The sequence below is a fragment of the Leptosomus discolor genome, chromosome 11, assembly GCF_034619465.1.
Source record: "Leptosomus discolor isolate bLepDis1 chromosome 11, bLepDis1.hap2, whole genome shotgun sequence".
Lineage (NCBI taxonomy): Eukaryota > Metazoa > Chordata > Aves > Leptosomiformes > Leptosomidae > Leptosomus > Leptosomus discolor.
Window position 1 is genome coordinate 4,165,656 of NC_141401.1, and position 241,268 is coordinate 4,406,923.

General features: G+C 44.1%; 2 protein-coding genes across 3 annotated transcripts; both read left to right on the forward strand.

Annotated features, from left to right (window-relative positions):
* Positions 1–17,699: 17,699 nt before the first annotated feature.
* On the forward strand, positions 17,700–206,505 carry ADAMTS17 (ADAM metallopeptidase with thrombospondin type 1 motif 17). 2 transcript variants are annotated; one of them, XM_086471601.1, is made up of 24 exons: positions 17,700–17,769; positions 18,468–18,832; positions 28,877–29,039; positions 44,588–44,760; positions 54,430–54,513; positions 55,094–55,251; positions 61,565–61,608; positions 90,261–90,366; positions 110,811–110,951; positions 112,321–112,471; positions 126,698–126,799; positions 128,499–128,644; positions 133,787–133,953; positions 136,605–136,732; positions 147,350–147,470; positions 149,987–150,061; positions 155,398–155,478; positions 163,170–163,327; positions 167,608–167,767; positions 169,762–169,897; positions 182,781–182,985; positions 187,338–187,490; positions 203,040–203,217; positions 206,354–206,505. In XM_086471601.1, exons 1-24 carry the CDS (start codon positions 17,700–17,702, stop codon positions 206,503–206,505), a joined length of 3,417 nt encoding a protein of 1,138 aa, XP_086327727.1. The 2 variants fall into 2 exon arrangements, with proteins under 2 accessions (XP_086327727.1, XP_086327728.1); XM_086471602.1 differs by lacking the exon at positions 149,987–150,061.
* Positions 206,506–232,886: 26,381 nt separating this feature from the next.
* LYSMD4 (LysM domain containing 4) lies at positions 232,887–237,747 on the forward strand. Its single transcript, XM_009961350.2, has 2 exons — positions 232,887–233,156; positions 237,135–237,747. The coding sequence occupies exons 1-2, from the start codon at positions 232,887–232,889 to the stop codon at positions 237,687–237,689; spliced, it is 825 nt and encodes a 274-aa protein (XP_009959652.2). The 3' UTR covers positions 237,690–237,747.
* Positions 237,748–241,268: the final 3,521 nt, after the last annotated feature.

A 241,268-nucleotide genomic window follows, 5' to 3' on the forward strand; every position in this document is an offset into this window, starting at 1 on the left:
GTTGCTAAGTGGAATGTTTGAAGGTGCTCAACAAGGTCAAAGCTCAGGAACACCAGATCATTTAGTGTCCCATTGATTCTAACGTTGTTTTCCAGTCTGGTGTAAGATATATTTCACCAAACAGTTTAATTAACAGATGTTTTGTGGCAGGTAGGTAGTGTGAGCTCCATTAGGAGCCAAAATTATTCCATGTGGGGAAAAATTTGAGTGTGGTGTACAGTGACTAGCATTTTAGTCTTTACTTTTCAGTTTTAAACTGTCATCAAAATAGCTATTTTTTGTTAGATTTCATTTCCTGGAGGCCAGTGGAAGCTAACATGAAGGAAGTTGAATTACTTGCCAGTGAAGAGCTAGCTTCACTGCAGAAATATAGTTGTTCTCCAAAATATACTGTACGATAGCTCAAATATTGTGTTCTAAGGTTTACCTGTCAAGGAAGTCACTGTTACAACAGCAAACCTCAGCCCCAGTTCTCCCCTGAGCTCCGGGATTCACAAACATCTTTTATCTCAGCCATTTGGGCCCAGTGTTAGAACAGAAGAGCGGAGGGAAGAGAAGGAATGAAAACTGGGTCTTCTCACAGGTTCTTCTGCACTTCTTACTTGTCTTCAAACCTGCTGAATGCCCCCTGCTCCTGACACACCTACAGCTCAGAAGATTAGAGATAAGTCTCCTCCATTCCCTCCGTGTGAGCTCGTCTCACACAGCGACGCTGGATGACGGTCTTCTCGGGAGTGAGTCCGCTCGGTTCTGGTTTGGGGTTCCTGTGTACTGGCTGCGTGTAACTGGGCACGGGACTAGCAAGGCACCTCACATCGTTGGTGCTGTGTGTTCATTTGGTGCCAGGATCTGCATTTCCATCTCTGCTCTTTTTGAAAATCGGGAATCACGTCGGCTAGAGCCAAACTTGGATGCGAGTATGTGACTGAGGCCGCGTTCTGTTGTTTATGCTGTAGGAAGTGGAGGAACAGTGGATGTTTTATCAGCTCCTCTTACCAAAAGTGCCTCTGTCCTAAGATTGCACTTTTGTTCTAGCGCTAGCGCGGGGTGCAGCAGCATTTTTAGTCCTGGGGCTTTCCAAGGAGAGGCTGGGCCTGTTAAACAGGGTGGTACCAGTCTCGTTCCCAGATGCATTAGCTCACGAGGTCATAAATTATTTGTGTTGTAAGTTTTAGAGGTGAGAGGGCCCTCCATGTGGTTCTACAGTAGCTGAGATCATCTGGTGAACTAAATCCAGTAGCAAGCTGGAGACCAGGGGACCACTGCTGAAACAGCCTGTGGTTCGGAAAGGTCCTTTTCCCGTTACGGCTGCTCAGGCAGGAACTTGGTGACCTACGGGAAGCGCTGTGTGACTGACTTGTTTTCTCAAGGTTTCCTTGGCCAAGGGAGTCTAATTTGACGCAATTTAAACTGAAGCGTTTGAAAGAATGGGAAATGTTTGGGATCCGAGATACAAAGAAAGAAGTGTTTTCTGCGCAGTTACGAGAAACTGTTACAGAGGCCGGTAGTGTGAAAATATGGCTGCTGAACTAGGCTGTGTGCAATTTTTTACTGATATTTTTGGACCAGGTAATGCCCCAAATGTTTGTGTTTTAGCACAAAGAGAATTACGCTGAGAAAGGAGTACGGCCTACAGCTGCTGAGAAGGATGGGAGATGTACAGTGGTGGGGCAGGACTCCTGGCCCCGCGGCTGCAGTTCGGAGGTGTCGCTCGGGCTGAGCGGGCAGAATTCCCTCCCTAGTTGCTGTACAGCAGTGTGCTTCTTACATAGCTGTGGAGAATACCTTAAATACTGCAGTGGGGGTTTATTGGAAGTGTAAGGACTTATTACATCATCTAAAGCAACTGGTGAGTTTGGCAGGATCACAGTTGCTTATCGGGGCCTGTTTATTGGCGACATGAAAAGAACTGGCCTTTCCCAACAAAATGTAGAAACCCGACATCTTGGAGGCTTTACGCTCCCTTTGAGACCAGTGGAGACAACGGTGCTTTCTACGAGACACAAGGGGGTTTTGGGAGATAGCCAGGGTATTATCATTTAATTTTGGTGCCAGAAAGCTTTCCTGCTCTGACTAGAAAAGGAATTCACAAAAGGAAACACGAAGAGCGATGTTGTCGCAGGAGTGAGCCTCTGAACAACTACTGAGTTTTAAACTGGAATTTATAGTCTCGTTGAGGCCAAATCTTGCCCTTCCTACTCGGACGAGTCTCCCACTGAAGCCAATTAACTCTATTGGAGTTGTGCCTAGGAAAAATTTTGGATTGCAGTTACCCAACGTAGTTACAAGACCTGTTGTTTTAAATCAATGTGAAACTAGAGTATCTAAGAGTAAAAGGTAGATAAATACTTTCAAACATAAAATGCTGAGGCAAATTTTGGGTGAGTGCAGATGAATATGGAAGAAAACAGCTTCCTGAAGGTGAAGATTAAGTCTAAGCACAATAAACAACCAAGTAATGACTTCACGTTGCAGTTCGGGGTACGGCCGCGGAAGGCCCTTCCAGGGGGTTACTGTCATGGCCAACCAAAGCGATGAGACCTAAAAATTTGGAACTCAAACCAGTAGGTGCTGGGGATAAATACCCACAGCACAGAAAGAAGTGGGAGCAGGCTGTCACGGTGGGACTGGGCACATGTCCTGTGTTAACGTCAGATTTGTCATCTCTGAAGTTACGTGTGTTTCGTTTTCCACTTTTTACTGCTAGAAACGAGAAGCTGAGGTCATGGGGAACATGATTTGTGCTAAAGAAGTTAATGTCCTGGGGCTTCAAGATTTGCAGTCTGTTCAATGCCCTTATTTTTTTTTTTAATCTTATTGTGAAAAGACTCTCAAAACAGAAGAACAGCTGTAGGGGAGGCGTATGAGCACAGGTGATGGACCCTAATGCAGTACCTCTTCACAAAATGGGTCCTGGTTTAATGATCTGACACTATGTGTCACTTTGACCGTGCCAAAATATTTATGATAACTATGAATTACAGACTGAAAAGGAAATCTTAGTCCATTAGACTCAGCGGAAACTCTTCTGCTCTATTTAATTTCTCTGAATTTTGATCAGACGTTCCTGTCTGGGTATACTGTGCTGCCTCTGTACTTGTTTACTACCTGGATTTACCGATCTACTCTGGATTTAGTTTACAGATCTCTTCTACTCCACAAAACTCATTTTGCCAATTTGTATTATTCAGTATAATTATCTTTTTTTTTTTGTTCTTAATGCCACTGGATTTGTCTGGTCAGTTATGCTACACTCTATAAATAAATATTTTTTAAAAACAGATATCTCTGTAAGGATTTCCTTGTTTTCCCCACTTTGCAATGTCCTGCTCTCTGCTTTCCATTCCCTCCCAGCTTTCCAGTGAGGACCAGTTCAGGATCTAATTCCTTACTCTTCCAAGTTTTTCCCTTGCCTTGAAAAGGCTGGATGACCCACACCCTTCTCAAGAGGTAACGGCAACTGCTGTAAATGAACTTGGTTTTTCCTGGTGAATTCAGGAGTGGAGAGGAAGGAAAATTAATGGGTGCATCATCCATCCATCAGCTGGATTGGTCAAGATTTACGCTTTGACTAAAGCACTTGAAGGTGGTGCTGTGTACACGAGGAACTGCTGGCCCTAGAATGCCAGCGGGTTTTTGCATCTTTACTCAGTTTTTTGTTGTGCATATTAGGGCTGCTTGTGGAGTTACATATACTTGAGGGATGTTAGAATAATATGCAAATACAAAGGTAATTCTGTTTTTCCCAGGAGTGCTTATGATTATACACACACTGAGGTGCTATTGCCCAGTCAGGTTGCTGTGGGATTACTGCCTGAATGACTCGTCCTAAGCACGCTGGAGACGACTCAGACATGGATCTTGAGCTGGCAAAAGCAGGAAAGCTCTGCTGAAAACAAGGGAGCTGTGCTGATCTGTATCAGCTGAAAAGCTGTTCCATATTTCTTATTCTTTCCATTTTTGCCTCCCTAGTTGGGAAGATCACGGAGGTTCTGACTTACCGTCTCTTCCCATGGGCAAACAAACATAAGGGAAGGTGTTTCAGCCCAAATAATGAACTGTAGCAGAATACTTTGCTTTTATTATCTGAATTCATTTTTTAAGCTTATGAGTAAGAATAAAGTAGATGGAAAATAAATCGAACGGGGATATGTGAGTTTTGGCTGCAAACAACTTGCAAACTGTGAAGAATAAAAAAAAAAAAATAATCTTGCTGATTTAGAAAGAAAAACATCAACTCCACAGGCACTTCCCCCAGCTGTGGGTTTGAAGAACAACAGATAACCAGCGGGCAGAAATGAAAGTCCGTGCTGAGAATAAGAACACAGTCCAGTTGTGAAAATGCCAAAGAGAGTTGGTTTGGTGGCTGTTAGCTGCCCGAGAGCTGGGGACCCTTTCTGTGTGGAGCAGCAAACGAGCCAAGAACGTACCTCCTCTGAGCTGATTTCGTGTTCGCAATCACTGACAACGTCTGCTCCCGTTTCCCTGTCCCATTTATGGGCTCCCTCCTGCCTGTCTGTGCCACAGAGGGGTTTGTTTCTTGCCTGCAGAGTTTGAGCTTTGGCTGCCCAAGGTGTGGACCTTGAGGAGGATAAACACCTCCGACTTGTTGAAGGTCACACAGCACCCACCTGCGTTCCCCCCGAGAACGTGATTTCTGCTGACGACACTTATGAAACCCACGCGACGCCTGTGCTTTAGAGACAGAGAGTAACCAACGTGTGCCCGACAGCAAGGCGGCACCGTGAGTGACCGCGTCACGGCGAGGGAGCTGACCTTTCCTGAGCAGAGCTTCGCGAATAACGAGAAGGAAAGTCAGCAGAGGACTTGGCCAACTCATTGCACAGGCTTTTCTTACGGACGTTGGTGTGAAAGGCTCATTTAAAGGCTGCTCTCTCCAGCTCCAGCATCTTCTCTCACTCTGTCCCCGTATTTCTGCATGATGCTACTTGGTTTATAGATGTTGCCAAACAAGGTCAGAGCAGCCACCACTCACTGCTGAGAGCAGCCAGCGCCAAAAGCTGGAGTGGTGGGTACCAAACCAGCAGCCCAGGGTAATCCCTTTCTGGCTCTGGTATGAGACAGGGGTAGGTTCATGCTCTGAAACACTTTTTGGGGGAGGAAGGGTGTTACCATGACCAGTTGCAGCTCTAGATGGTCTTGCCACTCGTGTACAACAACCGGCTGTTCTGTGCTGCAGGGGTTGGGCACACTTGGAGTGAGGAACGTGGTTCAGCCTTAGGTTCATTTCTTTGGATTCCCATTGCCCAGCTCGTGGTTGCCATTGAGCCACTCAGGTTTTTGGTCACCTGCATCGCTGCTTAACCTCATCAGCAGAGATTTCTCCATGCCCTGTCTCTACTCCAACCTGTAGGAGCAGCAGCGTTTGCGCGTCCTGCGAAGGTAACACGCTTGCCTGCTGAAGTGGAAGCTGTTTGGTGTATCACACGTGAGAGGGGAAACTTCACAAAGCGCTGGGACATAATGGGGGAGAGGGGAAATCGTGTGCCAGAAAACCAAGACTCCTGCAGGAAAAAAAAGTAGTTTCACTTTCTGTCCTGTCATCCACGTGTGTTAAGATCTCAAGCAGCGGAGAGGAGGTAAAGGTCTGACATTAATCCCTTGTCAAAGGATGGGATTCTCAATCGAGGAACTGGAGACGATCAAAGCAATGTCATCTTCACCCTAGCTGACTACAGAGAACTTCAAGTAGGGCTCTGAGAGTTTATTTAACTGAAGTACCCTCTGTGAGATTACTTGAAGTTTCTAGCTTAGTAGAAGACAAGGCTGAAAGCACACGTCTAAGCTTCAACATACGACTCTGCAAATACAAAGTCATAACAACCCATGTAGGATAATGTTGTTGATGTTCCAGTAGTCTGAAGATTTATGAAAATATCTTCTATTTACTCAGCTGGAAAGAGCCCTGTTCTTCTGGAGTTTTGTTACCCCATAAAGCATTCTGAGGAGACCCCATAATCATTTCAAAGTCAGAAACATTAAGTGGAATAACAAGTATAAACGCTATCCACAGTGACTTTGAAGTGCAAGAAGCGTGTCCTTGTGGCCATAGAATATTACTCTGCTTTGAGCTGGGGTGGGAAGAAACAGCTCCCAGGCAGTTGTTTCAGGTGGTGAAAAGTCCATATTTTTCCTACCACAAAAGAAGTTGGTCTAAAAAAAGTTACAGTTGAGCAGTGAAATAGATGATTAAACTCCCGCTGAAATTCACAGGAGCTTTTCCCATGATGCTGATGAGAACTGGATCCAGACCCCAAGTGACCAGATTAAACGATAAGGGCAGCATGGCACTGCGTTCTCCAGCCACCTGGCGCAGGGCACAGCCCAGGTATTTCTTCCTCCTACAGCCCAGGGCAAAATCCTCCCAGGAAAATGAGATCTTCTGTCTGCAGGACGCTCACCTGAACATAGCTCTGCCTAAACTGGGAGTCTGTCTCTTGAAAGATCCCTGGGAAAGCAGTCCTTCCACTTTCAAGCCAGAAACTTCGCTTTCAGCAACCAGTCTGCCTCCTGTCCTCTGCTTTGTTCAAAATCACAGCAAAGACTGCGTTGCTGTTGCTAAAGCCTGCGATCCAAGGCCAGATTTACCAGGAAGAGGCAAATGATGAGCTGCGGTTATCACAACCACCGTAACGGGCGAGTGCGTGAGAGGGCTGCGGAGCCAGAGGAGAAAGGGGAGCAGAGAGAGAAACTGGAGCAAAATGGCTGGAGCAACACAGCAACGGTTTAAACACAGAACCGACATCACTAAAAATCACAAAGCCAAGCAGTAACAAGGCTAGGAAGAAGAAAAGCCCCAAGAGAAAACGGAGGAGGAAAAAGATGGTAGTTCAGCACCACTGGGGACCGGTCCTTTCCAGGCGGCAGAAGCCAGCTTTGAGATGAACTCTGTAGCTGCGACAACTCCTTTTCCCCAAGCACCAGCGGTTTCAGGTGGAGCCTGGCTGGTGAGGTCCCAAGGCTGGAGCAAAGGCACCAGGATCTGGGAAACACCCCTTTAGAAAGTTCCCAGTATGCAAGTGAGGGGACAGGGAGGGAGGGACTTGGCTGGGGCTGGGCCAGGATAGCCACAAGCGGAGGCCAGCAGACCTGCAGCCGTGGCAATGACCCCGTGGTTCACCTCCAGTTGCTGGGCCAGCCTGGCTCCCCCTTGAATCTCAGCATTGGTTTTGTGCTTTTTCTGGATGACTGAGACTCCCCGAGAGTCCTAGAAGAGCTCCTAGGAGGTTTGTGTGTTTGCTTTTTACAGCACAGAGCAGAAAAGCTGCTAAGAGACCTTTCTAGAGCTGGCACGTGTGGGTAAGCTTCTTGGTTGTGTCATGGGCTGCATACGATGCAGGAGGAGTTCTAGTATTTCAGGAAAAGAATCTGTGGGAAGCAGGAGCTAAGTCTTATCATGTTGTGCTAAATCTTATCAGGCTATGCAAATCCTACCTGGTTCCTTTGCTATTTTAAAGGAGGAGTTATTCAGCAACCAAAGAATGTGTCATACATTTCCCTATTGCAAGGGGCAGTGAGGTCAGATAGCGGTTGTATGTTTGGAGGCTTCTTTTCCCCCTTCGAATCCTTTGGATCCTGTAAGGATGGCACTTGAGCAGAGAACAGGTCGCTGTGGCAACAGCCCCTTTTGCCTGAAGTGAGGACTATCCTATAACCCATACTGTACGGCAGGCCATGCACAGCATTCGTTGAACTTGGAAATTACCCCCACATCCACTTTTGTGCTGCAGTTTCCCCTCCTGCACCCAGCTGTGATTCTGCTCTGACACAAAATCCAAGCAAGAGGGAAGCTGGGCAATAATTTATTTATTTATTTATTTAACATTTAGGGACTTACCAAAGCAAACATCAGAGTTTAGTCACGGCTGGTGAGGTTAGCCCCGCATCCTGACGGACGCAGGGTCCCAGCAGCCCCACGAGGCGGTGGAGCTGCCAGCCCACAGCTGAGCATCCTCGTTCTGGGCCCTGGAAGAGCCGCGTTCCTTTCCCGGAGCGTTAGTGAGAGGAAGACAAATCCCTGCTCTGTAACACCACGTTGAGGACAGAGAAACCCCCAAGCTTCTCCATTTAACACATCAGAGAGGATTTTACTCCCTGCCGAGGGAACGGATGCTCCTCTGTCCTGTTGCTCGGCAGAACCGTAGGTGCCAGTGTGAGACGCACGGCGGACAGTGCTGCTGGTCTCCAGGCCAAGGCGGCCGGCCCTGGGCACGGAGGAGATGTCTCACGTACGGAAAGTCTCGGGCCTTCCCCCGGTTCTGGCCGACAGATGATCCTTTCGGAAAGCCCCCAGCAGCACTGCTGCTCCGTGCGTGCTCAGGCAGCGATGGGCAAGCTCGATGCTTCACCTGTGCCAGTAAAAACCCATGTTGGTTACCTGGTTATTGCTGCAAGGGCCCACGAGGTGGCAATAGCAGGACACGGCTTCCATGTAGCATTTCTGTCCGTGTTCGCCCTTTAAAACAAAGAGATTCTGCTGAAGATTGGGGTGCAAAAGTGTTTCTTGCAACTGGCAATTTCCACTTGGTCAGTCTCTAACCGTGAAACAAGCACCTGGTCCACTGCCAGTAAAAAAGCACTACAAATTTTGGAGAGCCAGTGTTTGGTACCAGCGCAGAAGAGCAACGTGTCGGTGTCCCGAGGGCTGGCACGGACCTGAGCGTCACCGGTGACCCTTTCCCTGGAGGTGCAGCACTCTCCTGCTGACTCCCCTGCTGCCAAAGCTGTACCTGGGGAAGAAAGGATGTTAAAGCTTCTCTGACTCTGCCTGTACTTTTTTGTATTGTCGATTTAACCTACATATTTGTCAAGCCACAGACTCTGCAGCTGCTAAGCCCCATTCTCACCTAAATTTTTAATGTCTGTAATGCAAATAAGGATGACAAAACTCCCAGCATAATGAGGCTGACGCTGCCATTCCACCTGAGGAGCCAGGCGCTCCACTCCAAGCACAGGTGCTCTGTGTTTTGCACCGTTGCCAGCAATAAGGCAAAGCTGTAAGGGGAGAAGGGTTTGGACCAGGCTCCGTGTGTGCGTGTGCAAGGGAGGGAGCAGTGGGACATCCCCTCCCAACCACAGGAGATGGAGACTGAGGAGCAGTTGCACCTCGAACCCCTTGAATCCAACAGAGGCTGAGCATTGCGGGCAGCGCAACCCAAGGATTTGGGAATGCCAAGTGGTTTTGTGTAAGAAAAAAAATCCCTGTGAGCACGTGCTGGGAGGGCACCCTACCCCACGTACTAGCCCTGGCTGTGTTCAGCCTGGTTCTGTGATCGAGGGAGGGTGGGAGCTCCCCGAGGACAGCCTGTTCCCAGAACATGGTCCATCACCATACTGCTGAGTAGGTCGACCAGAGAGAGGGGGAACGCCTGTGCTCCTGGGCTGAGGGCTGTGAACAGTCCACCTCGCATCACCTGGTAACACCCCCCCTTCCCCACCAACTTGTACAAGGGCAGAAGGATGAATGAATTGGGTGCTGGCTGTGCGTGGAAAAGACGAGGTACAAGGCAAGCTGCTCAGAGAATGGGGGCTACATCACGCTGACAGATACTGCATGCAGGGGCACAGACTGAGCTTTGGGTTTTGTGCTCCAAGAACGTTGCCCTAAAACACTCCCACCAGAACGCACTGGCAGGAGGCACCACTGGAAAGTGCTCCCCAGAGAAACCTCCTCCCAAACTGCTTTAATACAAGTGAGTAGCGGTCACTGCAGCCCCAGGTTGAAGCGCTCATTAAGCAGTGTTAAATGTTGGACAAACTGGGCTTTTTATAAATGCAAAGCAGAGAGACAAATAATTAAGACCAAAATCTAGCAGCTCTAGGAGTTTCCCCCCCTCCAAGAACATCGCAGGGTCTCGGTGGGGGCACAGTGCACACCTCCTCCCTTACTGCTGCTGTGGCTGCTTTTGCTCTTGGGCTCCATCAAAGGTGTGCTGAGACACCCAGCAGCTCCATAGCTCTGCTAAACCCTGGCTGCAATGGCCCACTGAGCCAAGCAAACAGCCTGCGTACTCCCGCATTCCCCTCGAGCATCAGCAGGAAAAAGGGATCTGTTGGTCTAAACAAGCTTCTTTAATCCCATTTGGCACGACCCTCGTGGTCACGCTGCGCTCAGCTATGGCTGCATAGAGAGCTGGGGAGGGATTTGCTTTGATAGCGGGGTGAAGTGGAGCTCTCCCCATGCACGGCTGTGGATAAACAGGAGGCACTCGGAAGCTCTAGATGGTGGGTGGCAGCCTCCATGGTTCCCATCTGATCCCAGCCCTTCTCTGGGTTTCTCTTTCAGAGCCAGCAGGCAGCTCGATTTCACTTGACTGTCCCAGCAGAGACTGAAGCTGCAAGGTTGCCTGTCCAGCCCTCGCTGGTACCCAGTTTCCTCCATCACAGCTCACAGACGGTGCTGGTGGGACTCCTCGCTGCCAGCAGGTTAACTGAAACGCGTCTCCTCTCCTTCCTTGTGGGTGTCCAGCCCAGTAAGCCTGGAAGCAGGCAGTTATAAGAGTCCTAGAGTGACGCTAATATTTTGCTTTTACGAACAAATACTTGCAACCAAGCCAAAGTCGATTGCCAGCTCTGTTGGGAGAGAGGATCTATCATCAGAGGAGGATCCCGGTTCTGTTCTTGGTTCACTGTACGACCTTGCAAATAATGACAATATTGGCCCCAAATGGACTGGGATGAGGTATTGGTGGCTGTTGTTGATTAAAGAGCAGGATGTGTTTCAGACTCCAGAAGGGTTGCTCCCTCCAGACCTCGCGCTGGCCCTCCGTCTGGCCGGTTCTTACCTAGTGACTCTGAGCAGACTTTGCTGACGTGGGCAGTTGGGTTTCCTCGCTGGCTGTGGAGGAAAAGGCAGCCCTTGCTGTGGCTTAGAAGAGTGTGACTTGCACAAACTCTATCAAAGTGCCCAGCGTTACAGATGTGGCCGTGCAATGCCTGCCCTGCTCCTTTGTCCCGTGAGAACAAAGATGCTTTTGCTGCTTCAGGCCAGCTCAAGAGCCCAAAATGTGGGGCTGTTGCCCTAAGTAGGTGCTCCAAGTGACCCCTAAGCTAGACAACTAGTATAGATATGCAACATCAGTCGACCAAATGTCCCAGTTTGCACCTCCAGGCTGTAGAGCTCATACTAAAAGCTGTGGGACAGCATGTGCTGGAGGCTGAGCTCCCACAGCTCCCTCCCTGTTAGGGGTGTTTGTCCTCCTGGGACTGCACTGAGGAATTTGCTGACTCAGGTGGGGGCCATGGGGAGGGAGCACTGAGTGGTCCAGAGAGGGGGAACTGCACAGCAGCCAAGTCTGGAGTGAAGGCTAGCAAACCTGTATTGTTCATTTTTAAAAGCTCCAGGCAGTCAGAGGTTTTGGGCTGTGAAAGCTGCACTGCTTCTGACAGTGGAGTTCACTTCTGCACAGCTCTGCATCCAAAATGGGAGCAAGCAGGAAAATGTGCACAAGCTTGAGTAAAGGATTGGTCCTGCGGGGAAAAGTCACTCTGAATGCTGTTGCGTTGTTGGTCCTACCGCTGCTCATGGACAAAAGGTGGAGGTTTTTGATTGATGAACTTGTGTAAAAGTTAGTTCAAATGGTTTGACACAGCTTTGAGGGCAGCTTGGGAGCAGCTTGAATATGAGGCAAAAGAAGAAGGGTTAGACAACCAAAGTCCAGAGCAACAACAGCCCGAGCACATGAGCTTGGGGCTGTTTCACTTCCACAAGAGAAAAGGGGTGTTTTACAGATGCAGGTGGTGGGGCTTGGCCTTGGGACATGGTCCTTCCTCAGCTCTGTGCCACCATCCAGCGGTGCTTGTGCTTGGAGGACAGCCCTTTCCACCTCAGCCCATCCTCCCCACTCGTGGCCCTGCAGCTCTGGTGGGCTGTGAGGAGGGGCAGCCTAGCCCTGTAGTGCCTGGCCGTGGGCTCCTCTCTCCTGGGACGGGAAAGGGCCTTGCTGGCTGGAGGACAGCAGGCTCCTGTGCAGTGACCCACCTTGGAGCCCCACCACGGCGCTTGATGAGGGCCCCGGACCCCCGGCAATCCCTGCTCGGGGGGATATTGAGTTTTCTGTTTGCTTTGCAAGTGTAATTGGCCAAGACGCCGTGAAGGGAGGAGAGTGTGCTCGAGGGAGAGGTGTTAAAGAAATAGGAAAACATTATTAAGAGTGTTTTAAGTCGGCAGTTTCCCTTATTAGTACTTTCATGATGGAAAGAAGCCACGTTAGGTCTGTGCAGTTGCACTGGGCCACCACATCATGGCCCTTGTAGACATCCATGCAGATGGCTGTACTGTCTTGTCCATCTCCTTGGCATCACCTGTCTCTCTTCCTAGCCATACACTGCCTTCTTGGCGTACAAATCTCCTCCTCTGGCTACTTGTACCCTGCTGCAAGGAATATGCAGAGAAGGAGGAGCCTTGTATGAAATATTTGGTTTGAGGGGGTGATCCTCATCCAAGGCAGGTGTTGGATACAAAGAGAGGTGTTTGAGAAGAGGAACACCAGATGTGGGATATGCCCAGCTGAAGGACGGTGCTGGGGAAAGAAGGAGGTGGTGCCTGCGTGAAGGGCTCTGCTGTTGTCAACTCCAAGTATTCAAAATATCTGCCTCCACACCAAAAAAGAAATCAACCGCATCGTGTTTTGAGAAAGGATTGTTTTAAACAATCCTATGGCTGGGAATTTCTTAATCTGCTCCTGGGCTATAAGCCTCTAGGCTTCTCGCAGCTCACATTTCCCAGCCTGTCATGGGGTCAAACATGGAGTGATGGAGTTAAATGAGAAATCAGTCTCATGACCGCAGGAGCCAAGGCCTGAAGAGGAAAAACCCAAACAAACCATAAAACAGAACAAAAGAAAGTGCCAGCTATTCCCAGGTTCCTGATAACATCATCAGAGGTGGCAACACTGGACTCCATAAAAAGCCTCGCTGAACTTTAGGGTCAGCCTCGAACAACGGCAGCTCTTTCCTTTGTCCATTTGTTCCTGCATGCCTGGGGAGTGACGTGTGGCTGATTATTATTGCCTGGGTGATGGCTATCTATGCGCAGCTCTCAGATACCAAACAGACCCTGGACTAGCCTTGTCTGCGTTTAAAAATCCCAGCGCGGTCTGGGTAGAAGTGGTGGTACACTTACCCTTCGGATCTCTCTACATGAAGTGCCGCCTGCACTGGAGGGAGCGGATGTTCCCGGCACCCTGCAGGCGTGTTACTCAGTTGGGAGCCCGTTCTTCTATATTCCTGGCTTTTCTCGCCCACAGTGGCACGCGTGCGATGTCTTTTTCTGCTCCTGACAGTGTTGCACCCTGATCTCTCCAAACATCTGCGCCAAGGCAGCGAGATACCCTGGGAGGTTTTGTGCAGGCAGTAGAGGCTTTGGTGCAGGGATGTAGCCAGATTGCCTCTCTCACAGGAGCAGATGTGAAGCAACCTGGGATTTCAGGAGTCCATTCCTCAGCCCCCTATCCCACAGGATTATTTTCCTCTCTTTTCTCTGTATTCTACAGAAATAGGATGTTTTTCTCTATTGCAGCTGGGTGAAGCTGTGAGGCCCCTGGAGACGGGCAGAGGGAAAGGGTTTGGAGGGAAGATCTTCAGGGAAAACCTCGTGCAATGCACTTGCTGTTTATCAGACAGAGGCATCTCACCCAAAGTGAACTCCCTCTGCAGAAGGAAACCCTTGCCAGCCCATGAATTCTCTGCTAGGAGAAAGAAAGGGAGAGGTCTCCTGTCATGGGCTTACCTTAACTGCAGCAGGCTGTGTGCTCCCATGAGGACACAGGTGCCCGAGGCTCAGCCTGTGCCTGGACACCTCTGGTATCACAGTCACATTTCATTCTGCTCCTTATCCCCAGGAGCTCAGGAACAGGCTGTCCATTTTCAGCCAGGCTTGACAGAGATGTCCCAGAGGGAATTCCTCTCTCGCAGGCTCAGGAGAATTCAGGCTGCTGGAAGGAAAAGCCTCCTGAGTGCCTCTGCTGAGGGCTGCCTCCAGGGTGCTAGACCGTGGAGACTCCACGTGCAGGAGCACACCCTTAAACCCCTTCTAGCTAGGGGAGAAGCTTTAATCAAACCCCTGGCTCACCGTGAAAGACCGATGGGTAGGAAACCCTCTGCTGGCACCTACAGAACTACCTATATTTATTTGCTTGATTGTTTTAAAAGACAAAAGAGCTTTTCTTGGTCCCTGCTTGTCCTTCAGCTGTCTCTGGTGTCTTTGGGGGAGCATTTGCACGGGTTAACAGCAGCACTGGCCAAGTCCGTGCCCAACCAGCCCGGCCAAGCTCTGCAGCAGGGAAGGAAATCCCCGCTGCCCAAGGACACAGCGAGGCGAGGAGCTGCGGGGAGAGCAGGGAAGGCATCGTGGCATCCTGGGCAGGAGAGCATCACCCGTGAGGTCGGGCTTGTCCGCTTAGGACCAGGATAGGAAGGGTTTGGAGAAGGGTGGCTGGAGGGAAGGGAGAAGGCTGAGTAATGGCCAAGTTAACCCTTCGCATGCTGGCATTTTCCAGGCAGCGAGCCAAATGACTGCTTGGGAAGATGTATATAACACATGTCTGCAGTCTCCAAAGGGTTATTAACTGTGCAATAATGGCCACGAAACTTGGCTTCCTTGATGTACATTTAAAATTGAAAAAAAAAAAACCCACGAGTTTCAGAAGGGGAGAGGGCTTGTTTCCTAGAAACTGCAGGGCCCAATCCATTCTCTGTGATGGTGAGAGGGGGAGAACTACACACACACTCCCCTCCACGGGCTGGGGACAGGGGAGAAGTGCAATCACCACGACAAGGACCACAGCCCCCTCCTGCCATACACGTTATCCTTATCAGTAACAATTTCAAGGCATTTCTGAAAAGCCTGCGGTGTTAAATTAATAAAGAAAGTCTGTGTCTCACTGGAGCTTTGGGATTTGGATTCAATAAAACCACTGCTGCTCCTAAGACAGATTCCTCTTTTGTTTTGTGTGTACCTCTGCGGGGGCTTGTCCCCTTGCTCCTGGCTCCAGCCCTTGCCAGCGCCAAGGCCTGCCTCTGATGTTGTCCCTGTTGTGGGGCACTGCAGCCGCTCAGGCCCCCTGCCCAGAGACACTCTGCAACACTGAGATGCTCAGCAGGGACCAGCCCTGCCCCAATGCAGCCTGTGCCGGCCAGCCCGGACACTGAGCAAGTCCTTCCATGCAATCAGTTACAGACTTCTCTTTATTAGTGCCCCACACGATTAAATTTATTCTTTCCCTGTATTGTCATTAATTTTTTGGCAGAGGACTTTGGAAGGTAGGAGAAAGGATCTACTAAAAAGTTAAGCAAATCTAAGCCCCCTCATCAAACCCATTCGAGGCAAGAGACGAGGCACCAACTCCAGTCCCTCAGCAAATGAAGACGGCTGGTGGTCTGGGTTTAAACATGACTGTTTGGGGCTCAGGCCAGATTTGGCAGCTCACAAATCAAGTTGCCTCTTGGTTCTCAGGAGTGGAGGATTGCCATGGGTGGAAGAGCTGCGGGGGAGCTGCTGCCCAGAGCTGCTGTGCCAGCCAGGGCCCTGGCCTTGGGGGAAGATGTTGAAATTGTTGGTTCACAACAGGCCAGGAGAGAAATTCAGGCTCTGAGTTTTTAACTGTGTTAGGTTACACTATTGAGTACAGCAAGGCACTCCCAAACTGAGTTTTTGTCTCACTTGAATGGCTTCTGGGCCAACCCTTTTGCTTTGGTAACTTCTTGTTAGAGAGCAGACAGAGCCTTGAAAGAGACAGGAAGATGCAGAGCTCTTAAATCTCACCTGATCTCATGTTAAGAGAATGAATTTGAGCTATGGGTCTTTGCTTCACTCAGATTTTGTCTGCTGGGAGCTGGTTGCATGTCCTCAGTTTCACTCTTGCTGCTGACCGCTGTCCTCCAAGTGCCACCGCACCTGAGAGACGAGGAGCTTCCCCGAGAGGACAGTAGGAGGTGGGACGTCTGCGTGCACTCATGCCCGTATGCAGTTGCAGAGGCCCTGGGCAGGGTAGGTCTTTCTGAGGTGCCACACCAGCCGGCTGCGTGCCACAGGGTGTCCCTTGATGCCCAGGAAGAGCACAGCCAGCACGGCAAAGGGCTGGAGGCAGCTCTAAGATTCTGGCTCTCAAACAGCCTCTCTACTTGTCACAGGAGCAGATCTCAAAGAAAACATGTCTCTTGTTGCCTGTCCAGTGCCTGAAAGGGAGAAAATGGTGTTAACCCGCTCATCTCTTTTACCAATCCTTTTCCTGGATTCCAGAGTTCCTTTTTGTAACACTACCCCAGTTGTCTGCCCTGGCAGGGATGAGCATCCAAGCCTAGTTCCCCTTGTTTGCAACTCAGAGCCGTTACCACTGTCAGTACAACTCTGGACAAATCCTGTCTAAGTGCTGCACTGAGATCTGCCAGAGTCATTCACACTCTTTTATGGGTCTTCCTTTGAATTCCTTTACAATTTCAGGAACAAAGGTGCAGATTTTTGCAGACATTTAGACTCTAGGACACTGCTCTGCTGGGCCACAGCAGTTTAAAGCTGCTAGCACATTGGGTCTTTACTGCTTTCCATGACTCAGCCATGCCAGGAGCACAGGATCGGATCCAAAGCCCACCAAATGCAGTGCAGATCCTTCTACTCTTGGAAACCACCCTACTGCTTCCAACAGCCCCTGGACCAAGCTGGCTTCTCTGACCCCTGGGCAGCTGAGGACACGCAGGATGCGACCCAGGAGCTCTTGCGGCTGCAGGATCTCAGTGAAAATGGGAATTGGTTGCACCTGGGTGAAGATGTGAGTGTCTGCAAATGGCAAGGGAAAGGGAACTGGCAGGCAGCTTCCTCCTCTTCTTCCTCTCCCAAACAGCCGTCTTAACCAGCTTGAAAAACCTGTCATCCCTGCTTTAAATTAGTGTTCCCGTCTTGTCCACCACTGTAAAAATCGATTTTTATATCTCCTGAGCTTTATGCGCTTGTTCTCATCCATGAGAGATTCCAGCAGCGTGCAAGATCACTGCCTAAAATCTTTGCACACACGTGGATTGCCAACCTCATTTTTTCCTGCTCTTCTGAGTCCTGGGATCAGTATTTCTGGTGGTGGTGGAAAAGGCTGCAGGAAGTGAAGGAACAGGTGAATTTTTCAAGCGAGCAGAGTCTAAATCCTTTCGGTACCGAAGGGAAGGGTGTGCAGGAAACATGTCGGAGGAGCCCACGAGGCGGTTGCTTTTTGGTAGCCCACCCCCCGCCTCTCCCTGGGGTATTCCCAACCGCTTCATGGGCACAAACCAGCCGCAGGTGTCGGAGAAGAGGCTGCACAAACGCCCCCCCCCCCCAGGGCACGGCTTTGGGGGGGGAAGGGGGGGGGCACCGGCCCGGGATAGGACGGGGTGGGGGTACAGTGGGGGGGCAGGAAAGGGCGCCCCCTGCCGGCCGCCCCTCACCCACGTGCACCCATCCCCGCGTAGCCCAGCCCTCCGCCCAACGCTTTCAACTGGCAGCCAATGGAAGAGAGAGGGGCGTGGCCCGGGGGACGCCCGCGCCAATGAGAGCGCGGGGCCGCGGGGAGGGGCGTGGCCGGGCGCCCACCACGCCGGGGCTGTCGGCGGCGCCGATTACTTTTTCCGAGGGCGGGGAGGGCTCAGTCCGGCCCGGGCTCCCGCCGCCGCCGCCGCCTCTGCTCCGCGCTGGGCCCCGCCGCTGCCATAAAATGTTTGACGGCTGCCTCCTGCCTCTCGTCTTTCCCTGCCTGCTGCTTTGGGGACTGGACGCCGGCACAGGTAGCGCTTAGCCTCTCCTGGCTCCCCGCGCCGGCATCCCCTTCCCCCGGCGGGGCTGTCAGCCCTCGCCGCCGGCAGACCTCGGGTCCTCCGGCGGGGCGGGCGGTGGGAGTCGGCCCCGGGCGGCAGCCTGCAAGCGCAGACCGCAGGGCATGCACCGGATCCCCTGCGTGGCCGCGGTCCCAGTCTGCAGGATGAATTGCTCCAGGCTTTTGTATTTTCTTTTCCTGTCCTCTCGTTGCTGCTGCTGTAACGTTTCATGTGGAAAGCTGCTGACTGTCCTTGGCTGCGGCTTCGGCTTGCTCTGCTTTTCCCCTTCTCCCTGCAGATTTTTATTGGGGTTGGTGAAATGCGATGCTTGTGTCTGAGCTATATATTTTTTTTAATGACACAAGTAGCTTTAGCATTTGCTTTATTCCTCTCTTCCCTGCACATTTTTTGTCTCTAATAGATGTGTGTGTATATAGAGAGAAATAAATCCCTTTCCTCCGCTGGCTCCATTGTCTCTGCAGCCTGTTCACAATTTCCAGTGCATGAGTATCTGCGCTGAAATCCGAGCGCAGGGCTGTCCTCGCCCGGGCAGGACGGGGCGTCCCCGCGGGGTGGGGTGGGGTGTGGGGGGGAACCGGCGGGGCACAGAGCCCCCGGCCGCCCCGTCGGGCCGCGATCGCCTGAGCCTCTCTCCTTCTCGCCTGCAGCTGGCGGAGCGGAGCTGGAAGTGGTGATCCCGGAGCGAGTGGCGCTGGAGAAGATCCACCTGCTGCCGCCCGCCGTGCGAGGGGATCGCGGCGGCCCCCGGCGCCGGCGGGCGCTGCCGCGGCAGCGGGCGGCTGTGGCGGAGGCCCTGCTGCTCCGCCTGCCCGCTGCCGGCTCCGAGCTCTACCTGCACCTCCGCCGCGACCTGCGCTTCCTCGCCCGGGGTTTCGTGGTGGAGCAGCGGCGCGGGGAGGCGCGGAGGACGCCCGGCCCCCGGCGGCCCCCGGAGGAGCGGCTCTGCTTCTACACGGGACACGTGCTGAACCGCAGCGACTCCTTCGCCTCCCTCAGCACCTGCGCCGGGCTGGTACTGCCACCCCGACCCCCCCTCCCCGACCGGTCCCCGTCCTCGTCCCCCCCCCCCCCCCCCGCCCCATACCTCCAGGGCTGCGGTCAGCCCCTCCGCAGCCCCCCGGGAGCCGCCCGACCCCCCGCCCAGTTCGCAGCGCGCAGCGGAGGCGGGAAGCGGCCATTGGGCCGTTCCCTCACCTCACCTCGGCGCCGTGCACCTCCTGCCCGTCCTCTCGCTTCCCCGGGCACTGGTGAGGGTCTCCGGTGTGTCGTGTTCCCCCCCCTCGTGAAGATTTTCCTGTCAGCCCCGGCTTCCCGCGCTGGGAGCTGCCTCAGCCGCCCCTGCCCCGCGGAGGCGGGAAGCGGCCCTTGGGCCGTGCCCTCAGCTCACCTCAGCGCCATGCGTGTCCTGCCCGCTGTCCTGCCTGTCCCCTCGCCTCCCCGGGCCCTGGCGAGCGTCTCCGCTGCCCCACCGTGGGTTTTCTGTCTGCCCTGGCTCTCCGCTGTGGGAGCTGCCTCAGCTTCAGCCATGCCTGAGGGGGCGAGGGCATCGGCCACAGCATGCCCGCTGTGGATGGGTGGCGGGGACTGAGGGTGCTGTAGAGGAGCATCCTGGCTGATGGATGCTCCTCTTGTCACCATACCCCTGCTATCTGGCTGGTAGCTGTGTCCCACTATGGGGAATTTGGTCTCCTGCCTGCCTGGGTCCTTCCTCCAGCAGCCATGCATGGCCTCAGCAGCACGGCCTGGGTCAGCAGGCTCCTCAGCCCTTCAGCCAGCCCTTTCCACCCGGGTTGTGCCATCGGTGTTGGTGCCTGAGGGTGTTTTGTGGGAGCTGCGGTGTAGGAATGCCTGGTACTCCGCTTGGAGATGCTTTTCCCACCTCAAGTGTCAGGATTTCTCTACCTGAGGTTGTAGCGTTTTCAGGTGGCTCCGCAGGGCCTGGGTTTTCCTCTGAGCATCCTCATAAGAAGAGGTGATCTTGTGTGGGGCACCCTTTCTGTTTCTCAGTGGTGAAGGCTTAGGTGCTTAAGACGATGGCTAGTTTTGTAATTATTCGTGATAACTTGCAAGTATTTCAGAAAGTCACTGGGGCATTAAGCACAGACTCCTAGTACATGGCCTTGGGATATGTGCTTAACTTCTCGGTACAGACCTGTTGATGGAGATTTAGTCTTAAACTTTGTGGTAAGAAGCACTGCCCTGCACTTGGGGCTTGGGCCTTCATTCCTGAACCATATGAGGGCGCTGTGCCTCAGGTTTAAAAAAAAAAAAAAAAAAAGTGTGCCTGAGCTGCTGAGTGTTTGAGTGGCACTGTAAATTGAGCTGTATACCACTGAGGGCTTTCTCGGAGTTTAAAACTGATATCTCTAGTTCAAGCTTTAAATCACTAACAGCTCTACGCTTTTGTCATTAGGCACGTTTTGTTAATCCCGTTCATGAAATGCTGGGCTTCCAAAGCTACCTACTCCTGCAGAGCTGAGAAGCACAAACAGGCAGAGAAGGAACCTTTCTAAAAAGAGGAATGTAGTTGTAGGCACAGTATTAACTGCCTGAGATCAGGGAATGGAGGAGGGGGAATGAAAAAGATTGGCGATATTCCCAGTAGAAAAGCTGGAAAAGAAACAAGACTAGTGACTTTGTTCACTACTCTGCAAATATGAGCAGCAATATTGCAATATCTGTTTGTGTCATATGAATTCTAAGCAATGGCTAAATTGACGTGACTGAGCTAGATGAACTTGGTATCAAAAACTGATCGGTGTCAAAGCTCCTCGTTTGTGGCACCTCTTGGGGACTAAAGCCCATACTGCCACATGTGTGAAGTGGCAGTGTTGGTAAAGCTCCGCTTGCCTTTGCTTCTGGATCTGGTCCTGGGAGTGCTGAGAGCGGTGCGGGCAGGTGTGTCGAGAGAGATATGTTTCTGCATGTTGGGATACTCCTTTCCTAATAGAGGAATCCGTTCATTGAGTCTTCATTCAGATAATCACCAGGAATGGGAAAAGGGCTAAAAGCAGGCGCATGATGCATACGAATGAGTTAAGGTTTATAACACCCTTGTGAACTGAAAACTACAGAACAGAAAACTCAAGTGCCTTTAGGATGAACCTAAACGTAAGAACTCAAACTCATTAACTTTTGAAATAGTTTCATTAAATAGATCCACATCACCATGTAGATAAACCTTTTCATTCTAGCTAAATGGAGCTTTTGACTTGTTCAGTCTATTCTTAAACATAAAATGCAGCAGATTTTAGCCTGCTTTCAGTGTTTACGCAGACTTTTGCCACGGCCACAGTAAATCAGCGTATCTGTAGTGAAAGCTACTCAATTTAGTGGTAAGATATTCTCTGGGATCAGGGGAATTAAGAGTTTGCCTCAAGTTGTCTAGGAAGTCTTGAATCCGCTGCGAGTAGAACTGAGATCGGGTCACTCTAGGGCCCAAATTCTTTGCTTCGTAGTCTGGCAATTTAAAATACCAAGACCATCACTACAGCGGTTTTTGAATTTTCACACTGCTTCCTTAAACCCTGTTTACAGCAGAAAAAATAAGGCTTCGCCCTCAGCAGCAGCACAGCTTCACAGGTGGGGATATGGACAAAGCCTGCACGCTGGGCTAGGAGAAAGACCTTGGTCGTGGAAGCCTTGCAGCCTGTTTATCCTGGCATTCATCTCTTGAGCAGTGCTAGTGCTGCAGTGGGAGATTTCCTGAAAACTCCAGTGTGGGAGCGCTCGTTGGACTCAAACTGGATGTTCAGGACATCTCATTCAGGAAAGCTGGTTGGTAAGAAGTAGAGTAGGTAATAATACTGTACCCTGATCTCCATCTGGCTCAGACTTTGTTGTAATTGTATTCCTCAACTATGCCATAAATTACACAAAAAGTGATATAAAATGATCAGGGCAAGTGGAGTTCTAATAAAAACAAAATCCCTGACACAGTGGCATGAAAGCTGAGCTACAGCCAGACTGAGAATTGCTTCCTGGTCATGATATCAGATTCCCAGTGTGGCAACTAAAGGTTGTGTTCTGTTTTTTCAAACTCTGCTCACAGATGCTGCTGTTAACCAGTATGTGGTCTGTTGTAGTTTCCTGCTGCAGCTTGCAATCGCATCGAGAAGGGGGGACCGTGCTCTTGTAGCTGCGTCAGGCCATAGCGTGTTTAGGCCTGGTGTGCCTAAGGTCTCGCCTGCACAGTTAAAGTACCGCGTGTGAGGGTATCCCGGCCCTCCTGTTCCTCCTGACAACCTGGGAACTGCAGCGTAGACAAGAGGTACTATGTTCCTGAAAAGGGTGACTGTCTTCAGCTCGGCAGGACTGCATCCTGGCTGGGGAATGGGGTTCTGACCGCACCGCAGGACCGAGCGGTCCTTTCCTGGTGCTGGGGAGACACAGGCAGGAGCAAAGTTCTGCAACTTGTCTGAGCAACGCTGGAAGGCAGTAGGCAATACGGGAAGTGCCCCTTTTTTGGACGTTCCAGCTTTTTAAGGCCAAGTGTGTTACCTTGAGTTGAGATGTGTAGTCGGCTAAGGTCTCTGCTTTTGAGGTCGGTTCCTAGGTGACATGTGTTAGGTCTCTCTCCAGCAAGGAAGTTCCTGTTTGCTTGATACATCTCAGAACTACTTGTCTGTTGCTTTCAGGTCACAGGTACATTTTGACTGTCGCTCTCAGTGTGCTGCCCTTACCCTCTCTAGCAAAGTTTGGCAGAGAAGTGTTACCTTCTGTCGAGCTTTTTCGCTTGAAGCCTGGAAAGCACAGTACAGGAGGCCCTTTCAGCACCGTGTGTTTGTGCCGGGATTGCAGTGATGCTTCTTCTGAGTCCTAGCAGGGCTTTTCAGTCCTGCGGACCCAAGATATGAGAGACAGGCAGGGTCCTGTGCCCTTTGGGAAGACTTCTTCCCCCATTGTACATTGCAGAACGCTGCCTCAAGCTACCTGCAAAATGTGGGATTCCCAAAGACTTCGTTTGATGTATTCATTTTTTACTTTTTTTTGGTACTAGGGTCACTTTCACATGCTGAAGTGCTGGACTGCTATGCAGTTGGTTGGACTGCAATGTCAGTACCTTACAACTGGCGTAGGCTTTTCATATTTCTTGTAGCTAAAGTTTTGAAACAGTTACAGTTTTGTGAGGGTCATGGGCTCATGTTACAATGGGCATTAGATTTTGATTTAAAAATGAACTTGGAAACTGTTGGCTGTTCAGGAACTGTATCTGAAAATCACCGGCATGCATTTAGAGGCAGAGGTTTAATTTTGAGTAACTTCTATTTTCAAATCTGGAATCTTTGATTTTGGGTTCAGGACTGCTCCTTGGCCTGTCTCTAGTTAAGGTGCATTGTCCTTCTCAGCTGAGATGAGAGGTTGTGGCTCCCTCCTGTTCAGGCTTGTTCATACAACTTTTTCATACTGCATTTTTGTCTCCTTTGAACTTGGCAATGCTTCCTTGTGCAGACTGGATTGGTGGAATGGATGATGCACGTTATGAGGGCTCATGGAATGAGTGATTTTCTTTATAGGATGGAATAGCGTAATTGAAGCTACACCCTAAGAAATGCACGCTGGAAGTTGGGAAACCTTAAACATTTGCAGTGTTGTCCCATACAATCTACGCAGAGAAGAGGGCTTCTTTTCTTCCAAGCTTCATGTACATTTACCTTCGTTAAACCTCACACAACTCCTGGTGGAGAAATCTTCCAGCTTGTTAAAGTATTTCTGAACGGTGACTCCTCATTCTGGTGTGTCCCCTTCACTTGGTACCATCCACAGACTTCCTGAGGGTGTAGACAAGCTTTGGCAAGTATGGGCAAGGAGAGGTGATAGAGCATCCATCTGGGCTTTGTGTCAGCCAGGTGCTGCCTTTTTTCAAGAAGGCTGGGCAGAGATGTTGTAAAGCTGCTGAAGGAGATAAGGGAAATATTATAAAGTCATGACTGAGCATTTGGGTACTAAACGAGGTTAAATGCCAGAAATCTATTTCCCTGATAGCTGCAGTACCTGGGAAATTCTGTTTTTGCCCACATTGCTGTTCACCAGTGATGATGTGGGACCAGATACAAACACTGCTTGGACACATATCTGCTTCTAGAATCTCTGAACTCCAGTGATTTCCAGGCGGGTGTAGGTGCCTCCAAAGGAACTGTGTGGTTTTGGATCCAATATGGAAAGCCAGTCAGGGCAAAGAGAACTGAGTACGTTGGACTGCAGCCTCCAGGAAACGAGCAGTAACTCAAAGGACCCCTAGTGAAATGGTAAATCTGTTCTGTCCTTCGGAAAAAGAGGAAGAAGACTACAGAAGAGACCACAGGCTGTTGGTTTTAAGCCTGACTCTGGTTATCAAGGGGAGGGCGAGCAATAAGAATGGGCACTTCCAAAGAGCGCTTCCCCTGACGGTTTGCCCTGTTTCTTAGGTGCTTTAGATTGGTGAACTGTCACTTTGGAGGTGTTGGCCTTTCTCCATTGACTGTAGAGGGGGTGGTGCCTGGTTTAGAGCAGATGTCTGAAGCTCGGTGAGCTCAATCCCTGTCCGGTGGTGGTGAGTGTTCTATGTGTGACAGGGCGGTGCTGCCCTTCAGGTGACTGCAAAAGCCTCTGCTGTTATGGGGAGCAGGGCAGTGCAGGCATGCTAGGATTATAAGATGATACGATTTCCCCTGAGGAAACCTTCAGCTCTGCTGAATTCTCTTGTCTGGGAGGGGAGCTGTCTGGCATTCATCCATAGCTGGTCCATGAGCTGAAAAGTTAAACCTCTTAAAATTACCGTGCTGAGTTTCTTTGTGCTTGGATTTTCTTTCCCCTTCCACAGTGGACAAAAGGGAGAGCACATTGTGGTTTCCTTGTTTAGCAGACTTGGAGGCCGGGGCAGGCTGGAACAGAGGTGCAGTCACATATTTCTGAGTATGATCTGCTGTCATAACTGAGTGTAAATCTGAAATGACACTGGAGCAAGACCTAATTTAAAGCTCTTTGTTTTAAATTTGCTTGAATTGCTCTTGTAAATAATAACTAACTTAAAGCTGAAGCATGGTTAATAAGGACAAGACTAAAAGCCACGTGAAGTTTATTAAACTGTGTTTGTGTTCTTCACTTCAAATATTAACTTCCTTTTAACTTTGAGGAAATGGTTAAACTAAGATTTACAGTGTAACAGTTGAGAAATTGAGAAGGGGATGGAATTTGTCAGATGTTTAAAACTGGGGTTTTTTTCAGTGTGTTCATATGTACGCAAGAAAAATGTGTTAAAGATTCGGCATTTCACAAATCTTCTTCAAAGATGTTGTGAAAAGAAAAAGGGCTGGAAAAACAGTGTAACTGTTGGAGAGTGTTAACAGTGGGAAGGTTCAGAACCACGTGCAGAAAACAGTGATGATTTGGATTCCTGTCCCGAGGTAGCCCTTGAGCTGTTGTAGCTCCATGAGTACTACCAGGGGACAGAGACAGAGCAGCGAAGCTGGTGTAGCAGGACGATGTGAGTACAAATGCTGTTTGAGTGCCAGCACTAACAGTCCTGCTGTTACCCTTGTAATTTCAGTGATACCATGTGAGGACCTTCCCCCTTTTCCTGCTGTCATTTAGCCTGAGAAAAGCTCCAGTGCAAGGAGGATACTGTGTAGAAGAAGAGTGAACTGCTAGTAGGACCAGAGTAGGTTAGAGAGTGAGCAGATGGCTCGAGTGACCAATAAAACCCTGGATAAGAGCATGTGAGAATATTTTGATGGTTTGGAGAACAGGGCCTTATTTTGCTAGTGAGCAACGTTGAGCTGACTTCTAAATTAAGGGTTGGAAATGTCCTTAATGTGAAAGGTATAGCCACTGTTAAGCACAGTGGTGAGTGGGGCTGGAGCGGGAAGCGTGGATTATTGTTTATTTTAATCAACTTGTCAGTTTGGTTGTCTGTCTTTGGAGGCTGAAATTGTTCCAGCCTTTCCTGTTAGCTGAGCTGCGTGATTCAGTCAGCTGTATGGTCCTGTCATACTAACTGTGAGATCCAGGTTAGATTAATAATGTGGATGATGACGAATTTCTACGCCCCTCTGAAATTTTGAGGTCCTGATGACTCCTGTGTCTCAGGTGCTTGAGGATGGTGGGGCTGGGCAGCAGCTGCTTTCCTGGACACTAAGCAATACTGGGGTCTGGCACAGTGGCAGGCCCTGTTCGTACAGGCTCTCACGGTGAAAGAAGGATGAGAGGGAGTATCCCAGCTTTTGATATGCATCTCCCCAGGCGAAAGCGAATTGGCAGATCCAAAGCATTGTATTTAACTGGAATGATTTCCAGAGATGTGGGGAAAATAGCTCTGGTAGTTACATGGTCTTCCGTTTTGCTGCTTTATCTTCAAAATCCAGCTTTCTGCTGTCCCTAAACATCATACAGACTAGAGAAGAAAAGCACGGAGTGTTTGTCTAGTGGTGATATCTGGTATCTGATGCTGAGATTAGTATACTATCTGGGAGTTGGAGGATTTGAGGGAGGCAACATGAGGAATGCATTTCTTACAGAAAAGGCAAAATACTGACCAGAGTATTCAAGTTACCAGGTCCAAAAGATTTCATCTGGGCCAATAGGTTTGAGGACTCTTTAGAACCCAACTGGGAAGCCTGGGGAAAATTTTGACTCCCTAGGAATACTCTGTAGACCCAATCCTGCAAATCCTTCCTGCTTGAAACTGTACTTGGCTTGTCAGATTAAACTTGAGATTGCTTCTTAACCTATTCCAGGGTGAAGACGCATGGCTCTCTCCCTCCATAGGTTTCACAATTCCAAAGCAAATGTGAAACATAAGTCCTTTCCAATGGTTTAAATTATTTTCACACTTGATGCCAGAAAGTTGGGATAATGTCGGGTGGTGATGAAACTGACTTCTTCTTACATATTTTTGGCACCAACAAAAATGGTTGGCAGTCTTTCAGGAGCTCTGGTGTGGCTTTTAGTACCATGGCACCAGATTTACAACCCTTCTTCTAAATAATTAAAAGCTATATTAAAAGGGGGGGCTGGGGCTACCTCCCAGCTGGAAGATTGGAACAAGGAAGGGAAGTAGTGGAGAGCGTCGTAAAGGAGCCTGGAAGAATAAGTCACTAGAGCTTTTGCTGTCTTTGAAACAATTCTGACAAAGCCCAACTTGTAATTTAAATGAAGAGGCAGCCCTTTTGAAAACTCTGGGGCAGAGTGGGTCTTGTAAACTGGTATGCATTCTGTAGGGCCAAGAAATAAAGTCCATTTTTCTTCATAAATAGGAGCCCTTCTGGGGGGTGTCAAGGCATTTTATACTTAATCAGTGACCTCTCCCCAAGGGCAAGGTCTCTTTTGAAAGATGCCAAAAGAGGTATCTCTTGTCTCTTTAGAGGCAAGGGACTAATTGTTACCACCGTGCTTTGCAGCCATGGCAAATAAAGACACTGATTTTTATTATTTCTTTTTTTTTTTTCCAAATGGACTTTCAAAGTCTGTGACCCTTTCTGAGAGATCCTGGTTTACCCTGAACGTTGTTCAGTTAGTACGGCCGTCAAAAGAGGAGAGCTCTCATTTCTGTTAGCAGAAATTCCTCTTACTGGAAACACTAGGCCAAAGGGATTTCCTGGGTGTACGTGAGTACCGAATTTGGCAGGGAGTTGTGGAAATGTACAATATACTGTACGTATGTAATGTATATTATAAATCATATTAGTACAGTCAGCTGTTGAATATATAGTATTTGCATGTACGTGCAGAGCATTTGTTTGGATGGTTGCCTGGCTGGCACAGAACACAGTGGGGGCGGAGGGGGACGCAAAAAAAAGTCTGGTCTCTTTATATGTATAGGATGGGTGTTACAGGTGTACAACCCTTTGTTGCTATGAGGTGTACCATAGGCACGACCTGATGCCTCCTGGCAGGACAGAGGAGGTCTTCTGTTGCTAGCAGAAGTTGGGTCAGACCTAGAGCGTTGTCTCAGGGGGGATATGGCAAAGATGTGTATTTCAAGACTTTCAATTGCAATACAGATAATCATTGGATTAGTACAATGAAAAGTAAGAAAGAAACCCTCGTTGTACATACTCACTTTCTCCAATGTGTATAACATCAGTGTTGATTACTAAACCTGGAGGCTTTGTTACATTTTAAGGTGATATCTTTGCTTTCACTCTCTTCTTTTCATGCCAGAAAAGGAGTGGAAAAGGCGTAAAAGGACCTTAAAAACTCTGGGTTGCCAGCAGAGGAGGGCTCTCCTGGGGCAGAAGCTGACTTCCAAAGATGTTCTTGCCAGCCCTGGTGCAAGTTCTGGACTTGGAGCAAGAAAGGCACCGGTTTAGTGCTCTGACCTGTAGCTGATGGAGTCTGCTGTTATTTAGACAGGGTCTTTGCCTTACTTGGGTTACTTATTCCAGGGATGATGTAAAGTCTCATAATTGTGAAAGTACAACAGCCCATTCCCAGCTTGACCTCTGAAACCCAACTCATGGCTTGCAGGGAGAGCAATCCTTACTATGTGGCCCTTATTGTAGTCCAGAAGAGGTATTTGGTCCCCAAACAAAAACCATGTGGGTGGCTCTGCAAGTCATACTTATGACATCAATTCCCTTAGTGTTGTCTGCAGGAGTGCTGTACACAGGCAGTCTCCTGTTTGCAGGCAGTCTCGCCTCTTTGTTGTTAAATGCTATGTAATAACAATGCAATTAGAAAGGTGATTATGAAAGGATTTTGGTTAATAGGATTTATTTGTCCTCATGTAAGCTGGGCATCTCATAAGACACATGTATTTATGCTTCCAGCTGGAGTGGTGCTCTAGCCGGAGGAAGAGTTGGGAAGGAAAGGAAAGGTGTTGACAAGAACCCCCCCACCTTTTCTTGGTACATATACAGTGCACAATGTTCCTAAACAGTGCTCAGTGATATAAAAAATAAATATCAGATTAAGTTCTTTAGTCTGTATTACGCAGGCTGAACACGATCATAATGACTTCTCGTTTCCTCACAGTGTAAATAATGCTTGCAGTGAAATGGTCTAGGTTCAGACCGGGTTGAGAGACAAGGTTAGGCTACCAAACTGATGGGTTTTTTTTATTCTCTTTTGTGAACAGGTTGGCTATATCCAAATTGGATCAGAGCACATGCTAATACAACCAGTGAATACGTCAGAGACCTCATTTAGTGGAAAAGAACACTTCATCAGGCGGAGACGATCCGCAAAATCAAACCATCCCATGAAGCCCGTCCCTGATGAGCACTGCAAGGTTGTAGCAGGTGAGCTTGAAGTGCCTCAAGAGAACAGCCATGAGTATGCAATTATATTTTTAACTGTTGTTCTGCCAGGTATGTCTGTATTTTGTCATTCGAGTGTTCAGGCAGCAGTGAAGAATGGCACGTGTTAACAGCCCCTCTGCTCCATCAGGCAGAGGGAGTCGCCTCACGAATCTAAAAATCGTTAGGACATACGCTGTAACATTCAATTTGTGGGAAGGTAAACTTTACGTGGGTCAGAGTAAACTTCTGCTTTAACCATGTAACGTGGCCGCTGCTGGGGAAGGTGTTCCCAATGTGTTTCGCAAAGGCTCAAATTTTGAAACTGAAGTCAGCGGTGAGGAGTGCTTGTTCATCTCACCTTTCCACTAGAGTTGTGCCAAGTAGGCATGGGTAGGATGGTGATCCTCACATTTCAGAGTGTGTAAAGTGTCACTTCAGATATTTTCATATAATTTAATCAGAAGTATCATCTGTGGAGTCCAGCTCCAGGGATCTGGCTCATAACGGGATGAAAAGATATCTGGAAAGGGGAAGAGATGCACAGTTTCTCTTGTAAAACAATCTACTTTTTTCAGCTTCCCACATGTCAGCATTTTTACCTCTATCTAGCAGAGCACATGATCCATAATAGACTATATCGGGGTGCACGGTCAACTAGGTAGACTTTGGGTTTATTTTCTTTTTTTTCCAATTGCTTTGTATGGGCTTATGTGCATTTGAAACAGCCAGATGTAGTTCAGCAAGGTAATTTTTTAACTAGGAGCTTGCTTTTGCTTTTTCTTTCTGGTTGTCTCCTCAAGGTTAAGCTCTAGGTATGGTTCTATAGGGGTTTTTATTTCTTTGAGTGGCAACTTTTAAATTGTTTGCTTTACAGTTATGTGAGATAAATTAAACTTTTTTTTTTTTCTTGCTTTGTGTTAGAGGGAATGAGCTCGTAGAGATTGCAAAGAAACTTTTAAGGTCTTTGGCTTTACTTGGAGATCTGTGAACCCAGGCTTGAGGTCTGGGAGTCCAAAATGTGATAGCAACCCATACAGATATCCCCAGGCTAACTTTTGTCTAGCTAGATTGGATATTGAAGGAGGTCCAGCTGTGACAGCACGGATCCTGTGTGAGCTGGGTGGGGGAATGCTTCAGCAGTGTTTGTCTGCCATGCTGTTATGCTGGCTGAGGATACAGTAGCAGCTGAAATGCAGATGTGCCTCGTGTGTGTGAAGCTATTCTGGACCAAACAACAACCTCTCAAGCAATTTCTAGTGCTTCTCTGCTTAAATAGTTTAGCAATATGAGGTATATTATTTCAGTGGGATTTCTGTAGTATAATAAGGGTTGGGAAGTGAACCAGCTTCCTGAGAAATGGCAATGATTTAGACTTTAATTGTGTGTCTGGCAGTTAATAGTAGACATTCTCTAGTGCTCTGGATTCAGTTTCCAACATCATGCTGACCCACCTTGCAGTGTTAGGATCCTGGGCTTAAATCCTGTGGGTCTCCACGGGCATGTGAGGTGCTGGTGGTGAGTTCCAAGTTGTCAGTCTTCAGTTGTGACCCAACGTGGCAATGTTAAAGTTGTTTTTTAAATATATTAAAAATAAGTGAGGCTTGTGGAATGATTCTAAGCCCTAGAGTCCCCATTGGAGTGGGAGACTAATAGCAAGGGGATCCAGTTCTTTGGTGGTGGTCCTCCTGCCAAGACTTTTCTCCTGTCTTTCACCTTCCTCCAGTCAAGCCACCAAAGAAGGTCAGTAGCTTTACTATATTTTTGCACTTAGAGTGGGTGCCTGTGAGCTGCTGCAAACCTTGCTGGTATCGTAATGCTTAGCAGCTGAAACCCTGAAAAGATGCAGCTCTTTTGCACCCTTTTCATTTGGGTGAGATTATTCTTGTTTGGTGTTAATAAAACAGCTGTTGATAGTACTTCCTATCATTTTTCAAGAGAAAATGGCTAACTCTATCCACTGATCATAGTCTGTCTTCTCCCATTTTTAGAGCCAAAGTCAGATTGTGAGCTAGTATATAAACTGGTCTAGTTTTTGGCTTGTTTGGAGCAATTGAATTTTATCCTTTCTGGAAATGTGTCTGGGTGGGTTGTGTAGAGGGTATTTTTTATGAGCTCTGTGAAATCTCTTTAGGTTTCAGTGTGCCTGTATATTCTGTTTGTTTTATTCCTCTCCTGCCCCGTTACCCTGCCAATATTGTAGCTTCTGCCTTCTACTGGACGGACTGCGTATTAAATGGAGGCAGTGGGTCAAGGCATCTCTGATGTCTTCTATTGGGCTCCCAAAGGGACAAAACGGGAAGCAGGACTGGCAGGTTTAATGGGTACAAGAGTAAGACTCACTCGTATGGGAACAGTTGAGCGGTCAGGAACAATTGCTGTTGTTGGACATAAAGGGTTGTGGCAGCAGCAGGAGGCACAAAAGTCTTCATTATCGGGAGCAGCCGTGGAAGCAGAGGTCTGAAGGAGCTGACTGGAATAGGCAGCCATGAACTTAAAGTTTGCCTGTATCTCTCAGTTCTTGTATCCCTTGGTTTTTGTATTTGAGCAAGCCTGTGTAGCAGCAGAGATGACCTGTGCTTGCTCATGAGGTTGCCTCCTAGCTGGCACTGCATGTTGGTAAATCTTATAGCCAGGACCTTTATTTTCTCTTGTGTGGAGCTGAGGTCTTAGTAGTTCAGCAGGCTTATAGTTCTCATGGGTTCAGACTAAGCCAATCTTCTTTTTGATTCTCTGAGTATGAAATCTTGGTGCTGGTTAGAGTTACAGATCCCCTATGTCTCTTTTTAGAGGAAACATCAGAATTCGGCGCCGCTCATTTCCCAGCCAAGCACTGTAGGTGCTGCAGCACTGTGTTCATAGAAAATGCATTACAAAATTCTTACACTGTGAAATAAGACAGCCATTAGTTAAAAGCAGGATTGAATCAAAGTCAGTCCAGGAAATGTGCCTCATCATTTTGCCACTGAACCTTTTGACCTTCTGTCTAGGGGCAGGGTGCTGCCTCTCCTTGGCAGAACTGAAATTCCCTTAATTCCTAGATTTATTTAAGGCTATGGATCTTGTTCTGTGACTGGATGGTTGGGCTTTTTTTTTTTACCTGATGCTAATTGAGGGGCTAACCTAGGATTGGATTTGGGGAGAGCATGGGTTTTGCTGACTCTTGTGCGAGACCAGGATAGCTTTATTCCTTCCTCTAGCAGGTAGGTGAGGGAAATCTGAGACAGTGTGATTCCCTGCCCTGGGATCACACAGGACTTTGCAAAACAGCTGGGAATAGAATTTGTATCCCTTGGGTGCTGGTTCTTTGTGTTGACTGCAGGCTAGCTGTGCTAAAAAGTGACCCAACTGCTGCACAGTGGGGAGTGCTGCTTGCTCGTGCAAACAGCCACCGCTTCATGTAGCCATGTCATAAAATAATGAAATTGCTCATGGGCTTTGCCACTTAAAGGCAGACTCCTGAATGTTTTTCATTGTTGCAGGAAAGAAATGTAAGTCATGGCCGTTAATAGGCTTAGCACGTTAACGACCTAATTGACTCCTGTCTGGTTTGGATTAACTTTTGTGCACAAGGAGTTTAGAAACAAAAAAATTAATCCTCTCTGACACACAAAAGGTCCATTCCTAATGAAATTGTGTGGAAATGATGATCTAAGGGCGTGCTTCCAGGGTTTCTCTTGGGAAAAGGCCTCTTTACCATGGTACTCACCAACATTAGCAGAGGGAAGGACTGATCAGATTTGTACTAGAGGTTGTAATCTGGCTCACCCAGGCTAAAACTTGGCAAGAAAGAATGGAGGTTGTAAATACGTGGGAAATACTCACTTGCTGGACACTTTAGATCTGCATCCTCTATTGTGGAACAACATAGACAGAAAAATACCTGTCTGTGTAAATACAATATAAAATGAGTATTTTTCAAAGCCACAGAATTGCCATGCTCGGGCATTTTCCCAATGAACAGCCCTTTGCTGTTCTTTTTTTCTGAACAGACAGAATTCACCTCTAAAGGTATTGTCTTCTTAAAATGTTACAATTCAGTGGTACCTGGCATGATCTGGGGTTATTTGGGATTCAAATAAAATACAAAGCATCAGATGGTGAATTTTTAATGTTAGTTATTGATCATGTCATAAGAATTTACACAGAGTGAAATTGCTCAATGGCAAATTTCTATTGCCAGCAATGGTCCTGTGATTCCTGAACTTGATGGATTGTAAAAAAAGATGCATGGTGATATAATGACTTGTGTGTTTATTTGTAGGGGGAGGAGGAGAGCATTTTAAGAAAGCAAAATGAACTTAATCAGGAAGTGCCATGTGTCAGCGCTACTGAGGGGATAAAGAGCCCTTTCCAAGGGCGTTCCTCTTGTGTTTCACCCAGAAGTGTGGTGCTTTCCTCACAGACCCCAGCCATGGGAGAGGGGAAACTGAGCTGAACAGTTCCTTGGGGCTAGGTAATGCTAGCAGTCTGGTTTGAGAAGTGGTTGTTAGAATCTCTAAACCAACTTCTTCAGTCTAAGTGCCGTTAACATGTCCTACAGCACTCAACATTATTTTTAGAGCTGCAGGAGAACTTTGTGGGAGCCAAATTTCTCCTGGAATAATCTGTATAAGAGGATTAATCTGGCTGTAGTCAGGAATGGGAAAGTACTTAGGGTCTTGCATGACTGCGTCTTCGAGATTTGAATCTGAAAGTGCCTACTAATGGGTTAAAAAAAATCCCAGGTCTGTGGATTCAGGGCTGATGTTTTAATTCCTTTGTTTAAATTCTGAAGTGCTCCAGCAGGGAAGGAGGGATCCCATCACTGTGGGCCAGGTGCTATTGTTAGTCATACGATACATGTACACGTATTATTTTTATCACCTGTCATCCAGCAGGAGAAAGGGTTCAAGTCACAATGAACACTTCTGCTCGGGCATGAACATGAGCCCCTGTGAGGCAAACAGAAAACCTATTAAAAGGGTTCCAGGTGCATAGGCTGTGAGGGGGAAGGAAGGAAAGGTTGGGTTTCATTTGCTCTGAAGCATGGCATCATTAGGAATACGGGAAATAGCTTCACACTAGTGATGTGAAACACTTCTTGGGTTCTCATCTCTAGACACTAGGCTGCATCTGGGGTACAAACCTGCTATCACACACTGTTCTGATTTTAAAGAACAAGTTTGACTTTCTTGTCGAAGGTCCCAGACTAGTGGTCTTTCTGGAGAGCGGATGGAGTCGTAGGGGGTTTTGTTTGTAGGTTTTAATACATATAAGTAAGAATTCATCTACAGATGAGCCAGGTGGGGAGAGAAAGAGATCTCTTTTAATGCATCATACATGATTTTTTTGCAGTGCCCTCAGGTTTGGCCGAGACCTCCATGAAGAGACTTCTCAGTTGATTTGTGGGGACAAGAGGGTAGCTGCAAGGCCAGTCTCCATTTTGGCAGTATCTCTGATTCCCACCAGTCTCTGACCCCATAGGAAGAGCTCGTGGCAGAGAGGAGATGGGCAGACCAGAGAGGACTATGGGGGAGCTGTACCATCTCCTTTAGTAACCCCCTGTGGCTAAGACTGGGGGTGGAAAACACCTGAGAAAGGGCTTCTTTCATTGCCCGGTTTCTTTGTGACCTTGTAATATATACAATAAAGCTGTTCCCACCTGACAATATCCACCACACCCTCAGCTCCAGTAAATAGCTGTAGTTATGTTAACTATCATGGAACAGCAGTAGTTTAAATAATTTGCTGAGATCTGGTCACCTATTTTGCATGTTTCCTATGCCATCAAAGTCTATGGATGAAAAAAAAATTTGGTTTTTCCTGGTGAGAGAAAATATCATTGTTAAAGACAGAATCAGACTGTGTTATGAAAGCATAGGAATCTCCTCTAACCATGTCATAAAACTTTGTTTCTTTGGGAAAAGTAAGCTCTGTTATAACTTTTCCAAAGGTCTCCAGTGATGTATTAAAGTCCCCTTACATAGAAGAGATTTGATATAAAATACAGTTCAGGAGCATGAGAGCGAGCAGCTTGGCTTTGGAGGGAAGGTTGTTACTTCATGTTTATGATATAGACCTCATGAATTACTCTTAAATGTGGGTTTGCTTTAAATCGCTTTGTCAGTTTAAATGAACTCGTTTTCATTTAATGCGAATGTGCTGCATTGAGAGAAGCATGTAGTTAGAAAACAGGAAGATGGACATTATAGTTCACAAAATAACAATGCGTGGCTTCTCTGCATAGTTACTTCTCAACCTGTTTTAACAATTGGTCAAAGCTGGTAATAATTTAAGTAAGTGCTAGTATGCAGGTATCAAATGTAGGGAATGCTTTCCCTGAACAGGTATAAATCCTAAACACATGTTACTGGTACGTTGCATTTCCCCATCTTTAATCATTGTCTCCTAGCCGTGTTTTCTCTGCAGGTTTGACTTGGCCTGAAAGAGCCGTTGTTATGGCCAAAAACCATGGGCACTAAAAATAGAGAGATGTAATGCAACCTGTATTAGTCCATATTAGGAAGCATCTGTTGAGGAATTAAAGCGAGGATTTCAACAATGGGCTATGCAGAAGATGTAGTGTGATTAAGTGTTTGCAAGCATAGAAGTATTCCCTGTATCAGAAATTCAGCCCTTTACCCACGGGAGTGTATCTCACTTGTGTGGATAAACCCCTTGGTTTCTTCAGGTCCCTGGTCTTCCAAACCGGGAGTCTGGATTTTCCCTGTAAGTGTGTGATTGTTTCCTTATGGCTGATAAACAGCAGCCTTTTGGAGCAGTCTACCATTCCAAAGTGTCCTTTTCCGTCACATGTGGCAAGTGAAGTTTTATTGCCGGTCTGTTCTGGATGAAGCCCGCAGCATGAGGGCAGCATGGATGATTTGGAGCAGGAGGGACTCCAGTTTCTTTTTCCTCGACTGTCAATGTGCAAAAGAGACCAAAATAGAGGATGTGCAAATACATGTAGTGTATGGATTTCTTCCCCTTCCAGAGCAGCTGCACGCAGTAGAACTGTACTGCTCCTTCACTTGGCTCCTAATTAAACATAGTGCTGGTTTCCCTTGGAACTTGGTGAAATCTAAACTGGCAGGTGGTAATGAGCTAGGTTGTCTAGCGTACACCATCCTTGTCTCGGGCCATTCGTGGGTATTCCAGTGGTTATTCTGGCTAGAAAGGCGGACAGGTGGCTCCAAGGAGACTAAGGTACATCACTCACCTTTTAGCTGTCTGTTTTTTTTCATATTGTCATAAATCATAGCTCAGGGATAGAGCCAGGACTTGGGAATTAGGAGTCTGTTGGTCTCAACTAATGTTGTTTGACCTCCTCAGCAGATCCTTTGGGATCTTTCTTATAAAAGCTACTAAGTGTTGGGCACCTACATGTTTGTTTGGCCCAGATGGGGACATTGGGGCAGGTTTTGCCTCTGTTTAAAAGCTCTAAGCTTCCTTTGAGGTAGTTTGTAATTAAGAGTGATCAGTCATAGATGTCCCAGATGGTGAACCCAAGACTAAAGGCACAGAAAATTAGAGGTCATTTAGACTATAACCTCTAACTCTCAGTTTCTTATTTGCAAATTAGAGCTACTAACTCTTAGCTGGCAGTGGTACTAAGAGCCTTTGGATCTGAAAGTCACTCTATAAGCTGCTAGTTTCTGTCTTGGCTGATCTGTTCCCTCTATAGTTTGACATACCTGTATACATTAGGGATTAAAAATAACTACGACTCTACTTTTTACTTCACTTTTGTCTGCTGAGCCAACACCATTATGGGAGACGAACCTGTATTCTTTACTGGCTTTTGCAAATCACCAGAAGTAAATTGCCCAGCTTTCAAGGAGGTCTGTGCCATGTCCCTCAAGGTGTAAGTATAATGGTGTGGTCAGACTGTAGGTGGGGAGCCCTGGGTTTGGTGAGGCCCTGAGCTCTTCCAACCTCTGCAGAAGGAATTGGAGTTCACTGCCAAAGCCCAGGATGGGTTGGTAAGGCTGGCAGTTGTGAAAACATTCTGTGCAAACTAAGCACATTTGCTGAAGACTCATTAAAATAAAATAAACCTGGAGGCCAGTGATGCCATGTTTCACAGTATAACTGCAGCCAAGCCTCTAAAGCCCGAAGGGGATTAGGGCTGTGCTTTGTGATTGGTCTCAGATCTGCTGAGTTCAAGTGATCAAAGGTGAGGAGTCTGAGTTCAGGGTCTGATGTACGTCACTCCTTATCACTTGGACCTAATTACAATTGTGTTACAGATCTTCTCCCATGGCCCCAGGCAAGCTGGGATCTTTGTGCTCTGCCACAAACAAAGGAAATCGATTCAGCGTTAGAGACTTTACAGCTGTTAACAAGGCAGATCACGTACAGGATGAGAAACCAAGGCACTGAGGCTGAGGGAGTGACAGAGCAGGTATTTCCATTCCCACTTGTAACAGTCATACCATTAAGCCACGCTCACTGTGCCTGCTTTCTGTGACATTAAATTGGCATCTTTGTCTTAATGTGAGTCCTTGTTTCTCACTGGATGGAAAGCCTACAATGAAGGTCTTCTTTTAAAAGGAGATGAGTGCACATAGTTCAGGAGGTGGCAATCTTTGAAATCCTGCTGACAAACCAAACCAGTGAGCAGGCAGAGCTCATAGTGCTTATCCTGTGCTATCTTACAGGCCTGACATTAAAGACAAAGTCCTGAAGTGTTAAGTTGACAACTGAGTATGTTTTGCAGAAGAGTGAGGTTCTAACGGATGTGTCCAAGCCACAGACTAACTTGGATAACAATCCTTGCAATAAAATCTCTCTGGTGTTTTGAGATGCAGCACAGAGTTCATGACTTCTGTCTGAAGTTCATGTTTGCTGCTGTGCCAGACAAATAGTCATGAACTTGTGATTTGGTATGAAAGTGGCTGGGGGGGGGGGGGGGCGGGAACACGGGACCAAACCACAAAAAACAAACCAACATATTTGGGCGGTAGATTAGGAAGCAATGGATCATTCTGCTATGCAATGATTTTTCCTACCAGCTCATGCATGATTTTGTCTACCATTCTAGTAAGAAAGAAATTTGGGATGCATAATCATTTTGTAGGACAAGGCCTTAAAAATGAAAGGACAGCTCTCAGTCAGTAATCAGCTGTGATTTGAATGAGCAACCGTTTTTAATCCCTGAACTCCAGACTACCCACTGGCATCAGCTAGCTCTGATAAATCTGAAATCCCAAACTTTCCATGGAGGTGTAAAAGACCAGTGCACAGGGGCAATTTTGTGCTGTGTCCTGACAGAGGTGAAGTGGGCTCCATGTTCCCATGGCTGGAAATATTTTGGGAACTGCTGGTTGTGGCAACTCCAATAGTGTCTGTTCTTGGTTTCCTTCTTTGGTTGTTGCTTGTGTCTACTCCAAGGTGGATACCACAGGAAAAGTGTCAAGGAAGCAGCTATGTTGAGCAAGGCCCTGGGAGCTGAAGTGTGGTTTCTTTTTTTTCTTTTTTCTTTTTTTTTTTTCTTTCAGGAGATATGTGTTTTGAATAGAACCTCTCTGTTGTTGTATGGATGAAAACTGCAGCTGCAAGGTAACCAATGCGCAGAGCTTTGGATGTGAAGCCCACAGGAGGCAGTAAAGGGATGTTTCTGGTGGCATCCATGAATTTTGAACTGGACTCCTTTACATGGCTGTGGCTATCTTGCACTCTGAGCTGTCCTGTGATCTGTGGTGGCCCTTTTAGCTCAGGCTGTGTTAGCACATATCCTTCAGTGGGCTGACTTCTGCAACAAATGTTTTGTCATCCTGGAAGTCTCAGCTCTCTAGGCCCGTTCAAATTTGTCTTGCTTCTAACCATGAGCACCTTCATCCCCAGGTTGAGCAAAGAAGGTTGCTGACTGGTACAGCTTGTGGGCATCCACTGTGGTGATGCTGTGCAATCAGTCTTTTGAAGAAGCTGTTCAATACTGTTTGGAAGCAGCTCTGCTGTCAGATCCAGGCATGAGGAGTAGATCAATTTAACTGTAGCATGTTTCTCTTGATGTGTTTTTTAAATAATAACCACTCTTCTTTGTGTTTCAACCCACCACCCCATGATCTTAATTCAAACTGAGGAGGCAGGCTGCCTGTATTCTGTTTCGGTTTTGCCTTTGCTCTGATCCTGGGATGTAAATGCTGCAGCTGACTTCTGCTTTCTGTTTCACTTCCTTCCTGGGCTCCACCTTACACCTTGCCTTCTTGATTTGAAATGAAATCAAGGCATTATGCTAGATTTGAGAATTTCTTTGAAATTAGTGCAGTGTCTAGATTATAAATAGCAATGCCAAGAGACATGGATGCAGTATAATGATCTTTTAAAGTCAGAATTGATAGCCTTTTGAGTGGTTTTTGTATCCTACTACTGGTACCAGAGAAACTTTGTGGCATCCTGTCCCTCTGATAATTCAGCAAACTTGCCCTTCCTCTGGTTGACATCCCATTTTAGGTTAACTAGTAAGCATGTACCTCAAGAACTGCCTTTCCTTAATTTCTAGGCTTCATTTGTGTTCAGGATCTCCTTTTTCTTCCTCTCTGTTTTGCTGTGGAGAATTGATGATTTTTACTTTAAAGTGAAACTAATAAAACCTGCCTGATGTGAGTACCAGTAAAATACTCTCTAGAAACTCCTGGGGCATAGGGAGGACTAGTGTTAGCTGTTGCCCATTTGTATACTCTCTCCTTTTTATGCTGCTGAAGTAACAACATAAAGGAAAACAGAGCTAGCGCTCCATGTGAGGGTATATAGAGATGGTAAAGGGGTCATGGGTGGAGGGAAGTTAGCAGAGGGCTTCCTGAGGAAGAACTGAGGAGGATTTTTAAGGCAGCAGTAGAAAAGAGCTTCTAGGGAGAAATCTGGCCTTGCAGAAAGGACTCTGCAATTTTACTCTTATTTGTGGCTTTTGTTGAACTGCATCCAGAAACTTTCAGTAGGTTTAACTAGAATGAGGTAGCTAAAATTACAAAGGGAAAGATTAGGGTGAAAACAAGTGGAAGATTATAGGAGAAGAGTTTGCTTTTCAGATGAGTCTGGGAAATACTGTTGGAAGGGAGGTAGGAGGAGCAGGAAGGGACTCTGCAGTTACAGCAAGAATGTGCCAAAACCCAGACAGTGCTAGACAGGGCTTTTGGTGTGTAATAGGAAAAGGTCATTTGGGGCGGTTGCTTTGGAATTGTACATCTGTTGGGTTGCCATAGAAAGCACTGAACATAAGGAGTTTTCTGCTGAGGCTTCAGAAGAACTCTGTTGTGCTGCTGATCACAGTAGGGACTATGATTTTTTTGCCATTCTGAGGAGGAAGATTTCAAAGACTGTTGGACTGCAGAATGTGGTATGATCATGTCGCTTTGCAGGTGACTAGCCAAGGAAAGGTAAGGCCCTGTAAATAAAAGCCAGCTAATGAGCTTGTGCAATGTTATATCCGTTTTATACTGAGGATCTGGGAGTGTATCACCCTCCTCCCATCACCTAGCAGTCCTGAATTCTGTGGAATTTTTGGCCAGATAGACTGTGTAACACACTGGCAAAAGAGTAATGTCCCTTGTGCCTAGTCACCCACAGCATATACGTGCTGTGTTCTAGATTGACTGTGTCAGCTCATATTTCACATGAAATTCTCTGACCTCTTAAGCGAGGAACACCTGACTCCTAAAATAGTGTGCCGTTTGGTTATGTGTGCTCCCCTCAATGTAAACTCCTCTGACAGGCTCCTGCCCATGTTTTATGGCCTCTTATGCCTTCACACTAACACTTAACATCTGCACCACAAAATTTGTAACATCAGTTTGTTCAAATAAAGAATCCACCAAGCATTTAATCCTTGTTTTAATGGCTAATGTTTATTTTAGTTTGGGGTTTCATGTACTTATGGAGGGATTCTCTGCCCATAGTCCATAAATCACGCGGGGCAGGAGTGAGACTTCTCTGTGCTGGCTTGTTTCTGAAGTGAGGCTCTAGAGATGGGGGTTTTTTTGATACCTCCATAAAGTTGACTCACCTCAGGTATGAGCTGCAGATGTGTTTAATGAGGATTTTTACTGTTGGTTTTGGATCTTTTTCCCCTCTTCATCAAATGTATGCGATGTGTTTATTTCTTTTGTTCTGTTTGTGATGGTTCATCCATGCAAATGATAGCTGTGTTTTCTCCATGTGCTTGATTATGCTGGAAAATTGTTTGCATATGTGGTAGGCAGGAAGATGCAAAGAGAGACCACTCTGAAAGTAGCCCTCTGCAAGGACAAAAAGTTCAGAAAGATTAAAGAAAAGTTCCCCTATAGAGGAGCTACAAACTTAAAAAGGGAAAGGAAAAAAAAAAAAAAGGGAGGGGGCGACACTCCTGTTCAAGTAGTTTGTGTCGCTTTGCCTTCCCTCTTCTGCAGTGTATCACTGGTGACCACCTGAGCTCTTTGTAGGCTGCCTTGAGTCCGTTACATGTTGCCTGTTTGAAGGGCTCAGTAAGCTTAGTCTTGGACAATGTGAGGGAGGATGAGAGTGAGAGCCCAGATTCCCTCGGTTAGGTCACTTTGGCTGTGTTTCTAGGCAAGCCTGTGGGGTGGTAGTTTTCCACACGCAACCTCTAATCCCTACCACCCAGTGGAAAGCAGCCAATCCACAGCTTCAAGTAAAAGTCGTGGAGTAATGGAGGCCAGAGGCTTTGTGTGAACCAGGACTACCCAGCAATTTGCCAGGAGTCCCTTTACGCTGCTGCTCTCCAGAAATCACACCTTTTAGAGTTTTGTACAGCTGCCTTCTGCAAAGAGGTGCCGAGTGGAATCGGCAAAGCTTCGCCAATTCCTTCAGCTGCCTCTGGAGGAGGGACCACGCCAGTCAATCCCACAGAAAATGACCATGGCATGACCTCTTCTCCCCAGCGTAGCATAGTGGGTTCCTCTTCTGACAAGTGGCTTCTTTTCCACTGAAAAAGAGATTTTTTGAAGTGAAAACCCAGAGTTCTTCCTCTTAAGCCTTTTTAGACAGCTCATTCGATACCAGGCCTAGACTTATGTCAGTCTAGACCTAGTCCCCCATAAGAGCAACTTCTCTATGGGTAGGAGATTTATACCAGCTGGAAACTTTTTGATTTATTGGAGGATTACCAAATAAGAACTTGATGGGGAAGTGCTGTTACTTCCAGGAAGGATCTGGTTGCTAGCAGCAAGACTCAAAAGGTCAATGTTCTTACTGGAATAATTTGCCTTCTCTTCCCTTTTTCTCTTCTTTCTCCTCTGGTATTTAAATGATAACCTTGAGAGTACTGCAAGTCATGTACATGGCTACGCAGAGGGAGGGATGGGGGGATGAATGGAATGAAATGAATAAGCAAACAAACAAACACGGGAGCTTTTTTGCTGACATTTGGGGAAGTCATCTCCATTTCATAGTTGGCAAATTGAAGGTGCATTCATTTTTCCTTCCTTCTGGAAGGTAGAGTCACTTCATTTTACTTTATTGCCTTTCTAAAGCACTTAGAAACATAGAGATCCCCTGCTTGTGGCAGCTTTGTCATGACTGCACACTTTTCTGTAGATGTCCTGCAGTCCATGTGATAATAAGCCTTGAAAATTGGATATTTTCATCAAATTGTTGCTGCCATGCAGCTTCCACTATTTTTGAGCACCCCAAGTTTTCTTTTTTTGCTTGACCATAGGCTCCTGTCTATCTTTTTAGACCGAGGGGGATATTTCCAAACTCTTTTAAAAAAGATTCAAATCGAATTTCATGGATGTTTTCTCAGTTTAAAATATGTGCCAAGTTTTGACAGTTGATGCCTTGGGCAGAAAAGCATGTGCAGAGCTATACTGGATGACTGCTAGACGGCTCGGAACAGGGATGTGGGATGGACGTGTCCAAATGTGCATACTGACAAGACAGAAAATGTATGAATGAGCAGAGGGCAGCGAGCCCATTTCAGGTGGGCTCTGGGAGACTTATAGCTGATGGAGTTCATCACCCTGAATACAAGAGGGTCAGTCAAGGAAAACTGATGGTCTGGATGTGAGTGCATTTACCAGCCTGGGAAAGATGGGAAATTCAAGCTGAATTGTATAAGGGAGCTGGTAAACAGGCTGTGGAAAAACAGGATCAGTGAGCACTAACTCAGACCTGCCTGCTGCAGAATGGTGCCTTGCTGAGAGAGGGTCTCGGGTTAGATCTACAGAAAGTTAAGAAGCGATTCTCTGCTCTGGGCAATGAGCAGCATGTGTAGTGTGACATAAGGTGTATCTGTCTGATCATCCGTTGTGGTCTTTCCTGTGTCACTTTTGCATTGAATGTTGTGTTTAGGCAGTTTCAGGATCTGCTGTGTGTTCTGCTCCCTTTTTCTTTGGAAGAAATCAGCATTAGTACCAGTGTCAGTATCTGTTGCAGGCTGAGCAGCAAGCAGATTTAATTTCAGTGATTCTTGGCAGTTTGTTTCTTATTGCAAAATAAATTTGTTTTAATGACTTCATTTGCTTTTCTTTAATTTTACAATTGAAAACATGAATATATTTTTTGTGACTGCAATGAAGTGAGTAGATTCAATTTCAGATCTGAACTTAATTTCTCCTTTGTTCGTGCCTCAGCTGCTTTGCACATCTGCATTTGAGCCGTGAAACACGTTTCACCTTTCAGTTTAAAGAGGACAAATTACTAATACATTAGTTCCTTAGTTTGGAAGAAGGGAGGTTTAACGTCCGTGTTTTAATTTTTGTGTTAACGGTAGCTGACCCCTGCTTCATTTTCTAGTCCTTAGAATGGATCCTTTTCACAGGTTCTTGTACATTAAGTTCATTGAGGATCAGCTGGTCTAGGGAGTCCCCTGCTTTTGGTACACATACCCAATGAAGAGGCATGTGAGCTCTGCACGTAGGTGGCCGGTGACTGCAGCTGCTAGTGCTGGTGCTTGTGCCAATAGCAATAAATGAGCAAAGAAAGCCTGAGAAGGTCTTATCTAGCCTGACCTTCTGCACTTCTGGGTTTCATCCAGAGACTTCTGCAGTTGGCCAATAATGCATGTTCCAAAACAATCTGACTTAAATTAAGATTTTTGAGACTTTATCTTGTGTTCTCTTACATTGGTCTAGTCGTGCTGGTAGCAAGTAGAAATGCAATTGATGGAAATAATGACTCCAGGAATATCTGGCAACTTCCCTGGCGAAGGAGAACCCCAAGAGTCTAGAGTGTACGCTGCATCCCAAAGCATGGTCTTCTATCCTAAAGTTTGCTTCAACAGATTTTTCCTTAATTAGCACTTGTTCTGTTATAGTGGAATGTTAGTCCTTTCACAAGGAAGATTTCCAATTTCCGAAATTTTTGCTGCTTGGTTTGAATTACGGTTAATCTTTTGCTTTTCTGGACTTCTCTTTTCCTATCCTTTTTCGTATTTACATGTAATCCAGTGGTCTCATACGAATCTGCACGCAGAGGTGCAGATGTACTTTCAATGGAACCTCTTGGTTGCTTCTTTTAATCAGCAAAGAACACTTTAATTAAAGGTCATTACAATCTGAATGTGCACAGGAATGTTTGTTGAAAAGAGTATAAATGTTTTCTTATGCCTTAATAAGTATTTTGACTTTTAGAAAAGAAGAGACAAAAGAAAATGAAATCAACCAGTGACTGGAGGGAGAGAAGAAATGCCATTCGACTTAACAATGAGTACACAGTAGAAACTCTGGTGGTGGCAGATGCTGATATGGTCCAATACCACGGTGCAGAGGCTGCCCAAAGATTCATCCTGACAGTTATGAATATGGTAAGTAGGCACTTTACCCTCAAAAGAAGAAACAAGAGTAAGTAGACCATATCCAGGGTAGGTTAAAGCTGGCTTCCTTGACTGAAATGAGTAACTGTTTTGACCTTGAGGTATGAGGAAAGGTTTTGGGTTTCTTGTGTTATGTGCTGCCTCTTTCCCAGCTGTGTGATTCCTATATTTCCCCAAGGACATCACAATAAAAAACTTTTTTGAAACTGCAAATTTTCAGTTAGCAAATATTCCAGAATCATTCAGGAGTGGTGTTTTCTGCCATGTTTTTCTGCCGTGTACTGCTATGGTTTACCTTGGACGAGAGTGTTTTGGAGTGGATAGATGGTCTTGTCTGACATGATGTTTCTCAGGTTCCTCAAGATTTCCATGGCACACGTGTTTCATAAGAGACATTTCTCTGTGGGTCATTGTCACAGCAGGCAGTCAAAGTGTTATTGATGACAGCAGTCGTATTGATTTCCAGCAGAAAACATGGCTTTAAGTTGGTTAGAAACACTTTTTAATCTCTGGTTTTTACATAATAAAAATGAAATGTCTGCCTCCCTTGCTGTAGGAAACATGGCAAACTTAGCACCGACCTGCCCGCTGATCCCGTTCTCTCTGCCCCAGGACCTCTTGGGCTACATGAAGTGGTGCTGATCATACCTCTGAATAGTTGTTGGAGTTGGGCTTTAGAAGCATTCTAGAAATTCTGCAGAGAATCTGCCAGGAGGGAGGAGAGCCTTTTGAAATGGCAAGCTCACATGAAGCGCGGGTGTTAATTTGCTAGCTGTCCTAGTAGTTAAGCCTTCCGTCTCAGTTGATAAGGGAACACAAAGCCTCTCACAATGAATGCTCCCTCACTCACTTGTTGGCAGTGCCAATAAAGGGATAATGGCTAAATTGGATGTGGACACTGAAAACTCTGCTTGGAGATGGCAGGGGTCCTTCCAGAGGCATTTGCACAAGGAAGTCTTGGAGGAAGCTTGTATATTTCTGCCCATGCTATTGTAATGTCCAGGAATAGTTCATTCTCCTGACTAATGCTCTGTTGTTGTTCATGAGCAGCAAATTGGCTTGGAAAAAAATAACAGTTCTTAATAGTAATTGGCTGGTCATGCTTCCCAGTGAAGAGCTGAGTGACGGATGCTCAGTGCGTAATCCGGCTATGGGACAACAGCTTTTTAAGAGGTCTTGTTCCTTTATCAAGCACTGGTGTGAGGGAGCTCTCCTGTAGTGAAATGCTTTGCTGATTGGGCAGCGAGTTGTTTAACTAGTCTTTTCCATTGACAAGCTGCTTTTCTGTGTCCTTCCTCTACCTTTTATTTTGCCTTCTAGCATGCTGTGACAGTAGTCATTTAATAGGGCTTCGTGGTGTCTCTACATTTATTTGGATTGGTTTGTAGGAAATCTCTTCTTGCAAAAAATCCATTCACGTCACCATCACTTCAGGGTCTGCTTACTGGCTTTCATGTGTTTAAGGATGTGTTTGCTGGGGGCATAAGAGCCTTATTCTTCTCAAAGCCATGGTCCTCCAACTTTAAATTCGTGTACCAGTTTTGCAGTGAGCAGGTAGAGTGTAAGTTCAAGTCTGAACAAATCTGCTTCTAAGTCCCTTCTTGAACTAAGAGAAATGCATAATTAGAAGGAACATATGTGTCAAGGCTGAGTTTCTTCCTTATGTCAGATGGTTGGGGCCTCGAGAGGGGTGATGGATGTGTTTTGTTTGCAGTGGCATCCCAGGGGTCCTCCTAAAATCTGTTCTGCACTGATGCATCAGTGAGAGAATAAAAATCTGCCATTGTGCCCCACAGTTCTGCTGGGGCTGGGGGAGGGCATTATGGCTGTGAGAGCTTTTAAAACACGTGTCTAATCATCTGTCTTGATGATCCTCATGCCAAAAGGTCAATTATTTCAGTGTAGCCATTAGTGCATCCCTATCTTGTGTAGGGATGTTTATCAGCCTGTGAAGATTGTTAGGGTTGAGTACACTGATAGACCAAGTCCTAAACAAAAGATGGCTGTGAATACTGCTGCCTGTCCAGGCTGAGGAGTACTGTAGAACATCTCAGCAACATCAGCCTGCCAGGTGTGAATATATATGTGTGGAGAGGTGCTGATAGATGGGTTGGGTTCTCTAAACCCATTTACTAAACAAATATTGAAGCTTAGTTTCCAGTGGATTTGGCTGATGGACTTTTAAGCTAGGTTCTGATGCCGTAGTGTGAGCTCACCCCTTTATTAGACACTAGAGAGTGCACATGGAAGAGGACTCTTGGCTGAGGAACACATTTATCTGACATCTCCTAAGGTGCAAAGTCCAGCTGAAATTCTTCCCACTGTTAAGTCATTGCTCTTAGGGGCTCACCCTTGCGGTTTTTCTGATGTCTGGTAGGATTTCAGCTTTTCAGCCTTCAGAGGAGCACCAACACTCTCTCTCCTTTGTCTGGCCATCTTCATTCCCACACCTGTAGGAACATAATATCTTTCAGGCCTCTGCCTCCCTGAAAAAACTGTGAGTGGCTGGCAAGATCAGAAGATACTGAGGAATAATAACGGGAAAACACATAGATGGCATCATTGCAGAAATCCTTTATATAAGGGCAAGTTGAAATTCAAGGAAATCAAAGGGGATTTTAGCTTTCCACTTGCTGTAATGAAAGCTGATCTTCATCCCAGCAAAAGAGACTGAAGAATAATTCAGAAAATGTGTTTCAGGAAGACAGATAGGATAGTCATGTGGTTTGGGTAGGCCTTAGCTGAACCCTTCATGCAGCCATTACTCTTTGGGTAATGCCTGAACCAGCCGTGGTGAGTCTTTGTGTGGTAGCTCCTCATCCATAAAACTGTGGTATGAGGAATGGCACGGCCTGAAGTCCTCAGGGCAACGTCTCTTACATCCCTCTCTGGTGCAGGAGCAGTTGTGCTCTGTGTAACCACGCAAATGAAATTGGCTGCTTGGGGTCTTTGTTTCCTGCCTGCCTCGATACGACTTCTGTCAGCCTTCTGTGACTGCTAGCTGGGGGACAGGATTTGCCCCATGATATTAGGCAGTGCTTATTCAGCTACACTGCAGGATGGCGGGCTGCCTCTAAAAGAAACCAGAATGTTAATTTTGGCTTGGATGCTTGCATTTAAGCAAATAGAACATTACTGGTCGGGGTATATTAACTTTACTCCTCTCTGTAAGCCATTACGTTTACTGTCAAACCACAAAACAAGCATTAAGAGGTCTTATTAATGCATTTTATATTTATAGACATTTTAAATAAAGTGATCTGCCTTAAAGTATTTAATATCTATTTACGTTACAAGAATTTCTGAAGGGGGAAAGAAGTCAGCATTACAAAATACTGTTTTATTGCTCTCTTGGTAAATGAGAGTCTTAGTGGAAAAACCCCCCACCACCCTGCTCTAGAATAAACAGCTAAGAAACACAGCAAACCCCTTTTGCAACCCAGAAATAACAGACAGTACTTCATAAAGCAAGTGCTGTGTTTTTAGTGATACTCTGTAGTTCTGACTATCCCCCTGAATAGAGAATAGATTCATATTAAAGGTACTTAGAGGTGCAAGCTCTTCCATTTACTAAACTAATATTTGAAGTTGCAAGACAGATTTTTCCAAGATCATGGAAGAATTTCCCTCTAAGGTACTCTCTAATGTACAGATAGGAACAAGCATGGCTCCAGGGCTTTGAGTTGAATTTTTTTAAGTCACCACCTCTAAAATGAAATTTTTTCCTGTTTTCTGGCAAGGTATCTGATTTAACATGATTTTATTAATGGCTGATTCCTGATGGTTTTGTGAAAAATAAAGAAGTTGTCAAATGCCACCGTGTACATCTGCAGCCTTAGCAAGGCAGTGAGTTTATGGGCATGCTGGATGTAAGGACATGTACAGGGTGAGATATCAGCAGAATTACAGAAATGCAAAACCAGCTACTTAATTATAGGTGCTGATTTACTTTTTTAAGTTAAACTCCTTTGTTATTGAACTTTTGCACTGTGGTGCAACGTTTGTGTTTCGGTTCTAGTCTCCCCTTTGCATCTTTGGCTTGAGTGTATCTCCCGTTCCTGCCCTCCTTCAGCAGCTGCCAGCGTTTAGAACTTCCTCTAAATTCCAAAACGAAGTGCCTTTCGAGTAAAACATCCTTATTTTGCTCACCCACTCTGTAAGTCTGCTTCTGGCAACTATGCTTTCTCATTGCGTCTCATCCATGTGGAGGCTGTTTGGATGGATGTTCTGTTTCTTATGAAGTCCCGTGTTGCTCTTGCGATACTTCATGGCTTCATCTAAACCGAACTTCAGGTTTCTCAGCCAGCAACTAGAAGACCAGTGCATTGGCATTCTCTCTGCCTCTCTCCTGCGTTTCTGTGTGTCTGCTTACAACAGCTGCCATATTGAGCTCGGTTCAGGAGCAGGTTCTGAAGCACTGTTTTCTTGCAGGATTTTTATGCTTTTATTTCCTCTTGTGTTTTCTTTTTGTCTGAGAGAACTGGCCAGCAAGACAAAAAGGAGCTTGTCTATCCTCATAGACAGGCAAACTGCACTGGCCTATACTGTGACTGGTCTTATGTTGTGGAGGACTTATGCTTTCAGCTTCCTTGAGAAAATTCTGATTCAAATGATTCTGAAGCATGTGATAAATGAGCTCTGAACTCTTTGGAAAGTTCTGTCTGTGTCTGTAGTGTTTTTAATGATGAGAGGTGACTGGTTTCAGCTAGGAGCTGAACAGCGAGTTGTGAATGTTGGCTTCTCGCAATTGTGCAGAGCTTGCTATGCAAACCAAGTCCAACTCAGTCGGACCCTCTGAGCATTTAGGGACAGAGATGTCTGAATTTCCAAGACCACAACATATAGTAATTTAAAAGCTGCTTTCTATGGATTTGAGAACTGGGGAAAAAAAAAAATTGTGGTTTGTTTGTGTGGGTTTTTTTGGGGGGGTTGTTTTTTTTTTTTTCCCCTCCCTTAAGTGAATTTTTTTTGGGCTTTGGAATAAAGTACAACTGTTTGGATTGGTTTTTGAGCTTGCCTTTTTCTGAGAGAATACAGCATGCAGGGGTAAGTTACTGTAGTATGTGTTAGTTCTCCTGCAGCTGTTGCTAAGCCATGCGATTAGCGTGGAAGCTCTTTGCAGCAGCAAGCAGTAACTTGAAGTTAGTGATCTTTTGGATGTCATTAAGAGGGAAAATTTTTATGTTGTTCTTTAGGAATAATACTGGTTTACTTTCTGAAGCCTTATTTTACATTCTGCAGATCATTTTTCATTTTGGATTTCCCCTGTGAGAGTTTTTTCTGTGTTAAAGAAGCAGATAAAATCACTTTTATCATGCATGTATTGATGGATTTATATCTTTGTGCTCTTGGGGGCTGGCACATAAAGGCTCCAGAGCTGCCACTGATAATCGGCTCCCTTACCCTGATCTGGAATTTTTGTGATGGGAAGGAAAAAGGATATAAACATTTGATCACTGTCTACAGATTTCTCTTTTCACTCCAGCAGCCCCAGGAGAAAGAGTTATGTCAACTGTATCTTATAAAGAGCCATGAATATGTTCTTTTTCATAATGTTTAATGGGATAATTTGAAAGCTTGGCTTTAGGTGGGTGTTAGAAATCCTATAGCACTTTTCAAAACAAGTGAAAGACAACCTCAGTAACCTGACTAATACTTCTGCTGTCCAAACGTCAGGAGTGTTGCCAGCAGCCAAGGCAATGGGGAGGCTCTTGCTTGAGCGCAGCGTTTAGGGAAGAAAAAAGAAAAAAGTCAATTTACCCTCAGGGTTGCTGTTCTGAACTCCAAAACATCTGAAACACACACATCTCCCTCCCACCGTCCACCTGCAGAGGAAGCTCTTGGGAATTAAAAAAAAAAAAAAAAATTAAACTGATGTAGTTTAGTTCCTCTCTTAGCCCAATTCCTCATGTCTATGTTGTGCTTTACGCATGCTGGGGCAGGCCTGGACAGCTCATGCCAACGCTGCATTTATTCTGTCCCTTCCATGTCAAAGCAATAAGGAGAAAGAAAGGCAGGAGGAATGCAAACGGAGGAGGAGGAGGAGGAGAAGGATGGTTCAGACTTCAAGCTGTTCTGTTTTCTCCAGGGCATTCTGTGCAGTAAAGCTCTGTCAGGGAAATGCAGGTGAAGGAGGGAGATGTCAGAGACAGGCTTTATTCATTTTCTTGTTCTTCTGTGCTTCCCCTTCTATTTTTTCTGTCTGTTTTGTTTGACTCCTTACCATACCTCTTTCTGTTCCCAAAGCTCCCTGTCTCTACTCTTGATGACTCCTCACAGAATGGAAGTCAGTACAGCATAGAAGTTCACCCACAACAGGGCAACCAGTGATTATGACCACGCTTCGACCACATTGGCAACTTTTCACATCCCTTCCCTTCACCCTAGTGACCAAGAACCTCCGTTGCTCTTCCAGCCAAGCTGCTTTCTGACACTGTGGCGATGTCCTAAAACAGTAACCTCTGCATTTTGTTCCATGGCAGTGTGTTAGCGGGCTTCATGCAGCTGATGCTTGTGTTCCCAGCTATCTTATTTTATTAAAAGGTTCTAAAATACCACAAATATTTTTACTTTTCCCCTGTTGGAAGTGGTCACAGGAGCCTCAAGGGTGTGATGCAATTGCAGGCTTGAGGAAGGGTGGCAAGTGGGAAGGGAGGTGTCTGTGAGTCAGTCTCTCTATTAATGCATGCTGTCCGTGTAGCAGGAAATCTTAAGAACATCTGCACTAGGAAATCCCATTCCTCCCCTGGTACCAGTTATCTCAGCTACCTCACTTGGCACTGTTGCTCCCGTGCCAATGATAGACAGCTGGATGTAGTGTCTGAACAGCTTTGACACGGCAAGTCTGTGGGTGATGGTCTCCTTGTAGGCTGGCTGAGAGGGGCAGAAAGTGGTTGCTGCCACGATGGAATCCAGTTCCTAGCAGGAAAGGACTATGGATTTGAATTCTTTTATTTTAAAGACACCTGGATTCTGTGATAATGCTTTCTTTGGGCACAGCCTACCTTGCACAGTCTGCTTTAACACTGGCTGTGTGCTGGCAAAATGGCTGTGAATAACCTGTGCTGAACTCAGTCTCATATTTTTTTGTCAAGTGGGGGCTGCAGAGGCCTCTCTGAGGAGAGACCTGGAGCTGCCCCATGCTGGACACAGCTGGTTCCAGCCGTCTCTGCAATGGCCCCACCACAGGACACGGAGGAGCCCGTCAGGAAAGCTGTTGGCACATCTGTGAAAGAGCAAAAGGCTGCATAGGCAGGGAGGAAACAAGCGTGAGGAAAAATCTGTGTGAGCATCCAGGCCAGAGCAGGAGGAGGAGGAGGTGCTCCAGGAGCTGGGGTAGAGGTTGCCCTGCAGCTTGTGGAGGGGACCATGATGGGGCAGGTGGCTGTTCCCTGAAGTGTATTGCAGCCTGTGGAGAGAAGCCTGCACTGGAGCATGTTCTCCTGACAGGAGCTTTGGCCCATGGAGAGGACCCATGCTGCAGCAAGGGAAAAGTGTGATGAACGCTTTAGTTGTGCTGAAGTAGAACAGCCACCTGTACCAGTCAGGCTTATTTAGCAGAGCGAAAGGTTGTTGTTCCTGCCAGGCAACACGAACTACCATCCGTCTGGGCCTTCTTTAGGCTCCATTTAAGAAAACAAGCAAACAAAGTTTGAATAAACAAGCAAAGTAAAGCCTCTTTTGCATGCCCAGTGTCTTCTTGCTTTAGTATCCAATTGTTGCTGCTGCTAGCTAGGTTGAGCTCTTTTGAGATCACTGGTGGATGCAAATACAATGCAGTTAAACTTATCCTTAGAATAGAGAGCACAAGAGAAAAGGAAGAAGGGCTGCCAGCCTTCAAAATGACATGCTAAACTCTCCAGCAGCTGCTTCTTGCTATCCCAGTTTTGCTAGTGGAAACTCCCTTTTGAAGTCAGTGGTGGTCGGGTCTCTCTGGGCTGAGTCTGGAGGCAGGCAGCTTGTCTGCCCTAATGGAAAGGCCATCACTGTTATCCATTAGGCTTAGTGATAAGAACCTGTTTGCTGCACTCTCATTTTACGAGTAGAAACATGATGGGATGGTCAGAGCTAGCAGTGAGCTAGGCAAATCAAAGGCATCTGTCACAGGCAAATGTTTGTTAGTCTCTGTAGTGGTACATGAGAGACTGACTTGATCAGCGTGATGCCCCATTGACCCTCTCAGCTGACTGTCCAGGTCTCCATTTACACATAGGTCAACTGTCAGAGCCCTTCTCTGCAAGTGTCAAGTTTATCCCCCCAGGTCTGTAGTGAGAGGCCTTAGCTGCTCTACCAACACACCCCCGAGCTAAGCAAATAGTACCAGCACTTGTATGCATTGGTATAGCAGCCGCAGGGAAGATAAATGGCTTTTTGTGCTCATACTGGAGGTCAGTGGGTCAAATACTGAGTAGTGTCTGTCTTGCAATCTGTGCCTAAATTATAGGAAACATTTACGTGTGTGCTTAAATCCAACCCCAAACACTAAAGAGCTTAAGAACACTTTCACAGTGAGCATGTTTCTGAGTATTTGCACAAACAGGAAAAATACCAAGCATTGAAAATGTAATATCCAAAATGTGTTCATGTCTTGGGTTTGTTGTAGGAAGTTAGCTGAGCCTGTGTGATATTTCCAGCCAAACGAGCTGTGAGTAAGGAATATAGCTTACCTGGGGGCAAATCCTGCGTCCCATTAGCCAACAGTCTCTCTTCAATGGTCTTGATTTTATTTTTTTGACTGAGTAGGGAATATAATATGCATCCAAATGTTATTATGCGGCATTTTACACCTTTTTAAAATAAATCCCTCACCTTTTTTGATGTTTTCTAGTTAAAGCATTTGTACACAGAGAAATGAGTGGAATAAAATTCTGGCACCAATTAAGATCTTTACTTCACCTCATTTTTATAGGTTAGAATGTATCTGAGTTGGAATGCAAAATCTGGAGAAAGTAGTAAGGTAGATTCCGGTGCTATTTTTGTATTTCCTGAGGCTTGTGTCATTATATGCTGCCTTATTACTATTCTTTTATATAAGATATGAAAATAACAGAGGGAAATTGCTTTTCCATTCTATTTCCTGAAGTCTAAAACACACCATTATTTCATCTTGCATTCAGATATCTCTGATATTTCAATGCTGAAGATCCATATTAGTTTGATGCTTCATAACGTATGTCCATGTTCCTGAGACTTTGGTTTATGTTTAGAGTTCCTTTGGAATATTTCTCTCCTTTCCTTTGTTGTTTCTCTTCTTTATGCTAGTTAAAAGTATTTTCCTTTCTGCAACTATCTTGTGTATTTTTTGGTTTTTTTGGTTTTTAATGCTTTTTGTCCCTGAATGCAGAACCTTGCTCAGAATAGTCTGTGACAAATTGGTCAGGTGGTGAAGCCCAGTGCAGTATGGTAGGAGCAAACCCACTCTGGTTTTGCACGTGTTTTAGCTACTGTGGTATGCGGGAATGTTAAGAGTGGTAACAGAGTAGCTCTTAAAAATTTGTTATCTTATTGACCATAGTTACTGCACAACCCATTTGGGTTTGCTTTGGGTCAGTTCTTTGAAGGACAAATATCTAACTTTAGTCACAATTAATTCCTTCAACTATTACTAGGTCTTGGTGTTGTTACTGATACACTGTGGATGTTTTCTTTGCATTGTGACAGGTGTACAACATGTTTCAGCATCAAAGTCTTGGAATTAAAGTCAGCATTCGGGTGACTAAACTAGTCCTGCTTCGCAACCGTCCTGTAAGTTCTAACCCTTTTTTACCCTATTGTTTTAATTGTGCTGTGGTAGTCTCACAGACAGAGCAGGATCCCTGTGCTGGGGTGGGAGGGGCAAGTGGGGCACGTCTGGCCACATAATCACAAATTTGAAGTAGTACCTGCCACGCTTCACCAGACAGATTAAAAGTGGGAAGTACAGGGGGCTGTGGGAGTGAAAGGAGCTACTATCCTTTTATTTATCCTTCCTGGTAAGTCTTTGTCTGCTTGTAGTTGTGAACCAGTCTCAGGAGTTAACTGTTACAGAGATTAAAAATGATGCGGCTCTGGTATCAAATATATAACTTCCAGGCTTATGAGGCTTTTGAATGTAGGGCTGTATTAGAAGCTTGTGACTGCTGGCAACTGATGGAGTTTGTTCTACAGATCAAATAGTGTGGATTCCAAAGTCCCTAGTTCACCTGCTCAGATGAAGCTACTTTTGCACTTTTTGTTCTACTGCATCCGTGTCTTTGAGCCTCTGTTTTTTCATCAGAAGTCTAATGCTTTATGTAAAGCCTGTGACTGATATTTCTTCTTTTGTATGTCTTTTGTTCCCCAAAAGGCGAAGTTGTCTATCGGGCATCACGGAGAGAGGTCTCTGGAGAGCTTTTGTCAATGGCAAAATGAAGAATATGGTGGGGCCAAGTACCTTGGTAACAACCAGGTTCCTGGCGCGAGGGATGACACCCCTCCTGTGGATGCCGCTGTTTTTGTAACCAGGTATAGTAAGGTCTGGTTTATCACTTCAACCAGTAACAGCCCATAGTCAATGATGGGGTTATCTGGTCTAGCAGTAATTGAAGAAAAAGATCTGTTGATAATGATACATTTGCTCCCTACATGCTGTTCAGATGGCTCAGATGCCTCAGATGACAGTGACTTGTCTTGTTTCTGTGGACACTTAACAAGGTCATGCAAAAGCTGCTCTTCTCTTGAACCGGAGCGTTGCAGTCATGGTCACTGTAGCATGTCCTGCTCAGGATACAGGCAAGACATGGCTGTAGCACAGGTGATACTTTTTCTCACACTGGTTGGTATAAGTGGAAAAAATAGGTGAGGTTTTGGAGAATAAGCCCTTCTTCCTAGAAGAAAGAAGCTGTGGAATTGAGAACGCGGCTGAGATCAAGAGCTCTGTGTTAATTAAGTGTGAATCAACTGAACAGTCTGAGAGGAGCAGACGGCGTGTCAGTAGTGGGAAGGTGGGGAGGGAGTTATCTCCTAAAGAAAGTGAGAGAAGAATACCATAAACTAAATTAATTTTCTCCCTCTTTGCCCTAGGAAATAACCACTTTAACACCCCTCCTCTCTCACAACTGAGATAGAGGAGGGGTGTCATTTTTAGTTTGTTTGTATGTTTGAAAACTGCTGCGTTTATTTCAGATGTGAAATAATCTGTGTGTGAATACTTGAGCAAAATGCCCTGCAGCCCACAGCTCTGTACCTACTGATGTATCAAACACATCAGGGTATGGCCCAGATAAAATACGCAAAAAGGGTGTTGTCCTGATTAACATGCAGTCTTTTTCCCCTCTAAGTTCTCTGCCTGAGCTCAACCTCAATGCAAGTCCCATGTTCCTCACAGTTACTATAAATTTTGAGTAGCAAATCCATGGTGGTTTAAGTTGATTGCATACTTTAAGATGTATATGAAGAATGCATTATTACAGAAGTGATCTCTGAGTAATTAAAGTGAGCACAAAAATACAGTGTAAGATGGATGCTGTATGTGCTAGAAAAACACCAGTTCCTACCTGCTTCTTCCTCAGTTTGGGACAGGAAAAGTCTGTACTGCAGTTCACTATTACTCACCTCTTTCACCTTTTTTTCCTCTGCCAACAATGTAAGTAGAAATGCATGTTTTTGCATAAACTGCTATTCTGATTTTAATACTCCATTGTGTTAATACTCACATTGCAAACTATCTATGGGATTTTGGTGAGTGTTCAGAAAAATAGCTGGTGAGCAGGGCACAGGGCCAGCAAAGTTCCTAAGAATGCACCTTCACAGACATGTGTGCAGTTCCCCTAAATCCTTCTCTCTCCTCTGTATTCAGTGTAGTCCAACCAAGCACTTAAGCAGATACTTAACATTTTAGACAGGGTGAATAGTTCCTTTGAAGTCAATGGGCTGCACATCCTGGTTATAGTTAAGCATGTGCTTCATTGGATCAGGGCCTAAATAAATAGCTAACATATTTGTTAAACTCATCTGGGCATCCAGTTGTCCTGCATGACAAGTGAGGCATACAGAATCTTTCCTGATGTGCTCTGAGCACAGGGTGGAGGGAATGAGCAGAGCATTTCATCTGTGCAGTCTCTCTGCAGCTTATAAAACTGAATGCATAATGTCAGGCTAAATGAATTGGACTCCGGCCTCTGAGGAAGAATTGTAGAAAGAATTTGGAGGAAGAATTGTTCAATAGGTTTGCAGTCAGAATAGCTGGAGAAGCACAGATTTGTTTGGGTTAGAAACTAGATTCAGGTTTTGTGAGAAAGTTCAGGCCAGGGAGCTCATTGTTGTGCCTAAGAGCAGCATTTTTCCTGTTTGATAGGCCAGCAGCGTGTACCTGTAGTGTTTTCCTTCCTTCTTGCTGTGTCTTGTCATCCTTAACCCATCCCGCTTCTGCCGCATAGAGGATGTGTTGCTTGGAAGACTTCTGGCCCAGCAGCCCGATTCCTGCATCAGGGGAATGAGGTTTTCTACTCTTGGCTTTGAAAGTGTGCGTGTGTGTGTCCCTGGACCCTCCCCAGACTGTACAGATGGACCAGTGGTAGAGGATATGGGAGCAACAGCATGTCCAGCACAAGCAATTGCGCCAGAAAAAGCAGAAGCTGAATTTTCAGCAGCTGCAGCTGCTTTAGGACTAGAAACAGATTATTTGGGGTCAGCCTCTGAAGAAATCATTCTGGGTCCAATCTGGCTGCGTTCATTTGAAACACCAAGGCACAGTTGCCTTTTGAAACTTCACCTCTAGCTGGTGTTTCCCATATGCTCATTTGTATGCAAAAGTAATTACCTAGGTGGCAAATATCCCTCCTGTGGGATTTTAATAGTATCCACCTGATAGAGTTTCAGGTAACAGGCATACTATGATTGTGAAATAAGATTTACCATTGTCCAGTTCAGTCAATAAGTGAGATAGTGGGAATAATCTGTTATAGCCCTGAAGGTCTGTTGTGGTCTCTATAATCATCAGACTTCTCTTGTTCAAATTATATCTCAGAACTTGCAGAAATTCACATCTCTGGCATCTATGGATAATGTACTTCATATTTTAATGGGCAGCTGACCAGAATAGCTTCTGTCTGCAGAGTCTGTGTCTTAGTGATCTTAGAAGCATGTCTCATTTGAAACACATTCCCTCTCTTGATCTTCTGTCTTTTGCATTCCCTAGGAAATCTTCAGACATACTGATGTTCTCCCCACCTCCTGGCTGCTGGTGTTTGGGTCACTTATAAGACTGTAGGTGACACGAGAGCAGAGCGAAGAATGACACAACACTGAGAGGAACAGAATTCAGAGCTGTCATTAAGCAAAGATTTGGGTTTTTTCCTGACATACTAGTGTAATTTTATTTGCAGCCTGCTCCTCCCTTCCACTTTTCTCCAGCCCTTTGCCTTCCCATTAAATGGGCAAATGAAGCAATTCAATGTGCATCAAGGAAACTGGGCACATAGTGCTACTAAATGTATATATGGAGGTAGAAAGCTTTTTTTGGCAGGTTTTTGACTGTACCAGTTTCCTCTGTCCTTTGGCTTTATGACCCTGCAGGGTTAAACTGGTCAAAAGATGTCATTTGAAGGGTGCTGGGAAGTGGCCGTTAAACAGAATACTTCTTATTCATGTTGCACAGTTCAACTACTGTCCTTCTTTCTTACAGGAAGGACTTGAATTGCAGAATTTAGCTTAGCACAGTTAGGTATTTTTTTCCAGTTCATGTGAGCCAGATGGAAGAGTGACTGTAGGAGGAGTTTTGAGCTCTTCTTTTCTGACTATTTTTGTTGAACAAAACAACTGACTTGTTGTCATTTTTCTAGAAGAATTGTTTAAGTCTGCTAATGGAAACACTCCGCACAGTACCACAAGTGATAATGACAGAATTTCACAGGTTCCTAGAAGATAACACAAGTCCTGCTTGATTCAGTCAGTGGCTAGAAGTGAAAAGTAAAATTGCTCCACAGCTACAGTGTGTGATTTCAATGTATTATCCAAGACTTAGTGTGATAAGGTCAGATCTTCGATTTGACCTGCAGCTTCTGGAGTAAGAGTTTTATTCCGACATAGCTGTATGAAAGATTCTGCTAACAAAACTACATCTCTGTGATAAGAGACCTTTGCACATGCAATGAATATTAAGGTATCTCTTTTATACCCTTGGAGTATCATTATAGTATCATTCTTGTCAAGCTCTCACTTCAAGAATACAGTTGCAGTCAAGCTCAGAAATGCACCAGAGATAGACTTGTGATTGAAACCTTTTTGAAAACAGTTCGGTTTCAGTGCCGTGATGGGGCCATCTCACCTCACTGGTGTGACTGACCCACAGGCGAGACAGATCTTTCTTAATGCCTTTTCAGTCTTTGGCTCCCCTCTGATTGCCAGCAAAGGACTGTAGGAATTTCAGTATGTGGGTTTTGTGAGGGGGTGGCTGCTTGTCTTTAGGCGAAGACTGAGAGCTGCCAAGCCCTTTTGTCACTAGAGGTTTGGATGTGCTTTTCTGTTTGGCCACAGTGTTTTGGGGTGTTTACAATAGGACTGGATGATTTAAAGCCTAGCATTTTGGTACAGGATCTTTGATTAGCAGGATGGTGTCTCTTGGGCTTGTGTTTGTGGCAGTTCAAAGGACGGGCAGAGGAGGTTTCCTACTTGCAGACCTGCATGCAGTGAATTGGGCAGCTATGTTCAGTTCTCCTTTCTGACCTTCTTCAAGTCCTTCCCTGACCAGACAGCATCACAGGACACTCTTTACAGACAAGGATTGCTTTACCTCTGTAGGAGAGTCTGCAAGTTGTGCTGGGTCATTTCAAAGACCCTCATTTTATGGCATGGTGGTAATTTCTCCAGGGAGCTGCCTGAAAGTGCCAGACACCTTTCAGTGTGGAACAGAATGCAAGGAGCAAAATTGCTGTGCTTTATTTGCAGAGCTGGCCAGCCCCTGAAGAGAGATGCTTTTCTAGCAATGGCCTCCTGCCATCTACTAATAGTTCAGCTATCTGTTGTCACAAGAAAAGCATCTGTTTGATTTACCAGTTTATATAACATAATAAGTCCTTAAATAAACCTCCGTCAAGTTGGCTCTGGGAACTCAAGCAGGCGTGCTTGTGCCAGCTCCGTCAGGAGACTGTCATTAGTCTTCTTTGGAAAGGTTGGAATGCCAAGGTGTCGAGACACAGTAAGGCTGCTGTGAAAAATGAAAGCTAGGGCTGGTGTGTGGTCATAGCTTCCGATTTTGTTTTGTTCCTATCTGGTTTTTTTAACACTTTGATACTTGTTATGGTTCTTATGCACTGAAGCATGGTTAGTTTTCAACGTCTGCTTAACAAGAGCTGATAATAGCTGTTGTTTCTCTCCTTCCAAGCCCTTGACAACTTGATTTGTGACTTTCCAAGGAGTTTGATGTCAAGGGTTTGGGTTCATCAGCCGCAGTCCTGGGCCTTAAATCTGTTTTCCTGTAAACCCCCGTTTAATATTTTTCTTCAAGAAAAAAAAGTATTTTTAAGCTTTCTCTATTTTTATCTTTAAGTATTTTCTTTTTCTAAGTATTTCTCTTTCTCTAAGTATTCTTTAAGTATTCTCTTTCTCTAAGTATTTTTAATCTTTCCCCTGCCAAACTCTTAAACTCAAAATCCCATTGGGGACTCAGGCATTTCAAATGACACACTCCAAATGTACTAATATGATTCTCTCACCAGCCTCCCCACAGGGTGAGGAAAGCCATAATGATAGAGATTATGGTTCTTCAGCTTCCCTTGGGTTAAGAAAATTCTGAAATGTTTTAGCACGTGTGATGCATTTCTCCAACTCCTCTTCACAGCAGATCGCACTGCAAAGCAGGTCTGGTTGAGATAGCTTCTGCCAGTTTAGGTCTAAGTGCTTGTTGAAATGTATTCAAACCATGAATTTGGTTATACAATACTTTTCCTCCCACACTTGTTTTTCTGTCATGAGGAATCTCATTTACAAAATCTTCTCACATGAAGTGTCCTCTCTTAGATGGTGAGCTTCAAGGCTTTTTGTTCTGTTTCTGTTTAATACAGCTCCATGGGTCCCTGGTTGATTTGTGGGTGCCAGTGGCATATGTAGTATCTCTTCCTGCCTTGATGAGATGGGGAGAGACTGGATGAGACGTGAAGGAGTAACAGAGACCAAATGAAGTCTCTTGAACCTCTCTGTGTTGGATTCAAGCCATAAAATGGGAAATCTAACTAATAAGTTTAGCTGAAGCCACTTCACCTAGCTGTTACCTGGCAAATACTGAAAATATCTTTCTTCTTCCTTGTCAACATCTGTCTGTCTCTGTGTAGTGCTGCATCTTTCTTGTCCTTTTCTGTTCTAGCAGAAGAAGAAAAAAACCTGAAGGACTGATAATTTCTGGGTGTAGACAATCAGTTCTGTGCCTCCAGGCAGTGTGCCCATATACCTGCTCCTCCCACTTTTGATGGTGCTGTTGCATCACAGGGTGTCTGCTCCTTTTTGTTACAGCTCTCTTGTGAAAATTAGAGGTTCGGTTTTAATCCAGTTGCTGAAGGAGTCTGACATCATAGCGTGAGGCAGTACTCTTTTACATGCTAAATCTTAAGTCTGTTAAATTGGGCTGTAGTATATGGAGCTGATTCACATAATTGTTGTAATCTTGCAGTAGCAATCAGTGCTGCTGCTATCTGTGTTGTCATCGTGTAGACTGCACAGCAGCTTTAAAAAAAACCCCAAATCTCAACACCCATGATATGTGAGTCATGCACCACTGCTTTTTCCTAGCCTGAAGTCTGGAGGCACAGGATACACTTCAATTCTGTTCTGTTTTTCTTTCTAGGACAGATTTCTGCGTACACAAAGACGAGCCTTGTGACACTGTGGGTAAGTCAAAGAAGTAGGGGAGAGTATTTTGATAGCCACCTCTACGCTAAGAGGAACTTTCCAGGCAATCTTTTGTTCTTTGGTTTGCTGTGATGTTGCTTTTGCTATTCTGTATACCTCTGTGATGCAAACAGGGATTAGTTGAGCAGGGTATGAACTGTAAACACGCCATTAAATATTAACCCCTTCTAAGCACTGGAGGTCTCTCCGTTCAGGAAATAGTCTTAAGTATTTCTACTTCTTTGGAATGGATGTAGAATTAGGTAATTGGAGATTAAGAAACTCTCTTTTTGTGTGTCTGTATAATGCTCCTTTCAGTGCTCTCTCACCTAAACCAAAAATTTGCTAATCAATGTATTTCTAATTTTAAGAACTAGTGTAACACTCCCAGATCAAGCTGGCACTCAAACACCAGAGAAGAATACCTCATTGTAGGAAGGCCAAGTTAAATCTTCTTTTCTGCCTCCTACTCCTCCTGCTTCCTTACTGCCTTTAATCTTATCCAAGCCCTGGATACACAGGGTCCTTACATCCTACACATTAAATACTTTATTTATTTATTTATTTAACTTGGGTAGCAGTAGCCTTCACTGTATCTGTTCTCCTGGTATTTTTTTTTTCAATCACCACAGTAGCAGCAGTGTCTGGAGGCATAGCTCAACATCCTCTCTATGATGACTGCATGGTTTTTTTAGACTTGCGTCAAGCGGCCCCTTATCCTACATTCTATGTAAACTTGGAATGGATCCTGATTTTCAGCTGATCTTACACCCCAGTATTCAGAGAGACACTTGCAGACTAGGGGTTGCGATGCTGACAGTAATGGGTGATGAAGAGCATGGGGGAAAGTGCCTTCAGCAGGAGCTCCGAAACTACCTGCAGAAGTCTCATCTCAGAATGCAGGTCCTTCCCTCTCTGTTGTGGAGACTGCTCAGGTGAAAGGAGGAAATAGAGAGCTGAGAAACACATACATTTTCTTTTCAAACATGAGGAAGGACTGGTCTCTACATCCAAGTTCTCTTTTCATTCGGAATACCTCACATTGCATTTATTTTGTGTCCAATGAAAGACGCGCTTCCACTGAGGAATGTTTTTGTACTGTGTACCTGCATCTGGAGATGGCTCTGGTAAGATACAATAAAGGAATAAAGACAGAAAAAAAAAAAAAAGCTGATGGAAGATACATGCTGACTAAGGTCAGAGCTCCCTCCATTTTCAAAGACAGTATTGTTGAAGATCTCTGTTCAGGGAATTACATTACCATAGACAGCGTGACTAAGGAAATATTTTTATGACTTCTTTTCTGTTCTTACAATTCACACATATTTTCTTGTGCTGCAGCTTACTGCAGGCTGTAGCTGCAGTGGAGAAGGTGGAAGATCAGAGCAGTAAAGATTAAACTCATTTGTTACTCTTTCCAACATAGTTTTCCCCAAGATATTTAGAAGGTGAGTGTTCTTAGGACAAAACCAGTCTGGCCTCTTCGCTCTCTTCAATCCTACTTTTTCTTCCTTCTCCCCTGAGAGTTTTATTATGTGGCAGCAAAGCGCTGGCATCTTCACTTTTACGCATTTTCTATGCCCCACTGTTTCTGTTGTCTGAACCCAGAGGCAGTGTGCCTTACTCCTGAGTACAGATGAAATCCTCCATCATATGATACCATCTTTTCTTAAATACTGTTGCAATAAGTAAATATTTTCATAATGTCAGTTTTCAAGTGTTCTTGTCTGTACCTAAATTGGTGAGTTACTGCAGTCGTTTCAGATCATCTCTCTGTTGTATGTACTGGCAGCATATTTTGAAAATTTTCTTCAAAACCATAAAATGAGGAGCTGTTCTGGTAGGGCTGCAGTCTGTCCCAGTTATACCGCCCTCTGATAGCTCATCTGTCCCTGCCTTGAGCAATACTTCTTATGCTTAGTGGCTGGAGGTAGAGCCTGAAGAAGAAAACACATTCCTCTGGTCGTTGTCTTGCTAAGGAGTAATGCAATGGTGCAATATGAAATTGGATTGCTGGATTTTGATGGATTCCTATCCACAAAACAGATGTTTCATGTTTCTGAGTCTTTACGTGTGTCCTAAACCTGTGGGATAGTGTCTGATAATTATGGACAATGTCTGATGCCCTGAATATATCATATACTTGTGATTTATATAGAGATCATTGCCTTCTGTGGATGGATATAGTACTGTATTAGCTTCACTAGCCATTCTCTGCCAAAGGTATTGTATTGGTGTTATAACTATGTGTTTTTTCTTGACTGATGAAAGTTAGCCCATATGGATCCATTCATATTACAGATGTTAGACCAGAGGGGAATTTGGCCTTGTGTCATTTGCATATGTGTCACAGCAGAGGAAGAAGAAATTAAGGAATGTACTTCCATGGCATGCAACTGTTTTGAGAAAGTAGTTAGTATTGGGAATACCAAATTGTAACTGTGTGAAAGATTCTCTTGTTTTCCTTTGTAGTCAGAATAAGGAGGAATAGGTGTCAGTTGTAGAGAAGTAGGTTTTTAATAGCTACCATTCCACGGCCTGTATATATGCGTGGTTTATGTAAGTAGCAATGTAGCATGGCATTTACCTGGGCTTAATATGAATGCAACAATTGAAGTAGGCTGATGCCTAGTGGTATACCATACTGGCTTATGAAGAATTATATTGGTGTTTCAGCCATCTCTTGTTGCCAGATTCCTATTCCTTACTCCAGCTCCCAGATAGTCCCCTCCAAAACAGCAAGACTGCCTGCAAAAGCAAGAAGCTAGTCCAAAGAGTGACATCGGATTTGGTCTTGACAGTGATGCTGAGGTTATAGCACTCCCCAAAGTTCTCTAAACAGTAACTTGCTTTCATTTCTTGACTTATGTTTGGCCGTTATATATGAAGAACACGGCCTTAGCAGATGCACATGTGGTTTTCATACCTGCTTCTGGATGAAGTTGGTCATGGCAATGTGGTACACCGCCATCCTGTAAAGGAAGAAACATCCTTCTGGTGAGTAGGCACTCCCCTAGACTAGGAGACTGAGGCTACTGCTCTATGTAAGGCAGAGAATATGGACTCTAGACTCCTGATTTCTATTCCCAGCTCTGGCATGGACTCCTTGTGTGACGTTTGGCAAGTCACATTTTGAATGCTTTTGTCTACCTCTATGAAATGAGGATTTTGAGGGCAAAGCTACAGGAGATAGCATGGCTTAAGAAGTTCTCACATAAAGCCGTGTGATGTCCTTGAGTATATGATGCAATACAAGTCCAGAATCTAATGTTGCTTGGTCATGTTTAAGAGACTATAAAGACTCTATTAGATACATGTACTGAAATAAGAGGACTCGGAGCGCTGTAGGTAACGGGTTTTTTTACATTGATTTTCTTTACATTGTGAGAAATACGGAAGCAAAACTTTCCCTTGTAGAAGTATTGGGGCTCAACTGTTGTTCGGAAGTGGGATTATGAAGTTTAAATGGCTTATAAGAGGTGTTCGTTTGTGTTCAAAAAGATCCATATTGAAAAACCTGTCTGGAATCTTTGCCTGCCATGCAGACACAGAGAGAAAACAGCAGCAGGAGGTTTGTATTTGTATTCTGGCAGGGGCCCCTCACTGAAACCAGTTGCTCTGGGGACTTCGTTCAAATTTTCTTGGCCCAGCTACCAAGGTAGTGTGGAAGGTTACATAATGGCTGAAACGAGCTCAAAAATGGTGAAAATATGTAGGTATGTCTTTGTGGGGTGATACCCCACTGGCTGCCTCAAGAAACAGAACCACGTTTGTTTAAGAAATAGTTTGTTAATGCTCATTGCCCCCCCGTGGTTGTGTAAGTTAGCCCGAAGAACAAATGAACTCAAAAGGAAGTGGACAGAAGGAAAGCAGTGTTGCCTGCGTGCAAGAATTGTGTTTCAACAGCCTCAGCTGCAGGACCTCCGGTACGGTCTGCAATTTGAGCGGGGAAGGTTCGCTTTGTGTGACACAGCCTTGTCACACACCCGTCAAAAAAGCTTGCGGTGTGCTGCTGCTTCGGACTCATCTCTCGTGATGTGACTCTAACCAGATCTGCCGTTTCCTGCAGAAAAATCTTTGTTCCAATGGAGCTGCCTGTAAGCCAGCCAAATTGAGAGTTTAATGTCTAGCTATTAATATCAGGCTGCAGCTTGGAGCCTTGCACGTTGTCAGAATCCAACCTTTCTGTGACATAAGCAGATTGAGAATGCCCCTTTCGTTCAATATTTCCACGGCTGGTGCCAAATAAGCAGCTTTACGGTTAGTTAGGAATGATCCTGCATATTTCAAGGCAAAGCTTGGCCTCGATTCCTCAGTGTACATGTTACCCCAGATCCAAGCTGAAGCTTCCCTGTATTCAGCTAATAATAAAAGTGGGGGCAGTGTGGAATTGGGAAATGGAAAATGAGAATGTGTCTTAAATATCCTTAAATTGCCCTGGTTAAAAATGTCTTTACCTCTGCTGCAGTCACATGTGCTTTTCTGTGGCTTGATGTTGGGGAAAAGAAAGCAGAGTATAGTATATATACTGCAGACAGGCAGGTTCAGTTGAAGGAATAGCTGCCTGGAGAAAACCAAGCATCAGAGCGGAGGTGATTGAGAAACAGAGTTTTCCATACTGTTTCCACAAATGAATCAATGTTTTGTGAAAAACATTCCCATCTCCTGGCTGGCTTTAATTAAAGGGCTCAAAGATAACTTACTGAGAGTCCTGAAGTTTATAAATCCTTCCAAAATTTGTATCTTTTTTTTCTCAAGTCTTCCAAAGACTGGTATGTGCGTGAATGGGGAATTCGGGCTTTGGTTTTGCCCCTGCACTGCTGGGTGACTGCACAGATGACATCCTTCTGCTGTACCAGTGTCTTCATATCTTAGTCCTTCCCTTCTTTCCGCAGTATGTAGAGAGCTATGGGGGAAAGTGCTGCCACAGAGAGCTGCAGATTATTGTGCTATTAGGCAATTTCCCTCCCTTTGTAGCTACACCCTGCTTTCTTCTTATGAGTTTATCATAGTAAAGTGTTTTAAAATATGCCCAGGTTTTGCAAGAGAGACGTTTGGTCTATGTCTCCAAGTAAATTTCATCCTTTTTTTATTCCATGTAAAACATCTGAATAAAGGACTGCACATTTTTACCTTTTCCTTGGCCGTTTGCTTGCGCAGTTGGGTGGCCTCCTGTCCGCAGCAAGTAAAAGTTCTGGTCGGTCCTGCCTGTAGTGTGGACTGTTCATTTAAATCTCCCTCCCTATGTAATACTGGTTCCAGTCCCCTAACAGTGTCACAACAGAGAATTAATCCCCAAGGAAAGGGAAAAGACTAGCTGGTTTGCTGAGAGTGGAAAAGAAAAGGAATTCTCACATTAAAAACATTTTCCGTAGTGGTTCGTGTTGAATGTTTCTGTATATTCCAGGGCGGGTTTTTATTTGATGCCAGAATAAATAGAAATACCTGCTGCTTAAAACAATTCATTAGAGAAGCCGTGCCTGGCTTTAGCAGAAGCCTTGCTGGGACTGTCCTTCAGACCAAAATCAAGCACACTTTAATGCATTAAAATGAACACACTGCAGGTTAAAATGTCCCTTAAAGAAACACTGTCAAGTTGTTTTGGTGTTTGTGAAAGAAAGGGACCTCGCAGCACTGCAAATTTTTATGTCACTTGGGGCTGGGTAGGGCAATGGAGAGCCAGGCTGCTGGCTTTACGAAGCCACGATGCAGTGAGGGGAAGACTTTTTCCCTTGCCTTTTGGTTGCTAGGGAATAAATGCTGGGCTGCACAACGCAGACAGTGTGGAACTGTGCTATTGGGTATATGCATCACTACCATCTCTCAGGCCCCACCCTACCCACAACGGCCTTCCAATTTCTTTTCACCAGCTAGCAATCTCTCCTCTTCCAAATTCCCACTCAAAATTTGCGTGCCAAGTGAGTGTAGTATAAGATTGCATAGATTTTGATAGGAGCACTGGGATGAGCACAAGCACTCAAGTAATCAGGAATTCCTGCTGCTGTAACCCTTGCTCTTCCTCACTTCAGTGTCCTGTGTGCGCTTTTCTTTCTTGTTTCAGGGACATGGCTTCAGCCAGGCTGCTTCACATGGGCAGAGCTTTTTGCAGGCTCACAGCTAAACACCAGAGGAAAATCGTGCTTGCACTGGACTCAGTGAGAGTTTTGTTAGTGATTTCAGTGGGGTCAGGAGCCTGGTCCTATTTTGTATGTTGTCTGAGACATGCAACCCTCCTTTGGGCCCCTGTCAAAAAACCTGGCTGAGGTTTTTTCTAGAGACACTAGTTGGTTTGGGGTACCTGAGACATCTTAAGAAAGCCCATTATCCTGAGGATGGTCCTTTGTACTTCTGAAAAATCAGTTCATGTGTCTATTAAGCTGTCTATTTGAGCATTCGAAATCACTGAAATATACAAAAATCTTGGAAAGAAGCATTAGTCTGTGAGAGCCAGAAGGCAAAACCCAGTAGAAACCACAGCGAAGCTGACCAGTCTGCTTTTGGAAAGACAAGTAAAACAGAAAATACAAACAAAGGCCATCTATACACAGTCTATTCTCCACCATCCAGTCTATAAAAATAAAAAAGCTGGACAAGCCAGTTTTAACAAACTACATATTTATTGTTAAATACATCAACTTTCTCATTGCTTTATATGAAACCTTAACATGTGCAATGTAGCTGGTTGAGTGAAGTGCTGATATTATTTTACAGAGACTTATTTTCTGTTTTTATTGTTACGGAAAGTAGAGCATTTGAATTTAATTTGCCTTTGGGTTTGTTTTGCAGCTCAGTAGTCTTGTTTAGGTTTATCTTTATTCATTCCATATACTAAGGGCAGTGGTGGATTCTTGGTCTCCTTAGCTGAAAAATGACTGACTGGAATAGATGCAGTAGCCAAACACAAGATACTGTCCTTAGTTTGGAGCTTGTATGGTCCCATTGCAAGGTCTATTTGTAGAACGGAGGTGATTGATTAGTCTGTTCTTAAAATTTGTTAATCTGTGAGTGCTATTGCCTGAATTTCTAGTTATCTCAACTTTTTTCTTCATATTCTCTCTGTTATTTCATGTCTTGGGGGCAAGAATTAACTTGCATAATTAAAATAAATTAAAGCACTTAGTGGAGGGAGTGTTAGTGACAGATCTTCTGTACATTCATCATTGTTCCCTTCTCCATGTGTTTCCAGTCCCTAGCTCTGAAGTATCACAGACCCCTAGTTGCTCTCACGATTAACCCCCTTCCCTTGCCTTTTTGGCAAGGGTCTATTTCTCTTTGGGGGTAGTTCAGAGTTCTTAGAAGCTCTTGCTCAATTTTGTTCCTTCATCTTCTCTTTGTTCAGCTGCGCCTGGACACCAAGAGGCTGCTCTCCCTGGAGAGGCCTGGATGGTCTGTATTCCATCACGCTAACCGCATGGCTTGCCCACTGAGGTCATGGAATTTCCCTACGTTTACTACACTTTGTTCTTCCTAAACCTCCAGCAGTTCCTTATTAGTTCTCCTTCATACATCATTCTCCTTTTGTAGCCCCAAAATGTGTTTCAAGCACTTTTATTTTCCAATTATTGATCTGTCTGTCTGTCTTCTTAGTAAACGCCCATCCCACTAGATGAAACAATAGGCCTCGCAGTGGTGGTGTGTGTTTGAAGCTGGCTCGTTCTCAGTAATTGGGAACTAAACACTGTCAGTGGGGAGGGACAACACACATCCTGCTCTGTACCTGGCCTTTCATTCCCCCACCTTCAAACTGCTAATGGCAATTAATGCTCAGACATATTGAAGCTGGCTTGCTGAAATACGTACATAGTCTTTGTCGACAGTAAGGCAGCATGTCCAAAATCTTCTCATCAGCTTACCACCCTGCTTTGGTTTCTTAGCATATCTTCGCTGATCTTTAATCTTGCTTTTCTTGTTGCTCATTCAAACCCTCCAGTCAGGCTTTACGCCAGAGCTTTTGTCTTCCGTATTGTGGATCGCCCCAAAGTTTGTGCAGGATGTTTAAGCTTATCTTAGCTTGAAAACTGTACCTTCTCTTGTGGTTTTATTAATGGTTCGTGGTAATGAGTTTTGATAAATACAGGAGAACAGCTGTCTAAAATGCTGTGGAAAGGAACCACAGCATTCCTTTACCAGGCAACATATTTCTGAGTAAATATCCTTCAGGCCATCACATCTTGTCATTGTACAAGGCAGGTGCTGATTACAATTTGAATGAAAGGTATCTTCGGAGTTGTGTGTTATGGTACTTTCCCATCAGACATCTAGGAGTCCAAACCAAACCCTGTCCTAATGTCAAATTGGTGTGTAACTAAGTCCCTTTCTGTTGCCTTTAATAAAGGAGTGTCACGAGGGAAAATATTTGCCATGACTTTGTTGATATTTATTCTAATACTCTGACTTTATTCTTTCATTTCAGCTCCATGTCATAACTCACTTTATGCGCTAAATCATTGTGCAGTTTGACTGGTACAGGTGCAAACATGTACTGCATTCCACTCCAGGGCCATTTATGTCTGTGTGAAATTATATAGACATGTACATAAAGCACCTGGGAATTTCAGTCTCCTAGCTTAAAGGGCAGATACCCGCATAAGATGTTCCCTTCCCCATCTTTTTGCCCTTCACCCCTTTCTTACATCTGAGGCTTTGACTTGCAGTCGTTGCAGGGAAAAGGACTCATTATTACTGTTCTAACAGTTCCAAATTAATTGATGTGATGGTGTTCTTCAGAAGCAATTCAGTGGGTTTTTCTGCTAGCCTGGAGTAAAAAGCAATCAGAAACATAATTTTTTAATGTTTCTTTTTCTTTGTGTGACAGGCAGTTCTTATGTTTATGGTTCACCTGAATATACTATGCCAGAACTTCTGAATTACAGGTTTATCTCCTAGACAGTTTTCTGCCTTGATTATTTGCTAAATTTGCTAAAGAGATGATTTGTGGGACTCTGCCAAAGAACCAAGGCTTTGCTGATGGCTAAATACCATTTAATCATGATCTAAAGAAATCTCTGCTGTTTATCTCTGAAAGTGGTCATTGTGTTTGCAAACAGACAAGCTGAAGGCAGAAGCCTAATTGATGTCCAGCTCAGCACACACTGCCAAACAACTGTCAAGAAAAGCTCTGGAACTGCTTCTTGCTACTGTGTGTGTGAAGCTGAGAAGCCTTTGAGGCAGACATGAGCAGAACAATCTCATTATGTTAGATTTGTGGACAGACCATTTCTGTCTTTTGGGGTTTGTAGTACTTCTGCCGTTGTCTCTCGCCTCGACTATGTAAGTGGAGACTTGCAGATTGCAGATTTTACATGCTTTCTGCACTGTTTCACCAGCTTCACACCCCAGCTCCATCACTTCCCCTTGCTGAGGATTTGTTTCCCTGGGGGATTCTCGCAAGAATGAACATAAAACAAATAAAATCATCTCTTCTGCTTTCATAGCTCATCCTGCTTCCTCCTTTCTCTTTTATTATATAAGGCTGTGGAAAGAGAAATAATGTTTGTTTTCTGCAGTGTTAAACCTGTAGCACAGTGTGCTATGACTAACCCATTGCTTGGTATTGTTATCTGTGTTAGAAATGCCAACCCAAGATTCTGAGCAGCAGAAAGTGAGTTTTTCTGCTATGACACACTTCAGACCAGGTGGACAGGGAAGACACGGGAGTCATAAAAGCATTTTCCCTCCAAGAGCAGGGACCAGATTTTGCACATCCTAACTTCCAATCCAGTGTCTTACCCGTTAATTCACGGTGCCTCCCTGACAGACCTGTGCCATTAAACAATACATTGAGGGTTTTTTGCATTTTAATAGTAAAAAAGAATTTCTCAAAGGGAGAAGGAAATGAATTTGTAAATAGGGCTTTTCCTGAGTAAAATTCAAAGCTCTTTACCGAAGAGATCAGAACTGTTATCCCCGTTGTACTGAGCGAGGAAATGAAGCCTAGAGATGTGAAGGGACATGCCAAAGGACAGAGCTGGCTGGGGGCTAAGCCACAGCTCTTGAGCCTCAGTCCAGGCCCCTCAGCTGGAGGCAATGCTATCTCTTCTCAGGCCTTCCCAGGGGAAGATCAGCTTCTTTGGGCAGCAGCCAGTTCTTCAGGTCAGTAAAATAATGATTCAACCCTTCAGCAGACCAGAGGTTTGTGCTGCTTCTTTCCGCTGCCCGGGTCTTTATTTTCACCTCTGTTTACGCGTTCCAGCCTGGCCAGTTTGCTGCAGACCACAGCCACATATTGTTTAAGAAAGCCGACGCATTTATAATTGAGAAAACTCTGAGGTTTTTCATCTCCTCCTATCAGACATTTATGGCTTTTATCCAGTTGACTGCTTTACAGGGCCTTTATCCTTTGCTGGCTTGAAAACATTTCAGATAGTTTCTATTGTTTTATAGACCCTGTAGCTAAAAACCCAAGCTGTGTAAAAACATCTGTACATAGCTGTGCAATAGGCTACAGACATGTGGGGTAATAAGGCATGATTGCATTCATTGTAGCATTTGCTCCACTGGATAATCAAATAGAAGCATTCCAGTTGCACACCGGATATGTAAGAGTAAAGGAAGGAAATGAAGGACAGTTGCCTACTGTACTTCTACATTTCTTTTGTCTTGCAGCTGCCAAGACTAAATGCAGTTTTAAGAGCAAGTTTTAAATAACGTAGAGATGAGATTTTACTAGTGATAACCAAGAAAACAGCACTGCGAAGTGTATAAAACTTCCCGCTCCATCCCCAAGAAGGAAGCTTGACCTGTAGGGATTTTCATTTGGGGTTTTTTTGTTTTGTTTTGCTTTGTTTTTTCCAACTTTTTGGTTAACCATCTGGTAACATGACCTAGTATAATACCTAGCATATTTCACAGGGTGTCTGGTCCTGGAAGGATTTTGCTACACCAAGTGCACTCAATAGATTGAAAGTCAGTTTAAGTCCTTGGAATGCTGTTGGTTTTTATTTAACAATTCTCCCACTGCTTCAGCACAAGCTCCAAGCCTTTCAGTTGTGATTGTGCTACACATAATGCAAATAGGAGCTTGGCATGTAACAGGACTTTGCACTGCTGAAAGTCTTCCCTGTGTTTACCAGTACGCTGAAAGTGCAGTAGGAAGTGTGCTCCAGCAGTACAAGCTCTCTTCATGGCTGTAAATGTTAATGGCAGGTGCTGTGGGAGCGGTGATGACATTTTGAGCTGACCCAAGAATGCACAGACCATGATTTGCCATCACAGGTAGAAAGAAGCACTTCCACTTTGTTGACAAAATCAGTATTTTACAGGGACATCCCACTTTGTAGTTAGATTTGTGCTGTATTCACAGTTCAGCGAAATGGAGGGGCTAAAGATGACTGCTTCATGAGCTGTGGTCACAGCTGAATTTAAACATCTAAAAATACAGTCTTATTTTTAGAGGTTCTGTCCCACATGAGTAATGCAGCAAACTATAAATGATATAATTGTATTTAATAGTTTCCTGACTCCAAGCTGATCAGCTGTGACTGTTTTGTGCTATAGTTGTAAATTAAAAAGTGAGTTGATTTCACCTGCTTGGAGTTGTCAACTAGGCCGTTAGAAGTAGTATAAATGCTTTGTTGTCCATTGTGGAAGTGAATTTAAACTTTAAATGCAAATTTATCTGGATACCCTACACCTAAAAAATCATGCCATGTAAATAAAAGTCCAAGATATTTCAGCATGCTTTCATTTTAATCCTTTGTATTTGACCGTTGGACAAGGATTCTGTATGTCAACACTGTGAATCCTGCAGTTTATTAAATGGTAGGTCATAAAAAGTGAGTGATCAAGGAGCTAAAAGTCCTTCAGTACTTGTTGCTCGCAGAAGGGGAAAAGACAGTTAGAGAATCCCCTAGGAAGTTGAGAAAAAGGATGAAGCATTTGCAGAAGACTGAGAAGATTTGCCACATAATTTTGCATTAACATGTACGATTGTGAACCCAGCAGTCTAATTATGGTCAGGCAGAGCCTTAATGCAAACAATTTGGGAGAATATAGGATACATTTTCATTACAGGGATGGCAAATGTCAGGGCCCTGAGTGCTTCCCCAGCCCTCCTGGGAATTTGACTGCCTGGGCCAACTTGAGTAGCGGTTCAGGTGTCTAGCTTTGAGGAAAGTGCTTCAAGAAAGCTCTCTAAGAACCTCTCTGCTCGCCTTGCTTGGGTGCAGTGGGACTGCCCCTTTGTCAGCAAGGCCACTGCCTCTACCTGCCTTATCATGCTTGACTCCAGCTCCCCTTCCATTTGGGAGAAGCGCCTGCATTAGCTGCTCCCTGACAGCAAACTCGAGAGGGACGATGCAGAAAACAGGCAGTAATCATGTCTGCCATCCCAGCCCGTTCTCTTACTCCACAGGAGACTGTGTCCAAAGATAAGATGGTAACTTCGTAATTTGCCCAGAATTGATGTCCTTGCGAAAATTTTGGTCATCTTTTGGTCTGACTTGAGAACATCTGGCATGGAGCTAAGGATTGGCCTGCTGGATCAGCAAGTTCACCTTTCACTGTTTTATATCCAGAAATCCAGAACAATTCTTTTAACCTAATTTCTTGGAAAAGTTTAAATGGGTAGAGGTGAGAAAACTGGCCTAACAAATAAAAAAGAGCTAAAAGAAAGCCAGCATGGTTTCTAGGAAAGGAGGCAAGATCATGGCTCAGTGACTTGTTGGAATTCTTGAAGACTCTTCCCACCAGAATAGACAAGGAGAAGGGGCAGATGCAACAGGCTTCACATTCCTAGCTTTTCCTAAAAACTTGTGATTGAGTTTCATTGCAGTAGTTAGTGTCTGGTGTTTGTGGTCATAGAACATGAGAAATGATTGGTCTCAGTGGCCTAAAGGGTAAGTAGGAAAAAGTACTGATAAAAGGTCCATTTATATTTCTGCCAACTCAGAATTTTTAGTCAGATGCTGCAGGGAACAAGGTTACCTCTGGGCTTGTGTCTTCTGAGAAATGGATAGGCTGTTGAGGTAAAAAAAAAAAAAAGATTGTGCATTTTTGCACATCCTAGGGAGGGAGGAGGCACTCAGAACCCACAGCGCTGGTATACAGTGAAAAATTTTGATTTTTGTAGGATCTTTTGGCTTTTCAGCTGCCTTGCAGGTTGCACAGGTTTCTAGATAGGAAATGACGCCCATCTGTATTAACCCTGAGTGACTACAATGTGGCACTTGTCATCAGTGGCTCTGATAGGCTTAACTTTCAGTCTTCTGTTTCCTCTGAGCAGTTATTTATTTTGAAGAGTGTGACTTATAACGACTCTCTGGGTTGGGATACAGACTAGAGAGAAATTGGTCCTCTTTCTTAGTCTGTTTTTGCTTCCTGGTTAGATAAATGCAAAAATAGTGACTATTTCTGTGCATGTGTTTGCATTTCTGTGTCCATTTATGTGAACGTAAAATTACTGTCTCAATGCCTGGCAGAGTACTTTGAGTTCTACATACCTGAATTTGACCAGATCTTCCTTGCAGAAAATCCTGGGGTTTCCTTATCTGGTTCTTGCTGGTTTAGATAGGAAGGTGACTGTAGGAGAAGGTGAAATTTTATCCTAATTCTCACTGAGGTGTGTATTTATATAAGTATTTGTATATATAAACTATCCTTTGAACCCCTGGAATTTTATTTGCTCACAGGGGTTCTGCTTTATACACTTTAAATTTCACGTTCAGAATCCTATAATCTGCAAGGCATTTGTCTGAATGAGTTTGACAAGTCTTTTTACCTTTTAAATTAGCTGATAGAAATATGTTGAATTTACTAAAATTAAAAAGAAGAAAAATCCTAGACCCAACCCATCAAATATCTTTCTCCTTCTGTACTCTTTCAGCATGATTTGTAGTACGCTAAGGATTTCTGTGTTTGCTTAGCTTGGAATTAGCCTTGTATTCCTACTTTAGTTAGCGGTCATGAGCAGTCAGCAGGTTGAAGATATTTGTTGGTTTAGTGTAGTTGTGTCATACATTTTTGTGTAGCCATTTTGCCTGATCTGTTTGCACTAAGGCTCTGCCTGACCATAATTAGATTGCTGGGTACACATTAATGCTCTGCTGAGGATCTACTTGTTAGTTTTAATAATGTCATCCATCAAGCTCTAGCATGTACAGCAATATTTGCGCTGTAGTAGACAAACAGAGTAAACACTGCAGTTATTTATAAGAAAACTGGCCAGTAAGTTAGGAAACTCTGTGTGGATGTTTCTATTTATTGGAAGGTTACACTGATGCTCTAAAATGAGTCCATCAGTCTAAGCAGACTTTGTTGTTCTTGAAATGAGAGAGAAGTAAAGTTTAGATTTCTGTTTAGAATTTATATTTTATATCTCCGTTTAAGAAACCTGTAGAGTCCTGTTTCCTATCTTCTATGCCCTAGTTTGTCTGCTTTTCTAGAGATGTCTGAAAGAAAGCACTATCTCCACCTTGGTCTTGTCTGGGTCCAAGTATGGTCCTGACCCTGTGTCTTGACTCCTGATCAGTTCTGGGGAAGTACTGGTGCTCCTTCTAATCCCTTTGATGACCTCTTACAAGTGTCTGTTGACTTGAGCTTCAGAAAATCACTGGAGTTGCTCTGTCCTTCCAGATGGTTTTCCCTGTGGTTCTTGCCTGACCTTCTGTATCTGGACACATACTCCGGCAGAATCTGAAATAGAGATGCTTTCCCGAACCTGGGCCTCAAACCCTGCAACACAGAAATACTGATGAGGACTGTGGAAGTCCTAAGCTTTGCAGTTTTCAGAGGTGTCAGTTGCCTCATGAGAGTCTGATAACTTAATTATGTTTCAGTTTTGTCTCTCTTCCTCCCTGTGTCTCACTTCCTTCTTCCATAATGTTCCCTGATTTGCCCCAGATTTCTTCCTATGTATTTATCTGTCTCACTTGGATCTTCCCATTTCCCTTCTTCCTCTGTGGAGCAAAGTGAGGAGAAGAGGTTCTCGGCACAGCCCTCTTGCATGTTTGCATTCTCTGCGAAGCCCCTCTTAACCTGTGCAATGGGGAAGGGTGCAATGCTCTCAGTGCTCTTGCCTCAGAGCAAAGTTCCTGGATTCTGAAAACATTTGGTCCTTTCCATGTTGGGCCTCAACGTTTGACAGCTGCAGTTCGTGTTGCAGTGCAGAGGTGTGTTCGCTTTGATGGTTAGGTCCGTAGGAAGTTCTTGGTGAATGACAGATTTAAGAGCGACAACTTTTGACTTAGTATCTCAGAACAATCCCCCTCTTTTCTGTTTTTATCTGTGTCACTTGTTGCATTTTCAAACATGGGAAAACTGGTCTAAGCTTGTTCAATGAACTGGTATGTTTCCAGAGATGTAGAATACCCCCTCACGCACCAGTGTCAGTGAGCTACAACATGGTCTAAACACTGAAACAAATAAAGCTTTTTGGCTTTACACTGAAGTAAAAAAGACAAAGACGAGCCTTCTGGGGGTGGGAACTAAGTAAAAGAAGCCAGGAAATGGCTTAATGTGGTTTCTCCAAAGCCAGTGGTAAGACTCCTGTTGATTTCAGTAAGATTTTGATCAAGCCCGTGGTGATTACGATAGCTGGTACAATTGGATCGGATGTAATACATATTCAGTTTGTTTTCTCTGAATGCCATGAAGCTGTTTAGGCTATCATTAATCAGGTGGCTTAGTTGAGAAATGCAGCTCATTACGTGGCAGCTGACAGGAGGCCACTGGCACTGGGCAGCAAAGCAGGCTTGTACCAATATATCCTCTCTGCGTAGCTGGAAAGTACAGCTGTTACTGCTGCAGATTCTCTCCGCCAGCTCCTTTCTGAGTGGGGCTTGACAGCTGAGAACCCCCCTACAAACCGTGGTGCAGACTCAGCATGTGGTTTTCAATCAGGGACACACAGATTTAATTCAGAACTGGAAGTGTCGCCCAGACAGCATACAAGTATGTAGGACCTTCTGCGCTTCCCAGGGGCGTTTTATTTAGAAGCACGTGAGGCTAGAAGAGGCAGTTCTCCCCTTGTTGGTCCTGATACTTTAGCACAAAGACCTGGGGTAACAACATGAACCCACGTGCATGAAAATGTCCCACTGGCTTCTGCAGGATACTGTGACAGTAAGTTTCTTTAGTGCTGCCTGCAGGTGCAGTCCCGCTGTGAGCCTCACGTGCTGTCATTTCTGAATTCAGACTATAAAGGCCTCAGGACTGGGACTGTGCCTTGACTTGTGTCTGTGAGGCACCAGGGACTCTTCTGGCTGTTGTCAATCATCGCATGGAGCTCAGCAGTGTTCATCCAAATTTGTGTTTTCTTTCACAGGAGCTCGAGTTTGAACATGAGAGATATCTTTTTATTAAGTGTGAGAAAATCTCATGCTGGTCTTTTTCTTAGTGAAAATTTCTCTCTAGCTTGTGTTACTTTAAAGGTGACATTTTATTTTTGAGTAATTTAGAGAAAGAGGTACTAAAGAAAGTAGATTCAGGACATATTAGAAATATCTCCAGCTACATTACCTCTGAAATTAGCCATTACTTTTCTGCTGTCAGGCTGGTGCTGTGATGTGTTTATGTCTGCGTAAAGTGCAGTGCAGGTCCTTCCCTTCCTGTGGGTGGAAGTCGGAACGGACAGCTCTGAGAACCCAGAGGAGGGCATTTTAGGTTAATAGTCATTTTAACCTGTTTTGGTGGATGTGTGGATGCAATGTGTGTGCTTTGTGCTTAGGTCTCTCTAGCCCAATGACAGTCTTTCCCTAATAGATTTTTAACCCGTTGGCCAATTTGAGTCCACCTTGAGGATATGGATCTCAGAAATATTAGGCTTTTGGAAGTTTTCTGAAAACTAGGAAACTGAGTAGTGAGAAAGTCCTCTCCCTTTGATGCTGCCACTGAGGGAAAGATTGCATCACCTCCATTTACATCAGAAACCCCAGGTAGCAGTGCAAATGTGTAGGAAATCAAGCCATTAATTTTGCAGTAATTTTAAGGATTTTTTTTGTGGTCACCTCCCCTTCTGCCATACTATCATGCTCTGCCAGAACAAATGTGCTGACTGTGGCACTGCCTGAGGAGAGAAGCAGAGCCATGGCACGGCCTTACCCTCCTCTTCCTGCCCGCCGATGTGGAAGGGTCATTTTCACTCCCTGCTCCTGGCAGCAGAGGTTGTAGCCAGTGCTGAGGTATTAGGGACCGGCTTCATTCTCTTGCATGATACAAACTTTTCAACCCAAGTTCTGACTTCAACAAAGTAGCTCAATGCTATTGACATTATCAGGCACAAACCCCAGGTTTGTCAGTTTTCTCAAGTCAGGCAGGCTGTGAGGTTAAATCCGCATTCGGCAAAGAATTAACACAGAAGGGCTGAACCAAGGACTGCTAAATAAGTTTATCAGCGCGTGTGTTGGCTGGCAGCTTGACAAAGTGAAGCCAGGAGCTAAGACAGCCCTGCAAGTCAGGATGTAGGAGCTGTAATTGAGAAGTATCACAGAAGCAATTTGGAAAAGCATCTGTTCAAAGTTTGATTACTGTGAATCATCCCATTCTGCTGGCCTGCTCTGCTAGTCGCCTGAGCTGCTCTTATTTTGCCAAGAGAACAGCTTGACACGCATACAGCGCCTAGAAGTAAAATACACTTGAAATGCTAACGTGCTTCAAAAATATAGATTCATTCACTTTGTGAGAGCTACAATTGCTTAGTCATTCTTTAAGAACACAGAAAGAATTGAATTGAGAGCCGTGGAAGAATGCCTTTCAGCAGCAGCACAGGTGTTCAGCCATCTCCAAACCTGTCCCGTTCAGCAGACTGCCCCGAAACTCTCCAGACACCGAAACATTGTTTGTTTAATGATTGCAGGACTGATCCTTGCTCACAAACCCACCCCTGACCAACATCCCGGCAGGCTGAGGTAGGCATGTCTCAGTAAAGCTCTTGGAACTGTTAAAAGAATCTTTTAATTTATTTAAATAGCTTCATGACTTTCTTAGTGTTTGCAATTACGAGGAAGAAAAGCTGGAACTGAATGCTGGACCCTGGCTGTTAGCTCTTAAAGCAGATGCTGTTTGGTGTAGTGACTCCAAATATTTTTTCTGATTTATTGCCAAATCTGACCTTGTCTCTTCATTCTGGAAGGAAGATACTGAGGAATTTGAAGGTTCCAGGATCCCTGCTGCTGAATTCCATGTTCCTCTTTGTTTAGCAGGCTCATTAAAAGCTCTGATTTGATCTTTTTCTTCATTTCCCTTCATTCTCTCTGAACTCAGGCCCTCTGTTGAAGCAGATGGCTCAGATGAGTTGTGGGGACAAACTGACAAATTCGAAACTGGAAATCGCAGAACTCGTCTGAAAAAGCAAGATGAAAATAGCTTCAGAGCTGTTTTTGGAACCCTGCACAGTTTGCAAAGCTGCAGCTGTTGCAGGCAATGCCAGGGTTGTTTCTTCCATTTCTTGGAAGATTATGACCTTCAGATGGGAACTCATCCTGAGAATAGGATGGGTGTTAGCAGACTAACATAGGCATGTGGCAGAGTGGTGAGCATGGGACATGGTAGCCCTCGAGCACTTTCTGATGGCAGAGTTGTTGGTGGGTTTTTTTTCTTTTGGTGAATTAGTTATTTCCTGAAAGTTGCAGCTTAGGGGACACTGAAGCAATTCCTGAGTTCAGGCCTATTCCACCAAAGAGGACAGGTCAAAATAAAAATACTGAAATGTTGAAAAAATTTTCCCATTTAATAACATCTGAGAAATTGAAGGGTGACATTCATGCAGGTTGTTGAGAGAAGGAACAGGTGGAGCTCTCTCCTCTTGCCAAGCCATCCAGCAGGTGACAGAGGTGGATTCATTTCTACCCTGGGTCTCTCTGCTTCAGCCATTGAAGTGAAAGGCAGTTATTCACACAGCTCCACAAATCCCGAATCCAGTACTGAGTCCTCCTGTTGCCTTGGCAGGTTGCCTGTCCTTTACATATTATCATGTGTGTGAGAAAGGGGGATCCTGCTTAATCCTACAACAGTTTGTAGAAAGGACCAGCAGGTTCATCTCTACAGTACAGTCTACATCCACTTAACAAAATGAGGCCAACAGAAGACATTCAAATCCAAACACCTTTGAGCCCCAGGCAGAGGTGACATTGAAGGGCTAGAATCCAAATCCTGATTTACAGTTCGGTTTCATAGTTGTTGGTGATGTTTTCTTTGAGTTCACAGTCACATGTTCCTGTAGCCTTTCAAAAGCATCAGGTCTCTCTCAATTTCTGCTGGATCTGTCCCCTATGCCTTTTTTTTCAATAGCTGGTATCCCACTGATTTCTGTTGTCTGTTTCTGTACCAGTTCTAAAACAGCTGTCCTTTCCTTACGCTAAGTGCCTTTTTTTTTGCACAGGCCTCCCTGCCTGAATATTTCTACGTCCTCATCAGGCCTTGTTGCAGTCCAGCTCCTACCTTTCCTCAAGTGAACACATGATGCCAGAGACATATGACCCAGGGCTGTAGATCCATTTTTCTTCAGCATTAAGTACACACAGAAGTTCTCAGAGAGCTGGTCTTCCCTTCTGATCTTATCTCCTGCCCTCCTTGACCCCTGCCTCCCACAGATGTGACTCCCTGCTGCTTATGAGATCAAAGTCATGTTTCTTAAAGACTTCTGGAAAACCCATATTATCTCCATTTGCTACATTTCTGTCCCTATCTCTTCTCATTCCCTAATCTCTTCCCATTTGTTTTTCTCCCTTGTTCACTAAATTTGAATTATGCCAGGCTTCTGTATACTTCCCAGCACTCTGTGTTAACTCATCCAGTCCATCAGTCCCTCCCCAATTGGAGTCCTTCTCTTGGATCCACCTAGATAGCTCTTCCCCTGCCTTTCATCTTAGTAGGAGTGCAGCTGTTCTAATATATCTTACTCTGAGTAACTAAGCCCGTGTATTTCCATGTGAGCATGGAGACTTTCAGCGCTGCGTAATGATGCCTGTGAACAGAAGGTGAATTAGCTGCCAGGGTTTGGGAATCTACATTCAGGAATGGCGGTTTGATTTGGACTAAATATCTAAACCTTCATATTTATCTAGAGCAACAAGAATGCAGAAAGGAACTGTGGTTTTGCCTGTTTGAGATCTGCGTTCAGCAGCAGCCGGGGCTCCTGTCACTGGGGAGTGTGAGGGAGAAGCTCTCTGGAATGTGGCTGTTAGCATATCAAAGTAGAGTAAACATGTAGATGATACCCTGCTTCCTCTGCTCCAGTTAATTAAGCCACTCTTCATGTCACATTAGATGGAGAGGATTTATTAATGTGCTGTCATCTAGGGAAGCAGTGGTTTACTGAAAGGGAGGAGCCATGTTAATGGCATAGAGGATGTCATGCTGAACAAAGAGGAGATGTCAAATAAACAGGGTGTTTCTTTTTATCTCCTTTGCTGAGGTCTTAGATCCCAGTGCTTTATTGTAAAAGCCTAGAAAATTAGGGCTAGAAAGAACTTCACGTGGTCTTTTAATGCATTCCCTTGCTCCAAGGCAAGATCAGTGATACCTGTGTCACTCCTGATGGGTATCTGCTAACCAGTGCACGCTTTTCCAGCTTTCTTTGAATTGCTGCGAATGCTGTACCTCTCCTCAGGTATGGTCAGTGTGATGAATATTTATGCTTGTGATCACAAATCCTTGTTGAATGGCATTGGAAAGGAATGTGGTTTTGAAAGATGCCCATGCCAAACCTCTGAGGGATTCTGAAGGTTGTCTGCTCTTTGCTGGCATAATGCAGTGTTAACAGTCTGTCTGACGTGTTTTTGTAGGCCTTAGTTAAAGCCTCTTCTAGGCCAAAAAGGTGTTAGAACATCTGTCAGCTTTCTTCATCTCAATGCATTTGGTATCTGAAGCTACAGTTTACTAGCTTGAGTGAGGATAATTATTCCTCAAGTCATGAGAGATCTCGATCTCTAGGGCTTTTCAACTGTCTGGACAGCCCCTTGTACACCAGGAGAGGCTCTGCTTAAATCAGTGAATTAGCACAGTGTAAATTCAGTGCAAGTGGCATTAGAAGGAGGCTCTTGGCATCTTGGGGAATGTCTGTGTGTGGGCAAGTTAGTAAAGGAGTAGATAAATGATTCATCCATTAAACTTAGAAAACCACAGGAGGGTTCCCAGGAAACATAAAAGCCCCACAGAAAGGCTGAAAGCTAAAGCTGAGAGTTGGCCATACCGGGAAAGGGATTCCACATGTTCCATTAATTGCCGTCCTGCAGGGTAATTAAACAAAGAGAAAAAGACGACAGCAAAAGAGCTCCTTTAAGCTCTAATGATTTGCAGAATCTTGCCGTCTTCACAGGTTTACAGACCAGAACAGGTCTAGCCTCACAAAGGCCTTTTTTATCAGAAAAGTGTAGAGTAGGGCAACTTGCATAGACAAACTCCAGTTAGATGTCAGGTAATCTGTTTGAAAACAGGGGCAGCACATCCCTGTTATGTGGCTGAAAGAGTCAGCTTAGAAGTTCTGGTGAGCTTCAGTGGTGCCATGGCTAAGATTTGGGTGCTGTCTGCATGAATCGCAGTCATTTCACGAAGGCTGAGGTCCATAGTTGAATCTGGCTCTCACAATTAGAGTCCTGGTCTTGTGAAATGTTATCCAGGGCCAGTCGCTAGACCCTTGGATGCCATAGCAATATTTCAGTACCAAAGTATCTTTAAGTATTCCTAGTAGTCAGAAAAGTATCCCCTATAAAAGGTATTGTGTATTTCATTCATATGTGCTATTAGGACCTTGTTCTGAGGAGTATTCCATTATCAGCTCTAGAAACATCACAGCTAGTATTGTGAATATCAGGGAGAGATTTTATTTGTTAGTCTTTCAGGGTGTGTGTAATGAAAATCAAGAGATTCAGAAAGTAACTACACTTTGTGTTTCAGCTATTTATTTTTCTTGCTGGGCTTTTGGGATTCTGACAGCAGTTGTGTATACTGGAAGTGACAGTGTTTTCAGAGTTATAAGGAAGAAGAGATTTTATTGGGCACTAAAGGACAACAGTCGGTCCCATAGGGGAGGTGTCCAACCACAAAGTACACCGAGTTCTGGGCAAGCATGCTGCATCTCTGCAGGTCATGCTGGTTTGGAGGCAAGGAAGAGAGTTTTATAGAGGTCTTATTGAAATTTGGAATACGGTATATTCTCCGAAGCAAGAAGAGGATTCTGTGATGATGGGCACGTTTGCAACAAGTTGGCTGGGTGCAGAAAGTCAGGGTCTGATGTGCATTCTCAGAAGCAGAAGTGGCTTCTTGTGTGAACTTACCAGTTATTTGACTGTTGTGTCTCAGCTCGCTTTTCTGTAAAGTTGGTGTGGTACCTGCCCGTTTCTCGGTGAGGCAGGGAGGAAGATATATGGTGACTGGGATACCAGTTTGAAAACCTTGTATGAAAACAAACGTGTGCCGTAGAGTCAGAGGAGTAAACCTCCCATGCCCTTAGCTAGAGGTTTCTTGGGATCCCCAGGAATCCAGATCATTTTCTGCCTGCAGAAATGGCCTGGCTTACCAATGCTGAAAAAAGTAGTGCGGAAAACTACTTCTACTACTTTCCTCCACCAACTAAAAGTAGGGGAGTTATATACACAATATTCCTGCCTCGATGGTATTCTCGCTTAAATTCTGCGGAATTACAAACTCCTGTTGAGATCTTTTACTTTGACTGTTCCCTTGCTATCTGTGTGCCTACCCGATCCTGTGTAGAGGGTTGTATTTGGACCAGTCCCATGTTGCCTTGTTTCCTCGATATGGTTCAACCACCTCCAGCCCTGGAGGGAATTTAAGCCCTCAGCAGGGAGTGGATGTTCTTCTGCTCAACAAGGTCAAGGGAATTGTGAACGGATTGTGAGTCTTCTCTGGACTCACTTTTGTCTCTAGTATGGCACCAAGAGAACGAGGCAGACAGTGGATTGTATTCTCTGTCCTTTGCTTAAGTACTAACAGAGGAAATGTGGTGTTCCTCTTGTCAGTGTAGATTCTTTTCTTAGGCACATAGAGATTGAGATTATTTCATATTTCACATTCCCTTCGAGGGTAAAGGCATACTTGTGGGGAGGCCTATTTGAAACAGGCTATGGCTGACTTCTTGCAGTGCCTGGGGGCCTCTTCCATCAGATGGTCCATGGCATCAGAAGCTATTCCTATATAAATACTTGGGTTCAAAATATTGTGACTTCTTCTGGGTACAGCATTTGGCATGATTATTAACTTTTTTTTGTACCTGACTGCAGCTGTCTCTCATGCATTGGGTGGTTGTACTATAATTCCTGTACTTGTGATTCATAAAGAGTGTATTGTTTCCAGCGTGGCTTTCATTAAATACAGTGACAATGAAAATTATTACTAAGGAAAACACTTTCCGTACGTGAATATTAAACTCTAATGGAAACCATGTTGTTACTGCAAAATTAACAGAAATTGGCATCTAGATGACTATCCAGTACTATGCCAAATTAATTCGTGCCACTAAAATTGCACGTCTGTCTTTGAATTAGCACATTCTCGTGAAATGAAGGAACAGCTTAGCCTGTTAGCTTCTTCTGAATGATTCCTGTAAACCAAACTTGGAACTGGAGGCTCAGCAGGACAGTGGTGGTAACAGGCTTAGTCCCTCTGTGTTGTACATGCTGGTGAGGGTCCTTCCATGGATACTTCTCTTTGTCACCTGGGTACTGCTGACTTCTTGGGACTGCTGTTTATTCAGCTGTAGAACAGGGATTGTGTTATGACCTACCTTGGAGGCAGTTTATTGGGTACTTCTTCTTTAATGTTTTTTAAATTTTGGAACCTTTTATATGTACGTTTTATAGAAAGGAAAAGTGGTTTTCATTTTTTAGTATTGTAAGCGCTGGAAGATTCCCTTGGTGACTGACTTGATGTGTAAATACAGGCAGGGCAATCTCTGTCAAACATATCATTGCCATTGAACGGAAAGGCAGAGCATGAATCACTTCTGGGGTTTCCTGATTTTACTTATGTGGGATGTTAAGCGTGGCTACAGGGGTGTAATTGATGGCAATGCATGAGCTGCACAAATTGAAAATCGTGGGAGGATGAGAAAAACATCAGCTCAACACCAAACTAGTGATGGTGGGGAATGGGAGGTTTGCTCTGTGCATGTGGATATGCAGTGAGCTTCCATCTGTGCCAAGCAGACTTCAGGACTTCAAGTTTGGCTCCCTTCCCAACAGCAAATACATTGAGAAGAGGAAAGCTAGCCAAGTTTTAATCAAGTAGAAGTTCTGTATCCAGAGGTGGCTGGCAAAAGAAGAGATTAAAGTATTAGGAGTGCAATGAAAACAAGACATTAGAGAGTTGAAAGCTGGAGTACCTGGACAGACCACTTGCTGAGTGAATATTCCACAGTCGTCAGAACGAAGCCCCATGTGTTTCAAACAGGATGAAATGTGAACCCAAGCACCAGAACTTGTCTTCTTCCAGCTTTGGCTATCACTGTGGCAAGTATGTAATATCCTAATGCCTAGCTGAGCTGGTAGGATAAATGTAATCATTCCCCTTAGAGATATTGCTAGTAGAGGGCTCATTAGCTGGCAGAAAGGCCAACAGCTGCAAACTGTTTATATATGACAACTTTTTGGATAAATCTGAGTTTACACAGTTGCCTGTGTCCTAAGGTTTGCTGTGGAAGTGCAGATAGCTTTGTGTGTTCAAACCCAAGCACAGAAGTTATGGACTGTAATTATGCAATTTCTCATGAGAGAAAGGAAAAAACCCTCACACTTGATAATAGTAAAAATAGTAATTGGCTTTCCTTTCTCTCTACCGCTGATGCTCCTGCTTGACTTTTTTTGATATTAAAAATAGATTTGTTATAATTGCTGACAGTTAGTAGTGTATCTGGAAAGATAAGGACCTTTTTCCCCTGAAGAAAGCCATTGTCTGGGTATTTGCACGAGCACAGGAGAAGTGTGGGGTTTTTTTGAAACAAACAAACAAACAAACAAAACCCAGAAAACCCAGTTCAGCTTTTTTTCCTGATTTTCATTTTCACACACCTGTCTCCCAGACAGGGCCAGAAGCAAAATTACCAAATAAGAGAAGTTTCTCTTATATTATTCCCAGCCTGGCAGAACCACAGCATGCCAGGATTTTCTCAAACTTGTCTGAATTCATGAAGTTTCTATTCCAGTTCTGCGGACTTGAAAGGCTCAGATAAAAATCTGGAATTTTAAGAGGCAAAGAGCAGTTTCCATTCATCCCAATGAAGAAAATAAATCATATTAATGTAGCTACGAAGGCATTGTACTACTATCATTGTCAGTTCAAGGTGTATTTTTCTCTGCATATCAATTATGTGGATCATTGTATGGGGTGACAAAAAATTGCATTTATCTTAATGGTTCAGAAATAGTTACTAAAGAACTGTATTATGTTTGCAGATCAATAGCATCTATGCTATTTATGTTCTCACGAAAGAATTAATGGTGAAATGTGTTGGTCGAAAAGAAAGTTATAGTCTTAGGAAATAGTTTGATAGAAAAATATATATTTCAAAAACATTTTTGCGGCAAGCCTTTTCAGGCTTAAAATGTTGTAACAAATTGTTATAACTGGCTTGCTGTTCCAGAATGACTCTTATTAACAAGCAGTCAGCAGTTCATGAGCTGGACTTCTTACAGAGTTCGCTTCATGTACTGCAAAGTTTTCTGCTCTCTGCTCTTCAAGGAGTATGAGTTTCCCTGCCCAGTTCTCTTCTGTTCCTGTATTGTCTGATCCCTGGGCTCCACTGCAACAAAAATCTTTAATAATTGCAATAATAAATTAATTTTAGATGTCTACATTTTTTAATTGGCCATTGCAAATATTATAAAATGACCACACAGGATTCACATGAAGCATTGAAAATAACTAATAAAAATAAGATGACTAAGAGTCTGTAACTGAGCCACAGTCCCTTCTGTTTCAGCCACTGGTGGATGTACAAGTCCTTAATTGTTAGTTTTCCACCTCAGAATAATGAGGCTTTTCGCACAGAGCAGTGCTATTGCCAGTTGGTTTCAGTGGGGGTTAGAACCACTGAACAAAGACTTCAGAATTACCATTTGAGGTGATGGACTTGACATTTTAACTGATATTTAACCTCACTTAATATATTGCAGAACTCTAGACTATTTTGCTACCCCACATCTCCCAAACACGGAAATATTGCCCCCTTCCATCTCCAAGTGACAGCAAACCTTGACTCAGCCTCATTTTATGAAATTTATCAGAAGGAAATTAGCAAGAATCATTTCAAGCTAAACTAACTTGCCAATTGACCACTGAGCTTGAGATGCAAGGCTAGTTTGCTGCTTCTCAGTTAAAAATACTGGGCAAGCTAATGAGTGAAGGTGAACTCAACAGCCCTCACTAGTTTCCCTCTGTCGCAGCTGGGGATCAGGAGTACCAGCAGCCGATGGCCCATCACGGTTCTGTCTCCTGTGACAGCACAGTGTGCTCCAGTGGAGAGGCAGCTATGGAGTGGATTAGCGATTTGGCACAAAGCATCCTTCCTCCCAAGTACCCTGTTTGGTGTATGCGTGCTGGGAGATGGTTCAAGAACTCAAAAATGCACAAAGACACTAAGCTAAAGAAGCAGAGGGTTGGCTGAGTACCCTAATTAATCTCTAGCTTTTCTTCTCTAGCTTCTGTTACTCAAATTGAGTATTGTTGATTTTTGCTTCCTTTTAACCAAATCTGGCAGCTTCTCTTAATCTCAGACCTTCTGCTATTGGTTTTACAGTAAACTAACATTTTTCCCAAACAGTTTTTTCCTTCTGCCAAAAGTATTCCCAGAAATTGCTGATCCCAAGTAGGGCTGGAAGCAAAAGACTGTTATTGGTGAGGGTATTATTATTTGTAAGTCCCCATAAGGCTGCATGGTAACAGATATAAATCAGGAGAAATATCCACTTCTCTTTCAGAAATCAACCAGAAATGATTTGTGATCTTTAAAGGAAACAGAAAGCATGTTCATTGCCTAAAACACACTGCAGCTGAGATTCTGTTCTATGACCCATTCACTAGGCCATCAGGTGTGTGGGCTGAGGTTGCAATCCCTTTCTCATGTTACTTCCTGAGCAATTGCTTGACATCCTTAACGACTACTCTGCAAGTAAAAAGCAAGTCAGTTTAAGAAAAGTGCTGAAATCCAGCCTTCTATGGTCATTGATTTAAAAAGATTAAGTCTTGATTTCAGTTTCTGCATGTGGTATGAATCTGGCCTTCCACAGTCAGCACTTTTAAAGTAAGCGAGTGCTGGTGTCTGACATCTGCACTGCCTTCACTCTTTGCTGCTAGTGCTGAATTAAAATACTATTGCCCATCCCTTTGTTCCACCCAGGATCCCCCGGCAACAAGTAGCCCCATCCATATTGTTGTCAAAACTCATAAAACCAGAACTGGACTTCTTCCAGGACTAAAGATTTGCACCCTGATAAACACAGCCTTGTCAACTCTGACAGAAGAAAACCAAAAAAAGAGATCGTGTCTCCATTGCATGGTTGTGGTCTACTCATTAAAGGCAGCTAGCTCCCAGCTACCCCTCTGTCAGAACCATATTTCAGTGTGGAAATAGATTTCTTGTTTTCTGTTAAATATAAGCAAATATATCGGCTGTGAAAAAATTGAAAGGCATTTGTGGATGGTCTTTACAATTCCTCTTCTTCCAGCGTGGCAGAAGGACATGTGAAGTGGATGAACTGTGCATTTAGGTTGCTGCATGCTATCTGGAGATCTTGTTTCGTATGCACGCTTGAACCGTTTGTGTGGCTTTTGAGAGATGCTCATTCAGCAGTGGGGGACTTGTGTGAACAGAGACATCCTTAGGCTCTGCTTTAGCCTTTGTGCATAAATCCCAATGGCTTACATGTGGTTTCTAGGTGGCAGATGAAATAAAATCTCATCAACAAATTGTTCTGTGCATGGCCTGGGATGCCATCAAACATTTCCAAGTGCAATGGCACTTTCTGGAGGGGACAGCCTGGATGCAGGAAGGGCATATGAGGACTATTGTTTTTCCATAGAGCAAGTTTCATGCTGTAACTTCTGAATTCCTTTTTGACTTCAGCCTACAACTGTTTGTGGTGCCCACACAAACAGGTCTACAGGGTACTGTGCAGTTATCCGTGGGATCAAATCCTAAATTCCACGAAGTCATAGAAGACTTCTGCCACCTACATTGGCTTTGTGACTCACCATCAGGAGTTTGCCAGCTTTTCTGACTCTGCCACTCTTGCTTCCTTAAAGTATGAAAATAAGGGGAAATGTAAGATCTTTTCAGAGAGTCTCAACTTTTATTGTTTTGTTCCTTCTCAATTTTATTCTGAAAATCAGGAGAACTCCATTTAAATGCTTGTTAAAGCTACTTCACTGCATCTTCTAACACTGTAGTAGAGGGCATTAGTAGACAAGCTTAGATAAATTTTTGAGTCAGTGAAATACATTTTTGAGACAGTGAAATATATTTTCCAATGAAAGCAGTGAAGGGGAGTATGTTTAACTTGTTTCCTGTCTGACAAAATTCTAGACTGATTTTTCAACAGGATGATGAACAAAATACTCAGATGGTTTTGTGTGCAAACTGCTCTAATATTTTTCATACTGGGCACATATTTTACAATTTTGGTTGAGTTACTAGCTGTATGTTTTGAGTAGAATGAGCTGTTTCACTGATTCTGATGGGAATATTCTCTGTGTTTCTGTCGCAGGAATTGCTTACCTGGGAGGTGTCTGCAGTGCCAAGAGAAAGTGTGTTCTTGCTGAAGACAACGGTCTCAATCTGGCATTTACAATTGCACATGAACTTGGGCACAAGTAAGAACTTGTCCTTCTGTTTCTTTCTTTACTTATGCCACTGTAGCATATTTTATTTAAAGCCATGCAAGTGAAATTACTGGTGTGGCATGTTGTTAGGATTTCATAAACCTAGCAGATTGATAAATAACCTAATTTTTAGGAGGCTTGTGTAAATATTCATTTCAGCACACCTAAGTCTTTCTATTTGATCTGCCCCTATTTTCCACTTTATGTTTTGATTTTGAGTAGCCCAAAGAGGCCTCATTCTCTTAAATGATTGATGGTAGTAGTTGGAGACAAATTCTGCTTTTGTTTATGCTGTAGAATAGGTCCACAAAAACGACATTAACTTCAAAATCTTTGAACTTGCTAAATTTTCTCTGAAGTTCAGGTGTCTATGTCAAGGATTTTAATAGTTAAATACTTTGGTAATGGTTTCATCTCTCCATGTGAAGTAATCTACTGTGGCTGAAATTGTGAACATCAGTATTTTGGAAATGCCCTTAAGCAGTATTATTTGATCAACAGAAAGAAATCATATAACTTGATTTATCAGCTCAATCACAGCTGAGTAACACGCTTCAAACACCGGCTGGAAAAGACAGCAAAGAACATGATAATTCCTAGTCAGACTCAAATTTGCAGAATGAGATTACTGGGTACTTTCTGCAGGTGACTTTGAAGACTTTTTAATATCCCATGGGCAGAAGAAAACAAAATTGACTGGAAAAGTCACCGGCATCATCTTAGTGCAGTTAATGAGTTAACCCAAAGGTCAACATCCACATTCACTGCTTTCCAGGCTAAGTGTAATATGCACTTACTCATAATACTTATGAGCTTTTTTCCCTTTCCATTGACATCACTCTGGTTGCACTGTGTCGCAGTTAGACTGTGTAAGGTATAGAATTGGACCAGGAACAAATTTACACAGGGGCAAGGGCTGTACCTGTGGGATTTTCAAGCGCTCCTTCCTTTAGCCTCTCTGGATGGAATGTGGGAAATCCCACCATTGTTCCTTTAGTAATAAGTTGTGCGTAAGTTTTGTCTGCACCGTTCTGGACTCCTACAGTCTATGTGTTGTATCTTCCTTTCCTACAGTAACAGGTATCTGGCAGCCAATGTATCGTGCTCAGATTCTGGCCAATCTCATTTCATGACCAATAATTATTTTATGGCAATGTATTTCAAAGTTGCATGGGGGATATTTAGGTTCCTACCAAAATGACAAGATGAAAATGAATCTCCCGTTCACCCTACAGTGACACCAAAAGCAGCTGAGCCAAACTGAGGGTGGTTTCAGCAGAAATGAAGGACATTTGGTTTTGGTTTTATTTAAATTGCATGCCAAGATGTTAAACTGAGCCTAAACTTAATAACAAATTAACCTGTGGGTAATGTTAAGGGAAATTCAGCACTCATCTTTGGATGGGCCAAGAGCAAGAGGGAAAAATACTTCAGCTGCAGAAAATCCAGCTGTGTAAAAGGGTGAGACTGGTCTGCCCTGGTGTTTGCCAAGTTTCTCAGCAGAGCTGTCAAGCTTCCTTCTAATAATGCCTTGCAAAAAATCCACAGTGTGAATAGGGGATGTAATGCTTTCAGATACAGCTGTCCGTCTGTGCAGAAAATAGCGAACTCCATTTTCTTTTCTGAGTGCAATTTTGGTGGTAAGACCATAATGTCCTTTCTCTGCTGGTTTTCTTTCTTTGCCTCCATGTTGGAAAACTATTTCAAGAGGTGAATATGAGATGTCTTAATGAGTTGACAAGAGGGTGGCTTGGGTTCAGTACCCTGGAGGTTTTGGACAGTGAGTGTGCTATTGTGCGGAGAATCTTCTGCTTCAGGAGAGTCATAGATCCCATCGTGGGGGGAGATGGAGAGCTTAAATGAAGATTGCAGGTGAAGAAGGACAAATGACAAAGGAGACTGCATTTTGGAGAAGAGCTGCCTCGTGAGCCACTTTACTGAGAGAGAAGAGACTAGAACGGGCTCAGGCAAGAGAGACTAGGAAGAGTACTTGAGTACTGAAGGGGTGTGGAGCATCTGTAAGAGCCAGTCTAGGGACATAAGATGTCTGGGTCTGGGAGACTGTAGCTCTCGGGGGCACGTGAGCCGGGAAGGCTCCAACTGAAGCAGCCAGAGAAGCTGCTGGCAGGATTCTGCTGCCACAGGTGTTTTGGGGACATATTCCAGGTTAGCCTGTTTCACAATGAGTTGCAATTCTTTATCACACACTGGAGCAAGCCCTCCAGCCCTTCTACCCGCTCTTCCCTTGCTTAAGCCCAACCATAAGCATGCATAATCAAACCCCAGCGTGCCAAATCAAAACAGAGGGGGGGAAAAAACACCATCTCTGTCTCACCACCCAACCTGAGCATCAAAATCATCCCTCTATGCTGTCATCCACCAGTGGCCTAGTTACTTATTTCAAAGTCTGGTCAATTTACTGATGCCCTTCTGGCCTTGAAGTCAGCAGGAATCTTTTCATTGACCTTACTAGGTGTCAGGCCTCTCCTTATTCTTCTGGTTTTGAACTGCAACAGGATGCTCTGAGCAGTCCTGTTTCAGCACGTCTTGTGCAAATAGAAGGATTATTTGCAGACTTTACCTACAAACTCATTGTTTTTAAGTGAAAAGTAAGGAAAGCCATTGCAGAGACAAAGACCAAGAAGTTCATGAGCTTCAGGTTTAAAAATGAAAAGCAAGGAAAACTAGGTGCAGGTTTCTTAATTTAAAAAAATAAAAAATCCAATCAAAACTTATATCCATATTGGCAAAAATATAAATTTTGGAGAGCCATAATCGTAAGCTTTATTGAAGGCTGATTTCCTTAGGAGTGTAGAAAAGCTGAGATTTATTACTTCTTGCCCTAAGACTAACAAATGTCTGTGGAGATCACAAGCCTGGTTTGGCATTCACAGATAGTTTCTGATGTAGACTTTGGAAGAAGTGAATGGATTACTAATTGATGTGTCAGATTCCTAATCTGCCACTAATGTCGTTTGGACTCACTGCAAAAAACACTATTATGGAGAGCTGCACTGTGAAAACATGGAGACATCATTAAATAGGTCCATTAGGGTGATGCTTATAGGTCCTGTAAAAGTTCATCTTCAGGTTTAACCTATAGAGTTATTGTTGCATGATGATGGGATGAGTGTTATAACTTTGTTGTATTTGTATCTTCAAATCTGGAGCAATAATTTTGGTCCATGGACACAAAGGGAGCATTCATTTGTGTTTAGATACAATTTTTCCTGCAAAGAGTCCAGGAGAAGAATTTTGCTGTTACAAAAAGGTAACAGGCAAGGTGGAGACCGCTAAAGGTATGATGAGGCTGCAAAACATAAACTTCTTACCATCCAAGACAGGACCCTCAGCAAGCCTCGTTCCTTCGTTTGCCACAGTCAGTAGTGGATGTCTTTTAAAATAACACACTTTAATGTAGCCACAGTTAGTTGGTTATTATCCAGGGATTGATGGGTGGAGTACTGTGTTCTGACCTACTCAAAAGGGAAGACAAGAGAGATCACAGTGATCCCTGAAGTCTTAACAAGGATTAGTCCAAGTTCTTCATATTATAAACAGCTTAATATGCTTAACACCTTTTTACTGTCATTTTTCCTCAGACTAGCAGGGCAACTCCATCAGTAAGAGCTTGAAAATGCCCTACTGTTGTCAATGGGATGCTGAATGGTGCTTCCCCCCTCCTCCATGAACTGCACCAGCATGAAGTTAATCTGAGATTCATAGCCCAAAGACCACCCTGAACAACTGTGACTTTTAGGAAAACAGTGCCACTTCCCCCTCCTCTGGTTCTCTTTCTGCCTACAGCAGTTACCATTGTTACCATTTTCAAGTAAAATTCATTCATCCTGAGATTCATCCTTATATCCGTTATCCCCTAATTGAAGCGGGTGGGCTGTAGCCAGTGGTTTTTCAGGACAACAATGCCCCTTTGTTGCCATTCCTGTTTCTTTCAACAGCCTCGTCTTTTCTGTTGTGGGATGGGAGGCAGGCTTGGGTGAGGAGGGAAGATTCCCATTCATGAGCTAGCGGAACCTGGCACTGCCTGGATGGTGAGAGAATAGCCGGAGGTGGTATGGCTGGAAGCCACACCGTGTCAGACGCCCTTAAGAAAGTGAATCAAAATCAACTGACAATAACCAAGATGCAGTCTGTTGCCAAAAGTCTGAAACCGCATGGCCTCAAACTTGAAGCTGAAACAGCTGAGGATAAAAACGAGTCCAAAGGTAAAATGCCTGTAGTGCACAAACCAAACAGCTCTGGATTTGGAAGACAAGAGAAGAGTTTAGAACAGGCAGGTTTCTGTCCAGTGTGATTATTTGCTTTAGATGTTAAGTATTGATAGATGTAGCTTGGTTAAAAGTACTTTAGGGTGTGTAATTATTTGCTGCATAATTAAGCATGGCCTTTGTGGTGTGTCCCAAGCAATAGTGGTAAGGGTAAGGGAAAAGCACTCTCTGGATGTTCCTTTTGTGGCTTAAAGTGTGAAAATATTGCAGGCTGAAGGGGAATGTATCTTGAGCAGCTCCAAAAGGTATGGAATAACGCCCTGTGATGACCTACACTGGCAAAGCCAGGTCAGTGTGGTGCAGGTGTACAGCTTAATTCCTAAAAACCAAACAGGAAATTAACAGTCCCCCTTCTCCCCTGCCCTGCAATTTATAAAGATTTGGTCATAATGCATTTTAAAAATGAAAAGTTTCACATGGAAGCTGAGGACCACCACAGTAAATGGGATGCAGTCACGTAGTGCTGCAGAGTGCACGCTGCGCTGGTATAAAACTGTTTCTGAAGCAGTCTCTTTTGTGATTCCAGTCAGCGCAGTGCTGGCAGCAATGGAGCCAGCCAGCCAAACCATTGTGGTGGTGCAAAGGGAGTGGTTCTGGAAATGAGGGACCTCTGCTACAAATTCTCGCATTTTATCCTGGAATTGCAACATTTAGGTGCAGGGTGTGGGAGCTGAGAAGCTCTTTTGAAAGAAAAAAAAAACAAGCAACAACCCTTTTTGTGTTTTTTAGAGCAGCTCACCATACTCTAGCCTTGAACGCATGGCTCTACTGATGTAGGCAGCTCAGTGCAGTTTCCATCCTGGCTGACTGTAAACATTATCCCTGTTTTTCAAAAAGCTCCTGTCTGAGCTTCTTTTTCTGCTTTGTGTTGCTCTTTTGACCATCTGCATTGTGATGATGGCAAATGCAAGGATTTCTTCATAACATTTGTAAAGAGCTGGTTTTTAGAAGTAAGAGCAAAGCAACCAGTAGGATCCTTGAGTGTTACAGTGCTGACAGCAAGATCAGTCACAGAAAAGAAAGCAGACCTTGCAACTGCCATTTGAAGTGTAGCAGAGGCATCAGTTAGTCCCACATTTATCACGCAGGTTTTGCCTGACCTGAATTTCTGTGGAACATTTTTCTTTGTTGCTATTGCAAAAGCATACCAATTAATTGCCGGGAAGCAATCTGTCCCCGGATTACTTCTGGCCTCCCAAAAGGCATTAAAACCACCATTACTAAAGTTGCAGAATCAAACATGTAGAAACACCACAGTCTCAGTTTCAGGGTTATCTGGACAGCTTCAATTTTAACTCTAGTCCCTCTGTCCTGCAAATGAGACCAAACTTGTATGCACAGGGTAGTATTTCAGCATGTGGTTGAAGACTAGCTTGTCACACATCCAGACATCTTACTCACTCCTCTGCATGAATGTTTTACCAGAGAGAGACCTTGCAAATAGATGCCCATCCTGTGGGCCTGTAGGGTAGTATCCGTTGATGTGATGGCTCAGGGATGCAGCCTGTGGCTGACAGGATCTGTCTGGTGACCGGATAAACCTTTCCAATGGCGCTGGTGGCAGTTTGGATGTAGATTCTGTCTTGTGGTGGAGAGCTGTAGCGCAGTTCCCTCTGCCTTTGTAAAACCCTGGGTGGCTCTTTTGACCATGCTGCAAAAGACAATGTGTTGGAACTCACATGGCTGCGTTTGTAGGGGTTGAAAGTCAGTTGGATCCCAAGGAGGACTGGAGCCAGAGGCAATCCCATGCAAGCTTTACTCTAGCAAGCTCAGGTACTAGTCACTGTGTTGCTGCACCAAGACCTCCTGAGTAGCTGGGTAGTTTGATTCAGGCAGTTACTCCCCTGGCTATATTCTACTAGTGCCAGCACTCTCCATTTTAAATTTCACAGGAGTATGTCGCTGTTCCAGTGTATTGCAGTCTCAGGATTACTGGGAGTGACTGACTGCTGTGTAGACGTACCCTGCGGCTGGCCAAAACTGCTGGCAACAGTCCGTACCCACCCTGGAGTTGCTAATTTTATTTTCTGCCATTTGTGTTGTAAATCTGTTGTGGAATGTCTCTCTGTTCCCAGGCTGCCTTTTCGTGTTCCCCTCCTCCCAGGTTTCATTCTTCTTCCACAGATAATTGCAAGCACATTTTCACAGTTAAGTTGCCCTTCTCTGTACAACTCCAAAAGGACATAATGGAACACTGCCTATTTTCTCATATATGCTTGTACATCAGAATCGGTGTGACCTGGTCAAAGCAAGTATTTAATAACATATTCTGGTTTTGAGAGAGAACTAGGTATAGCCTAAAATTTCAGGAGATGCTTCTTCCACTTCTGGTAGCACACTGAAGGGTCTGTTTTAGACAAAGAAAATTATTATGTACCGAAGTAGCTTGCTATTTAGTAGCTTGTTAATACTTTCTGAAAACTGTGTCCTAAGTTAGTCAAAAGGACGCAGAGATCAGGGACAGATATAGATTGAAACATATGTAAATAAAATAATCAGTGGAAACTTCTGCAAGCATGGATGGTTTGACCTGAGGAAGAGGTAGTGATGGAGCACCACTAAACAAAAGGTGTGTATGCCCAACGTAATATGTACATGATACCTTGGTAGGTTAATTTGAATCCCAGAAGTAGAATATCCCCGTTGTATTAACCTTGTCTGTGCAAGATGTTTTTGCAGTGACAGCAGGATATCACATAGAGAAAAATAACCTAAAGAAAATCACATACAGAAAGCACATAGAGAAAAAGAAAATTGGGAAGGAGAAATGGAGACATTTGAGTAGTATCATGTGCCAGATTCTGGATTATAGTCTAGTTTTCGGTGTGGTTTTTTAGTTTTATGTAAAACTGCAAGATCTTTACAGGTGCAGTTACTGAACCAGCTAATCCTAGCATGCTAGCGGGGTACCTTCCCTCTGTCGTGCGTGTCTTTTCTCACCCTTGTATCTTCCAATTTTGATAGTTTATTTACAGTATTGGAATGTAACCACGTTGGAACTGGGCGTGGGAATGTCCACCTCCCATTGCTTTCTGGACTCTTGTGGCAAGCATTAGTGTGGTTCTGGGCAAGGGTTTCTATGGTTTTACTCTGCACTTTGTGAAGGATGTCTGTGTAATCCCCAGTGAAGCAACATTCTCTTGCAATGCCTTTAATTTCTTTGTTTTTGAGCATCTTGTACAGCTTTACTTAACATAATAAAACTGCACCAAACAGGCAAACGACAGTCATTTGGAAACTCCCAGACAACACAATTTTCGTTTAATCAATAGCTTTGTGGCTTTGCCAGCTGTGTCTTTCTTTTTGAAGGCTTATTCTGCTGAGTAAGCCAAGGCCATGTTAAATAGCTGAGCCGTAATGATTTGGCAAATCTTGCGTATGCTTCCTGCTACAAAGGTTCTGGTTTCATACTTCATTGGCTTTGCTGGCAATAGCCTTGTGCACCCAGTGACCCAAAACATAGGGACAGTACAAGTCCCCATTGTGCAACCTCTACAGTACACACCAACACAGGAAATATTAGATTTGCGAGTGCCATTTACCAAATGATCATTTGTTTTTATACAAGGGCAGCAATCTAGCTGGAATATTTACTTGTCCACTAGCAGTTAGGTTCCAGTAGCCTGTGACCCATGCTGTCTGCCTGGCCTGCTGAGTTCAACAGGTTCCAGGTGAAAATGACTGCAGAGCTGGGAAAGGTGATGAATCCCAGACTGTCACTTGGAAAGGCCTTCGGTAGTAACTCAGCAGTGGCAGCGCCAGTGGAAATATTGTTACCTCTAAAAATGTGGTTCCCTTTACCATTATGTCAGTGGAAGGCTGCACTGTTGTGGAACAAGATTGGCTGCCTCTTGGCCAACAGTTGCGTTGGGGAATAAAATTCAGCAAAAAGCGTTTACTAGACAAACTAAATAAACAGGCTCTCTTTGTTCTCACTGATCCCTTGCCATTTGCAAAATCCTCCCTACAGCAGATGCTGGGCCTCTTCCCATTGCTGGATCCAACCCAGTAGGGAATTTTGTCATCTATGTCTTTACTTGAACCCCGTTTCCAAAAAAAGAGAAGAATAATTCACAGTTTTCTCAGTTTTCTGCTTTTGTTCTTTTTTTCGGTAAAGCAAATCAAAGCAAAAGGAGTCTGATCATAATGGTTTGTTCTCACTTGCTTGAAAAGTCTCCTTACTGATGGGCTCTAATTAGCTTAGGGTGTTGAGCCTTAAAAATGAGTCTTTTTTTTCTGTACCTTCTTTCTCTGCTACAAAGCCCACTGAGACGCTCCTGGTGTATGCCGGATCTTATCCACCTATGGGACAGTTTGACCTTTCAGGAATTTCTGATGTCCACCCTCTGGTAGCTGACTCTCACCTGCCAGTGAGAATCCAAAGCCTGCCTGTCTCTTCCACCTGCTACCACCTGGGCTCCCTTCCTACCACCCTGCTCTTTGCCAGCGTTGCTCCGGAGATAGCTAATGAAGTGGCAGGTTTTTAACACAACATTTTAAATATTCACTTGAATTGTACACATTAAAACTAGACAGGATAAGGAAATGCTCCCTAGAAACAGTTTACTTCTTAGTTTAGGTAGTTTATATTCTTAGGAAAAGTACCTTTCCTTCAAAGGAAAAGCACAGCTTCCTTTCTTCCTCTTCAAAACACAACCGATAGCACCTTTCAATGGGTAAATTCTTTCCTGTCTAGTGCCTCCTGTATCTTAAGTAAAGCTGCTTACTATGTAACACGGGATAGGTATAGCCCAAGAGGGCAGAACTCTCCCCTAGTATCCATCATGAGCCACCATGGTCATCAATGGTCAATTTTTGATAGAAATGTAAATAGCCTGGGTTTGGTAGCTTTAAAGTAATGTGGCAAACTGGGTTTTCCTACAGGAGCATTAGAATAATGACTTTGTCTTCTGCTTTTCTGCTTGTGTGTGCAAGCATCAGCTCCCATCTACTTACTTTAAATGTCATCATCTCTATTGGGTATATTCTCTTACCTCTTTCTCCATGATTTCACTCTGTTCTTTACACCTTTTCAACACCAATCCAGGTATGATCCTGAGGCTTCTCTCCATTCAAAGAAAAAAATACCTTGCTTATTTAGAAAAATGAATTATTATTTTCTTTTTATACCTTAAGTACTACAATACATACCTGCAGCTCATTCTGAAATGTGTTTCAGGCAGCACCTCTGAGTGTAATGAACAGAATCATGTGAGAAAAACTCCTACAGGGTCTCCAGAAAGCTGTTATCAGTTAAATGACATGCATGCTGCACCTCTTATCAGCTAAAGACCCTCTAAAGAGATCTCTTCTTATGAAGATTACAGACTTTTTTGTTTCTCTGTAATTTGTCTTTACATCAACATGTTCAAGCCAAAGTTATTCAAAGCAAGAGTATCTCTTTCCAAATTGCTTTTTGCTTTCTTCATGTGTCATTCTTAGACAATAAGAAAGCAAACTTGGCTTCATTAGCCTTGAGGCTTGTAGGCAACCAGGCACACCCACTACCCAAAGAATTCCACTTCAGTATTGGTCTGAACGTATCATTTCCAAATTGCTTTGATATCAAGCCATAATTTGCAATGTTCCTATTTGATATCAAGTCTCTCCCTGCTGATCAAATGAGTGAGACTAAGTGAGATTGCGTGCTGAGCTTTTAAAATTGCTTATGAACAGCCAAGGCCAGATGGTTCTGGGATTATGAATTATTTTCCCAGCTGCACCATTTAGAAAAATCCCAGGAGTTTAGGGAACTGGTATATAGGAGGCACATTACCAGAAACAAAGTTTCTGAGAGGATGGGGAGCTCTCTTGAGCGATGGAAGTGGCTGTGACAAGGATACTGCTGAAAATGCCACGTCCTTACAGCAAATGTCTTCAGCTGGAGCAAATGTCCAGCTGAACTACTGCAGACTGATCCATTGCTAGATTATAACTGCAGCTAATAGAATTGGATCCTGCATCTCCTGTGCAACCTTTTTCCTAGACAGTTTGGGGTTGTTTTTTTTTCATTCTTGCAAACAAAAGAGAGCACACAGGTTTGTTACTGGCCACTACAATCACCTGTCATTTTGGTGAATTGGTGTAAGAGGGTCACATAGAACGAATTTCTTCTTGCGCTGAATCTGCAAGCCCACAGTGGCAACATAGACCAGGAAAGAATAAAACAAAGAGGCTGAAAAATATTTCTTTCTGTGAAGAGGACTTCTGCTGCTCAGGGAACCATAAAGCATTTATCCACTGGCTTGTCTGGGGACTTCAGAAGAAGTCATGCCGGTAGAATTATATATATTACAGTTACTTCACACCTCTTTGTCTTTTGATGTTGTCCATCTCCTCATTCCCGCCTCCAGGAATGGAGAATTCATCTCCCAGTGTGGGAAGACAGCCAGCATTCCTGCCTCCTACAGTGCATTCCCCAGGCTGCCCCGCTTCCCCAGTGCTCAGCAGTGGGTGGCTTCCTGATGGGGCAGAGTGTGGGACATTTGTGGTTACTTGTGTTGCACGTATTTGGCAAATACGCTCCATCGTCTTGCATTTCTTTTGAGGATGTCTCGTGTCGCATCTCTCCATTCAGGTTTGACCCTCAGTCATTAATGGAGTTAACTGGAGGCTTTCATGGGTTTCACAGGAGTTTTGGAAAAGTACATTCAAGTGATTGCATGCAAGAGCTTCCCCTGAGATCGCTAACACTTTGAGTGACAGACCCGTCAGTTCTTGCTGAGCTTTTGTCTTTCTTCCCTAGTGGGTGGGAAATCCCACCCAGCTATCCCAGGGTTTTGTCTTTTTTCCACACTATAATTTATATTCCCTTTTCATCTTCTGAGGAAATGCATGTCACATTTTCTGAGGTCTCATTCTCACCCACTTCTGGCAGTGCTGAAAGCAAACAGCTTGTTACTCTTCAGCATGTTACTTCTGTGATGCACCAGGGTGCTCTGCATACAAGGAGCTACAGATGGAGCACAGCAGCCTCTGCTCACCGGAAAAGAAAAATGAGCAGTCTTTCACTTCCCACCACTGTTTCATTCGTAGTCGCTGTGCTCCTTCTGTGACAACTCCCTGTTTTCTGGAAACAGACTGAAGCAAGAGCATTTTTTATGTCCAAGAAGTGGATTAAATCTTTTGGAGGGCAAGGAAAGAGCTTAGTGCATACATTTTTTTTTTTTTTCGGGTGGACGTTACCCTTTGGCCCTCAGATAACTTTATTCTTGTTTTAGGGTCACAGCTCAGCTGTGATCATGACAGGTAGCCTGTGTCTCTTCACTGGTAGCTTGAGAGAAACTGATTCCCAGTAAAGGGTCACTGACGCGTGTTTTACAATAAGTATTTTGTGATACATCTGTGTTCACCTCTTCAACGGGGATTGGACTGCTAAAGCAATCCTTGACTCTTACTGATGCTGTTGTGTCAGAAACCTGTTGCCTCTGTGTGTTGTTGGCATGCGTCAAAGCATGTGAAAGGATTTAGAAATGCTGAGCATCTGGTTGGATGACTGCTGTGGAGATGGGGTGGTGCTCTAGGGATGTGAAGGGGCCAGGAATCTACCTGATGTGTGATGTTAAGCCCCATAGGGTGAAAAAAGAAAGGCTGAAGAATCCATTGTGCACTCTGATCAATGTTACAATAAGGTGAGATCTCAATCCTGTTGGGAGGGTGTGAGGGCAGAGAAAGGGCATTTTTAGCCCTGGGCAGTCATTCCCATGTGATGCTGGGCAGCGGTCATGCGATTGGATTCATGGCATGAGCCTTTCCCACATCTCCATTGCCTGCCTAGGTTCAGGTGAGTCCCTGCTGCGTCAGCACGATTGGGCTGGACCACTACGGCCATTTTTGAGTCCTTATGCAGTAGGAGAGTGGGCTGTTTCAGACATTATACACTCATCCCTGATAACTGAGGGTTGTACCTTACTTTGCATCTTTAAATGTCTTCTCTCAGAGAGACAGGATCCTAAACAGGACTTCACCTGTGCTGAGACAGTTGGTACTAAATGGTTTACACTATGCTGTGTAATCACAGTCCTTTCTGAGTGTGAATGCATACTGTTGGAGCTACTCTGGTTGACAACTTTCATGTTTAAAGATTTGTATTAGTTACTACAAGGCACTTGGAAAGTAGTGAGCTTTAAGATCAGAAGGGAGAAGGGTGTTTTCCTGAGATAATGCTACCTCTTCCCTGTGGAATTTCCAAACGTATCTGTACATCTATTGGTCAGCTTTAGATTTTTCTAAGACTTTGTATTTGATGGAGCACTCCTTTTTCTGCCACAACGTACACTACCCGCTGCAGTCTCAGAACCTGCTGAGTCTTACCAGAAACACTGTGAAGCTTTTTCAGGAAAAGGTTGCTGTGCTGGGACCTCATCCTACAAATTAGATGCAGTGGAGGCAGCCTGTCGGAATGGTAAGTGTTCAGTTGCGTCGCAACTGGATTCCTTTATCTTACCAAATGTCTTGGAATACGTCAGGCAATGCCTGCCCTGCTGTGAATCAGCCACTCTGCCACAGAGGGAAGGATTCTCGAGGGGGAATCGCATGAGCAAATGTCCGCTGGAAGAAGTAGTCAATAGCGTGAGCATGTGATATGATTGCTGGGTAGAAGATCATAAGTTGATTTCACCCTGTTCTTCACTGCCTTGATCTAACTTCGGTCAAACCATATAAAAGGACAGTCATTGATGTCAGCGGGGTTTGGCCAGCTCTGTTGCAGGTATCAGACCACATGGGCAACAAGCTTTTAGATTAAATGTTTGAGCGAGTAAAAGGCCACACTGCCTGTTCCTGCCATGTCAGTCTCTGACGCGTGCTATCTGTCCCTTGTGACACAAGCTCATACTTGCTGCCTTCCAGATTCCATGGCGAAAGAAGTAATTCTTTTTAAATTAAAACCATATCATAAAGGGCTGGATCTGTCATGCAGCTGAATAAACCACAGCTTTCCACACTGTTATTCGCCATAGGCATTCGTGTGTTCTCACTCGCCGTTGTTGGCTTCTTGGCTGTTTGATGAGTAGATAACCATATAAAATATCTGGTTACTTCATTATTGGAGAGTGACATAAACTTGGTTATGAAAACAAGAGCCCAGTAGTCATGGCTCCCTTTAAATGTTGTCTCTCCTGATTAAAAACACGCAACAGCTCAGCACCCATCCGGAACACCCCTGTTCTAGGTAACATTATGTACACAATGACCATCTCCGAGAACTTCAAATGCTTTAAGTAGGGTCATCTCCCTCTCTTCATCACAGCTTCACAAAGTACCTCCTGACAGCTTCTGAAATGGTTGAGTTATATTTAAGTGACTGGGTTTACATGTTTGAAAAGCACAAGGTGAAAAAGCCTGTTTTCCATTAAGCCAACAGTGACCATTGTTTTTGTAAGAAGGTTACGAAAGCTGTTTCATTGCCTCCTCCCCAGCTCAGCTCATTTCAGCATTTCCCCAGCATTTGTTAGTTTGCCCTCCATCCAAGCCTCGCTTGGACTCCCTTCTGACCCCTCTGGCTGTCTCTGCCTCTCTTCTGTTGCTCTGCAGATGCAGCACCTTCCTAGGTCACTCTCTTAAACTTACTGTCCTCATTTTGCACTGCAGCTCCTGTTACAGTCCCAGCTCTAATGAGCAACCCCGTTTCACTTCTGCCTCTGTTCTGCCTTCATTCCCGACTGGTTGGAAACCTCATAACTTGCAAGATATCAGCATTTTATAGTGAAATGTTAAACATGTTGAACCAGTTCAGAAGTAGGCATCTTTCCAGTGATGCAGCTTCAATTTCAAACGTTAATAAAAATTCCTAACATTGAACTCGATTTGGGACTGGATGGCTCACAGGCTTGATTATGTGATATACTGTCTCCCACTTCTAAGTTGCTGGTTCAAATCCAGCCCAAGTCAGTAGCTGCTGAGAACTGTTGACGTACATTCTCTGCTTAGTGACCTGTATTGATTTGAGTTTAATGGCCATGTGTAATGTTCTCAGCTGTCAACCACGCACCCTGTATAACCTCCTTCCATACCAGCATCTTCCTTTGTGGTTGAGGTTGGATGGACTATAGAGACGGGACTCCCTTCTCAACTATTCATGGAGACCCAATAGGAAGTGGGAAGGGGGAGGAATTTTGTCCTTCAGTTATGTCCTTCATATGGATAAACAGATGGCATTTGCACCCACAGCATGTCTAAATAGCAGGCTTTTGATGTGTCACTGTCATCCTGCCCACACTGAAATGCCAGAGCGGAAAAATTACAGCTCCCCTTCTCCCTTCCCTCTCACAGTATGTGAGGACGTTGTCCACTCTGCCCTTGCTTTGTATTTATATTTCTCCAGTGGGCTTTGGAAAGAAATCTTGTGCTTAATCTTGGCTCTGCAGTTAATGCTAGATTACCTCTGGGTGACTCATGGCAAGCTGGATCACAGAGAATGACTTCTCTTATATGCTCTTTTGAGAAGGCCAGTAGTGACCTACCTTGCTGTGATGTGCAACTCCTGGTACTCCATACAGCTCTTATAAATTCACTGTTGCCTTGCGGAAACAGAGCCTTTTAGAGAACATCTGCAGGACAAGGCATCTGAAATAAACAAAGGTAGAGAGAACGTGCTTTCCAGCAAACAAAGATCAGCCAAGAATGTAAAAACCTTAGTGACCCCACTGAGCTTTTCACCTGGAGCAAGAGAGATCACTGCTTTCTCCTGTCCCCCTCTGTATTTGGGACATTGCTGTAGCAGGCCCCTTGCACAATTCTTCGAGACCTTGTTGGTCTGCAGGGCAAGCAGCCCCAAGGAACTCTTCCTTTTTAACGTCTTGCCCAGTTTATACAGTTGCAGCCATTGTGAGCTGGTTCTTCAGGAAGAGAAAGACTCTCCCTTGGATTTCTCTGTCTGTTCAAGTGAGAGACAGACCACTGTCCTCATTTCCTTCTTGGCAGCTGGATGGCCTCACTGTCCTTTGGCGAAATGGTGACTTTGAGGTTAGTGCCAGTTGTGTGGAGAGCAATCCATTGTGTGTCGTGCAGCAGTTTAATAAGAGCTGGGGTGACAGCCAGGTCACCTTGGGTAGCCTTGCTAGTCCTGAGTGTCACTTGTTTCTAAAGCGAACTGGCGTTTGAATCGCCCTGAATTACTTGCAGACAAATGGAATGGTTTGGCTTTCCTAGGGAGGCTATGGAGAAGCTCTTATTAACAGGCAGCTGAACTGCTCATTTGAAACAGAGGCATTGTAGAAGCTCAGGGTGTTTCCACTTCTGGGTATAGTTTTTTCAGGCTTCTTCATTATTCTTTCTTTCACTTGCTACCCTCTTTCTGCCTTTTTCTAAAGAAAAGCTCTTCTTTTACTACTGATGGTATTTTCTAGCAAACTTGCCTCTTGCCCCTATTTAATAATCTCTCCCCTCCAGAGTGGGAGTGTATGATAATAATCCTGGGGAATTCTCAAGTGGTCTGTTACCAGCCACAAAGTTGCAGCTGTTGAAAAAATTTAGAGTCTCCTAAATCAGTTTCCCCCAGCTCTTGGCGTTATCCTTTAACTGGGATTTGGGGCTTTTAATAAGAAACCTAGTGAGAGTCGTAGTGGTTCTGATGAAGATTTGTATACACGACCTTTAGAACTTGGAGGTGCAACGCACAGTGCATCGAAGGCAATAGGAGGCTTTCGACAGGCTTTGGTGCGCTTTGGCTCAGGCTTTTAAAGAATAACAGGAAGCATTGGAGAACGCACCAAGGGTAAACAGAGCGGTTTAGTTACATTAACTGTCTAGAGGAGAAGCTCCACTAATGACCGAAACAAACAAAGCAAGTGCATTTATTTAGCATTGCTGTGGGAATGCAAACGGCTGTTAATTGAATTTAGCTAAAAAGGGTTACACAAGAAATTGGCCGGCTCAGGCCCAGAGAGTAATTCTGGCGTCCTGACCCAGTTCTTGTTGCTGCGTAGTCTGTGACGGAGAATAGTGACCTGGAAAGGAGCACAGACTTCAGAGAGGTCAGGGCTTTGAGAGACTGCATGGTATTTTTTTATTCATAGCAATGATACTTTAAAGTCTCATTCTATGAAAAACAGCATCAAAGAGATCTATTGTTGCTGCCTCCCTGTGACTCCTGATAAAACTTGCCTTGCTGTGATTATATTAACAGTCAGAACTCAAACTGGTCAGTCAGCTTGTTTCTGGACTCACGTATGATGAGCAACAATAAATATGCTTCAGGACTCCTTTGGTGACGCCTTAGTGTCTTTGACCGATAACCAATGCATTATTTATATTAGAAAAGAAGCTGGAGTGTGACACCAGAGTCCCATTGTGCTTACTCTGGATAAACATAGAATGAAAGGAGTTTAAGAGCTGACAGTCTAAGCTGTTCTTGCTTGCCTTTGTGGAATCTCATTGTCTTCAGGAGGAGAATGTGATGAACTGAAGGCTAAAATTTGCCCTGTGCTTAGAATGGAGCTAGTGACTGTGATAGTAACAGCACAAAGGGAAATAGAGTCCTGCTCGTCTGCAGTGGCTCTGCTGGCTTTGTGGTGTAAAGGATACATGCAGCATGTGTTTGTTGCTCCTGATAAAATGGACAGTTTTGACTTGGAGAGCACAGCGGGCAGTGGATTTGCAGGGTGATGTAGAGCCATTTTGACATTCCTGCTTCTAATCTAAGAGCCATTCTTATCAGCTCTTTTTTCCAAGATCTGTTCATGTAAGAATAGAACTCCTTCCCAAGGCAGAATATTTCGAGAGACTGATTATCTGCTTCTAATTCCATATGAACTTCTGAATAGCAGGTAAGATTAGATGATCACAAAGAAAATGCAAAGCACTGAATCAGCGCTTGCACTGCTGTTTGGTACAAACACATAATGCTCTGTCCGATTTATTTCTGTTAAAAGGAGGGGGAGTATTCATTAGTGAAAAGAATCAGCATGGCATTACATTTACTATGTGTTTAGGAAAAACTGATCCCTTTGATGTCGCTGGAGACCCTTGAACTTCAGAAAAGAATGTGTTAGCATGCTAGGGTATGCCTTAGTCCTGCAGGTCATTTAATCCTTTCCTCAAGTGAGTCATTGTAAGGTAAAGTAGATGCTGGGAAAAGTTCTGCGCTGCCAATTAAAACAGGCTCCAAAGGTGTTGCTGGTTTCATTCTACCAGAAACTCATCACAGAGAGGCCAGTAGAGGTTGCCTATGTACCTTGAGGCCAGATCCCAAGCTAATATAAACTGGCATGGTTCTTTTGACTTAGCAGAGCTCCTTTGCTTTATGCCCATAGCTCAGGCTTAATTCCTTTATGCTTATGGCTTTTTAAAGAATTTATGTTAAGAAATCAGGAATGATTGAGAAAGGTGTCAATTTCCACATGTGTAAGAATTGAACGAATTTCAGAAGAAGGCTGTAAATAACTCTTGAGATGTAAATTCTGACGCAGTCTTTATAGAGAATACATTCTGTCTGCCTCAAACACCTCTGCAAAATCAAAGCTGAGTAATGAATGTTAGCCTCAGCATTTCTCCTAGGCAGACATCTTTCATGAGGTCAGGTTTAAAATAAAATTAAGGACAGGAATGCACTAATTAGTAACCACTGCCCTTGTTGTTTGCCAACAAAAAAAAATCCCACTTTCAACAAATTTAACAAAGAGTAAATGACATTAATCAGAAAGCTAAGGCATTTCTTAATTAACAGCTCTAGACCAAACACTAGTCTTTTGTGGAAGAGATAAAATCAGGGAGCCGAAAACACTTGGGAAGTCAGGAAGATGGTTTGTTTTCACCCTTTTCAAGTGGAACGGCTGAGGTGCCGACCAGGAGGCCGTTCAGGAAGCTGCCAGAATGGGAGGGCTGCCAAGTCCCATCCCACAGAAGCCCTGACAAAGTAGAAACCTGAAGGACACAACTTTGAGTCTCAGCACTGTGGCAGTCACAAGGCAGGCAAGCTGGAAGAAACCTTGGAAACCTGCCTCGTTTCCATTAGAGAAGTTAACAGGACTGCTGCATGCCCACAAGCCTTCTAAACTGGCATTTTTGGGCAAACTTTCCTCTGGAAGGTTTCCAGCAAGCTTACATACCTTGCTTCATGGTACTTAGCTCTTTCTTTCCTGACTTTTAGGAATACGAACTTCAGATGGGCTTATTTGCGTTGGAGGGATACTGCTGGAACTTTCTTCCTAGCATGTGAAGAGTTTTCTCTGTGTGTAGAAACAACATGGGTAAAATATTTGGAGTGAAATCCAGGCTCCATTGAAGTCAATGGCAAAACTCCCATTCACTTCAGTGGAGCAGGAATTTCACTCTTTACTGTTTTGAAGTTAGAGTTACTAATAGACTGTTAAATTATTCCTGCATGCATCAAACAAAATGTGCTTGATGTTAATGTTTCTGCTGTGTTCAAAACCCACAAAGGTTTAAAAACAAGAATAACGATGAACTTCTGAGTCTAAAAATGATGTTAGATGTAGTTTTGCTAGAAATAATAATGTCCCTGGAGATAAACCTAAAATAATAGACTCCACCATATAATCTTCACTTTAAGCTAAAAATAGCATAGATGGCGGTTTAATCTAAGCCATAATTATCAAACTGCTGAAGCCTGTTTTGGTTCATTGCAACTAGAAATGTATGTCGTGTTTAGGCTTTAAACAGTTGAGTCCCAAAACTGGAGAGAAGCAAAGCCAAGAGCATAGTGAGAAAGCAAACAGGAGCCTCTGATTTGTAGAGAAATACCACGGATTAAGGATTCCAACACCATATTTAAAGGGACTGCCCCTGGCTCGCTCAGTCCAGCCAGCTGGAGACCTAGTGAGTTCCTGTTAATCCGTGTTTTCAGCCCCAAATTGATGACTGTTATTCTGCTAGAAAGTGACACTGGCTGTACAAGGCACCTTTTGTCTGAAGGCCATTTTCCATTTCACGTTGGAATCGAAGGAAGAATGTTAATGTTTCAAAATGTTGTCATTCCATATGATTTTAAAAAATTGTTTTAATGGTCATTTCAAAGTAGGCTGGAAAATGCTTAACTCACTTTTGCTGCCAGGCAGCATGGTACGATGGGCTGAGTGCAGGACAGCCAGTGAGGACTTGGGACGTTTCACTGACGTAGGAGGTGAACTTGGTTGCGTCCGTTATCCCTTCTTTGCCACCATGAAGGTTGTTTGCAAAGACTTACCTCCAGCAGAGGTGTCTCACCTTCCTACAGTGGCAACAGAGATTTATTCTGAACAGTGGTTTACTGTAGCAGCCCAATGGTAGAGACTCCACTAACCATAGAAGGATCCTGGGTGGGAAGCTGGATGGAGGTTAAGTAATATTTTCTATTTTTGGATACTTTTTGAAATCCTCACTGAATGTGTTTTAATTCCTCCATGTCTGTTTATACAACACAATCTGCTGTTTGTTTAGATGGTTTGTTTTGCTGAGTAGGTCACATTCTGTTCTTGCTGAGACTGGCATGGGGCAGCCTTGGTGCTTGTTTGGACAGTGCTTGCAGAAAAGAGCACTTGATTCTGCCTCAGGCTCATGTCTGACCATTGCTATTATAGAGTCATAGACTAATTTTGGCTGGAAGGGCCCCTGGAGGTCATCTGATCCAGCCCACCACTCAAAGAAGGATGAGCTTCAAAACTAGATGAGAGAGAGATTGTACAATGCCACAAATTTAGAGAAATGTTTTTCCTAACAGTAGAGTTATTCCAAATTCACACTGACGCAAGAAAATTGGTCCTTCTCTATTATTAATTTGGTGAGTGTTCTCTTGGTACGGACCATATCCACTAGATTTGAGAAAGCAATCCAGATTTTTCAATAAATACTGGCTTTGATATTCTAGCAGATATGCTTCAGCTGTGCTACATCACTTCTCCAGGTTCATGTCTCATGAACCCTCAAATAGTTATATTTCCTGGTAGGAAAGTCCATTAGAAGCACATTTAAAGGCTTCAAACTCACAAATACTAAAACCTTTGTGAAGTTAAGGCAATGGATATATTAAAGGAACCTATAGATTATTCATGAAACAGGTGCCCAGAGCAGTAGGTCAATGGTTCTGTGTTAAATGTGCAGCCTGTTTTCGACTTGTTAATTGCTAAGAGTGTCAATACTAAGTCCGATGGGAAATGAGGATTTTTTTTTTTAATAGGATTTTTGTCTTGTTTTGTTTTAATCAAACAGCATGGGAATGAGCCATGATGATGACCATCAACCCTGCGCAGGGAGGTCTCATATTATGTCTGGAGAATGGGTGAAGGGCAGGAACCCAAGTGACCTTTCCTGGTCTTCATGCAGCCGCGATGACCTTGAAAACTTCCTAAAGTAAGGATTGTGCTCATTATAAAAAACCATGTCAGTCAAGAATCCAATGTGTTACTTGAAAGTGAAAGTCTAACAGTTTTCCTTAAAAAACCACGTGTGCATATGCCATTAGGGTGTGCAAGTTTGAATCTGTCTCCATTACAGTAGCCCCTTTGAAACTGAGGTTTGCAGTTTGTGTGCTGTGCATGTGGAGTTGTCAGAGTACTGATAGCTTCTTAAAAACAATCCCAGATCACCTTCATTTTACAAATGTGCATGTGCAGTTGTCAGTGTACAGTGATCCCAGATCACCTTCATTTTACCAAAAATGCCCTTCGTGTTTGCAATGACAGAAATCCGTGTGTAGGTGGCCTGAAAAAATCTTCACTGAAGTGTGCTGCCAGCTTTGTGCTGTGGCTTTTACTGTCTGTCATTATTGTTCTTAAATAGCTTTTATTTTATGGAAACTTTACCTTGCCTGGAGGTAATTCTGATGCGTTTTCTCACTCCTCAGTGAGTGTTGGTCTTAAACAGTTCACTATAAACTTCTTTCCCACTGCATCCATATTTCAGTTCATCATATTCAACAGTTTGGGAAGGATTTCTGCCCTGCTGCTTGTTAAGTCTCATGTACTATAGAATGCACTGGAATTGTCTGAACTCTGTAATTGTGGTCTTAAACCTACAGTGCAGCTCTCTGACAAACAGTGTCTGGCACAGTGGCCAGTGCTTTTGTTGCTAGAAATGGGTTCAGCATGGAAAATTCCCCACTCTGGGTATTAGAAGTGGGAGAGAAAGGAAAATAATGAAAGAAAATGGGATATCTACTGTTACATTAAAAGCATGAAGTTGAAAAAGAAGTTGCATATGAACTCACTCTGGTCCGTGATAGAGGGGAGATGACAAAGTGATATTCCAATTTGTAAAAGATTGTTACAAAGGCAAAGGGAAAAATCTTTCCTTTATATGTATGATGGATAAGAAAATAAATCAAGGTCCTAAAACTCAGCTAGGGGGATTCAGGTGAGACAGGAGAGAAGCCTTTCTAACTGTCACTGAAGCTTTGGACTAGATAGCTTGGGGACGGAACTGAGTCTCCATCAGACTTTCAGGAATAGTTTAGACAAATGTTTAACCCAGAATGATGTGAATATAGTTGATTCTGCCCTGAGGCCTGGGGCCAGGGATGAGTTCCCACGGACATTTCTATCCATAGGTTTCAATGATTTAGAAGGCTTCCAGGTATATACTGGGAAAAATCACCAGTTTCACAGGAGGTCATCAGATTCCCTGTTGAAAAGAGGACAACAGCTTCTCTACAGCAGTGATCTAACACTCCAGTTCAAAGGTGCTTTCCCTTAAAGGCATATTTAATTCTCCCACTCCACAGGTCCAAGGTCAGCACCTGTTTGCTGGTAACCGACCCCCGAAGCCAATACGCGGTGCGGCTCCCTCACAAGCTGCCTGGAATGCACTACAGTGCCGATGAACAGTGCCAGATACTTTTTGGGACCAATGCTACATTCTGTAAGAATATGGAGGTAAGAGCTCATGGGGGGTACCTGAAAACAAGGTGGGAAGTAGAAATAAAGCGGTCAAGCACTGGGGAAGAAAAGGAGTCTGTACTTTCCTCAGAACTATGTAATGGGATTTTCAGTCTGTTGAGCACTGCTGAGACAAAGTCAGCAGTCAAACTCCCATTGGCCTTCATGTCAACAGAATATACTTACGCAGTCCTCCTCCTTTCCCTGCACTGGTCCTGTTAATCTAGAGCAGACTCAGTAAAACTTTTGTTCATACTTGGTCTTAATTTAGGGACAGTTCCCTTTTGACACTGTTTTGCTAAAGTACTCAGTAGAGATTGTTTTGCTGGAAGTTCAGCTGAGGTGAAAGTCTCTTCTCACAAGAATGCTTGCCTGCTTGCACAGAGTCAGCTTAGATGACTGTCTGGATCTTTCAATAGACCTCACCTTCAGACAGCTACAATGTTCTTAGGAGCTGACTCTAACTCTGTGCCAAGGAAATGTTAATGACTGCTTATTTGATGAGGCCATTTAGAGATTTGTGCAGAATCACACAGGCCCCTTCCTGTGTGTTTTCTAAACAACGTGATGTTTAGTTGGAATTTGGGTGCAAAATGGCTTGTATCACATGGCTGGTTGACAAAATGGAAATCAAAACGATTTTTGGTGTCTCCAGAAGTAGGTCATATTTGAGATGAGGCTGTCTGACTTGTCCTGTGGAATTTAGACAAACTTTTCCAAAGGTCTTGCATATAATTCGATGTCTTCATTCTGACCAGAGCTTGTCTGCATCCCACTTTAGATAGAGACTAGAGAAATGCTGCTTACTTCCAGAGTGGCCTTGGAGCTATCCAGAAGAAAGTCATGAGGCACTGTGTCCTGTCACCAGCACCAGCTGGCAGCATTCTGTCCTATATAGACAGGCACAAAGAGCCAGGTTTCTTGCTGTCATTAACTAGCCATTTGTATTTTTCAGTTGTCCCCTTTTTCCCATTCTGCACAATCTTGGGATCTTAAATCAGTGTTAACAAAGAAAATAATAATCAGTGATAACTGAGGTTTCTAAGTGCCAAATTACTAAAACTGTTGAACACGTGCAAGTCCTGGGAACGTGCTCTTAGTTTCACATTTGCTGTTTTATTTATTTTGGATTTGGAAACTAGCTAATATAAAACAATAAGAAAAGAATCTGGGTAGGTTGTATTTTCCAGCTCCATCAAGAAAATGCAGACCACCAGGACTACTGTACTGGAAGTGAAGTATTAGAATATAGGTCTGTAAAGAAAACCCCAGATCTACCCAGGATGATTCAAGTTCTTCCACTTGTGTGGGTGTCACCCAGCCGAGCTTGACTGCTGTTGGAATACATATTTGCAATTTCCCTTGCTGAGTTAGGAAACATTCTGTTTCTGGATAGTCCAGTGCCTAATGAGAATGTCAGCCTACTGGTAGGTGGTCAGCAGTTCTCATGCAGAAATTGCATGTCCAGTCTGGAATTGCTTCAGGGACAAGCTGCTTGCCAGAATAACAAGCCAACAGGCACTGTTCTTCTCTGTGAGATACAGACAGCAGGTGGTTGTGTCTCCCAAGATTTTTTACCAGTCTTGTTATTTGACATCTTTAGAACACAGTGAAAACTGTGCTTTTTTCCTCCATCATTCCTTCAGTATGTCCCAAACAAAAGCCTATTTTGTGAGGACTTTAGTATTTTCTAATGAAAAGCCTTGTAGAACTTCAGCAGATTAAAAACATTTTGCAATCACTTATTTAGAAGTCTTTTTCTGTTACAGATGTGTGTTAAGAGTTAGCATTCACACTGTGAAAGTTTGGATCAATTATGTCACACGCCATTAAGTAAATATTTGCATCCTGTTATGCTACTCTGAATTGGCATTTGAAGGCAACGACAGGAAATTCTTTAGAGGAAATGATCAGTTTTAGTTTTTAAACCTTCGAAGTTTGTGTTCTTTTCACCTTTGTGTTTCTCATGCCTCATCTGCAGAATGCTTGTATCGTAAGTCTCAAAGCTGTCTACAAAAATATGAACCAAAAAAAAAATTGGCACTAGTCATTGGCATTAGCTGTAGAAATTATTGGCAAATACAGCTGTCTCCTCTTTTAGCCAATGGTAATGTGGTATTTTTAATTCAATAAAGTATTAAAAAAATCCAAATGTAAAAGTAATAAACATTTGACAGTAAATATTTGTTACAAAAAGGAAATAAACTTCAGGAAATGAGCCTGTTCAATCTTTTTATGATTACATGTGTCTACTGTCTATTTTCTTATTTAATAGAAGAGTTAGATTATAGCATTTTGTTGGAGATAGTTGAGCTGCGTAATTACATCAGGCAAACTAGAGGACCTATATTCAGAAAGACCATACAATTTGGTTGTAGAGCAGATTTCAGAGATTAGACGAATCCAAAATTTCGACATTTTTGAGAAACTGCAGATACTTTCTGTGCAGTAAGCTCTTTCCCTTAAAGGCATCAAAGCCCAAATTTTTAAAGGAATGTAATCTCCTTTGCCTTCACAGAGTCAGGTGCCTAAATGCTTGGCAGTGCCTGGGCCTCAGACGCTGGTCCAGCTAGATAGTTAATCCATGAATATTCAACCTTATCTAGGTATTTCAGATTGCAGCTCCAAAGTTGTTCTTCCGTGTTTGTTTTTAATGATAACTTAGATGCCCTAGTACAAAATAGTAGCTCACAGAATTATAAGTTTGCCATACCAGCTATCCTGAAGCTATTTTGCTCCAAATCTGCAGAACAAAAATGAAAACATATGAGGTAGGCTCCGCTTTACATACGGTACACCTCTTGACCTTCCTTTTTAATTTGCTTGGACACTGCATCTACATTTTAATATACTAAATTTTTTTTAAATGAACTAATTAACAGCGTAAGTATATGATAGTCACCTTAATCATAGCCTATCGTTGTAATCTATGACCTCCACCATGTGTAATATAGGATCTGATTCTGTGACATTGATGTTAGGTAAGATTTGCTAGTGCGTGTCACCTCTTTAAGGAGCTGTGGAATCAGGCTTTTAGGCTGGATGCTTGTTAGGCAGGGAACAATCAATTTCTATTTCTCTGAAAAGCACGGTTTCTATTATGATACTGCATGAATAATAAATTGAAAGATTACCTGCCAGCCCGTTGAGGGAATGCAAGTCCACTTTGGTGCATGCTCTGCTTATCGTTTTATCGTTTGAGATACATCCAGGTGTCTGGTTTTGAATTAACTTTAACCTGAGTATTAGATGGGCGAGTCTTTGCTCATCATCGGGGAAGTAAATGTTTTCATGGCTCCGTGGAAGAATCAGTTTTGATCTGAGGAACTGAATAAGGAAATAGAAGTTGGGCGGTTCTCAAGTGAGGTGATTTCACACGTGATAATGAATATCTCAAGGTGATTCAGTAGTTCCCCCTTCACATCTAAGTTACATACTTTTCTCTGGTAATATGCAAAGGGATCAAAAGTGCTTTCACATAGTGTTTTCTGTTAATCTTGCCCAAATGTTAGGCATTGTCTGATCAGTGAGAATGCTTATCTAGCAGGACATACGAGTGTGCTTCTGGCATACCAGACATGCTGCCCACTTGCAGGTGGGACGTTGTACGGTTGTGCCCCTTGCAGTCCTAGAAGAGCTTTTGGCCCACTTAAGTATTTGCACAACGATCTTTATTTTGAGGGAGGTAAGTTGCTTTTAGCAGAAATTAAATAGATGACTATGTCATTATCAATCTCTGAGCAAAATGATGATAGGAGTTGCAGAAAAAAACTAGACAGCAATGCACCTCTGACACTGCATAGCGCGTTAGCAGTGTACCCCAAACACGGAGATCCTTTGGGGTTCTGGTTGCTAAACGTTGACGTGAGTCCAGGGCTAACGTGCTAGGTTGTGCAATTACAGGAAAGTCAACCTGTCTGACCTCTGCTCTTCAGATCCACGCTGTGCTACGAATCAAGTATTCTGAGCTCATTTGACCCCTACGCGAGAGGAAACAAGAAGCTTCAACCGCACTCAAACGATGAAGGCTTGTGCAGAGAGCAGACTTTAACTCTTTACTGGCCCCTTTATTTAGCAGGGCTGTCAGGGAGAGGAACGGCACAGATGGTTTGTGCTGAATCTCTCGCAGAGCAGAGATGATGTTTCTCCACCAGAAATGCGTAAAAACGCATTGTTCCTAACCTCGCATGACAATACGCTGTGTGTTTAATCAGAACACTGGGTTTATTTTTCAGACTGGCATGCCTACGAACAGCGGCTTTTGCACTGAAATCATATTTATGGAAAAAATGTGATTTCTATCTCTTGTATCCAGTGTTTGGCTTTTTGTTTTATATGCCTTTTGGCTTATTTATTATTAACACATTTTTGCGGGTTTTTACATAACCATTATCTTTCAGTATTGTTTTGAGTCAAAACTGTGCTTAGGCTAAAATGGCATGTGGAAAGAGATTAGCATTGCTACAAAGAGGGTTTTTTTCTGAAAAAGGGACACTGTTAACTTGGATGTAACTGGGAATGGGGATTTTGACAGGACACTGTTTTTAGGAAAACTGAAGCAGCTAGAACTGGCTCTACCGTTTTTTCTTAAGTTCAAGTTGTTTTTTAACAAATATAGGTATCTCCCAGTATCTACAAGCCACAGAGCAGCAGCACAGAACAAGAGGGCAAAGCTGATTGCAAGCCGAAGGAGACTGACTAGATTTCTGGGCTAAAATGGCAGGGGAGAGGAACCAAAAAACAAAGTAAAGGAAAAGCAACAGTTGTAATAATCAAGTGGACTTTAAATATTCCTTCAGTTTTCATATTTGATGGTATGGTGGTGAATATAATTAAGCAATTGTGGGTGTCTCTGTGGTCTTGATCTTGCAAAGAGACTGGCGGAGTGGACTGTTGGACTCCATGCATGGGAATCAATGGGCCTCTGTCTGTTTTTTCTTTCCAAGGTCATTTGCAAGATCCAGACAATGATAGTAAGCTCTAAGATTTGGTAATGTATAGAATATTTACAAGAACATGGTAATTAGACTGAGAGCTGATTTATCCTGAAAATAATAGGTTGCATTGTCATTTTCTGTACAACAGGGACTTTGTCTACATAATTTTCCGTTACACACTTTAGCTTCTGTGTAAAAATAATAATAATAATAAATCTGGAAGAGAATGGGTTTGGCTTTATTGAGGCTTGCAGGATAGAAGCCTGGCAATTCTAAAATAAAATCAGAAGATTTTCTTTTTTAGAAGTAAAAGTAACGAGTTACTTAATTGCCATACTGTATTTTATAGTTTTCCTAATGTAGGTTGTTAAAATTCAGACTATTTGCACGCTGCCTGTTTCATATGAAACTGAAGTGTCCTATTTCACTGCTTCTGTATGTTGCAAAAAGACCTTTTTCTCTTTATTTTCAGTGGAAATACTTTTTGTTTAAGAGAGAGAAAGAAAGAGAGAGAAGCAGAGTTCCTGCCTGGGCAGCACAGCCCAGTTTACAATTATTGGAATGCTTCAGAAATTTTTGTACGTGTTTCAGTTTGGAAGATGGTCAAAACACATTCTGGTGCAGTGGTTTAAAGAAAAATAAAAAGAGAGAGGGGAACCAAAATAAAATTATAAAAATACAATGTGGAAATTTAAGAATATAAAAATAATAAACTCTTAAAAATAATACAGAGTGTCTATTAAGAATCAAGCACTTGAGCCTGGCAATCCTACATTCCTTATTAAGACACAAGGGGAGGGAGAAAGAATTAGTGTAGCCTTGTGATGTGGCATCTACAGCTGAAGTTTGAACTTAACGAAATTAGCCAAAATACGATTGAGTATCAGCCTGAAAATAGTGTATAACGAGCTTGAAGGGCGTTCAGACCTCTCCCACTGGCCTTCTGGGAACTTCCCATCTGCAAAACACTTCAAGAGCATTTTAGGCTCTAAGTTGCAAACACAATATTAGATGGCAGTGATCAGGTTGATTATGAAACTTGCCTGAAGCTCTTGCCCTACCTTAATCATGGGCAGATATCTTCTCCTGAGCTAGATTACAGCACGATACTGTGAACTCATAAGCCTTTTCTTCTGGTATGAACCTCAGAGCAGCATTTTGCACATGGCATGTACAACACGATGCCAATATAGCTGCTGTGGTTGTGACATAGTTGATTAGTTACAGCTCTTTTAAGCATACTGAGGTAGAAATTGGTAATAAGCCAAAGTACAAAAATTCTACTGTTTAATTCAAAGGAGTGACTCTGTTCCAGTGCCTTGTACCACCTATCTCTACTTTTTCCAAGTTTGACGACATAAAGATACTTCCATGACTTCTTCAGCTGATGTAACATATACGGTTGTGTTCTCTCATTTAAGATGCTGAAAACCGGGCTCAGCAAAGCTGAAAAGCACATACGGCGAGAAAGAATTGTGTGTTGTAGTAAAGTGGATAAAGCTTATCTTTTTCTACTTGAATTTCTGTGTCTCTATGAATTATAGACCCACAGGAGCTAGTTTCATGGATGCCCTAAAGGCACTGAAAAGATTAGTATTTAGCATAGGCTCCTTTGCCATAAAATTAGTTTGCGGTCTCGTTACTGCTATCTTTCCAATCTCTTTCTTTTGACTATTACTTTAATTCCAGGTACGTGAAAAAATGCAATAGAACTAGTGGTTTGCAAAGAAATACTTTAGACAGTGGAGAAGGCATTTAGTTTGCCTTGGGAGCACCAGACATTGCTAAAACTAGAGACAGTCTTTATCTATTCCATTGTTTGCTTCCCAATGTGCAGTTAAAACCCCAGTGTTTCTACTCACTTGTACCTTCTCTGGCAGCACGGGAGTCTTCCATTGCTTGTCTGGCAGGATCCATTCCTGTTTATTGAGCTGCTTGTGACCAGATTCATTGCTAGCCCTTCACATTTGCACTTCTGTGCATTATCCCTGCCATTGCTGCTTTTGTCAGTTTTTCTTTCATCCTGATGCATGTTCAGGAGGTTCAGTCCTCCTGATTTTCAAGTGAAGTAATGTGTTTGAATGTGTCCATTTTTTAGCATCTGATTTTGAGTCTCAGGGAAGCTGCATGTTTTTCCAGAAGCCCTGACTTCTACCAGCTTTGAAAGGCTGCCCTCCTTGAAGTAGTTCCAGTCAGGCATCCCAAACCACTCTTCACTTCTCAAAATACTGGTTTCTTGTATCTCTCCCAGATTGCAACAATTTCCAGATACTGCATTGCATATTTGCAATGTAAAAGTAATTAATTCCAGTTTAACTTCCTCATAGGAAAGAGTGAAGAGCTTGCAGGAGGCCAAAAGCCTCTCAAAAGAAGAATTTTTATGTTTCTCTCTTACCATCTATCCCGCAGAGCCATTCATACAGCCCTAGGAGCAGTTTTACTATGAGAGGTGATGGCACACTTGGCAAAAGGTCCCTGCTGCATCGTCTCTAGAAAGGTCAGGGCTCACCTTCCTGTCTGTAAGTGTGTTTTGGGCAGCTCCTGAATAGCCTGGGTTTGGTTTTGCTTTTGCTAACATGGTCAAAACATGAGAGCTCTGGATTTTTCTAACCCTTTGGCTTTCATCTGCTGTTAGAAAGGCTGTTTGACTGAAGATTGTAACCAGTTAATTTTATTCGGACCTTAGGCATCCAAATCTGTCCATGGTGAGCAGTGTGTCATGATAAGTTACTGTTTTGGAAGCTGACATGTTTTGTCTTTCTCCCAGAAAGACTAAGGGGAAACATTCTTAGGTTTTAATTAGAGGTTAGAAAAGCTCTTGGTATCACTCCGTATATATAAGGGCACGTTTCATATGGGATGCCTGTGTTGGTAGTTGGAGTAATGCGTATCAAGCCACCCAGCTCAGAGAACCAAACCCAGTGTGACACCCTTCGTGTTTGCTGGGTTCAGTTTGTTTTGTTTTCTTTAACACAGAACGTTAACAAATCTCGGAAATGACTATGTTGAATTCTTTGTACTGCTCTACAAGGAAAAGAGTAGCACCGGAAAGCAGTTAACTCTCAAGGACCATTTCCTTAAGAGTTCTTTAACTGTCAAGGGCCATTTCCGCAAGAGTTAAAACAACCTTTTTGATTTTATACACTTGTGTCTGATGTTGGTGACTTTCCACTTAAACGAGTGTGGTTGAAGAGGCCGTTCATTGAGTTACTGGAGATACATTGATGAAAAAACTAATATATGTGGGAATCAACTCTAAATTGGTTTGTTGGTTCCAAGCAGGCAGGTTATTGGTCCTGTTCATCTAAAAAGCATACTGTGCACATGTGTTTGTGTATGTTCTGAAGAAACAAGGTGGTCACCAGATAATGAAAATAGGGAAATGTTTTCTAAGAAACCTTTTCTAGTTGCATCTACGAAGATTATATGATTATTTTTTATAATATGGGCTGAGATGCTTTCTGTCCGTCAGTAGAGAGATCCATTCTTCTTTGTCATTAATGAATAGAATTGCGCATTACGAATTTGTGGGATTGTTGCCCAGTTTTGTTAAAATTAGATGTTAGTGGGTATTAACTGTTGCCTGAATATTGTAGGATGGTCCTTGTGATTCTTTCTCAAGTTTCCCCTTGGCTTTTGGATCAGGTCTGTCATTTGGACAGAAAGACAGATACTTCCACTATTAGACCTACCACTTGTTCCTTGGAATATCAGCTCTAGAGAATGGTCAGCAGCCGGATACACGTATCCAAGCTCACAGTTACCTTGTCTGGGGCAGCACATGGGTCCTTTTCAAAAGTGCCTTCCAATTTCACAGGATTCCAATTTTGAGCACTTTTCATCTGGTTTTCAACAGCAAGAAGCTCTGTCTAACGAGGGTGGCAAACAGCAGTGCTCACCTCTGTGGTGATCCATTGTAGATTGTCAGTTGCTTACACAGCCAAAATTAAAGACAGCGACAGTGCAGAAATTGGGGGCATTGCTTTTTCTCACCTTGTGTAAAGAATTCCTCCTCGGAAGCATGCTGTGAGGCTTTAAGAGCGTATACATAGTATTTTGAACAGGAAAGCGAGTGTAAATTGTGTGTTTGTTGTACTTACTAGGTGTTAATTAGAATTCTGTTTATAAGCATGTTTTCTGTCACGGTTAGCTATATGCCAAGCCAAAACCTTGGCAAAATAAAAGAGATCTGATACTTCATTGAAAGCCAGCCTATTTGTAAGCATGCCTGCGTGTTATGTGGTCTCTTGCTCCTCTTCCTTAAGGATGTTTACTCTTTCTAAGTCCTCCCTCATAATCCCCTCATTTTGACAGCAAAATTGGTTTCATGGTGGTTTAATTCTGCTGCTAGAAATAAGAAGTTCCTTTTTCCAGGGGGCAATAGGCAGCAGGAACAAATTCATTCTCAGGAGAAGTAAGTGTTTCTGTTGAGGGAATGAATGTGCAAGGAAGGAACAACCTTCTCTAGAGTTGTTCCCTGGTGGGAAGGACATCTTTATTCATTGGATTCTCTTTACACTTTGGAGATTTGGAAGCTCCCCCTTGTAGGTAATAGTCTGAGGCTTTGAGATGGGGAAGTACTGTGAGCCCTTTCTTCTCACTGAGACCATATGAGGTCATTGGGCCGAATCATGCTGATTTTAGTAACAGTGGTGATGCAATAGCTAACCCGGAAACTAGCAGACTCTAGACTTACTGCCTGTGGGCAAAGAGCTGGCTAAATTAATTCTGGCTTCTCCCCATTTCCAGCTGCAGCACTGAGTTAAAGAACCTAAAATAGATTGCTTCCCTAGAGCCGCATGTGAGCGGTCGTAGCGCTTCACACGCTGCGAGTCTGTGCTGGCACACGTGTGGGATGGAGTTACATGTAAGGTAAACATTTTCAGAAACAGTGTGTGCTGTGAAAAAGCATGAAAAGCTGTGAAAGGTGGGAAGGCCCACAGCCAGACATGTTCCTGGGAGTATCCCAGGAGTTGTTTCTGGTTTTACCCTGAAGTTTAGCCAGAGCAGGCGATGTGAGCCTGTGGCTGTGACACTGAGCAGGGGACTGCAGAGCTCTGAGCAGCGTTTTTGCTTGTCTCCCAGCAGACATTTAATCTCTTTCTGTTCCTCACCTTGCCACCTCTAACAGAGGGATAAAGCTTTCTTTATCCCCAAGCTCCCAGGAGTCTGTTTAGATTGGAAGTTCTTTGAGGAAGAGAAAACACCTGGCACAGTAAGGCCCCTTTCTCAAACAGACGCCGTTATAATGCCTGTAATCGGAAGCGTCGTTCACCTGCTGAGCAGATATCTCCTAGCTTGGGAGTTTCCGGACTGTGACCTCTCTCAGGACTGGTTTTTAACAGCTGTGCAGACAAGTTCTCCTCTCTTCCAGGAGTTTTTGAGAGTCTAAAACTTTCATCTTGATAAATATTCCATTTTTATTTCAATTTTATAATTTTATTTTCTGTCTGTATAAATTCCATAAAGGTTCAGTTGAATAAGCATTTCAGTTTTGAAAAAAAAAAAAAAGGTAATTTTTATTGAAATACTACTTTTCAGCAACCATCTCATTTTTTTCATTTTATTTTGCTCTTGGAAATATTTCAAACTGGGATCTGATCCAAAGATTACCTTTCCCTACAGACAGTTTCAACAAATCAATATTTTTCCAGTGAAAAATATCTATCATTGGAAAATCCTAACTGGCACTTCTTGAACGCTGTAGGGAAGGCTCTGCAGGCAGAGACCTGCCATCTAAAAGCTGCTTGCTGAATTTACAATTAGCAGTAATACAGCTCTTTTGATGGCTTCTTCTGTATCAGTGTAAGCTCTGAACTGCCACTCGTATACAAGCAACTTCCTTTCAAGTCCTGCCATTTCTCACTTTGATATTTCCCCACAAAGCTGACTATTGAACTATTAAAAAGTCAGCCACTGTGACTGGTTAGCTATAGGACTGTTTAATGGGGATTTTTGTTTGGGGTTCTATTGTAGCTGAGGATATATGATCTCTTTTGAAATGAGCTATTAACATGATAAAACATCTTGGGAACATACAAGCTGATGGTTTAATCTTTGCTGGGGTATCTGAATGCTGTATTAAATACGGGGGACTGCACTAATGAGGGTTTGAGCTTTGTAGTGGTATGGCAGTAGAACACAGAGCTGAAGCGCAGTTACCAGATTTTTCTGTAACTGTTTCCTGAAATATGCTTTGCATTTAATATTCTGAATCAAACACAGGGATACTATAAAAATCCTATGTTTTCCATACCTCAAAGATGGGAAATTTCAGTAAGGTTGGTGTGGCTAAGAGAGGTTTTTCCTTTATTTATCTCCCTATAAATGTGTGTGTGTGTATACATGTATATATACACACAAACATGTACATACATATATACACATACACACATGTATGGGAATATTTGGACCTGCTGTATCCATAGGCTGGACTCAGTTCTGTGGTTCTGCTGGTAGAGACACACCTGTTTGAGGCTCATACCTGGGCATGTTAGCTGGCTTTATCACCTTCCACGTTCTTGTGGGCTATGGAGGAATTCTGGTTGGCAACCAAAATTGTACAAAAAGCTGCTTCATTTCTACGACTTTCTGTTTCCACACGCCACCCCCTCCTTCCTCCTCCCAGTTTTACATCAAAGAGGAGAATTTAACCCTGACTAATTTACATGCAGCTTATGATCCAGGGACTTGAAGCTGAAGCTTAACAAATACTGACGGGCCTCCTTGCATAATGCACAGATATTTAGCGATGGTGCTCATATGTGTCTAGAACCACTTTAGGGATGTAGTGAATTCCCGTACATGTTCAGCCAGGGTGTCTTTCTGACAGAAAGCAGAAGCAGAGGGTTTCCTTCTGGAACCACGGGGCAAAATTTCTGTCTGGGTCATTCAAAGGATCAGGTGGAGGGTTTCTCATCACACTCTGCTCTGAGGCTTTGTGGCTGTATGTAAGAGGGGGGCTAAAGCCTAGAAAAGTGGAAATACTTGTTATCTGTACCCTTCATCCCTGAAGCTTCCCTTCATTTTATGTATCAGTATTCCTCAGCTACAGTTTGGGAGGAGGCATTGCTGGTACTGCTTTCACAAAATTACTGTCTGCAGCCATCAAGGGAGAAGAGAGAGGCCAGATTATCAAATAATTCCTGAATTTGCCTTAACAGTAACAACATTTATAGGTCACCCATACAGTTATTTGTAACGGCAAAGAAGCTGTTAGAGTTTAGCAAGTCTGTCGTGTTCATGGACTGCGTGTGTCCTGTAGCTACATGTAGCATGACCTGCCACTATGGCTGGAACCTCATGTGATACCTTCCACTTCGGTCTGTGACATGCTTTTAACACATTCTAACTGGTATTGAATCCTTTTCAATCAGTCATATGTGTAGCATTAACATAAAGAACAACCCGTCACCTTTAGATCCCAGTGAGTTAAACCAGATGCGAGGGTGCTGTAGCTTTGCAACGAGGAAAACGAGCATCCTCTCACAGATGTAAGTTTGACATTTTGGGGAAAAGCTTTTTCAGTTTAAGTGGTTTATTGCCTAGATTAGTCTTCTTTCTGTAACACTTGTGGACAGTTAATTGATATACTTTTTGATTTTAGTCCTCTCCAGGGAAGGTGAGGTTTTGAGAGTCTGGGAGTTGCGGTATGGAACAATCGGTCTCTCCGTATGCTCTGAAATCTGGCTTGTCAATTCTTCTGCCTCAGTATACCTATCTGTAAAACAGTATGTGATGTCCTCATGGCTAATTGGTGCTTAAGTGCTTTCAGAGCTGTGGGTAAACCACTAATTGGTCACAGTCATTTAGTCACAATTACTAAAGTCTGATGTTTTCCCATATGCTCTATTAGTTCAGGGAAAACGTCTTGAAAATTCATTGATTTAGGCTTCCCTGGTGTATTTGCTGTTGTTTGTTTGTTTGAAGATGACTTTCTGTGTTGTGGTTAATACAGATGTTGCTGAATTGTGCCGTCTGCTTCTAGTTTTTGTGATTGTTCTTTTGGTTTAAATAGGGCAAAGTCCTCTTCCCAGAAAGTAATGTGGAAATAAAACAGGATGCAGATACTGCTGCGATAACTATTTTGTTTCAGTATGTTCTACATCATCACTCTTGATATTGGGATTTATCTCATCTGCATCCTTTGCCATACGGATCAATTTTATATAGACATACCAACATGTATGTACACAAAACACACATGCACCCACAGTCTCTCTTACATTACATTGTGGAAGAACCATAAGGTTGAAGCGTGTTGACTCAACTGTTTAATGAGGTGCAATAAATCTTGACAAGACCAGCTGGCACTGGAGTCAAGCTTCTCATCTTTTTACCATTACATTGAAACGTGAACAATAGTGGAAAGAAATGTAACTCTTCTTTTTCTCTTTTTGGTACTCAGATCTGTAGCACTGTATTGAAATCATCCACTTTCATGGAATGCAAAGCACGGTGGATGCCGTGGAAAATGTTAACGATGTGAAGGCCCCTTTTCCTGGTTCTTTTTCTCAAATTCTGAAAATGTATTGATCTGACAGATCACGCAGGTGCGGTCAGCATTAATATCCCTGCAACACACATTGGCTGAGCAGAGCAGCAGTGTTGAGTAATGATAGCCAGAATGTGTTTCAAGTCTGGTAGCGAGATGTGCCGTGCCTCTTGCTGCTCTTGCCCTCACATCTCACTTTTCACCTTCTCTAGCACATTGGTCTCTAGCAGCTACTTCTCACCACCAAACCTTTACTAACTTTGTCCTGCCTGTCACCAAGCTCCTCCTCTGCCTTACAGCACACCGTGAAATCCTTTCCTCTTTCTCATTCCTCCTTAAGATCTTCTTCTGCCAAGGGCTGTCGCTGCTGTTTATAGCTACCACCAGCTCCAGCAGGGCTGACTGTTATTTGAGTATCTTTTTAAAAATACAAATAATTAAGCAGCTTGGATATCTAAGCATGTGGCATGGTTCCAAAGCATCCATCTTGGCCTCTCATATAGGATTCTTTTTTAATAGACCAGATTTATTCTTGTGAAAAGAAACCTGTTTAAATAATGCACTTCTTGTTTTGGGTGGGTTTTGTTCCTGACAATGGCACCCATCAATCTCTTTTATGTTTCCAGCCCCACCACTTAATGCCAATCTATCCTTAAAAAATAATTGCTTCCAAACCAACTAGATGCCTCTGGATTCACTTGAGAAAGACTGCCTGAGCTTTGAAGTGTATCCCATAATGACAGCTGACATCTCCAAAAGTAATAACTGTACCTCGTTGCTTTGTGATTACAGCATTTGATGTGTGCTGGGCTCTGGTGCCTGGTGGAAGGAGACACATCCTGTAAAACAAAGTTGGACCCCCCTCTGGATGGCACTGAATGTGGCGCAGACAAGGTAATCAAAATGCTCAGTAGCAGTCACTTTGTTTTTTCCAGCGTTGTCTGTGGAATAATGTTTCCAAGATGTTCAGTGTTTACCATAAACCCGTATTTTATACTGATTCTGTTACAGAAACTGCTCAATTAACAGCTGGATTGGGTTAAGTCTTCCTGATTTTGTTACGTGTATTTCAGTAGCCTCTGGAGACCTCAGTAGTCAAGTTCTTGTGGTCTGGGCATCCTACAAACACGGCAGGAAACCCCCATGCCTCACTCTGCTGAGTGCACAGACTGAGTACCCCGTGAGTCACGTTAGGTAGTAGCTGCTCTTGTCCCTTGTGTCCATCACTGCCAGCAGTGTTTCATGAGTGAGGTGTTTTTTCAGTGTAAGCTAAGGTAGTAATGTGCTTGGCTATATTTGGGGTAGAAAGTGTGGAGAGCATTTAGGTTGTCATTCGGGGAGTGGAGAAAGATGAGGGAAGAAAAAGAGGCCGCTTAAAAATTTTTTGTTTCTAAAAGTAGCTCAAAATGTATTGAGCTCAAATACAGTGATGTTCAGTTATTTTTGAAGTATCATTTACTGTACTGTGTGTATATGCTCAGATGACGAAGGCGTATATAGGCTTTCCAGAGTCCAGGTCGATGTAGAAAATTGTTACAAGAAACACAAAATAAGCTGTCAGATTAGTGTATCTCCCTCCAGTGAAAATCAACAGACCAGTAACGGGATTCAGTGCCATAAGGGTGGGAGTTACTGAGGCTCAGCTGCTGCCTCCCAGCTGACCTACTGTGCTAACAGAAGTTGACTTAGGTGAACATTTTAACCCCTGAGATGGGCTGTGCTAGGGGTTATGTGGTTCATAAATGTATGTGGTTGGTTCTCCCAGTGCGGCTGATAACTTGTTAGGCTACAAAAGAACTTGGGTGGTTTGGTAACTGCCAGCCCCTTACTGGTGTTGGATTCTGATATTTTTATATGTTGTATGGTTGGGGAGATAAGAAAGGGTAAAATTAAAAAGTTTTTTGCTAAAATCAAAGATTAGATAACTTTTCTTTGCTTCCAAATAAAGATCAACAATGACAAGAGAAGCTGGATCCTGGAAAGTATGACAAGGAAACTGAGACAAAAGATTTTTAGATACATGTTTTTTCTAACTGCAGGAGTCCTGGTGATTCTTTCATAAGACCACTTAGCAGTGCTTACTGTATCATATCCTGCACCGAGCAGGAGAATAGGCCAAGTTTGCTGCTTGGTCAGGAGCCAGCACAACCTATTAGAATCAAAGGTTGTTTGGTGCTTTAGCCAAGTTAGGTCCAAAATACCTCAATTATTTTGTACATACTGGGAATACTGCTGATGAAGACATTGCTTTGGGGTATAATTTCTTGGACTCAGTTTCTGTGAAGAGTGTGGCTTTAAGTCTTAGCGCTTAGATAATTATCTGCTTTATAAAGCGAGGGGCTCAGTTCTGTGATTATTGCTTTTAACGACAGAACTCCCTTCAGGGGTGTGTTGAAGGTGACACTTAGATTTCTGTGTTTCACCTCCTCACTTTCTCCTCCTCTGACCTCCATCTCACTGAAGCCTTGGACCTCTAGAAGCTTAAACATGGGCCTGTTGTAATCTCTCAGACATCCTTTTAGGTCCACCTGTGCAGGAATGTTTGCAAGATCACGGCTTCTTTCCAGCCTGTGCTAACACAATTGCATTTCAGTGGTGCCGAGCTGGGGAGTGCGTCAGTAAAACTCCCATCCCTGAGCATGTTGATGGAGACTGGAGCATGTGGAGTCAGTGGAGCATGTGCAGCCGGACGTGTGGCACGGGAGTGCGATTCAGACAGCGGAAATGTGACAATCCCCCGTAAGTCTTCACGTTGTGCTGATTTCTTTTTGCATGTAGCACTTGGACAACCCTTGCTGCAAGGGTACAGGGAAGAAACGGGCAGCAGAGCTGTGCAGAGGACATGAGAGATTTCTTGTTCACAAGCGGAAGGGCCAGGTCAAAATCCTGGAGTGACTCCAAGTGAAGCAGGTTCTGTGGAAGTGGCTTGAAGGGTTACCATTGGAAGCGGCCCATTGCAATGATCCAAACATAGATACAATTGAATTAAAAACGTGCAGTTTGGCAGAAAAACCGGTGCTGTGTCTCCTCTCCAGCACTGCAGTGAATGAGGAGGGGTTGATCTGGATCTACGTATCTGAGCCAATTATGTCTGAGAGATCGGTTTTGCAGGGAGTGCTGGCTCTGGGCTTGGGAAGCGACAGAATGGCTGACAGTGGTCATAGTGTCACACAGCTGAGTTGGTAAAGCACCCTGAGATGTTCTGTGCATCAGGACGTGCTGCATACGAAAAGGAAAGTTGTCCTGCACGCAGAGTGCAGTGGGTGCTGTTTGGTTCCTGCACAGTGATTACAAATAAACCTACGCTCTCTGCTTGGGCTTGGATTTTCTTCTGATTCGTGAAGAAATGTAAGTGTTGTTATCTCCCATGTGCCCTCCTTCATCCCTCAGGTCAGCTGAGGCACATCTGGAAGTCTTTTCTTCTTATGGGAGGCCTGACCATGTTACCATGGTGGCCATTTAACTGACCACCCCTCTTTGTGTGCATTATAACTTCTGAGAAGAGTGAGGGTGCTCACAATCTTGAGAGCAGCCCTCCAAGTTGTGTATCTCTAACTTTATTCATATTTTAAGATTTTCTCCACAGACAAAGCACAGGAAACTTTTCTTTTTAAATAGGGGCTGAAATTCTGCCTAGCAACATAGTCACTTTGAAGACATGTCTGGATGATGGATAGACACACACTGGCTGCTGCTGAGCTGTATTCATGTGAAAGGGATATATTTGTTTATTCCTCTCCTTAAATAATGCTGAACTGCAATTCCATGTCTATAGTGTCCAGGCTTCATTTTTACCAGCTCGTTTTCCTGAACAAGGGACTGAGCTGGTTTCTTTGCTGTCAGCTACAAAAAACACAGTGCTGACCAACCTAAATCCATTCATCATCGTTCCTTAAATTACAGGAAATGCTCCCTCCAAGATTGCACACTGAATTTAAAATTCTCTTGCTCATATACATTCTTGGCTGGGGATACACACGTGATCTTCTTTTGCTTCAGATTCCTGGCATCGGCCCACTTCTGCAGCTGGTTTATTCACTGTCCAAAAATATTGGCTAAGGGATTTATCTTTTATTTTATATATATTTGGTCTTGGGTATTTTTTTTGTTTAGCTGGAATCTCTACTCCTGCCAGCTGACTTTTGAGCCTGTGGGACTATCAGTATTTTTAAACCAGTTGCTTCGTTGTTTGATTTGGTTTTTCTTCTCTGTAATTTCTCTGAGTATTTGCATGCATTGCCTCCAAATGGTTGTAAGGCAGTGTGTCATGAGCCAGTTTGCATGTGCAGACTTTTGAGTTGAACTGCCCTGTGTTCTTGTCAAGGCTTTGTTGTGCAGTGGGATTGAAGAGAAAACCACTGGCTAAAAGAGAATATCAGAATGAGATCTTCTCCACTCCCTTCCTGTCATGTAAAACTGTTAAGGTATAAATGGGCTTTAATTTCTTCAGTCCCATTACTGGGTGGATTCTCTTGCCATAAATGCAGTGGAAGATGGTCGTGAAGTTGTCTACCAGGAGATCTCACACAGTCACTGTTTCAGGCATGAGTCAGGGTGGGCTTGAATTATAGTGTTTATTGGAACTCCCAGGCAGTGCTAGAGCTCACATTATACAGGGCTTGGGACCTAGGATTACAGGGATCTTTCCCTTCAGATTCTTTTGCAGAATCTGATAGAGATGATGCCCAAAGTTGTGGCCTCAGCATTTGGAAAAGTGGAAGGGAGACAAGGATGAAGCCATAAAAATGGAAAGAAGCAGAAGAAAGTTGTATGAAAGAGTGCTAGGTAACCGTTTGTAGGAGACCAGAGAGAGTGACTGTCACTGTTTTCCTTCATCTTGCATGATGAAAACCCTCAGTATCTTGTTTAAACTTGCCAAGAGGCCTGTAATACTGGAACTCTATTGCAGAGATCAGTTAAGTAAAAGATTACTGTCAGTAATTCTGCATTCCTTACCCAAACAGTAACAGAACCTAATCAGCGTGGCAGAACTGTGTCATGTCCATTTTGCTGTCTGCCTTTCCATGTCTGTTCATCTGCTTGTTCCTGAACCCCTTGAACAGACACTGTATATTCCACTAGTGTTTTTCTGGAGTTAGTCTAGTAGAAAGCAGCAACATACTACCAAATGAAGTGTGATGCTGTTGAACAGAGGAGAGCTGAGGTGGGAAGGTCTTGTTGGTTATATTACTTTCTGTTGGGTTGCTGGGAGTAGAAACATCCCCAGATCTGTAGGATGCTCTGTTGTTTTGTGAGTGATGAGTGCAAGCAACTCTAATTTTGGCAGAAAATACATCAGGAGGAGGCAGTTCATTTTATTCCTTAATTAGAAAGGGAAGACAGGTCAGGCTGCAGAAGGACCGAGCAGAGGAGTGCAGGCCAAAAGGCACTACGTTCCTACAGCTCCCACTGACTGGGAGTGGTGGGTGCTTGGGAAGTCTCTGTCTCCTAGTGGATTTGGCTATTACTTTATTATTGCCAGTGACCATTATTACCAACAGCGAGAGCTGCTTGCTTCCATTCTGCATTGGCAAACTCATAGAAAGGCCCTCACAAGTTAATGATATCTTAAGATTAAAGCCAAAGCAACTGCTGATGAGCACAGTGAATAGCAGTCCTGCTGTGCCTCCAGTTCCGTGGCCATCAGCTTGATACCCTGCTTTCGAGAGAGCACTCTTTGGTACTCTGGCTGCTTTGTTTTGGTTTTTTTTTCTTCTTTTTGTTTTCCCGGTGCAAGTACACCCAAATATGCACAGAGTCACTTACGTCCAATGGCTACATCTCTTTAGCTGTAGCCAAAGAGATGGTTCTCAAACCAAAGTTTGTGTATCTGATGTCTTTATGTGAGCGCAGGGTTCATGTGGGAGGAAGCCCATGTCATGCTTCTAGTCATCTGGACTGAGCGTCTGTCTCATCCAGTCTAAGGCAGCAGACATAATCCTCCCAGAAGATTTCTGCATCAGTCTCAGCACATCTGCTGCCTTCCACGTGTCTGTGGCAGAGGTGTTAGCAGTGCAAGCAGGCGTTCGTTCAGGCTGTTCTGGTGACTCTCTATGATGTTACAGTGTCGTTGGAGCTGAGCAGTTCCATTAAAAAACAAAAACAAAACCAAAACACTCTGGGATTAATGGAGCTACTGTAAAAATTTGATCTAGGCTGAAATTTGGCATAAACCTCTTCTGTGCAGAATCAAATGTTTCTGTTGCACTGAATGCTGAATTCATCAAGTCCAGCACAGCTGGGAAATGAAGGACCCAGCCCTATAGCCAGTGTGTAGATTAACAGGGCAGCTCTTGCTAGGACCACTGACACAAATGATATACAATGAGGGCCTTGGTTTCTAATTAGCTGTGTGATACAACCTGATGTTCATTGGTTTTCTGGGAGGGAAGGGGGAGGAAGCTTTTGGAATGAACTGCCATAGTGCTAAAAACTGGAATTTGGCTGGAGTTGCTTTTTGTAGCCATCTGTTAAAGAAAAGTAAGAACAAGACTTCATCTGTCTTTGCTCATTACAGCTGTGGAGATAGGTATGCAACAAATTCAGGAGAGTATCAGCAAGTAGCTAAAGAAATTATCTGTTAGGATGTCTAAGTCTTTTGCTTATTTGGAGTTTTATTTTGTGTTTTGTTTTGTTTTGCAAATAAAATATAGGCTATTGTTGAGAGTTTGAGTTTTCCTCCTTCTCTGGGGAATCATAAATAAGAATAAATAGATTTTGCAGGTGCTTAATCCTGGTGTTGGATTAGAGGCCTTTCCTGCATGTTTAAAAAACCAAACGTGTAAAATAGCATGGTTTTCATGGACAGAGATTATCTGCTGCACAGATTTGTTTCTGGACACCTTACTTACAGGTTATAGCTACTTCTGTGCTATTTTCGATTCAAACTGCTGCAGAATCTCAGAGGATGTGCTGAAGAGACATTTCCTGTGTCTGCATTGTTAAGAGTGTTTGAGGCAAGGGGAAAAGCAAATGGTGGGAAGAAAAAGGTGAAACATTCTGGGTTGCCTGCCTTTGCCGTGGGTATTTGGCGTGATCCTGGGCACAGTAACGTCACCTTGGTGCTTCTAGGTTCCCCATTAAGAATATAAACACTTAACTTTGGTATTTGTGATGGAAATCAAATTATGTTCTGAACTGCCTGACTGTGCAAATACAAATAATACTTAGACTTTAGGTGTCATGCTCAGCGCACCTTCCAAAGCCTAACCCTCACAAGTCACTGTCAGTTACCAAATTTGTCCCAAGTCACAGGAGAAGTTAGTCAGAGCTCAGGCCTGATGTCAAGGCAGAACCCGAAGTTTGGGAGTGCCTTGCTTCAAGTCCTGTTCTGAAACTGCCAGTACACACGAACACATTCTCTCCACACTTTCTCAATCATTAACCTGCTCCATCTGAAAATGGGTTAGTACAGGAATGAACTGCTATTGAAGTAAAAGAAGAAATGGAGGTCAGCAGTGCAGAATTAGTCACAGCCCTTGGTTTGCAACCAGAATACAAACAGTTAAACACTCTATACCTTCTAAGAAGGCTGCTTAGTGCCCACAGGTGAACAGCATTTTGGATTACCTCTTATCTGAGATGTTCCATGTGTAGGCAGCTCCTTTTTATCGAGCTATGTGTGGGATACTACGAAAGAGCATGCTTCTGAAGTACTCCAGAGCATCTGTTATAAGACAGTTGCAGATCCAGAAAGGAGCTTGAATAATTTTCTGTCAGAGCCACTGAGAGCAGGATTTGCCCTCCAACAAGGAACATCTGGGAGGAAGGATCTTTCCTGCTCTTTCAAGAGTTGCCTTGGACAGGGAAGATCAGGCAAAGGTCATGCCTGTGAGAAGCTGAGCTTTTCCTGCTGACCCTGATTCGTCTTTCCCGTGGTAGCCCGGGGCCAGGCGGGAAGAACTGCCGGGGAGCCAGCGTGGAGCACACTGTGTGTGAGAACTTACCCTGCCCTAAAGGTGTGCCAGGCTTCAGGGACCAACAGTGCCAGGCCCATGACAGATACACCAACAAGAAGAAAAGCGTCCTGACAGCTGTCATCGTGGATGGTAAGTTTTTTCACCTTCCTCTGTGATTCCTTGCTGTTCTTTCACTGCAGCTTTTCAACCCATCTTGATTTCATCTGCAAGACTTCCATTTGTTGGTGAGAAGGCTACAGTATGTTCCCTCTAGCTACCTCTGAAAGACTAATTACAATTAGTTGTTCCTGGTGCTGCCCTGCTGTTCTTTTTAGCCTTCTTAGCAGAAGATACAGAGCTGTCAGTTCTTTGCTCATCTTTTTGTAATGCTGGGGGAGAAGTGCCTTAACTTGATTCCCAGTCTGAACAGGCAGGTATTTGGGAATGGGAGTTGAAACATTAGAAAGTTCAATTAATATAGAACTGAAAAAAAGAAGGATTCCCTGGGACATTTTTGATGTCTGTCAATTCTGGGCATTTCAGCATGATTGCCTATCCTACTTACATTCCTTTAATCCTTCCTTTGCTAGGATCTTGCTGTTCATCTACTATTCAACCAGATGCTGGGGCGATATGAAAAGGGATCGTAATGATGTCCTTTTAGTAGGAACAAACATCTTTCGTTGCATTCTGCTGAAAACCAGACAAGGCCAGTTTCATTTGGTCGTATTAAAGACGTGCTTGAACAGAGGAGGGTGGTGTTGGAACTGATACCAGAGACCAGACATTGGATAAGCCCTTTCCTGTGCAAGCATTGACAAATTAGGTCTGACGCCAGGACAAGCGTACAGACAGCGTTTCAGTTCCCATAGCAGACCCTCCAAGAGCACAATTCCTTCAGATGCCCCAGGAGACAGGCTTGTTTTGCCTGTTGTTCCCCTCTGCCCTCCTTCCCAAATAGTTTTGCTGGGTGAATGCACAATGCAGAGCTACTCCCCTGATTAATTTCAGTCACAGAAAGCTCTTCCAGTTTTTTCCAGGGGTGAGCTGTTTCACTCCTTTCTCCATTTCCAATCAGGAACTGTAGGTTGCTGAGGGTCCTGTAAATAGGAGAGAAAAGGGAAAAACTGAATGATCCAGTGATATTCTCTGATCAGTGCTGCCAGAGTTAGTAGCATATTGCAGTGGGAACTTCATTCCCTCACAGAAGGGGAATATGCCATTTTTTGGCCACCTGAAGACTGAACAAGCTATTGCTAAAAGATAATAGCCAACATTATTCCTGCTATTAGCAAAGCATCACTTGCCTGAGCCATATTGCCCCAGCTTCCATGAATGCAAATTAGAAACCTCTCCTGCCCCATTGCAGATCTCGCAGCTGCAGAGAGAGGCTGTCCAGAGGCGGTCGGACTAGCAGTTTCCTGCACAAGCTGCTCTTTCAACAGCTTTCCCAGCTCCTCTGTTCACTCTGCAAGTGAAACCAAAATCCAGCCTCTGCGAATTTGCTTTGCGTCAGACACAAGGCCGGGAGTTTGAGCATCCGCAGGATATGCTGGTCCCTCTGTCAAGCAAGACAGACGGACAGAGGGCAGCTCAGCTTTGCACCTCAGTGTCAATCTTTCTTGAAGCATGTTAGAGCACCCGTGCGATGTTCTCCAGTACCTTTTTTTCAGCATATTGAAGCACCACGCTCAGAAGCATTTAAATAAACAGAGATCCAAACCAAGGTTGAGCTAATCTCCACTGTGCTTGAACTCTAGTACCTGTGTTAATGAGGCGGGAGCTGATCACAGGGTTTTGATTGCGTCGGAAACTTAGAAAAGGCCTCTGCCACTTAGCTGAATGCGTTGGCAAACGGACTCTCTCCTGTCTGATGAGTGGAGGTACTTGACTATGCAGAGCGAAACATGTTTCCATTTGAATGTCTATAGGTTCTTCCTTGGATGAAGTCCGTGAGTAGCAGAGTCGGCTCCAAAGGAAAAACATTACACTGCCTAAATATCTGTTTCTTAAACATATGGCAAATGCAGTCAGCAAACCCTGACATCTGCTCTGTGCTGCCAGTTAATAATACAAATCTTTGAAAAAGCCTTTTTACTTAACTCCTCCTCTAGCTATACACAATAGTCGCTTTTCCGAAGTGAGGTCTAAAAATATAATACAGCGATTGCCATTAGCATGCAGGAAAAATACAACTTTTCTCTACTGATACATTTCAAATTAGTTTGGGAGTTCTTTAGATATTCTAGCAGCATACTTTTCTGACAGAAATGTTTGTAGGGCTCCAAAATCAGTTTAAGGTAATAGGTATGCAAGAATGCTTTGAATCTATTTGATATATAGATTTTATATATTTGAATATACAAGCGTCCTTGTTGGCAAACTGGTACAAGAAATCAGTCCACCAAGAGTAGAAATGTACTGGAGAACTTGTTTTTCTTAAATCACTGGCTGTAGCCTGAATTTTGTCTGAGATGCTCACGCAGTGACTTGGTCATTCGTATCAGACTGCTGAATGTTCCCTGTAGCAAACATGTTCTGTTCACAAGCAGGTAGAAGTATACTGACTAAATGGTTTTCTGTGTCTTAAAAGACCAATCTCATCAACGTGACCCTTTGAATACTGATATTTTAAAGTAGGGAAATGACAGGCCTAAATTGAAAGGCTCGTGTTCCTTCAAAGATGAGAATATCAACAGATATCTTTCCAAATCCATTCATGTAGAGATTGCATCACCGTTGCCTCAAATACTTATTTGTGCTGTTCCTAAAGGCGGTTGCTTTTGTATTTCTTTTTCCAGATAAGCCATGTGAGCTCTTCTGCTCTCCGTTGGGGAAGGATTCCCCGGTGCTGGTGGCAGACAGAGTCCTCGATGGTACTCCATGTGGACCTTACGAGACCGACCTCTGTGTACATGGCAAGTGCCAGGTGGAGTAACTTTCTCTTGTTTTATTTCTAGTGTTACGTGTAGTCTGGGGCAGCTGTGCATATCCTAGAAGAACAGGCATCCATGTGGGTGGCTGGGAGGCTGTCTCTGAGGTGAGGGCAACCCTGTTTTATAACGCCCATTGCAAGTGCTCCACAGCCCTCTGTCTTGGTCTGAGAACTACGATAAATGCCCGAGGTATGAGATTATTACTGAACAGCTGGGAATGTTCAATGAGCACATTTGCTGTGTGTAGTCATCAAATGGCTTGGGTGGGAAGGGACTTCTGTGAGGGGAGCAGATGGGAGTGGAAATCTGGCTTGCTTAACTGCTCTGTTTTGGCTGTTGGAGGAATCACTGAAAACACAGTGATGCTGCAAACTGGATTACAAATTGTCACTAGCCTGTAACAAGTGTTACGATGCCAGCTTTACAGGTCCACTTGGTTCCTGCCTAGAAATATTGAGAAAGATTTTCAATACCAGTTGCTCCTTGGCTCCTAGCAGCTGCAGTAGCTTCTTCTGTGTCATTTTTTGTTGACTGTATTACTGTATAATGCCAAGGTGAGTTACTGTAGGGGCCCATCAAAACTGTTGGAAAGGCCTGTTTCCCCTGCAGTAAGAAAAAGGTTCCCTTCCTCCCACAAACCAGGTTTTAAAGCTCCACGCAATAGAAAATACAGGTTTTAAAGGAGCAGATCCTGCAGCGCAGGGCACAGCCCAAGCCAGTTTTCTTTTGCCTCTCATCTGCAGTGTCTTGCTTGAGTCACATAAAGAGCAAACCAGAGAGAATGTAGGGTAGGCTTCCTTCTGCTGTACTGCGATGGGACAATCAGTGTCCCCTTGGTTGTCCCTGGATGGACCGGCCAAACCCTGAACATGCTTGTTTCCTTCTGTCTCTGGTCGAGAATGGAAATGAAGAAGATTCTGTTCAAGGGTCTTCAGATTTGATTCCCTTTTCCTGGAGTGAAGGTGTGATGGCCTCTAACCATCGCACTGGTGATTATTTCTCTCTAGCCAAAGGTCACACGGAACCAAAATTAGGTGTGGGAGATCTTTGTACTACAACTCTTTGTGATTTGCTGGGCAGTGAGACAGTTTGTTACGCAGCACACTGAATGCTGAGGGAGGCCATCTCTTAGACCTGGTATTTCAGATACCTTGAAAATTTAGTGGAGTTGTGCGGACACATTAACTGGAGATTTAAGGTTTGGACAAGGGAAGGGACAGAAGAAAATGTTTATTTAGAGATCATAAATTACAGGAAGTCATTCAGAATGGGTACTCCTAGCAATATGTTGCAGTTAGATGCAAGTCATTTGTCACAGACACTATGACAGGACAGACACTTAGGAGTTTTTCTCTCTCCTAATCATGTAGCATGTGTTCAAAGTTTGCTGCACACACATTAATGATGTGAAAGACGGTTGAGTTGGCTATCGCAACCTTGCCAGTGCTGGATTCTTCCTGGCAGTTCTTCCTCTAAGTTTACCTTCATCTAGATTTGTATCCTATGTTAGGAGTTTCTCTTTTCAGTATTAACCATCCTGTTGTATCCACTAGAACATCACACTTTGCTTCCACTAACATCACTGGAGATATGCCATGGGGCACAAGGCACACCAAATTTGGCATTATTTCCAATTCCTGTGAGCAGTGATTAAGAACTACCAATTTTTATTGCTTTGATCCTTCCAGGCAGAGAGATAGATGAACATAATATTCACCTGGGTGTAAGAGAGGCTTTGGAGGCATAATGCAGCTTTACTGATAGCAACGCAGTGAGATAAGTGAACAAATCTTTGTCCAGATTCAATTTTGCGTTGCTGCAGGAGATGCTTCCTGCTGTTTCCTGCCAAGTGCTGCTGAAGAGGCATTTTTAATTCAGTCCTCCTAATTTATTCAGATGAAGCATCTGAACAGCAAGTTGCTGGGGAGCCAGCATGAGTTTGATTCTTTATATTCTCTTTAATACGAAGTGGTTTGCGTAGAGCCAGGTTCATGTTGCATCCCAAGTTACTTAATTTTCCCATTTTCAGCTGTATCTGAAAAAACTAAAAAATCCATTAATAACCTTTTATAGTAAGGCCAGCTGTGCACCTCCAGCTGTGTGCCATTGACCATTATGTTGGGCTGGCCAGCTTTACTGCTCCAAACATTCAGATCAGCCGCAAATGGTAAATCAGACATTATGGCAAGGTATGTTTTCTTCTTCCAGTGAGAAGCAGTAGCCAGCTCCCCTTCAAATGAAAACCTTTATGAGCACAGAGCTTTGGAGGTACATCATGAAAAGCAAATTGCACTCTAAGTCAGGGGCAACTGCCTTTAACCGTGCAGCGAGGTGATGACAGCTGCAGAACATTCAGTCCATTTGCATCTGGCTGAGAGAAAATGCAAAATGATCAATTCAAGCCGAGCAGATTTGAAAGCCTTGTGAACTCATTTATAATACTCTTCTGCCTTATATGCAGTTTAGCGCTGAGAGTTGCCATATGTGACTGTGTACCCCGTTTGCTGCAGATACTTGTCAAACTAGCTGCCTATTAAACCAATTTAATCAGCATATTTATTTAATTACTCTTCTCCTTATTTCTTTACCCAGTGTAGACAAAGCCTGGCAACAAGCATTGCAGGAGGCCTGGAGAAGAGAATAAGTGCTGAAATCAGAGGGTGGTATTACTGTTATTTATTTTCTTCTGTAATCCTTCTAGTTAAAGGCTCTCAAAGGCAGGAATGACACATTGCCAGTTTAACAGACAAATTAGCAGTAACCATTGCCTGTGAACATCTAGTCCAGGAAATGTAATAGCTCTTTTCCCTTCAGCAGTAGACACTCCTAAATGAAATTCATGCATTGTTGTTGCATGATGAATGAACGTAGATGAATATGGCAAAGAAAAAAACTGTTCTTGCAAGGAAAGGGCGGTTTTGAGAAGGGAAATAGGAACAGATTCTTTGAAGCCTCAGAATACCCTGACTGCATTTGGGCGCTAAGGGAGGAGAGTTTTCCTTAAATTGTACTTTGCGAACTCATTACAGTTTAGTTTTAAAGCCACGAGCTGAGCTCCAGTCTAAACACTGTGAATGAAGCCTTTTGGTGTCAGCTTCACTATCCCTGAAGCAAGATCATCATAAGCAGCAGCATCCCTGTCTTTATCACTTACACCTGACGGCAGCTGGCGTGAGTAAACTTGGTTAATACTTTGGTCATGCACAGAAGCACCAGAGAGCAAAGTCAGCCCTAGATTTACCATAGGGGTTCCTAAGGCACCTAGACTTTTTATAGCCTTACTCCTTGTCTTTGAGACAAATTGTAAGGTCTTCATTCAATTTTGTCCTGTCCTTGTTTATTAGAATTGGTTTTGAAGCTGAACGTTACATTCTTGATAGTGATAGAAGTTTGCCACAATGAGGACAAAATAAAAGCTACGTAAGAGCTTTTCAGGAGTTAGTCTCAAAAATTGAAGGGAGTGTTATAAAGTTGTGACTTCAGAAGAAACATTGTGGAGTAACGACATACAAACTTTTCCTTACCATCTTCTGAGCAAACTAGATGCCTTGTTCAACGTATATATAGGTCTTCGACCTTTTCTTGAAATGCACATGGTCTCCTAACAAGGAGAATTTCTGTTCTCCTGAGATTTTTCAGAAACAGAAAACCTATAGCAGGCTGGAGAGCAAGAGCGGTCTGATGCATCTGAGGGAGGAGGAGGGTGAGAGCTCATCTCGGCTTTGCAGCCTCCCTCTCTTGCCTGCTTCCCCAGTTTGCTTTCTCTAGCATAGACATTGCAGTCCTGGTGAAGATGGGGTAGCGCAGTGCAACCTGCAGCTTCAGATCTTTTATCTGCTTATATTTCTCTTCAAATGACAAGTGGCTTTTAGAAAGAGGATTCCCTGAGGGTTTTATTCTTCCTTAAGACTTCAGTTTGTTTCATGGGTCAACATTCATGGAAGCAGTGTACTTTCTAACCTCTTACAGTTCTTCACTCTGTGCTGCTGATGTTAATAGAAAGCTGCTGGCACAAAATAGAGCTAAAAAAGGTGTCAGACATCACACAGCGGTGGTGCAGGGAGAATAGAAGCTGCTCAGCTGACTGTTCTGTTGCACATGACTTCGTGCTGGCTTTTCTCAAAAGAGGATTAGTCTGAGACTCATGATAGCATGAGAACTTTCCAGTGGGGACTACAGATTGTACTTCAGGATGTAATCTAGGGTCTCTTTGAAAAGAGAGACCTCCCGTATAGTGGAGCCAGGCTAGAGATCAAGGGCAGTCTTTGCTGTGATTTAACAATTTAAGAGGTGAAGGTGTTTTAGCTCTAGCTGTAGTTTTCTCGTAAATGTTCTGTCATGTCCCGTCTATTTTTAACTCGCTAGTGAATCCACAGTACATTGAATGGTGGCAAGCCACACATTAGGCTGTCCTGGCACCACAAGAATGTTATAGAATGAATTTTGTCCAAAAGCGAGTGTCATACAGTGTGAAAGGGAAGCATGAATTTGAAAATGGACACATTTTCAAAAATAGTTTTTGCAGATTGGATCGGCAGAGTGTCGGGAGAGGGCCACAGGTGGCAGAGGATATATTGCAGTTGTCTGTTGGACCTGTTGCTGGCAAACAGTTTTCTACATACTCAGTACCCACTTTTTGCATTTGATTGATGCATGCAGTTCTGGCTTTGCCTCCTCACTTGAGTATTTTCCATGTATTATTTATATTCCTGCATTACAAACTGTGGTACAAGATGTTCCAGACCGGGTAGCTTGTCTCCATACAACTTGGCTTAGTACTGTACTTTGATAAATTATTTAGTGTATGTGCACAAAATCCAGAAGGATTGTTTGAACTACAGAAACCAGTTGTATAATTGCCTTTTTTTCCGGTTTCTGGGTCTGTAGTAATGTAAGCTGAGGCCTAAAAAAGAGTATTAGGGCTTTTGGTGAGTAAGGCATAGTGACAAAAAATAATACTTTGTTGATATCTTACTACGTTTTTATTGTGCTTTACAGTGGGATATGAAAAAAAAAGTGTTGTGCTGTTTCCCTCTGGTTTTCTTCTATGTTAACCCATGGATTGCATGTAATAGACAATTCATTGTGTTATCTACCTTGAAGTCTTTAGAAGTAGCTTGAGCAGCCACAAATTGACTGGAAGGGATGCTACAGATATATCATCTACTGATAAATATATATAATTTTCAAATCCAGAGCTGACATGATAGACGCCTCTTGTAAAGAACAGGCGCTTGATACAAAACCCTCTGGTATCTGCAGCTTGTTGGCATTTGTGCAAACCAGGGCAGACACAGGGTGGAATCAGGTCCGAGGTGTCAATTCAGATGAAGCTGATTTGGGAGGATCAGAAAGGAGTAGCTATAGCAAGTGACCAAAGAAGAGTAGCAAAGGAGTTCCTGGGATCGGAAAAAGCTTTATATTATTTGCACATTTGCTCACGTAGCCCGCTCTGCTGCCAGAGCACAGGGGTTTTGACACCTAACCTTCAAGCTCTATATGTGAAAAAGTGGTTATCAAGAATAATTGTATCTAGCGTCCCCAGGAACTGCTAAGGGGTCTAAACACAAAGTCAAAGGGCAAGTGTAATTGCATATCTAATGCAGAAAAGATATTGCTAATTTAAAATAGGCAGTGCATATGTCCTGTTCCAGCAGGACTGCTCTGATTCAGATAAAGTCTGAAGGCTTGGGAAATGACAGGAGGATATTTGCTGAACTAACTTCTACACAGACTCCAATCCATCACACATTGTTGTGGAACAGAAATTGGAGTAACTTACAAATGAACTGCTTGATTAGGGATTTAGGCTCACCCTCCTGTACAAATCCTGACAGACACCCATAACCGTTCACGAGGACAGTCATGTTTAAAATAAAGAAACAAGAATTCTCTTACCCTCAGATCTGAATGTCAGTTGCTCACATGTGTACATTCCTGTTTCATGTGGTCCATCCCTGGAGGTATCAATGGACACTGGATATTATGGACAAAAAATTGGCAGTGTAGATGAATCTGTCATAACCAGCATGCTCTGTGTATGATTAATTTGTAAAATGGCACACGTTGCATCAATATTTATATTTGATCCATTGAGACGGCTAGTTAGTTCAGCATATGGGAAGCATTACAGTTTTGTGAGCCTACAATGTCATTTCTTACACAGGGTGGGTGTATATAGCAAAAATAATTGTGTTTATGTAGCAAAACATACTCACGCAGGCTGTATCAATTGAGTTCTTGCACAGCCATTGAAAATACAAATAAAAATATCATTAAAAAATATCCAAGCAATACAGAAAATAGTTCACACAGAAGAATCCAAATGGTGTGTATTCAGAAGAGAAGAGGAGTTTTCCTATACTGGAGCCAGCAATGACTGAAGCTGGAAATACCACCCAACAAGCAGTATTTTCAGAAGTTTAATTATAAAAATGAGAAGAAGGGGGAGGGAGAGAAGGAAGGGTGAGCTGAGATATCAGCTCAGATAGAATGTAAACATGCAGTTACCTGCCAATTTAAAGGTCAGTGGATTGTTCCAAAACCTGGTGTCAGAATAGGAGAATGCCTGGGTTGAAAATTAAGAAACCTGTGGATGTAGTTGTGACTGTCCATGCTGAGGACTTGAAGCCCCAAAAGACAGTCTTTGAGTTTTTTGCCAGCACTCCCATGTTTTAACATGGGCAAGGGACTGGCTTTGGTTAAAATCTGCTTCCTCTTTGTCCAATTGATGCTGTTAATAGCAGTACTGCAGCACTGCAGGTTTTCAACAGCTAGTACAGGCAGGAGTTCCACCTCCTGGGTGATGTCAACAACAGTCCCTTTGCCAAAATTATGGGTATCACTGTCCGAGTCCGTGTTGGATGGTACAGGGAAGTTCCAAGAGTCCAAGAACAGGACTGACAGTGGCAAATGCTCCCAGAGACTACTAAACAGATGGTGGTTATGCCATACTGGCTTTTTTACTTTTTATTCTTCCTTCTGAACACAGACAAGCTCCAAGTGCCCTGCTCACTCCTTAATGGATCATCTTGATAAGAATACAGAACTGCTTCCCTTCTCACCAGTCTATTCAAGACTGGTGGAACTGAAAGTATCCAGCTATTGCTGGAGGGACTGCTCTGCTCACCTGCAGGATAACTCTTGGGTCAGAAAACACGCAGGGTGTTATTTACAAGGTCATTCTTTCTTCAGAATGTAAAGCTTGCCTTTTCTGCTTCTTAATTAAAATAATCACCTTACCTTGGTTTGTAAGCTGGACTGTACAGGAGGTAGCACAAAACAAGTTAGGTACGGTAAAGATCAAATAACTCCCTTGAACTATTTGGGTTTTAAGGGATTATTTCTGCGTATGAAAGCTTGATTTTTGAGCAGTGAAACGTGGGATTTTCCCTTTGCCTACAGTTAATGAAGCGCTCACTTTTTGGAAAGTTTTCTGCAGGTTGAGGACAGCTCTATCTATTTTAACAACTGACAGTATAATACATATAGCATACAGCATAGTGTAAGTGAGAAGGTGATGATGTACAGACTCGATGGATCTTCCCCCTGCTCTTGTGGGGCTCGGGAGTAAGCTCTGGCCCCAGTGCTGGAATCTCAGGGGCTTTCTCACCTTAGAGAAAGCTGGATATGTCTCTCAATTAACAGCCCAAGGTCTGCTGGCAGATCCTTTCCTCCCAGGAAGGGTGATGCTCACTGCATTTTGCTTCCTCGCCCTTCCAGCCCTGCCTCTTCCCCTTTGCGCTTGCTTCAAGAGTGGCAGTATTTTCAATATTTTCAATTTTCAAAGGATCTGATTGACTGAGGTGGTCGCTGTAATGTGTTTCTAAATGACTTTGAGGCTTTTGGAATCTGTTGTCAAATCTTAACAAAAGCTGTTTCATTGTGTACTGTTATTAAATACACTTTTACTCTGGAAATGATTGGAAGGCTTGGGGAGCGGGAAATGCACTCTAATGTTTATGTAGACGAGAGTAAAGTGCTTCCAAGGTATTTTTCTCCCATAAAGAAGCAAGAACGCACAAATTTTCATCTTGAAGCCAAAAGCGTAAACTATTTTACTCTTTTAAAGATTTTCCTTTGTAAGAAGCCATTTCCTGGCCCAAATCTGATGAGGGCTTTAAACCTTAAGCCTTGGATTCAAGGGACAGTCTGCCCTACAGAAGGGAGGGATGGTGCCGTTGAAGGGAAGGCTGAAAGGGCCATTCCCAGTTCCTCCACTTACAGGGAATTAGGGTGGAGATGAAAGATAAAAAACAGCAAACGTTTTGGGAGGTATATTTGTGGATTCAGTGAGTGTTCTTTCCATGCCTTCAGAGAGGGTCTCTCAAGTCAAAGTGTGTCAGTGACCTAGTAAATGTGGGAGGAAACTCTAGGTGGTCCTGCTCTGGCAGGGGGGTTGGACTAGATGATCTTTCCAGGTCCCTTCCAACCCCTAACGTTCTGTGATTCTGTGAACTTGTTCTTTCAGAGGCTCTGCTGGCTTGCACTGGTTTACATTATCTGGGAAACTACGGCATAAATGCAAAGCATGTGATTGCTAACTCCCCATTCTTTGCCTGTCTCTGTTATAGTCCTACAGACTCCTCATGTAGCAGTGGGAATAAGTGTGGTTCAACACTCATTATGTTCCCTTTATTCATTTGTGTGCTCACATAGTGCTAATAACAATGCAGTACAATAAAAGATAGCACTAGAATCTTAAATTAAATGCAGCCTTTCCAGTATCTCAGCAGGGTGGCAGGCAGGCATATATTTCCAGCTGCCTTTCAGCAACCCCATTAATAAATCATATTTATTTTCCTGGAAGAACTGCTGGGACATCCTTCTGTTTTGGGGGCAGAATCACATTCAGTATCCCAAAATTGTTTGTTGGACATGGGTGTGAATTTTAGACTTGAGAATTGCAACTGCCAGAAGCTCCATGGTCTTCTTCCTACCTTCCTTTAACTCCCATTTGTACAGGTTTTTTCCTGTCATTCTTGTCCACCAACTTACATGCTGTTCTGGTTAATGAGCAGCATTGCCCTTGTCTGCGTTTAGGATGATCACCCTCTCTCGGCCTGTGTCTGTCTCTAATGATTTCCTCAGACAACCACTGCATCAGAACTTGTCTGAACACTGGCCGTCTTTGATCCCTGTAATACATCTGGACTTAGGCAGTGGCCAGTGTCTTCTGAAACAAGGGAAACGTTTGAGTTCAGGTCCAAATTACATTGCTTACACGCAGACAGTCTCAGATAAACAGCCCAAGTTCTCTTAATATTTCCCTGCTTACCCAATTTTTCAAAATGTTTATTGTTTTGATTGTTCGCTAAGATATCTCTCCAACTTTCCTTTGGCTTTAGTGTAAGCAGGCAAGGAAGGGAGAGACCCAACAGCCTTATGCACATAAGTATTATTAGTGACAGTCCTGCTAACTCATTTGCCAAGAAACTGTGTATCTACAGAGAATAAATCTTTAGCTTCTTTTTAATATTAGAGTCTCTGCTAATAACTTGCATAATGACAACTCTGATTTCAGCAGAAATTTATGTTTCAAGAGTGAACTGTTGATTATTTTGAGGGTCTTACATGGTTAGAAAACAATTTACATAGACTAATGTCAGTAAGTCTTTCGAGCCTCAAGATCTACAAATGTGCAACGTTTACCATCATAACCTGTAAATGGTTTGTGAAAAGGAAGATTACCATGACAACCTCTATAGCTACAGGGAGAATACTGTGACTGTTCTAGTAATACATGTCTGTGAAAGCAAGCTGCAGATTTTTACTGGAAAAAGTTTGCACAGGTATAGAGAATGATGAAAATACCATTTAAAATGAAGCTTCAGATTTTTTTTTTTTTTTAACAATTGAGTGTCTAAGCTTAATACAATGCAAGCAGATAGAAAATTTCCTAGTTGTGTAAGCAATCTTATGGTATGGATTGGCCAAATGTGAACCTGACCTACTTCCATTGAACTACTTTTGCGTTGCAGGTATCTTGAGCCATCTGACTAATGGGGTCTTATTCAGGTATTGCAAAAGTGTGATCAGAACTGGATGTTATACTCCCTGTTAAGATCCAAGTCTGAAGCAGAGCTCATTCAGTGAGCAGCACACTGGAACTCATAACAGCACTCTGAATTTTTATGTGGTGAAGGGCTATGACCAGGATTCTGGTTACTCGGGTTAATTTTCATTTAAGGAAATCACGTTTTTCTCTTTTCTAAACTAGGTATCACAGTAGTGGTCCATTTCTCTGGGATGTCTTTGAGCTCCTCAGATGGAAATTGCTATACAAACATGAAGCATTGTTTTAATCTGTTGTGTTTGAAGGAAGTTAGAGTGGGTTAGTATGAAATCCGTGATGGTGTCTGGAATAACTAGTGTTTGTGACAGTCTCTTCAGTTAAATCTTCTGAATCAAAGTTCATACTCTTAGTGTTAGAGAAGGGGCTTACTGAATAACCAACTCAACACCGTTCCAAATGAGCGCTCCCCTGATTCACAGTGTTCTCTTCCCATTCAGGTTTTCAGTCAGATGTCTATCTTAGTCTTGACCTCAATGTTTAGAGATACTTTAACCTTACAAACAAAATAATGGGGACCTCTGGTTGTTGTCATTAGAAAATTGGCTGCGATGGAATCATTGGCTCAGCTGCCAAAGAGGATCGCTGTGGAATCTGCAGTGGTGATGGCAAAACCTGTAAAGTGGTGAAAGGCGACTTCAACCACACCAAGGGGATGGGTGAGTAACCCTCAGCAGCATTTTAGTGGAGTGGAGGTTCTCTTAACTGCTTGAGGAGAGTTAAAGAGTGGTAGTAATAGCTCTTCCGGGATGGCACTGGACTCATCTGCTCTGTTAAACATACAAGAAACACAAAAACCCCAACTCAATTAAAATGTGATATTCTGTCTGCTTCTTATTGAGTGGCCCAGATACCAGCCGTTGCCTCTGTCTGAAATTCAGAATGAAGTTGTGTTTCTCATTTTGAATGCTATTGGTGCTGTTGATTTTAAATAAGAGACAAAATCACAGTATCTTTGCCAGTGGAAGGGAAGCCGGATTTCAGCACCATCTCTGAGCTCTTTGAGAGCTCAAAATGATGTGTGTTGCAAGTGATTTATGTTATAATCACGATATCTTAGCTAAATGAAAGAGCACTCCCCAATGAATATTTTTACTGATTCCCTGCCAGCAATGGTATCCAGTATAGGATACAAGAGCTTCCAGTCGGAGTTAAGACTTTCCCCTCTCTTGTTAAACATTAACGTGTATAAAGCTTGATATTTGAATTAGTCTTTGTTCCACAGTTTCTGTATTGCGCTTCTGAGAAACCTGTTATCACACACCCTAATCAGGCAAAGGGCAGGAAAGCCAGGCTCAAGACTTGGAAGCTCCAAGAGGAAGGAATTGTCCAGAAAAAATTATTTCACATTCAGTGAATACAGCATTGCCATGTCTGTATGGAGAAATACATTCAACCCATGCTACTCCAGACCGAGTTCAGTAAAGCACATAAAGATTCCCTTTGAGCGCACACTTCACTTCTGGTTAGTTACTAAAGCAGCACCAGTGCTTAGCAGCTTCCTTTAATCAAGGTCTCAGCACTGAAGTCTGGGGCTCTGATTTTGTTCGTTGACTGCTTCCTCTGCACCTTCCTCCTACTTATCTGTGGAGCCGGCTGTGATCTGTCACCTCCTCTGAGATGCAGGTAGGATTTCCCACCTGCACCACGTCTTTCTGGAGCACGTGTGTGCTGTTGCATGGCTAGGCCAACCTGCTGAATGATTTCCTGCATTATTCCCTTTGATTTTTTTGTCCCCGTTATTTCCCACCTATTTATGTCAAGGCATTTGCATTTGTTGCAAATGGTGACAAAAGTTTCTCATTTCCATTGAAAAAAGCTATTCTCCATTTCTGTAGCAGATTTTATAGCTGTTCATGAACTTCTTAATTGCTCCTAAAGAGTAACTATCTTTTATCTTTTCCGATGAGACTACAAAACATCTTGTGCCGATAAATAAGAAATTTCTGGGTCACTGCCAGGAGGTTGCACCCGTTTCCAAGTAGACAGACTGCTTGAGGGTGGTAACTTTACAAGGCTGTAGGAACAGAACAGTTTCAGCCTTAACTGGTTGTCTGGCTGCCAGGACACTACAGGAGGCTTTCACCCCCAGCGCCCTGTACCCTAATAAGAGATGGCTGACTGAATCATGGTCAGTGTTCAGGCGTTTGTTGATCCGTATTCTTTGCCAGTCATCTCAGAAGCGCAAACCTGTCAAACAGTTGCTTTGTCAATGCAATGTTCCACCTTTACCCATTTCACATAATCTATAAGATAATTGTTTTTACAGTTAGAAGCTAGTAAAGATTTATTAGATGTTTTGAGCCACTAATTTTAAAGGGAATTAAATTTTATGTGGGAATAGTTTTAAAAAGTGACATCCACAATATGCCAGTCATCTTCCAGGTTGAAAATCATCTTTGCTTTTTGTTTTTTTAAATTATGCACTTTTAATGAACATCCTAGCCTACTAAAATGGAAGGAATATTTACGATCTTTTAATTGTTCACTGTTCATGTTTTACTGCTTTTGCATTTCTTTTATGTTAGACACTGAAAACAGACTTGTTGGTTTCACTTATGATTCCCAGCCCTGATTCTGCAAACATTTTGTGCATTGTGGGTTACTCCCATCAATTTCTATTCATATACTGCTGTTTTGCAGAATCAGGTTCTCAGGTTAACTTGGTGAATCTCATGCAGTAGGCAAAGCTCCAGGCTTCGGTCTGAGGTATCACAAGTGAACATGAGGTTACTCAAGAAACAACTGGCCTTCTTTCTCTAAACTGACATTTAAGCAAATATGTACAAAAATCTGACAAAATTTGGGGTAAAGAAGAATACACAATATGACTACAGTAACAGATTCAGGGTTTGGACGTGTAAATGATTGCACAGGTCGGTGGCAAATCCCCACGAACTTGCTGCGATTCAAGTCAAGGCCAACACACTGAGTCAAGTATGCTGATTTATTATTTCAGAAGAGAATAGACTTCAAACATCAAGACATTGATTGTTTTGGAGTGGTATCTGTTTTGGGAATTGCAGCTGCAACCTTTGGGCCAGATCCTCAGCTGTTCTGCACGTGGGACTCCGTTGACTGCAGGATTGGTCCCTATGTGTCCTGTGATTGCAAATGATGTTGTCAAGCCCTATTAACGGAATTAAATCCATGCCAACTCCTTTCTGTTTCTTAGTAACCAATAGTCATTGTAAGAAGGTTTCCACATGTGTGATGGCAAAGGCAAAGGCTGTTCCCAAGTGTTTCTCGTGTAAGATACTTGAATGCTGTTTGCAGTGTCAGTGGGTGTTGGTGACAACCTTTGGTGTTGGTTCTTTGTCTTCTTTTGGTTGGATTAGATGGGGAGACTGGTATTAAAAGCCATGGATAAACTTCAAGTCCTTTTACTATTTAGCTCATTTTGTCAAAGGTATCGAGTACAGATCCTTTCCTTTTAGAAAACCGATCTGCATGAAAGAAAGCCAAATTTTCATTAACCAAGTAAAAAGAACCAGGCCTATTTCTTTTTTTTTTTTTTTCCAACCTTAATGTCACAGGTGAGGTTCTGCCACCCTGGTGGGGCATGATGGTGGAACATTCAAAGTGCCCCATAGGAGGTCCAGCAGTTCGGATCTTGCCACCTGTGATCCAGCTGGAAATGGATTCCATTTCTGTTTGGGGGAGGAGGTCAAAAGCCTTTAATTGTGATGCTAAACATCACATACACTTGTGTGCAGCTGGCTGTCTTCAGTAGGCCAACTGAATGCACTGTTTAGACGGAGGTTTATTTTTGACTGGCAGCATGCCCTGTACCTATTTCTACAAAATAATTTTTCAAAAACAAACACAGACTTGTTCTGAAGTCCATCTCAGTCTCCTTGCCACTGTACAGGGGACATAGAAATAAAGGACAGCTCTTTGGCTCGTGTCTGTTGGGTAGCTGATTTATCACTGATGACTTCTGCCCAAACTCCAAGAGTTTGCATGTAATGCTCAGAGACCTGCATCGAGAATAAGACCTGCATCTGCCTCTCTTGATTTTTCTCAGCCATATCAAGATTTTCTATTGCTTTTTATTGTATTCGCTCCTTGTTCAGCACATATTTAAACGAAAGAAAGGATATTTGAACGGTCTTGCAGTAGTGCTGGCTAGGAGCATCTTTAGCTAACATTCAAAATTCTTTTTTTGTCAGTAGGGTGTACACCTAAATGGTGAGAAAGTAGAGCCCTAGGGCTAACTCTGGGATGCCTTAAAAGGATTTAAGCAGAACATGCAAGTTAGAAACCCCGGCAACCAACTTCACAGCAATAGTAGGAGGCTCTGAAATCTATCCATGGCTCTCCAGTGAAATGATTTTCTTCCAAATGAGCTATCCCATGGCTGGAAATGGACAGGTGCCGATGGAGGAATTACTCTCAAGCTAATAGCAAGTGAGAATCATCACAACTATTCAGAAAATGTACACGTAGTTACCACTGGACGTATTTCCACTCCACTGCAACAACTAGCACTCAGCAAAAGGTGCAAGGTGGGAAGGGTCATGGAAGCTGAGATGCCCAGCTGGTACTTATCCCTAAAATATTACAGAAGCTGTGCTGGCCACAACCAGCAGGTAGGCAGGGCAGTCAGATTTCCTTGGCTTATACCCTTTGTTCAAAGGGCTTTTGGGAAGTTTGATAATGGGATGAGCACTGTGGACTTTCTCACACCTGATTTTCATGTACAGGGATGAGATAGGAAGCCACAGTGCCCAGAGATCAGTACTTTCAGCCATGGGATAATTTCTTCTTTACCTCAGAGTCCGTCTTTCATTGCAATGTGAACCAGGAGAACAGTTTTGTAGTAGATCAGTGACATTCTGAAGTTCACACCAAAATTTCTGTTCTTTCTGGGAATAATAACAATGGCTAACAATGGATTTTCCTGCGTGAGCTGCTTTCCTCTTGCAAATCTCTCCAGCATTTAAATGAAGATACAGTAGCCACTGTTCACATATTAATCTCCTTGATGACAAAGCCACCTCTTTGTTCTGGTGTCTCTCTTAATACAAGTTACACCATAAAATTTGTATCTAGGATTTGCTTCAATCACAGTCTTACATTCCTGAGACACTGATGTAATGCAGATTATCCAGAAAGATTGGTGCGTGCCAAAGTAACTGTTCCCAAGGTGGAGTATACTACATACAGCACTATAAATTATCAAATAACGAAGTTCTCCCGTTGTACTTTCAAAGCTTCATCTTAACAGGCTGATTTATGGGTGAAATTACTAGAAACAGTGCCTGGTAGTTGCCAAATCTCATCAGTCTTTAACCAGTTCCTCATTTAAAGCAGAACTTTAAGCCCAGCCTTGCATTGCAGACAATTATCCTAAGACCTAACAGATCTTTGAGAGTCCTTGACTCAGAGCCAACTTTCAGACTTTTTTTTGGTCTTACGAGTTGACACTTGATAATCTTTCTGGCAATCTGCAGTTACAGTTTGCTTAATAAAATGTGCCTGGAAAACAATGGAGGTGTTTTCTGGTGCAGTAATCTCAAAGATCAGGAATATTCTGTGACCAGAAGCCTCACATTAGCTCTAATGACCAGACTGGAGTGGTGGTAGCGATCTAAGTTTGTACCTGTGGCAAATCTGCATGGATGTTATATAGTATATTTGCAATAGGATTTGACCACTAACACACAATATTGCTGGAAATGATGAATGAGAGTGTTGAGATGCTCCTGGTGGGACATGCCCAAGAATTCTGCTTCACCTCTGAAAGGACAGGTCAGATCCATACAGCTGCAAAGTGGTTCACAGTTCACTAACAGAAGAGGAAAGGTCCGCAGTCGGGTTTGTGCCACGTGATCTCAGTGAGTTAGCACAGTATGTTTCTTCTTATTCAGGAGCTGTGAATACAACCCCCCAAAGACATCAATCAGGATTAGAAATTACATGAGGAGAAAAATCTGGTATAAGACCAAACTAAACAGTCTCCAGAACTAATATGCTATTAATAGCTTACACTCTGCTATTTACTATTGTAAAAAGTAACATAAAAGTCAACTTTTCCACGTGGTGTTTCTCTCAAGGCACGGCGATGAAATGAGAGCGTATTTATGGCACTAGCTGAACCTCAAGCACAGCTCCACAGCTCGCTCGCCTCTAAAGCAGCGTGACACACTCCTGGCTGCTGCTGGGTCAGCAGACGGATCCAAAGTTCACTGAAGCTAGTGACTGGCTTTCCACTAAATTCAGTCTGACTTTGTGTCCAGCTTCTGCACGATTTAACTCTGGGCATTTGCATCTGACGCGTGATTTAAAAAATGAATAAGTAAATAGTCCCCCAGTAGGTACATTAAATTACCTGAAACTTGGGCATGTTCCAAAGTGGCTTCCTAACAGGGGTGTTGAGGTGTGTCATAGGCCCTGTTTCCCCATGACGGACTGTCATTAATCACACCTTTGCTGTGTGCTCATGTCTGGTGGTAATTGTCGGTTGGGTATATATGCTGATGCATGGTATGCAGTGAGGATGTTTGATTTCTGAAACACTCTGTTTTGACTGTAATTTGGTATCTCAGCTGATGAAAAACCAACTCCTGGCAATATCTAGAATAAAATCCAACATCTGTTTGCTGATTTCATAACAGATTTCAGTGTTGCCTTAAAAAAATTGGCCCTAGAAGTAATGATTTTTCCCAGTGAAACCCATTCGGTAATAGCAGATTGGGGAGCCACTGCTCTGGCTTCTGTACACAGACATGGGTTGCAGCTCTGCTGCCCCTCTTGTTTTTCTTGCAAGGGATGACTGACTGTTTCTGAGATATCCTGAGTAAGGGAGAAGTGAGTAAGGATGAACAAGTGCAAAAAGAACTGAGCTGAAGGGTCAAATGGAAAGTGTCATTCAGATAAAATGATCAGGGACAGAGGGAATGTGTCTGGCCCAAATCAGCTATCCACCCCATGCACCTCATGAAACCCAAGAGCTCAAGCCCTATTCATAGCACAACAAAGGGGCTGGGCACTCTGCTGGTTCAGACAGGTAGAAGTGGATCCACAGGCTGAGACCCCAAATCCCCATCTATCTCGCTCCATGTTGTAGTGGTAAGAGAATCACGTAGTCCTGAGATTCATGAGGCTGTCAGCATCCTCCTTTGAGGCCCTCCGTGTCAGCGTAGCAGAAGCATGGCCATTCAGCTGCACTTGTCCCTAAAATAGCTCCCCAAACATTGCTGAATGCTGGAGGAGTCACTGTTCCTTATGCCAGCACTTCTCCAACTCATTGCTCTAGACTGCCCACAATTTCCATAAAGGCAGGGCTGACACAGAACAATTTCACACAGCCCTTTAAAGCAAAAAAAGAGGATGAGGGAATATACAGGATAAGCTACTTAACATCATAAAAGAAAGGGGAGAGCAATAACCCCAAAAATGGTGCCAAATTATACACTGCAAAATAAACTGGGTGGCCAATTAGAAGGAATCAAGTCATGGTTGTGATGAGATTAGTGTCATTTACAGGGCCCTGATTCAGAGTCCAATGAAGCCAGTGAAGAACTCTGCTTGGCTCCCAGACCTTTGAAATCGGCCCTAATATTCCTCAGCCTTACAGTTTAAAGGAACCACTTCCACCCCATGGAACAAGTCTGTAACTCCACATGGCTCCATGGTGGGGGGAAACAGGCTGCATTTCCTTGTGGCTCCTGTTTACTCTTACTGTTATTCTGTTAGTCAAGAGTTGTATAATTGTGTCATGTTGCTGGTTGTTGAAGGAAGCGTGAAAAGGCCAAGAGAGTTTCAGAAAGATTAAAAAAAAAAAAAAAAAAAAAAGATAATTCTATAAAAATATGATAGGGCACTGTAAAATCTTCCCTACCGTGTCAGATGCTCAGATGGTCTAATGTGGCATATGCAGTGTTTAGAGGTGAGTGGCAGTCAGTCCTTGAGAAGCTCTGTTGTTGCATTAAAGCTGAGCTGTGGAATTCTGTTTAGCAGCCTGATGCAAGGAGACCGTTACCATTATATCCTCCAGAATTTCTGTATAAAGCTGAAGTGTAAGTGAAAACAACTTTTTTTCCCACAGTTGTCCCACTAATTCCTGCTGTTTAGTTTTAGCATCATCAAAATGTTTTGTGGGAGTGCATCCTTTCTGATACTGATCACAGCCTCGAGCAGGTTTTTTTTTGGAGGGGAAAGCAGGAGCATCTATTGGAAACTTCATTTCACATCACAGCTGTCTGTTCTGTTCTGTGATGTGCAGTGTTGCTCCTGACAGTGACACTTTGCATCGGCTCAGGAACAGTCCTCATGCATCCCTGTCAGTACCGCAGGAAAGCCAGGGTGACTTGAAGGGAGCAAATCCAAGCACAAGCCCTAAGTCACAATTAGGCAGCGCACGTGCATTTCTCTCCCTCTTCTCAGGCTGGAATGTTAGTCATAACCATGCATGTCACAGCAGCGAAACTTGGCTGCCAACACAGGGATCTTATTTGAAGTGTTTCCCACCCATTCCCTAACCTGGGCAGGAGTTGATTTTTTCGTGGTGAGATACTGAATGATCGATGCCTCTGGCTGGCTGTGGCATGCTCTCATCCGTCTGCTCTTCTGTTGCCATAGGTTACATCGAAGCAGCTGTGATCCCTGCAGGTGCCCGGCGGATCAGAGTGGTTGAGGATAAACCTGCTCACAGTTTTCTGGGTAAAAAGACAAGAGAAAAAAAAATGTTTTGATTCAAAACTCAGTTCTGTTTTCTGTTAAGATGACCCTTCTCTCAATGACCTGTAAGATGATAGGTTTGTTGTTGGCAGGAAGCGGCTGTTGATTTCATTCTTGTAGCAATCTCTCTCTGCTTTTGTGGCTTGGTTTCATGACGTTTGCTTGATGTGATAGTATGTGACACTTACAAGCCCTGTGCAACCTGAAAGGACCAGAGAATGCTTTTATATAGACAGAAGAGTTCCTGAACAGAACTTGGCACTGGGTTGAACATAGCTGCCAGGAGCACACAACACTTTGGGAGGGAGTGGGAAAGAGAACAGTGCATTTAGAGAAAGGAATGACAGAGATACAGATAGGAAGGCGGCCAGCTCAGGTTGAAGCAGAGGCAGGACAGAGCAGCTGATATCTCTCAGTGACCTGACCATGAGGTTGCCTGTGCCATTTCCTGCAGCAACAGGTTTTCACTTGATGCTGTACCCAAGACCTGAGATGAGCTAGCTGCAGCCTCTAGTCCTCTTGCCTCTATTTTCTCAGGCCAAACAGTTTGTTTAATCTTCTCCTTTCTATTTCTGCATTCCTTTTGAGGAGAACAGGCTTCCTCTCCTCTTTTCCCTGTTAGAAACAAAGTTTTAGACGTGGGTGATGGGTCAGATTTGTATGTGAGGTTGTTGTAGGGCACAGTCTGTCAACAAATTTGTTGCCCAGTTACTAATTGCTTAGATTAAAGATTGGAAGGCTACTTGTAAAATGCAAGCAGACAACTACAATATATATCTGTCAGTCTGGTCTTCTGCCTCCTCTCTCCAATGTTGGGGCTATTTCTTTTTGTGTCATTACTGTGCAATAGATGAAGGGCTTTATCTCCCATCTACTCCTAAGGAGACCAAGTCACAGAAATGCTAATGCCCCATTGCCCTGAATTCACAGAGGAAGCCTCTGGCAGAGCAGGAAAATTGTCTGAGGCCCAAAAGAACACCCAGCACATTGAAACATCCCTTGCATGCCCAGAGCTGCATGGCCGCACATAAAAGGGCGAATTCTGTCTCTCCTAAGTTCTTTATGCTGTGTGGGGAAAAAAAGGATAAGGGAAAATCCAAACTTCCTCCTTTATTCAGTGAATTTTTGCAGCTTATAGGTCCCTGCATTGTCAAACCTAAGCTCTTCTTGCTGTTGATGAGCTCATTAACACATGATTTTTGTCCTTTCGTATCAAACAGTGTTTCAGCCCTTCCACATGCTGCTGTTCTCATTGCAATGGTTGGAACAGATGCAGGTTCCACCTGTCCCTTAGCCTGGGAAGTATAATACTGTTTTCACTTGGGCATGTTCTGGTTCTCTGAAAGTGAACTTCTCAGAGTGGAGATACTGCAAGGTTTTAGGGTAGAAAAGCACTCCAAAAGATGGAATTGCTTCTGGAGATGTATCAAGCCTGTGGTAGGAACTCTGAGAGGATGATGAAGCTTGTTGCTCTCTGTTTTGTGGAAGGGGAAACAGGAGTTGCAGCTTGCTCATGGCTACGTAGGGAGCCAGTAGCAAAGCTCAGACTAGGACCCTTGGTTTCTGATTTCCATGTCTTTCACTTATGATCCTCCATCTCCGCAGCCAAAAGGAGATGTTACTATCCAGTACTGGGATATAGAATGCCACTGAAAGCATTTACATAGGGATTGTGTCTTAGGATTTCAGGTCTAGTGCCATTGGTTTTCTGTCTTGAGGTGCTACCAAAGTTGGCCATATCACTGGGAAAGATGCTTTTGATCTCTGTCTCTCATTCCAGATTCAGAGGGGATAAAAGAGGGCAAATCACCTCATTCAGCTTCCCCTAGGTCAAAAGCACTGGCATTTGTGTCACTTCTTGGTAGGAAACACGTATCAGTACTGCTAGTATTTCCACTAAGCCAGCTTGCTGGGAGAGGATTACGCCTACATGTAGGATGTTTGACATAGCAAAGCACTGGTGGAACAATGAGAGCCACTGTTTCCTTGGGTTTTGCAAATACTCTGCCTTCTGGAAGCCAACTTTTTGTTTGTCTTGGTGGGATTTGCACAGGGTATTTGTCCGGGGCTTGTGCTTTGGCAGATAGCTGTAGCACTGAGACTCTGGAGCTAGTGACTGCCCTTCATTGTCACCACATAACCTTGAGTAACGCAGACATTTCCCCACTGGCTGGTGAAGATTAGGATTGTGTATATTTAAGAGCAGGAATTGGTCCTGTGTGCATCGTATAAAGACAGATAAAAATCTGGCTATTTTAAAGCTTCTGAATGCTTTTAGGCCTTTGGTTCACAGTCAGGAACCAGGAGAACCCCTCTAAGCTTTCCAGAGTTTTCTCTTTCAAGCAACACTGGACACAAAGAAAAGATACCCAATGTCTCACTAACCTAAGCTGAAGAATAGCAGCAGAAATGCTCCAATAGGACAAAAAAGATGAGCAAGAAAACAAAACCCAATCACTCTGATAGGCCTCATACTGCATCATAAATCCACGTCTGAGTATGGAAGGATTTTCTATTTCAATTACACTGACAAAGTTGAGTCCAATCAGGTCCTATTTCCACTCAGAACCGGGTACAGCACTTTGGAAATGAGCCCAGAATAATTTGGAATCATTATCCCATGTGCTGGGAGCAGTGCCTGAAGAATTTCCCTCCACCTACAGGCAACCCACGCTGGCTGCCTTGGCTGGCTGTAATGCTTAAAAACCACCTTGAGCAGGAAATGCCTCGGCAGTTTGTGTCCACAGGCTGGGAAGCAAGCTGGAGAGACCCAAGGTGGAAATAAAGATCTGACTAGATGCCAGGTTTAGAAATAGATTGGTCAGTTCTTGTCTTCCAGCCAACAAGAAAAAAAGAAGTTATGGGTTGTTGTTGGGGTTCCTTTTTCTTTTCCTTTTCTACTGTACAACTTTGAGCCAGATAAAGCTTAGAGATGTAACAGTGGATTCTTGCTGCTGCCTACATGCACCCCCAGCAGGGAGAAGAGAAGGAGCTGTGCTTCACTACCCTATTTGAGGCATAGGGTACCAGGAGGACTGCAGCTAGCTGTCCGAGGCAGAATAAACCCTGTGGCCGCTTTCCTGTTTGGGCTTTTCCACCACAGTCAGACAAGTTTTGTCAGAGAAGACTGTGTACATCCTGGTCTCCTCAGCTCCTGCCACTGAGCCCTCAGGGAGACTGAGCAAGTGTTCTTTGTTGAATGCTTTGCTTATTCTCTAAAATGGCAGTAAAGACACTAGCTGTCTTGCAAAGTGCTTCTGCAATGCTTGGATGAAAAGCACAGCATTCAATAAGAGCAAAAGGCCCCATGCACTCCACTGAATTTACTACTATCACCTCTGGGGCTAGACAGAGCCAGGCCTGCAATAGTTGTGTGTGACAAAAGCCGTTGGAGAAAGAGCAGTACTCTGTGTCCAAGACACACGGAGGTTTTATAGCTGCAGCATTGATCCCTACTGATGGGTCACTTGAGTGCAATGAAGACAAACAGTGGTGAAAACGCTTTGGCCCAAATGCTCTGCTGTGTCTTCAGTACAGTTCCTGCAGTCCTCAGGGAGCACCTTTGGGAACTGGGCTGTTTCCAACTCTCCATCTCCTCAGTCACTAAGGCAGCAGTGCCTGCAGCAAAATCAAACCTTTCCCAAAGAAGGGGTCCACAAAGATTAAACCTTTTGTTTTTCATCAGCAGGCGAGCGTCCTTTAATGATGAGCTGGAACCAAAACATGGGTTTAGTCATTCAAGCTCTTATACACTGTTTTGAGCATGTGCCATGGTATCTTTACTAGTCAGCCATGCTGAGTGGCGATAGTTTTATCTCATCCACCGCTTTGATTGATTAGTCATGTTCACGACTCCTCAAGGCCAGTGTGATGGCTGCTTTGATCTGCCTGGAAGCCACTAGGCTTTGGCAGAGGAAAGCAATCCTCCTTCAGAATTTTGTCTGAAGTTTGTAGAAGGTACTCTGTAGATCAAGGAACAAAGCAGGAAGAGAAGTAAGCCGCAGACAGAGTTATATTGCTGTGGTGTGCAAATACTGGGACATCATCATATCCCATGTCTGTGTACCAAAGAGAACATTCCTCAGAAAAAACTCTCCCACATACATCCCACTTTTCCTGGGGAAACCAAACCTGCAGTTTCCCTTCATCCTGATTTTGGAGCCTCTAATAGGACCATGAGAGCTGTCAGGAAGGTTACGTGCAGCAGGACAGAAATATATTCCACCTTTCTCCAGTAACTCCCCAGGGTGCAGATCCTCAGAAAGGCACACACAGAGGACTTTGCAACCTCCACCTGCTCCAGACTTCCCCAGAGGGAAAATGATGCTCAGTCGGTAAATTAAATGTGCCCTGACATGTTCCTGGGCACTGAGGCCAGCGATCATGGAGCACCTTGTGTGTGGGCTCTCAGCCCCCAGTGAAGGAAGGCTGCCTGCACACTGCTTATTGAGAAGGGACCCTGGATAGTCCTGCATCCTGACCCATGCTAGGAGTTGTTTGGGAGAATTCAAGTTGACCTGGGCCATAAGACATGCTAGAGACCATTTTAACAACACAGAGGTTTCCAGGTGCCTGGGAACATGTCTGTGCACTGTACATGGAACAGCTGAAAAACAGGTTTCCACTGTGAGATGGTGCCCTGTGCTGGAATCACTTCTTACCTTTGGCAGACCCTCTGGGACTTGTCATGTTGAGCCAAATAGAACAGTTTTCCAGCAAAACCCCTAAAGAGAAAACTAGCAGGGATTTCCCTCCTCTCAAACCTCATTTGAGGAAGAGGTGAGCTGGCCCCTCATTTCTTGAGGGAACCTTCATTGTAACAGCTATATAAAGAGGTGTTAGACATGGCCAGCTAGAATAAAAGGAAAGTCTATGTAGAACAGCTCGATATCACTACAAAGGCTCCCACAGTGAATTAGACCCACCTGGTAAGTCAGCTGTGTTGTGCAGTTGACAAGAAGTCCAGTTCCTTATCTCCTGAGCATATTGGGCAATTATATATAGCCTAAGCACACCTAGAAGGGTTTGCTGGCTATGGGGACTTGATCCAAAGATATGACAATGGGAAATTTTCCTGTTGACTCGAAAAGGCTTTAAATCGTCTCCTCTTACCTTTTTGCAACACACACATTTAAAATGAAAGCCAAGGTTGTGTTCTTTGCTGGAAGAGAATAAAATAGGCAGAAAATGCTGGAGGTTAAGAAAACATCTTGTTAAAGGCTTAGCCAAAAGACACAGCTAACCTTGAACTAAGGAAGCCCAGTAACACATAGGCTATTCTATCTGTCTGATGTCAGGGCAAATTTGGTCATGGTGCATGGATCTCCGCAAAAGGGCCTGGGACCTTCTCTCTGTCAGACAGGGTCTGCCAATTTTCACTTCCCCCAGCACATCACACCAACATCTGGATAACTGTGTTTCCACTGTGACGTAGAAAACACATAAATCTGTAAATCAGCTTGCACTGGCGAGTCAACAGTAACACGATGTCTTTATAGCTGGAGTTGTCTTTCAGTGTTTGGAAGATATCAGTGATCCTGATGCAATAGGTTATGCTGGAAGAAAGGACATGTTACTCCAAGTATCTTCTTAATATTCATTTTAAAGGGCTTCCTTCTGCAGCACAGCTTTCTATGTTGTCCTTCCTGATGCGTAGAGGCATTTCATGATAGGTCGGATGTGGTCCTACAGCACCTGACCTTGTGCATGTATGCCCAGCTCATGGACTCTGAAAGGAGGGCGGCTGTGGCAGGCTCTTCCTTGCCTGCTGATGTTTTTTGTTTATGGCCTGGTTTACATCAAACCCAGGGGTAGACAGTATCTCACTCGTTTGAGAGCAAAGAAGGCATCAGGAAGTATCCTGACCACAAGCTCTGCTTATTTCTGATGCTGGACCTTTATAATACCTGTCCAGATTTTTAACTTGCCAAAAAGGCTTTGAAGAAATTTAGAACGACCTAAGGGCCACTCTAAATTATGCCTGTAGCTAGTGCTTCAGGCTTGGGCACAAGGGGGTATTAAGCTGATCTGCCAAGTTCACATTCTATCCACTGACCAGTCTCTGCTTTGTAACTTGACTTCTTTTTACAACTGTGACAACTGTTAACTTGTTCGGTGTTAGCATTACGGAGCACACACAAACTCAGGAACGGTTTTAGTTCGCACTTGCAAATCTTCACATGTCTATCACCACAGAGATTTGCTTGATCTTTTTCTCAAGGAAAGTTTAGGATAACGCAGTTTCAAAAGCTGGTTCTGCTTGGAAACAAAAGCAAACATGCCGAGTTGTCTTGCTACAGCTGGAAGAAGAGTTCAGAGATGAGCGATCTATGAATTTTACATTAATGCTTGAAGATCAGAATAGGTTTCCTTATATATTATCCAAATGAGAATCTCTGAACTCAACTGCTGCCAGGTTTTAGTCAGTCTCGGGATGGGCAGTCTACATACAGATCTTGCCTTGCAAACCAGACTTCAGTTTACAGCCACTGGTGCTCTCATACGGTTTCACCCCAAGTACCAGTTTTAATAGCTGTAAGAGCATAACACTGCAAGTGTGTAAGTGTTTTACCAGAAGTATCTTCAGGTCATACTCAAAGCAGCTACTCCGTGGTACTAGATTCTTACATCATGTCTGCCAGTTTGGTATATGTGTCCAAATTTATGGTACCATCCATTTTTCTAAGATTAAAATCTAAATACTTAGATTTGAGAGTAATCCTTAAAGTGATCTAAGTATTAATTTCCAATACACCAGATATTCTTGGTATGTTCATTTTATATACATGCCTTCATGTTTCCCCTGTAACCACTGACAAATAATATTGAGATTATTCCAGGAAGAATTATGGCTCTGATTGTTCTCTAATTACGCTCTCTGTTTACAATCTGCCCTCTGCTCAACTTGTGTAAGGAGAATGGGCTACTAAGTTTTGCACTTTCCCGGTCAGTTGCTTCTACTTTGTGGTTCTTGCTTGTTAGCGCAATGCTGTAGTGTTCTAGTATTACTTTTAAATCCAAATTAAATCTGTCTTCACTGAAAATCAAAGAAAAACATTCCCGTTGTGCAAGCTTTCCTTTGCAAAAGCAGAGCTGTGTGTGTAACTGAATTCCACAATATGCCATGAGTATGTGTGGGTTTTGGACATGCTCCTGAAATAGGTCAAACTGTACAAGAGTTCTGCCATTTAGTCCTGAATTAGTAGTATGTTTTCCAGTACAGTGGGTAGTTATCTTTCCTTCTTTTTCTTTCCTTTGCACGCTGTTCCTTCTGCACACTCTTTTTTTCCTTCCCTTCAAATTTTCTGGCAGAGGAATGGCACAGAGAATGGCTCAAAGTTTTGAAACTGCAGAATGATGCTTATTTGGAAAGCAGAACATAGTAAATTTAGGTAGTAAAACCTTAGCAAGACCTGTTTCTGTGACATTATTGTTACTTAATAGCAATGTTAATATAATTAGAAATGCCTTCATCAACTGAAATACAGAATATGCCCAAGTTAGAAACATGATGATGAGTCAGCTGAAAGTATACTTTTTTTTCTTTTAAACTCATGCCCATTACAGGGATACTGCATCTTGTGCTTCAGGCGGGTTGAGACAGAAGCTTAAAAGTCTATATTGTAATTACAAATTCGTTTACATTTCATTCCATGGTGTTTGGTTCATTCCAGCTTTAAAAGATTCCAGTAAGAGATCCATTAACAGCGACTGGAAAATTGAGCTTCCTGGTGAGTTTCAGATCGCAGGCACTACTGTCCGGTACGTGCGAAGGGGTCTGTGGGAGAAAATCTCTGCCAAAGGACCAACTAAAATACCACTGCACTTGATGGTAACTTTATATTCTTTGTTTGTGTTTCTTAAGTGATGCAACATAAAGGGTTTATATCCTAGCTGAAAGTTAAATTTTGATTGTTTGGTTCCTCACCAGTTTTTTAAAGGTGTGCTGTAGTGCCTCTCTTTGCATTCTTTTGCAGCACTGCAAGGGGCTGGAGAAACCCAGCTCCCTGCTTGAAAATAATTTATGCTCTATTCTGGGAGAACATGCAGTGTCCCAGTAAGCTCATGTCCAGTTCAGGATACTCCTGTAATGTGTCACAGACAATGTGACAGGTCCATTCTGGAGGACGTAGGTTTCCAGGGACCTTCTTTATTTCATGGACATACCTGCTTACACACATGAAAGGATATTTGCTGAAATATCTTCTCAGCTTATGCCAGAATGTATTGTGTGTTTTAAGACACTGTTCCTCTAACAGAAGAGATACAGATTTGGCCTGTACAGATGATACATGTGAATTTGACCCTCTGTAGTGACTTAATTGCACACAGAAATGTTCCTTGTTTTCTTTATATTGTTTTTTTCAATTTTCTGTATTTTAAGATGATCTTCAAAAATTTTCCTAATGTTCAACACAGTCCTGTTAACCAGGCATGTCATTTTATAAGCAGTCATATGGCTGGTGTATGAGAACATGAGTGAGAAGTCCACAAGGGTGAGAAGACCGGGACTGTAGTCCCAGTCCTGTCACTAATGAGTGATGGGGTGACTCATGGGCCAGTCCCTTAATCTTGGTAGTAACCTTAACACTTCTATCTGTAAGATAGCTGTAATAATGCCTGTCTCATATATGGGTTACTAGTTGAAAGTCTGCAGAAAGCTTCACAGTTCCTGTAGCGAGGTTTGCATAGAAACATAGAGTGTTTTAATGTATGCATTGTTTCCTGTAACTTTTTTATCCAACTACATTTTTCTGTGTGCTGTTTCTTTTCCTGGTGACTTTTTGCCGCATTTGTTTGCTGAAGGCTATCTGTAAGCACTGCTAAAAATCAGAAGTCTCTCCCTTTCCTCACCTGAAGTTTTTGGCTCGCTGGTGTTCATTGTGCAAGATTTCATAGCCCAGTTTGAAAAGCTCAGAAGTTGCTCAAACTTCTCACATACACACGCAAAATAATAATACTGCTTCACTTTGTCAGTGCTTTCTCTGTGTTACAATATGCTGCATAGGAACATGAAGTGTTTTGGTTTTGCTTGCTCAGGCAGATGAGTCAGTTTAGCAGGTTCACATACAGACCAGTGTAAAGCTGGATCCAAAGAAGTCGCTACTGAAATAGTCAGTGGTGCAGGTTTGGGCACACCAGCACCCTCCTGACTCGGCCACGTAATTCAAGGTCTGCCAACACAAAGGAGGTACATACAGGACATCATCAGAAAAATCAGTTTCTGCTTGACTTTGGCCTTAACACAAGTCTTCCCTCCTGAAACCAGGACTGACAAAGTATCTTGTACTGCCAAGGTCTTCCTAACCTCATGTAAGAAAAGGAGTTGCACAGGTACCGTTTGTGAAGATGCCATGCAGGGTTACTTTGCCAGCTCTTGGAACCTTCCAGGGCATTACTTGGTTGAGGTGTACTGCAGAAAACTCTGGTAGCAGCATTTTGTGAACTTCAGCATCAGTAGAGCTTTGTTTTTAAAAAAAATGCTCATTGCCCCTTGATTAAGGAGTAAATACCTAACATAAGAAACTAGTGATTATGAGGTTCTCCATGAGTATCTTTTCCAGGTACAGACTGACATTTTCAGCAGATATCAGCAGAGGAAATTTTCCTTCTTCGCCTTTCCCCCCGGAAATGTTTAAAAAGGAGGAAAGTAAAAATTACCAGACCATTAAAAAACATGTGGCTTGAAATCCCTGCCAGTTGGAAACAAAGCACACGTGAAGCCTTTTCTTCAAATCAGATATTAATCTTTTGCTTGGTACAGGGTAGTGAATTTCATTCTTTCAACGCAAGAAAGGCAGGATGGTTACCAGTTACCTCTAAATAGAAAACTGTTGTTCAAACAGTGGTGGAATACACTGGACTGACAAAGAGCCAGAAGCTTCAGTCAATCCATTGTGACCTGCATTTGAAACCAATTATACACACATACACACACCCCCCAATTATATATGGCTACGAAATTGCATGAAATTGGTTTCATATGGGCCTTTAGATTCACTAGTCTTGCACCCATATTGAGATAATAAGGATTTCTTTTTAGGAGCTGGTTTTTAATACTTGAGGCACTTCTCCAAGTGCGTTGCTGTAAGTATATTTCTTGGAGAAATTAATGTTTGTGTAACTAGGCCTGTGCTAGACCTCCTCTTGGCAACAGAGGACAACCAAACACTCCCAGAGCATAAAGATGCTTTAGACAAGACCGATTGATCAATTCTGTAGAACAAGCTGTTCGTCTCTCATGCACTTAAAGAAAGCCAGAGGAGGACTTGAGTTCTCTGAATCTGACTGCCTGGTATTTTGAATTGTGTTTAAAAAAAATGCGTTCATCTCTGAAACTGTAATGATGGCGGGCTGGTTTCAACCTTGGTATTCAGTTTTGGTAGTAAGGCTCCCTCTGTAGCTGAAGCAAAACCGTATCTTTGTTCCCTGCGTCTTCTGGAAGGTACTTTTCTGCCCAGAGTTATGCACTGTGCAGAGCAACTCGTGGGTGCTGAGTTTGTGTAGCCCCGCAGTGTTCACTGCACAGACCTCCAGGGTGTCAGTGGCTGCAAGCTGGACCCCTTCTTTCAGCACATATGGGGCTTTTTTTGATTAAATGAGCTTATGACAGCTTTAGTGAGATTATTGGTTAAGTAGGAGTGATTTCTGCAAATCTGAATGGGAAACAATTATTGTTGGGAGAAAACAGCATTTGCAAATTTCCTTTTTTTAATCTGGCAGCTGCTCACTTCACTTACGATAGCCCTACTTAAAAAGACTTTATTTGATAAGGTGCTGCTCCTATTTCAGTAGGTGACAAAAGCCAGCAGAATCCACCTGTCTAATGCTGCTGAGATTATGGGATAATATGTAAGTCTAAAGCCACACCATCAGCATCACAGTAGTACTTCCATGGCGTTTGTTAGTAGTGTGGTAACTCAGATTCTGTGGACCTCATACTCCATTGGGCATCTTCTGGTCCCTTCTGACTCAAGCCAGGGAATGTGAGAGCCAAACGAAGCCAAACATTTAGATCAGAACTGTCATCTGCCTGTGGTGAAAAAAGAAGCATTTTTCTCTCTTCCTCTGTCTTTGTTAATTCAGTCAATTCTGGAGTAACAATACTAGAGGTATCACATGTGACTCCATGGAAAATAATCATCCTGCTGTTGGAAGCAGGTTTCACCTTCCCTTAGCAATATGGAGGGTATGAAAATATATATGTTGCCAGCAGCTGTATGATATGGCTCTTCCTTGTCATCCTCAGGTTTCTGAGACAATAAAATCCCGCTCCTGCAGCTTGTCTGCAGGAATAGTCACGTTCACGTTGAGTGCCACCTTTCCCAGGAGGCATGTGACTTGTTTTTTTTTTTGCTTTAGTTGTTTGTGCTTTGAGAAGGATCACCTTGTTCCTTCAGATGGGTTAATAACATTCCTGCCTTCAAACTATGGACTGCTGCAGCCCAGCTCGAATGCAACAGTAAATGCTGCAGCTCGCAGAATCACAGAATGGCTGAAGTTGAAAGGGACCTCAGGAGGCTGTCTCATCCAAAACCCCTGCTCAAGCAGGGTAGCATAGAGCAGGCTGCCCAGAACCATGATCCATGAACAGTACAGCATTAACCCAGAACTTCCCCATTCTCTACAAAGGTCCCCAACCACAAGCCTGAATCTCTGCATGAGGCTTGCAGAGAACTTGCTTTCTCAAGAAAAAGGGTAGGACAGGTATGATGAGTGACTTTCACTCTAGATGATCATTAAAATAGCTGTTATATGAAAACTGATGATTTAATACTTCCTGTTGTCTTACTGTTTCTCTTTAGGTAGCCAGTGCCATGCTGATCCCATTTGAGGCTTAAAGTTATGCACCGAATTCCAGGTTTAGACATCTCCATGACTGATTTAAATATTCACAAATCCTAAGCAGTTATTGTTCCCACAGATGCCCTGTTTTACCAATTCCGCTGTAATTTCAGGTTTCTAGATAAAGACTTGTTTGCCTTTCACGAGGTACTTAGATTTTAGAAATATTGGCCTGAGACAGCTTTTCCAGCATTACTGTCTCTGCAGTCTGTTGGCTTTCCCAGTCCACAGTGTGTTGTAACAGCCTTTCTTTTCCTGCTGAACCAGGTGCTGTTATTTCATGACCAGAATTATGGAATTCATTATGAATACACCATTCCTGTAAACTATACTGCTGAAAACAGGAGCGAGCCAGAAAAGCAACAGGATTCTTTGTACATCTGGACACACAGCGGATGGGAAGGGTGCAGCGTGCAGTGTGGAGGAGGTAAGGCCATTTCGAAGCTTGGTGGGACTTGCCGTACGGTGTTTGCGGCCACCAACCATTAGAGAGGTGCCTGCAGAAGACAGTGTTGCCAAAGCATGAAGTAAACTGGCCATGGGAATGGATGTTGCCACAATGAACTCAAATGGGAGGTCGTTCTCACCAGCTCTCCCAGCTATCATCCACATCCCCACGGTTAATTTTCACTCAGCATTTTGGCAGGGACCCTGCTTTGTCGGCTCTTTATCGTAGGCTGGAACTGCACCTGGATTTGCGCTCCACGGATGGCTCAAGGCTCTGTGTGCAGCCCCATATCTCAAGCCTTCGTCACATTCTTGGAGCAGGGTTTTCACAGGTGTTCAGGCATGTTCACTGAGAGATGCTTCCTTCCCCAGGGATGGAACAGGGGCAGTGCTGCTGTGACAACTCCTCAAGATTGTATCAGATGCTCTTAATGGGGGGGTGGGCTTTCTGGGAGTACATGAGCACAGTGCAAATCACACTTTTCAGATGATCCCTAGGATGTGCTGAGACAGGTTTGCTGAAACCCTGGGGGGAATCGATGCCTGTGAAACCAGAGACTGGTTTGTCAGCCACTGTCCGTTGAATTTTCAGTACTGGAAGAAGTAGGTTTTTCCCAGAAGAGAATGGATCATTTCCGTGCATTCTGGCCAGTCTTTCTTCACCAGACCAAATTACTTATCATATTATATGACAGAAGGAAAGAGTGCTCATCTTCACATTGGCAGGCTCACTGCCCTCAGTGTATTGAAAACATGGATTTATTTATTTCTGTAAATAGAACTCATTTTAAAATGGACATTTACTTTTACTCATGTATTAAAACAATATTTTCTTGGAGCCATTAAACCCCCACATGAATGAGTAGGAAATTTGTTTGTGGCTCTTTTGATTTCTGTGGCAAGCCTGCTGCGTATTTGAATCAAATCAGTACCTGGCAACACAGCTCCCACCAGTAGTAGGCTGGATGGCAATTGATCTCTTACATTTTGCTTGTCAGATGCTTTTTTCTTATCCAAGCTGAGAAGGGCCTTTTCCCTTCCATACAGACCTTTACAAATTTTTTATTAACAGCATTTGAGTTATTTTTTATTATCTGCTGCAGAGCATGAATAAATTCAATTTGACATGCTCAGGGTTAAGAAGAGGATCTGAGAAACCAGAATAATTAGCAGTATGGCAAAGTCACAGGGTACAGGGATGGCATTTTCTTTGTCATATCTGGTCATTGTCGTGCCACCCTGCGGCATAGCTTTCCTAATGTCACACAGTGGAAGGCTGAACCCTGAGGGCCACACTGCTGCGGTGAAGCTCGTGATACACAGTTGATGTGAGAAATGCTGACTGCTCCTGAAATGTCCTCTACTGGCCTGTTTTTTAAAGTGGTTTATCTGGAGGATCAGAAGATGAGAAATAATTTATTTTGGTGGCTTAATTTTGCCTCTTTGTGAAATACAAACAAGCCCAGTTTATTACTTTTCAACCCAGTCACTCCTTTTCAACCTGATTCTTCCTGAATGGAGAGCTACAAGAGGCAGCTGTCCTGTCATCATCAGTCACTGAGGGGTGGATGGTTGTGTGGCTTCAGCTTACATAGCTGGCACATCTGTCCTAGGTGATTACAGGGCACAGCTACACATGGAGGAGGAACCAGAAATGAAAGCAAATTGTTTTCAAGAGTACTTCCACATTAAACACTAGAAAGAGAAAGCCCAATGCCTTGCTCCTGTGAAGCAGTCAATTTCACAATTATTGGGGGAAGATTTGTAGCTTTTCTGAAAAAAAACAAAACAAGTACAAAGGTAAGACAGAAGTGGGAAATAAGATTGTCTGCAGAGGTGGTAGGTCTTTGTAGATTACATCTCGTAGAGGTAGTAGGGAGCTCCTAGCTTTTGAGTTTTGGTTGATGAGTTGACATGGTTTTGTTCTTAGCCACTGGTTTCCTTTTTCAGAGTTGTTTTTTATTTGACTTCTAGGTGAACGGAAAACCATTGTGTCCTGTACTCGAATAATTAACAAGACCATGACACTGGTGAATGACAGTGACTGCCAACGAGTGAACCGCCCCGAGCCCCAGGTCAGGAAATGTAACACACACCCCTGCCAGTCACGGTAAGGAGTTAAAAAGCAGTAAAACCCAATATCCTTTTCCTTCACGAATCAACCATTTCCAAAGCCTCCATCTGGTGAACATGGTAAAAATGTCTAAAAGTATTGGGACACATTGTTAGCCACAGTAACCAGCTGTAATATTCATTTCCTTTTGTTGAGCAGGTCAGATTTTCGTTACCTCAGAGTCCACTTAATTTGTGGCCGTTAAGGCCAGTTTCCATGCAAGCTGCCTTCATGCATTGTTTGGGGATGGTTTTCTTCTCCCCATGGCTGCCTCCTGGGTGACAGAACAACTTGCAGGATAAAGCTAGACCAGAGTGCAGTGACTGCATATCTAACCTTTTTTTTTTTGAATCGGGACAGAGTGGAAGAGTAAGGTCTGATTAATTGTCAAACACTTCTACAAAAAAACCTTGCGAACAACTCACAGCCTTTAAGCCACTATAGCTGACCCGCTCTGTTGCATGCCTGATCTGCATTAGCATAGTTTAGACTGGGAGTCTCTAGGCAAGGAGCCTCTTCTTCATGTGAAGTTCGTACAGTGTCTAGCAGCACCTGCATAGTTTTGGAAACATGCCTGAATCTTGCTGAAGTCAAGAAATTATGATGAAACACATTTTAGATGCTTTCCTCAGTAACGGCACTTTTCTGCATCAGTAGGAGTAATTAGAGATCTAATAGTAAGTTCTAAAAATAATAAAAAGCTCTCTTTTTAATTTGGCAAGCACATTTAGCTGAATTAATTTGCATCTGCATTGTATAAAACATACGTTTCTGGCCAAAATGACAAAACACAGGAAAGCAAATTAATTTCTTCAGTTTGCTTACAAAAAGCAAACTGTCTGCAGTAATGTTTAGCATTATGGAGTAGTGTAGACACTCCACTTTTGATAGTAATTAGTATATAAAATCAATTTAGGATAAAGGTCAGCGATATCTAAAAAAGCATAGTTAAAACAACCTGCTAGCTGTTGCATCTTGTATAATCAGACAAGCCCAGGAAACGCACCTACAAAGCTAATCCTGCTGGCAAAAACAATAGGGAAAATGAGAAACAGCACACTTCCTTCTAATTAGACCTGCACTCTGATTAAAGTGCCCTGAAGCAGGGAAATCCCGTGTCAGGTAATCCATCAATAAGGCTGGGCTGTTTCAGGTTTTGTGTTCTGTCTGCACTGCCTGTTATTGCTGCTGTACAATATTGTGGCCATACTGCTTTCAGGGACACTGAAAGGTATAATGAGATACCCCACATGCTTCTAGGTATGTGAGGAGAGCCAAACTCCCAATGACTTCAAGGAAACAACTGTCATTTCCATGAGGAGGTTTACTAAATTCGGTGATGCTGGGATTCTGTCATGTCATTCTCTCAGAAAGAAAGAAACAGGGAGCATCTGCTTGTGTTTCTGCCCTGACCTGAAATATTTCTTCTAGACCTTTTGTGAAACCATTGGGAGGAGACTGGAGGGAGCCCAGGCAGGTATATGGAGGGGTTCCAAGTGGTAGAGATGAAGAAAAGCAACTTACAAAGTGAGCAGCCTCTGCCTCTACTAGCTGAGAGCAACAAAGGGAGGTCTTTGCCGTCAGGTCTGTTAGAGCCCTAAGACCCACAGCGCCGTTTCTCAATGGGATCTGCATGACCCTGAGCCCTTGGTGAAGGCTCCTCTTTGTTGCACGCTTTCACCATGACATTGCTGCCTGTCAGGGCAGTGACAGTGGGTTAGGTTAAATCCAACAAAACCTCCTGAGAAAGGAATACTCTGTTCCTATATCCAGCTTGTGTTCCTTTGGGGATTCAGGTCCAGCCTTTAAAGTTATTCCAAGGTATCTCTTCTTCTGTATGGAGTTACCAGGCAATTTATAGCCACAATTTAGCACAGTTCTCCCCAGGAGCAATTAGCACTGGCACAGTGACTCTCTTGTTGGTCCATTTTTTTCAGAGCAATGACAGCAAACACCAAACATGCTTAGTACCCAGAAAGGCCACAAAATCCTTGCTGATGATCTGATAGACCACACTCCCTCACTCCCTCCGTGTAGACTACACTTTCACACTTAACATGCTTCTAACTGGAAACATTTTCAGAAGCACATTCTCTGTGCCTCTGTAGAATTTAAATTTCCACTTGCGTTTGCCCACCCAGATATTAGAAATGCATGCTTAGCATATTCTCTGACCAAGAACATCTTAAAGAAACCATTCTCTTTCACCATGTCAATGCTTTTTTTATAAGTCCAGAATTTGTTTTAGGGTTTCAAGTAAAATTATTGTAGCATCTTGTTACAATAAGGTCCTTTCCCATTTCCACTCAGACCTAAGCCCTTTACCTGAGTTCAGAAGAAGGAACAATGCTTTCCTTTCTGTAGTAAACCTGCTCTGTTTTCTGCATTTTGAACTACATTTACACTTGTACTCAAAATTTAGGATAATCACCTTATGGACAATTTCTCCCCAGGAAAGGGTCTTAATGGCCAGCACAGAACTGGGTCATAGGACACTTAGTTTCTGTTTCTCTTTTGGATGTGCTGTGTGACTTTAATTCACTATCCCACACTATCCCTTTGTTTCCTCTCTCGATCCATGTATAATCTGGATTGCAAACTCTTTGGGATGTGGTGAGATCATGTTGTATAAGAGGAGGCTATTGCTGTTGAGATTGTAATAAAAATAAAAAAATAATAACCCACATTATATATATAAAGTGATCTGGAGAAAAAAAGGGTTTGATATTAATAACAGTGTCTTTCTTCCAGCCTGGTCCCAAAGTGCTTTGCAAATTATATATCCCTTTGAACCTGAGCCACCTCTTGGGAGAGCCAAATAACATGGGGCAGGGGACAGTAGTTTTCATGAGGCCAAGAAGAAGATTAGAACTCTGCAACTGCAACCCAGCATCTGCAAAAAACAAAGCAGGATTGAAAAAAGGATTGGATACACTAACATGTTTTAAAATTAAACGTCAGAGAAGAGAATTTTCTTAAGGGGTTTGTTGAAACTGGCAAAAATAAAAGAATCTTTCATTCTTTATTATTGTTACTCTTTCACCTTTTAAAAAAATGCCTCTTTTTCTTCCTATTTTATTTTTTATGTTCCTTGACCCTCTTTTTCCATTAAATTCTTTACAGCTTCCTTTCCTGTCCCAACTGCACCCTATTAGCACCTCTTTATTCTAATCCTTTGCCTAGCTCTTTAGATATTTTTTACAAAACCCTGCTGTAACCAGATGGAATCTGGATTCTTGCATGCGGTGCGTATGGGTTGTTTCCAGCACACTGAACACCAACCCAAATATATAGGCAAACCCAGCACTCATGTTGGCACAAGACTCAGAAATCACAGATCACATCAGCTGTTATTACTGAAAACATAGGTCGGCCAGTGGCCACACACTTCAACATGCATGGTTGGGTCTATGAATATGAAACTGCTCCCCTGTAATGCAGGAAAAGAACCAAAAACACATGAAATTTCCCAACTGTTAGACTTGTAATGGCCTGTATGCAAACACTGTTAATTTTCCTCCCCTTTGCTGTAATGGATTTTAATAGAGGTTGAGTTCTTTCAGGGACCTGCTGAATACGTGGTGTTCCTACGCAGATGCTTAACAGGAGGATAAAAGCCAGAAATCCCTGCCTTCAGCTACAGAAAACTACAGGAGACCTGAGCCCTTATTTTCACTGTTTAGGACTTAAGTATCTCCTGAGTCCAAGGGCTAGTTTTCTGTGACTACCAGCAGCTTGTCATAGACTCCCTTCCATAAACTGATTTTGCTCCGCAGTCTCCTTCCCTCACTGGAAGGCTCTCCTGTGACCTTGCTGTTCATGTGGGTCAGGATCTTTTATTTCCAGCCTTAATTATTCATTGTCATTTTTCAGCCATTAGTTCTTGCATCAGCTCTGTTTCTTTGCTTATGCAGTATTTTCCCTCCCTAGCTCTTTGCCTCGGGCTAAATGCCATATGATACATCAAACCAGTGTATCTCCTCCTTCCATCATTTTGCTGGGCTAAATCCATTACTTTTCTTTAACCTCTTATTGGATCAGAGACTGTGCATCAGTTCTGCATTCCCTTGGTCACCTTCTTTACTAGTGCTCTAATTTACGTTGTTTAAATTAATAATTGGAGCGTATAGGTGACCAGAATTGTATGGAGAATCCCAGTCACTCCAATCTAGCCCTTACACAGTTGCATTCATGCTCTCCTGTCTTCATTGGCAGTAACTCTCTTGGTACGTGCTTTGCTTTTTTCACGGCTGCATCATATTTGTGGCTTACAGTCATTCTAGATGTTTTCCTCCTCGTTTGTTTCAACATACAAATCCTGCTTGAACACAGAAATACTTGTTATTAGTCCCAAAGTACACAACCTTGTACTGTATGCTACTAATTTTCGTCCTATCTCTGTTATTGCAGTACTCAAGGTTACTCAGTTCTTCCCGTATGACATCCTAATCCTCTGTTGCATTGACAATGCTTCTAGACTTTGTAGTGTCAGCATTTTCCCCAATTTTTCAGCAGTTTTCTTCTTTTTCTGCCAAAGTCATTAATGAACATACTAAATTAGATCAAATGCAAGACAGATCTTTCAGGAAGTCCACTGGTAACTATTATAAATTCCTTTCATACCTGATATTCCTTTACAGCACGACACTGTGGCCAGCTTTCACCTACCATATGAATTACACATTGATATCCATGTTTCCCAGCATATCACCAGTTTCTCCAACTTACATAAGCATTTCCAGTGCAGCAAAAGGAGTTCTTTACTGATAACCGGATAGATAAAATCTACCACATTTCCTTTGTCTGGAAAAGCAGTTATTTTAGTCAAAGAAATACAGCCAATGAGTTTTGCCTGGAGGAAACCTATGTTGCATCCATTTACCACTATGTCCTTGATTATTGTTTCCTTCCAGTTCCACGCTAAAAACTGGCACACTGCTGAGATCAGTTCTGTGGTTACGTGGTTCACTTCGTTCCTCTATTCCCTTTTCACTTTTCCATCCATGGACTGGAATCCAACACCGTGCTCTCTAAGGGCTCATGCACCGCAGCGATGCCGGCTGGGGAAAAAACGAAGCCAGTTACAAGATTCAGCCAAGGCCCCAGCCGGCTCAGCACCTCACCGACCTGCCCAAAAGGGTAGTGACCACTCAAAGCATGGTGCCTCAGTGTGTGGTGGTTGAGAATGCCCATTGCTTTGATTCCTGGTCTGATTTAAGCTCATGGAGCTTATCCGTATGACCCTTGCTGTCCGAGAGCCCCCCTCTCCCATTAGACTCCACCATATACCAGTGACAGTGCTCTGTTTAACAGTCCAAGAATACAGAAATCTGTCTGTCTCCCTGATTCTGGTCTGTTTGCACCACGTTTATTTGTATTTTCATCACAGGTAGATGGGCAGCAGAAGAGTTTTGAATTTATTTTGTGAGGTGAGACTCTTGCAAATAGTAGAATTTGGGGGGAGCAGTATGATGGAAAACTCCTTGGGAATGTTAGAAAATTACTTGCAGGGCTGTATGGAAATTATACGAAACTGGAGGGACGTATTGGAAGTGTCTGTTAACTGAAGGGACTGAACTAGACATTTAATGGTTCCAAATGGGTATGTTCTTTCGTTAATGCAGTCAAACTCTTTGGAACCTGTACAAGTGTTTGTCATCTGTTGGGTTTAATGGCAACGAGTTCAAAACCTTATCTGTGCCTTGCGCTAAGAAACATCTCCTTTGGTGTGTTTTGAATTTGGTTACATGAAGAAAAGAAAAGAAAAGAAGGAACAGCCACGGGGAGGGTTTCAAATCATTTTAGCCTGGAAATCTGGCATAAATAGTAATGTTAGCACCCTCTGATCCAAGGAGGCACCACGTAAGAGCTCATTTTGAAGTACTTCCCAAAACTGGAGTTGGGATCTCTAGAATCAGTTTGAACTTAATGAATTTGCCAGGACTGTGCTGGACACTGTGCAAGACACGGTGGCTGCAGGCGGCTGAGCGAGCGGGCAATGCTGCGCCCTGGTGGCTGCTCTTCAGGGAAACCATCCCGGGCTGCCGGCGGTGGGCAGCAGCGGCAGCAGCAGCAGGTCTCCGGCAGGTCTTGCAGGAGTAGAAACCAAATGCTGTAGACCAGAAAACCTGAGACGCTTCTGGGCGCCTTTGTGAGTCGGTAGCTGATGTCCTGTGGTGGGCACGTCTGGTTGTCACCATCCACTAGAAGGAGACAAAATCACATGCATTCCAGGTTGTAGGCAGTTCGTCAAGTCCAGCAGCAGGCAATCAGTAGTTAATTAGCCACTGAAAGGCAAAATGATATTTTCAACTCAACTCAATGAAGCAATTCTGGAAGAGAAGGCTTGGGAACAGACAGAGAGTAGAATGAGGAGGGCTTATTGGCTACTGCTAAATGCACTTACATCAAATAATTCAAGATGACTTGCTAGAGCAGAAGTTAATTTGGCATTCGTTTTCACATGGAGTCATGAGACAGCTTTCTTAGCTTTGGTGTAAACACCCAGGCTGGCTTACATCACAGTTTTTCCCGTTACAATGTTTGACTCAACAACCTTATGGTTAAATACTGGCTTGTTTTAAAATGTTAAATGATCTGTGCTGCTTTGTTTGGGGCTCCTCAGGCCAAGTGCAGTCTTTATCCACAAAGAAGGATTAGCAGGATAATCTAGCAAAATATTTAATTGTGAAATTCACTCCTGCTGCTGCCTGCTGTAATGCTCTTCACTCTGTTTGCATCCTGTGGTGTGAGCTGAGGAAAAGGCACTGCCTTCCTTGAAAGGCAGGGAATGGAGCTGGACACCAGTTGTCCCATCAAGCCATGGATCAGGGTAGGGGTAACTCGCTGCAAAAGGGCTCTGAGAGTGCTGATATGCTCTGTGCCTTAGTGTAGTGAGACAGCTGCCCGCAAGAAGGACACCTACTCACACCAACCCCACGCTAAGTCCTCTGAAACTGAGTGATCTACTCAGTTTAGGGGAGGGAGAATACAATGTCTTCCATTTAAAAGAAACTTCCCAAGGTGCATGTAAATTATAAAATATTGTCCTATGGCTGATCTTATAATTGGTGGGAAATCAAAAAAAATAAAGCTGTCAAAATGATAATCACTAATGAAAAAAAGAAACCTGTGTGAGTGAAAGTTGGCAAGTCTGTTAGCAGAATGACTACTGTACTGGAAAATTACTGAGCACTGTTTATAAAGGCAATCAGACAGGAATGTTAGTCTTGGAGTCCTACTTTCGACATCAGCAGCTGTATTATTCTACTAGATTCCTTGTACTTTTTTCAAAAAAACCCAAAAACCCTTCTGGTGACTGGGTGTGGCACAACCTGTTCCCAAAAGTCAAGATTCACCTGATTATTTTGACCTCAGTATAGCAGAGATATGGTGGAGAGTTTCAGAAGTGTGTAGGGAAAGATACAATAGCAGAGTGTGCATATTTCATGGAAATCATGAGTCCATTTGTAAACTGTTTTCTTGCTTCTACATATTCAAGCATGAACTTAGTTTGATAGCTGTAAGCAAAAAACATCTGACTGTCAATTCCACATGACTGATTCTCAGAAATCTTTTCCAATTCTCCCTGCTAAAATTATCCAGTGTGAAATTCTGGCCCCACTGCAAGTTGATCTGAGTTTTGCCTAAAATTAGTAGAGCCACAGAAAACTGAGAGCCTCAGAAAACTAAGAGCAACTTTGACATGATTTTGCACCGTAAACTGGTGCTAAAGACAACCAGTGCTAACTAGAACTGGAGTTATCCTCACCTGTACATTAGCACAACAGCGTATGTTAAACGAAAAGGTATGCAATTAAATATATTAGAAATAGAACCCTCAGATTACACTGCTGTAGTTTACTTTCTGTCACCAGTGTTTTTCAGACTAGCTATGTCTTGTTTAGTAGCAAATTTCTTCTGATACTTTATTCAGCAGTAGTACAGGCTCTTAGCTAGTTGTAGTTAAGAACCAGTTCTAAAACAGGTTTAATAAAACCAGAAAAATTTATGTTATTGCAAATGTGTCTGGTTACATCCAAGCTATTATTGTGAAAGCAGGGAAAATAATTTCACTGTAGCATTGAGGAGGGAACAAAAATAATGCAATCTTTGTAGGCAGTGCATGTGCAAATATGTCACGGATAGTCGAACAGAACCAACTTGCAGGCACCGGTATTCTGCAGGGCTCAAGACAGAAATAACCAGGTGAAATTTAATGGGCTGCAATATTTGCCCTAGAACATGTAATGGCTTTATCTTATAAGAGGCTACAAATCTCTGAAAAGCGACCTCATGTCTTTTGATTGCACCCCTCCACCCCATCCTTCAGCCTTGACCCATTTTATCTTTATAGCATTTTTTCCCAAGTCCTTAGCTACAAGTCTTCGTTTGCAGACATTCATCTCCCCTGGGTTTATGTACATAGTACTGTAGGCAATTTTTTTTTCCTAGAAAATGTGGGAGTCTTAGGCAAGTAGATAGAGTGGATAATTCGAGGTTAATGACTAATCCAGACAATGGAAAGATCAAATGATGAACTGAACCTCCAAAAGATATTTCAGGTTTGCTCCAGGGGCCTGACAGATGAGTGTTGCCAAAGCAGATTAGAAGAAGAACTCCCAATTCCTCAGCAGAGATACTGAGAGGTCAGAGGTTGAGGAAGACTCAGAAGAGACAAAGATTTAAAACAGCCCTCTCAGATTGCATGTCCTGCCCATCCCAGCTTTTTGAGGCTATGGAAAAACACACCCTTCTGGGCATTTTTTTAGCTAGAAACACAGCCACTGACTGGGTTAAAAAATCTGTGCTTAAAAGCTCATCACTTTCTTCCAAGCTCTAACCACCAGCAGGGATCATCTAGCTCTTGAATCTTCTGTAGAAGATTACAAAAAAATAATACCGTGGATAAAGCTATCCCTATGGTTGTGAGAAAGACGAGTGTGTGTTTGTCACGTAAATCAGTGCTTGTTGGAAAAGTGAGAGGCTCTCCAGGGACTTCAGCCAGGGCACTCGTGTGGTCCAACAGAAGATAGGTTATAACCTGGGAGGGAAAGACCAAACTGAAAAGCACTGTGGTGTCAAACAATCCCTAAGATCAGTTTACAGGCTTAAAACATAACTGGAAGCCAAATGCTCCCTATGATATACACAGGGCTTAGTGTTCAACAGTTAATTGGCTGAGTTAATAATACAGAGCTAGCTTGGTGTTTTGAGTTGGAACACTGGAATTATTTTTTACATTGTCATAAGAAAAATACCATTTTTTGAAAACAAATCAAAAGTAAGTCTTGTTCTTAAACACATCCAGGTCTGTTCAAAAGGTATAATGACAGTGTAGAGAGGAAAATCTGTCTGTAGTGTAATTTAATAGTAACCATAATGTGATACTATTTGTTCATCAAATTTTTCTTCCTTGTGTGTATATTACTTGCAGGTAGTAATTATGCTAATACCTTGCTGCACATTCCTTTACCAAACATGAAACTGGCAGGAATTTTTGTATTTAATCACTTTATCCATAAACCCCTTCTTTCCGCTTTGTTTGTGAGCGATATTGTTGAAATACAGTTGCAGTGATTCTGTGTCTTACAGGCACTAAAATATTTTCAACTGCCCATGAAGGGGGCTTGGGGCGAACTGTGAGGCAAGATCAGTGCTGTATGTGGGACTCACGTTTACTTGTTTGCCAGATCATTTTTACATGCCGTTGAATCAAGCAGAGATTTCACTGAGAGGATGAATTTTTGTGGTCAAACTGATCATCCCCTTGATGCCTTTGAAAATAGCCTACTTTGCTGATATTAATATTATTCAAACATTTACTTTGTCACTTGTCTCTTGGATTCGAAACTAAAACCACCGCTTTAAAATAGCCTTTGATTTCTAAGTATTTGAATTCCATATTAGAAGCAGTTGTCACAAGGAGGGCAGAGTGGGCTGTGAGGTTTCAGAGATCCCTTACAGTATAGCCCCACCTCATTTGTAAGCACTGGGCTCGGATCAGGGATGGATGTACTGGATCGGTAGCCAAAGCTGGCCATACAGATGCCACTCTGACAAGAAAGCTGGAGACTGCATTTTCACCACAGGCACAGCTTTGTATTGATTCCCTGGGTTTTGTCCCATGCCCTGTGCAATCATTCTTCTCATGATCATATTTCTTTTTTCTGTGCCAGTTTTCCAGTTACACCCTGTCGTATCTGTGGCAGAGCAGCACTAACTAGAGACCACTGAACAGAGTAGAAACGAGGTGATTTCTCCCCTCCACAAGAACAACACACAAAATAATTTTAAAAAAGGAATTTTCCTTCCTGAAAGGAAAGTCATAACCTTACTTCTTAAGGCATCTTGGAAATAGTTGGCATGCTGCGTGCTGCCCATCCTAAATGCAAGCTCACAGACAGCCTCCGCCAAGAATGTATTTTTATCTTTCTCCTTTGCTTTCAGTCCCTTTCCCTTTTTCTTTTGCCAGTGGCTGTAGATCACAGTGAGAGTACAGTGCTGAAGTGAGTATTATTTCAGTGGAGCCTGTGCAGAAACTGTTCCCGGCCCTGTGACTCACATTCAGCTCATAAAGCAAAGTCACTCCTTCCCCCTCCATATCCTTGTTGAGCAGTTCCTTCACCCAGATAGATAACTCCCTCCACATTTGCTCTGACAGGGCAGAGTCCAGCTGATATCAAGGGAGCCTGGCTATTAATTTTCCTGAACACTGATTTCTGCACTTCAAGGCTATTTTTGTCAGTCTTTCAGCCCTAGTATTCGATTACCCAGCTGGCATTTTCCCATTCCGTAAGCAAAATACCAAGCACTCGGCCGCAGAGAGCACCAAAACTACTGTCTAGAGAAGCAGGTTTGGTGTCTTGCCAGCTGTTTTAGCCAACGGAAATTCACAGATGTGTCAACTGCTTTAATGCACAGAAAACATTTGAGTGGGGCCCTGTTCCACAAAGGACAGGTGGCCAGCCTGCCCGGTCCCCTCCTGCTCGAACCAACTGCCTTCACTGTCAACGCAGTCATCAGTGCTGTCACACTAGGTCGTCAATCATAGCAGCTGGCAAATGAATTCATGACAATTGCACCAAGGGAAGACGCTTCTACACATTGTGCTGAACTGATTTTTCTCCCTTGAGGAATTTTTGATTCATTTAGGAGAAGTTACGCGGCCACTTCAAAAGCAACGTGGTTAATAAGTTGGCATGCGTGGTGCTCTAGCTGCACTGTGGGAGCCTTCAGTAAAATGAAATGGTATTTCTGAGCAGACTTGGTTTTGAGAAGTCTTCTTTTAGCCGCTTATCATAATGGACAACCCAGGACTGGGTGACAAGTAAAAGATTCATGATATAAGGATACTAATCTAAACGACAGTCCTAAATAACAGGCTAGAAGGTCAATTACCTGGTGAGAAAGGCATGATAGCCTTCCGGCATGCGGTGCCTACACAGTTATTGTTCCAGTCTTTCACTTCGTACAGGAATGCCTCTAATTACAGAGAACATGTTCCTCATTGACAGATTGCAGGAAGCGTAAAGATCGATGCTGCTTGTCTTTAGGAAAAAAATCGTTCTTCCCTACATACCTCCTAATTCAGAGTCTTCTTAGATATTTTATTTGCTGCCTTGTAGCCCAGCTCTAACCACAGTGCTGCTTCCAGTACTTGCTGGAGTCAGTGGGAGCCTTTCAGTTGGCCTTACACTAAGCTGGAAGACAGAGGGGTGAGGTTGCCTCGTTTTCCTTGCATGCCCACAGCCAGAGACTGCTCACAGCGGTCCACCTACTTTGGAGGAACCCAAACACCTCACAACGTTGTGCTGGGTGTTTGCCAAAGAGCCTTTAAAGACGTAACAAAGCAAACAATACAAAAAGGCCATGTATTTGTTCCCAGCACACTTTGATCAAAGGGGAAGGAAATGGCAACTGAAATGTGCTTACAAAGCCAATGAATCCCAAAGGCTCAGAGAAATGATGGGTATAGGGAAATACCCGCCCACCCCATCCTGTCTCGGTTATGGCACATCCTTGGGAGCTACAGCAGCTTCAAACTGACATTGTAGGATCCTTTCTGTAGGGAAAATCTTGTCTTTTTAAGTACTGCTTGAGCCTTGGCAGTTAAATGCAATTAAGATTTTCTAGGAATGAACATGGCCAATTATTCTCCATTTTTGAGGCCGCTAATGCCATGAACTTCAAACAGATGAGATTCCAATTAAACATCCTGGAAAGCCCAACTACGAAAAATAGAATCTCATCAGAGACTGTGAGAGGGTGAACTAAAAGTGAGGCAGGAGATGTCTTTGCATTCTAATAGTCTGAGATGTAGAGGATTTGTATGCTTTGAAGTCACATAATGTAGGGCTAGAGAAGCTGGCTCTGGTCCTGGATGTGGGAAAGCCGTGTTGGGCTGGGTGTCTGGCTGTAGCACCATCCCAGCACCAGCAACCTATACAGTAAGTACAGGTTCTCTGCACAGCTCCACTGCACAATGAAGACATGCATGCAGATGTAGCAGTGGTTTTCCCAGGTACCTCTCAAAGGCAACAATATTTGTGGGACAGGATGGTCTGCAGACAAGTCTGTCTTTATCTGGGGTAAAAATGCAGCCACACTGTAGAGACTGGCAGTTAAAGGGAGCCATGCAGAGTTTGTGTTTCTGTCTAGCATGGAGACAGGAGTGGATATTCACTTGTATACCAACACTTTCCTGCTCTCCACACTTCAGCTCCCAAAGGTGATCAGGTGATCTCAGTGTGACAGCAATACAGCACCATCGAAGAACCCAGAAGTCTAGGAAGAGTTGCCCATTTCTCGCTGTTTTTAAGTGAAGCATACTGTTTTATCCCACCAGTTCTTTAACATTCCTTCTCTGGCTCCTTCCCAGGTGGGTGACTGGCCATTGGAGTCCCTGCTCTGCTACTTGTGAGAAAGGTGTCCAGCACCGAGAAGTGACTTGTGTTTATCAGTTGCAAAATGGCACCTACGTTAACACGAGAGACCTCTACTGCCTTGGCAACAAACCAACAACAGTACAAAGCTGTGAAGGACGGGACTGCCTTTCTATCTGGGAAGCATCAGAGTGGTCAAAGGTAGGAACTTGATTCAAGAAAGGAGCCAGACTGCACACAGCTCCAGATACACTGGCCCTAATCCAGCTAAGTGCTTAAAATTAAGCATGTTCTCACAGTCAGCATACTCGGTGCCTCGCAGTATTGTGGTACTGGGTAGGACTGTCATTTGTTGAGGTGACCAGTTTGGAGCTGAGGTTCATATTCCATACTGGATGAGTGATTAAGGTTTTAGATACCGTGCTATAGTAACTGTATCTTTCCATCTGAAAACTCTGACCAGCAAGGAAAAACATTTCACTGACCTGAGGCCAGAAGTGTAGTAACCCACCAGGGCTTCTGGCTCCATTTAAATGCAGTATGGAACAAATACCAGATTTATCGGGCATCTGCATATTACAGAGAAGGTACAATCTTTGGGCCTTATCCAGCTTTCTTTTGTATAATTCCAGGAACACGGAAAAGCTTTGATTCAAAGATGCATCTCCACGTAGTTGCAGAGTTAAGAAACTATTCTCAGATATTACAAATGCATTTCAGATATAAACAATGTGTGGTCTAGACAGTTAGCCTGTGGTTTTTTGAGCAGCAGGGTGAACTGGGAGTAAGCCTGCAGTTCATCACCAGGACTCAGCTAATACAGGGCAACTTTGTCTGTACCTTGTAAGTAACAGTCCTAATAGGATGTCCGTGTTAGTTCTGATGCTGTATCTATTAGGCTCATCTGAATGATGAGAAGATCCTTTCACTCTTGGTGCGGTGCTTACAGCTCCACCAGTCTCATTCCAGACTGGCTGTGTTATGGGACTGTCCAGCAAATCATTTCTGTGGGAAGGATCTTTCCTTGTTATTCATCTCTATTTTGAAACAGTGAGCTCTGTTTAAAACATTGTCAAAGAGCTTTTGCAAAATATTATTGTTAGAAATGTGCTTAAAAGTTACAGAAGCTCGGGATACAAGGGATCTTGCACTGAGGGACAGTGTCTCTTAAAAAACACAACGTGATTCCATTGTTCACCTTTTCAACAGGAAATCTTTGTTTGCCAAGTGAGCTGATAGTTAAGTGGGAGCAGTGTTTCCTTTCAGTAGGATGTTGTATCTGCTCACTAATGCAGGAGATTTGTTTTCTTTCTGAGTTCTTTCATTTCAAAAGATGTGGAGAAACACGCCAAAGTTTTAATAAGTTGTCTGATGGGTCTTTTGTGTGTTACAGAAGTAACCCTTTCAGATGATGCCCTCTCTATTTCTTATAGCTGAACTGTTTATACCTGAGACTATTCTTATGGTGCAGTTCCTACCTGTTGTACATGGGGAATTTTTACTTGGGTCTTTTGTTAACAGCCCCAGGTACTTCTCTCTCCTTTTTATGAAAGGGAGTAAGTTAAGTCAGAAGACTTTTTCCAGAGAGGAAATCTTCCATTTTGTGGCCACATAACTCATTTGCAAATAGATAGTATTTTTAGATCATTTTTTCAATAACTGATTTACTTCTCCTTTGATAAATCTACTTACTTTTTGTCGTGCCTGTAATTGCCCACTCGTGATTTTAAATTCACTCTTGTTCTGGCACATTTCTGCTATTAGGTAGCACAGTTGACTCCAGGACACATTTGATGCTCTGCCAGTTTGACCACTTCTCATAACTAGGACTTTCTTCTGTGGTAATCACTTTAATCCTTAACACTTTAATCTGATGTTGTGGAGTAAATATCACAGTGGTGGTATCATTTTATAAATCAATTTTCTCACGTATCTTTTTGAACTTTTTGATTACACAACAAAAAACAGTTGACCACATTGGTGCCTGGTCCCCAATCAAAAAAGTGTGTTTTCAAAGAAAATTGCCATGCAATCTTCATTGTGGAATAAATTGAGTTCCCTTTTTATTGCCAAACTCTTGAGATTGTTTTGGACAAAGTACTGCTCAATCCACTTTTAATGATAAAAATAAAGACTGTCAGAAAAAGGTGAATGCTGAGAAAGTTGAGTAGAAAAAAAATGGATTTCCTTCAAATAAAGGAGCTGTGTCTTAACTGTTGTGATGCTCCTTTACAAAACCTTGTGGGATTTGACTAAGTAGTCTATTAATAAAATAAGACCTAAGGATCTCCGCTGGACACTCAGGGACTGCACGTATTAATCTGTAGACTGCTCTGTTGTAAAATCTCTGTGTTAAGAAATTACTCATGAAAACAGAGGACTTGAGGAAAGAAAAAACCTCTTAAAGAGTGTGATTTATGTGTGACCACCAAAGATCTGTTGGAAACCTTTTGCAAATGCTGTTTTGTCTAGGAAAGTATATGCAGTATTAATCTGTGAATGACTTAAAAACTTGTGGGAAGAACAAACAGTTGGTGTTTTTCCCAGACTGGCTTGTAAAACCCACCTAGAGATTTCTCCTACTGTGAAAAATACTCCCACTTCAGTTTGATCTACTTTGAGTAAATTGGACCGTTTGAAAGATTTTATATATTGTGCTTTGTAGTTTGAGATGAACAAGTGCAACCCTGAGGAGTCCAGCCTGAGGAAAATTATATATAATTTGGGGAAGTCTATACAACTAGGGGCAAATTCATTTAGGGAGCTCCAGCCTGGGATCTCTGGCAAGTCTTGCACTCCGAGGAGTCCAGCAAAGCAGTTTCTGGAATTCTGCAAAGCCTGGAAGAATTCATCCCCATACCTAGCAGAACTATACAATTGTGCTTGTTACAAAGATGTTACATCCGTAAGGAGGTCACGCCATGAGCAGCACATAGTAAATTAAGTGGAAGGTTTCCCAGATTTTCACGAAGTCACTTTGTAGTGCTCTGAAGTATTTAAAGGCATGTCTGTTTGCTTGCCAGCTCATAAACGCTTGTCATTCATGTCCTTAACAAGGCCAGCAGGTCAGAACTGCCTGGATTGTATTTTTAAGACAGTTAGACAGGCATGCTGAGATTTGTCCATTTGATGTAATTTATATCAAGCTGACGCTTGTTTCCAGCATAGACCCCCTGGATGGAGAAGCTTCTTGGAACACGTTCAAAAGACCTCACAGAATATCTCATATCTTCACTATTTATTCAGTGTCAAATCAACTGTCTTTTCCATGCTGATCCCCTGAAGGGGAGAACTTGACATGCTAGAGGAGGTTATTTTTTATCTCAGTTGGTACATATATCATTTTTCCACCCACCTGTCCCCAGTGGCTCTTCAAGAAAATTTCTCACTCTTAACCACTGCAGTGGCATGAAAATGAAGAGCAGAGGGACTAGCTATGCTGCTGTATACGGCATGTGCTTAGATGGCGGGGGCAGCATCAGCAGATCTGTTACTCTATTACCAAACTGCTTATTTAAAACAGAAATTCTGTTTCAGTTCATGCTACTGTCCTTTTCCCACCTAGCACAGTCAACGAAATCAAGACAAATTCTCCAGTAAAACAGAATTTCCAGCCAACCATTGGCAGAGATAACAAATGGGTGACCAGATACCCTCTGGTCTTTAGGAGCTACCTTCATAGTGCCCTGACACAAAAACATTTGTGGATAATTTGTGCTCACTCGCACGAGTGTTTGTGGCAGTGCCCAAATGTTTGAATCAAGTCTTCCTTCAGCAACTGATTCTAGCAGCTCTAGTAGCCTGCTGCTTTCTCAGAGGACTTCAAACAGTCCCTGCTCATGCTTTTGGTGTTGAGAAGTCTGTCTTTCATCCCTGTTGATGTCTGTGGCTAGCTTGCTGGCCATGGTTGGAAGCTGATCACAGCACTGTGGCTCGCTGAAGAGTGCCTCTCCTGAGCTATCCTCTTTGTACATTCAAAATGCTTCAGAACTAACGTAGTGATGAGCATACGACAAATCAAAGAGTGAAGGTCATGTATGTGTTTCACGTGAGAGCATGTGTGAGGACTGTGACTTTGCCATGGTATGTACTGCAGAAATGTGTTTGTAACTGTGGTCTCATGCTACTGTGATTTAAAAATGCATTTATCACCATCATTTTACTCCCATTATACATCAAGGGATGTGGCAGTTCTGTGTTGTGAATCTCAGCGTGTCCTTTTTCAGTATGAATGATGAGCCCTTAAACACAAGATTTAGTGTTTTTTTCATCTCTAACACCAATTCTACCAAAATGCCAGCTGATAGTTTTCAAAGGTTGATTTTCAGAATTGCCATTTGTCATAAGTAAAATATTTTACAAGCAGGTAGCATGCTTTTCATATTACTCTCTTATGTTTGAAAGAGGCTTAGATGGTTGGAAGAAACTCTTATGTGTTATCAGTTTTCCTCTGTGTTCATAAAACCAGCTTTTCCTTTTAGCTATGTTACCAAGGTAAAAGTTATCATACCTAGGCATCACGTAACAGAAAACAAATACCTGTTGTTTTGCAGTGCTCAGCAGACTGTGGCAAGGGGATTCAGAAAAGAACAGTAACATGCACAAATTCTCAAGGAAAATGTGATGCAGCCACCAGGCCAAGAGATGAGGAAGAGTGTGAGGATCACACAGGCTGTTACGAATGGAAAACAGGCGATTGGTCTAAGGTAACAGTGAACAATACATGGTATTTTCTTTCTAAGTGCAAAGATGTTCTGAGTGCTATGCTTCCATGTGCCGTCTGCATTAATTTGCAGTTTAAATATTTGGAAAGGAAGGGTTTAACTGGTTTTGATCAGAGGTTTTGCTCGGATTTAAACTTCACCCTTATGCTATTTAGAACCCAGACATTGCAAGACAGGCTTATTTCTGGATATGACCCAGCAAGTTTTAGAGAAGTGTATTCCAAACAGGATAGAAATGGATAGTAATTGACATCTTAACAATCCAAAGGCAAAACCTACACCAGATTCCCACCGCAGGTGGATGCTTGTTGTCAAAACTGCTTTATAAATGACACTGAAACTGCTTTCCATATTTCAAAAAGCAAACTCTGAACAGTTCTGGCTAGGAGATTGAATTCTACAGAAAAGAGCTCATTAGCAGCATCTTCCAGGAGTGCAGGGAAATAAGGAGGTGTCCCATGCCAGGCCTGGGCAAGCCAGAAGGAAAATAGCAGAAGGTTGGTTTCCTTGAGCATAAATACGTGTTAAAAGTTTGCATTTTGAGTTAGGAACCTCCTCACTGAGAAAAAGGGAAATCTCACAAGGGGACTGTGATGAGAGTTTTGTCTCCCTCAAAGCAGCAGTATGGAGCTAGAAGAGAGCTGGGCCTTAGTCTTCTCACCCCACAAGTGATAAATCTGAAGGTTTGGGAGAACTGGATCCTACTGGGGGGAAGCTTGGGGAAGCCCTAGCAGATTCACACAGAAACAGAGGGTAACTGAGAGCACTCACAGCTGAGTTCTGTTCCTCTGCCTCATGCAGGTCCTGCACGCAGAGTCAGACAGAACGCTATTTTATCACCACAGATGCAAGTCTAGAGCTGTGCAGCTGAATTTCGTTCTAGTCTGGGACCTACACAGCATAGTCCAGTCCTAGACTTATTCCAACCACCTGAAAAGAAAACAAAGCCATGAACTTAAAGGCAGAGCCAAAACCATCAGTCCCTTTTTCAGGGCTGGATTTTACCTACACTTAGGCCTGTCTGAACTTAGTTTCTCCAGTGACATCAGTGGAATTAATTCCCAAACACAGTGGACTAAACCAGAGCTGAGTCTGCTCTGTATTTGCATTCTGATCTTAAAGTAGTAGGTAGTTCTGTTTGGGAAGGAGGCCTGGCAGTGTGCGAAACTCAGCCTTTGCCAGTGGTGTTCATAAAGCATCCTTTACATTACTGACTTCGTGTTTGCATAAAGAACTAAAATTTCCCAGGAATATTATATTCCAGTTTGTTTTTATCTTATCTTTGTAACTGTACTGTTCTTTAAACAGAAAGCCTACTTTGTGTTCTGGAATGTACGGCATGTGCAGAAACCACTGGGATACAGTAGTTGCATTTTGCTTTCCAAAAACCCAAACTCCAGAAAGCAAAATCAAGTGAAATAGAGGCCCATCATGGGCAAATTGGTTTATCTGTAATTGCATTTATTTTTACATTGTGACTAGGAATGGCAAATATTTATAGATATACTCTGTCACAGATACATGAATGTAATGGTCTCAGTGCTGGAGAATGCATTAAGAACCTGCCACATACAAAAGGTCTGTATTTATGCTGAGCCAGGAATTTGTATCACAGGATGTTTGAGAGTATTGAACATTATTTTATTCATAACCTGGCATACAGAGTCTACGCAAGCTGGCCAAAACAAACAGTTCCCGTGTGTTAACAGGTGAAATAACATTATTTATTTATTTGTGGAATTCTAAAACATTTTGGCATGCAAATTGACCCGGATTCTCTTTATAGGGAGGAACATGAAATTACCGTGTATTCACTGATCACATGGATTGAAAGTTCAGTATCGTATGAATGGTTCCAATCTGATAAAGGTGTTGGCTCACTGCTAGGAAGGCTGCAATCATACATTGGTCACAGTAAATAGTGCTGTTGATGGATGTAGTGACTGCATGTGAGCGGGACAGGATCAGTGCAAAATCACTTGTTATTTGTAATTCTTAACTCAGGATCAGGATCCTCCCTGTGCGGAAGGGCACAAAAGCTTATGTGCTGCATATGTGGCCTGCTTCTGTCTGCAGAGAGCTTGTGCCAGCTCTCTGCTTCCCAGGAATTTCACCCTGTGTGCGTCCAGCAGGATGTTCTTGGACTTAGATTTGGTTTATAATGAGCATTTAAAATTCTAGACATATTGGTTAATTCTGACTGGACACTTAAATCATACAATTTGATTCTTATGCTCTGAGTAGAGGGGTAAACAAAAGGCACCAATGGGTTGCTGGAAAAGGGTATGGGTAGATACAATTCTTTGAAGAAAATATATTGACCCAGAAACCCAGACAGCTGAAATGTTTAGCGTGGAATTCAATTCTTCGCAAATCCTGAGCGAAGGATTTTCATCATGAGGATCCAGAAGCTTTAATGCGGGGCTTAGACTTAAGGGGAGAGCCTTTACAGCTATCAGCAACTCCTTTTTGGTGTCATCTGGCTTAAAACAGTTCCTCCTTTAAGGAGAAACACAAAGTCTGTGGCAGTTAGATTATGGTGAACTCTTTAAAATCCATACTTCCAGGGCAAAATTCCATTGTAAAACATTTGTTCCCGGTGCAGTAAAAATCACTGTGAGAGCTTTGTGCTGACTAAGATGGAAACTTTTTCTATTAGTACAAATTGATCTCAGAACAAGCCACAACTTTTTGCAATTAAAGCATTGTGCATTTGTTATTTATTGTTAAGAATCATCAGGGAAGCAAGATTTAACTAACAGTAGTAATTATCACAGATTAAAATAAAGGGCTTTGATGCTTTATGAGCAAACAGCTTGCCTGGTGACTTGGCCCCCAATCCTTAGTTTCCCAGATCAAGATCTTTGAAGAAACCAGGAAGTTATCTAAGAAAGAGGCGAAACCTCATTTAAAAAGTCAAGTCCAGATGCAACTTGTAAACAGAACAGGCTGTTTGGGTGGCAATGACAGACTGTTATTTTTATATTATTACTAGTAGTATTTGTAGAATACATGGACTCTATGCATGAAAAGACAGATCACTTCCCTAAGGAGCTCGCAGCCCTATATAAATAATTCACCTCACATCAGACAGCAATGAATATGGTTATCCTATATAAGATCTTGGATCCTGTTGCATTCAGAAGGTGCAAGAATGGGCAGCAGTAAAATCTCCAAATCTATGCCAGACAAATTGTGGGTTTATGTTCTCAGACCCTGGCTCCACTTCTGTGTAGAAGGTGAGGGCTGGAGCCATGGCCATGCTGGTCTTTAACCTGCACCTATCTGCCAAAACCTCATCCGCTGGCCATTGCCTGTCCGCGCTCTGAAGAAGAGGAATTTTATTCCATTTTCTGTCAGATTTATTTGCAGGTGGTCCTTCCTGCATATTGTAGCTGTGGAAAGCATTTGGAGCTAATTGAGCAGATTCAGCAAGCAGCCTTGGCTGTGGTATTTGTATATTCCCAGTGTATTTGCAGCATATTTCAAGTGTTGCATGAGGAACTGATATATCTAATTCACTTTGCAAACACATAGGGCCAGGTCTGTAAAATTATTTTAAATGTCTTTGAGGTTGCCTTTGTTAGTCCAGTGCTTGAGATTCACAGACTCTGTACTGTCATTCCAAAGTATTGTTCTGTTACTAGTAACCATGTGTAGCCTCTGTTACCACTGCTATTAAATCTGCAACTTCTCTGCACTACTGCAACTTCTCTTTTAAACCCCTTATCTTAAAAGGATATAATTATTGGGTTTAGCATTTAACACAAACACAGCATTGATATTATGGATTATGTAACTCAACTGTTCCTGGCCCGAGAGTCTTCAAACCTAGTAGAAAGATAGATTGCACAGTAAGAGCCCCACTGAAGGTGTTAACCTGAAATATTTTTTTTATTGTTGCCTGGATTCTTCAGAATTACAATTCATTATATCATGCTTTTTTATATATGATGCAATATACAAATGGGAATCCAAGCCATCTCCCATTCAGTCGTTTCTTCCAAAAGGAAATTGCACATCCAGTTCTCATTCCATTAAAGAAACAAACATCTCATACACTCTTTCTACTTTGAAATAGTTCCTCCTTGTTTGAAATCTGAGCTGTTAAGTGTTCTAGCACTGGAAGCTTTTTTACATTTTTGTTGTAGTTGTGCTAGTCAAAAGAACAAACATCGGTTGTTCCATTTCCCAACACTTGCCTCAGACTCCTAGGCTGCTGAAAATACGCCTCTTGATGCTTTAGCAAGACAGTAGTTCGTTCTTTCATGATTAATTGTATTTTGCTGACAAACTTTATGTCAAGGATTACATTCCTGTGAAGAACGCAGCAGCTAGCAAACAGAATGTGGCTCTCCAGGAAACTTAGCAGGACGCACAGCCTTGAAGCGGGCAGCTGCAGGACCCCGGCGTTGCGTTGCAGTCTGCCTTGACTCGTGCAGTTGGAAACTAATGATGTGGGGGTGCACTGCTGGCCTGCTCTGGGGAGATGCAGGCTTGATGTGTGGGCTGGCTGTGGTGGTGACAAAGATCAGTTGTGCTTGAAGGTGAACAGCACTGGGGACTGCTTTTTAGCTACCCAAGGCCCTGTGTCCTTGGCTCTCTCCCCTTCTGCTTTAGTAATGATGTAGCAGGGAAAGCACTCAGGTGCAAATGCACAGGCCAAGGCTGTATTTTTTTGAGTTCCTTCTCTCCAGGTGGCTTTTGGACTCTTCTACAGTATAACTGAAGAGGCAAGATTATATAGCAGGAGCAATTCTCCACAAGATTTTTATGGATTTTTCTTCATTTCCAGTTTTACTTAATTGTTCCACTATTTTATATGCCTCGACATACTCTATTTCTGTCCTGTGACTGAAGTACTCTATTTCGAGCCAATAGCACAGAATGGTTCCCAGTTTCATTTTTTTTTTACTATTTTCCTTTTAACTGGTATTGTATCAAGGAAGGTAGAATTACTAGCAAGACACACTAGCTCCATCGTTAGTGCTGACTTTCACAAGCGTCCGTTTTCAGCTTTGCGGGTAGAAGTTTAAACATGCAACTTCTGTCCCTCAGGCAACAATTTAGCTCATTAACCTATTATATTACATAGCCAAATGAAAAGATTTTTAGAAGAAAAATTTGTAGAAGCCTTTTAATATATTGGCTTTGCCATATTTTTTCTTTGCAGTTACAGTAGGTTCTCTGTAAATAGTAAGGCCTATATTAATCTCGGATAACCCAACATAAATCCAGGGTAACTGTCTGTCATTCTTCCCTACAACCCATTGGCCATAAGCCAAGGATCTCACTCAGCACAGTGGGTGAGATATCAGTCTCTCTTCATTAGTGTAAATCCAGATTAATTCAGCCACTTCAGTTAATGCAGGCTTATGTCCATGCCATGCAGATCAGAATCTGACCTGACAGGCTGTGCAAGATCTTTGGGTCCTGTGTAGGAACCGTCACAGCTTCGTAATCTCAGGTGAAAAGAGAAATATATGACATGTCAAGCTGGGGTTCAACTAGGAGAGAAAGTAGAGTAGAAATCTTTTTCTACCACTTTACATCTCATATAACCACCTGGCACAACTTTCACTGGATTCAAAAAGATTGTTCACTCCAGAAACTGGAAAGTACTAGTAAGGATCAGCTTGGCAAGGTGTGATGTTAAACGATATTCCTGTTGCCAAATAGTGTCAGCAGTGATAAAGCACATCTGAAAAATTACCTATAGCCACCTGCCCTCCTTGGACTTCAATCGTTGCCAATTTCTTTATACAGTATTTTGCTTAGCCTATGAAATGCTGGCTATGGGTTCTCATCCCAGGAGAGTATTAACAATAGCGAGAAAAAAAAAAAAATCTATAATTTCCTATAAGAAGAAAACTGGGTTTATGCCAGACATTGAGGTGTTTCATACTGAAGATCAACATTCATTCATCACAATGGGTGGTAATAAGGATTTCGTAATTGTGAATTAATTGTTTTGGCAGGATTGCAATAGATTGTATTCTGCAAGAGAGAAAACCCCTAGCATTGCAGTACACCACAAAATATATTGGGGTTGGGTTTGGGGGTTTTTGGGTTGGTTTTTTTTTCAAAAACACTCTACAATCTTCCAGTGCCAGGAAGGCACGTTTTCCAAGTTCCAAATGTTTGGAAACATCAACAAAATCCTCTATGCACCTCACTCTTAATGATTAATTCACATTACATGATAAGAAGAGTAAATCAAGGACAGCTGTGGTTTGAGAGGTATATTCAAAGCTGTTACAAATAGAGAAGCAAACTGTTCTTTGTTCTAACGTTACAAATTCATGGCTTGACCTGCCATCTGTTTATGATAAATTATGGACAACTTGTTAATTCTTCATAAAGGTCATAACTAAGTTCATCTTCTTCTACCTTGGAGAAAATAACTTTTCTTGTTGAATTGGGAGAAAACTCTGCAGGAGAGATGGTCGCATAAAACTGTAGTCGCACATCACAGCTGACAGACCTTTTCCTGCCGCTTGCTCACTTTGGCTCAGCAAACAATGTCATGATTTGTGGCTGCTCATGTGCATTCAGCACCATAGCTAGAAACTGATGTTGGAAGATTGTCTACACGCCTCCCTGATGCAAATCTCTGATGCACTCCAGAAGGTGATAGAGCTGGGTGTGACAGGAGAGAACGCAACAAGCTTTATTATTCCAACCCTCTGCTTCTCTGGTCCTAGGCATGACCAAAGGCCAGAGCATCAGAGTGTCCTAAACCTAACTACTGCCCCTACGGACTGCTCTAAGTGGTACTGTGAGTTGTGGGTCCCCATGGTTTGTTCCTCTGATGCGTGATCACTGATGTGCAAACCACAGCCTTTCTTGCCAACAGCTAGCCTGAAAATACCCCTCGCTAAAGGGGATAAGAACAAATGGCCCAACATTTGTTATATCAGCCAGGGACACTCCTCAGTTTGGGGAAGTTGTTGCCAGTATCCTAGTAAAAATTTCATGCAGCTCTTTGGAAAGGAAGATGGAAAGCCATTGCTCTGTATTTCTGAAGTAGGATGATACCCTTTTGAGTTGTGGTGAGCTAAACCCATCAACTTTAATTTAACCTCCATTGAGGAAATGCATGGAATAAAATAGATCTCTGTGACAGAAAGCTTGTGTTTGTTTTACAAAGCAGAAACCACTCCTCTCTTCTGCTGCAAAGAAATAAATTTTGTTTATAATACTATGGGTCAAATCACTGACCCACCAAAATTGATGGCCATCTCCCAATGACTTTGAGTTAAGGATTTCAGCATAAAATGAAGAATTCTGGCACATGGCTTCCAGTTTACATATGACAGAGCTTCGAGACTATTGGTTATTTTTTTGTCATGTTCACTGTCAGTGCAGGGCGTGCTGGAGTTTTCTCTGTTCCCTTTATGATTTTATTCCACAAACTTAGGTAAAAGTGAAATGAACCATCCTGAATCCAAAATAAGGGTTCTGAGAAAAAGATGGATCATTGAAGTTGAGTTCAGCTCGTATTAACTACAGACTTCTGCATGGTCATGGGTCCGTCACTTACCTGAATTCACATCACTGCGTCCTAGCCATCTGACAGTTAGGTGCCTTGTTTGGGATAGTTGTTAGGCTCCGTTTACAGTCATTGTAAGACAGGAGCTCCAGATAGCAGTTTTATCTCCTTTCCTTAGTAAAGGCTGAGTTGCCCTTTGAAGTGGTATCTCTCTCTGCTGGCTGCAAGGAGAACATAAGCAGAGCTAGTTCAGTAAGATGAATCCCACCCTTTTTACTCTTTGATTCTGTGTCCCCTCATCTGCCAAGCGTCTTTAGCTATGGTCAGAGGTGTAAATATTGTATAACGGCACTAAACCAAGGTTGAGCCTCTAGACTTGTGCTAACTGCCAGCCCCAGCCAATGCAGCTGTAGTTGGAAACCTAGGCCTGGAAAGGGAAGAGATGCCGACTACGGTGCTGGCTGGCACCCCATCATTCCCCTGGGGACTGTAAGCTACAGAAACCAAGTCCTGCTCATGCCCTTGAGGTAGTAACTGCTCCTTGTTTGTACAACAATTTGCACCACTCATCTCTGCTGGAGTTTCTGGGAACATCCATAGTACAAACTATTTTGATGGTTCCTTAGTAAATAAAGGAGAATGTGCTACAAAAAGACCATATTCATCAGTGTTTTGTTTGAAGTGGAGCACGTTCTGTCACAGTTATCGTCTCATGTTCCAATGCAGCCTCCAGTGATCCTACTAATTGGAAGAATAACTTTTCCCTTTTGATATTTCTTATTTAAAAGCCTAGTTCATTAAGTGCATTTTTTTAAATGGAGAATTAAAGCCTCCCACCAAGATCAGTGGATTGGAAATGGAATTCCATCATGGCTATTTTACTCTTTCTTTTTTTTAATGTGAAAAACGAGAAAGCATGAAAGACAAGCCTTTTCAAATATTGGCGTTCATTTTCTCTGGGTTACTCTGAGATATTATAGTGTCTAAGGTCATGTTTTTAGAAATACGAACAGTAGATAGTTCACCATTTAAAGTTTGTACTGCTCATATGAAGAGGTTTTTGCCCCTTGAATCCTTATGACACACAGTATGTATCACTATCAGGGACTGCTATAGCTTTGGAGTCTTTCCTATAGCTTTTTGAGATTTATAGTGACTACCGAGGCATCAAGGTGACAATCTTTCAGAACGTCTTTAAAGAGCAATTAGTATCCGCCTGCTGGTGATCCCTTGTTTGGCTGTGCAAAGAGATGAAACGCAGTGTTAGTTCAGCATCATATATTTCAAAGCTAAGTAGCTCCCTGTCTAGAGAATGCTCAGGCAGGACTGAGATGACAGAGGTGAGCAGCCTCTTGCTGAAGTTAAGTAACCCTAATGGAGTCCTTAGTTTAATTACTTTTTTTAATAAATTGCATTTAGGTAGCAGTGATCATTAACTGATGAATAACTGAAACGTGTTCAGTGGAGCTTCAGTTCCCCAGATATTCTTTCAAGAAAAAGAAATTCCCAGGATAATCTTTCATCTGTGACGGGCATCAGCGTGAAGCTATAGCTCATGTAGCCCATAAAAACATTGCTCAGCATAAGCAGCACACCCTGTAGAAGCAGGGTAAATTCTCAAGCAGTCAGCCTGAGCTGGGTTATGTGATTCCATGGTTACAGAGTTGTCCATTACTACCTAGCTTACTTAAAATTAGCTTGATTATGCCTTTTATATAAGGTGTTTTTCAGCATCATTTCCTTGCCGCTCTTCAGGTGGAAGAAGCTACGGAGTGTTTCCACTTTGTACCTGCCACAGATCAGAACATTGCACATCTGCTATAGGTGGCGTGCTAGGATATGGTACCCTATAGGCAATACTGTATCATTTCACATCTCTGCTTGATCCTGTTCTTGAAATCCAGTTTGAAAGCTTGTGAGAAGTAAATTCTGCCTGATTGGTATAATGAATTAAATGGCATTTCCTCATTAGCATCCACCTGGGCTGCATTGCACAAGTACTTAGGGGCACTGTCACTACCCAGAATATTCGTGCATTCAGCTCTTAATCTCTGAACTCTCTGCACACAATGGAACTTTTCAGAACAGCAAAGTCAAGCTTAATTATACAGTGAGATATGTTGGAGGTACTGGTCAGGTCTTGTTCCTTAGGGTCATGCAGTTTGAAACCACAGCTGTAGGCAGTTTGCAAAGATTGCTTCTCTCTTTTCCTTCTAAGATACTGTCACATCAGCCATGAGCATTTTCTGCTATAATTTATTGTTTCTTACCATACTGAGTCAGAAGGGTATGCATTTTTTTCTTGGCTAACTTAAACAAATCAGTCATTTCACAAAAGTTTCCAAATGAAAGATTGTTGTAAGCAAGACCAGATATGTTCTCTTTACAGATCTGGGGTTCAAAAAGGAAAAAAAAAAAAATCAACAAAAAAAAAACAACAAAAGAGAGAAAGAAAAGAACAAGGAAGCTTGAAAAACAGCTTACAGTTTGCTTTGGGCTAATTAGATCTTATCAGTGAAAAGACAGAAATTTCTTTCTTTAGCATGATGCCATGGTGAAAGTTGACCTGGTGTTTATGAAAGCATATTGCATGCTCCTTTTCAACTAGAACTATAGAGTTTAAATTAGTGATACTCATAAAAAGCCTGATGTTAAGGTGTGTGGAGCACTGACTTTCGGAGCACACACATGTATACTATTAAGGTCTCAGGAACAGAGCAATTACAGGACATTTGTCATTCATCTCAGATGCCATGTGAGAATGTTATTAATAGGAACTTGTCTTGCTTTCTTTCTGACTTTCATAGAGGCAAGAAATAAGACCCCTGGGGGGAAAAACACTCTACCATATCCTAACGCCTTGAAATACTTGAACTCTGAAGTCAATAAAGCATTACTCCATCTCTGAATATTGGAGCTTTAGACATAGTGTTATCCTTGGCTTCAGCAGCTTTCAGCAAATTTGGGACAAAACAGTATCTTTAAACATCAGATGACTGCAGACTGATGAATAAAGAAAAAAAACATCTTGCCTTCAGCTTAGTTATGACAGTCATCTTGAACCGTATCTCCCTGCAACAGATCAGCCCTCTAAGTACTGGAGTACACTGAGGATTGGCTGAAGGGATGCTATGAGCTTCTGCTGGAAAACGCAACTCTCTTACAAAAGACACTAACATCTCTTAGAAGTTAGAAAAGTGCCATTTTTAAAGGTGGCACGTGGTCTGAATGCATCCCTGCCTAGCCAGCAGCCCTCAGCTAAGGCATAAGCAATGCTTCATAATCCCATTCAGTCCAGAACAGATCACAGCCTGTCCTCCATAGTAGTAAATCTGTAGCTTTTCCTGTCCCCATTAAACCTCAACACAGGGCTTCTTTGGGCTGATCTGTCTTATGCTTTTCCCCAGCTGCCCAACGCCCTGCCCTGGCTTCATTCGTTCTTATTCCACTCTCTTTCTTTGACTATCTTTTGTAGATCAGGAGTTGATGAAGTCCCTGACATACCTCAGCACTTACTGTAAATTCATTCTATTTTAATACCTACTATTCCCCTAAGGCATTTGCTTTCAAAGCAATTAGACATTTGTCTGCACCTTTGGTAGATGTCAAGCTTTCATATCAGTATCCTAAGGTGGAAATAGCATTCCAGTTGAAAAATCATAGTTTAGTCTTAAGGTTGGAGTTTTTCAGTGAGTAAATCTTCTTTAAGCTGATGAATGCAGCTGCTGCCTTGACAATTTCTGAGTTTATTTCCTTCTGGACATCCCCACTGGCTTGTATATTACTGCCAAAGAATGTGAATGGAGGCATTTTTGTATTCCTTTTACCTTCTCAAGCGCTGTTTGAACGGGGAGCTACAAGGGCTCTCATTAGGTTCACTTTTTGTAACTGTTCATTAACCCCCTCTTTTTTACAGTGCTGAACAAGCCTTTGATCTTCGTACGTGGGTGGATCTCCAATTTACAATGGCTGTATTGTCAGTTTAGTACGGTATGGTTGAACTACAGGAATTTTGCATATGCATTTTTCTGATAGTGATATCACTGGCAATGCCTGGTGGAAGGAAAAAAACACTTCTTCGTTTGATAGTGGCGTTCAATTCAACCACTTGTCTGAGACCCCAGCTTCCAGGAGGAGGCAAGTTCCTTGTGGGTCTTCTCTCAGTACTTGCATAGTCGCTCAGGTGGCAGGCAGGGATCCACGCACCTCCAAACCAGGTTCCAAAACCAGTCTCCCACATTCACAGATCACTTTATTCCATCACGACGTCAAAACGTGCGGGTATCTTGAGAGTTACATCAGTGCTTGTAAAGGCTTTTCCAATTTTCAGAGTGTATTTGTTAATAGCAGTGTAAGAGCTCAATATTTGCCCAGAAAGTCATGTCCATCAATAACATTTTAAATGTGATCAGTGCAGTTACACTGGGCAGCAGCAGAGCCTCTCAGTGTTCTGCACGGTGGAACTGTACCAGCTCTACAGAAGCTGGATGAGGCGCTGGGCTGTTACAGTAATTTTGTCCCTGCAGCCCAGGCCACACTCTCACAAGCGACACGCTCGCTCTGGCAGCTGTTGGCTGCCTGGAAGTTCCTCTGTTTGCAAGAAGGCCACAGCACCTTTCCTTACTCAAACTCCTCATAACCTGTGTCTAAGTTTGAGGGTCCTGTATCAGGGGGCACAGAGTGAATCTAGCCCTGAAAATTGTTCTGTGGATATGGTTACTTGTTCCACAATATTTGGGAGCAGAGAGACTGTAGCAATGCATTTAGCTGTCCAGTGTAAGAGGGAAGGTATTTATGGGAATTTGCTGTTCAGTTGGAGTTTGATTTTTATGCCTCTTTTAATGATGTCCTCTTTTCATAGTGCAGCATGAGTAACAATTCCCCCTTTGTATGTATTTTGTATCTATTCCTATTTCCTATTGAAATTCCTAGGAAGGAGACTATCCAAGTACAGAGTTGAAAATTTCGTCTTAAAATAAGCCAGATGTCCAACCTTCCTTTAGCTGCCAAGCCCAAAAGAGTTCAAGAAAGATGTTAAAATCTGTCTTCCTGGCTGTGAAAAACTAATTGCATAGCATAGGTGATGATCCCAGTCTCCCAGGAGAAGGAATAAAACTGCTTCGGGCAAAAATTCTGCTGTTATTTTTCTAAGGATTGGAGTTGGCAGTGTCTGTGGAAAAAGTTTCATTGCTTGCCCTCCTTGCTGGTTAACAAATGCAGAGACAGGAACACAGACAAAGGTAGGTGAGTGTTCGTACATTGGTATCTGAAAACCTTATTCACCTTATGAGAAAAATGCTTTTTTTCTTTCTTTCTTTCCTTCTTTTTTTTTTTTTTGTTTCCCCTCTGTTAAGAGCATTTGTAAGCACAGGGAGTGCCTAAAAGCCAGAGACAGAGGTTTCGGACTCAGTATATTATAATCACATGAAGGAACCCCACGGCCTGGACGGGTTATTTTATGCCTGTGTAGTAACAGCTATTCTGTTTGTAAAATGAATGTACAGTTCACTCACCTTGCAAAGAGTTTTGTGAGGATTAAGATTAGCAAAGCACTCTGAAGACTAAAAGTGCCATTGAAATACTGAGGATTAGAGGTTGCATATGACTAGTGAAGTGGAAGGGCCTAATAGTTGCATTTATCAGGATAAAAATCGTTAACTTTAAATCCAAATGTAACGGCCATACCTGACTGGCTTCCAGACTGGTAGAAGTCACCGAGGGCACACAGTGCTGGGGAAGAGCAGAGGGACATCCAAGACTAATGAAATGCCTAGATCTCACTGCAGAAGCTCAAGCTATGTAGTGGGTTCACATAAGGGAGTTTAATGATTGCTTTTTGGAGTAGCTCACTCTAGGGCATACAAGGGAAGGGATCATTCAGCATAGTCCTAAATACCATAACTATTGCTGAGGTATTAATAGGCAGTGACCAAGTTTTGATGTAAATTCAACATCTGAAAATCAAAGTGCAAAAAAATGTGTTGTAAACTAGTCTGTTGACCCTAAATTGAAATAAGGATGTAAAGGAAAAAATGCAATTATTTATTTAAAAAAAAAAAGAAGTTCCAAAATACATGTCAAATTTTAATATAGCACAACTGTTACCTTCAGAATACAATCACCAGGTCTGGAGAGGGCTGCACAGCTGGAAACACGGAGGTAAGCTGCACACCAGGATGGCTTAATGGCAAAGTCTGGAAGGGATCTGAGCCAGAGATTGTTCTGAATGGAGAAATTCAGTCCTAGGGAAAGGCCCGGGGAGAAAGAATAGGAATAAAGAGCAGGTGGAATATAGGGGGGAAATAAGAGAAAAGCAAATACAAATTTGGAGAGTACACCAAATATAGGAAACCTGGTCCATAAACAGTTGTTAATGTGAGTGACTAAAGAAGAAAATTAGATGAAGTCTATGGGGTTTATTTGACAATGAGCTTCACTGACCCTACAACTCCGTCTACCTAGAAATAAATTGTTCATGTTGTGTAAATGTATTCCTGCACTGGGTTGTCTGAAGAAGGATTCCATCAGCTCTATTTTGCATGGTCCTGTTCATCTGAGGCCATTTTTCTCAGGCCTTTCAGTGACCCACATAGGAAAGCTCCCTGTGCTCTACCCAGAACAGAGCTATGCTTCTTGTATCGCACGGTCTTTGAGAAACAGCAGGGATTTTTTGTGATACTTCCAGAACAAAATGACCACAGCTTTGCTGTGCTCTCCCCCCTAGATGGGAGAGGTAGAGGCCTACATGCATCCATGTGTTTTTTGGCCCCGGGTCATAGTCTTACCAGCATCTACACTGCATACGTGTCCTTCGTACTTGGACTTCAGTCTAACCTCAATGATGCTAATATTTCAAGATTCGTCAATGTTTTTAAGAAGTACCGCTCTGAGGCATTAGCGTTTTTCAGGGAGAGAGCTCCACTGCCCTGACTTTGTTCAGAAACAGCAAAGGACAGAAAACATGATCTTTTCTACATCATCCTAATTATATCTCCGTAGTTTTCCCTCACCTCCCCCCGCCATCGTTTGCTTGTGTGTGGCTTTAGCAGAAATAGGAACCTTACCAAAGTCCTGCAACCCATTGTTTCTTTATTTTAAATACAAGGTTCTTTTATTAACTCCAGCTGGTGCACCTCACTGTGCTCACTGTGTTTGCTTTATTAAAATTGAACAGCGTGCAAGTAGGACATTGTAAATCACAAGTGTCTGGGCCAGAGGAAGAGGGAGGGAGGGAGAGGTAGGGACTCCAATTGTGTGACAACAAAGAGAGCATATAAACAGGCTGGGCCTCCTGGCTAATGGAAGCCAAAACACGTGGAGTACAATTTGCAATTGCTCCCAGGAGGACAGACAAGTGCCAGACGGTTAGCAGGGATAGGTGAGAGTGAATACTTGAATACCTCATGTGTTCTCTCGTGCACTGGAACAGAGCTTCTCTAGAGGTCTGGGCATGCAGTAGGAGCTGCCTGCCTCTGCTGTAATCCTTGGTTTTATCTTACGTCAGTGCCTGGCAGTGGTCATCTTCTCTGTGGAGGAAGCTTTGTTAAACCATCCAAGTCTTGGAGAGGGCTTTTTAAACCAAGACAACCAGTACCACTGGGTCCCTCATGGAGAGGGAGGTGGAAGCTGCTCGTCCATCATTAAGCAGTGTACATTTTCCAGCTTTGCCTCTTTGTGGCTGGTGGAGGGAACTGCATCTCTGCCTGCTTGAACCTCATGGGCCTCAACAGGGACGGTCAGTGTAGATGGATTCAGAACAAGTCCAGACAGAAAGACAACAGCTTCCTCCCCTCTACCAGGACAGTTCCTCTGCTCACAGCACTCCCTGAAGCTGCGAAAGCGTCACGGACAAATGCAACAGCTGTCTGACGGGTCCCTGGCTGACACGATGACCCTGTTGTTGAGTCCTCAGCACCATAGTGAGCTGCCAGTCTGCTGCACACTTCAGCTCTGGCAGTGATTTTTCTGGGGTGTGTGTGTGTATGTGATTTTGGAAGCTCCTCTGCTTGGACCATGTCTCAGTGCCTTCTCTCCTCCAGTGCTCCTCAACCTGTGGGAAAGGCCTCCAGTCACGAGTGGTCCAGTGTATGCACAAAGTCACCGGGCGCCATGGCAATGAATGCCCTGTCCTGTCCAAGCCAGCGGCCTACAGGCAGTGCCACCAAGAGGTCTGCAATGAGAAGATAAACGTCAACACAATTACCTCGCCCAGACTTGGTGAGTGAGGGGTGCTGGGGGGGAGATGCCACCTGCGAAGGACCAGACAAAGCCCAGGGTCCCAGTGTGCCCAATGTGATAAAAGTGAGGCTTCAGAGGATTGCCCAGGGAGGCCAGAAATTAGGAGAGGGCCCACCAGTCAGACTCTAGACTAGAGGTCTAGTGTGGATAGATCCTTGCTTACTCATCGATCCCTGCCTCAGACTTTGACCAAGCTGGAGAGCTCAGCAGTGGATAGACCTGAGAGACAGCAAGAGCACATAAATGGTGGGCGATTGATTGACTGATCACAGAGGTGAAGCTGACAGGCATATCTTTCTCTGTCACAAACACCTTCACACCCTGCTTTTGCTACGATGAGTGTAAAGTATGATAATTTATTCGTCTATGCCCCAAGAAAAGTACATGACCTTGACAAGTAGAGCACCACTATTTTTTTTTCCTTTTCATTTGCTGCCACAAGAATGTGGTTTGATGAATTAATTTCGGAGAACATCCAGTCTCTTTCTGTGAACCCTTTGATTTTCTGTCACCGTCCTTCTCCTCACCCGCCCTGCATCCCCTGTGTACCTGGCTGAGATGAGAATATGGTGATAAGCCATCTGTTTCCCGAAACACCTTAACACTGTATTTAAGAAATGTCTCTAGTTAAGAATCCTTCTGTTAATACAAAATTGTGGGAATCCATGGTTTTCCACATCATATTTGCTCAATTTATAAGGGGATAAAAAATATTTTTCCAAACTTCAGCCCTGTGTGTTCAGCCACAGGTCCAGGAACCAAGCTGGTTTCTTTACATTTCACACATCATCACCAGTAAGATGGAGCTAAACTAAGCCATCAGCTACACTGACACAGCCTCATGGGTGCCTCCCATTACTTCAGTACAAGAGGCTGGGTTGTAAACAATGCTGCAGAGAGAACAGCCTCCACCCTCGCAGCAGAGCTAGCCTTGTAGGCTAAGAAGCCTCTAATACACATGGAAAAGCAGAGCTGCTAAGTAACAGAGGATCATTTTCAAATAGCACTGCCCAGTATTAAATAACACTAAAACTAGGACTGGACCTGAAGCTTCTGAACTGAAATTTGTTTCCCAAAAGTTTAACAGATGTTTAAAAGAATACGGGAAATTTTATTCTTGCAATGCAATCATACTGAGGAGCATTTGTTCTTTCATTTGAGAACATATAAGAGTGCTTCCCAGATATTTTTGCACTAAGAGCATGGTGAAAGGAAAACATTTCATTTGAGAAGTAAGCCCTTGATACGCTGATGAGACAAGAAATCCATCGTAATTCACATTTTAGGACAAAGCAATAAAAAGCTCATGTGTTTAGAAGACTGAGGAGGCTCACATCCCTGCTGAAAGTAATCTGCAAGTAATTTGGGATGCTTTTGTTTCTAAACCAGGCTTGGAAACACCGGGGCCAGAAACAATGATATTTGATATTAGCAGAAAGATATATCATTGAGCATTTTGCTCTTCCTGTTTATAAACAATTCTCATTGGATTATCTTTAAACAAAATTCTCTGTTTTCTGCAATGGAAACCTCACTAAAAGAAAATTATACAGCAAAAAAAATCCAGTAGTCTACAAAACCCATGCTGCCTTGTCCCCACTCCAGAATGTTTTTCATCCCAGGTAATGTTTTCAGAAGTATCCAAGTGTGGAGTTCACCTCACCTGCCTTTTACATCTGTGTCCAGTGTCCCTCGGTGAAGACTTATTCAGAAGGGGTTTATTCTGTCCCTCGGGCACCTGACCCATGTCGCTTCCTTGACATGATTCCTGTCTCACTTCACAACCTATGAGCTCTAAAATATTAGAGCCCTAGCCTTGTTTGTGGCTCAGTGTCCTTCTGTTATATAAAGTCCCTCATCTCAGATTCATAAGGTCTATCTCAGATGTTCTTGCAAGATGTGTCATTTATTCAGCTACATCACGTCTTCTGTGCCTGGTGGGAACCGTAGCCAGTGGGGAGTGCTGCAGATCTAACCCCCTCAAAAAACTGCTGGCAGACTCTGAAATAGCTGTACCCTCCCCCCTGTTTATGACAGTCACTTCCACTCAAATTTTTTTCATGTATCCAGGGTTTTTAAATCAGCTTCATATTCCTTTTATTTCTGGGACGGTGCAACTTCATTTCATCAGATTCTATAAAACTTTTGCTTCTTGTCCAACTGAATGAAGCATCAGTGATAAACATTCCTACCAGTTTTTCTGCCATTGTTTTCTGGTGCCTGGCACTGAGACTCACAGCTAAATACAGGATAAGAGCCTTCCCTGGTTTCATCCCACAGAGATGAGGAACAAGGGTCTCAAGATGCTGCTGGGTCAGCACCTTTTAATGTTCTTTAATTAGACCATTTTTTCCCCAGCCTAAGAGACCACGATGTTCATTTAGAAGAGTTTCCAGTTGTCACAGCATTTGCAAGAATACTACATACAATTTATAAATCACATACTGTAAAAAGCACTCGCTATATGTGCGCAGTTTTATCAAGTGTACAGTTTCACTACATTACTGTTTTATAAAAGCACGTGTGACCCTTTAATGATGTTGTCAACAGGTTGAGCAACAGTGTCTTCGTGCTGCTTTTGCCCCTGCACAAATCTTTTGTCAGTCTGAGGGAGTTTCTGCCATCCATTCCCCTCTCCCAGTAGCTCATTGTTGTCATGCTGGTTTTACTACACTAAGTAGTATTATTCTTGCTTCCTATTAATTTATCTTTCAAATTGGGTTTGATTTTGCTCCTCTGTAAAAGTGTTTCCACCAAGATGGTGATGGCCACTCCTGAAAGCGTGCCTTAGCAAAGCTTCCCACAGACCACTGTGCAGTGCTCACGTGCTTAAACCAAGGCCAAAGCTTTAGCTGTTTCGTTCATCTGGGCCTGTTTGTCACTGAGACAATGTAGGTACAACGTGAGGGGGCCTATGCTCCCCAGTCATGTCCAGCTGCTCCCTTGCAGTACGCACTTCCGAGAACCTGATATTTCTGTAGAAAAACCATCAGCTGATCTCCTGTGCTGACAGCGAGATCGGCCCTTTCTTTCCTCACACGCAGTGATTTTGATCACACCTGCAATGCTGTTCTCTGGCTAATCTGCTAGTTTCTCTTTCTTTTTTCATCCAAAGCTGCTCTCACGTACAAGTGCACAGGCGACCAGTGGACAGTGTACTGCAGGGTGATCCGGGAGAAGAATCTGTGCCAAGACATGCGGTGGTATCAGCGCTGTTGCCAGACTTGCAGAGACTTTTATGCAAACAAGATGCAGCAGAAGAGTTAATGAACCTGTGCTACTTCTTAGAGTATTACAGCTATTTGTATGTAAATCACGGACTAGTAGGTCTGAGTACTGGAACTTCATGAGTTGGTGGATTCCAAAGCATACCTAAGGAGACTTGAAACAAATTCTACAGACTGGATACCAAAGTAATCCACTCATCCACCTTAAAAAAACAAACAGAAAGAGTCATCTCAAGGAGCCAATCATTTTATCATATTTTGACATCCTTACATTTTTCATTAATGCTTTTTACTTTAATATATTAAATCACCAGCCACTGGATGGCTTGCTACCATTAAAGAAAAGGACAAGAGTTGCAAAGTGATTACATTGACTAAGGTTATGGGTACCTCCATGGAGGAAGGCCTCTGGCAAAATAATTCAGCAAAGGTAGAGACATTACTTAATCTTTTAATCACGGCTTTCATCTGATGTTTTCAATTCCCAGCAGCTATCCCACTGTGGAGTGGGCTTGGAGGGACACACATAAATGAAAGGGTTAATTTTAAGAGAGGATTTGCTGTAAAAGCTTGTGAAAACTGATAGCAGAGGATGGACATCTCTGAAATTCCTGCAGAAAACTCAGTACAATTATATCCAACATTCCAAGTCATGGTTTTTTTGAGCAACTAATAAGGACTGCTCTTCTTTCTAATTTTAAAAAACAATCCTCTCTCTCTTTTCCCCAGAATAATAGAGTTTCTTTTACGAAACCTAATTTTTCTCTGAGCTTAATGAAATGGAAGTTTATTAACAGCAGTAGATAGTTATTTTTAAGCAAGAACCATTTACATGAGATGGGAGAAGCCAGAAATCATGTCATCCAGTAGAGCTCACTGAGGGATTGCTTCACCTAATCCCTCTCCAGTTTTTAGAAGCAAATCAGATAATGAGACTGAATATTTTTTTAAGACGACCATGAAACTGGATAGGGTTGGTACAGAAACTGGAGCTGGAACAACCTCTGTGTGAAGGATGGAGCGGAGAGCAGAGCAGGTGTTTCCTATCTCTTGGCTCCTGTATACATCTGAGGTTATGCAGCCTTTTGAGTCAAAAGTAGTCAGGGATACAAGACATTCAAAGTGTAATCCTGAGCTTATTGAAGCCGTGAGGCTGAGACTTCCATTGCCTTCAGTAAGGGTTAGGATTTTACTCGCTGTATTTTAATGCTTCCTGTCTTTTGTGGTGCTGTCAGGTTTGGTGCTATCAGATTGGTGCTATCAGAGCACTTAGCAAGTGCTGCATATACGATACTCTCTTCCGTGTCTCCGCACTTTAAACCAAACTCCCCTCTGAGACGTCAGACTTGAAACAGGAGCTCTACCCAGGGCAGAGTTGTCCCCTCCGTTAGTCCTACCGACCGATGTCTCCCTGCCATATCTTGCTCCGACATGTATCATTTCCCTTGCCAGGGTCCAAGGTCAGTTGTGCGGTGGTTAAGTTACAGCCCACTCGTCATGACACGAACAGAGCCGTTCGGATGAATTGCAGCTTTGTACTCGCTCTAGAACTGCGTGTTACTGTTTTATTCTTTGGCGATGAGCGCAGAATGAAGCCCAGCTACTGGGTAGCTCCAGCCCCTGGGCCAGTGTGGATTGCAGCTCACGCCTGTCAAGTTGTCTTTGTTGCTGTTGTCTCTTTTTTCCAATGCAAGGAGGGATAAAGACTGTTAGTACCTACCATATCTTTAAAGGAACTTTTTCTTCCTTATTACAATCCTTTCAATATCCAGGACCTCACTGGAATAACTCACTCGCATTTTATTAAGGGCTAAGTTTTCCAAGCAGAGAGCTAATGGTCGTCAACAGACTAACGCTGCGCGGGCTTCACATTCGCATCTGTGCTTATTAGTGCAAACGAGCGTGTGTGCACACAAGGGCTGGCCTGTAGGCACAAAGGCCTGTTTGCACACCATTTTTTCTCAAGTGCCTGTCTCAAACAGATCTGCTTTCCAATGCCCCAGATGATTTTCTCTATCAGAGAAATGATTCTAACTTGGTTTTTTGTTATACTGGATGATCTTTTGGCATCTTAATAGTCAGGATCAGACTTCCTTCTTCTGTTATTCCCACCCTGTAGCCCAAATGCAGAGGTCGTGTAACTATTTAGCAAGTAATCAATGGAAAATGTTGCTGGCAGGGGTGACAGGGGAGACTTAGGCAATACCACAGTGGTGTTCAATTAGACAAATTAATGGGTAGATGACTGCTAAAGAGAAAGTTCCAAGACATCAGACAGAGCCCAGAGGACCCGATTTATATTGGTAATTCACAGTGGCAGTTTTCCCCCTTGCCTGCTGCCAATACCCTGCCTGTACAGCAGGGCTGCCTCTGTCCTTGCTGCCTCCCTACCACCACAGCCACCTCACAGCAGTTTGGATGAGATGGGGCCTCTGACATCCTTCACTTGGTTTGGAGTTTGCTGGGTTTCTTTTAATGGGCCACCTTTGCCCATGAAGTGGCCTGGCCCAATGAAACACCACCCCCTTGCTGATCATTTTTGGCATTACTAATGCTCGAGTTGGGCTGTGGAAGGATTTGCCATCGGGCTCCTCTGTTGTTTTGGAAGAATAGCATGTGCTTTTATCATTAATGGGAATCAAAGGTGCTTTTAAATAGCAGGGGTCATTTTTCCTTCTGATGCTGATCTGTCAACCTCTCTAGACAAAAGGTAGCCTCCTAGAAAAGTGCATAGGAGAGGAAGGATTTTAATTCTTACATTTTTCACTAATAATTCACTACTGGCCACTGTCCAGAACAGGATACTAGTTGGACCTGTGGCCTGTTCCCGTATGGTAGGTCCTGGACTTCAGAGGACATTTGGGTCCAAGTTATGGGTCCTACCTAAGGAAACATGAATTTACAAGGAATTCGTTCGAATGGCTGAGCACTGAAAAAAACCACCTCACTTGCTCTCACAATCCACAGATTAGCATGCATCAACCTTTTTTTTTTTTTAATAATCAGAAACAAAAAACAAAACCCCAACAATTAAAAACGGATGGATAGCACAACACAGCTCCATTGTATTACATTCTCTTACTTCATATGGTGACAACCTTCCCATTTTATAATAGCCAGAAAAATAATGATAACTAAAACGTTTAATTCTGTTCAATACTCCTGCACTTCTGTTTTGTATCATTTTATAGGAGCTTTACTATGAATTTACAGCTATGCTCTGCCCTCAGTTACTACATACTGGTGAAAAGAAAGCGGTTTCAGTGTATCTATGACAATACTTTTTTTAGTTGTTCGTAAGAGATTGACGCTCTTTTGATTACAGTGGTGGTATTTCCATATTGTAAACAATACTCTGTACTGTTACTAAAGTACTGTACATTTCTAGTTGCACAATTGTGTTATTGAGTGTAGATTCTCACTATCTCATGTATGGTGCTATTTTTTGTTGGTGGAAAAGAATCTTAGCAGTCGATTATTGCTTGATATTTTATTGTAATACAGGGATATATTCTCCATGGCAATAATATCATTTAAGTTTTTCATTACAGAGTGAAATGTATATATTTTTCCATTAGCTAATTTGCATATGTACTGTATCCGTGGTAATTTTCTTTTTGGTGCTGGTTATAACTAGAAAAGATAAAAACAGTCAAACTGAATGGAACCAGTTGTAAGTGAAAACAAAAAAGAAAAATAAGAGAGGATCATTCCATTTTGAAAAAAATTTAGTATGTTGAATAATAAATTTATTTTTTCCATAACAACTTTAATAAGGTTTCTGAACTTGAAAAAAATACAAAGCAAACCAAACAGCTAGCATGGAAATTAAGAGAAAGGAGTGAAGCTGTGAAGTAGTACATTATGCATCTGTCTAATACTGGACTGAGACTGGGATTTGGTCATGTCTAGGCCAACTGTTTGATAGCTGTGGTAGGTGTAAAAGGTCATCTGTCAGTAAAATTCTGGCATCTCAGAGTTCCCAGTGTGCTAACAAAGCAAGAAATGATGGGTCTTGTCCCAGTCAGGTGGCAAAATAAAGCACGGGGAATGTTAATACCTGATTAATGCCTTGCAAGGTCTGTGGTCAGTGACACAACAGTAGAAAATGCCTGTGTGGAAAAAGTGAGCCAGGCTCTGTTTGGGGCATCGCTGTGCATGCCTGAGCAGGCTGCGGGGAAGCTAAAGCTTGTGGATGGCGGGAGGGACATTCTGCAAGTGCTTTTGAGAAAGTTTGCTTTCTATGTATGTTGGAGCTGAGATGAAGTGGCAGCTTGCTGTATGTTTAATGGTAGCTGCTCCACAGGCACAACCTGATAATGAAGACTGCTGAGCGTGTGGAAATTTATATCGGAGCAAAACTATCCCATCCATTGGAAAGGTATCCACATAACCTGGCTGCACGCTCCCCTGGTGTGAAATAAACAGAATTACTTCAGTGCCAAGTGTTTTGGATGTCTTTGTTGTAGGCACTAGCCAGAACCTTTGTACTCTTTAACTCCCCCCCTCAGCATGGTGAAGATGGTTTTTGCAGACAGCTGCACACAGATGTGGCTGTAGGATCCTCTCCCATCCTGTCTTACAGAGATGTCGTCATCCGTATCCCATTCCAGCTCAATTCTTGTTAAAAGGACACTTCTTGGAGATGGGAGCAGCATCTTTCTAAAGCAGCCTTAAAAACAAACTAAAGTACGGTTGATGTGAGAGTCCTCCTCCCAAAATGATTTCCAGAAATGGAGTTTATACTTATATTAAAAATAGAGCTCATTTACTGATCTCACGCTGGCTTCTTGGTAGTGGCACAACACTGACAGGCTTCCTAGTTTTCAGAGGCAGCCTTAGGAGATACCAGCCCAGCTGCCATCATACATGTGACTGTTAAGAGCAGCAAAATTGTAGAAATTCCATCCAAGTGTTGTTGTATATTAACACATCATCGTGTTTGTGTATTGCCTGGAGTCAACATATGATTGCAATTGTTGACCTGTTTAAACAATAAAACATAGCTATAAGCCTTTGGAAGCCAAAAGGCTTTGCATTAAGCTGGGATATGGCAATGGGTGGGAGGGGTGTAAGGAATGCGGTCATACATTTGGCTTGAAATTTTCCTGGTATGTGCCAATATCTCTTCTATAAATCCAGTAGGCTTATATACTTAATTTGCCTATTTTGCATGTAGCAGTTTGCTGTTTTTCTTATTCCTAATCCCCATGTTCTAACCAGATGCTTTGAAGCCATTGTCCTTCCCCGTGATCTCAGTTGTCTTTTTATTTAAGACACCTCAGCCAAGATCATTAAAGGCAGGTGGGGTCAGATGGCTCTGGTGCGCTGGCATAAAAGTACCAGGAGGAAAGTACAACTTCTCCTGAGCCCCTTGGAGCTCAGTTCTGCCTCCACTGACTCCACCTGCTTCCTTCACTCTCTTGCAAACCCTGGTGTACACGGCAGCCGTAGCTGTCTCTTGGTCCCTTCCAGCAAGCTGGCAGGACCCTGCTTTCTCTGGAAGGAAATTTCTTTCCAAAAAAGATTTGGATCACCTTAACGTGGCATCAGCCCCTTGCATCACCCAGAGTACTACTGCCGGAGGACCTTGCTCTGTTGGTAGAGTGAAAACCACATGTTCCTTTGTGCTTTCCCCAACGCCACGTGGTCCATTGGGAAAGGTGTGTTTTCTTATTGAAGAGTGTTGGCACAAACACCAATATGCTGTGGAGTTCCAGGCAGAGAAGAACCGTGCCAGATGCACTTATGTTCAATGCACTTATGCTTCCGACTGTGTAAGAAAAGAAGCCATGGCAACCTACTTGCTGGCAAGTTACTTGCCTCACTTGTCCTGCTGCTGTATGAATATAGTGCACCCAGAAACAGGCAGGCTGTGGGAACTGCTCCTGAAAAGCATTTCTTCTTCGAGTACTTGGACCTGTGCTCAACATGTTTGATAATACCACTTGCACTTCAGCAGCCTTCTGTTTATCTTGATTTGGAGGCAGGTCAGTAGGAAGACAGGAGTTCCCCAAATGCTGCTAATACACAAAGACCAGTTATCTTTTCTGTGTGCATTTTTTTTGTCCTTTTATCATGTCTCTTAAGAAATGGGCTGGTGTGCCTGGAGAGAGACTTTCCAACAGCATAACTGCCTTGGACAAGCAGGACTGAAGCATCTTCACTTTGGATGGGAAGAATTATCTGTTTATAAGGAGAATTTAAACAAGAGACTAAGCAGAGGGACCACAAACTCCCCTGAGCAGTAACTACCCAGAAGGTAATCAGAGAGTCTCCAAAGTTGACCTCCATGTGTCTTGCATCGCCTCATCTCCTTTCCTGCCACTTCCATGCGACAGACCCCACGAAGAACGCCTGGAGGCTGCACTGTACCACATTTATTATTTTGTCAAAGCTGCCGTGTCTGCCAAATGGTGGCCAGACACTCAAACAGACTTTCCCAATTAGCAGAGTCCTGCAGCCGATGTCTGGGGCTTGCATATGTGTTCCCTGTGCGTTACCACAGCCGAGACGCTGGCCGGGACCGCATGGCCTGGGGTAGGTGGCCACCTCGGCTGCTGGGCTGGAGAGAAGCAGCTGGGCTTTCTTGAAAGCTGTGGTTTCCCTCGACTCCTCTTGTTTGGCTGTGAAAGGCTCCTGTTTGGGTATTTCATCCTTTCATCCCTCTGTGCCCTGGGTGGAGCTGGAGCCTCCAGTGTGACTTGTCTGGGTCATGTCACAGGCCTTGGCATCTCCTCAACCTCAGGATAGAGCAACTCTGCACATTTGCCATGATGGAGCCCACAGGACGTTGGCGTGGGGGACGGCTCCCGGCACAACTCAGTCTCCAGGTGAGCCCTTGCATCCTCAGTATCTCCAACCTGTCCCAAGCCTCGGGAGCTTTTAGTAGTCCCAGTGTAACTCCAGAGATGCTTGCCTTGTCCTTGCTCCTCTATTTCCCACAGACACGCTTCATGGCCTTGCCCTCCCTGCATGATCGTTGTCCCTTTCCCCTCTTGCTCTTCTTGCAGCTGCTTTGTCCCTCACAAACTTGCTTTGCACCCATCTGAAACTTCGCCACCTTTGCAGTCTGTACAAAATACCTTCTCTCATCTGCTCAAGTGCATTTAACCTCCTCCCTCAGCCCCCTGAGGAAAAATATTTTTCTCATCATACTCCTGTAGCAGCCTTATGACTTCCCTCACTGTTGCTTTCCGGATGGTTTCTGTTCTAAGGTATTTTATAGTGATTCTATGTTCTTTGTGCAGTGGCACTTAGAATCTACACCCAGACAGGGGGATGCTGGAAGGCCATGGCCAAAGAAATGGTCCTTCTCTCAAGAGCTCACAGACTGCAGGCAATCCTGGGGAAAAGGCAGATTCCCCAGCTAGCTGGGGTTATTTGCAGCAGCAACTTGAAAAGGCATGGAGATGAGCGTAGACTGCTTCCGAATCGAGTGAGTGAGCCTGTACTGTGGTTCCTGCACTGGCAGGGGAGAGGAAGGGATATTCCCCACTGGTTTTATATCCTCAGACACATTTCTTGTTATTGGAAGTAGCAAAGGGTAAAATTCACATCACTTCAGAGATGCCCCTTATAGAAACTGGGCTGCAAGATCCAGCCCTGAGCCTGGATACTGCTCAAAATGCGGGCTGGCAGAGAGGGAACTGCTTTGTTCAGCAGGAGGAGAGCGCTGGTAGCACGCCAGTCTGTACGCCTGGCTCTGCGACCCCAAAAAGCATCAGCTGTTGAAAGATCACTGAGTTTTCTGTAAGCTCGCTGCATACTACCACATCATTGTGCAGCCATCCTGGAGACAGGCAGTGAAACTATTCAGACTGTTGATGAATCGGTGAAAAAGGGGTATCCTCTGACAGGATCTTCAGGTTGCATAAAAATCAGTGCAACCACGGACTGGCCAGCAAAGCCAGACAAGCCGTTATTGGGGTTTTTTTTTAATTTTCTTGGAAAAGAAATTATTTCAACATTTCGCAGCTTCCATTTATTTCCCCAGCTCTGTATTTTCCCCTTGATTTTGTCTCTAATGGCAAAAAGACCCGACCAGACTGCCGCTTTGTTTGGCACCAAACTTTCCTCCTGAGACGATCGCACAAGAAGTCTTTTATCACTTCGGCGGCACCGAGCCAGAGCTGCTTGTGGTGGAAGTCACCGGGACTGTAACCCCGGGCTGTCGTGGGACGAGAGTCAAGCTCGGGCTGTCAGCAAGGCGAGTTGCAGCAGTCAGAGCCCCTGCCAGGACACGTCAGTACGTCTGAACGTGCTTCCCCCGGTGCTGCTCTCATTAAGGAAAAGGTATGAAATCCACATCTAGATTGAATTAGTCCTTTAAAAAAAAATAAGTGTTGTTTAAAATATAAATCCTGTCCAGAATCACGCTCTAATTCCTTAGGAAATCACTATAAATCGAACCTCCCCTGCTCCCCACTGCCTAATAACAACATGTCATGTCTTGGTTTTCTCACAGAGCTGATTCACCTTCTGTGCCACTTGTGCTGCGTTGGCTTCAGCACCGTCACCTCTGCTTTTTACCCAGGTGTGTGTCGAGGAAGGAGGTCTCTGCTGAACCACCAGACTGCTGCTCTCTTCAGGCATCGGCAGGCCCTCAGAGCCGGCAGCCGCTCTCGCTCATGGCTTCTTCCCCCCATCATTTCACAACACCAGCCAAAAATACCTTGAGGAGGGGACTGTGACACCGAGCCCAAGAAACGCCATCAGTCCCATTTCCCAGAGGGTAAGGAAGATTCCAGATGTTCGTTTTTTTTTTCCCCCAGCCATGTTTTGCTGAAGAAACAACTTTAAAGGGGAAAAAGAAAAACCACATTATTGTGTAAGCAAGATGGAAAACAGCTTTCTGCGGGTTCCCAGGTATTTATGTGCCATTCTCTCTGCAACGTTATTAGCAGCAGCATTGCCTGTGGCTGGCTGGCTATGAGGTACAGACGGTTTTGCAACAGCTGTGTTCACAGTCCCTTCCTTTGCAAGTGATGCCTTTTCCCTGGCTGTCCACATGGCTTGGTTTATTTGTATGCAAGGCAACTGTGAGGTTATCGAGGCTTTCCATCAGCTGTACAAACTCACAGCAGAATTAGCTGTGTGTGTGTCCCTTTCTGACAATTACAGCTTTTGGGTAGTAGGCTCCTATGAGATCTGGTTATTCTCACGTTCCTCTCTAGAGGGATTGCTGCCTATGCTTATACTACAAGCTATGGAGTATCTGTAGCCATATATATGAGAAAGAAAAAGCATTATTTGCTTGTTTTGTTTTCCAGCCTCCCCACAGATTGGTTGTAAAAGCAGAAATATCTTTCACTAGAGAAAAAAATGACAAAAAACATTCTCAAAATTTTCTTAGATGTTTTTCAGGGTATCGCTAAGACCTGCCACGCTCCTCCCCTTTCCTCCCTTGCCTTACGCCAAATACTTCCATTTTTGGCTAAAAAATCTCAAGTTTGGGATTTTTTTGACCAACAATGTCAGCCAAAACCCAGGCTGTTTTCTCTAATTTTTCCACTTAATTTTTAAACTATCTTCTGGCAAAACAGAAATAACTGTTTTGATGGAAAATTTTCAACCAGCTCTGCTCATTAGTTTCTGCCAACAGTCATGCAGGCAAAACAATGCATCTTCCAAGAGAGGAGACTGTCCGAAGGGCCCAACACGAGGCAGGCGATGACTAACGCTTCTCTCCCCAGCTCTGTGCCCCAGCCAGCACTGTGCTCTTTTGCAGGCCTCAGCCCTTAATGAGAGCCATCTTTCTAGAGACGTTTCCAGCCTAAATCTCTCTTGGCAAGCCAGCTCAGCAATTCAGGTTTGCCAGGTTAAAGGAAGATGTGGGTGGCACAGAAGGACCTTGGGACTCAGAGGAGCCACGTTGTGCATCTCCTACCTGCGTTGACTAATATTTGGATCCCTCCAGGCAAGTACTAGTTGGCAGGGAAGGGTGAGGAGATGGGGCTAGTCCAGCTCAGTTTCAAAGCAAGCTTCAGTGTGCTGTTGTTTAATGGCAATATTTAGATACACCAGCAGCTGAGCCGTGCACAGCCATGAGCAATCTCCATGGAACCCTGAGGACCTCCAGGGACAAGATCCTAAAGTGGCTGACGGGCCAAAATGACACCAGGGACATCACTGCTGCGTATCTATGACCCATCTGTCCATGAGGAAGGGGTTTTTCATGCTGCATCTGGAGCATGAATTCAAGGGGAGCCCAATTCCTCCTGTTTCATGGGTTCCCGTGATGACCTGGAAGACAAAGAAGGAAGATGTTCTTGCAGAGCAGGGCAGAAAGCCAAATTTCAGTGTTTGGCCTCTGCAGCCAAAAGAGCATCTGCCCATTGGCTACATGGGCAGTCCTCTCAGGGGATAGCTGTCCCTCAGCAGTCCCTAATATTTGCAAAGTGCTCTGAGTCCTTTCAGTGAAAGACCTTTTAGATGTGTAAAAGTTTATAGCCCTTCTCTGACCGTTGCTGATTTTAGAGGGTTAAGTTAGGAACAGGAAATACAGTGACTAAAGGAAAGCCATTAATATTAAATTCTACCCTTTGCCAGATAGTCTTGTGTTATCTTTGCTCTTTCATGAAATATTTTCCAGTTTTCCTTGCAGGGCATTCTTTACAGGGGTAGCAACTGAGGAGCTGTAACTTGGCACATCTCCACCTGCTTTTTTGTAGCAGTGCACATTTGTGCTCTGGGATTTGAAGAATTTCCTTTGCCTCTAGAATTGATATGCAAACAGTCAGCTGTACAGACATCAATCTGTCCGGTAGACATGCCGCATGACCTAAGAAATAATACAGGTGGTCAGCACCATGCTGGTGACTCCTGAATTTCTGGAGCAAACAGACTCATTTTACTATGTATAGAGGACGGGAGGTCCTGTATACACCCTCCAGTAATGTAATCTGCTGTGCTTGACTGATCACAAAACACCCACCAAGATTTCCCTAACAAAATTTTTGATTTTTGCCAAGGAAAGCAAAGATTTGCAGGAAATGAGAGCCGTGACCTTGCCACCTCACAAATAGTTTGGAGATCTCAAGATGCTCTTCTCAGCAGAAAGATGCTTGTGCCAGAGCAAATGTAGAGCCCTGCGTGGTCAGCGCGCAGCCCTTCCAGCATCCCTTTCTTTACCTCCTCCAATAGGCATCAACTCTGTTGTGAGAAAAGCAGAAATGGGCCACCTTAGTCTTCTCCTGCCTGTTTGCTGTGTTGCTGTAAGTCATGCTACGTATAGGTACTGCTGTGTAAGCAGGTGTGGAATGAGGGATGTTAAGACCGGGAGAGATGAGTGTTGCCAGCTGCGTAACCCAGCTCATACCATTTCTCCCACTAGTGATTTTGTCACAGCCAAAAGCTGCGTGCTTGAGGTGCTGTGCACCCTGCGGGCAGTTGAAGCCTAAGGGGAAAATTTCAGAGAAAGAAGTGAGGCTCCAGAGAGCCCCGTAACTCTAAGCAAGTTGTTCTCTAGGGCAATCGCCATTTCTGTTAGAAAGAAGTCCTTAATTTCCCATTGATACTTCTCAGGTTGCAAGGAGAGCCATTCTTCTGCTCCTGAAGGCCCTAACTGCAGACACAGCCTTGGAAGGGAAGCTTGTGCTCATGGCTACGGCAAAGGAATGGGAAGCACGAGATCTGGCATGAAGTCCTGCTCCCATCGAAGCCAGTGGGATGTTTGCCATTGGCTTCAGGGGAAGCCAAGATTTCAGTCTGCAGCCAGATTTGCTGGTGTGTTGAGCTATGCTGAGATCAGGACCAGAAAGGGTTGTTTCCTGATAAAACTGTTACTGTCTCAGCTCCTCTGCTGCAGATAGCTGGTTCGTCACCTCACATTGCCCCCTGCTTACTTTCATGTTTTCAAATCTCATTCTTAGGCCAGAAACTCTTCGAGGAAGAGACTGGCTGCATGGTTTAGGCCTGTTGTATTGTCCCATGACTGCAGCTCCTGGACATTCCCACCAGCAAAATCATCCCCTCCATTGTGGATTATGGACAGTGAAAGAGAATGACATAAAGCACAGGGCTGGGGTAAGTGGCTTAAGTGAAGTAAAATGTATGGGATTTGCTCCAAGTAAATAACTGTGCCTTTTCCTTCAGGCAGTGGCTTGAATCAGCTCTAGAATTAACTCTGAGTTGTTTGAGAGAGCCTGAAGAGATTGTAAGGTAGTCCAAGGATGGGCTTCATACCTCCACACCAACATGAACTGTTGGGAACCTTGATATTATAAGCAGCCCTTTTTTCTCTTATCTCCTCTCTTTCAAGGTTAGGTGGAAGCCAAATTGTGTTAATGATGAGCTGTGGTGTAGGTACTCATGAGCCTGATAGTAAACCTTTCCCAATTTATTATTGTTCCCCCGCTAATAAGCCAGCTCAAAGGTTGCCGTGCTGTGGTAGCGATGGAAGTAGTGCACTATACAGTGCTCCCCGATGCGTTACATGCCCTTGTGCCAGCTCTTGCAGCCCACACAGCATCTACGTTTGGGCAGGGTTAGTGCCCTCCTCTGAAAAGAAGGTGAAGGAAGCAATCTCAGAGTGGATTGAGATTATTGTCTCATACCAAGCAGCCCTATTTTGGCCTATACAGGTCCCATTGATTTTATTTGAATGGACGCATGGTGGAGCCTCTGTATGCCAAGGAAAAGAAACATTGCAAATAATTCTCATTATTTCTATTTCTCCCTGATCAGGACGTCTCTTTCTATTAGTAGTGTGGGTTTGGTCTCTACTGCCCCTTTCTGGGAACATCTGTAAACGCATCACATCTATAAAAAAAGGCATGAAGGTTTATCTCTTGGACCAGGAAGCTGCCGTGGCTTTCCTCAACTCTCCAGATGCCACATGTTTGACAGCATCTTCGCCTCCTGGCTAGCCATAGCTTGTGTTCTCTGGCCATCTGGGACTTGATCTTGTTCCTTTGACATTTCCACAAAGAGTAGCTGGTGGGAGTGGCTTTCTGGTAAGTTGAAACCCTTGTAATATATCTTTTTCCCACAAGCAAGGAGTTTGTAAGCATAGATGCTGAAAGCAGAGGTAATGTTGATCATACAGATATCCATAGCTAATAGTTTTACTATTGTTTTCTCCAGCAAGTTGAAGCAAAGCTACCCAGGAGTTCAGCACTGGTGCAGGAGCGCACCCCAGTGTTACCTCTTCAGGCACAAAGATTTTTACAGGCAAAAATCCTCTTTCTTCTAGGAATAAATGGGGAAGAATGGGGAGGAAAGCAAAGAAAAAACACAAACAATGGAGTATTATCTTGTGATTGCTGAGCTTAGCTCTGCAGCACCATTTCCCCTCTATCTTTCACATCATCCTGAGGTTGTTCCCCAAGAGTCTCTTACCAATAGATCCTTTCTCAACCTAGTGACTGCCTTTGAGCCCACTGTTCTTTTCTGGTTCAGTGACTGGCACAACATTTGCATGAACTCTAAACTGTCAGCTTGTTGCTCTTCTATTTTCTTTGCCAATACGATACCCACCAGCTCTCATGTTTCCTAGGGCAAGCACAATCAAACAAAATGAATCAGAATAAACAGAGAGAATTAGTGCTCATTCTTTCTTAACAACATGCCTGTAATTTTTTTGCTCCGTTAGCAAACTCAATCCAGCTACTTTTGCTCATGTTAAATCACTGTAGCTGCTCTCCACAGGCTCTGGGTTACACGTAACGATGAGATGAGGGGACAGTGCTTTGCTTTTAGCAAGACATCAGCATTTGTGTGTTCTGAATTTTAAGGAATGGGGCGAGGGGAGGTTGCCTGACCCACTGCCCTCTGGTTCGCTGTGGTATTCATTCTGTTGCTGGTAAATTCCCACCTGGGAGCACAAAAGAAAGATGACACTTTGTACCCTTCATCTGCTCATAATTCTCCTAATAGTTCCTCTTCCCCCTTCTTCTTTTTTCCTTTTGTACTTGCTCTGATTCTAGCACTCCAAGAGGCAGCACAGGGTTCTGGCACAGCTTCCCGAGGATCCTGGCAGTTTTAAGGCCAAGCATCATGGCCAAGACGCCCCCATGCACCCACACACCACGTTAATGGTCTCCTCGTGGGCATGACCCTGGAGCCAACTCCTCATGGAGGAGACCATGGTGAAATTCCCTTCTTACATCCAGGCCTTGGACCTCCGAAGTCTTCCCTGCGAGGCTGGTGTCTACATGGTGAGACTGGACTGTGGGCCCGAGCCTGACCCCCACCCCCGCAGCTCCCCAGGCTGCCTGCCCACCACCTTTGTGGGGATGCAAAGGGTGAGGGCTCCCACAGCCACGGAGGGTCAGCTCCGTCCTCGAGGCCTTCGTCCCGGTCTCCTGGCTGCCAGGGCACCGTCCCTGGGTGGGGACTGGCTCAGGACAGCCCTCAGCACGCAGCTCAGCTCTCTACAGAGGGCTGCTCGCTTGTGCAGTGGGGTGTACACAGGCATCGCTGCGGGATGAGGCCTTTCTGTTCTACACGGGATGTGAGCTGGGCTTGCAGCTGCCAACTGCTTTGTCTTTGACCCATTCCCTGAAGAGAAAGATCAGCATTTGGCCCTTGGCTTTTGGGAGACTTTCCTAGCACTATCCTCAAAACAAGAGGAAGCACTGCCCTTCCCCTTTGGACCAGAACCCTATGCCAGAACAAGGGCTATGTGTGGGTTTTCTTCTGCTTATGAAGCTTTTAGGTTGTGGGGTTTTTCTCCTATTACCTGAGAAGGTCCTTGCACTATGATAAAAGCCCCCGCTGCCCACTGGAGCCCCTCCTCTCATGGTGAACATGGTCCAGAGGGAAGGCAAAGGTTTCCCCGGAAGCTCATACCCATTCCATGGCTCCAATTAGAGAAGATTTGTCTGTGTTTATTGCTAACTATGTTCTTCCTTGCATCCAGCTCAGTTGGGAGAGTGATTAGTGACTTCCCAGTGGCCTTGAAGACCAAAACGCATGTTTTTTTTAATTTTGTCCAACCTGTTGGGTACTTAGGGAAACGGCTGGGAATATTGTAAAGCAGCTTCTGGCAGCAAAGAGTCCCAGCAAAAGATTGCACAGACTCCTGGTAATTATTCTCAGTCTGTCCACCTAAGGCCTCCCTCTACAGGGAGCTGCAGCATTAACCAGCAGGGACACAGCCCACGTAGCAAAAGACATCGTTCCACTCTCCTTCCTTTTCCTTACAAGAAAGTGATTTGGCTAGTTGTGCTTTGTTTGGTACCTGGTGATCACGCTGCTGGCGTTTGCGGCGCTTTGCTGCTGTTCACGGTCTGCAACTGCAGCTTTTCTAAGTCTTTATTGACAGCCAGACACATCTTTCATTGCTTAACGCCCGCTCAGCCCAGCTTCCCAGAAAGCTGGGCTCTGGGCTGTGCTGACATGCCAACATGTTGTGCAGCCTTGGGTGATTCAGTTCGCTTCCCTGTAACTCAGGGAACCACCGTGCAAGAGCACAGGTACCACTATGGCATGGCTTGGCTGCAGCTTTATGAAGCACTTGGAGCTCCTCGGAAGAACAAGGGTAAGTGCAAACCTGTCCTGCTACTCTGTGGTTAGAGGTTGCCTGGGATTATGGTTTCAGGTGACTAGAAAACAGCCAACAGAGCAGCTCATATGTCCCTAATGGTGGTCAGTTAATGATTTTGGGCATTTTCAGGGGCTAGTTCACAGCCCAGTTACTGAAAGGGCAGAGCCAGCTTGGGGCTGGGACCCTTCTGCTGGGCTGTGTGCAGGACAGAGGGGTTGTATCAGGGCCGTGCTTAGCCTTAGCTTTTTCTGTAACAATTACAAGTGATAAAATGTCAGTTTTCCCAATTTTCCTCCCCACAAGTTGGTTTAAAGGGAATGAAGGCAGATCCTGCTACAGCTTAGTACATTACTAGCCAACTCAAATGACTCCCCACTGTCTTTTCATCTACATGAGACTCTTAATGCCCTAAGTCTTTGCATGTCCTGGCACAAAGCCCAATTGAAGCATGAGCTCCAACAGAAGTTTTAAATTTAAAGCTGTTCTTTTGGCTTCAGAAATTTGCAGACTGAAGCTGAGAGATGCAATTCAGCTGTTTGCTTGCAGATCTGCAACAGCCCTGCTGTGCTATTGCACTCGCCTCGGTCAGGCAGTTGTGTTAACAGCACTTTCCAATTAAAGTAGCAGCCTCAGTTACAGAAAATGTTTTTCCTATCTGGGCATTTATCTGATTTTTTTTTTTTTTTAATTACTTAGGGAGCACAGGGCTGTTTTGTTTCCCATCCCTTACTATAATTAATCCATCATTGTTTCTGGTGACTGGGCTGGCTTTTGCTGGATTTTTTATTCCTTGCCATTTCAAGCATCATACCACTCAGACAACACATTACTTACACGATGGGGAGCACTGATGTGAGCGCTCAGGTGCACAAGTAACTCCTGAAGTTCTGCTACCCAGAGTAGGAAAAAAGACGCCTGTTCTGAAAAAAGCCCTGCCAGAAAATCCCAGAGCCTTGCTGTGTGAATTATGGGCACTTCCCTGACTGAAATGTTCCTTCTCTGAAAACTTTTAAGACCTTCAGAGCCAAGATCAAGGCTTTTCCCATTACCTGAACATTCGCAGTCTCCAAGAGAACAAATGGTATCAGAGGAACCCTGCATCTGTCTTCACAGTGCAGTCAGATAGGAGCATTTTTTTTTTCATTTCACCACACTGAAAGGGACAATCTGGGCTCTGTCCTGCCTGTAGTGCAACAAGCTCAGCAAGGCTTGTCTGGTGGGATGCAGCGGGATCTGAACGGACACCTGGGATTTTCACTCCAGCCATCCTTGCCATTGCAGACAACGCTGTAACCGTATGCCGGTTTGATGGGCTTTGTCACATGAGCCCAGAACTGCTTAGGCTGGGACTGCAGGGACTGGAGAAGGACCAGATGCCATGACAAAAGCACAGGTTGCAGTGCTGACGTCCTGTCCCATGAGGCCACAAAGCCCCTCTCTCCTACGACATGCTTTTCCCATGGTTTGATCAGCTGTAGCTGTGCCTCTGGGCTTGTGCCCAGCACCGTGACCCTCAAATCTTGGAGCACCTCAGTTCTGCAAGACCCTTGCAAGGATGCTTACCACCACAGACTCCCAGACTGACAAGAAAGCAAAGCCTGCTGCTGCCCCCATGTGTTACTTGCTCATTATTGTTGCCACACACCAGTTAAGATGTGGGAACCTTACTGGCAAACATGAAGGAGAGCCAGACTAGGCACAGCACAGCCTCTCAGCTACGGAGGTCAAAGATCTCGCTTTGGAAGACTCTCCTGTGTCTTCTGTTCCCCTTGCAAGATCAGACACTTCCCTGGGGCACCTTATATCCAAAAAAGTTGCAAAGTCAGGTTGGACATGTTTGAAAATGAGACGAGCTGGAGACAGCACGGAGGCACGTGATACACAGCAAAGCACAGAGGTGTCATCGTCCCGTTCTGAAAGGATGCGTGTGCAACACTGGGAGGCTGCCATGCAATGCCAAACGATATCAGATATCAGCACAGCGCGTTCAGGCTTGTTGGCTCAGACCATGAAGAGCAGAGAGCGAGAGACAGCTCTTGGCAGGCTGAGCTCACATGATAAGGTCATTGGAAAGACAAGTGATGCTTTCATCAACCTGTCTTTCCCCAGTATCAGCACCAGCTTGAGCAACGACTCACTTTGTGCTCCTGTAATATACTGTGCTCCACATGGTGCCAAGGACAAAAGCTTCCTCCCAAATACACTGAAGCTGCGTTTCTCCAACCAGCATCTTGGCCCCCACCTCCCGTCCTTCCTGGCCCTGTCAGGTTCCAGTTTTGAACCACTAAATGGCACCCCTTGGAAGAGTTACATTCCCTCTGGAACAGTGGCACCTCTCAAGCAAAATGGAGAACCAGCTGTAGTTACTGGCTATCTATCTGCTCCTTCCCAAATTACAATTTACCTTCTGGACACCCATTAGGGATATCATAGTTTTGACCTTCTCTGTTGAGCAGTACTTTGTTGGGGCTGCACATGCCAATTATTCTGGAGACCATCAGTCCTGGAAGCTGCCTGAAGCCTGGGGTGATAGGCTGGTAGAAGCAGCCAAACTCTCACTGGCCCAAATGGAGCCAGTTTGTGGCTTGGGGGGGTCGTGCAGACCAGTGGTTCTGACCATCACTAACACAGCTTCTTGGAAAGGTAGGGTGGGCTGTTTGCCATCCTTTCACCGAGAGCCTTTTTGGCCCTAGCACCATTAACGGATGGGCCAAGGAGCAGTGCCTCAGCTAAACATTGTCTACAGCCTACCCTGGACACTGCCTAGAGCTCTTGGAGAACATCTGAAGGGAACAACATGCGCTGGCAGGGCTTACGTTCTCCAACAATTGGGGATTGCAAACACATGCTTCAGCTATGCAAGAAATCTTTGACTTGTTTTGAATGCGATTCTGCCTGGGTTTCTTCCCAGGAACATTCCTGTTCTTCCCAATTTACCAGTTGCAGGAAGGGAGAAGCAGGGGGAGGGATTTTAAGAGTAAAGGAGAGGAAAGGGAACAAATCTTACAGTACTTTCCCTAGCCAAATTCCTCCAGAAGGACAGGGTGTGGAGCGTGGACTCCAGAATTTGGCACAATCCCAAGAAAATATGAACTGCAAAATTAAAACCACTTTTAATCAGTCATTTGTTTTTATATAAAGAATAAGTCTCTGTTTTTCTAAAGTAATTCAATGTCTGCTGTCACATAAACCAGGCAGCCCCTGCCAAATGGTGCTGCGTGATAGAAAGCAAGCACAGAACTAGGTCTCTAAGCAAAGACACGTTATCTCCTCCAGGAGACAGCAGTGCTGTTTAGATCTGCATTCTGGGTCCCGAGATAAAAGACTCATTCCTAAGAGTCACAGCATACGTGAGAGAGTTGCAAATGCAGTCCTCGTAGGTGGGAGTAATTTGATGTCTGAGCTGGAGATGAATGATGAAGCTGGGTCTTTATTCTAACACCTGCTAGGAGAAAAAGCTTGTGAGGGTGGAGGCGAGAGCTGTGCTTCTGCCCTGGGAGAAGTCAGAGGTACAAAGTACCCAGCCCCCTGATTCAGAGGGATGACAGATCCCTTTTCTCATTGCCGGCAACAGGGGGGTCCTACCTGGGGAGGGCCACAAGTGTCTGCCACACGCTGCGGCCCTTGGGAGGGATGGGCAAGGTGGGGGCTGCTGTTGGATGTCACATTGCTGCTGGGTGTACCCTCGAGTGAGGAAGGTGTAGGTGTCCGGGTTGGGTCGCCCCAGAGCCAGGGATGCCCCTGCAGATAAGGTGTGAAGCTGGCTGTCAGCCAGGCCCTGGGGGCTGATCCTGGGCAACACCACAGACAAGGCTTTGTGCTTCTTTCCAGATGTGACCACCTAAACCCTCAGCTTCTTCCTGAGAGCGTTATGCTTCAGCCCAAGACCCTTCCAGGGCAGTCACCGACAGGAGCAGCACTCCCACGCAGAGTTGCCCGTGGCTAAGTCTGGAGCCTGCTGAGCTGGATGAGCTCTTCCAACAGGAGAAACCATGAAAAGAGGCAAGGTGTAACCCAGTGCTACCAAGCATGCACTCAGAGTAACCTCCATAGCTCAATTAACTATATTAAGTATACACCTATAATTAACTTAATTTAACTGAGGTTTTCTTCCCTGCATTGTGTGCCTGCTGTATCAACCTCTTAAACTTACTGCTGTGTCTATAATTCAATCAAGTGCACACAGAGTACCCAACATAAGCTTAGTCACTCCAGACACCAGGGAGAGTATTATCTTGTTGTATTTGGCTCATACTTCTGCCTTAACACAGGGGGTAACTTCACTGAAATCAGTTATGCCTCATTTGTCCAAATCCAGAGCAAAGCCCAGCATTTGTAAATTATTTGCAATACAGACATCGTAATTTCCATAATGCCGTGTCCTGAACATGCGATGTGGTTTGCTACAGCTGCCTTCCCAGTCTCCCACTAGGAAACAACGAAATAAAGATAGAAAGGCATACTCATCTTTTTCTTTCTTTTTTTTTTTTTTTTTTTTTAAAGTTCAGCGATATCAGAAATATCAGCAGATTCCTGTTGCTCCACAGTGCTGTACAGGAGCCTTCTGCCGTATATGCTAAACTGAACAGGATTAATTGGTTGATACTAAAAAGCAGATGCTCAAGAAGTATTTCTTTCACTTGTACGTCATCTCAGAACGGTAATTCCTACTTGTGAGGGTCCTCCCCTCCTTCATCTTTTATTGGCTGTACATTCTACATTTTTATGGTTAGTAGCCCATATGGTGAAGGAAATGGGTGAATTATTTCACTCTCTTGCTTTTATTAATCCCAAATCATGGATCAAGTCACAATTAATGATGGCTGTGGTGATTTATGAACTGCAATTTTTATTCCTACTAGTTCTGCACAGTTGGAGCCATCATATGTCAGCCTGAGCAGCTGTAGCCTGAGCACCAGTTAGCACCGATGAGTAACCTCTGCATGGATGTGTGAAACTGCCCCTCTCTGGGCAGGTGAGTTAATTGAACACCAGTGCAAGATAGACTGGGGCTGCTGTCTGCACATTGCATATTCAGTTATTAGTTTCCCAAGGGTAGAAAGCAAACTGTCACTGAGTGACTCGAAATCTAAATAATAGATCTTACTGCAGAGCCTAGAAGGCTGCTTAAAAGGAAGCAAGGAGAGACACAAGGCCTATGTGTCTGACTCTTCTGACACTTCTGAAGTGAGCCTGAAAGGAGGGACAAAACCAAAGTGATGAAGAGAACAGCCACTCCAGATCTGAGCAAGAGCTTGGAGGAATTGCAGGGACAAAAGAGGAGAGTCCTATTGTAGGATATGCTCTCTTTGGAAAGCCCCAACCAAGATCTTCATTAAAGTTTTGATTCTTTATCACAAAGTGATTAACTCTGACATTCCCTGGGGAGAAGCTTGCATCGACGTGAATGCTGGCTGGTGCCCAGCATCATGGGCACACAACTGAGCGAAAATGAGGAGACTTTCTCAGCTCTGTTGCCCTCTGCATTCACATGAGTTAGGGGCAGCATGACCCTTATGTTGGTTGAATGTGTGTAATGACTGAACCATTTAGCTCTCAGGCAGACTTCAGTTGTTTGGGGCTTTGCAGCTCTCATCATCTATCTGCTAACAACAAAAATACTCCAATTATTTGGAGTGGTGACATCACCCCTGCAACTGGCCCAGAGCCAACAGCAGCACTCCTACAAAACAGACAGTTATTCCCCGTTAAGAATCACCACGTTCTTCGTACTGACCACAGTTGGCATCAACTGAGCTTCAGCACGGCCAGCCCACTGGGAAGCAGGACCACTTGCAGTAACAAACCGCTGAGCAGACACATCCCTCCGCTCACTTGGCGACCGGCTCTGAAAGGATGTGTCTGCTGACGGCTCACACTGTCTCTCTTCTTCGGTTTGCGCAAACCTGGCTTACACAAAACGTGGTGGGGAGCAGTCGCGAGCTTGGAGGACCAGGAAGGAGAAGCTGTTCTGAGGTGCAGAGCTGAGCTGTTCTGCTGCCAACCAGAAGGGTTCAGGAAAGGCCAGGGGGTCGGCAAAAGCTGCTGGGAAGTGACGCAAGGCTGAACTTCAGCTGTTGCAAATGGAAAGATCGGTGGAGGATGCTCACACTGAAAAAGCCTGGAAAAAGCAGATAGGTACCTAAAACATTTTGAAAAGCCTCCTGTTGTGGTGCTTTTTTTTCAGTGTAACAAATCCTCATTGGATTAACTACCTAATACTGAAATTATCCCACTCTGCTAGAGGCAGATTTCTTGCTGAAGTGAGAACAACTATAATATTTCAGGGTAAAACACAATAGTTTGAAGGTCTCAGAGGGCAGAAGGGGCACGGCTGCACTCAGCAAACGGACACTGTCATTTCCCTATTCAGGCCTGGTAAAAAATATCGCATCTGCCGCTGAATTTTAGGCCAAGATAAAGGGAATCTTGTAAAGTCCTATAGCTCAAGAACGGTACCTGTTTAAAGCAGTAAATTCTCGCAGGGACGGTGATCCTTTCGCAGCATAGATTATTGCAGACAGACTGCTGGGAGGGAGAGCAGCCTCATTTCATGGGACCACAGCGGCAGCAGGTACCTGGGGTCCTGCCGCTACAGTGCTGCCGCAGTGCTGGGGTGGTTCATGTCTGTGTGATGCCCGTAGGTCTAGAAACCACCAGAAAATGAACTGGGAGCATCTTCGTGTCCTGCTTGAAGTGAGTTCGTTAAGATCCATCCAGGTCCTATTTAGGCACCACTGGAGCTGCACGTCAGGTTCCTGGAAGTAAGAAAGGTGAAGGACCTTTCCATGAACAGTGCGGAGTTGGTCCCTGCAGAATCTTCCATAGACAGAACAAAAATCCTGAGCTGTTTTGATTTCCCATGAAAGGCAGGAAGCCATTTGGTGGCATAAGTGCCTATGAAAGCAAAAAAAGAACTGAATCGGGCTTTTCTCCCGTCCGTTCCACTTGTCAATGAAGGCCTGAAAGGCTCTAAATTGGCAGGTTTTGTCGTAAGGCTTTAATTCTTTCTCTGTTAGGATGGCTGGAAGACTTTCTGGACAGAGAGAAAAGCGGTCAGTATGTATCAGAGACAGTAGAGAAACCTTCAGAGTTGTCTGTGGAGGGACGTTCAAACCTCGGTGACAGCTTACCCATTACATTGCGCATGGTTAGTGTGGACACTGCACACCTTTCTTCCGGGACAGGACTGCAAGCTAATGTCCAGCTCAGCCTGTACAAATGCACGAATGAGCTTGAATTATTTGCAATCAATTGACACCAGTCAAATACTTCTGTGTTTCCATGTTTATGATTTGTGTAGACAAATCCAAGAAGAGAAGTGATTTTGAGTCCGACTATTAAAAGATTTTTTGCTTGATTTTCTTAACAGCTGTTTTATCCCAACAGGTGGGAGAAAAACACCTTTTTATAAGGATTCTGTAAGGATCTTTCAGCTGGAGGATGAAGCAACTTCCCATCTACATTTCCTGGTGTCTTTCCATGAGATCAATGAATAATTCTTCCTGATATTTTAAAGGTTAGAAAAATAATAAGAGTAAATACAGTTAATGAGAGGTAAGCCAAGCCAGCCTTAGCTCTGTCAGCAAAGTCTGATTGTTTCCCCTGCACTTCCAGACCCCCTTAGCAGTTGTATTTTCCAGGTTCGAGCAGGTTACCCTGAGTAACCTGTATTTGTTTGACAAAGCACAATTATTACTTGTAACTTTCGAACCTCACTAGTCACAGACAGGTTATAAGTGGCTCAGGGAAGGCGTTTTGGCACATCTCATCAAGTCCCCACTCTTGTGGAGCCCTCTCCAGAACACTAAATCCATCATCTGTGGGAGTCACAAAAGTACGTAAGCTGGCCGAGCCCCAAAATCACGTGTGCTCATGAGACAAGCTGGCCCAGGGATGGAGGGAAGGAAATCCTAATACCTGCTCGGAGGTGGGGTGTCGGCCACTCTCCCACTCCCCTTCCAGCCCTGCCGAAATCACTCAGCTCCACAAAGATGCGTGGGCAAGCGAGAGCCGTGAGGAAGCAATGGCTGTTGCTTAGAAAGATAACATGGATGCTTGGGGAGCCTTCCTTCCTCTCCAGTGTGTGACATTCGGCAACTGATGTTGATCTAACTCAGCGGTAGCAAGAGCTGGAGAGGAAATACTCCCCCCTCTTGCCTCCCCTGCCTCTGGCACCTGCATTGCCTAGGGATAGCCAGCGACTGCCCTCAGCTTGAGTTTAACTTAAAAGTAGGTTTGTCCGTCTCCTTCAGGGAAAAGAGCCTCCAGCAGCCCTTCATGCTCCTGAGCAAAGCCCCAAGGCTGTCCCTCATGAGAGATCTTCACGCGAGCCCTTGGGGCGAGCGATGCTTGGTTAATTCCTGCAACCAGCTACGAGGAAATAGTTCTCCTCTCCCCCCACCCCAGAAAAGCTTTGCATGTGGAACTTGTTAGAGATTTGTCCTGAGCTTGTTTTTTAAACATAAGCCACGAGTCAGGAGGGGCCAAGGAAAACATACCAGTGCAGAATACACCTCATCAGCTCCACCAACTGCTCTGCCGGCACCAGCTTTGCCGCGACTGCGGCCGAACGCCATCGGGGCGGCAGGGCTGGAAAGGGGGACACAGCTGTGGCCATTCCCAGGGGACAGCGAGGCAGTGCCTCCCGCTAGCCACAAAATGAGAGGGAAAAGGCTGGTTTTCTTGGGAATCCCCAAGGCTAATGGCGGTCACTCGGCGTGTTAGCCCAGCTGGCTGGCAGGGGATGTGCCGCGGGGGGAAGTGCACCGGTGTGGGCACAGAAGTGGTGTCCATGTGCCCTCACCAGCCTCGCCGAGCCAGGGCGGGCAGTCCGAGGCCTGGGCTGACCACTCCACCCTCCCAGCGAAGGCCTGGCTGTTCCCGAAGTCAGGCCAAGTTTGCTATAGACGGGCCATGGCTGTGTATGAGCAACATGCGGACATCGTAATGACTGAAGCTTTAGTATAACTGTATGCACACTCGGTATAATGTACATTGTCACAGTGGTACCACACGTAGGGCTGCACTGGCGTACAGCGTCTCCCCGCTCTTCCGAGCGCTGCGGGAGCAACTCCCGCCCGGGCCGGGGCGCGGGCCCTTTAAGCAGGGCCCGCCCTCCCGCCGACCGTCCAAGCGCTGACCGCTCAACCAACCTCGCTCCACTGCCCTGCCCCGTCGCCCATTGGTCAAATGGCGCTGAAGGTCCCGCCTCCCCGCCCTGCTAGCCAATGAGAGGAGAGCTGGGAGAGAGTTGGCGTTCGGTTGTTGCGTGTGGCCGATGGCCGGCGAGCGGCGGGTTAGTGCGGGCGGCTCGGGACGGGGCCCGCCACGGGGGACAGGGCCCGGCCGCCCCTCGGGGCGCGGGCTGAGGGGAGAGGGGCCCGCGTCCCACCGGCGCTGAGGGGAGCGGGGTCCTGCGGGGATCGGGGCCCCCTGAGGCGCTGAGAGCGTCGGGGACCTCTGAGGGGATCGTGGTCCCCTGAGGCGCTGAGGGGATCGGGGCCCCCTGAGGCCGTGAGGGGATCGGGCTCCCTGAGGAGATCGGGGCCCCATGAGGGGATCGGGGGCCCCCTGAGGCGCTGAGGGAATCGAGGACGCTGAGGGGATCGGGGGCTCGAGGCGCTGAGGCCATCGGGGACGCTGAGGGGATCGGGGCCCCCCTGAGGCTCTGAGGGGATCGGGGCCGCCTGAGGCGCCGACCCCCCCAAGGGGCCGAGAGAGGCTCCGGGCTGGCCGCCGCCTCGCTGTGCCCCCTTGCCCGAATCGGGGAGCGGGTCGCGGGGAAGCAGCCTCCTGCCTCCCTGTGGTTGCCGCCGCCCGGTTCGCCACAGGTGTTGGTGCGGGGCAGGAGCCAGGCCGTCCCCTTGCCTGCCCGCCCCGGCGCCTTGAGGCGGCCAGAGCCGGCCTGGAGGAGAGTTTTGGCCCTCCCTGGGTAGGAACGATAAGTGACGACGTGCGTCGGGGGAGCACCCTCTGAGGAGGGCCCTGGCTCACTGCCTATCAAGAGGCAGAAGTGTCCCGCAGGAGCGTCCAGGGAGGCGGTGGCCTTACCTCTTGAGCTCTTCCAGCACAGCTGTGACCCCGCCAGCGACCTGTGGGTGCCATGCTTGGTACCAGTGGCATGCCGTGAAGTGGTGGTGGTTTCACCACAAGAATCCCTTCTGGGTAGATTGAGAATATTAAGGTCAATGGAGTTCCGTGAGGATGTGGGGTTTTCTTACATGTGCCTGAGCCTGACAGCAAATTGTTTGTTGGACCTGAGGATTGAAGGAAGAAAAAAAAGCTTCCTGATAACTTGGTGCTGTAGGCCTAGCAATAATTAAAGTGCTGAGGCAGGTTCTTCTCTTTATACAACAAAATGACCTTGTCATTCAGGTTGAAGTTAAGTCTAGCTTGAGCTGTCCTTATTTAAAAAAGAAAATGCACGTCCATGAAATTAAAATGTGGATTCATAAAGTGTAGAGAACTGAGGACTTCTGGATAGGTGACGTAAAGGATAATTTTGGTCAGTTTTTAATGTGTATTGGTAGTTCTGATGTGGTTCTGTGGATTTTTTTTTTTTTACCATAATTAAAGACACTTTGCTCAAGTGACTGCTGCTTTTTTAATGAAGTTACAGAAAGTAGTATTTAAGATGTGTAACAAAGTAGTGTTGAGTAGAGGTTTGTCCACAGGCAGACAAAAAAGGTTTGAAAATAATCTACCCATTGTTGGAGTCTGTGTACATCTATTTCCGTCAGTGCTGTTAGATTCGCATCTTTCGGATTTGCCCCTGAGAAGATCTGGGTAGAAGGAGACCTTTGTGCGTGCGTGCGTGCACCTGCTGTGCTTTTTGTCCCTCCTGCCAAATCTGACACGCTAAGAAATAAACGCTGATATTAAGGAAATTCAAAATGTCCTGTTTTTTGTTCCAGGTGCTGGTATAGATGATGAGGCTGAATGAGAGCCGGACAAGATCGTTCCAGGCCCCTGTCACCATCCATAGCTACCCCGGCAGGCAGGTGTATGTGTTTCCCAATGGCCGATCTGATTCCGAAGAGTCGTCCGAGGAGGAGCTCAACGTTACGGAGCTGCGGCCCAGGGGCAAGGAGCAGCAGCGATGCAGCCTGCGGGACAGAGTCGGAGATGTGGTGCTTCTGGAACGGGAGATTACAGAGGATGATAATCTCAACAAGCTAGCCCTGCAGTATGGTTGTAAAGTAAGAGCTGTCTCTGTTTGGTTTTGATGACTTTTAGAGGTATTTTATGTGTAGCTTAGTTTGCCAAGCTACAGTGCTGTTTAATGCTTTTGACACCAGAAAGTGTATTTCATGAATGGTCAATATCTGGGTAAAACTGAGCTGGAGAAAGGCAAAAAACCCGAACCAAACCAAAAAGAGTTCTTCAGCTAACAGCCTCGGAAGATGTGGTCAGCCCCTGGGTGACCTGCTTTCCTGCTCAGTTTGGGTGACTCAGTGCAGCGTAGCAGTCGTGGTTTGTCCTTAGTTATTTACGTGAGGGCAAAAAAGTAGGCAGGCGAGGGCAGAAGTGAAGGTCGGAGCCCTGCTCTCAAGGCGCATACGGTTTTTTCAGCAAACAGAACAACACAAATGCCACTCGATGGGGTCTGGCTTGGGGTTTTTTTTCTCATTTATTTTTTGAAAGGTGTGAGCTTACATGTTGTGAGGAAGGTCTAAGTCTAACAGGGGTGGACCCGGAGAAGGAGAGATGCCGAAGTCCACGTCGCAGAGTCCAGGTGCTGTCTGTGCCTGTGGGTTTCGACTGTTGGCTGTCGTACCCAGGGGCGTGTGCGGTTCAGCTCTCTGTCTGCAGGCAGAAGGGAGTCCCTGGGCACAGTGAATTCTCTCTGGGGTTGGAACGTGCCACAAAATACATTTTCTGTGTTCAAAAGCCGAGTGCTTTATAGAAAAACTGTTGGAAAGTTTAATTACCTGTTCTGAACGTTAGAAGTGCCCTGTTGTTTAGCAGCTAGAGCTGTATTTTTAGAGACTCCTTTGTTTGCAAGCTACAGTGTGCTTAAAAAGTTCCATGATGCAAACGGTTGGCCGGTGACCTGGATGGGGATAATGATACCGTGCTGCTGGCTCAACTGCTGCAACGCTATTGCAGTCTGTCTTGCTTAATAACACAGCAGCTGTGGGGTGCAGCTGAGGCAAGAGGAATTGCGACAAGTCCTCCCCTCCCATTCCCTTAGAAACAAAACCAAAACACAAAAGAAACCCTTCTAGGTTCTGCTGAGAGCCTGATGCGTGTGAAGAAGTGAGTCTGGTAGGACTTGAATAGGCCTCGAAGGGCGCCGGTAGAGCCCGAGGGCGCAGAGCTGCAGCAGTTGGCGTGGCGGCTGTGACGATGTGCTCGTCTCAGCAGTACCAGTTGCGTCGTTACTGCCACTTAGGCAGAATCACAGCGGTTTGGTGACCTCAAAGGAGGAAGATTCTGAAACCCCCTGGCTTTATGGCACAAAAAGCCTACTGTGCCCCCTGTACTGTAACTCGGGAGGACTCAGTCCCGTCCCTGCCGTGACTCTTGTCTGCCTCCGCTGCTGCCCTGCTCCCGGGGCCGTTCGGCCCCAGCAGGCATGGGTGCATCGGCTCTGCCTGCCCTGCCGGAGGCCGCTGGGCTTGTCTGGTGTCCAACTGTCCAACTGCCTCCTTCCCATCCAGAAAGGGCACTTCTGACTTGTTCCAGTTGTACTGAAGAGGTACAGAAATCCTTATTATTGGGGATAACGTGTGTTTGCCTGTTTACAGACTGGCACTGGTCAGTTTTCATATATTTTGTTTTACTTGCACAACTAAGCAGCTCCTGAAAGGCTACCAGGACCCCACTGAGGGAGACTTGTAGCTACAAATATATGCAACTGTGTTTAAGAAATCCAGGATGAGCTTCTCCTTGAAATCCATGAGAACTTGTCATGGGTTTCAGACCCAGCAGGGCCTGCTTGGGGTGGGGGTGTTAAGACAGCGCAACAAATAGCTTTGTGTGTGCTACAGCTAACTTGGCAGTGATGCGGAGCACTTCAAAATTCTCATTTTTACTCTTGACCATTTATAGTCCTGGCCTGCTTTTGGCATTGTTCTTAGCTGGGACAAGTCAAGCTCACTGCAGCCAAAAAACTGAGTACAGAAAATAAGCCCAAATGGTTTGTGCAGCCGAGTGCTCTTGCATGCTTGCCACCAGCTTTGTTTGTTGTTTCTGTGCGAGTGCTGCTCCACTTTCAGTTTCTGGAGCCTTAGCACAACAGGCAGTGTTTGATTGCAGACACTGCGGGGGATATTTGCTGTCCCAATAATTTGTTTTCCTTGGAACAAAACCAAAAACTGAAGCACCACCTCAGTTAGGAGGCTTTGGGTGAGATTGTTATTTCAGAACTAAATAACTGTGCAGGGTTTAAGTCCCGATGTTACGCTGGGGCAAGCCGTGAGGAGCCTGAACCAGCAACTGAGGATTCCTCTTGCCTCGGGGGCGCCAGGTTAGGGTCTAGATTAAACCTCCCGTTTTCAAATTTCTCAAGCTTTGCAGAGTAAACGTGACAGGCAGGCACTCATCTAATCTCTGCCTTTCAGCACAGTCTTGCTTTCTGCCCGTGAGGCAGCGGCCTTGGCACCTCTCAGGGACCGCAGGGTGGATGTGCTCGATGGGTGGTTCCCCGGCAGCTGGTACGGGCTGGAGGCGAGACCCGCGGAGAGAGGCAGCTCCTCTGCGGTGCCCCGCTGCGCGGCCCTCCACCTGTGCGACCTCCATCCCCGGGGCACCTCCTTGCTCTGCCTGGCAGCACCTCCCCGCTCCTGGCAGCGCAGCCTGCAGGTACCCCTGAACGGTTGTTGCAGTGGCAGATGAGATGTTCAGGCTCCCACAAGGAGATCTGTGCCCTGAACCAGCAAGGATGTTGGCGCTGATGGCACTTACACGTCTGCTCCAGAAGCGAAGCGCTTCCTTGTTTGCAACTCCCCCGTTCCATTGGTAGCCTCGGGCTCGTGAGGGTGCAGCCAGTGCCCTTCACGCAGTAATTTACAGGTTTCTGTAAGAACAAATCAGACTGTCTCTGGAAGTGCAGTCCTCGTGCCGTGTCTGTGGTGTATCGGAGGTGGTTAACCTTTCCATGTTGCCTTTCTCTTTGGTCTGGGGTCTTGCTGTTTTCTTTGTTTTGCGTCCTCCAGCCTTTCCCTCAAGGTTCTTCCGTGCCTCCTTGTCTGCTCTGGAGAGCTCCTTGCACACACTGACAGTCCTGCTCGTTTTCTTTGACAAAGGATTGGAGGCAACCGAGAAGCTCGTGTACTTACTGGGTGGTTGTGGGGTCACTGCAGTAAGCTGTCTTCTCTTTATGTAACATTAAAGAAAGAAACGCTGCCTTGCCTTTGTCTTTCCTTTGATACCGGCTGTCCTGGTGACTTACACTGCACGTGTGGTTTGTTCTTTCCTCCTCTTCTTACTGCTGCTTGCACCCCCGAGCTGGGCGGGAATCCCGGTCCCCGGTGGGAACCCGACACACAAGCCGCCAGCGATGGTCACGGATGCCTGAAGGTCGTTGCCTCACGTGTACCTTTGGCGGGAGCCTCAGCCTGCTGCGGAGCAATGAGCTGTGGGTGCTGTGGTGGCGCAGAAGAGGGGTGGTGCTGGGGAATGTGAGCAAAGGATGCTCGTGGCTGCGCGGGAGAGATGCTCGCCTGCGCTCTGCCAGCTGCAAGGGTGCTTTCGGAACTGCGGCGTGCTCCAGAGGTGGAGCTGTTCCCTCTGGAACCACTTCCTGAGCAGGGGCAGGGGTTTGTCTGCTCGTACTGATGTTGTCCTCTCACCTTAGCATTCGTGTTGTTTAAGGTATGAAAACTGTTTTGAAAAGGGTCTGTTATAGAGGCTCTTCTTGCCTTAACTTGGGTTAGAAGATCAGTGAGAGACAGAAAGCAAAAGGAAGGAAAGACAGTGTCAAGCAAAATACAGCGTGTAAGAGATGCGAGAGCACTGGAGGAGGTTATAGACTTGTTTAACAGGGAACTGTCTCTGTCCTGCAGGACCTGGAGCACCCCCGGAACAACTGGGAACATCTCTGCAGAACACCGAGCCGCTTGCAGCCAGGGCTCGCTTTTTTTTTTTTCCCTGACCACTGGTTTTGCAGCCTCTTCCTGCTGCGGCGCTGGGTTGGCCCTCGCTAATAGTCCTGTCCTTTTTGGGTTCTGTAGGTTGCGGATATCAAACGCGTCAACAACTTCATCCGGGAGCAGGACTTGTACGCGCTGAAGTCCATCAGGATCCCCGTGAAGACCCACGGGCTGTTAACGGAGGGCGGCAGAGACCTGCGGCCGCTCCCGGCTGCGCCCGCGCAGACCGGCCTGGCGCGCATGGCCTTCCCAGAGCCTGAGGCCGCTGCGAGCAGCTCCGCCGGCGGCGGACACCTGAGCGACTACTTCAAGGGGATTGACAAGAGCATCCAGGACGCGGTGCAGGCCGAGGCCCAGCTGAACGTCGAGTACTGCGGGGAGGCACTGGAGAGGCCGCTGCCCCAGTCAGGGAAGCAGGAGACCAGTAATGGTGCGGACTGTGGAATCCAGTGGTGGAACGCCGTTTTTATTATGCTCCTGATAGGAATTGTCCTGCCAGTATTTTATATCATCTATTTTAAAACACAAGGCCTGGTGGCCCGTACCTCTGACAACACAACACTAACCTCAAATATTTCAGCAGATGGATTGGAAGGGAAATTACCACAAAGCTCAGCCATGGGACAAAAACCCTGAGGGGGGGAGGGAGGCAAATACAGCCTCTCCTCCCAGCACTGGACCCTTACACCGGTGACTCCGACCTGAGAGCTTTCAGGGGGATAACACTACAGATTGTTTTATTTTTTTAAGTAGCTGATGTTGTAATCCTGAACTTGACTGAAAGTGAGGTGATGTGGATTTTCTGGGAAAACAAGGATGCTTTGTTGCTTAGAAAGACCATCAGGCAGATGGCTTAACATTTGTGAACTCTGTGGTGGGAAAGCATTTTGTAGCCATTTACTCATCTTGGTCACTTCAGGTATTTCTTAACGCCTTGCCTAAGCAGCGAATCCTTTTGCTGCTGAGCTGAAGCGTGCCGTGGTGATGTGAGGGGACAGCTGGGCCGTGGTTGTGGTTTAAGAAAACACGTTTTGCTTAGAGTGGCAGCAGGGCCTCTTCTTCGCTGAACTGTCATTTTTATCACTTGCCGATCAGGGCAGTTTTGGCAAACGTAGCCCTAAAATGGTGACTGCCAGTGTGCTAGGCCAGGTGTGCCACGGCGTGAGGGTGCTGGCAGGACCTCACCTTTTCAGCCAGGTGTGCAGATGATGTGTTCACTAGGATGCTTCAGGGCCACCGCGGGGAAGGGTGCGCCTCGAGGAAAGCCGTCAGTGACTTCTCCTGCCAGGCCCTGTCTCTGCAGGCGGCGCTCACGGCTTTCGCCGGGTTCCTGCTTCTGCGGAGCCAGGCCGGCAGCCCGACTGCAGCTGGCCAAAGAGCACTGGAGGAGGCCTGAGCGTGGCGTTAGGCCTGTGGTATGGGGCAGGTGCTTCTCAAAGGCTTGTTCGTTGGCGGGGGGGGAGGTCTAGCCAGTATTACTTGTTAAAAAAAAAAAAAAAAAAATCCATAATGGTGCATCTTGAACACCCAATTTCAGTCATGGACTTGAGTTTCCTTGCTTGTGGGCTTCATGTGAGAGAGCGCTGCCAAGCTGCTTTTAATTTTCAAGGTCCAGGGGAGCAGCCCTGGGTAGCTTAGTCACAGAAGGGACCATGACTCCTGTGTGGGGTGGGGGACGGTGAAGCTGCTGATTGTGACAGAAGTGTAGGAGAGACCAGTGAGACTTTGGAGGCCGGTGGTGTCCCCGAGATGTCGGTCTGCGCCGTTTAGGGCAAGTCAGTCAACACCGCCTGCTAGAGGTGAGCAGAAAATGAGGCTTTGGGGAGCCTGGGTGCAGGGAAGAATTTGCCTCAGAAATTTCGTTCAGCAAATTCAGGGACTGCGGGCAGAGGCAACGCGCTCCTGGATCCAAACACTACGGGACTGTGCAGCACAGTGGGTGAAGCCTGCCCGGGGCTGCGGTAGCGTACGATGCTCTCTTGGGCCGCGTGCAGGGGCTCGGCCTGTGTCCTGCTGCCGTGGGGGTGAGGGCAGAGCCCGTGGGTAAAGCCCCTGTGCCCTCCCTGCCTCGCCCAGCGCCAGCCCAGGGTCTGCTCCGTTCAGCGGCGCAGGCCAGGGGGCGCAGGGGTCAGCCCTGCCCTGATGCCAGTGGGTCCTGCACCCGCCGAAGTGGGGACGCTGACCCTGCCCGCCACGGCAGCGCTCACAGCAGGGGACTTGTGAGGGGCTGCTTTGGTTTTTGGGGGTTTGTGGGTTTTTTTGGAAGCCTCAGTGGCTGGACACTTGCTTACAGCTTTGTGAGGGAAGGTGAGGGTGGGCGAGAGCTGGGTGCAGGCTCCTGTGGCACGGGTGCTCTCCCCAGGCTGAGGAGGAGCACAACGACAGCGCCTGCATGGGGGTTCCCAGGGTTTGGGGAACACCCTGCCCAGCACACAGACCCAGGCGGTGCTGTAGCCACAACCTGCGTTCCCTGCGGCTGCCAAAGGTGCGCAGCAAAGCCTGAGGGAACCTGTTTTTGTAAACAGGACTCTAAAGTATCTTGTACTGAAAAAAAACCCCTTGTATTTTTCTTCTGTGAAGGAAACTTACCTCTCTTTGTTCTAGGGGGGCTTACTACATTTTTAAATAAAGCAAAATGAAACAGAAGCACAAGGGGCACCACCCACCCCAGCAGCTTGCACTTTTCTTTGTCACTTCAACTAGACCAGGCTGTCGCAGGGCTGAGCCCCTCCCCTGGGCCGGCGGGTGCCTTCCCGCATCTCCCCCCGCCCTAGGAGGGGCAAGGAGTCAGAACGCCTCTCTGCCGGGGTCTTTCTCACACAGAAGACATCTCGCAGCGCCCTGTCCCACCGCAGGGACCATCTCCTTGTCACTGGTTTCACCACGCAGACCCGCGGGCCACTGAGGCAGAGCAGGACGGGAACGGGGCAGCGCTGCGCAGGGTGACCACCCACTGCCGCCCCCAGCCTCCCGGCGCCCCTCTGCCCGCCTGGCCCCAGCGCTTGCAGCACGAGAGTGGCGAAAGGGGGGACGCGATCGGCCGGCAAGGGGCAGGAGGGAAGCGGGGTTTGCCTTCGGGTCACCAGGCCGACCTGCCGTGGGCAGCACTGCCGCTGGCCGCGAGCACGGGGCAGTGAGGTCCTCACGGAGCATCGGCGCCCAAGCGGCATGGGATGACGTGGACACGTATCCCCCACAATCCATGTGCGTTAAACCAGCGCTCCGAGGCGGAATCCCAAGAGCCCTTCAGGTACCTGGTGAGGGGGCAAAGGTGCGGCCCGAGGAACACGTGCTCCGCAAACACGAGAGAGGCCGGAGTACACAGTAAAAGCCAGTATCTTTACTTTAGTGAATGCAGGATACAAATATTTTACAACAACCTCTAGCATTTTCTTAACCATTTGATAAAAAGTTCACTAGAATATTTATTGTATATTGAAGAAAAAACAACACATTCAGGGAAAAAAATTGAGATTAACTTATTTTTTTCTTAAAAGATTCGTCTCAAGGATGGCAACAAAGTCCAGCTTGTGCCGCCAAACGGCTTATCGTCATTAAACCGTGAACAGCTTCTTTGTGAACTGTTGACTACAAACATTTACCAAATACATAAATCTCTTTTAAAAAAGCCATTTTAAATATAGCAAAGCAGTGTTCTCTTGCACAGCAAAGTGAGGAAAGTTTCTACTAAGATTTAAATGTTTACATTTGTTAAGTCTTTCTTTCACATTCCAATTTAACTTCTTCCCATGATCGATTGTTAGGAGTTGTTTTGTTCCTTATTTACTATGTATTTCTTGTGCGCACAGTAATTCGCAAGTTTCGGATGCATTAGTGTCCTTTAGGTGAAAGGAAAGGCTGAGGCATTTTTCTCTGACGAATCCCTGATACCGTGTAATTTTTAAACGCTACCGTGAGAGCTCGGAGATGGAGGCAACTGGTCACAACAGACACAAATCCCACGTCATTCAGACTCCAATGGGGTCAGACTGGGATTGGATCCACTTGCAACTCCGTTCAGTGTGGTTAATTAAAAAAAGTGTTTTTCACCTGTTGAAGTACCTGTGCTATGTCATCTTTTCTTTTTTTTTTTTTATAAAACCTTTTTACAGTTCCTAAAAAAGTACGTTCCAGAGCGAGTCGCTCGTTATTAAAAATCGGGATTCCCGTGTTGTCAACAGCACGAGACGCTCCCCGAGCCGGGGGCGCTCGGGA

Bases quoted from the DNA above. Each gene is read 5' to 3' on its own strand.
- ADAMTS17 (XM_086471601.1), top strand. From the start codon at position 17,700: ATGTTTGACGGCTGCCTCCTGCCTCTCGTCTTTCCCTGCCTGCTGCTT. The intron at 90,367-110,810 runs GTAAGAACTTGT...TTAATCAAACAG, and splicing joins GCACATGAACTTGGGCACAA to CATGGGAATGAGCCATGATG. The intron at 182,986-187,337 runs GTAGGAACTTGA...GTTGTTTTGCAG, and splicing joins AAGCATCAGAGTGGTCAAAG to TGCTCAGCAGACTGTGGCAA.
- LYSMD4 (XM_009961350.2), top strand. From the start codon at position 232,887: ATGAGGCTGAATGAGAGCCGGACAAGATCGTTCCAGGCCCCTGTCACC. The intron at 233,157-237,134 runs GTAAGAGCTGTC...TGGGTTCTGTAG, and splicing joins CCCTGCAGTATGGTTGTAAA to GTTGCGGATATCAAACGCGT.